Source organism: Falco biarmicus, chromosome 3, assembly GCF_023638135.1.
Source record: "Falco biarmicus isolate bFalBia1 chromosome 3, bFalBia1.pri, whole genome shotgun sequence".
NCBI classification, from domain to species: Eukaryota; Metazoa; Chordata; class Aves; order Falconiformes; family Falconidae; genus Falco; species Falco biarmicus.
The window spans coordinates 118201280-118439254 of NC_079290.1; the positions used below are offsets into that span (position 1 = coordinate 118201280).

The 237975-nt window shown below is 52.4% G+C and overlaps 12 protein-coding genes and 1 long non-coding RNA gene across 36 annotated transcripts; 10 read left to right on the forward strand and 3 right to left on the reverse strand.

The window, feature by feature from the left end:
- The first annotated feature begins 3164 nt into the window (after nucleotides 1-3164).
- AGO4 (argonaute RISC component 4) lies at nucleotides 3165-19185 on the forward strand. The gene is made up of 18 exons (XM_056331735.1): nucleotides 3165-3542; nucleotides 6487-6652; nucleotides 7365-7485; nucleotides 8541-8722; nucleotides 9121-9257; nucleotides 9345-9479; nucleotides 9656-9743; nucleotides 10160-10307; nucleotides 10388-10507; nucleotides 10731-10859; nucleotides 11022-11155; nucleotides 11944-12128; nucleotides 12432-12591; nucleotides 13154-13469; nucleotides 13716-13850; nucleotides 14649-14750; nucleotides 14975-15174; nucleotides 15283-19185. Exons 1-18 carry the CDS (start codon nucleotides 3524-3526, stop codon nucleotides 15389-15391), a joined length of 2586 nt encoding a protein of 861 aa, XP_056187710.1. The 5' UTR covers nucleotides 3165-3523; the 3' UTR covers nucleotides 15392-19185.
- Nucleotides 19186-20485: 1300 nt separating this feature from the next.
- On the forward strand, nucleotides 20486-47491 carry LOC130146364 (protein argonaute-1). Of its 2 annotated transcripts, XM_056332421.1 has the most exons (19): nucleotides 20486-20639; nucleotides 29535-29718; nucleotides 30478-30598; nucleotides 30733-30914; nucleotides 31233-31369; nucleotides 31503-31637; nucleotides 31933-32020; nucleotides 33840-33987; nucleotides 34325-34444; nucleotides 35293-35415; nucleotides 35893-36026; nucleotides 37326-37510; nucleotides 37677-37836; nucleotides 38116-38206; nucleotides 40377-40571; nucleotides 40688-40822; nucleotides 41716-41817; nucleotides 42638-42837; nucleotides 43257-47491. In XM_056332421.1, exons 1-19 carry the CDS (start codon nucleotides 20615-20617, stop codon nucleotides 43363-43365), a joined length of 2574 nt encoding a protein of 857 aa, XP_056188396.1. In that variant the 5' UTR covers nucleotides 20486-20614; the 3' UTR covers nucleotides 43366-47491. The 2 variants fall into 2 exon arrangements, with proteins under 2 accessions (XP_056188396.1, XP_056188397.1); XM_056332422.1 differs by lacking the exon at nucleotides 20486-20639 and having other exon boundaries at nucleotides 29560-29723.
- A 2858-nt stretch (nucleotides 47492-50349) lies between these two features.
- On the forward strand, nucleotides 50350-91450 carry AGO3 (argonaute RISC catalytic component 3). Of its 14 annotated transcripts, XM_056332428.1 has the most exons (22): nucleotides 50350-50627; nucleotides 59468-59639; nucleotides 64016-64136; nucleotides 64673-64881; nucleotides 66028-66164; nucleotides 68765-68899; nucleotides 71122-71209; nucleotides 71361-71508; nucleotides 71807-71926; nucleotides 73180-73302; nucleotides 73504-73637; nucleotides 74093-74277; nucleotides 74564-74723; nucleotides 75913-76003; nucleotides 76814-77008; nucleotides 77357-77491; nucleotides 78123-78224; nucleotides 79548-79747; nucleotides 80371-80539; nucleotides 82892-82958; nucleotides 85760-85862; nucleotides 88616-91450. In XM_056332428.1, exons 1-19 carry the CDS (start codon nucleotides 50609-50611, stop codon nucleotides 80477-80479), a joined length of 2583 nt encoding a protein of 860 aa, XP_056188403.1. In that variant the 5' UTR covers nucleotides 50350-50608; the 3' UTR covers nucleotides 80480-80539; nucleotides 82892-82958; nucleotides 85760-85862; nucleotides 88616-91450. The 14 variants fall into 14 exon arrangements, with proteins under 14 accessions (XP_056188403.1, XP_056188400.1, XP_056188408.1 ...); XM_056332425.1 differs by having other exon boundaries at nucleotides 80371-82958; XM_056332433.1 differs by having other exon boundaries at nucleotides 80371-82958; nucleotides 90915-91450.
- Nucleotides 91451-93566: 2116 nt separating this feature from the next.
- On the forward strand, nucleotides 93567-99965 carry TEKT2 (tektin 2). Its single transcript, XM_056332440.1, has 9 exons — nucleotides 93567-93722; nucleotides 94083-94208; nucleotides 94837-95042; nucleotides 95601-95744; nucleotides 96289-96403; nucleotides 96793-96900; nucleotides 97335-97478; nucleotides 98297-98376; nucleotides 98969-99965. Exons 1-9 carry the CDS (start codon nucleotides 93567-93569, stop codon nucleotides 99180-99182), a joined length of 1293 nt encoding a protein of 430 aa, XP_056188415.1. The 3' UTR covers nucleotides 99183-99965.
- Nucleotides 99966-100047: 82 nt separating this feature from the next.
- ADPRS (ADP-ribosylserine hydrolase) lies at nucleotides 100048-105612 on the forward strand. Its single transcript, XM_056332441.1, has 6 exons — nucleotides 100048-100300; nucleotides 101226-101322; nucleotides 102170-102377; nucleotides 102475-102659; nucleotides 102749-102849; nucleotides 103385-105612. The coding sequence occupies exons 1-6, from the start codon at nucleotides 100072-100074 to the stop codon at nucleotides 103675-103677; spliced, it is 1113 nt and encodes a 370-aa protein (XP_056188416.1). The 5' UTR covers nucleotides 100048-100071; the 3' UTR covers nucleotides 103678-105612.
- Nucleotides 105613-107769: 2157 nt separating this feature from the next.
- Nucleotides 107770-109329, forward strand: LOC130146369 (uncharacterized). Its single transcript, XR_008820877.1, has 3 exons — nucleotides 107770-108020; nucleotides 108291-108383; nucleotides 109220-109329. It is a non-coding gene; the product is annotated as an uncharacterized LOC130146369 (long non-coding RNA).
- Nucleotides 109330-109778: 449 nt separating this feature from the next.
- Nucleotides 109779-141157, reverse strand: COL8A2 (collagen type VIII alpha 2 chain). The gene is made up of 3 exons (XM_056332438.1): nucleotides 140980-141157; nucleotides 117296-117478; nucleotides 109779-111806 (listed from the first exon to the last, which is right to left on the reverse strand). The coding sequence occupies exons 2-3, from the start codon at nucleotides 117459-117461 to the stop codon at nucleotides 109885-109887; spliced, it is 2088 nt and encodes a 695-aa protein (XP_056188413.1). The 5' UTR covers nucleotides 117462-117478; nucleotides 140980-141157; the 3' UTR covers nucleotides 109779-109884.
- Nucleotides 141158-158478: 17321 nt separating this feature from the next.
- On the reverse strand, nucleotides 158479-164849 carry TRAPPC3 (trafficking protein particle complex subunit 3). 2 transcript variants are annotated; one of them, XM_056332649.1, is made up of 6 exons: nucleotides 164705-164809; nucleotides 162890-162937; nucleotides 161690-161787; nucleotides 161353-161452; nucleotides 160907-161089; nucleotides 158479-160219 (listed from the first exon to the last, which is right to left on the reverse strand). In XM_056332649.1, exons 1-6 carry the CDS (start codon nucleotides 164744-164746, stop codon nucleotides 160100-160102), a joined length of 591 nt encoding a protein of 196 aa, XP_056188624.1. In that variant the 5' UTR covers nucleotides 164747-164809; the 3' UTR covers nucleotides 158479-160099. The 2 variants fall into 2 exon arrangements, with proteins under 2 accessions (XP_056188624.1, XP_056188625.1); XM_056332650.1 differs by lacking the exon at nucleotides 162890-162937 and having other exon boundaries at nucleotides 164705-164849.
- Nucleotides 164850-167118: 2269 nt separating this feature from the next.
- LOC130146857 (uncharacterized) lies at nucleotides 167119-171583 on the forward strand. Its single transcript, XM_056333393.1, is given in 19 exon segments — nucleotides 167119-167723; nucleotides 167842-168002; nucleotides 168103-168262; nucleotides 168376-168546; nucleotides 168620-168711; nucleotides 168803-168960; nucleotides 169035-169138; nucleotides 169233-169457; nucleotides 169613-169698; nucleotides 169866-170002; nucleotides 170178-170267; nucleotides 170472-170509; nucleotides 170511-170681; nucleotides 170800-171006; nucleotides 171109-171132; nucleotides 171134-171187; nucleotides 171189-171309; nucleotides 171312-171367; nucleotides 171369-171583. Coding segments are annotated over 19 exon segments (2307 nt in total). The 5' UTR covers nucleotides 167119-167501; the 3' UTR covers nucleotides 171399-171583.
- A 10151-nt stretch (nucleotides 171584-181734) lies between these two features.
- MAP7D1 (MAP7 domain containing 1) lies at nucleotides 181735-190715 on the forward strand. The gene is given in 19 exon segments (XM_056333082.1): nucleotides 181735-181777; nucleotides 181779-181940; nucleotides 181942-182401; nucleotides 182545-182613; nucleotides 183310-183473; nucleotides 183783-183897; nucleotides 185581-185691; nucleotides 187192-187314; nucleotides 187458-187600; nucleotides 187722-187855; nucleotides 187950-188209; nucleotides 188285-188459; nucleotides 188525-188684; nucleotides 188970-189074; nucleotides 189203-189256; nucleotides 189369-189426; nucleotides 189558-189675; nucleotides 189750-189952; nucleotides 190042-190715. Coding segments are annotated over 19 exon segments (2658 nt in total). The 5' UTR covers nucleotides 181735-181744; the 3' UTR covers nucleotides 190053-190715.
- Nucleotides 190716-191399: 684 nt separating this feature from the next.
- On the forward strand, nucleotides 191400-226743 carry THRAP3 (thyroid hormone receptor associated protein 3). 9 transcript variants are annotated; one of them, XM_056330660.1, is made up of 15 exons: nucleotides 191400-191510; nucleotides 196482-196547; nucleotides 203208-203293; nucleotides 205968-206103; nucleotides 210330-210434; nucleotides 211000-211161; nucleotides 214814-215719; nucleotides 217169-217909; nucleotides 218839-219011; nucleotides 219464-219575; nucleotides 219793-219877; nucleotides 222274-222458; nucleotides 223057-223249; nucleotides 223904-224053; nucleotides 225187-226743. In XM_056330660.1, exons 6-15 carry the CDS (start codon nucleotides 211025-211027, stop codon nucleotides 225406-225408), a joined length of 2904 nt encoding a protein of 967 aa, XP_056186635.1. In that variant the 5' UTR covers nucleotides 191400-191510; nucleotides 196482-196547; nucleotides 203208-203293; nucleotides 205968-206103; nucleotides 210330-210434; nucleotides 211000-211024; the 3' UTR covers nucleotides 225409-226743. The 9 variants fall into 9 exon arrangements, with proteins under 9 accessions (XP_056186635.1, XP_056186638.1, XP_056186634.1 ...); XM_056330663.1 differs by having other exon boundaries at nucleotides 206003-206103; XM_056330659.1 differs by lacking the exon at nucleotides 210330-210434.
- A 1823-nt stretch (nucleotides 226744-228566) lies between these two features.
- On the forward strand, nucleotides 228567-233203 carry SH3D21 (SH3 domain containing 21). The gene is made up of 12 exons (XM_056333266.1): nucleotides 228567-228639; nucleotides 229478-229553; nucleotides 229658-229712; nucleotides 229843-229943; nucleotides 230013-230102; nucleotides 230300-230414; nucleotides 231709-231786; nucleotides 231961-232072; nucleotides 232229-232290; nucleotides 232376-232697; nucleotides 232805-232868; nucleotides 232944-233203. Exons 2-12 carry the CDS (start codon nucleotides 229521-229523, stop codon nucleotides 232980-232982), a joined length of 1071 nt encoding a protein of 356 aa, XP_056189241.1. The 5' UTR covers nucleotides 228567-228639; nucleotides 229478-229520; the 3' UTR covers nucleotides 232983-233203.
- Nucleotides 233204-234363: 1160 nt separating this feature from the next.
- Nucleotides 234364-237534, reverse strand: EVA1B (eva-1 homolog B). The gene is made up of 3 exons (XM_056333267.1): nucleotides 237409-237534; nucleotides 235299-235414; nucleotides 234364-235211 (listed from the first exon to the last, which is right to left on the reverse strand). Exons 2-3 carry the CDS (start codon nucleotides 235363-235365, stop codon nucleotides 234802-234804), a joined length of 477 nt encoding a protein of 158 aa, XP_056189242.1. The 5' UTR covers nucleotides 235366-235414; nucleotides 237409-237534; the 3' UTR covers nucleotides 234364-234801.
- Nucleotides 237535-237975: the final 441 nt, after the last annotated feature.

Sequence of the window (237975 nt, forward strand, 5' to 3'; positions counted from 1 at the left end):
GGGGTGGCCTGGCGCCCTAGGCCTGGGCCCGGGGGGTGTAAGCAGGCGTGCACAGCCCTCCCGGTGCGGCTCTGGGGGGTCTGCGGGCCCCTCGTAGCTCGGGCTGGGCCACAGCTACGGGGGTAGCCTGGTGTGAGCCAGCAGTGGGTGCTGGTTTAGGTGTGGAGGTCACAGACCTGCTCCTGGGCATCTTGCAGGCAAAAGCCTTCCCCTAGCCATCGGGAGCGTGAGTACAGGAGAGTGAGTAGAGATGCATCTCACACCTCGACTCATTTCTCTAAGTAGGTCTGCTCCATACAGAGTGCTGTGGCCACGTAACACCACCAAGCCTGCAGTATGCAGGGCCCCAGTGCTGCCAAGGGGGAACAGATGGCAGGTCAGACCTCAACCCGGATGCTCAAGAAGCTTCTCCAGAACCATAAAAAGTCACAGGAAACCACAGAACTCTTTGGGTTAAGTGGCTGTGGGGTGTGTCACCTCTTCATTCACTCCCCAGAACTTGGAACTTCCAGGGGTGTTTGCGACCCACTGGCAGCTTGAGGGAAAGCAGTGAGCTGGGGTGAGCATTGGGGACCTTGGTCTGAACTAGTTACGGATGTTTGGCACTTTTTCATTGTTATGTTTGCTTTGTAGAACTTGAACTGCTACAGTAATGCTATTTCTTCCAAGTCAAACAGCAGTAATTTGCTGTTACTGAAGGCAAGCCCAGGAAAAAAAAAAAAAAAGCAACATATTCTGGAGTGTTTGGTACCAGTCACGGTTCTGTGGGGGATGAGGAGCAGATGGACTAACCTACTACAATAGTTCCCATATAGCCAACAAGTCTGGAGTGGAGGAAGTGAGAAAAGCAAATGGCAGTGAAATCCACTGCAAGCATCACAATACAATTCTGGTTTCCTGTAGCTGCTACAGGAGCTATAGTAATCTAATAATTACTATTTAGTAATGAGGGGGGCAGATTTTGGCTCCATAAAACCACTATTAGGCCATATAATTAGGATACTGTCTCTAACCTACCAAACGGAGTCAGAGAAAAGAAGAGAAAAAGCAATCCTCGACCTTAGTAACAAACAAATGACATTACCTGCTTTTAAAAAAGGTGCTCGCTTTTGTGAACAAATAAAACCGTAGAGTTTTTAGACTGTTGTGCAAATGTAAACAAGACATTCAGCTAATATTTAAGGCCATCTGTCCTTTTCCTGCAGACCACTGTTCTTTGCTGAAGAAGCAGTAACCGTGCAGACCTTTGCTTCCTGATGCTGTTCTCTCACTGGTAACCGACAGTATAAAAAACGTGGTGTCATTACACTAGAAATTCCTGGAATTTGGTGGTCTTTCTAGGTAGTCTGTCAGTAAAAAAAACCAAACCAAAAACCCCAAACAAACCTAGCAGTTTATTATCTATAACTATAATCTAATTGCTGTGTTAGGAATAGTTCTGAGAGTCAGCTGGCAAGAAAAAGGTGGCAAAACAATTAGCTACCTGCCATATTAGGGTATTTCTGACTCGAAGTTGTGTTACTCATACCTAGCATGCAAAGGCATATGCCTCATGGAATAGGTGACTCTTAGTATAAATTGCAATTAAGGAGATTCTAAACTAAATCAAAACTTATTTTTAGCACTGGATAAAGTACTATATTAAAACATTCATTCTTTTTAAAGCTAGTTTATGAATCCATTTTTCACTCAATACCATACTCCTACAACTTCTAGCAGGTGAGAAGTTTAGAAGTAAGCCTTCAGAACTGAGCCCGTCATAAGCAAATTAGGTCTTACCACTGGGAAACACATAGCTGTCCTCAATATAAGGGTGGGTTTACACACAGAAATAAGGTTCTGACCGCTTTGGCAGTCAGGATGCCTCAATGTGTATGTAATATTTATCAAGCTAATTGCTGACTTTTTCGAATTTATAATGCATGAAGTATAGGCCTGAGTTGGCATACTCAGCATCTTAGAGGACCAAGCCTTTGTATCGCAGGTTTCTTGAGGCTGAGATTGCATCTGTGGTTTTTTTAAAGTACTGTCTGTGTAGCCCTACATATATGAGTTTTTATACCTAGATATGCTGAATAATTGCATGGAAATGTGGCCAGACGTCATGGGATTTTGTTACCAGTCTTGTAAAACCGGTGTTTCCCTCTAAGTAGTCATCCACCACTGTCAGGCAATTATATGAGAATCTCGGATTTCATTTCATTTTAAAATAGGGTTTTGATGCTTCGACTTGGAAAATATCAACCCTGCAGGTTGAAAAAGGCAAATAAAATGGACTCGGCATTTATTATTCATAAAATGTTTTGACTTCTGACCTTCTTGTGAGTCAGCTGAGAATTGTTGGCTAAACAGAACCTGCGGGCTGCGTGAGGGAGCAGGTCGCTAAGATGGCGTAAGCCACTTAAAACAGCAAAAAATCAGTGACCCCCTTATTTAAGGGCACTTTTTCATTTTTTAAAAAGTCAACACTTTAGGCCAAGTTGTTGCCCGTGAGCCCAGCCCCTTGCCAGTGCTGGCTGACCCTGGGGCTCCTCTCTGACGAGGGGCGAGGGGTGGCCCAGGAGCCAAACACCCAACCGGTGGGTGCCAACCGGGGTCCTGCCACCGGGGCCTCGCAGGCAGCTCCCGGGTGACCTCCCCGGTGGCTACCAGCTGCTGGGCGGCCATCGGTCACCAGCCCCCTGGGCCCCACCTTGTGCCTGAGGGGCCTGGTGGCTCCCCTGACTCCTACAAACCCAGGTTTTTCAGGCGGTTTAAATCGTTGTTTGCGTTGCGCGGCTGCCGCGGGGAGCTACCGAGAGGGTAGTTCATGGCGGCGGGGGCGCGCTGCCGCTGTCGGGGGCCGGTGGGAGCGGAGCAGGCCGGGCCCGGGCTGGGGAGCACCCGCGGGGCCGCTGTCACGGAGCGTGCCCGGGTGCTCGGGACATTAGCAATTACCGGGCGGCCCCTCCGGCGGGTCCCCTCAGGCGCGGGGCGGGGCCGGGCGCGGGAAGTCGCCGCCGTCACCGTCACCTGTTGCCGCCGCGGGGCCGCGCCGGCGTCGAAAGGGTGCGGGCGGCGTGCGCGCCCCCGCCGGCCAGGGGGCGGCGCGCGTGCGCGAGCCGGCGGCGCCGGGCAGCGTGGAGGGGCCGCAGCCTCTTCCTTCCTCCTCCTCTTCCTCCTCCTCGCCCGGGCGGCGGGGGGCGCGCGCAGGGGGAGGCGGCGCGTGCTGGCGGCGGCGGGGGCGCGCGCGGGCTCGGGCTCGGCGGCGGCGGCGGCGGCGGCGGCGGCGCAGCGGGGGGATTGTTTGCGCCGCCGCTCGGGGAAGCGGAGCGCGGGGGCCGCTCCCCGCCGCGCCCCGCCGCCCTCCTCCCCGCGCCCCGCCGCCGCCGCCCCCGTTCCCCCGCCGGGCCCCCACCCCGGAGCCAATATTCCCGAGATCAAGCGCTACGCGGCGGCGGCGGCGGGGCCGGCGGCGGGGCCCGGGGCGGTCGTCGGGGCCGGCGGGGACCGCAGCGAGGCCGCCGCCGCCGCCGCCGCCGCCATGGAGGCGCTGGGACCCGGTGAGAGGCGCGGAGGGGGCGGTGCGGGGGCCCGGCCGCGGCCTGGCGGGTGGTGGGCAGCGCCGGCCCTGTCAGGCGGCGGGGCCGTGCCGGCGCGGGGGGAGGAGGCCGCGGGCCCGGCCGGCGGCGGGGGCTGCCCCCGCCATCCTCGGGCGTTCGCGGCCGGCGGCCGGCAGTCGCCGCGGCCTGTGGCGGGCCGGGCCCGGCGCCGCGCTGACCCCACCGCAGGCCGCTGGCGGGCGGCACGGCGGGCGCTGCCCTGCCCGCAGGAGCTGTCGCGGGTCGCGCAACTTTCCGAGGGGGTTTGCGTGTGCCCGGGCTGCCGCCGCCGGTGGGAGCTCCCGCGGGGGGGCTACCGGGTGACACCCCCCCGAGCCGGCGGCGCTCAGGGGGCTCTGGGGGTCCGCAGCCACGTGCTCCCTGCCCCTCAGCCCTGTCAGCTCTGCCGTCCTAAGTTTTATTTTAGATGTTGAGCCATTGTTTTGCCTGATACCTTCTTGAAAATAGGGTGGTTTTTTTATTTTTTTTAAACAAACTTTTTTCTCTTTATCGGTGGTATTCTGCACGTAGCAGTTTCCTACTTGTGTCCGTGATTATCTGTCAAGTGGCTGCAAGAGGTGTCTCTTGACCTAAACGGTCTGCGCATCTTATCCATCAAGTTCCCATTCGAACTACTGGTATAATTAAAATAGCGTTAATTTTGGCATGATAGGAAAATGTGCATGGACAGAGAGGTGCGATTCCAGAAGAATCCAGATTTTAAGGCAGTGGAGGGCTGAACTGGAAAGTCTGATGCATGTATGTATGATGTAGCGTGGTGTCCCCACGACTTACAGCTGTGGAGGCAGATCCTCTTTTAGTGTTGTAGAACTGCTGCCTGCCTGAAGCAGCTTGGTGGAGGCTGCTCAGTACGTAATCGACACTGAAGAAACTAGAAGACCTAATAGCATATATAACCCTAGTCAGGCTGGTCAGGCAAAAATCATGGTAAAATAAGCATGACTGGCAGCCTGGCTTCAAATGGGAAAACAGTTTTTAACTTATTCTCTGGAATCCTTTGAGAAATAACTTTAGAAAGGAAAAGGTGTGTGCTTTATCTCCTTTGATCAAAATTGACTGAGGTCAGCATTGCCGTGCCTGTTTACAGAACTTGTCGATACCAAGGGAGGAAAATGGGTAAATATAGTTGTCATTTAATCTCTTGCAGGAGGTCACTGCCTGCACTTACTTCAGACTAATTAGCATGGGATTAATGGATCATCTCTCTAGTATCCAAATAAGCACAGCAAACTTTGATTGCCCTTGATGATTCACACTTGTCAAGACAGCTGTAGTTTTTTTAAAGTACTAACTGTACCTCGCAGCCGGTTTAACTACTGTGTTGTGGGTTCCTCCTGGACAGATCGCAGTTAGTCAGGCCAGCGATGTGCTGTGTGGGACGTCGGTGGCCCCAGCAGCCACCCTGCTACTGCAGCATTGGGGAGCTGACGTATCAAGTGGGCTGCAGCTGCTTACGTGCTCTAAGTATTACTTCTGCTTAAAAATATTCTAGGGTTAGATCAGTAATTTAACTGGTAGTGCACTAGCCATTGGATAGCTTACGAGCCCAGTGTAGAAGGCGCCTTGGATTTGGTCCTGGGTTTAGTTTATGTTTGTGTTAAAGTTTGTTGCTTCACCCTGAAGTGCACCCAAATATGAGTTTCATCCTCCCACAGCTTATCTGCCCCTCTTAGATCCTGGTGTAAACTGTGAGCCTTTGACTTAAGTAGATACTGTCAGGTTGACACACTCTTGCAGTACTAAATTTGCTCAAAGTTTTATGATCAGTTTATTACTGCGTTCTTGTAATACTTCTCCCCCCCCACCCCCACCCCACCCCCACCCCCGCAGCAGAGGGAACAAACTTGGATCATACCAAGCACTGGTAGATATAGACAAAACCATGAAAATATCCCAATTCAATTTGCTTTATGTGCAGTGTCAACTGAGGCTGTGATAGATTTAATAAAAAGAAAAGGTTGTTTAATCTGGTTAACATGGTATCGCAGATCTTAACACTTTGAGGAAGTTAAGACTTAACTAGTGACTAGCTTGCATGTGAGTACTTTTTCAAGCCTTTCATAATTTCCTCTTGGAACTGTTCCTGAAGCTCTTACTTTTGTCCAAATAAATTACCTTCTCCAGATCTGTTAGGAGTCTAGACCTGTCTTTATGCTTTCTCCCTCACTCTTCTTTTAGGAGAAAGCCTAAACCTTTCCTCACTCCTTACTTCGTGTTTTAAATTGGATGAAATTGCTCTAGGGGAGAGGAATTTTGCTATTAACAAAAGTGATATGTTCATGATGTAAAGGAAATGACGAAACCGTTTTAGCTTAGATCCAGTATAGAAATATGTTTTTAATTTAGTTGAGAATAAAAATATCTCTTACCCATTTCCAGATAATACAATTGTCAGATAAATATTGGGGGTGTATGTCCTAAGTATGCCAAGAGCGACAATCCTTAACATCCGAACTTTAAGCCTGTAGTGAAAATAATGAAAAAAGGTGGCTTGTGTGGCTATTGGCTAGTTTAGAAGTGGTGGTAGGAATATATTTATCTTTACATTACATAAAAATACATAATATGTAAATGGTTGTATTCCATCTCAGGATTCTGTGAAGTTCATAACCACAGTCATGAATAAATGTAACAAAAATTTTACGAATTAATTATGGCACTAGCCTATAGGTGCTTTAGGGAGCGCGCTTTTTTTTTTTTTTTTTTACCTGGAAGTTCCAAACAGCTGGAAGGCTGAGCCACTTGGAACACCTCCACTTGCGACCTCAGAAAGCTACTTAAGATTTCTTTCTACCCTGTCAGAAAGTCAGTTAAAGTACACCTGAAAGGATACTGCACTGAGTGATCAATTACTTTTCAATCCATATTTACTTGATTTCCCTAGGGCCCCCAGCAAGCCTTTTCCAGCCACCTCGTCGCCCAGGCCTGGGAACTGTTGGGAAACCCATCCGCCTCCTAGCCAATCATTTCCAGGTTCAGATCCCCAAGATTGACGTTTATCACTATGATGTAGATATCAAACCAGAAAAACGCCCCCGAAGAGTGAACAGGTATGAGTTGCTTAATAAAGAAAATGAAAAAGTGTATATGCTTCAATTTAAGGACGCTGTACATCCTATAAATTCTTCAGCTGCTCAAGGCCAGTTTATGTTTGTACTGTGGTTAGCAGTTGCTTTTCAGTGAACTAGAATACAGTATTCTCCCTATTTTTATTAAGATGTTTTGCAATTGGCCTGTTATCTGGAAAGCTCTAGGAAATGTATGAAGGGTTGAACTACAGCTGTTTTAATTTTACAGTCTACAAGTGAATGTCCCTGATAATTGTTCCACAGTCTGTTATACAAACGTGTGTTGGCAGCTGAGGGGAGGGAATTTGACTTGCAGATCGATGCCAACGTTTTAGGGTTCACAGGTGGGTGCTTTGTCAGTAGAATCAATCCACAGAGCACCCCCCTCACCTCAAGGCAGAGGTTTGTATTGACTCCTGTGTTTGAACAGCTCTTCAAATTCCACTGCCTGTTCTGGCCGTATCTCTGCTGACAGTACATATACTTGCCTTGTGTATAGACACCTGTATGGTGAAACTTGGGTGCCTTCATCTGGAGGTGACTCTTACAACTCCTGGTATTGACTTGTGCATGCTGCAGTGCATTGTTTCCATACCTTCCTCATTTAAGAAAATGTGAAAAAGGAATTAGAAACTGTTTAAGACCATTGCTGGATTTTCTGTTCTTCAACCTAACTCGATAAATCCCTCTGTAGGGAGGTGGTGGATACTATGGTGAGACACTTCAAGATGCAGATATTTGGGGATCGGCAGCCTGGATACGATGGGAAACGGAACATGTATACTGCACACCCATTACCTATTGGCCGGGATAGAGTAAGTGTTACTGTAAGCAGTTTAAAGTTTCGGTGGGAAAACTGTTGCAGTGTCATTTGGAAAGTGTTCTTTTATTGACATAAGTGCAAAATGCTGTCACACATGTTAGTACAGTCTTAGAAATGACAGGCAGTGCCAGTCAGGGATCTCTAGGGACTTACGGTGTTTTACTGAAGTTTGTTGTCTTCAGGTTTCTAGTTCCCAGCTCTTTAGTTGGAGAATTTGTCAGTGATAGTGTGAATAAATGTGTTGTGTTCTTTTGTCTGCAAGCAGGTATTTTTTTTCTTTTTTCCACCCAGATAGAAACTTCCCTTTTCTCTGTTCTAACCCTTGTTCTGTTGCTAAATGATAAAGTAGTTGTAGATGACAAATAACACTGGTTTGGTTTGGCTGCACTGTTGAGATACATCCTCCTGTTCTGTAACAACTACTAGATCAGCTGCTGGCCCTTCACGTCCTGGGCCGTGCTCACCAGCACCCTGGCTCTAACAGTTTGCCATCTATAGTAACCAGTCCTGATGCACAACTTAACTCCCATCTACTCTTCTCCCCACAGATCTGGTTATTGCTGGTACAGTGCCATGAGGAGTACGTAGAATGAGTTGACATTTACCCTTTGGGCTGAGGGTGTGCGAGAATAATCTCAAGCGCTGTGCTAGAACTCTTGACATCTGTGTTTCCCAATGAGTTCTTTTTGACCAAAAGTTTTTCTTGCCTTCCCATTTGGTTAGCAAGACATCTTGCTATTAATTGTCTGGCTTAAAAAAAAAAAAAAAGGTGACTCACAGTTTTCCAGAGCTTTGATATCACCATAGGAATTACTGCTTCAGATTTACATTTAGAGATACCTCAGTGCAGTTTCTCAGATGAATAAATTACAAGCTTTCAAAATCCTAAGGAAACCAATTCTAATATTTAAAGAGAACTGCACAAACTAATGGTCAAAAATATAGTTTCAAAGGATACCTAGGAGAAAAACATAACATTGGTTAGTGTTGCGATAGTCTGCAGTCCGTAACAAAAGCTTGTGCTTAATTCTGTTCTGACTGTGTCAGGTGGATATGGAGGTGACGCTTCCAGGAGAGGGGAAGGACCAGACTTTTAAAGTATCCATTCAGTGGGTATCAGTCGTCAGCCTTCAGTTGCTGCTGGAAGCTCTGGCAGGGCACTTGAATGAAGTTCCTGAAGATTCTGTACAGGCACTCGATGTAATTACACGGCACCTTCCTTCCATGAGGTGGGTGCTTTGGTGCCTTCGTGACTGGCTTTGTCTTGTATCTGTCTTAATGTTTGTATTAGTTATTACTTGCTGCTATTCTACTGCTATTACACTTCGCTAATGTAGAAGGGGTGAGGGATGCAGTTGTGTAATTCAACGCCCGCCTTACGAATTTGCACTAGAATAAGGAAATCTGATCCGAACTGAGGACTTGTATGTGCCGGTCATGTTTCTAATGGGAATTTGCTGTAGCCTTTCCAACTGCGCTGTCGGTGAAGGCTTTGTATGCTTGCCATAAGGGAGCTCTAACTGTTCTAACGTGCTGTAGAAATGTGTTTTAAACACCGTAGCCGTGAATGTAAAAAGGCGTATTGGAAAGGAATGATTGAAGTATTAATTTTCTTATTTTTTTTCAGGTACACTCCTGTGGGTCGCTCCTTTTTCTCCCCGCCTGAAGGTTATTACCACCCCCTGGGAGGCGGCAGGGAGGTCTGGTTTGGATTCCACCAGTCTGTCAGGCCTGCCATGTGGAACATGATGCTCAACATCGATGGTATGTAGGAAATTGTGTCTTGCTAATGTAATAGAGTTCGTTCTGCTTCTAAATTGAACGTCCTCTTTTCTTTTTTTTTTATCTTAGTGTCAGCAACTGCTTTCTATCGTGCCCAGCCTATCATTGAGTTCATGTGTGAGGTCTTGGACATTCAGAACATCAATGAACAAACCAAGCCTCTGACGGACTCCCAGCGTGTCAAGTTTACCAAAGAAATCAGAGGTAAAGGCTGGCACTGAAGCTGCTGCAACAGAATACTGGAAACGTGCTCGTATTACGTTGTAATGAAAATTTGCAAGGCACTCAGGAAGCTGGCCTATTCCTTTTTGCCTTCATCTTTCCCAAAGGCGACTCCTGTGCCTGAATTTATTTAGATGACTTTTGTGTTGGGTTTTCAGGTCTAAAAGTAGAGGTTACCCATTGTGGTCAGATGAAGAGAAAATACCGGGTCTGCAACGTTACTCGGCGACCAGCCAGTCATCAGACGTATGTATACAAGCATTTTCAGACAGTTTAAAAAATCTTGAACCTATTAGGTGTACTAATAGGTATATTGTTTATGCAAGAACAGTTGATTCTGGCAGTGAAGCTTTACAGGAATGTCTGCTCTTAGTGGAGTAGAGGGATAGTGTGGGTTTAGACCACTGCTTTATTTCCTTTAACACAGGAAAGCTGAAGCTGTATCCTGGCTTTTAAATATAGTTACGAAAGGCTGTAATTTTTAAAATAGCTGTGAAAAATTCAGTATATAGTCTATAAAATCCTTTTCATAAAGGAGAGATCCAGTAGCTAAGGAAAATAAATGTTTCCAGCATTTCTAGTCTGCAATAGATTTTCCATGCAATTTTTTCCTTTTAATAAAAACAATCTTAAAGTCTAACCAGAACAAATGTCCTTTATAGGTTTCCTCTGCAGCTGGAAAATGGGCAAGCTATGGAGTGTACAGTAGCTCAGTATTTTAAGCAGAAGTACAGTCTGCAGTTAAAATATCCTCACCTTCCCTGTCTCCAAGTGGGACAGGAACAGAAACACACATACTTACCGCTTGAGGTAAGAATCTAACTTTGCCTTGCATTGCGGTATATCCTCTGTTAGGCGGTATTACACCATCTCTCACTGTTCCCATGTAGGTGTGTAACATAGTGGCAGGCCAGAGATGTATAAAGAAGCTAACGGACAATCAGACGTCGACTATGATAAAAGCAACTGCAAGATCTGCACCGGACCGACAGGAAGAAATCAGCAGACTAGTAAGTGTTTTGTCCAGCTAAACAACTTTTGTCACTTCTTGCTGTTCTTCCAGAAGCGCTGTAGTGCACGTAATGATAAACAGAATGACCAAGAACCGCAGAAGTTAAAAAACTGGACTTCTTTAAGACCAATCCTTTTAAATAGAAAGCCTGTTCATGGCAAAGAGGGCGGAGCCACCTGAAGCATTAGGTGTAGTTACATAAATACTTTTCTTGTCACCAGGTGAAAAGTAACAGTATGGTTGGTGGACCTGATCCATACCTGAAGGAGTTTGGTATTGTTGTCCATAATGAAATGACAGAGTTGACAGGCCGAGTTCTGCCAGCACCAATGCTGCAGTATGGAGGCAGGGTGAGTTTTCCATGCCTTGTAAAATACCTTGTCCTGAGGTTATTTAAATTCATTAAGTGTTTTGTATATCTTCTCCTGAGGTGTCCTTTGTATGAGCGTTGTTCGACTATATTCAAAACAAAGCAGCATTTTATTTTTAGTTTGCCTTTGGTTTTTACCTAGAACAAGACTGTGGCCACACCAAACCAAGGTGTGTGGGACATGAGAGGGAAACAGTTCTATGCTGGCATTGAGATTAAAGTTTGGGCTGTGGCCTGTTTTGCTCCTCAAAAACAATGCAGGGAAGACTTACTAAAGTAAGTATTTTCTTCTTTATTCAGAATACCTCTTTCAAGGTTTATTTTCCTCATATTTCTGAAAGGTGATATGCAGTATGAGTTGCTTTTCATGCATCTAATAGTAAAAAGAGGAAACGACTTCTGCGGTGTCTTAAATATTTACAGCTTGGGAGGAGACTACAACAGAGTTCATAAACTAATTGGCCAGCTAGGAAAAGCATTAATTCCCTTACAGCTGAGGCTGTGTTTCCTGCTCTGGAGGCTGCATTCCACTTGTGTTCTGTTGTTTTTACAAATAACTGATGATGGGTCTTTCATTCTAAAACCTGAACTAATTTTTTCTTAACTTTCACTGCCTCCCAGGCAACATACGCCATGTTTCTTCCCTTGTCCTTCAAATTACGCTACAGAATCCTAAAGATACAGGTTGGGTGAACTACTCAAATGTTTGGCAAGAGTCATGGTTGCAGTAATGCTCAGAGAAGTTTGGTGAATGAGTGAAAAATCTACCGGAGCATCAATATTAATTTGAGAATCTGCCTCAGAATGTTCTACTCAGATGTGTGTTTGTTTCTGCAAGACTTCTAAAATTACAGAAACAGAGGCTTATGAAACTTCCTCTGACAGAATTAGAGTTGTATTAGTGAGTTCCTTATAGTGATAGACTTGCTAAAAAATAATTACTTTAGCGTTAGATTGGAAGTGCTGTGAAATAGCTGGAATAGCTTAGATCTTATTGATAAAATGAATGGTGAAGTGAAACACAGTGAAAATCCAGGACAAATCAGTTTGTATTTCATCTACAGGAGTTTTACTGACCAGCTGCGCAAGATCTCCAAGGACGCAGGGATGCCGATCCAAGGCCAACCCTGCTTCTGCAAATACGCCCAGGGTGCAGACAGTGTGGAGCCCATGTTTAAACACTTAAAACTGACTTACGTTGGTCTGCAGCTGATCGTGGTGATTCTGCCTGGAAAGACGCCTGTGTACGGTATGGAGAAGAGGCTGTAAAGTGTTAATTAGTTGTACAGCAAGTGGGGGCATCATATTATGTGCTTCAGCAGTAGGAAGGAGGCAGAGCAGGCTATACGTTCTGTTTAAAAGCGGGTTTTGGTGATGGTTTGTCAGGCCTGATTGGAGTACTTCTGTATTACCAAAGAGCGAACTGAACCTTTGTCAGTGAACTTCTAAGGATCTGAATTACAGTAATGTTGGGGGGAGGGGGGAGAAAGCAGATGGAACTACTTACTGACTGTTCAGGTATTGGAACCACTAACTTCTTCTTCTGTCACAGCTGAAGTAAAGCGGGTTGGTGACACTCTTCTAGGAATGGCCACTCAGTGTGTTCAGGTAAAGAATGTGGTAAAAACCTCACCACAAACGCTGTCCAACCTGTGTCTGAAGATAAATGCAAAGCTTGGAGGAATCAACAATGTACTTGTACCTCATCAAAGGTGAGATGAAAGCTCTCCTTGTAGTCTGGATTGTCAAGCAAAACAGCCTTGTTTTGTTTGCTAAAATGATACCTTTCAAAATACTACGTGCTTTAGAAATGCCCACAGTCTGAGGTGAACAGAAGGAGGCTCCTGCATTCAGAGTCTGCCTAGGATCATCTCTAGTGTTAGAGCCATCCAGCAGTGTGTGTGGAAACAAGCTCTCAAAGGCTTTTTTTTCCCATGTCTCTTTTTCCTGCCTTTGTGTTCATTTAGTCTTAACCTTTTCCTCTTGCTACCTCCTTAAGCATACTGTATTTCCTTCCAAATTGAAAGAAAAGGAGTGAGGAGGAGTGACTTAGGATAAATGCTTGTGACTTTGCCTTTGGTCCTTTTCATTTTCTGTTCCCTCTGGACTGTGAGAGGCAGATAACTTTATCCTTAAAGATTCTGACAAGGTCTTGGTTCTGTTGAATGGTTTGGATATACCTTAGCTGTAATTATTTTTTCTCTTGCTCACCCCCCTCCTTTGTATTATTATTGTTGTTATTTATTATTTAATAAACCTCAATTTATTATACAGACCATCGGTGTTCCAGCAGCCAGTGATCTTTTTGGGAGCAGATGTCACTCACCCTCCTGCTGGAGATGGAAAGAAGCCTTCCATCGCTGCTGTGGTAGGCAGCATGGATGGCCATCCTAGCCGTTACTGTGCCACGGTGCGCGTGCAGACCTCGCGCCAGGAGACCTCCCAGGAGCTGCTGTACAGTCAGGAGGTGATACAGGACCTGACTAATATGGTGCGAGAACTATTGATCCAGTTTTACAAATCCACTCGTTTCAAGCCCACAAGGATCATTTACTACAGAGGGGGAGTATCAGAAGGACAGATGAAGCAGGTATTGTCTAATGACATGTTGTTGCTTATAAAAAGGGTTTGGCCCTTGAAAATACATATATGTATACTTGGACTGCATTTGTCAAGGGGATAATTAACGGTTTCATTGAGTTTTCTTGAGCAGGCACAGTGTATGGTTATCATGTCTATCATGTTCCTTACAAAGTGGCATTTGTAAAGCATAGAAATGAAAATAATATTTTATCTATTCAATTCAGCACCTGATAGTTCAATCTTCTACTTCTAGGTAGCTTGGCCAGAACTGATAGCAATCCGGAAGGCCTGTATTAGTTTGGAAGAAGATTATAGACCTGGAATAACCTACATTGTTGTGCAGAAAAGGCATCACACCAGGCTATTCTGTGCTGACAAAACTGAAAGGGCAAGTAATGTTGACTACATAAGAAGGAGGTGATGGCAACAGGAAAGTAAGACTGTTTGGTTAAGTGGGGTGGTATCCATCTTGCCCACTAAAATTGAATTTATCTGTAGAAGCAGTAGCAGTTCTGTGCAGTAACATGCTTTCTCTACCAAAATAACCAGTTCCTCCCCCTTTTTTGTAATTGCTCTAGATCAAGCGGTCAAATGGAACAGCTTGTTCCCAGCCCGTTTTGGAGTAGGCGTACTCTATATCCTTGTATTTGTGTACTTGGAGCAGTAGCCTGGGTTTTTATAGTCTGGGATTCCTGACTATAAACTGAACTGGTTGTTCAGTTTGTTGCCTGTTCTGTCCCCAGATGCATCTGTAAGATTTGCCTACGGCACAAATCCACAAGTCAACTAAGGAACCTTCTTTAGGAAAGTTCTTGATCTCAGGTTTGCTTAAAAAATACAGATCTCTCTGGTGGGAGTGCGAACAAGGGTATGACATAAATTTATTTCGGAAAACCTGCATTTTCAGATGCTGAATTACTTGTGTAGGCTTTATCCCACTCTGCAATTTTAATGGTACTGGCAAGTATTTTATTTTTCTCTGATGACACACCGGTTGGATGTGGTGAAGTTTCTAAAAATGAACTCACAGAGAACATTTTCATTCCTCCTATGTAAATGACCTTAATATTTTTCCACCTTTTTGAGCAGGAAGTTCTCAAACAGCTTTAAGTAGAGCCTGCCTTAGGAGGCATTTTTGGGTCACTTCCAAAAAGACCATAGGCTAATAATAAACTTTCCTCAATAGGTGGGTAAGAGCGGCAACGTACCAGCAGGCACTACTGTGGACAGCACGATCACGCATCCTTCTGAATTTGACTTTTACCTCTGTAGCCATGCAGGAATTCAGGTAATGTTTCAACTCTGCTGCGCTCAGGCCATAGGACTAAATCCTTACACTTGTCCCGATGAGTAGTGTTGCTTCTGTTTATAGCTTGGCAGACTTGACAGTCACATCAGTTCAGTGCCCGTTTGGCACTTGCTCCTCAGCGCACTGGTAGAAGGTACAGCCTTCGGGTACCGCCTCTGGTTTTGGTGGTGCTCTCCAACCGACTGTTCGTCTGTTCTCTGCAGGGAACCAGCCGGCCCTCCCATTACCAGGTCTTGTGGGACGACAACTGTTTTACCGCAGACGAACTACAGCTGTTGACATATCAGCTGTGTCACACGTATGTCCGGTGTACGCGATCAGTCTCTATTCCAGCTCCCGCGTACTATGCCAGGCTGGTAGCGTTTAGGGCGAGATACCATCTTGTGGACAAGGATCATGACAGGTAAGGAACTGTGTGCCTCGTCGTCTTGGTAGCCAGCTCCCGGGCCCGAGTTATGTACGCCTTGCCCCAACTGTTCATGGTTCTCTGTATGTGTCTGCGTTTTTACAGTGCTGAAGGCAGCCATGTGTCAGGACAGAGCAATGGCCGTGATCCTCAGGCTCTGGCAAAGGCAGTGCAGATCCACCACGATACTCAGCATACGATGTATTTTGCTTGAGAGCATCTGGGAAGATGAGGCAAAACCAACAACCCATGCAGTCCTGAAATGTTTTGAATGCCTACTGCTATAGCTAGGGCCCAGCTGATTTCAGGCTGCCCACTACCAGCAGCTCTGAACAGTCGCACTGAATCTGTACTTCACAGCAATGTCTGATGCACCAACACAATTGAGCCATTTGTTTCATTGTTTTATGTAATAGAAATTCATAGACTGTCTTTTCTGATGCATTGGACTGAATTTTTACCTCAAAGCGCAAAAGGCCGATCATCCTGAAATTTTTAAAGGACTTGGCACGAAAGGTTTCTATTGAATATTTTGCTAGCTATCATTTTTAAGTTATCTTCCCATCCCATTAGCTTATCATGACGACTTGATTCCCTGTCTTCATGCACTGCTTAGTGAGTACGCGTATTATGGCAAAATGTTTTACTCCGGTTAAATGTAATCGTTCTATTGTGTGGGGCCATAGATTTTTTAATGGAGATTTTAGACTTCACTACTGTAAATGCCTTTTAACAAACATAACTTTCACAGGTATTGCAGTTTTTTGTCAGTTTTACTAACTATCTTTTTAATCTCTGCAGACTTCGGCTGCAAAGCAATTGCACTATACTGCGAGTTCAAATAGGTGGTTCTTGTTCTGTGAATGTGTAATATAACCAGATAGTGATGCCTGTCAGTAGATTTTAATTATAATGGTTACAAATAATACTGCCATGGTATCGTAACAAGTACTGAACCATCATTTCCCCCTCTAAAAATTATAAAAACAAAACAAAAAAAATTAGCTTTTAGGTATTTTGCAAACTTTTACAAAAGTGCCCACTTTATGCTGCTGTGTGGTTTGATAAATCTAAGTGATTTTAAAACTTTTTTCTCATAGAGGGTTTAACTTTGGCAATAAATATTTGTTTTTTAAGCCCCCCCTAACAGTGTAATTTTCTAGCTGAGGATTGTGCATGAGTTTAACCGACATTCTCGTGTCGTTTTCTGAACACACAATTTGGCAGTTTCTGAAACTAATTAGAAAAGACGCACTTCCATGCTTTTTTTAAGAATTATTTTTAACTGTTTTATATTCACTGTTGGTGTCCTGTCTACATTTTTTATAAGCTTGGAAACTGGGTGTTACATGTAGGAAAGGCTTGCCAATCTGTACAGTCTAAATGTATTGTGTGACAGGCAACCTAAGGACTTGTACCAGCATTTTAAACTTTTTTTTTTTTTCCTCCCCCCCGGGAATCTAGGTTGCACACACAACTGCATTCAACAGCATGTTTAACAAATCTAAGTCTCATATACTGATTCTGTCCCAGCCTAGAAATTAGGGGTTTTTAATCTGCTTGGCTTTTTTCAGTGTAATAAAGAACAGGGGCTTGGTTTCAATGAATAGTCTTGGAATCTGTAGTACATTAAGACTAGATTCCTCTTAGTGTTAACTTGAGTTAGCACAGATTAAAAGCTTATTCCTAAACTGAGGAGAGCCAACACCACTACTTTGATAACAGAAGTTTGAGAAGTCCAACGATTGCACTGTGGTCTCTGATACTCGTGTGGGGTTTGCTGCTAAGTTGTCTGCTGTTCCAAAGCTTAGGAACCAGCCCCCTCAAAATTTCAGCAATATGAAATGCTGTTTCCTTCGGTCTTTAAGCTTGTAAATAAATGGAAGTTTACATTTCTAAATGCTGGGGTTTTTTTCAGTTGTACCAGAGTACACTGAACTCAGTCTTCAAACAGTTTTATAATATTCTTTCAAGTAGTACGTCTCATTAAATTAAGTTTAAATTTTTTTCATTTTTGTTGAAAATGGGACTGAAGTGAACTCTGCTCCTGGCACGTACCGTGGACAGGTTTAGATTGAGGGAAAAAAAAGATTCTTTTTAGTTGTTTTTTTTTATTTTATTTTTTTTTAAAGAATACCTCACTTGTGTAATAAAATCAGGACATGTGGGTGGGAGACTGACCGCTGCTTCAGCTAGATGGCTGCTTTTCTCAGTACTCGTTCAGGGAGAATACAAAAAAACCCTTTTTAGAATGAACTCTGACTGACCCAACACACATGGAGAACTTCGGCACCTTGAAAAGAAACTGAGCACCCTTTTTAGGTTTATAGGATCAAAGATCGCTATTTTGAGTTTGTGCACTAGGCAAGAATGTGACTGGTTTAATCAAGGGTGCATAAGAAATATTTAATTTTATCACCAGTTGGTTGTCCAGTGCCAAGCACTCCTAGTTCAGATTGAGTGAAGTGAGAGCCTCTCCTTTGTTTGCCTGTGACTGGACTGAATATTTAACCTCAGACTAGGTGGATTGTTAGACCTCGGCTGGCCCTGGGACACAGGGTGAGGACGTGAACCCGATCTTGTGTTAAAACGCCGCTAAGGGCGCGGTGCTGTGGCTCTGGGAGAAGGGCGCTGAAGTTCAGGACTGTTGCGTGGTGGTAACAGTAAGATCAGAGTTTCGGCAGTGCTGTCCTACGTAGGTCTGAGTCCAAGTCTGGAGGTTGGGCTTGACGATCTGGATTAACCCCTTGGGCCTGACTGAATCGTTATGCATGTGTCAATCAATGGGAAGATGTGCATTCTGTAGATGTAGTTCTTCGGGTGTTTTGGTTTTGGTTTGGTTTTTTTGTTTGTTTTTTTCTTTTTTGTTGGTTTGTTTTTTTTTAAATAAATAAAGCCTGTTGGCCACTGTTTAGCTATGTGGTGTGAAAGATTTTAAATGTAGCAAAGTTTAAAGAGTTGGGGAAGGGGGTGGTTGACATTTTAAAAAATTTTTTTAAAAAAAAGGGGGGGGCAGAAATCCCATTTTCTAACCAGTTCTGCTTGCTTTGTGAACAGCTGAATTCTGAACAAGCTCTGGCAATCACTAGTTAGCCTGTCTCAAACATTTGAACAGCCTGGCTTATTTATTCTTGTTGTAAGTATCACGGTTTAGTGTAGTGCCTGTAGCTGCGTCCAAAGGGCGTAAGAGGCAGCGATGTACAGGCAAACGTGCTTCATGCAGTATGTCTCTCGTCCCGGACACACGCGTCAGAGTTGTTTAATCTCTATCAACAGCTTTGCTCTTCGGATGGGAAAGGGCACCTTTGTTCAGATCCAGCGTTCGACAAAACCTACCCCCCCACCCCCCCCCAAACTACCTTTGTGGATGTGCTGTAGGATTTTTTCTTGCTCAATAGCAAGGGAGTAACTCTGCTTTCATTTTAGGAAGGCAGGGTTTGGAGGGCATTGTATCAATACTGTTTCAACTACAAGGTTTTTTCCTTGTGCACTGGAGGAAAGATCTTGTAATATCACTTACAGATTTTCTTATACCTTGCTATTGACATTTTCATATTTCTATGTCTAGAGGCTGAAACTTTAATGTAAAATGTTTGCATTTGTTCATTTTGACTTATGATGTAATTTTTGTTTCTATATTGTTAGACTTGTAATGTTAAAAATTGTATTTTATTAAATTTGGACTGGATGTATGTCTATAGCAATACGAGGTACTCTTTCTAAACTGTTATGGATGGGTTAGCAGCCCCATGTTGCGGTAAGATGCTGGTCGTGTACAACTTGCAATGTATTCTTTTCTTTTTTTTTTAGCCTGCAGGGATATTTTGTGTTCATGTGTCCAAAAATAATAATAATAATAAAAAAATGGCATTCTTGTGCCAAATGTTCTGTTTTTCCTTGTTGATGTCTAATAAATGCAATGTACAGAGTGAGCAACCGATACTGTTGCCTGTAAACAAATGTCTTAAATTATTTAACTTTTAATTAAAACTTGTACACAATGTGTAACCTGTGGAACTCATTGCCACAACCTATTTATTTCTGATGTGTGAGGATTTAGAAAGGGATAGAAATATGCATGGATAACATCTCTAGCGTTCCTGAGAGGAGGGCTTAAATTACCTGTTTTCGGAGGCTGTGCTAACTGCAGGGGGAGATGTTCATAACGGGCGTATTTTTTTAATGTTCTCAGAAATTATATAGCGATGTCTAGAGAAAACAAGATGTTCACAGACTCTGTATCTGCCTGGAGAAGTGATTCTATATTAGAGAGCCCCAAATTAATAAATGAAAGAGCTGTTTGCTTATTCATCTTCTCTATTTCAGGTGAGGGTTTGTTGTGTCCTCAGACAACCGTACTCCACTAAAAATACCAGGGTAAGGACAGAAAAAGGCTGAAACATGACAGCTATAAATGAACTTGGGACACATGATTGCTTAAAATAACCTGCCTTTTCAGCAAACCCCCTGCTTCCAGGTTTTAATTTTTTTTTTGCAGCGGAGATCCTGTGGGTTTGGGAACGGAGACACTGGCGCCTCAGGTGAGCCCAAGCAGCTTAAAGGTGGACAATGGCTTTATCCTCGAGTCTTCTGAAAGTGGTGTAAATGTGGTTGGAGGGCCGTGGCTGTCACGGGTGCCCTGTGCACAGCCCCGGGCCCAGGCCGGTGCCTGCCCCTGACGTGGGTGCGGGATGGGTCCGGTTCCCACCGGTTTGTGCTGCTGCCTCATGCGCTGCTGCCCGGGGCACGGACCTGAGGGGACATGGCCGGCCCGAGGGGATGGCCCAGGCCTTTGGCCTTTTTATGAGCACTGTCAGGCCCCAGCGTGGCTTTTTGTTCATGTTTTTGCTGTGGGCCCTCGCCTGGGAGGGAAGGACTTCACAAAATGAGCTGAAAAGCCAGGGTTTCTGCCCAGTTTCGCCGGGTGCAGGTGGCGCGGCCCACAGCGCCTCAGGAGCCGCACAGAAGCTGCCCCCGCCCGCCCATCGCTGCCCCCCCGGCCTGGCAGCGGGAAGGACTCGAAAACAGGTGAAAACACCCCAAAACGGCCTCTGTGGCGGTGGAGTGCGGGGCAGGCCCGAGCGCGGGCAGCGGGCGCCGCGCCGCTCCCGACCCCCGGCCCCACCCGGTGGCGCCCCCCTCGCGCCGGTGCCCGGCTGCCGGTGCCCTGTTCCCGCTGCCCGCCGGTGCCCTCCAGGTGCGGCCCCGGCGCGGCCGCGCCGCCTCGCACGGGCCCAAGATGGCGGCGGGGCCGTCGGGCGCCGCCTTTGTTGGGCGCGGGGCCGGGCGGCGGCGGCGGCGCGTGCGCGCTGGGGCGCGGGCAGAGGCGGCTGCGGCGGGCGGCGGTGCAGCACCGGCCCCCGCCCCGCCCGGCCCCGGCCCCGGCCCCGGCCCCTGCGCGCGGCCCCCGGCTCGGAGCGGCGCCCGCGTGGATGGGATGGAAGCGGGACCCTCGGGAGCAGGTAGCGGCGGCGGGGGAGGGGCCGGGGCGCTGCGCACCGGGGGGGTGAGGAGCGTGTAACGGCGGAGCGTGCAGCGGAGGGTGAGGAGTGTGCAGCGGGAGGGGGGTGTGTGCGGGTGTGTGTGTGCAACGGGGGGGGGGTCTGCGCTGAGGGGAGTTGCAGTGCCGGGGGGCTGCACAATGCGGGCCGGGGGAGCTGTAACGTGGGGGTGCGGGGGGCAGCGGCGGGATGCGTGGCGGGGGCTGCGGCGGGGGGAGCCCCGCTGCGGGGTGAGGGGGGCGCGGGGGGGGACACGCCTGTGCAATGGGGCGCTGCGGGGAGCGCTGCTGCGGGGGCCTGGGGGCGCGGGGGGGCTGCAGGGCCGCCCCTGTCTGCCTGGCTTGTGCCCCAGCGGGCCTGGGGGCCAGCAGCCGAGCGAGGGCAGGGAGCAGGAGAGGGGGCGATGGTGGGGGGGGACACAGCACCCGTGGGAGTGGGGTACGGGGCTGGGGGCAGGGGGTGCCCCCGGAGCGGTGCTGAGCCCTGCGCAAGGGGCCTGCTTCACACGGAGCAGCAGCTGCAGCAGCTCCCCGTACGTCCCCCCCAGCTCCCCATCCGTCCCCCCAGCTCTCTGCCCCCCCCCCCCATGTCCCCATCCGTTTCCCCACAGGTCCCTGATCCCCCTCAGCTCCCTGTCAGTCCCCCCACATCCCCCCCAGGTCCCGGATCCCCCCAGCGCCCTGTCCCCTCCATGTCCCCATCCACCCCGCGCAGGGCCCTGTCCCCCGGTGTGGTGTTTCGGGGTGCGGGCTGGGAGCTGGCACAGAGCCGGTGATGCTGTGCGCCGTGACAGCACGAAGCGGCTCTTCTCCCTGCGCCGGGGCATGCGCGGAGCCGGGGCAGCGCACAGCCGGCTGCCGGCGAGGGGCCGCGGGGGCTGAGCCCCAGGGTCACCCCGTGCCCCCCCAGCCCTGCCTTCGCACCCCTGGCTGCAGGCAGAAGCAGCTGACGGAGCTTTCGGTCCGGGCCCCTTGGTGTCAGGCAGCTCTGCGGGGGTTTGGAGAGCCCTTCCCCAAAACTGGCCCGGCTGTCGCGTCGGCAGCCGCTCGCTGCCATGCCCGGCGTGAGCATCGTTAACCTGTGCTGCTCTAAGCCGCAGAAGGATTTTGGTGCCTAAAATAAGGCAGGAGGAGGGCAGGGGGTGGTGGGGACTGGGAACTGCTGCCTTTCTACGGCTCTCAGGCTGGCAAGTTTGCTGCCCACCATAATGTAGCAGCGTGGTGAGATTTTAACGTGGAGCTGGTGCGTGTTTACAATCAAACTTTGGTCCTTTCTTACAGTATTTAATTTTAAGTGTGGCATGGAGATCTCTTGATGTCTGTGTTACCTTCTGGCTGCTGGCGTTTTGTGTTTGGGGCTGATTTATTGGCCTCTGGAAGCCGTGATTTGGCGCAGCTTGGGCTTTGCCGGCGCCTCGGGGCGATAGCAGTGCTGCCGCCTTGGGCGATGCAGATAATGCTGCCGGCGCTCCTACACCCTGCTGCCACCAGTCGTACCTGATTCTGTTCAGGTGCTTTATAAAACGATCTCTTGGATGGGATGGGGCCACGCTTAGGTGTGCTGGGTTTGCGTTTCGGTCCCACTGATGGCACAGGGGTCCCTGGGGGGGGGCGGGGGGGGCTGTACTTTTGGGAGTTTCCCCTTTCCTCCTCAAATCTGGCTGGGGGATGTATGCTCCCACCCGCGTCACCCTGCGTGCAGGGGAGATGTTTACCCTGTGTCGCAGAAACCGCTGCGGATTCTGCCCTGCCTTGGCACCGCTTTGCCTGCTGACGGTCCCCAGGTATAGGGCTGAGCCTCACATATGAGCCTTGACAGTGCCAGGCTGCGACCCGTTGGGGTAATAAAGCAGAAACTTCATGTGTACCTGGAAGTGCACAACATGAAGGTGCCTGGAAAGGCAGTGGGAGAACCTGGGACATCCTCTGACCTGCAGGCACTGCTTGGGGAGGCATGCCTGTGCAGTGGGTTTAAAAATTAAACTCGGTTTCCCCCCAACTTTTAGTTTTCTTTATCCCTCGCAAACTTCCTAAACGTTGTTGACCTTAACCGTTGTCTTCCTGTGCTAAACCCTGCAAAAACCCCAAAGCTGTTCCATCTGTTGGATCTCTTTATCTTCAGGAAACATGAAATTGCATGTGCCTGTTTCTGGGACAGGATTATACCAAGAAACAAAGCCGGGAGAAGCACCTTGCCTGGAGACACGGCATGTATGATTTATCTCTAAACGCTTTCTGCAGCCTCTCTCTAAACCCTGAGAAGAACAAAACAGAGACAAGTTATTAAGATGGCAGACATTAAAAGGAAGCCAAATCAGGCAGAAAAGCGCTGCTCTTTGGGCAGGGTGATGTGTGGCAGAGCTGTGCGTGGGTTTTAATCTCCTCACTCGGAGCCCCTGGCTGGCAGCTCTACGGGGCTGACTGTGGTGAAACGGGGCTGACTGTGGTGGGACATGGAGAGGAGCCGGTGTCGCCTTTGTACTGTGCCCTCAGGCACTGGGGGCTGCCTTTGTCTGTGGCTCCCAGTTCTGTGCATCCCTGGCTGCTGCTTGGACAGTCTGCGGGAACAGTGTGAGACCCTGTGGGGCTGGCAGGAGCGGGAGCAGCCTTTACCCAGTCCAGGCACCGCTTGCGGGGACCCCAGGCTTGTGATGTGGTGTCACACGGAGTCTGGATGAGCCACCTGGTGCGTTTGGCAAAGTGGTGGCACTCATAATGCCGGGTGCTTCTCACTGAAAAGGGGGATGTGGAACCACTGGGCAGCTGGGGCCAGCTCAGCAAGAGCCTTGCAGGTTGCCTCATGCCACCTCTGTGCCACTGGCATTGCCGTGCTGCTCTCCCTGGAGCCAAAGCAGCTGGTTGGCGACTCCTGTGAGTGGGTGTGGTGGAGGCGGCGATGCTCTTGCTGCTGTTTGTTCTGCTCTGTCGCATCATCTGCAGGTTCACCTCTGGCCCAACGCGGACAGTGGGACTGTGTGTGCTGGGGTGTGGGGGCGCTGGCCTCGGTGGCAGCAGGGCAAATTTTTACCTTGACACAGAGTTCACTGCCCATGATTTCCAGGCGGAAAGCTGAGGTTTGACATGGCACAACGATGCCCTTTGTAGCGCTTGGCACTCGGTCTCAAGGATACAAAGAACTGAACTGCTTTCAGAAGTAAATACCGTAGTAAACCAGATTAGAGCCTGTTTTGGCTCATTTCTTGGATGCAGCCGCCACAGCATGGGGCAGGAGCAGGGCTGGGGCAGCTCAGACATTCCCTCAGAAGACGGGCTCTGGTGCACAGGACGGGCTTAGTGCTGCGTATCGATGGCTGCGGCTGGAGCCCTCTGCCCCCTGTGGGCACGATACACTTAAACTCGGTTTAGTGTTGAACCAAAAAGCGCCTGCAGCTGCGTGAACCTGGTTGTGCTCATGGCAGCTTGGGAAGGAGCAGGCGGCGGGGGGGGATGTCTGGGCTGGCAGAAACGAGATGGTGCTTTTTGAAGTCTGGGCTCTGTGGGACGGTGTCGGTCGCTGCTCAGAGCTGGCGGTTTTGAAGATGTTGAGCCTGGAGACTGGTCGCCCTGCCAGCAGTTGCCTTTCCTGCTGGTGCTGCTGCTTCCTTTGCCTGCTGACGAGGGGTTTTCACTTCCCTGGGGGTTTCTGGGTCCCAGGTGGATCAGGATGGACCATGCCGTGTGTCCAGCAGCATTTGGCATGCCACAGCCCCGCTTGCTCCTCTCCGATTGCCGGCTGTGTTTTGGCGGGGCTGGGTGTGCGGGGAGGGGGCCATCGCAGACCCGCCGCCGCCGCAATAAAACTCCCTTTTGTCTCGGCCTGGTTCCCGCGGCCCCTCGGCTGAATGTGGCGCTGGAGAGGATTTAAATGACATGGTAATTTCATGCCGTCCCACCGGCGGCTTTGCTGGGACACAGGCAGCTGTTGGACAGTGGGTCGTGTTCCCCAGCTGTTACAATAAATAACAGAAACAAAGCGTATTCCAGTGCTTCTTACCCCAAACGGACTTCTCCCTTGGCAGCGCTGCCCTCGCTGACATCTCTGCCCACCGGTGCTCCGCGCGCACCTGGCGAAGGGATGGTGGTGATGGCAGCAATGCTCCCGCCACCAGCGCGTCCCCAGGGCACGGCTTTTGTGTGCGAAAGTCTGTGATTTCTCCCGGGCCGCTGAATTTATAATGGCAGGCGGATTTCATCCTGCTCACTGGCCGCATTGTGCTGCAGGAACAACACTCGCCCTCCAGCCCCCGGCCCGGGCGCCTGCATTTACATGACAAAGTGGGAGCTTGTGCAGCTTCGCCATGGAGAGTTGAGGTATGCAGAAGCCCCCCTGTCTCTGGGTGGTTTGGGTCGCTTTTTAACGAGGCTTCTTCTACCGAAGGGGAACTGGCACGTTTCGCCACTGGCCCCTTCTCTGCTGCTCCGAGCTGCAGCTGGGGGCTGCAGGCACCAGGTGCTGGCAGATACCACGTCGCACTGCCCGAGTTCCTTGGCACGGTGTCCTCCAAGCCAGGCAGAGGGTGGCTTTCGGCAAGATTTGCACCTAGGCAAACTGGGGGGGGAGACCGTGAGCGCCCTGGGGTAGGGTCATGGCATGGGAAGGGGTGAGCCCAGCCTGCATGTTCACCAAAGTGCTTCGGGGTCTCTCCCACCTGGGCCAAAGCAGCCAAGGCCAGGCAAGAGCCCGTTTCGCACGCCAGAGGTGCTGGATGCTGCAGCTTCCATCGGGCGCTGAGCATCACCCCTGGTCCCCCCTCCCTGCAATAGCTGTGTCTTGGGTAGGCACCACTGTGCCAGGCTGTGCACTTGCACTGGAAGATAATGGCTTTTTAAAAATCTTTGGATCTCGAGGTAGTTTAGAAAGGAAAAGTAATTATCACTCCTCACTTTGCTGGGCGAGCTCCGGGTGAGCAGCACGAGCTTGGGGCTGGGCTGCTGGGGTGGCTGCTCCGGCTCGTCGCATTCAAGGATGGTGTGTCTGCAGTCGCCAAAGTAAAACCCTCGGAGTCAGCCCAGGGCTGAACTTCCCCATGCTTGACGCTGGTCTTGTGTCCTGCTTGGTCTTTGCAGAGCATCTCCCTGCCATCACGGTGCTGCTCCCTCCAGCCAGGCTGCCCATTTATATTACCTTGCGTTTGCAATATCTCGTGGCTCACATGAAACTCCTGAGCCAACTTTAGTGTTGCTGGAGGCAGGCTCCTTCATCTGAGATTCATGATCCTAATTGCGAGGCTTTTTGTTCATAAAGTATCTGGTGATCCTCTGGTGAGAGGGTTTGTACAGCAAAGTGTTATTTTCGGGCTGGCCTGGCCAGTGCAGTTGCATGACGGCTGTGGGACTGTTCGGTCACTCCTCCTGCCAGCCCCAAACTGGCTTCAGCTCTTCTCTGGCACTGAGCGCTGCCGGGCGGCTGATGACCTGTGGCTGCTGCCCTGCATCCCTGGCATCCGTGGGGACACCATGGGCATGTGGAGATTCTGTCGCGCTCACTGCTGCCAGGATTGTCTCGGGGTTGAGAAGGTCCAGAAGAGGAGAAACTGCAGGTGCTGGCCTTGATGTGGTTGCAGGAAGGGCAGCGGGGAGCTGCTGTCCTCCGGCAGGTCTTGTGAGTGGGCTGCGCAGTTTCTTGCTCGAAAGGCAGAGCAGGGACCGGAGGCTCCAGCAGCGCTGGCAAATGCCTCTTTGATTGCGAACCATGATTTAAAAATGCATCAACTTGCAGCCAGGGAGCTGGCGATTGCCAAGATATGTTTGTCATGTGGAGACATGAATTACACCACGAGTAGCTCATCTGAAAATCAGTTTCTTAAAACAAGCTGCCCCTGGAGCACAACGCAGCCGTTTGTCACGGGGGTGCTCGCAGTCACCCTGTCCCAGAGCAGCTGTGAGTGCCTGCAGGGCTCCGAGCCCCGTGTTGGCCTCAGAGATCCCAGTCTTGCTCGTCAGACTGCTCTGAGTCCTATGCTGCCTTGTCCACAGAGGTGCTGGGGCTGGCTTAGCCCCAGGCTTGGGGCTCTCAGCAGGTTGTGGAGCTCCCGGGCTCCTGCCACAGGCCAGGAGCAAGAGCAGAGGTTGGCTTTGCAAAGTCAATGCTGCAGTTCAGCCCCTGGACACTCACAAGGGTCATTCCATCCCCCCGGTGTCCTGTGGCTAGGTGGCCGTCCATCGGCAGGAAAAGTGTTGCATTGATGGGGTGCAAAAGTAAAAAGCAAATCTGAAGCTTAGTTTGCTGCGCTTCTCTCTTTTTGCTTCTGATATTTTTAGCCTGGAATTGAAATTTAGATTTAAAAAGAAAGTAGATGGGAGCAAAGGGTGCTAAGAGCACCATGTGTTCAGGAGCCTAAATTGGAGCCGGGTCGCTGTCTGGGGGCTGACTTGGACAGTTGGCTACCCAGATGGAACGCTCTGAATATCCACATGCTGCGCTCCCTGCACCCGGCCCAGCTGGCCGAGATCTTGCGGGGTTTGAGAAACAAATAGGAGATACAAAACTGGGATAGGTGCCGGCAGGCAAAGTGGGAATGGGGCAGGAAAGGCAGATCTCACATCGGAGAGCAGCAAATATTTGCTGCAATATTTTAAGATAACTTTGTGTCCAAGGGTGCTGTCATTTTAGGAGCGCAGCTCAGTCCTGTGGCCCTGCGCTGGTTCCCAACCCTGCACCTCGGGAACTTCATTAGTAAGTCTGTATAATGGGCTTTGTGGAAAAACTCGTACTTCCCTCTTCACAGGTTTGGGGCCCATGCTGCTTGAAGTGGGGTTTGGAATTGGTTTTTTTCACTACCTCCCATAATTCATAGGAGGTTTCATCAAACTGTTTTTAATTTTCTCTGGGTTTTATCGGCAACTTCCCTGGAGTTAGCCTTCCTCTCCGACTTTTTTTTTTTTTTTTTGCTGAACAGCTGTTGAGAATTACATTGGGGAGGGGTAAAAGGTAAGTTCAAATACCGGGACTTGAGTTATCTTGTGACCTGGAGTTTAAAACACAATCATTAATAAACAGTATAAAACCAAAGCGAGCTGTTATCCTGCGAAATCTAGCAGTTAAATAATCGTGTAGTGCAGATGCAATAACGTGTTTCCTGTTTCTTGTGGCCTCCCTCCGGCAGTGAGTCAAAATTTGCTGCAGGATGGAGGGGAAAATGCACGTGTCTGCAGGTCCTTGCTGATGGAGTATCCAGGGAATTGCATCCCCATGGAGAGGGACAGACCCGCAGCTCTGTGCCGGTGGAGCCGGTGCTGCTCTCCCGTTGGAGGTGGCAGATGCTGTCACCACGCGAGCTGGCAGGGAGGCGGGTGGGGGGGGCCACTGCTGGCTCCTTGGCCCCTCGCTTCGCCTCTGGCAGAAGTCCCGGGTGTCTCGGTGGGGCCATATTTCTCTCCTCAGAGCAGACGTGGTCCCTCGCCTCCTCCCACCAGGCAGATCCTCCCCATTGTGCCGGCGCTGGCTTGTAAATCAGTGGGGCAGGGCTGGTCGGTGGGACAAAGGCTGCCTGTGCTTCTGGGGTGTCCTGGCTGAGCTCCCTCTGGCAGGACCCCCCAGCCCTGGCACAGGGGTGGAGGGTGCTTGCAAACCCCTTCCCTGCTAAAACCCACCCTGGGTGTTCCACAAACTAGAGAGTGACGTATTTGTAGGAAAAATACGTGGAGGCAAGGGTACTGTGTCCACCAGCCACAACCAACAGATGGAACTGGGTGAGACCGCCCTGTTCATGGCAGAGCCCCCTGGCAGCGTTGGATGGGTGCTTTCTTCTTCAGGGTTTGCAACAGCATCCAGTTTCTCCTCACACTGCGACCCAGCAGGTCCGGTGCTGCCTCCTGCTCGGCGCTGTCAGACCTGGGCTATTTTTGGAGCTGCCCTTACAACAAAGCGCTCTGCGCGCTGGAGCACAGCATGGGTCGGCTTTGATGTCGCCGTCACTGCCGTGCAGCAGGGCAGGCGATGCTTGGCCCTCTCTGTGCTTGCTGGTCGGCAAACACCATTCTGCAGGATGGGATGCTGGGGGTGCCCAGAGAGACACAGCCGGAGGGTTTTCTCCTGCAGGAGCTGGGGAAGGAATGGGCAATAAAAACACACCACAGCCCTGGGAGGGCTGGCCTTGGTCTTAAGTGTATCTTCACTAATTCAGTGTGCTGACGTCTCCCACACGCTGTAGGTGAAGGTTGCTGCTGCAGACCCGTGGCGAGCTCTTGGCACGGATACGGGGCTCTACTTGCTTTTTAAAACTAGGGCTGGAAAGTTTCTTGCCGCTGTTCTCGTTGTTTGCTTATTGCGACATTGCTTGTGTGAAACAGAACTTGAAGTGCAGCTTTGCGGCGGTGTAGCAGGCACTTTCAAAACGCTTTTAATGTGGACATGAGGTACAACCTGTCCTTTGGTGTCAGGAGAACTGAATGTAGCCTTCTGTCCCTGCATCTGGTCAGGGAATTGAGTTACGGATATTGTGTATGCCAGGACACAGGTGCGCCCATGGCTGGGATGGGTAGTGGGAGTCCCTTGTTCTCCCAGATCCGTACTGCTGCCACACATGGCTCGGGGTAAGTTCCTTTCCCTGAGGCAAAGCAGAGGTTTTTATCTGCTGGTGGATGGTTTGACATCTGCACAGCTGGTGGTGGCACAGCAGAGCAGAGGGCTTGGCACTGCCCTTTGACAGCATGGCTGGTGGCGGTGCTTGCCGGATGGTGGCCAGGGAAGCTGCTCTCAGCTGTGCTGGTCTGAATTCTGCCACCAACATCTACTGCCAGGAGCGTGAGTAGTGGGAGACCACCCAGTTTGGGATGCAGTGGTGGAGAGTGCTGCGTTGTCTGTCTGGGCGCAGGGTTTCTCCTGGCCCTCCTGACCCATTTTCTCTCCCCGCAGCTGCAGGCGCATACCTGCCACCCTTGCAGCAGGTATTTCAAGCGCCGCGTCGGCCCGGGATAGGAACCGTTGGGAAGCCCATCAAGCTCTTGGCCAACTACTTTGAAGTGGACATTCCCAAGATTGATGTGTATCATTATGAAGTGGATATCAAGCCTGACAAATGTCCACGCAGAGTCAACAGGTAAGGCAAGTATTAGAGGTTTTGGCACTCGTTCCCCGCTTCCAGTTTCCTTGTGGAGGCTCCCTAAGTGCCTGGCTCTGTCTTCACCAGTGGAAGCAATCAGGGTGACGCGGTGGCAGGGGTCACAGCCCTGTCCAGCGCCTGTGGGTGGCTGGAGCCCACAGCTTGTGCAGCAGTGCTGGTTCCTGGCCCTGACAGCCTTGGAGGTCCTGAACCTCAGCACAGTCCCCTGCTTCTTCAAAGCAGCTGTGCTATTTTGGCAGCAATCCTGTATTTAAAAATAGCAAGCCCAGACCTTGGGCCATGGCGTACTTTTCTTTTCTTTGTTTTTCTTTTTGATGTCCTGCTCACTGCCTGTCCCCTCCTGCCTTGGCAGCCTGGGTAGCTCTGCCATCTGAAGGTCGCCAAGCAGATGCTGCACATGCTTTTGGTGGCCGCAGGCAGTGGGTCGCTCCCTCTCACCCTCCCGGCACGCGCGGCGGGTTCGCAGCCAGCTCTGGCGGGTGTGCGTTCCTGCATGCCCTGTAAACACACTCTGCCAAAGCCGATGTGCCGAGCTGTGGGGCAAGGCATGTGGCCGCTTGTCTGGGGGCACTCCTGCCCGCGGAGCGCTCTGCTCTGCTCACTCAGAAGTGCCCCAGGTAGGGAGCCTGGGGACCGGGCAGGTCATAGGAGGTGTCAGGCTGTAAAGAAACTGGCAAAACGCACCTTACCCTTCTCTCCCCCTGCCTCCCTTTCTTGCCGCGCTCACCTGCATAGGGAAGTTGTGGAGTACATGGTGCAGCACTTCAAACCGCAGATCTTTGGCGAACGAAAGCCTGTCTATGATGGGAAGAAGAACATCTACACTGTCACGGCCTTACCCATCGGAAATGAGCGGGTAAGAGGGGGTGGCAAGCCCAGTGCAGGCAGCGTGACCTGCCTGCTGCCTGGGAAGGACCAGCTGAAAATTACCTCCTCCCCCTTGCGTCAGCAGGGATGCCATGATTGCTTCCCCTTCCCTTCTGCACCCAGGTTGACTTCGAGGTGACGATCCCAGGGGAAGGCAAGGACAGGATATTTAAGGTCTCCATCAAATGGATGGCCATTGTGAGCTGGCGCATGCTGCACGAGGCCTTGGTCAGCGGGCAGATCCCTGTTCCCCTGGAGTCTGTCCAGGCGCTGGATGTTGCCATGAGGCACCTGGCTTCCATGAGGTACCTGCACCGAGGGGTGGCCCGATGGGTGGGTGGCCCGATGGGTGGGTGGCAGGGGCTGTGCCATGAGCACGGAGTGTGCCAGGGAAGGAACCGGCTGCCCTTGGCAGGCTGATGTGACTGGGACTGGCCTTGGTGGTCTTCGGGAGGAGGCAGCCCCGCCTGCCATGCCGCTCAGTGCCATTGCTGTGGATGCAAAATAAATGGGGAGATGCAGTGGTGGGGGCAAGTGACGGCTCGGAGGGGCTGGGGGTGCTTCTCGGTCACTGCTGGTGGGGCTGGTGTGTGCTGTTTGACGTGGTTTGCCCTGGTTCGCAGGTACACTCCTGTGGGTCGCTCCTTCTTCTCCCCTCCTGAAGGCTACTACCACCCCCTGGGAGGCGGCAGGGAGGTCTGGTTTGGTTTCCACCAGTCTGTCAGGCCTGCCATGTGGAAGATGATGCTCAACATTGATGGTGATGTATTTTTCGTGCTGGGGAAGTGCACCAGTAGGGCTGGGTGCGTTTGGGGAGGCTGGATCCAGCTGGCTCTTGGCCAGGTCTGTCTGCTGGGAGAGAGCAGAGACACATTGTCATATCTGTCCCGCAGTGTCGGCTACTGCCTTCTACAAAGCCCAGCCTGTAATTGAGTTCATGTGCGAGGTGCTAGACATCCGGAACATCGACGAGCAGCCGAAGCCCCTGACAGACTCGCAGAGAGTGCGTTTCACCAAGGAGATCAAAGGTAGAGCTCCCGGCGAGTGCCGGGGACCCATCCCCAGCCGGGCACTGCCTCAGGCGCTGGCTGTGGCTTCTCTCCCACCCAGCCCCTGCAGCAAGGTGGGGGTACAGAGCTTGCACACTTAAAATGTCTCCTGGGGCAGCGTTGTCTCCTTCGTGCACTTCGCAAGGCATTACCTGCTCTGCAAACAGTTAATTACTTAAGGAAAGGTGTTGGTGGTGTCCTGGGGAAGTTTTGCAAAGGGGAATTGCTCCCACCTTTACCAGTGACTCTGCTGTGTCTCCCTGTCTTGCATCAGGTCTGAAAGTCGAGGTTACCCACTGCGGGCAGATGAAGAGGAAATACCGTGTGTGTAACGTTACCAGGCGGCCAGCCAGCCACCAGACGTAAGGCGGGTGGGAAGATGCCCTTGGAAAAATCTGAGCTGTTCTCCTTTTTAACAGCTGCTGGTGTCGTTAGGGAGAGCTGGGTGGGAAACTCCAGCCTGTGATGGCAAAAAGAGATGTGTTTGGGGCTCTGCAGTGGTTTTGGGCACAGCAGTTCACGCAGCTCTGTGCCTTGCATGAAGGCAGCTCTGTGCCATGCATGAAGGCAAGCGGGATGCAGGGGAGGGTGGGAGTGCAGGGGATGCTTTGTCTGGCAGGCGGTGCGCTGCAGCGGGCGGGAGCTAACATGCCAGGAATTGTCCTAGTTTTTACCTCTGAGCTTGGTTTTCTTCTTTCTTAAAATAGACACTGCCAAAGCAGAAGCTTTGTCAGGGGATAAAGCGATTCCCTGCCTTGAAATTATTCGCATGTGCCTGGGAGCAGGCTGGGCCTGGGCCCCTCTCTGTGTCGGGGTGCTGCCCTGCTCCCCACAGCCCCCCGCAGCCTGGGGGCTGCAGCACCAGGAAGGGGAAGGGGACAGCAGAGGTAGCCTCAGCACCAAGCTGTCAGATGCCACAGCCCATGGATGTTCCAGGGTTCATCAGTGGGGTTTGCTGTGGGAATTGCCCCCAAGGAGGCTTGGAAGCAAAACTTTGAGGCAGAGGGGGGAGAGCAAGCAAACCCCCCAGACCTCCCCATGTGTGTTGGGGCAGTGCTGGGGCAGGAGGGGCTGTGCTTGTATTCTCTGCTGGGTGCTCGCTGAGTGGAGCTGGAGGGGAGGCGGGGGGATGTTTTTCAGGCTGTTTGCCCCCCAAGTTTCTGCAAAGTTTCTAGAAATTTTGCTGACAGTTAAAAAAAAAAAAAGGAAAAGAAAAAAAAATGAACACAACAAGAAGTTTTGGCTCATGCTGTACAAACCCAAATGCTGGCAGAAAAGCTCTCCTTCCTGTTCTTGCCCGGTACCAAACCAGCAGTGCCTGCTCAGGCCGGTGTTGTCAGGCTTCAGAGCACGCACCGAAGTGGAGACACCTCCGTTGCCACAGCTGTTTCCTTGTTGTACAACCCCATCCCCGAGTGTATCTCTGTTTGTGTGCCTGTCACCTTGTGCACCCTGCTTCTCTGGTGCTCCAGCATCCTTGTATCCCAGTCCTGGGGCTTGGCAGGTGCAGGAGGAATGTGACGCCTCACCAGGGTGCTCAGGCTGGCTCTCCTGTCTAATTTTGGCTCCATAAAGAATATCAGGTCAATGCTTTGTTTTCATGGCGTTCTTTATGGTGCCAGAAACAGCTGGTGCTGGGTGAGGCTGGGTATCGTGCGCTCTGGCTGTGGATGGCGTGGCACCCCTGAGCCTCACCACCGGGAAGTTTGATTTTCTTTTCCCCCCTGTGGTTTTGAAGGGAGATAGACCCCTCCTGTCCCCCACGCCCGCTCTGCCTGTCCCAGAGCCACCACCCTGTACAAGGAGAGGCCACCTAACCTTTCCCTGGAGCTCAGCTCAGCTCCCAGGGAGGGCACCAAGCACAGAAGTCCTCCTGAGTAGCAGTGTGCTGTATTTATGTACCTGATGGTGGCATGCGTGGCATGTCCTGCAATAAACATTTGCCCTGATTAGCTGGATTAGCGAGGGAGAGCTTTATTTAGGGACCTCAGTCCCACGCTGGGGTCAGAGTATTCCTGAGTCGATTTCTGAAAATACCACTGTTGTGCTTTTATTTTCTTTTGTGGTAGCTGGGAGTGGGAGCCTGCCAGTTCCCTCTCTTCCCAGCCAGAGTAAGTAGTGCTTGAGGTCTGGAAGTGTCTGTTTTGAGTAGGTGCATCCTTCGTGTCCTGCCTCTGCCAGGTTTCCCCTGCAGCTGGAGAGTGGTCAGACAGTGGAATGCACAGTGGCTCAGTACTTTAAGCAGAAATACAACCTGCAGCTGAAATATCCTCACCTACCCTGTCTCCAGGTTGGCCAGGAGCAGAAGCACACGTACCTGCCCTTGGAGGTGAGTGTCGGCTCTGCACTGCTGGGCACTCCAGCTTTTGGGCACCTTGCAAAGCAAAGGCAAGTGGTCTTTGCTGGCAGATGCATCACAATATTCTGCAGCTAATGTGTCATGGGCACTAGTTGCCTCAATGTTGACCTGGCAAGGGCCGCTTCTAGTAAGTGAGGGAGGAGACCATGCTGTAAAAATGCCATTTTCCTCCAGCTGCAGGCTAGGCATCTCTCGTCTGGGGCTAGCTGCAGGGCTTGAGTGCCATGCCTGTGGGGCAGCTCAGCTGTGATTCCTCATGTCTCACCTCTCCCTGACTCTTGGCTGCTGTCTCTCCCCTCCTGTGCAGGTGTGTAACATTGTGGCAGGCCAGCGGTGCATCAAGAAGCTCACAGACAATCAAACGTCAACCATGATAAAAGCAACAGCCAGGTCTGCGCCAGACAGGCAGGAGGAAATTAGTCGCCTGGTATGTGGCACGAGTCCCTGGGAGGGGCAGTGTCGGGGCTGCGGCTCTGATGGTGGGTTATGGCAGTGTGTCTGTGATGAACCTTGCTGGGGTCCCACTCCTCAGCTGCTCTACACTGGAGAGCTGTGACCTCCAAAGATGCTGCTGAGGTTAACAGCTTGGTTTTATTCCCCGTCTTCTTACTGAGTCCCTGGTCAGAGTTGTCTGCATTTGTGTAACGGACATTTGCATAGAGCAGCCCAGCTCAAAGTGACTGAAAACTCGTGTGCAGCATCAGGTCCTCGTGCTGATGGAACCTGACCCAAAGGGAGCTGGAACTAAAAATAGGAAAACAAATTAGAGAATTGACTCCGGCTTTGGGTGTTCGTGAGGACTGTGTATCGTGGGGCTGTGGTGTAGGAACTCTGTCTACGGGTCAGCCTGGGGTGAGCCAGCGGAACAGCAAACCCAGCTCCACCAGTTGGCTGGGCAGGAGCTGGTTAATGGTGCTCTTGTTACCCAAATGGATGTCTCGGGGCTTTTGTAGCCAGGGACATCTGATATTCCTTCTGAGACTTGATAACAGTCTCCTGCCAGTCTGAACCTTCCTGTTGAAGGCTTAAATCTCAGGAGCAGGTGCTGCTTTCGGTTGATTTGGTCAGTGCGTTCAAAAATCAGGTCCCCCGTGGGTCACCTTGGAGGACAGGGTTCGGCCCTTTGTGTTAAACCACTTGCCCTTGCCTTATGGAGAGGACTGCAGCTCTGTAGAGGACAAGACTTCATGTGCCTGTGTTTCCTGGTCAGCTGAAGCTGTGTGAGATGCAACAGTTGGTCTCACTCCCTCCCATGGCCCTTCCTTCCTTCTGCAGATGAAAAATGCCAGCTACAACCTGGATCCATACATTCAGGAGTTTGGGATCAAGGTGAAAGATGACATGACGGAGGTGACGGGGAGGGTCCTGCCGGCACCTATCCTGCAGTACGGAGGCAGGGTAAGCAGGGCTGCACTGCCCGGGTGTGGAGCTACGTTGTGCAGAGAGATGCTTTCACACCCAAAAACACTGTTTCTGCACAGAACTTGTGCTGCCTTCATGTTTGTAGGTTAAAAGGTGGAAATTTTTCATCAGAGTGCCTTGGGTTTGGGTTTTTTGGTTTTTTTGGCAGTATAACTGTTCCAAAACTTGTAGCCAAGAGTCATTCAGTGACAAAAAAGTTTGCTGAAGGGGAGAGGGATGCTCAGGGTGAGGCAGCTCAGGTGAATTTTCCATCACTGTTGAGGAGCTGAGATTGCGAATTGTCCGTCGCTGAGTGCCGCAGCAGACCCTGGCAGTGCAGAGAGTTGGCTCTGGCGAGGCTGTGCAGCTTTGTGATGGGGGGCACAACCACAGCCGTGTGGGTGCTCCCCAGGGGCTGCCAGCGTGGGGCCGGGCAGGATGCGGCAGCGCTCTGACCGTCTGTTTGCCTTGCAGAACCGGGCCATTGCAACTCCCAACCAAGGCGTGTGGGACATGCGAGGGAAGCAGTTCTACAACGGCATTGAGATCAAAGTCTGGGCGATTGCTTGCTTTGCCCCGCAGAAGCAGTGTCGAGAGGAGGTGCTGAAGTAAGGAAGGGGGCAGCCCGCGCGAGTGGGGTGAGCCAGGGGAGCTGTGGCTCGTGGTGCGGCCACCCTGCTGCTCCCAGCCTGGGGCTGCATGTCTTTCATTGCTAACACTGGATCTGCACGCAGCTGAATTCCTCGTGGTACAAATTTGATCTGAGTTCAGACTGGGTGTTCAGTCTTGTTTCTGTTAGTTTACCCAGAATGCCTGACTGTTTATCCTGGCTGCAAACAGCCCCTGAGCCATCGCAAAGCCTGGCAGGTTGGAGTGAGCACATCAACACTCCAGCACATGTGAGCTGACAGTCAGACTCCCCTTCATCTGCTCTTTGCACCAGGTAGCTGCAGTATCACAGTCTGATACTCCAGCCCTAAAGCTATATTGAGCTCTTCGGAGCTGAATCTCCTCGGAGAGATGGGGTTGTGAGGGATATTTAATTAAAATTTTCCCCAATACTCTCCCTGAAATATGTAATTCATGTAGGAAGCAGCCTGACTCGCCACAGGTTTTTGTTACAGAGAAGTCTTAGGCTTTCTGAAAAGCTTTGGTAGCTTAGAGATTCTCTGCTTCAGTAGCAAAGTGACATAGAATGGGGACAGTTTTATTTGATTAAGGGAAATGGTCACCTTGGTTTTGGATTCTGCTGGGGACTTGGGTGTCTCGTGACTGAGAGTGGATGCATTTAGCCAAGTATTTTGTGTGCCTCTTCTGGGTGTTTGGCATGGTTAATGTTTGGGATGGTTTGGAGCAGCTCAGTGTCTCTACATCCACAGTAGCTGGGTGCAGGTGTGTGCAGAGTGACACTGCACTCCTGTGACCCCTTTGGGGCAGAGCTGGGAGCCCCTTGCTCCCTCTGGTTGTCACTGCGTCAAATTTATCCTTGGTAATCCAAAAATCCAGAGTGTGGCTGAGCACTTTGTCCGGTTTGGTAAGTGAAGGCTTACGTTAGCTTTGGAAATCACCTGGAAATCAACTGTCCCAGGCAGCTGGTCTGCTCCCTCCTTCTCCAGCTTTCTAATGGAGAACGGCTCACAGCTCCGTCACTTCAGGAAGAGTCAGTACTTGGGTAAGAGGGCGCAAATTGGGGACAGTTCAGCTCTAACACGTGTTGGCCTTGTGGTTCCTGTGCTGTGTGCTTGCTGGTTGCTGTAAAGCTGCAGGCATGGTGATGTGTTGTCCCCATCTCTGTCCTGTGGTGTAGCCCTCCAGCCGTGGGTCTTTTCTCGCTCGGTGGCCGGGGTGCGTGGCAGAGTTGCTGTGCAGAAGGGCTCAGGGCTCACTGCTGCTCCTCCCGGGCACAGGAACTTTACAGATCAGCTGCGCAAGATCTCCAAGGACGCGGGGATGCCGATCCAAGGCCAGCCCTGCTTCTGTAAATATGCCCAGGGTGCAGACAGTGTGGAGCCCATGTTTCGACACCTCAAGAACACCTATTCGGGGCTTCAGCTCATCATTGTCATCCTGCCAGGGAAAACACCGGTGTATGGTGCGTCTGGGGCAGGGGCAAGTGGGGAGAGGAGAAGGGCTTTGCTCTGGCTCAGCAGGGCTGGCTCTGCTCCTCTGTGGTGCTTTCTCTCCCTGTTCCCGAGGACGCTGCTGGAAGCAGCACGTTGCTGATTGTCTGTGTGTTCATCTGCTTCCTCTGCCCGCAGCTGAGGTGAAGCGTGTTGGGGACACCCTCCTGGGAATGGCCACGCAGTGCGTCCAGGTCAAGAACGTGGTGAAAACCTCCCCGCAGACCCTTTCCAACCTCTGCCTCAAGATCAACGTCAAGCTTGGCGGGATCAACAACATCCTTGTGCCTCACCAGCGGTTCGTACAGCCACTGCCTCTCACGTTTTTGGGGCCTGTTTCCCCGGTCCCTGGTGGTGCTGCCTGTTTAGCTTTACCTGGGGAAGAGGGGCCTTGCGTAGCTCGTAGAAATGGGGGGTTGCAGCCTGTCTGGCCTGATAATGAGCAGTTGATGAGCCCAGGCCAGAGACTGGAGGTTGAGACACGTTTTGTGTGATCTGCTCATCTCTGTTGGGCTGTGCATCACCCTTAGGTGGCCCCAAGATGCTGACTGCTGCTTTCTCTTTTCTTTCCCACCAGCTCTGCCGTCTTTCAGCAGCCGGTGATCTTCCTCGGGGCCGATGTCACTCACCCCCCGGCAGGCGATGGGAAGAAACCTTCCATAACAGCTGTAAGTTCCCTGTTCAGGGCCAGGCTTGGTGGCCAAGAGCCCTGTAGGAGCTGGAACAGGGCTCGTGTGTCCATAAAGGGCTTGTGTCACTACTGTCCCCACGGTGACACTTTTCAGGGTGGCCCCGTGCCCTGTTGGATATTTCGATGCCATTCTTGGGGAGGTGGCTCCCCAATTCCCTCCTGCTTCTCCGTAGAGGAGCTGCAGTTTTGGGGAGTCACTGGGAGAGCTGGTGGCTGCCAGCAGATGGGGCTCGTGATGTGCTGGGCCCCGTGAGCGCTGTCAGGGCATGTGGGGAGCTCCATGCGGCCACTGTGCTCCCTGGAGCCACCCCTGGGCATACCAGTCCTTCAGCACAGCCCTGGTTGGGGCCTTCCCCAGGCTAGAAAGCTGGGGTTTGGAGAAGGGGGGGAGCTGGGCTGACTGGGCTGCTTGTGAGCCTTTTGGGGAGGATTTGCCTTCACCTCAAGTGAATAATGAGCATCCATCAAGTGAAGTGCCTCTTGTGTGCCAGTGAGGCTGGGTGGCAGCTCGCGCCCTTCATCAGGCTGTAAGATGTTGTCCTGTGCTCGTTGCAGCAAAGGAGAGTGTCAGGTTCTCTTAGCGTCTGTTTTAATTAAGCACGTCAGCATTTTCCTATTAAGTTCTTCACTTTCCAGGACTCATAGCTCAGGTTTTCCTTGGCATGCAAATGCATCTTTGGAGGAGTGGTTTTTTTTCTTAATTAGAAGGGGTTGGGAAATGCTTTTGGCTGTTTGCTGTAGGTGTGGGTGGGACAGAACAGTCTGTTTCCTGGCGGCAGCACTTCCCCTCTGAAAACATCTCTGGTTTTTTTGTGCAGGACCACTGTGGGCGTTTTTTCTTAATTTTTCTGAAAGCTTTTTTGAAGCTGTGGCAGAGGAGGAGGGTAGATGGCCTTGATCTTGTCCTTGGTGTGTTGTTAATTAGACAATAGAAGGGGGCCCGTGAATGAAGCTAAAGGAAACATTTCTGTTGCACACATCAGCTCCGGTGATGCACCCCAGACCCTAGAGCTCCGTTTGCAAAACAAAAGTGAAACCGATGCTGAGGGCTGGGGCAGCAGGCTTGATGCTGCTGAGGATGTAGGGTCTGCGGTGCTTGCCCTCTGCTCGGGGGTATGTGGACAGCACAGCAAAGTCCTTGCTAGCCGTGGTGCAGCGAAGCAGCCAGGCATTTGTCTCGCAGCGTGGGCCAGCACCCACTTTGGCAGCTGTGACTCATGCCGTACCCCTAGCCCTGCGTCACGGCTGAGCCCAGCTGCCCTCGGCCTCCTTGCCCTGATGTCTTTGAGGTCTCCCCTCCAGAGTGCTCGGCTGTGATGAGAGCTCCCTGCTCGACGGCTGTCACACAGTGACTCGGCTTTGCCGGGTGCGCAGGAGGCGGCCACACTGGTGGCACAGACCGCAGCCATCTGGGGCAGCTCCACTGCCTGCGGCTGAGCGAGGGCAGGCGCAGGGACGTGATGCCGGCAGATGCTCTGTGTGAACTTTGACCTGGTTCAGTCACCTTTTGGGCAGAGGGTCTCTGGGCAGCCTGGGGCAGGCAGGGCAGTCGTGCCGCAGTCGGAGGGGTAAGGACTGGCTGATTGCAGGGCTCCCTGGGTGTTGGCTGTGATGTAGAGCGCAGTAGCAGCTGTTACAGCAGTGGCATTGCAACTGCAGGTGGGGTTTTGTACCCCGGGGGCTGTCATTGCCATGGCAAAACCAGCAGAGCAGGGTTTGGGGTCCCACAGTCCTTTGCGGAAGCCAAAAAACTCTCGTTGAGGGATGGAGGGAGAAGGACTTAGGCAAGTGGAAAGGGCAGCCCCGCTCTCTGCTTGCCCCTCTACTGTTGGGCAGGATGAGCAAAGCGGAGACAGAGGAGCCACCACAGCCCGCACAGCCACATCACTCAGTGTCTCACTGGGAATTCCCATAGATGCTGCAAAGGTCATGGCAGTGTGAAACCAGGGTGTGACCACAACCAGGGATGTCCCTTTTGGGCGCTAGTTGCCTGTATGGTATTTGCTGTCCCATCTGACCTGTGAGCTCAGGTGCTCTGTTCGCTGCCAGCTGTGGGTGTTGGAAGCAGGCAGAGGCCAGGAATGTCCCACATCCTCTCAGTCCTTCCTGTTGTAACACATGGGTCTGGCCTGGCTCTGTCGCTGCAGGTTGTGGGCAGCATGGATGCCCACCCCAGCCGGTACTGTGCCACGGTGCGCGTGCAGCGTCCTCGCCAGGAAATCATTGAGGACTTGTCCTACATGGTGAGGGAGCTCCTCATCCAGTTCTACAAATCCACCCGCTTCAAACCCACCAGGATCATCTTCTACCGCGACGGCGTTCCTGAGGGGCAGCTCCCGCAGGTGAGGACCCATCAGCCAGCGGAGCTGTGCTGGCTCCCATGGAGTTCCCTAAGGGTGCACGGGGGTGGCCAGAGTGCCAGTGTCCCCCCTCACGCTGTGTGCCCTTCTCTCTCCAGATCCTTCACTATGAGCTCCTAGCGATCCGAGATGCCTGCATCAAACTGGAAAAGGATTACCAGCCTGGCATCACCTACATTGTTGTCCAGAAAAGACATCACACCCGTCTCTTCTGTGCAGACAAGAATGAGAGGGTGAGCGCCGCGGGGTGCCAGGGCTGGAGGTGGCTGATTCATCCCTCGTCCTTAGGAAGAGCCAGCGCTGACTCTGCTGAGGGGAAAGCTCATCACTAGCAAGCAGAAGGCTCTTTCTTGAATGAAACGTGCTTCTTCGTTGACTCCCGCGTCCATGCAGATTAGGCTTCTAGAAACCCAGACAGCTGTTTGCTGTTATTTTGAGTTACCGGGTGCTGATGATCCTGGTGACTTTTGAAATAGCCTCTGTCAGCTTGAAAACATCTGTTGTTTTGGTGATAGCTGTAGCCGCTGACGTGACAGGATGAATAAGCCCTTGCTTGCTCACAGCTGTGTGCTGTGCAGTAACATTGATTGCTGTAGCTTTTCGTGGATTTGATCTAAATTCAGCGGTTAGATCTAGTCTAACTGGACTCTAGCTCTACCAGAGCATGAAGATTTAATCTTGGGAACTGAGGACAGTTTTTGGTCAGGGTGCAAAAGCCCCAGTCTGTCATGGCAGAGACTCTAGTTTACACTCTGCAGGGTTCACTGGAATTCTGCTCACTTAATCCTTATTTCTGCAGTAGGATGTGCCAGTGCCCAGCCCTTGCCCTGCCTGCTTTCCTCTTGGTGCTGTTTGCTCTATCTCCATGTCATGCCTGGTGTTGGTGCTTGCAGAAAATGCCAGTGAGCCTGTTGGGGCAAGGAGCAGAGCAGAATGAGCTGCTTCTGTTCCCCGCTAACGGGCACTCGGGGAGTGGCTTTGCATGTTGCTCTCAAACCGAGATGCTGAGATGGGCATCCTGCGCCGCGGCCCTGGTGCAGGGCCAGGTGTGTTACGGGCGGTGCTCTGGGCAGCTGGAACTAACCAAACTCTACAGTGCTTGGATCTCTTTTTCTATTCCCTGTAGATTGGGAAGAGCGGGAACATCCCAGCAGGAACAACAGTGGATACAAATATCACCCATCCCTTTGAGTTCGACTTCTACCTGTGCAGTCATGCAGGCATTCAGGTACCGTGCTGCAGAGCTGGCTGTTGTAATGCTGCTGGTTTTCTTTGGCTGTTGTTGCAGATTGTGCTCTTGTGCATCTGACCTGGCCCTGGCATAGCCCCCCTCCAGCACCGGAGACGTGGGCAGTTCGATCCAAGCTGCCGTTGCGGTGGTTTGGCAAGCAGGTGCCAGGACTGCACTGCTGCTGCATTATGTGGCACGTACTCGATTTCTCTGCTGGAGCCAAGGATCTCTCCTATGAGATTTTCCTCCTTCAGACTGGCCAATTCAGCAGCTTGTCAGCTGGTGTCTGAGTGGGCCGGGCTCGCTGGGGCGCCTGGTAGTCAGCAGAGACCTGTTGTCTGGCTGTGGGTGGGAGAGCTGGGGCCAGCCATCCCTGGAGCAGGCGGCTTGCTTTGCAGCTGCCTTTCTTCAGGCAGCCAGGATTAGTCAGAAACAGTACTGAAAAAATTGCACTCATGTAATCTACAGCTGCTTCCACAAGGGAGGCTTTTTGGCTTCCTCTCCCCCTGCGAGGACAGCAGGGAGCTGGCCCGGTTCGGTGGGGAGCCAGTGCGATACGTGATGCAGTGTTGGGAGCCGGGGTGGCAGCGCAGAAGCACCAGCAGCTCCTGGGCACAGGGCAGCAGCGTTAATGCTGGTTTGCACCTCGGTGCTAAGGGCTTTCCTGCCTTCCAGTGCCTGTGCACGTGTGGGGTTCTCAGATTAGGGAAGGATGGGCATCTCTCCTGCCCAGGCTGTCTTCTGGGTCGTTTTGATCAGGGCACAGGTGATGCAGATGCGAGGCACCACCTCTCACGCTGCCCCCTCTCCTTCCCAGGGTACGAGCCGGCCATCCCATTACTACGTGCTCTGGGATGACAACCGGTTCACCGCGGATGAGCTGCAGATCCTCACATACCAGCTGTGCCATACTTACGTGCGCTGCACCCGCTCGGTCTCCATCCCGGCCCCAGCGTACTATGCCCGACTGGTAGCATTCAGAGCGCGGTACCATCTTGTGGACAAGGAGCACGACAGGTGAGGGGGCTTTGCCCATGGCCCCAGGAGGGAAGACCCCAGGGATGGGCAGGAGCATGAGCACCCTGCCTTGATGTGTGAAAGTGCCCATGTCCCAGCAGTGCTTGGGGGGAGACAGGCACGTAGCCGCATCCTCTTAGGTCCCAGCCTAGGGAGAACTGCGGGTAAAGGAGGGTTACATCCCATCCTGAGCTTGTCCTGGGCCTGGAGGAGCACCCCGGGGGTGTCCGAGCGTAACCAGCCACTTCAAGGTGCTGGAATCTCTGCAGTGCCAGGCACGTGCAGCATCCCCGTATGCTGTGGTGAGATGCCTTCCTGTGCTGCCGGAGCTCGGTGGACTCTGATCTCCGAGGGGGTTTCTCAGTGTTCCTGTGGGGAGAAATACAAAATAATTATGCAGTGATTTCCTTGATTTTCAGCGGCGAGGGCAGCCATATATCTGGACAGAGCAACGGCAGAGACCCCCAGGCCTTGGCGAAGGCTGTGCAGGTTCATCAGGACACTTTACGTACCATGTACTTTGCTTGAAAGCCTAACTTTTGTTACCTCACTCAAGAAAGCTTTCAGATTTGTAGGAGCCATACAAAAAAGGAAGCATTGGGACACCTTGTTTTTTTTCCAATGAGAAATCACTGCAGGGCAGGCAGCGTCGATTCGAGGCAGGAGACCAGCACCACGGGACAGAAAGATCCAACACCTTTGTAGGATTGGAAGAGACTGATGATTATTTTTTTAATTTTTCTGGCTTTGCAAAATTTTGACCTGACCAAACACATGAAGGCATTCAAGGAAGGGATAAAACTCCCAGGAGGCGGAAGCAGGTTTTCATTTTAAGATGCAATACTATAGACTCCTGACTGTGAAATGGCCGATGTGGTCCTCCGTTGCCCACCAGGCGCTGGTAGGTATTTTTTGTGGGGGTTGGGGGGAGGGGATTTTTAGAGCCTTAAAACAGAAGACTAGATTTATAAAACTAATATTTTAGAGTATGAGATGCTTTAATGGGTTAAGGGGAAAAACAACTAGTTTATAGGAGAATTCTAACACTAACAGTTCCCCACCCCCGAATAATTCCCCCCATATAATGTAAGGCACCCTAGCACTTAGCTCAGAACTGAAAACTGTCTTCCTTGTGTTAAAAGCTAGTTAGCTGCTGCCATTTGAAGCAACAGTCACAGACTTTTCCATGGGTGAGTGCCTTACTATGATGCTGCAAAATTTCAATGTTTTTAATCTTGTAAGGAAAATAGTAATCTTGTCTTGATGGTGGTCCATATTTCCATCGGAAGGAGTTAATTTCTATGGTCCTCAGTTGCAGTTTTGTTAGATCATGACCTCATGGTGGTTAAACTCCATTGAAAGATGTGCACTTTCATATAGGACACGTTTAATGGCTGCTGACCCATTTTTGTTTCCAGTGTACTACTTGTTATTTAAAACTTTCTGACAAATGGGGGCATCTTCATCCCATGAGGACAGAAATCGCTATAGATTTCTTTCTTCTCTCCCCTTCCCCCCTCCTCGAATTTTTATGATGGACACCGGGATTTTTTTACTAAACATTATTTTTATATGATACTGAGTCTGTTGCCAAAATACACAAGTCATTAACATTCTCAGAGTTTACATCACCACACTTCCTGAGGCTGTGGGCTCACGCCAGAAATTTCTAACGTTTCCTGTCCGATGAGTGTTACCAATTGCAGTCCATGCAGCGCCGGGTGCTCCTCAGCACCCGTCTCCAATGTGCATTCGGCACATATCTGCCCGGGTCAGCTGCTTTCCGAAGTACCGTGTACCCCAACTCCAGCACCTCCAAACTGCCACCCTCTCTGCTGCTAGGTTTTGCTGCTCTTCGTGTCATGGTATCACTGATCTCATGCACAGGGTTTTTTTTATTCTGAAAGCACACCAGATTTGTTCCTTAGTCAGAATGATGAAATCCTTTTATTGTCATGGGGGAAACTCCTGCTGATTTGGGTTTGTAACGGGAAAAAAAGCCTTTTTCCCAACAGTAACGTAACGACTGCTTTCACACTCATTTTGTTGCACAGAATGACCGTCATGCACAGTGGGGCAGTAGTAGCAGCTCATTACCAGTATCATGTGGGCAGATTATCTGGGCTTTTTTTTTATATGAAAGTGTGCACCGCATTTCCTTCAAGAGAAAAAACGACGCGCACACTCCTACCAAGCTCTTAAAGGGAAGAGCTCTGTTATCATTTTACTGCCAAACGTGAACACATTTCCAAGGCAGATGCACCACAAGCACTGCCCCTTGTCAGTACGCGTGGATAGAAGCACACCTTTTTTGTTTTGTACTTTCTGATGTTTAAACTTGCCTTGCCTTCACGAAAACCACATCGGTCACGTTGGCCCATTGATCTGTCCTAACCCTGGGAATTCGCACTACCCGTTTTCTTTTTGGGCAATGTGTTTGTGAAAGATGAAGACATCAATATGCTATGCAAACTAAGCGCTGAGCCCACTGATGTCATGTTTTGTGAAGATCCTACATTTAGCACAGTCCTATTTTTCCTCAAGACTACAGTATTTGGTTCATATTCTCCTTTGCACCTTGTGTCAACCTCCACTGCTGTATATTTACAAGGTGACGGGGAGGAGACCAGGAACTATTCATGGTCAGTAGGGTAGTGAACTCTTAGGAAGGCTTTTAGAGCGTAGGGGATGCATCAACACTAAGTGTCAACATGAGAAGCCTACATTCCTATACACAAGTGCCTGCATAGTGACACAAATTCAGCACCTCTCCATCTCATCCTCAGAACTCTGGCTTGTGTTCATCGAAAGCAAAATGATCTCAGAGGGGCTGTACCCGCTCAACTTGTGTTAGAAAGCCCCTCGTTAGAAATAAAATTGGGGTTGAGGTCAAGGTTCTCTCTGCAAATCAGTTTGTTCACCAGCATTACAACAGAAAGCACCTGGCTGCTGTTCTGCAGCGAGGGGCAAAGGTATTTTAGTTTCTAGTTTTTAGTTTAGTGTTTTAGTTGGGTCTAGAATTCTGAAATGTCTTTTAGTAGCTATGGCATAGCACGTGCCATTTTTAACCATTTGAAAAGAGATAGTGTGGGCATTTACAGAAACAGCTTGTTGCTCTGTAACAGTTTTTTTTAACCTTGAGACTTGAAATGTAAAATGGACCTTTAAGATTTGCACTCATTTGTAAGGTGGCTGTTCATAGAAAACTATGAATGAAGACTTGCTGATGTAGCACCTACTTTTAACAGCAATTTTAACTACACAAAAGCTTCACAGCTTCTGAAACTCTCAGCTGTTGACTTGCAGATCATGTTCTGCCCTTATTTCACCCTCTGCGTTGGGTTTTCATGGTTTTGAATAAATGAAAAAGCCAAACTCAGTAGCTGCTGTGCCCTTTAAACCCTATTTCCATTTTGAAGAAATTTAGAAGGGGTTTGAGTTACCCGCATGTTTTGTATAACGGACTATGCACTGTACCTTCTACGCGGCTCCAGCATTCAGCGTTTCTACCCTTTTCTTGTCCAAGATGCAAACGAATAACTGCATGTTGAGGTGCTGTGCATTTTGCTACCCATAGCGGATAGGTGTTAACCCAGATACATATCAGGATTTGTAGTTAGCCACAAACCCCCACAGGGACATCCCAAATGGCTCCCAAGTCTCTGCCTTCTCCATGCGCACGTGTTCCTTCTGCAACTGGAAACATCACCAGGTGCATGCAGTTTTGTGGGAAGAGGAGTAACTTTTCATTTACCTGTCAGTTGTTGAATGCTGTTTGTTTCCCTTTTTCTCATATCTTGAACATAACGGGGGTGAGAGGGCAGAGCAGCCCTCTCCCCAGAGCTTCCAGGGGCGGCTGGGGTGTTCTGGTATTAGCAAGCGTACGTACGACCAGATGGCTTAGCGTCAAGAAGCCCAAGCGTTCAACGTTGCCTCGCGGAAGGTTTTCTTCTTGGAAAATTAGTGTGAAGTAAAAGAATGCGATTCTTTCAGGAAGGGAAGCCAGACAGCAGGACAGCAATAAACAAGTGAAATTCATATCTTGCCTGAGTGATTTGCACTTCAATAGTTGTGAAAAAAAATTTACAGGACTCCAGTGCTTTTGTGTTCAGTTTCTAGCCCCTTTCGTACCTCCTTTATACGAGCAAGTGTTGAACTGTACATAGGGTGTTTACAAGACGCTCTGTTTGGGTTGTTATTTTTCTTGTGGTTTTTTGGGGGTTTTTTTGCTTTAGCTTGAACTCTGTATGGTCCATTTGTTAAATAGACGTCAACAGTTGATGTACAGTACTTACTAAACAAGCAGCAGCACAAAACTTATTTTATTAAGAAAATATGGCTTATATTTTAAAGGTTGAATATCAATTTTTTTTTTGTATGCGTGGAATTAAGACTGGGAAAGAGTAACAAAATCCTTGGATTAGGCCAAAAGGAAATACTGTAAGATCATAACCACCTCTTTATTAAAGAAAACAGTATGATTAAAGAGCTACAGAACATTGTATTTATATTTGATTTGATTGCTTTTGTGGATTTTTTTTTTCTTTTTTGCCTTGGTCCTGACTTTTGCTTGCAACTTTGACTTTGCAGTCCCAAGTGTCTGTTACCCTGTAACTGTTGGCAGAAGACCTAAATAAAAGCAATGTGAATATGCTGGGGTGACACTCCTGAGTCAGATTGCGTGGGGAAGGTACATGCGCATTCCTGGCCCTTCACTTGAGAAAGGCTTGGGGACAAACAGTGAAATGCTGACTGTAGCTGAATTGCATCAGATAACTGTGGAGGATCCAAAACGCTTCACCTTCCAGATTTCAATTTGATGAGAGAAACACTTAAGTGAACAAATATGTGCTTAAAACTTCTTGGAATGTGGTAGCCAATTCCACTTTTTATTCAAATGCCATCCATCTGAGAACTGATTTAATTTGAGCTCCTTGAGTTACCAGATACCAGAAGCATAACATTAAAATACGCTGCTTCTCCAGCCACTTTGGGTGCTTTGGGGGATGTAAAAGGCTGTTGGCTCCAAGGTGCTTTAAGGACAGATTTCAGATTCCTTTTGGGTTGGGGTTAAACTTGATCCAACGGGTTTCTGTAATGCATCATGTTTAACGTTCCCCAGCTTTGGAATTGCTTGCATACGTCCTAGTCCTCTCCAGTGCCAACAGCTTATGGTCCTGTCTTAGGGTTGCCATCCTGTGGATTCTTTGGATCTGCTTGTGCTTTACCTTGCAAACGTGTGTTGACATACCTTTAAACGATGAATTATTTAGCAGTTGAGCTGCAACTGGGTTTTTGAATAATGCTAAGCAATTTTAAGGAAGTGCTTGCTAATGGCATGCACGTACTCGCTACCTAATTTACTTAAACTGTAGCATGCAGAATGTATTGTACTGAACTGAGCACCTGTATGGATTCAGCACACCTCCTCCTGCTGCTCTTAAGATTGTATCACCTTTCTTAAAAGGAGTCCTACTATATAACAGAAATCTTCTTTTAGAGTTTCAAGGGGGCTGTTTTTGTGAGAGGTATAAGAGAAAATTGTGCCTTGTGCAGCTGGGTCTGAACTCCTGGAAAACAAGTCGGACTCCTCGGTTTCAAATGTTAGATTGGCATTTGAGCCCTGGCCCTTGGTTCCCATTACAGTGGCCTAAGCTGCAGAACCAGAAGTGCTTGCATGCCTCTAAGGTATGTGCATTTTGCAGAGACATCTCCCTCCGCCATATCTGCTTGATCTATGGGATTGAATTTCCCCTTCCCTCTCAGGATTTCAGCTAAGGAAATACTCTAGTAGCTTTCTTTTCATTTGCATGGTTTTAAAATCATCCTTACTGCGTAGCTTACCTGTTAACTACATTTACACTTCTAAAGACTAATTTAGCTGGCACCCTCTTGGATGGTCATTTTAAATAATGATTCTGAAATTTGGATAAGGAATCTCAAAACACCTCTTCTGCTGGGCCAAAGTTTTGGTTCTTCCGTACCTCCCTGGCTGCTTATCTGGGGGAGTGCCCGTCTCACTACCAGGAAAGGAGACATCTTCATAAGGACTAGTAGGTTCAAACCTGCTTGGACAAGTCCCGGTGTATCTTTCTTACCAAAAAATGACCACCTGGGGAGCAGAGGAAACAGAGATAAGGGTGCCGCTGCCTGACCCACCACTGAGCCTGGTACCTCTGAATCGCTTCCCCACGTGCACACAATTGCTTTGCTTATTTCACCCTCTGCTTGTTTGGTGACAGTTTGTGTACCAAATCTGTAACAAAGGGGTACTAAATATTGTTCAGAACACTGCCAAAAACTGAGAAAAGGGCAGACATATGCTCTGAATTTATGCTGATGTAGTGAATCAGTGTTTATTCTTCTCATCAACCCTAGTTACTTAAGAGTCTCATAGCTTCTCTGCAAATTGGAAAAATAAACAGAAGCCTGATGTCAATCCATTGGTTGTTATGGGAATGTTGAAGGATAATGTGCATTTTCAGGTTTTTTTAGTCAGTTGAGTGCATGCTTGTCAGATGTCTTTACGTCTTAGTCCCCAAGAAGGCTGCTTTAAAGCCTTGTGGGAGGAAGGCTGCATAGTCACACGTGCACCCTCATTATCTGCAGCAGCGTTTAATGTTTCAGCCTTGCCTACAGTTGCCTGGCTTTGTGCTTCACCCTCCAAGCCCTCCCGTCAGCAGCTCTCTCCCCTGCGTTCTTGCAGTGCTGTTTCCCAGGATCCCCTCCAGGCACCTCAGCACTGCAGCCATACACCATACGTGCATTACCAGCTTTCTCAGTGCAGAGGAAAAAGCTGGCGTACCCAGTTGGCGCTCGTGGCAGCGTGTGCAGAACGTGTCAGTGCTATCAGCACTCCCGCCCAGTGTGCTGCTGCGTCCTGAGAACGGGAATGCTCGCAGGGTGCTATGTTCTTGTGTGTGACTAAGGCCGAGGCGTGGGTTTTCTTCTGGGAGATGTAGTGAGGATTAAATACTCGGCAACGTAAATCATTTGGAGCTGGGCTAGAAGTCCTGGAAGCTGTCGCACGCCACAACCACCGCGGTGTGTGTTCGGCAGGCTGGAAGGGAAAGAAAGAAGGCCGCGGTTACGCGAAAATCTGCCTCTCTGAGGCGATGGGGGAGGAACCCAGCCCCGGGCTCCCAGGTGTGGCTGCTGAGGCCCCCGCGGGGCCGGCCCGGCGTGCTGCTGCGGGGCTGGGGCACGGCCAGAGCCCGGCCTCCGCACACAGCTCCGCGGCACCGGCCGTGACCAAGGGGCTCGCCCCGCGCCTCAGCCCCGGCCCCGGCCCCGGGGTTGTCCCGGCCCTGAGGTGGCTCCAGCCGCTCCCGCCGCCTTTCCCGCCCGCGCTCCGTCGCCCAGCAACCCCGCACCCGCGGCTATTTCCGGCCCCGCCTCCTTCCCGCGCGTCCCCGGCGCCCGGAAGCACCGCCCCCGGAAAGGGCGCGCGGCCCGGCGTGCGGAGGCGGGACTTCCGGCGGTTTAGGGAAGGGGGGGGTGGCGCGCGCGCGCGCGCGGCGGGGCAGAGCGGCAGCGCGAGCCGGGGCTGCGGGCGGCCACGCAACTTCCGCCCGGGGGGCTCCGCTCGCCGCGCGCCGCCGCCGCCGCCTGAGGGGACGGGAGCTCCGGGCGGCCGAGGCGCCGCGCCGGGGCCTGCGGGGAGCGGGGCGGGCCGCCGCCCAGCCGCAGCCCAGGGGAGCCCCGAGCCGGCCACCGGGCCCGGCTCCGCGGCGGAGCCCGCAGCCCCCAGCGGCTGCGCCCAGCTCCATGAATGGAAATCGGCAGCGCAGGTGGGTGCGCGGCGGGGCGGGCTGGCGGGGCTCGGCCGCGGACCGGGCCGCAGGGGGGGGGGCGGGGGATACCGAGCCTGGGGGGTGAGGCGGCCGGCCCTGCCCCGCGCTGCCGCCCGCCGACGCCTGGCCGAGCGGGGGCTCCCCACCGCCCCGGGCCGTGCGCCGCAGGGCAGCGCCGGGCCGGGCTGCAGCCGTGGGGCCGCGGGGGGCGGCGGGCGGGGAGCTCAGCCCCGCCGGCGAGGGGGGAGCCGCGGGATCTCTTCTGTTAGCGCTTCTGTAAAGGGGGGGCGCCCAGCACCGCGTCCCGCTCTGCCGCCCGGTGCCCGACGTAGCTGAGGAGGAATTTTTTTGGTTGCATTTCATAACTGGTGTTTCCCCGGCAGCGGCTGCAGGCCGGCTTGCATAATGCTGTAGCGGCGGTGCTGCCTCCGAGGCACCGCCTGGCGAGCGTGCCTGCACCCACCGGGCTCCCTGCGGCACCTTCTGCCAGGCCAGCGCGGGGGGGTTCCCCTTTGTGCCGCTGGACGCTGGAATTTAAGGCTCATCCCCCCGCCTTGGGGAGTCCTGCGCCGCTACAGCCTCCCCCCGGAGCCTTACGGTTTTGCTTTCGGTCGTTTGATCCTTTTCTGTGCGAAGCACATGCTTAGTTGTGATGAGCTTTGTGTTTAAAATGTTGTTGGGGAGTTGGAGAAATAAGTTCAGCTTCAAGGCTCGTGGAGAAGTGGCAGGAGAGTTCAGATTTGGGCAGCGCTTCACCAGCAGTTCGTGATGGAGCTGGATGTCAAAGAGAACGTCAAAAGCCACTTGGATTTCCATTTCTGTTGTTTCCAGAGGTGCCACAGCTAGTGGAAATCTGAGTGGGAGGCTGAAGGGTCAATGCGAAACATGCATTTTCATCTCTTCATGCATAGATACCTTTGTAACTTCTGTGGAGATTCAAGAGAATGATGGATTCGGCTGGAAAAACTTGCCACCTAAGCTATTGTCCTTGCTTAATGAGGTGTGTGATGGAGTTGGAAGTCTTTTAGCGATCTGGTGGATTTCAGATGGTTGTAAACTGGATGTGTAAAATAAACTTCGCTTACAACCTGGTACAAGTCTAGTTGTCTTATGATAAAAAATAGATTTGCGAGAGTAGCCCGTAAGCCTTTTAGTTTTTCTTTGGTGCAAGTTTACCTGTTGTTAGGCTACAATATGTTAGATTTGAGCAGAGCGTGCTCTCAGACAGTGCTCCTGATGGGCTCAGCCCACTCAGCACCGTGTTCAGCGTGACGGATGTTTCTTTCTGTCTGCTGTGTATTGAGGATAGCATGAAGCGCGTTGTTAACATCCCGTGTTTCAGGGAACCTTCTGGCCATCAGACATCAGGATTGGTACAGGAGGACACAAACCATCCTCGACTGAGCAAAGAAGGGTTAAAGTTCTGTCATAAAAGGGAGAAGGACATCAAGGTGTGCTTCCTTTTGTGTGTGTGAGGGGAAAATATGGATGAGATAGACTAAGAGAGAGGGGGGAACAAAGATAGTTGTGAGTATAGCTGGAGTAAAGTATGGAAGCGCGTGCCAGCACATCTCAGTGAAGCAGTGCTGTAGGTATGTTCCTATTTGTGTGATAGGGTTAGCCTAGGGAATCTAGAAAGTATGCCTTTTCTAGCTCATCTAATTTGAACACAGTTTAAAGTAGGATGTAGTTTAAAGGACGTGAAGCTGGCTATTCAGTGTCCAGGCTATGGGGAAATGAAGTAAACTGAGGAATAGAAAGAAAATGCTCACTGTGTAAAGGTGAAGCAAAATAAAAGCAGCTCTTGGGAACAGATGGAATTCAGTGTCATGCATCATGCTTCCACCTGGAGAGTGGTAAGTAAACTTCCAAAAGGCAGGTGTATTAAACCAGTGCTACCATGGAACCAGGGATCCTCTGTGGTATGATTGAGTCAAATCAGAGTGCTATGTATGTCTTCATTTGCATTTCATAAATTGTTCCTTCAAAGTTCAAAGCTTTTTGTTTTTAAAAAAAGTGTGAAATTGTTGTGGGTTTTTTCGCTCTAGTATGGTATGTTTTTAATGAAGCACTATGGACATCTTTAATCTTCTCTTTGCTTTTCTACACAAACTTTGGGCAGTTTAAATGCTGAGAATTCACTTTTTTTCTTTCTGTGTTAAGAGAAGTAATTTGGGAGGACCATTAAAAGTTACAGTTTTGTGGGTGGGTAGAGGAGGGAAGAGGAATGAATCATAGGTGCCTTCAAAAGTTATTCTACTCCAGAGTGCGTGTGATGTGAGATACAATGGAAGTTTTTCTATGGAGTTGCAGTGGAAGCCGTTTGACTCATAATATGAGCTTTACAAATTGTTTCATCCTGGTAGCTTTACTTCCTTAGTGTCGGGATATTCCTTGAGCTAATTTCCTGTAGGAATTAAAAGAAGTGACAGGAATATACGGCTTATCTGCCTTTCGACACATCTGGTATGTGTTTAAACAATACTCTAATTGAACCACAGTTTCCTACTGTATCTAACTCCAGCCGACTGCTACAGGAAAGAGCTGAAGCCAGCCTGCAATTGATGTTTTGCAGTTTTACTGGATAATGTGAAAATTCAGCTGATGGTCCTGAGACTTGTGTTGAATTTAGAGCAAGAAGTAGCAGCAAGCAGGGTGACTTGCCAAGTAGTCAGAGATATCTTGATAACTGAAGGAATTTTTCTCTCTCATTAGGCTAGACTCTGTAACCAGACTGTCATGCAAAGCATTTACCTCTTAATTAAAGTTTATAGTTGGATACCAATCAGTTTTGTTCATGTTCTTCACAGTATTTAATTTCTTTGTGCTCTAATGCATTGTTCTCAAAACAGTGAGATCTGTTGTGAATTTATTGCTACTTTTTATTTTGCTTACATGCAAAACTTGTTAGGATGTAACGTAAATCTTAGTATTATGTTTAAAGTAACTGTTAAAATTGTATTTTATTCTGCAAGGAACTTTCTGGTCATGTGGTTCTAAATTCAGTAATATGACTGTGTGTCTCAGATCTTGGTGTTCTGCTCTTAGATGTTTTCCAGGCAGTAAATTGGAAAAAAGGGAGCTGCTTGTGTCTTGAATTTGAAACCTAAAGAGCAGGTAGATGGGCAGTGTGTTTCATGCTCCATTGCAGCAGTTCAAAGTTAGTGAGTATGGAGAAGGAATTAACCTAATTTTCAAAATAGTAAGTGTGAAAACAGGGTAATAAAGATGTGTGTTAAAAATCATGTACTTTCTTGGAAAGTGTTTTTTTTTAGTGTAAGTGCAAGTACATGCTGGTAAAGGTTTCTTTTGGTGGCAAAACATGGTATATCTACACACAGCACTAAGTCAGTTTACCTTCCTAATTTTGGTCTGTGGAAATACCTTCGAGGGAAATGTCTTGGTGCGTGGGGGCTGTCAAGTTCTCTTCTCCTGGAGTTGTTATAGGTGTTAACCTTACAACGTGCATATAAGCTGCTTTTTGGGGAGTGAAGTTCTTTATGATTAGATATTGGGTTTAATGGTTTAGAGGCATTTATTATCTTGTAAATGCTTCCAGAACACTTCACTGTCTTTTTTTGTAACTTTGTTAGGATAGAACAAGTTAGCGCACTAGTATTTACTTGCACAGTTGGCTATCGCTGAGTGTGGCATCAAAATGTTGGCTTTTGATGAGTTTTAACATGAGCTATTATCTGAAACCTTGGGGGGTGTGGGGGGGGGAAAGCCTAAATTGTGAGCAGGAATGTTAAGAAAACGTGGATTGCATTACTCATAAATAATGTAATGCCACCCAGCGAGGCTGCAGCTACAGAAATAAGACAATCCATGATTTCTAGCATAAGAGCAGAGCTCAGTTATTGGAACCAACATGTAATTATAATCTTCCCTATCTTTATTCTTTATATATGTAGAATTAACTTAATTTTTGATAGTGATAGGCTTTTCTTTGAGTTCCACAGGCTGGGCCTCTGAGTCCAGGCAGAGGCCAGGGGCCCTCTGAAAGGGAATCTTCCCCCCGTGGAAAGCACCATGGAGAGCTTTCTCCCAGGTGCAGACTCCAGCCTGAGGATAGGATCTGTTAGCCAAATCTGCCTTGTGTTACTGAGCCACGGTTTAAGTAATATTTTACCTGCTAAGTCCTCTATCATCTGTTTAAGGCTGTTCAGTCACCCATTTAATTAGAGATTTAGAACCATTTTATAAACAAAACTGTTAAGTAATCATCTGTGATTTTTTTTTTTGTTCTATAATGCTGAAGCAACAGTAGGAAAAAGGATATTTTTTTGCTGGAAGCATGGTACTATGTAAGGAAAGGATTGTGTAAGGAAATCTGTATTTTCAATTAGCATCTTGCTACAAATCAGTATTTTGCTTCATGCAGTAAAACACTTCTGCATGCCAAAAGCTTCAATGTTCTTTAAATGGTTTGCTGAAAGTATTTCAAGGTTTCTGTGCTTCTGCTCTTTCTGTTCAGGCATTATTCCGATTAGGGCTTCGTTTTGTTGCTAGGTAGATTCAAGCCTGTGTTTTGGATGCACGCCAGATGTGTTCTATACTGCTGGCTGTATTGCCATAGAAATTGCAGTCATTTTTTGTTGTGCTTAATCTTTATTATAACATCTATAATTCCATGGAAGAAAAGTTTCTGATTCAGAGCTCATTTAAACCATTAGAGGGACTAACATATTGGTTTGGAATATGATCTGACTGAAATGGGAATTTTCGAATTGTGGATCTGAATAGTGACAACTGCAAATCTTCACTGCTTTCAAGTTCTGTTGGAGTAAATGGTTCTGTTAGCAGAGGTGCCATGGAATCACACTTGAAATTAATTTCCTTGTCCACGTATTTTTAATGATACTCCAAACATTAGCTCTTTGAAAAAGCAGTATGGTTATGAGCTTTTTCTTCAGAGTGTATTTCATAAACAATACACTTACTCTATGTTAGCGATTTTTCAAAAACATTTTGAAATACTATTTTCTCCATTAAGCCCTCTAAAAGTGGCAGTTCTCTTTTCCATCTCTTTCTGGATTTTGTTGAGATACTAGAGTACATATGAACAAAGCTCTTCAAAATATCTTCCGTCTCATCAGCAATCTACATCATTATGGGACGGAGGTTATTGGGCACGTTACCCAGCACAGCGCGGTGGGCACAGGTCGCACAGTGATGTCCTGTATGTGCCCGTGGGAAACACCAGTGTAAATCCCCTGGGAAATGCAATGGGGATTCAAGATACTTCCTTCTAGACTGGTAGGGAGCCAGCCATGGTCTTTGTGTGCTGCTGTACAAAAATGTGGTAGATAGAACTTTCTGGGTGTAGTATTTGGCTGTTTTGCAGACAAGATTATAAGAGCTTTTGCTCCTACTTGTTTATTGAGCATTCACTCGTGAGAAAAACCTTCCAACGTTGCTGAAGGATGTTCATAAATGACTTCAGCAAATGCAATGAATGGTAATCTATAAATTGATACACCTTTGGGTCCTGAAGAGATTATTTTTTCCTACCTGGTGTTATTACTGATTTAAATACTTAATTAAATAGTTTCTCTGCTGGTTTTTCCTGTAGGTTTTCTGATGAGTACGTTGGAAGGTTCAAGTTATTTAGTGATGGATCTTGTATCTTCTTGAAATGTACTCTCATGCTGCATAAAAGCCGTCCAACAACCTGTCTGAAGTGCCAGGTTTAGTTCTGTTTGTGTATTCGTTGTTCTGTGCTGTGGACCAGATGCCTGTCAGCGCTGGAGACTTTCCTTAACTGGTTTTATGACTTGGGTACTCTTCTGGCATGCTAAACAGACTTGGTTTGTTGGGGGGTTTTTTCTTGGATTTTTAAGAACTTGCTAGGCATGTGTACATATCAGATGCTCTGATGGCAGAGTAATAATAAATTTTTAAAAACAAAAAAGTTTCTCCTTTAAAACTTGAGGGCAACTGTTCAGTGCAGAGCTGCTCTTCTGGGACACTGGGAGCTGGCACGTCCCCCCCTGCTGCGGTAACGCTTCGGCAAAGGTTTTGTTTGAAACTTTAACACTTTGGTTTTGCAATGGTTAAATAACACGGAGGAATCAGCCTGCCAACTATAGGCACTTTGTGCTGTTCAGAAGAATACTACTTTGAGTACTTTGGGTTTGTGTGTTTATTTCCATTAGCTTGACACAGGACTTAGGCATGAGGTTGAGTGAGTCACTGATATGATACGGGAGCAGTAGCTGTCCTCAGAGAGCGTCGCTTGTTATTTATGTTTTATTGGGGTTTGAGTCACAGGTTTGAAGTCGGTGACACAGACTTTAACAACGTGCAATCTGGCTGTTTAGTGTATTTTGAAAGCAGGATACTCCGAGTGGGTGCTAGTGTATTTGGACGGTGGTAGCAGGATTGAGTTAGGACATACTCATGTTTTCAGGTTAACTTGTCCAAGAGAGCATGTGTATCGCACAAAATGGTAACAAAATCAGCTGCATTTTTAAAAATCGTTCCTGAATAGTGTGTAGACCTGCACTTCTCATTCATTTATTGGTTGCTTAATTCCCATTTGCCAAAATCTGTGTTCTAACTGCTGCCAGAGCAAGCTGTTCCCTGCGGAGCCGTGTGTGGTACGGCTGAACGAGTGAGGCTAAAGAAAGCCTTTGTCTTAACAACTGGTATTTTCTTGTTTTGTTCAGCACTTTTCCAAGGAGCAGAGGTTGGAGGCCTGCTTGCATACTTGGCTTTGAGCAGAGCATTTATTTTATGCCCCAGGATTTTGAAGCGCACCCTGCCTCGTATTAGTAACCGAACGTCATTTCTCAGTTTCAACTTTTTGCCCCTGTGCGGTTCATCTCTAGGATTCCGCTAATCTAAGCAAAGGGGTAAACAACAGGACAGCATTCCTGCAAAGAGGTTTATTTCTTCTCCAGCAGCTGATTGCTTAGTTAAAAAGTTCAACTTGGTGGAGTTTTCTAGAGGAGATGGAGGCAAAGGTTTCAGCCATGCCGTATGTCCCTGTTCATGGACTTCAACTTCTTCATGTAAGGTTCATGAAGGTTGGCTTCACACTGTTGCTTCTGTGCTGGCAGATTTTAGCAACCGTTTTCACATTTTACGTGATTTTTAACAATCGGGGTGGGGGGAGACAGGGCAGCCCAGACTATAGCAATCTTTTTAATGTTATCTTTATTTCAGCAGGGTTTTTTAGCATTTCCTACAGATATGAACTAAATACAAGCTATGGCATGTATGTCTTTGTAATATTAAAATAAGCTGTTGAGTCATTTGTGTCACTCAGATGTTTAGTAGTAATTTTTTGCATATGCTTATATTTGAAAATATATCTGGAGTAAATTGTAGAGTTGCTTTTACTTGTGTGACAGTATTAAAATGAAGAAAAAGTTGAAGAGAACAGATGCTTGGAACAAGTTTTGCATGAGCTGAGTCTGTGAGGGTGTTTTAAATGATGGTTCTTGGTTTATGTGTTTGTTTCATGGCTCGAAGCCAAGCCCACTCAGAATTTTTTGGTAGGTTTCTGTGTAGAGCCAGACAAATGTTACAGTGAAACTTAGCTTTGATGTTCACCTGTTCTTACTTGGTACAGGGTTTCCTTCAAGGTAACGTGATTTTTTCCAGGAATGGTAGAGATTAATCAAAAGGCAAATAAGATGTTTTTACCAGCACTTGACATTTTAACTCTTCTATGAAAATGAGTGGGCTGGAATTGCTATCTGCGTCACTGAGTAGGAGTAGGGGGGGGGGAAACTTTTAACTTCATCAAATGCTCTGTAAATCATGACATTTGTACGATGAGTAATTTTTTAAAACTTGGTCTACAAAGCATTTTGGGTTTGTTTTTGTTTCTTGACGGGGAAGAGATGTTTTTTAGTGGAAATGCCAGTAGAAATTCTTGAAAGTGGACTGTGTTTACTACTGTGTTTGGTTTTGTAAGGCATGAATAACCCAGATCTTGAGCTGAGGATTCTCATCTAAGTGATGCAAAATAAATAGATAAGAAGTGAGAATGTAACGTAACGTATTTTACTAGATGGATAATAGCTGACTTTCAGAATACCCATCTCTTATTGTGGATTTTGATGGTTTCTTTGAGCAGCTATGCATATTCCTCTCTAATGTATAAGTAAATAAGAGTTTTACAATCTTGTGTCCTAAGTTGAGTTTTTCCTCTTCTGGCCACTTGGCTTTACCGGTGCGGTTACACAGGAGGTAGTAGTTTTACTCTTCATCCATTTTCAGCCAGCAAAATTCAAGAGTAATCTGTCTTCTAGTAATGGCAATGAAATTAAGAGTTTTTCGCAAACAACATGCATCAATCCAGAACTGCTTCGGTATTTTTGGTTTTGCAGCAACTTTGTTATTACTAGGGTGTTCAGAAAAGACTTGCGAAGCTTGTGCTTTAACAGCAGACAGACTTTGCATGATAGTGAATTCTTACAAGGAAGAGCACCCATGCCGATTGCAGAAGCTGAAACTCATGTGTAAGAGAACAGTTCAGATGTGGGTGGAGGCTCAAGGAGGGAAAATGGGCAAGTGTTAGTTTGGAATTTAACAGGTTAGCGCGCTGTTTGATGTGTGCTGTTCGGTACAGCTAGCTTACCCTTCCTCCAGTCTGCTGGCTCTGCTGCCTGCCTGCTCGTCCTCTAGTTGGTTCAGGGAATTGCCTGAGACTGAAAAAAAGGGGGTGCATTAGTAAGTCTCAATTGGAGGCAAGTACATGTACCTGCAAATGCAAGGAGCCTTATGTATTTTTAAACTGCTGAAACAGAAGCAAGTAGTGCCTTTGCAACACAGCTTGTCTGTTGTGCTTATCTTCTAATCTGTGACATTTTTTTCTTTCACAGGACCCGTCGGGGCACAGCCCCTACTCATGGTGCCCAGACGTCCTGGCTATGGCACCATGGGCAAACCCATTAAACTGCTGGCCAACTGCTTCCAAGTTGAAATCCCAAAGATTGATGTCTACCTCTATGAGGTGGATATCAAACCAGATAAGTGTCCTCGGAGGGTGAACAGGTAAGAAGGTGAAAGTTGTGTTGTAAATTACACTGATACTGAAATTTTAAGGAAGTGGGACCTACTGGAGTAAATCTAGTCTCTATGTATCTTAAAATCTGAGTTTTATGCTATGGAGACCTGTGTGCAAATTCTCACAAACATCTGAGAGATGGATGCAGAGCCTTTTCCAGGTTCTCTTCAGTTTGGTTGTGACCACATGCTGTGAAGTGGGGCAACCACTGGTGGTCACAGTAGTTTGTGAGCTGTTTGGCATCAACCCCCATTCTTCAGGGCAACATAAATATGGTATAGCTATAGGCAGTTACTGGTTTTGGTTGCGGTGTGGAATCATGTGAGGTAGCAGGAATCTGTTCCCATGGGTGTTCTTACCCCGAGTTGATATTGAGGTACATTTCAGCATTGATTAATCTGAAGGTTCCCCTGTTTAATTCACTGGGGTACTGTGGTCAGAAGCTACTGACTAAAAGCCATTGCTGTAGGTGTAGGAGGAGACAGCCTTCAGCTGGGAAGCTTCCATTAGGGGTAGTGGTATGAAAGCACTGCACACAAACTGTTTTCCCCCTTGGTAATAGGCATTTCATGCAATCAGCTTAGTATCTTTGAAATGGTTAGACTTCTCTTGAGCTCCACCTGTGTCCTTTCTCTATTGCTATATAGCACATTGTATCCCATCGTATTTTCATGTCTGCTATGTATTAGGGTCAGTTAAATCCCTTGCTAGACTACTTTTGCTAAATTTCTGGTTAAATGCAGGGAATATGTTCATGTTCTGTATCCCTGTTCATTTAGTGATCCAGCAAACGGTACATATTGAGAGCTGTCCTCTTCAGCCTTAACAGATTCCTAGTACAGCTTTTTAGATATGTATTTTGTCTGAAACCTCATACATTTTGGGAGCCAGAGGAGCCTCCAAAGAAAGAGCGGTTAACTGAAAATGTGATAGTAAAGCTGTAATTTTTGCTTTTTAAAGATTACAACATTTTGTATTTCCTGTATTTCTTCTCTGCGCTGAATAATTTTTTTGAGAGGAGTTACGTGTTAGTTTCTTGTGAAATTGTTTCATCAGTTAAAGTTCAGGGTAGCTGAAAAGCAATTATTTCCTCTTTCATCTGCAATTCTGTTTTTTTACATTTTAACAATAACATATTGCTAAGGCCTGATTCTGACTAGTGATTTTTTTCCCTCCCTGCTAGTTGCATACTGCTGTTACAAAGGCTTTATAAATACCTCTGTTAAGTATTAATTAAAAGGAAATTAATAAATTGCTAAAATTGGGATATAATAGTTCTGTGTGAATATTTAATATAATCTTACTGTTATGAAAGGTTAATTTACTACCATATTGTTAAACGAGGAATGCTTGTGAAGCTGTGCTCATAGGCACACAAGGAGAAATAAGCTGCTCTAAACTGACTTGGTTTGTATGTCTGATTCTTTTCTAGTGTGATCTTGTAATGAAGATAAATGTAATTTCACTTCAAATGTGTTGACTAAAACCACTCTTTTTTTTTGTTGTTGCTGTATGGCAATGCTTGGTTAAAATAGACTAAGGGAGACAAAGCTGTAAGAACTCTGGTTTGTCCAGCAGTGACAGTCTGTGATTCTGTGTTGTGAGTTGTTTCCACAACAGTGGGAGAAACTACAGATGTTTGGAAATCGTGCATTTGAAATAAGCTGTTTTAAAAATAGCAACTAAATTTTGGTTAAAATTTACAAGAAAAAAAAAATCCCTTTTGTGGTCCTGTTGGTAGGGTAATTTCCAGCTTCCTTTGAAAACCAAAATTGGTGTGTCTCACAGCTTGTTTTAGTTGGTTATGCTCTAGATAAATGCTGTATCTTTGCAGTTTTCAGTTCACGTGGAGAGAGGCAAAAACATTTGGTTTGAGTTTATAAAGTTACCTTTGTGTGACATGGTCAATATTTTTGTTTACCTAAGTAATGATTTCCTGAAGAGCATGTTTGCAGCTGATACAACTTTTCATACACTCTGCAGGTCTCATATTATCTAACTGTTGCTTTTGACTTTTGTTAGTTTGTGTGAGCGTTGATTGTTTCCCAGAAGTGCTTTTTATAGACTGGAGTTAATTTGAAGTGCTTTTGGAGGTTACTCATTCATAAATGTAGTTGTTGTAGTATAGGTGTAGTTCAGATGCATATGTAACTTCGTCCAGAAGCTCATCAGCTTTCTACTCTACCAGTAAAAACATTGTCTGGCTTTTCTTTATCGCGTTACCAACTGCTAGAAGCAGTTGTCTGGGTTTTGTCAAGGTAAACTGAGAAGACCAGTTGAATGCAGGCAGCAAACCTAAACAAGTTGCTTTAGTAGTCAAATATTTTCAAATGAAAGACCGAAGTTTGTATTGAAATTTGACAGCAAATTCGAAAAAATGTAAATTATGAATTCTAATATAAGCTGTAGTTTAAAAGCTGAGGGTAAGTCTAGCATGCTTACTGTTTTTTTCAAAGTAGGAAACTGAAATTGGTTATTTAAAATTACTAACTACCAACTTTCATGTGTGTAAAAATGTGGCAGATGTTAGTTAAAAACTGCAAGAGCTTGTATAAATGAGCCCCATTAAAAGAAAATGACCTAGTATCTGCTGACTAAATTACTTTAGATAGTGTGCTCTGGATTATGCAGAGAAGAATGGCTTTCATAAGTCTAAATCAAAATTAGTATACTGAAATACCTGCTTTGAAGAATTTCCCTTAGAAATACATTTTTTCCCTCTCGCATGCTCTAAGTTATTTCTAAGTTGCCAGTGGATTTACATAGACTCAGCTCTGCTGAAATAGTTTCTGACGAACATCCTGTCTGCATGCTTTTATTTGGAATAAATAGGGGGTTTAGTTCCTGAATAGTTGCTGCTTTTTTAAAATTCACCTGCACCTTTGTTAGCTGGAGGGAGGCTTTAAAACCTAGAGTGTCTTCTGTTTCCTTTTCACTTTCCTTTATCACGATGTCCTTTACCCGTGTTTCCGCTGTGTTGTGAACTGGAAAGCAGAAGGTAAATGGTGCTTTGCTTTGAAGCAGAGCTACAGCTGAGAGCTCTAGTGTGGGAGTTTGGCGTTACACAGCCTCTTGCTTTCTCCCTCTTGCTCCTACTCTTCATCACTAACTTTTATCCCTCTGCTTTTGTCACAGGTTATGTGACAAGAAGCTGGCACTTAGGAAACAGGTTTTGTGCGCTGATCCCTGTGCGTAGTGTTGTGAGGGAGCAGCGCATCAGTGCAGAATGGGGCAGTCAGATAAAGTAGACTTGTGCAGGAGCGCAGCTGAGTACTAAGTAGATATTTTGAAGTTGCTTGAGTATATTAGTGTGCTTTTAGCCAGTGAGAGAACTTGGATTCTGAGAGTTTAGTGACACAGAGAACTGTGAAATGGAGAATTTCTTTTCCCTTTCCCCTAGTCCCAGCTGAGAAGTGAAAGTACTGCTGCTAATTTTACTTGAAGAGGAAGACATTATTTATTGTCTTCCAGCAAAAATGGCTTTAGGTTAATATTGCCTGGTTAGAAAACAGTATACTAGTAAGCTTTTGCTTTGAGAGGATGCTAGCTTGCATATGCTTAAGAAGAGTGTTTTGTTCCTGTAGAATAAGGGAATTAATGATGTATCAAGTAAGGTACAGTTGTTGTGCCTCTGAAACACAAATAATCCCCAAAGAATTCAAATGTGAGGTATTGCAAAAGCTTCTTTGGATCTGATCTATCTACTACTTGTATCAAGAAGCCTTATTTATATAAGATGAAAATTTCATGGTGTTTTTTTAAAGTGTAATTTCAGCGCTAGTATGAGGTTACTATTTTCTTTATTGCCATCAAGTTATAACAAAGGAGAATGTGTGCAAATTTCATCAGGCTGTTGGGAAAAACCCAGATTATTAAGGACTTAGAGAAGACTTTTTTGTTAGGGTATATACTCTTCTATATACAGTGTAGGCAAAATTCAAAACTCTTGTTAATTGAAGAGCAGATGAACATTACTTGGTACTGGCATAGCTTTCAGTTGGGCATTTGTACTCATTTTTCATAATACTAGCTTGTGGGTGTCTTCCAAGGTAAGTGTGTACTTGTTTTCTATGGAAAAGGTTATCCAAAGGTCTTGGTCATCTCTAGGGCTTTCTGAAATCATTATAGTAACAATATTTTCCAGTATTCAAGCATTTGTGTTGGTAGTGATTTTATTCTTCAGTATTTATCTATTATTTTAGTTGAATTATGTGGAGCACCTTTTTGGAACATCACTTGGGTGTTCTATAGTTCAGTAATATGTTTGTTGAAACTATTTCAGCAAAACGCAGGGGGTGTGGGAGCCAGTTCCAGTCTGATACTTCTTTGAAAACATCTTCAATGTAAATATCAACTTTTCTAGGGAGGTGGTGGACTCAATGGTGCAGCATTTTAAAGTGACAATATTTGGGGACCGTAGACCGGTTTATGATGGGAAAAGAAGCCTCTATACAGCCAATCCGCTTCCTGTGGCCACTACTGGGGTAAGATAACTGGGAAAAAATAAAAAAATTATAGTTGCAATGGCTTCATAGGGAAGAAAAAGAAACAAGCCCTACTTCTGATACTACTGAGTTGAGAAAAAGTATCTTACAGCATCCATATTGAAGTAGGGTCCCTCCAATGTATTTTCACAAGTTCCAGTGTATGTAAATGTGCATGTAATAGTTGCATTTGGAACCTCCCCTAGAATTTGGTAGCCTGTTTCTACAGCAGAATCTATTAAATACTCAGTTCTACACACGGTAATACATCATCTTACAGTGAAGTACTATTAAAATATCAAACCAGAGTTTCTCTGGAATGAAGAGTTTTCTGGTTCAAGATGGCAAAAAGTTACGTGATCCTCTTCTGCTTGGTGAGGACCCAGTTCTCTTTATTTTGTGCATTTGATAATGTACTTTTAGCAAATGTGTTGTGAGGCTCTGGCCCAGTTATGGGAAGGAGTGGGAATTCAAGGCTACCAGACTTGAGATTAAACAGCTGCTGTTTTGTTTTTTTCTCTCCTTCCTCCACCCAGGTGGATTTGGATGTGACATTGCCGGGAGAAGGTGGAAAAGATCGTCCCTTCAAAGTGTCAATAAAGTTTGTTTCTCGGGTGAGCTGGCACTTGCTGCATGAAGTTTTGACGGGAAGAACCTTGCCTGAGCCGCTGGAACTAGACAAACCTATCAGCACTAACCCTGTTCACGCTGTCGATGTGGTGCTACGACACCTACCCTCCATGAAGTAGGTTCACTGTCTTCCTGCAGTCTGTCTTTACCTGAAGTATCCCCACTGGGAGACCTTCATCCCTGTTTCTTCACAGGTGAAAAGAAAAAAATGATCATTCCCCTTAGGCAGCACAGCTGGTTAGCTGAACTGGGGAGACTGAAGCTAATTACGTACAAGTGTGTATTTCTGTAGCCATTTAAACTTCAGAGCAGGTGATGGATTTCTTTGAAAAGACCAAGAAACAGCAGACATGTATAATAGGCCTTAATTGAAATATTGAGAGATTGTAGTATGCTGTAGCACTGCTTTCATGTTTTCGGCTCAAGTTGAGCCAAGTCTCATGCACTTGGCAGCAGTGACAGTCTAAAAGCACGGGCCTTTTTCACTCATTGATGGGTACTAGATAACTGTCCTAATAAAGTCTATTGTTTATCTCAGAACCCTGAAACAGAAGAAACCAAATTATTTTTTCTTTATTTGGTCAATGAAAGTTGCTTTTAAAGTTTGAGTGCTGGCTTTAGACAGCAGAATGGTTTTGCCCTACAGTTTTTCATTGGGTGTAATGGACTTAAAACCACAAGCTTTATTTTTTTTATGGAAGCCCGTGTTCCTCAGCTACCCTGGATCCTAAGGAAGCATGAAAGATGTTAACTACTGTACTAATGCCTGTCCATTACAAATGTGAGGAGGTGTGGATGTTCATGAGCAGTTGTTTTCTGCCTGAGAAATGTGAATTTCTCTAGTTCTTTGTTTCCACCATAGTTATTACTTCTCTCAGTGTACGTTGTGTTCAAACGTTCCCTAGGAAAACATGCAAAATGATATTTGAAGGTCAGTCCAGTATATACAATGCTGTTGTACCAAATCTGCTGTGATGGAGATTATACTTGCTTGATGTGGAAGATAAGAAAGGGTTCTTGATTTGTTGTAGAAACTGAAAGTGGTTGCTAAAATGTGAAATTTGTGTAAATGTTTTGTCTAAATTTGAAAACACTGCAATGGGGACAGAGGCATTCAGAGTGTACTGTTTAAACTTGGTTCTAGGCACAGATTCCAGGTGCACAACATTCCAAAAAATAATAACGCTCTGTTATTGTCTTTATTATAGAATTTTTTGTGTGGAAAGCAATAGCATAAATGTGTGGTCATCTTTTCCACTAGGTATACCCCTGTGGGCCGCTCCTTTTTCTCAGCTCCAGAAGGATATGATCACCCCTTGGGTGGGGGTAGGGAGGTCTGGTTTGGATTCCATCAGTCTGTTCGGCCTGCCATGTGGAAGATGATGCTCAATATCGATGGTAAGTTGGGATTCAGGGTTAACAATAAAGATGATACCAAACATTCCTCTAAGAATAAAAGTGACCTTGCCATTCGGTCATTTTGTTTGTTTGTGGTACCATGTTTCTGTGTGGTGATAACTTTTGGTGTCATCTGTGCAGAGGGATTTAGTAACCAGAAGCAGTCTTCTGCACTGATTTTATTATTTACAATATGAATTAAGAAGAGTCAAAGTAGCTTGAGGGTATTTTGCTGGCATTTATATCAGAATAAGACTACTTTCTTTTGGGTTTTTGTGTTTGTGTTAACTTTGTGTTGCATGCAAGGGGTTTTCAGCTGAAAAATACTTGCGTCTCATTTCTCAGTTTGAAGATTTAGTAGTTGTCTCTTGTAATATCCTTATGAAAAACAACATTAACTGTGAAGTCAACCTACTGCAAAAGTTGTGATGATAATAGGAGAGTGTGATTGTAATAACGAAGTGTATGTATGCATACATTGGCTTCCTGTTCAGCCAGTTCAGACCAGACCTATATGGCAAAGGCTACCTAGAAGTCCTAGGTTTTTCTGGATTTGTCGTCATGTCAGTGTTTGGGCAGAAATTTACCTGCCATATTGAAAAAAAAAATCCTATATAGGAAGGAAAAGCCTAGCATAGCTTGTTACATCCGTAGTGATAGAGGCAAATTGCTTAAGGTGTGTCTCCATGCAGCTGTCCACAGCGGATGTTATTCAGTACTTCCAAGAAAACTCTGTAAAAATATGTCACAAACACTTTTGTGAATAGGGCTAATTGAGATGGGCTTTCTTATGCAAAATCAGATCTGCTTTGTACCACTATTTATTAAGTCCCAGATGAATGCAACTGAGATCAGCTGGTGCATGTGTTGGACTCCCTGGTTCTATAAGCACTCTGTTTTAGTTGTTAAACCCCTATTGAAAAATTGTCAGTGTTTGAGATGCAGGTGCTGCCTGAAGTTTTCTCTTAGTTCACATTCTGTTCTCACTGTTTGAAATGCTTTATAAAGCCAAGGTGGTAAATAGTCTTGTCTTTTTTTGCACTAGGTTAAGCACTCTTAAGTGAGGTTGTGATTAGCATCTGTCTTGGAAATAATAAAATGTTGCAGATGATACTAAGCTTTCATGCTGAAAATTTGCAAGTCCATGTGTTCTTGTCTACCTAAATAGTGGATGACACTTATATGACTTGAGACGAGTTTGTTCTTGTAAAATTGCCTTTCAGACAGCAGTTATGGTGTAGCTGTTGTTTGAAAATGTAAATATCTTACCTGTCTGAGAGAGAACCAGTACTAGTATCTATATGCTAGGTGCTGAGATAATACTCTTGTGCTACCTGAACTGTAGTTAATTTACATCAGTTTATGACGTACTGCACCATTGCTTTCTATGAAACAAGTTTTTCTAATCGGCATTAGAAAGCGTGCTAGTAACTCTGGCAGTAGAAATTTTTCAGTCCTTCCTGTGAATGTGAATCTTACTTTGTAAGCTGTGGTTTATGGAGCAATCGCTTTGTCATGGTTTGAGGCTGTGAAGATTATGTTCCAATCCTATTGCTTGATTTTTTGGTTAGTTGTTGAACTTGTACCACGTTCTCTGCAAAAATCTGTGGTTTTCTGTCGCTTGTGTTGCTGTGGGGGATGAACTGCATGCTGCCAGTCACTGGGGGTGTCAGCTATTTGTGTTCATTCAGTAATCGACATCCGGAGGTGTTGGCCGGACTGCGTCATATGAAGTTGGCAGCTTGCTGAAGTGACACATGTCTGAAGAATGTTTCGTTGTATTAGCACAGAGATATGGTGGTTTTGGTACACAAGATCTGGAAAACTAATAAAATGCTCATCAATTATTACTTTTCTATTGCCATTTAAAGTTTTAAATGTATGGAGTAGTTTGCTTGTGTCTGAGCTATATCTACGGCACTTCACCTTTGTTACTAAAAGATATTGTTTCGGTTGCAACTTCATCAAGCAGATTGTTTATGGTCATCCTTCTGTGGAGTGAGCCAACTGTCCTGGTTAATAAGAGTATATTGTCACTTAATGTAATTGTGTCATTAGTATGCTGGGAGGGTACGAGATTTTGGTAGATCAAGGGTTGTACTTGCCACTACACCAACAGAATTTGCGTAGAGTCAAAATAGCGCTCATGTTTCTACCAAATATTATTTCAGTAATTGAGCAGATCACATGACTGATAAAACCATATTGCATATTGAATAATCCTAGGTTTTCATGTTAAAACGTCTTCAGTAGAGATTGATTAATACTGTCTCTGTAGCTCCATACAGAGTCTAAAGGATGTCTCCCTGGAACGTTACAGCTCTCTAGAAATAAACATTATCTGGGGAAACCCCCTTTCAAAACACCGAAATGCAAAGTAGTTGCAGGGTGACTGTGCTGAGGGCTGATGTGTCACTGGGCCCTACGCTGGCTTTTGTATACTTAGTTATTGCAAGGCTTGCTAATCTATTTTTTTAAAAAGTGTGCTGCACAGTATTTGCTTGAGGGTTACATGGAATTTTAAAATACATTCATTTATATACTGCTCCACAACATTTTTTACTTGGGTTTTTTTACACTTAATGTTTTGCTCTTTTTAGTTTCTGCCACTGCCTTCTACAAAGCACAACCTGTAATTCAGTTTATGTGTGAAGTTCTTGACATTCATAATATTGATGAACAACCAAGACCTCTGACTGATTCTCATCGGGTAAAATTCACCAAAGAGATAAAGGGTGAGTAGAAATGTATCTGTTCTGTCCCAGGTAACGCAACCAAGCTAATTCTAAGGGACTGGTTTTTAACTGGAGTCCTCCTGGTTAGCATGCATCAGCAGGGCCCTGGAATTGCCAAGAGAATTTCAGTATGCCCTATTTGTAGTTCTAGTCCTGAATGAAACAATGCAGCTCTACAGAAATGAAAGATAAAAAATGAAGTGTGTTCCCAGTGGCTTAAAGAGGGAAAGAGAAAGTATGTTGTTTATGGCCTGGACAGAGGTAAGATGCCTTGCTGGATGACTAACCTTTTGTAAGCAAGGGTCACTGAGGCCATCGTGGTGTCATGCTGTAGGTCTCCCGCTGTTTTAACACTGAGGCAAAGTGAAAATTGATTTCAAAGCTAACATCATTGATTCTTTGAAAGTATGCTGTTGCAGTGACTTGTAATAACTGAGTGCCTTATGGAAAAACAAATACCACTTGCTAACTTGCAGCTGAAGGCCAAATTCCATTCCAAAGGAATTGCATAAGCTGCTGGTTTGAGTAGTTTCACTCCATATATGCTACATTGCTTGTGTTTTCCCATATTCTTTCTTTCCAGTCTTAATTTGCAGAGAGAGAAGCCTTGAAAGAGCTCAGCTTTGCTCTTAAATGCTTGCATTAATTGATGCAAGATTAGACTTTCTTGAAATACAGGATAGCAAAAATAAATTTGAACTGTAGTCGTGGACAGATGTGTTCATAGAATAGTCATTAGGGGAAAAAAGCTTAAAGGAGTTATTTTGTAGTAGTCCTAACATGCCGCCTTTTCACATCTACCTATCAGTCTTCATTCTGGAAGACAGGTAACTGGAGAGTGGAAAGCTGTCTCTGCTTGATCTTGGATGCCTCAGACACTTTGTTACCATAGTCAGAAGATACCGAAAGGTTACCTTGGCTGTCGGTATTTGGGTTTACTACTGTAGTACCTGCGAACTCCAGCCAAGATATGATCACGTATAGTGAAACAAACCCTGCACTGAAGAATTGGCAGTCTGTGAGCAGCTCTGTGGGAGGGTAGTGCCTTCTGTAGTGTCGTTGCAGATTAATGACAAAGCGGTGAATGGGTTCCAGATATTTCTGTATTCACAACCCTTTTCTGCCTGGCCACAGTGATTCATAGTTATTTCTTTGTGTTTTCTCTTAATGGTCTATCGGGGCACTGGTAGTTTATTTTTTGATTATACCATCCTCTAAGTAATACTGATGTTAAGGTTGCAATTAGTGTTGTTGGGAATCAATGAAGTACAGTTGACACTTCTTTGGGATGTCTGTCCCTAGTAAACTAAAGACAGTATCTGCTGTCTGGTGCTTAGGGACCTGATCGGGTGTGGGGGATTCAGTCTGTGGTCCACCATCCACAGGATTCAACAGGACAAGTCATCCAACTCCTTTCTCAAAAGCCTTTGCTAGTAGGCTGTGGGTTGAATCTTTTTGGGTACCAAGGCTCTGTTTTCGACTGCCTTCTCTTCTGTGGGGCTGGGGAAAGACAGAACAGCATGTCGATGCTACGCAGCACTTGTGTGATAAGCTCAGTACTTCCAGCAGATGTTGAGTTTGCTCTGTACATACAGTACCGCCAGTGCCTGCGCAGTTAAGAGCCACTGAAAGCCTCTTGAAGCTCCCATTGTTGCTATCGTTGTTGTGGATAGAGAGTCAGGTCTGGTGAGCCTCTGGTGTACAGGCTGGGTGCTTTTAGACAAGATCTTCAGCTGCTCAAAATCTAATGTTAAACTGGGTCAGGGAAATTAAAATTACAGGCTGAATGCGGGCACAAAGCTGGGGGTGGGAAATGAACAATGAGGTAGAGATCTGGGTTTACCTTTTTAATTATATTGGAACTGCTGGTTTTCAGAGGTATACAGCATTGAGAATGAGAAAAAAAGAATATGGTGAAAACAGCCATCTGTGTCTGAGGTTAGTCACGTGCCTGTTAAATGAAACTGCTACAAGAAATTAAGATCACATTGAACATTAAATATTACACATTATGGTTTGGTCTTGAGGGTAATAACCTGATTAGTCAGAAATCAAGTTATAATGAAAGAAAATCTTCAGAGAATAATTTCTTACGTGGTGCTGTTTGACACTGACGATCAAAGCTGTTGGATTCGAACATGTTCTGTTATAGGAAACCTTGTGTCTCCTGTGCAGATCTTTGTGTAGTTATGACATTGTGGGGTTTTGGTACTTTTATGCAGGTCTAAAGGTAGAAGTCACTCACTGTGGAACGATGAGAAGGAAATACCGTGTTTGTAATGTAACAAGAAGACCTGCAAGTCATCAAACGTAAGATGCTTTTTGTCAGAGCATAAACTGTGTGATAACTTAACGCTGAATGTGTAACAGGACCTAATATTTTATTAATTGGGGGGGGGGGGGTGTTGATAGTTGTCAATGAAGATTTCTGTACATATTAATAAAATGTATGTCTTTTCAGCTTTCCTTTGCAGTTAGAAAATGGCCAGACTGTGGAGAGAACAGTAGCACAGTATTTCAGAGAGAAATACAACCTCCAGCTGAAATACCCTCATCTTCCTTGCCTACAAGTGGGACAAGAACAGAAACACACCTACCTGCCTTTAGAAGTAAGGAACTTAATCTGATAAATCAGCTCGCTATCGGTAGGCTGTATCATTTTGCAAAAGGTTATGCAGTGGACTTTGCAGTACAGCCACGTTTACATATTTACATGTTCATTCTCCTTTTATCTCATTAAAGGCTATCTAGTGCTTTAAAGTTTAGAGCTCTGAGAAAGAATATCTGGTTACTTAAACACACCGGGGGTGTTTTTTATAGTGATAGCGTAGTATTGTGTGTGCACGGTATGTTGGGATGTTTCTAATTACTCCTATGGTGTATTGACGCTTCTGATTTTCCTTTAAGGTATGTAATATTGTAGCTGGCCAGCGGTGTATCAAGAAGCTAACGGACAATCAGACATCAACTATGATAAAGGCCACAGCGAGATCTGCTCCAGATAGGCAGGAGGAAATAAGCAGATTGGTTAGTTCTTTAATTTCACTTTGGTGTGATACTGCTCACTAAATAACACTGGACTAGATTACATTAACACACAAACTTTTTGTGACCAATCTAATCTTTTAATTCTTTCTTTCTAGCCCTTTAACTTGATAGATTTTAATTCAAAAAAATACTTTTTTTTAACAGTATTTATTTAAAATAACTTGCAACAATAGCGTGAGTCCAGCAGTATGGGCTTTTGTGTGTTACAATCTTTACAATTAATTCCAAGCAGGTATCAGAACTACTCTGGACTAATAGTTCACTGTTTTACTGTAGTGGACCCTCAGGGTTTTAAAAAAAAAAATTTGAGAAATGGAGTTGGATTTTAATACCCAAACTCATGAAAGTAAGATTTTGTTCTAGGTACTTTTCTGATTCCTATTGATGTTTGAAAGCCATACTTCTTTTTTATTGTTGTTATTATTATAGGACATATTTGTAGTGGTACTGAATACTTTGAAAATCATGAGCTAGACTGAAGACTTGGGTCTTGAAAATTTCCCATTGTTTTTTGTTAATAGTTTGAAGATGGTAGCGTTGCTATTTTCAGTGCCTGTTAAAATGAAGTAGAAACTGGAGCAACTTGCATCGAGAATCATACAAGGAATCTATAACAGGGTAGAAGAAGGAGTCTAGGTGCCCTGAACCTCCGTCTTCTACTTGAGATGTTTTGACTGCTTGCTTTAGTACACACAAAATATTTTCGTCTGATAATTCCAGTATCTTCTTGGCACTGAATCCAGACACTCTAAACATCAGTGTTTTTTTTCTGACTTGAAGTATTTTTAGTTGAATACTCTTACACAGATAACTCTTATTGAAACAGTCTGGGTTTTGAGCCGACAAGTTAGCCAAAATTTTGTGATTAAAATAAGGCTGTTCTGGAAAATCCAGAAGACATGAATGTGCAGTAATAAAATGAACTAATTTGTTTAATCTTGGGTTTGCTTGTCTCTGAAGGACAATACTCACAGGATAGATCAAAAAGCAAATGTTATTGAATGAGCATACTACAAATAAGCACTTGAGTAAGGGAACAAAAAATATCTAACATATCATGTGGTATTAATTGTTTTCACTGGGGATAGGTTGATAGTGTTGAGCAGTTAAATCTGAACTTTTTTCAATGACAAGGGGAATTGTAGAACACTTCTGCAACATTCCTGTTAGTCTTCTGTTATATGAATTATAACAAAATACTTCTGTAACATGGAAAAAACCTATTCTTCTAGGTGAGAAGTGCAAATTATGATGCAGATCCATTTGTTCAAGAGTTCCAGTTCAAAGTCCGGGATGAGATGGCCCATGTGACGGGGCGTGTGCTTCCAGCTCCCATGTTGCAGTATGGAGGACGGGTCAGGTTTTTGCATTGTCTTTTGTTTCTGTTTTGAAGAGTGATTTTCCATGCACATTGACTATTTTAGTCAGTTCAGTTGCATTGTGCAATGCAGGGATCATGGAGTTTGAATGGTAAATTTCTTTTTGTTATCTTGAAACTGAAAATAGCATAGACTTTTTTTCAATCACTTGAACATCTGTTGCTTTTGTTTCTGCAGAATCGAACAGTGGCAACCCCAAGCCATGGAGTATGGGACATGCGAGGGAAGCAGTTTCACACTGGTGTTGAGATCAAAATGTGGGCTATAGCTTGCTTTGCAACACAGAGACAATGCAGAGAAGAAATATTGAAGTAAGGCATGTTGTGGTTCAGGCTTCAGACTGTTCTCTTAATGAAGCCATCTTAGTGAAAACATGAAAGTAGGGCTTCTAAATGAGTGTGTTACCTGGTTTTAATCATCTTAAGATGTTAGGGAGAGAATCCAAGCTGGTTTGCTTCCTTGCTGGAAGCTACAGTCAAGACACTGTGTCTGGGTACACTGGGTTTTGATCCTGTGACATTGCTGCTTTGTGAATAGTTCCTTCTAGCATCTTGAATGAACTACTAAAGGTGTCTAAATGTGAGATTTTTTCCCCCTGCTTGTTCTGTCATGTTCCAAAGCTGTACAGCCTCCGTATAATGAACATTTTTAAAGTGCTGCTTTGAAAAGCTGTTTGGAATAGTTTGAGTAACACAGTTCTTCTATTCTGTTTTGGTGGTTGTGTGCTGTTGCTGCTGTGAAAATTCAAAAAACTTCTCATCTTTAGGGGTTTTACAGACCAGCTGCGCAAGATCTCCAAGGACGCGGGGATGCCGATCCAAGGCCAGCCCTGCTTCTGTAAATACGCCCAGGGTGCAGACAGTGTGGAGCCCATGTTTCGACACCTCAAGAACACCTATTCGGGGCTTCAGCTCATCATTGTCATCCTGCCAGGGAAAACACCGGTGTATGGTAAGGGAATACCTCTGTCTTTACCCATGTGGTCAAGTATCGTTCTGAGAAATTTGCCACCCAACATATGTTACAAAATTCTTTAGGCCTATCCTTTAGGCATTAGAAACGAATGTTTTGTGTCTGAAGCTAAAATGAATTGTAAGTAGGGCTGAGCATGGAGATAATTTGGAAGTTATTTTGCAGGGTATGTACATACTTAGATTATCGTGACTTAAGCTAAGATCAAAATACAGCAAAATAATTTCAAATGGATTGAAGTTGTATCCTAATATTTGCTTCTTAGCGGAGGTGAAGCGTGTGGGAGATACGCTGTTGGGAATGGCCACACAGTGCGTTCAAGTCAAGAATGTCATTAAAACATCTCCGCAGACCCTATCAAATCTGTGCCTGAAGATTAATGTTAAACTAGGAGGAATCAACAACATCCTTGTACCTCATCAACGGTAAGATGCTTTGTGGAGACTGATTTGGGTTTTAACAGATGCGGTTACATTTCCTACTTAGCATCCAAAATTTAAACGTGGCAAATTTTTAATTTGAAATATTCTTCTGGTAATAGTACATGATATTTGAGGTAGAATTAAATTTCTTCTAGCATGGACTCAGAGTGATTGTTGGCTTATGAGTCTTAAGCCAAGATTCTTTTCAAATGTTTGTTCAGTATTAAACATTTGAAGAGAAACTGCAGATCTAGAGGTGTTGAAATATGAATGTAATCAGCAGTTTTTGCAGGTTTAAGAGCATACAACACATCACAGAATGTAACTGTTGGGCATACCAATGTGCTGTTGTGAATAAGTGTAAAAGAATACTAGAGGCATCTTCTCTTGCTATAACAGGCTGAGTAATTCAGCTCATGCTTGTTCCTTGCGTGACTCTTCTCTGTGTTCTTATTTGAATGTGTGCTCCAACTGCTTTGGTGCCTTCAGTGGGAAGGTTTGAGAAGTCCAGCCCACGTGTGCTCCCTTCTTTCTGACATGGGTCATTGTAGAGAAGCACAAGTCTTTTGGTCCTGAAGACTAGAAATTAGCATTGACTCTGACCTTTACTAAAGTGTATCTATTTTTGAGTGGAAATATGTATAATGCAAGGTAGAAGCCAGAAAAACTTTTGGAGTATAAGTCTTAAGAATTCTTTCCTGAGAGCTTGGAACCAAAGTTTAAATGCGAAACAGTACTGTGTGGAAGAACATTTTCAAGGCATTGGGTGACCATCCTGCTGCTTAAATTGTGTAAGCCAGAATGTGTGCGCTGCTGCACCCAGTCATTTGTTGCATGGCTGATGCAGTACCAAAGTCATGCTTAGCTGACCTCTGAGCGTTAGTGTAATCATCCTGTAGAATGATGGTTTCCGTAAGAAGTTGTCTGTACCATTCAGGTGTAGCTCTGTGGCTTTTCTCCACTAGAATCACACCACAGTTAAATGGCAGTGTATTTTGGAACGACTGCTGGGGTGGTTTCAAAATTCACATCTTGTGCACAAAGATTTCATTGTTTAGGCTTGGCTGAGTACCTGATAAGAAGGCATCTCTGTGCAGCTTAGCTGAAATTGAAACAAAACCTCATATTGAGCGATAACCTTGCGCCAACTGTTCATCTACAAGTGTGACTTAGCACTTTTTTCTTTTTGAAGACCTTCTGTGTTCCAGCAGCCAGTGATCTTTTTGGGAGCTGATGTCACTCACCCTCCTGCTGGAGATGGAAAGAAGCCTTCCATCGCTGCTGTAAGTTTTATGAAATTAGGATTGTTTTTTTATCTTTGGTAAACGTTAGAATAATAATGCAACTCATGGACTATGTCTGTGTCAAATATGTTTCAGGGCTTGTCCCAGTTCTTTGTACACATGTCCGGTATTATTAATGATATATTTAAAAGAACTGATCTAATCTGAAGTAGCAGGCAGTGGGTTTTTCTTAGCTTCTGAATGTTTAAATCAAAGTAAAATGGCAGTCCTGGTAAATAACATTTCTGAAAAAAAAAATTGTAAAGGAAATAACGCAGCTTTGTTGAGTTAGTTAATAACATATTTGTATTTTTAAAGGCCTGGTTTGGCAGGAGTGTTTTTGATACTACTTGCCTCTTGTGTTGGTACAGTCTGGGAGATCAAGGTTGGATGCTTGATCAATCCCTTCCTATGTTGTCCCCTTAGTATTTTACTTAGCATTGATTGTAGTTACAGAAACTGTCCTTGTTTAAAGTAACTATATGCAAACTGAAGTGAAAGTGAGAAAGCTTCAAAGAAAAGTCTGTGTCTGGACTATAAGAATATGCATTAGCGTGCTGTCAACAGAGGGGAAGACTCCAATTCTGCAGATGCATTTCGGCGTGCTTGGAGGGCAAGTTCTGTACCCTTTTCAAAAGGTGTTAAACCTGTACCTACTAGAAGTTCCAGTTAAAAATGTTACTGTGATTGTTGGTTTAACATAAGCATCTTTTATTTGAAAATGGCTCCTCTTGCCTTTTTTGCTATTTTAATTTTTTTTTTATTATTATTTGTTCTTGAAGCCTTTACTCATGTACTCTTCCGCTGAAGGTTGTAGGTAGTATGGATGCTCATCCAAGCCGATACTGTGCCACAGTGAGAGTTCAGCGACCCCGGCAGGAGATCATCCAAGATCTAGCCTCCATGGTGAGAGAACTTCTCATCCAGTTCTACAAGTCAACACGGTTCAAGCCCACACGTATCATCTTCTACAGGGACGGGGTCTCTGAAGGACAGTTTCGACAGGTTGGTTCACATGTGGGTTTTTTGAAGGACTGTGTAATTCCAGTTCTCATATGGGAGTAGCTGTACTGTTGGAGTTGCTTACATTTTACACCAAGATGCCACAAAATCATTGAGACATAAGGACAGAATTTCTTAAGCATGTTGGTTGGGTAAGAAAAGCTGTAACTTGTTTCCTGTCTGGGAAGGACAAGTCTTAGAATTGGGAAATAATATCTTTCTAAGTACTTCCGAAGACGACTAGTTGTGTAGCAAAGTTGCACTTGATTTTAACTACAAACCATTTATTATGTGTCATGTGTAGGATACAGTGGAAGGAAAACCTAAACTATTCTGTTCTTGTGCTTGTAGGTTTTGTATTATGAACTGCTAGCTATTAGAGAAGCCTGCATCAGTTTGGAGAAGGATTACCAGCCTGGAATAACCTATATTGTGGTGCAGAAGCGACATCATACACGTTTGTTCTGTGCTGACAGAACAGAAAGGGTAATTGTTGCCCTCTCTCATGGAAGCCTTGTGTGAAAAGCTTGATGTCAAGCACTTGCGCTCCTGGAGAAAGTACTAGCATGGGCTTCTCTGTCATTAAGGGAAGATGTTGAATTGATAAGCGCAAAATGTGGCCCCAAATTGGAAATCATTGACCTTAAGTATGTTTAGAAACAAAAATGGTCCCCATCAGGCTTTGTCCTGTTGCACATTGGTTCTAGTCTTTGTCAGTGAACTATAGCAAATATCCATGTAACTAACTAGGACCAAGTCTACAACAGTTGTAATGGAAGAAAACACAAAATTATGGAAGCTTTAACTTGTCTTTTCTGAGTCGATCCAAACTCAAGCTGAAAATTCTAAATACCAATGTATGTGCAGCTCTTCTGTCTTTCTGAGATTCAAAGTTCTTACAAGTGCTGTAGGTGCGCTGTGCCGTGTTGAGATGGTAGAGGGATACAGTATCCTTGTCAAAGATCCTAGGCTGCTGTATTGACACATTCCAAGCAGGACTGAAGCAGTTCATTCGGTGAAACCTTGCATGTGTTGAATTAGAATCTTGTATTTTTAATTACAGTTGAAATGTATAGACAGTTGTTAGCTGCACTTCTTAACAAAACCTTTTTTCTAGGTTGGACGAAGTGGCAATATTCCAGCTGGAACAACTGTAGATACAGACATTACACACCCATATGAGTTTGATTTTTACCTCTGTAGCCATGCTGGAATACAGGTACGATTTCTTTTTTGTAGGCAAGTGTGAATTTAGAGCACGGTTTTTCTCTCTGTTTTGTAACACTTGTGTTCCAATTACTTTATATGGAAATGTCATTTTGTCTGAGATCCCATGTTATTGTGGGACCAATAGTATTTTTGCTTAAGAGGTGGTCTCTGCTACATCTTTAAACTTGCATTGGTGGTAAGTGATGCTTTTTAAAGTTTATTGTAGAGGTCACTTTATTTTGTGCCTTTGTTATTTCTGAAGGTAAAACTTGCTACTTCTCTGATTTATAGCCACAATGAAACTTGCATTGAATCAAATCTTCAAATGTAAACAGTTTATAAGACTGAAGGCAATGTTTGATTTTATTTATTTTTTTTTTTTGACTGTATGCAAACTAGTAAGTTACAGGCTGTGGAAATTAAATCCAACAAGGTGGTGGTATTGCCAACAATACAGTGGAGAGTCAACTTAATGACAAAAATTGTATCAGAATGTTTAAAAAATGGAGGGAAATGAACTCTTTACATTTTTATCATTTGAGTCTGACCATATTGTCACATGTTAGAGATTTAAGTGTGGAAAAGTAATTTTGAACTCCTGAATAAAAAACACTGCGATGATTCAAAACTGGAAAAGAAAACATGCCCACCCAACCTAAACAAAATGTTATGACTGGTTTCCAGTTCTCTTAAGAGTTCCCAAGAACCATACTCAGTGGTCAGTACTTGTTCATGATCTGTAAAGGAAGCGTTAAAGTACTGGTGGTGAAAGTGTGTGTCTGGGGGGAATCTTGACATGAGTGACATGTAAAAATCTGATTCAGCATAATGCCAAAGAGCAGTGCAACCATTGAACCTGTAGGAAAGATGACATTGTGTGGGAGTAAGGAAGCTCTATAGGTAACCTCCGAAATACTGGAACTGTTTCTGGTGTTTGTACTTCAAGTTAGGGTGCCGAGGAATGCGAAAGAGTTAAAAGCAGCAGTTATTTCTCTGAGAAATGCTTCTCAGTGAGAAACAGTTTTAATTGAAGGTAGTTAAGAGGTAATATAATCATGGTTTAGTCATGTTGAGAGCAGATTTTGATTGTTGAGGGTTATCTAGAAGGCATGTGGGTTTTTTTCCAAGCAGGAATAATTAAAGTAACATAATCATGTAAATTTTAGTAGTCTTATTCATCTCTAAAAACACTTGGGGCTGACATAAGACTGAATTTTCTTTGGCTGCTGTTATGTAGGTGTTCAGACTAGATAGTCTGACCCTTTCTGAACTGAAAAATCTGACTTGATTGTGGAAAAGCCAGATAAGTGAATTGATGTTCCCTTCTTCTTAGGGTACCAGCCGTCCCTCACACTATCATGTTTTGTGGGATGATAACTGTTTTACTGCAGATGAACTTCAGCTGCTGACTTACCAGCTCTGCCACACATATGTGCGCTGTACACGATCAGTTTCTATACCTGCACCAGCGTATTATGCTCACCTGGTAGCATTCAGAGCACGATACCATCTTGTGGACAAAGAACATGACAGGTAAATGAAAATTTGTGCTTAAATTTCTGTCCCCATTGGTCTTTGCTCCATTGGCAGGCATAAAGCCATCTGACTATAGATAATTACTGCTCGTTTTGCAGTTGATTTTTGCTAACTCTGGGACTAGTCTCAAGAGAATCATTCCTGACAGCTGCTGCTCAGTTTCAGACAAGAGTGAGTTGGTGGATTCTGCTGAGTAACACTCAAATTAAAAGAATTAGGTTTAATAATAAAGTATTCTGTTATAAATTTGACGTGGTCTGAGGGAATTGAGCCACACTTTTACTTTCTTGCTTTAGAATTAGTCATGAATGAAGCAAATGTTAAGTGCCTTCTGCTTACCTACCTCTGTTTTGTATGTCAGAAGTATTTCATAACCTTCAGGCCATCAGTATATTTGTAACAGGCTTATTTTTAGATGAACAAACTAAGCAAAGGTAAAGGGATTTGTCAAAAGCCTTGAGGTTGCTGGGTGAATAGACAAGTAGATTTTTCTCAGTATCCAGTTCTATTACTATTGCCCTGTTGCTTTCCTAAACATTGAAGAGATGTGAAGGTGGCTTTTGTGATCCCAATTAATATGATTTAAAGCCCTGCTTGTCTTTTTCTCATTTTTCTTGCAGTGCTGAAGGAAGCCATGTTTCAGGACAAAGCAATGGGAGAGATCCACAGGCCCTCGCGAAGGCTGTACAGATTCACCAAGACACCTTACGCACGATGTACTTCGCTTAAGTCAATAAAATGGGAGCATACTCACTGAAAGGAAGAACTGAAAAATAAGCCACATACAATGTATGTTTCCAGTGGGGTTGGTTTATGGGGTGTGCCTCCGATCATGCTGAAGTTGACGCTGTGCAGGGGCGAGAGGCTAACCCTTAAATTGACACAAGGAAGATTGTTTACTTCATCGAGGAACACAGCACTATTATGCAATATGAAACCAGCCAACTGCTTTTTCGGCGCGGTCTCCTGTAGGAAGCACCGCCATCATTATTATTTTTTTTTTTATTATTTCTCGTAGTTTAACCCTCTTATGCCTTTACCTCAAGTTGCTCGGCAGCACAACTATCTTTGCAAAAAAAAAAAATTAATAATAAAAAAAATCAATGGTGTAATTAAAAAAAATAGCAAACCACCTTTATACAAACAATCACAATGATTGTTTGGGGGAGGGAAGTGTGCAAAAAAAAAAAAAGTAATTGTTTTACCCCAGTGCGTTGAGGAATCTTTCTCAGTATTGCCATCAAGCATTCGAATGTGAACATATCCAAGTACATTTGAATGTATAGCACTAGCTAGAAAAAATTGAGGGGGGGGGGGGGGGGGGGGAGATGTTTTGCACACTAATCCAATAATTTGAACATAATTTAGCCAACTGCTGCCTTTGTGTCTTTCTTCAAAGCTTTGGAGTTCTCTGCTCCAATAGTTCCCTTTTAAAAAGCAAACAAAGAAGCTAGTGGTATTATGTGCAGGCAGTAGTGATCCAAACTCTTTCTTGCTCCCTGGTGAATTTACTAAAGCTGCTGTTTTACCTAGTCCAAAAGTTTCAATTATTTTCTATCTGGCAAGACAAATATGTTGAAGCTTCATATGAGATCAGATGTCCCAAGTTTTATGGGATTACATACAGTAAACACCAGAACTGAAACTTTAGAGCTAAGGTCTTTTTGGGAAAAAAGAAAAATGCTAGTTTACTTGCTGCCTCTCACACCTTAATGTGATTTCATATGTATGTGTTTTTGAAGTTTAGCTTCCTTTTTTTTCTTTTATATTTATTAGAGTAATAATAATGCTTTAATTTAATTATTACAGAACATATGGTCAACATCAACTTTTATTTTTTAGAAATGTAACCATGTTTATTTTTAAAAAAACTGACAACTTGTTTTGCTATCTTTTAGTGCAATAAGCGTTCTAAAGGAAAACTGTGTCCATTGAGCTGTATTAAAGCAGTGTTTGTACCACTAACTGTGGAAGAATGGACACCTCCATGATTTTAAAAGGACAAAGTAAAAGCCTTAATTTTGAAAGGAAAGTTTTATAGTCAGAAGGAATCTTGAATTTTCCTTTTTTAAATCAAAAAATAGCAAAAATGCTTCTAGAATTCTGCAAGCTTTACTTGTCACTGCAGTGTTTTGATTTAACAAAGGAATTGGCCATATTTTTGGCTTTGAAATGTGGAGGATATTTGAATTAAATGGAAAGAGTTTTTTATTAAGATCTAAGTTTTTACATGCTTAGTTAAATCTATTTGACATCAGTAAAGTGTCTGGAATTAATAAAAGTTTTTAGGCTTTTTTCCTCTTTGATAATGACTTTCCTTTTAAAATTAAGTTATTGGTAACTTCATTTCACTCTGCAAATAAAGAGGGCTGGGATAGTTCTAACATGTTAAATCACTGAAATGTGAAAACAAATCAATGGGACTCTTTCATTCCACTTTAAAGGTAAAACAATATTTAAGATGTCAGAGACGAGCATTTATTCAACGAGAGGACTGAGGAGTTTTGCACTTTGTAAACTCGTGAATTGCATTTTTGACTGTTTTTATTTGCACTGGTTCATAGTATATATACTGCAGATCGTTTGTATGGGCATTGCTGTTATCCCAGCCCTTCTGAACTCCACCTGCTCTCCACATGAAAACCAGTGGGTCGGTATAAGTAGCTTATCTCCTGTCATTCTCATGAAATCCGCTGTTTGCCAATATACTGTATTTTGAGCCTAAAATCTGAGCCCGTATTGCTTCAACAGGCATGAATCTCCCCCATTTTTTCTGCCAGAAAACAAAGTACTGTATTTTGTGCATTTGTACATTGTATTGAAATGTTTGTAGTGCTGTTCGCAACACTGTCTCCAAGAGCTTTACTAAACAGTGTATATACATATTTTATCTCCCAACGTCAAGGAAGATAATTTAAAAAGACTAACTTTGCAAAGTTAACATTGCACTGGAAATAGTCGTGACAGTGGGCAGTTGGCTGGTGGCTTTGGGGGTCCTCAGAGAGGAGGTTTGGGGGGTGACCAAGGGGGACTCGGCAGAGTCTTGGGGGTCCTGGGAGCCGTGTGCCTTCGTCAGCTGCACCCGCGGACCCAGGGCGGCCCAGCCACGCTCTTTGACTTCTTAATGCACTTACCTTTCAGCGCCTTCAGATAAACCTGCTGCAGGGAGGTCGGTGTAACGAAATAATTTGAGCACGATGGTCTCGGAGTAAGTCTCTCAAATGTTTTTCTTAGTCGGTGACATGACGATTTTCTCCTAGAAGCGCTCTAGCTAGTAGTTCTGTTTATAAAAGGTTGAGGTTAGGCTTTTTACAGAAGAGTGTTTTAAAAGAGAGATTTTTTTTGTTGTTGTTAAGAAAACTATTTTACAAAGACTTCTTGGGGATTTATGGCGTTTAGATGAAAATTCCTTTTTAAAAAGTCTTTTAACACTCCTTTCAAAGACACTGTATGCTTCTCGTCCTGCCCACGCTCAGTGACTGATTTGAGAAGCTTTTTTGCTCACTCCTTTCACCGAAACATAAATTAAAGAAACTTCATTGGGAAAATGACTTCGATTACTTGTCAAGCTAGCATTTTACCTGGTTTTCATGTGAAGAGTATTTGGAAGTTTTAATCTCTATTCTTGGTTTTGCAAATATCTACGTAAAGTGCCGATACTTATTTGTATTACGATATCAAGTTACTGACGTTGTGAGGGCCACACATTTATGATGCTGTAGCTGCTATATTTATTTAAATGGAGATGGACAATTACTGCACTAAGGAATGAGGAGATAAGCAAGGAATCAAGGTTAGTTAGGTATCTTGGTTTTTTTTTTTTTAAAAAAGAGAATTAATGGTGTGAAATATCAAGTGTAACAAAGGGTGCTGTCATTTTAACTGAGATTAAATAGCCAGATGTTCTTCCTTTGTTTAAGAACATATATATTTTGATGTTTGCAGTTTGGGGGTGGGGGGTCGGGATAAATGGTACCTCATCTGTGGTGGCAGTTTCCAGTATATTTTCAGAGTATATGGATTTCTTTTATTTTTGTACCTGCTCTCCTTTAAAAAAAAAAAAAAAATAATCTCAAATTTTATGTGCTGTTTGGGGAAATCTTGAGTGGCGTACCAGATCCCCCTCTCTTGCTGGGAGCTGTCTGTGTATAGTCCAAAGAGGAATGTGGGCAAAGGCTGATAGTTCTACTTACTTCGCAGGCAGACTGGCCTTGTTTTTATGCCTATCGAGAAAAAAACGGTTCCTGTCTCCTAAGACACTGTACCAGTTGACTGCACCGAGACCTCACTTGTTAAGTACAAGTGCCACTAATTGCTTCTGTGATGGGAGCACGCACAAGGGCCCCAGCGCCGGGCTGGGGCAGGAGCAGCCGTAGGGCATCGGCCACACCAGCCTGCGGCCGCGGTGCTGGTACCTTGCTGAGAGCGGGAGCCACGGCCGGTGGCAACGCTTCTCCTAACCTGGCAGAAAGCCTTGCCAAAACCTGCCATCTGGCGACTAGTAGATCTGGATTTGGGGAGAAGTAGAGTGTTTTATAGTTTGAGACGTTAAAACTTGCAACATCTGCTAACGGAATGACTTAACTTCACTGTAAGTAGGTTGGTTTCTTTTTCCTTTGTAGGGCACTTCAGCTGTGGCCATTTTACTCAGGATCGCTGTATTACTGTTCAATGTGTAATCTGGTTAAACGCATCCAAGAGTTATTTTTCTAGGGTTCATTCTGGCATCCTTTTGGAAGTTTGGCCACAAAAATGGTTTTCGGGAGTAAAATGGGTTTCTGGAAGTTGTCAGTCAAGTTATTTCAAGATGCTATTGGTCCTAAGCTATTTCCACTTCTTCATCTGTGAATTTTTGTCCTATAAAATGCTCACACATAAGATACCAGACAGTCATCTTCATACAAATTCCAGATAAGAATACTGGTTTTCTACTAGTCTTGAAGTCTACTCTGGTGAAATTCCAAGCTCAGCCTACACTTAAAGCTTGAGGCCTTTTTTTTTTTGTTGTTATTGTTGTTTATACTTTCTTCATATCTTGTCCTCTTTTGATATTTTCCCCATTTTGTGAACTGAGGGTTTAGAACCTTACTCAAAGCACTTTTTTAACCAAGGAATCAAAAGCTCAGATTATGTATGTTGAAACTATAAATTCCGTTTTCAGAGATCGTTGTTTCTAAATGGCCATCTTCGTCTCCGGTGACGCCAAGCAGATACTCTTTCCCTTTCAGTGCTGTGGAGTTTTGTGGCTGCTACTGGCAGGTTGATTGGATCTAATGAAGAAAAATCCATAGGGATATCAAAAGGAAGGATTCTTTTCTTTTTTACCCAAAGATGGTACTTTAGATTGATACTAGGTGTTAGGATATCATTTTTGTTTGGGCACATGTTTAAATAAAACTTCATGTAGCCAATTCACTTACCATTGGTGTTTTTTTGGTTTTTTTTTGTAAACCTGAATAGAGTGGTTAGAGCTTGAGCTAATTGATGCTTTCCGCTAGTAGAAGATTTTGTACTTTCAGTAGTGGAGGTATGAACAAGATGGGTACAGGATCCTATGTTTTACCTCCCTAGCAGAGTCTCAAGAATCCTGATCTCTGTGACACTAAAACAAAACCAAATTGTTGTCCCTGAGTAGGCGAAGGTGCATATGGAGGGGAAGGAATCATAAGGGAGAGGCCTGCGAGGGAAAATACTGAAGCATCAGTTTTACAGAAATAAGGGTGTTGATGGAGACTCCATCCACTTTCCATCCCGCGTGCCCTGGCCTTTTCAGATCTTGTCAGAGGTACCCCCTCACCTGACACGGGTAGTTACACTAGGGTCCTTTTGAAACAAAGCAGTTCCGCTGTTTAAAGTTTGGAGTGATTTTTATTTTTTTTTAAGCAAGACAGTCCTCAGAAAGTGCCTTTTTAGAAGATGGTGCTGTAGATTTTTATTTTCCAGTTGTACGTGGCTGAAAATTTAAGATAAATTATTGAAAAATGCCAAGTGTTTGATGGTATCTTTCAGGTACTTTCAAGCATCAGCTTCTCTGAGTCAGGACCAAGAATAACCAGGAAGGTGTTTTCATTGGGAGGGAGAGGCATTGAGGAGCGATCACCAAATTCAGCTGGTAGGCTAGAATCGGTTTTGATTTAGTCAATGCAATTTACCTCTTCACATTGAGGGGGGTGTTGGGGGGTGGGTATAGGAGGAGCAACAGCATGGGACTCGGGGGGGATATGGTTAGTGCCGAAAGGGAATCCGTAGCTCCTGAAGGATGTTGTCTCTTAGATGTAGCAAGCTCCCAAAGGTGAAGTAGACAAACCGAAAGCTGTCTGAAGACTTAGGAGATGGTTAGTCCTGCTGTGAGCAGACCTCATGTGGCTTGTGTTGTTTGAAGGAGCGATGTGCGTGTATCGACGGGACTTCTGATTCCTAGCTCTAGGAGTTTTGGTACTCTGAGTGGGAGCGGCTTGGTGGGGTGGGTGATGCTGCCCTACTCGGGGGGGGGGGGTGGGGGGGTGGGGGTGGAAGAGGGTGTGGGTCCATAGTGAGTTTGGTGAGCATTCCTCCCGTCAGGAAAAGCTGTAGACTAGACTATTAAAACACTGCACCTCAGTAACCTTGTAATGCTGCATAAAGTAATAATAATAGCAAAGTTCTGCTTTGATTACACTGTAATGTGCTTGCACATGCCTGCAAAAAATACACACTTTTCATTTTTGTAATGGTCTTAATAGCAGTTATCAGACTTTTCTTTTATGATGAACCTTGTCCTTTATTGTGGTGTTTCTGTATATTTATTGGTAATCTGTGTGCAGCTCATAGGTCTGTGTGTGGTCTGTATGTTGCTTTTAACACTTCTTTTTAGGTGGGAGAAGTTTCTGAATGATTTGTTTCTCTTCTCCAAAGTCAGCTTAACCAGTCGTGTTTGAGAGGAGACTGAATAAAACAGCTTGATAGACAAGACTACTTTTAATTGGTACCTTGTTTCTTTAAAACTAACATGATTTTGTGTTCATTTTATTACTGTTCATACAGTATTGGGCATTTAAGATGTAGAATAACTCGATGTCAGGACATTTTTGAATGTCAGGACATTTTTGAATATCAGGAGCTTAAGCGCAAAACTCCCACTTCAATTGCGAGTGGTATCTTTGCAGGAATATGTTCATGTCTGGACTTTTTCTAGGAGTAAAGCAGAGCTTTTTGACTTTTTGATTTGATTAATTTGGACGTGATCAGAATATTTAGGGTACACAGTCCCAGAGCGGGGCAGTGACCCTCTTTGGAGTTGCCCACACCTCTTTGTTGAAAGGGACGCTGTCAGATTAACGCGCAATAGAGCACTCCTGCTTACGCTACCCACAGACTCTGAATCAAGTATCTTTTTGCTGTGTAGATTTCTTCTGATTCCAGTTAGAGAAAGGAACTGGTGTTTCTTGTAGTCTGTTACCGACTTTGTCTTATTACAGTGCCCAATGCCACTTTGTTGGTATTTAAGCTTGCAATGATGTTAACTTATTTTATATTCCCGGTTTCTTAATGTTACTAGGCTAGGATTTAGAAAGCATTTTTTCACTCTAAATTCTGAGCCAAAACTGTGGCTTTCTCTCCCTTTTAGTAGTAGGCATTTTCATCTTAGACTAAAAAGGGCCAAAAATCTTGCGCCATCAGCTTGTTTGCAGCAATACTCTCCATCTCTTCCCTTGCCTGTCAACTGGTTTATTTTCTGTCTACATTTAGTTAATACTGAAGCTGTTGAGATTTAGAAGGAATTTGCTGTCTCTTCTTTTTGTCAGAAAAAATGAAATGGAGTTGCATCTGATGGTGCTGGTTTCTGCTGGGCACAGATTTCTTTCTAGAAGTCTTGCCTTGGTGATGATCAACTATAGCACACATGGGTTTAGTTGCAGTAGAGATGTTCTGTATGTTTCTGTTGCTTTCATTGGAGGGTGCATGATCTTTTAAAGTATCCAGTTCAAATACACAAGCTAATAAACCACTGAAAACGTAGACGCTATTAAAATACTTTAAAAAAAATTTAAAAAAACCACAAAACAAAAAACCAAACAAAAAAAAAAAACCAAACAAAGAAACCAACAAACCAAACCAAAAAAACCCCAACCCAACAGTCTAGTGCACATGGATAGTTTTAATTCATCCTTCTTCCTGGCAAAGTTTGAGACTGAGGGTTTGCTGTAATTGATGCTACTCATAGTGAGCCGTGCTGGGATTAATCCTAAAACTGAACTGACCTGGCTATATGTTTTATGAAGAGGAGAAGTGATAGTGGTGACTGTGCTATTAAACCAATAGTAGAAAGCTCTAGAAAATGCAAGGAGGAAACTTGTCCTTATAATGAAAAAGCTGAGTATACTGAAAAAAATCTCAAGCTGCTAGAGAAACCTGTATGTTTGCATCCACAGTTGACCCAAAAAGGCCCCACATGACTACTTCAAAAACTACTACATGAGGGGAAAAGCATTTTCCTGTATTTTAAGAGTGCCTGTTCACCTCCTAAAAGGACCGTGCTGAGAAGCAGGTGGCAGTGCCTGTAACAGCTGTATAGTTAAACCAAACTGTGTGTTTTGTATCTAAACCTTGAAGCTACCTTACTTGGTTTGAAATAGATACAAGTTCCAGTAGATCGGTGCTATTTGAAACAACGGAGCCAAGGGGTTTTGTGAGCAATATCTGACCCCTCCGTAAAACGTAGATGCTCTGGTAGATGTCTGGTTGCAATTTTCACGCGGTTCGCACTGAAGTGTGCCTGGCTACCAAGGAAAACAGCAGCAGGCAGTTGTAGAGTTAATTTTGCTGTAGCACTACAGTTGCTCTGCTCTTCCTCAGCTCTTACCTACCTCCCTGTTTCCTCCACAGGATCGCTCACCCTCCGCTGCCTATATAGAATTAGCAATGTTGAGGACGCTGTAGCTGTGTGGAAGGTGAATCAGCTTTGGACGCGAAGGGCAGTGGTAGTGTGATGGTGGTGAAAGCAACTGCCTGTAGAAATAAAGGACTGGGTAGGAGTTGGGTGGATGGCAGGTAAGCTGTGGTCAGCTTGAGCCCTTCAGGGAAGCTGATGGGAATGTCAAACATTAGCTTAGGTGTCTTGAACTGTTTGTGTTGGACTTGAACTCATTGAGAGCAAGCATGTGCCTTTTTCTGATCAAGAACAGAGCTGGAAAAACTTGTGTTTGCATTGGTAGTATGGATAGTATTTTTCTTGACCTGCTTTAAAGCTTGAAGTCCTTGGTCAGACTGGAGTTGGTTTTGTGTTGAACTACTTTAAAGTGAGCCCTGAATTACTTGTGAATGGGAACTACCCAGAGAGGAGAAGCTTTTAAAATAAGTCGTTTCTGGAGAGTGATGTCATCAAATAAACATACTTCCTGGTAGACTTGCAATTTTTTAAATAAGATTTAACCTTGATATGTTTCTCTGTGTAAGGAGAATCATTAATTCTGCCCTTATTTGGATGTTGCCTGTCCAGTGATGTCTTCACTGTGCTCCTGCAGGTTTCCATACATTCCATTGCTTCTTCCCCCTACCCCGTTTGGTGGCTCTAAGGACACGAGGAAAGTTGTCCAGGAGCAGTGCAGAGGTCTGATTAGGTAGGAATGTGGAGGTGGGGATTAAACATCACAGGATTCTTCAAGAACCAGTTTGCCAGCAGCTGAGGGTCGTGATGTCTGCCAACAAAATCGTATGGTCTCTTGGGTTTGGAGAGTTAGCCAAGTGTGGTACAAGGGGAGAGAAGATCCCCCATCCTCTGATATCGAGATACTAGTAGAGGGAAGGCTGTTGTAGACTGTGTGCTGCACAAAAGTTAGGCACCTGTGTCCTTAGATGCTAGTTTGTACTTAAAGCTGCTAAAAAAGTGGATTTTCAGTCTGAAACGGAAGAGCTTCTTCAAATAAATTATATTTGATGCAGTTTTGAGATATTGATGAGCTATCCAGCCAGGAACTGTGGTATCAACGCTGGCTCTGAAATGGGTGCCCTCTCTGACCTTGGGTAAACGATTCTGCCTCATTTTTCACCCTGTCTAGAAAATGTTTATGATGATTCACATCGCCTTACAAGAGCTGGCTGTTAGGTGTTCTGAGGATGAACCACATTGTGGAAGTGCTAACTTCTTGATACAGACCTCTGTGCACCTTCTTGCAAATTTTCATCTTTGATTGACAGTTCTGTTTGGAGTCAGTCTCTGACGTGAGCCCGTGCTCTTTACTTGCATCTCATCGCAGCTCTGCCTGAGGAAGGCTGTTGGGATTGATCCCATGTTGTTTACCTGTTGCTTTCTTTTAAGATAATCCATTTGTTGCAAAACAGACTGTCAGAGGGCGAGTTCATTTAAATGGAAGTTGTTTGGGTTTTTTTTATTGCTGAGAATGATATGTCTTTCAAACACATTTGGCAGTTGGAAACTTAATACTTACTGTAATACTATCTAGCAACACAGAAAAATATGACTGTATGTTGAGTTTAGGGCTGCACTAGCCTATAAATCACAAGTCCACAACCATTTAAGTACAGGTGTGCAAAACTTAGCTGTTAAAATACTTACTAATAAACTTTCATTATGCTTACACTTGCAAATCTCTTAAATATATTCAAAACCAGTTTCTTTGATAGAAAATCCATGCCTTGCCAGTTAGTGTTCACTCAGGCATAATAGCAAAGTAATACCTACTGGAGCAATGCTAGATTTAAAGAATCTCTTGGAAGTTTTTGAACCTGATGGTGTGCCAGCAAAGTGGAAACTTGACTAGGGCTCTTTCAGTGGTTCGGGAAATTGAATGCCAAAAAACCTCGGTGAGAGGAAGACTGCTGGAAATGACGTTTGTCTTCTGATTTCTGGCAACTTTGCAGTGAAGAATGGCTTCTTTTGGGTACTTGGGTTTTGTACATCGCTTTCCTCCAGTGGCTATAGTTTTTAGTTTTCTTTGGACTTGATTTCTGTTTTTCAGCAAGATGTTCTCATTTCTGCATCTTCAGTGTTGAATCTAGCCTTGAGACAGCTTAGCCTTGTTTTCCTGTAGAAAAACCTGCTTCTAGAAAGTTGCATTTTGTGTCTGTTTTTGCAGGCAGTTTTGAAAAGCTAGCCTCAGCACAGCAATAGAGTTGGCAGAACAAGGTTTTGGTCTGAAATACTGATTTATTTTTTTTTTTACAGGCTTGTTGCCCAGCCCCTACTGCCACCACCAGCAACACTGGTGTACAGATCCTGCGTTTCGCAGGTTGGGTGACACACTTTGGGCTCACAGGGTACAGATCCTCCTGTCTGTTATATTCTTGTTTCTTCCCTTGGTGTAAGCAGTTAAGCTTCCCCAGGTAGCCAGTTGGTGGATGAATAGTGTTGTTGCTTGTGGTGGGGAAAAACTAGGCTGTTTACGTGGCCTTGGAGGTGTCTGATCATAAATAAGACCATTGTTTATCAGCAGGTATTACTTTAAAGCTTTTATGGTAATTGGTAGCATTTGGTTATGAGCCAATATGGGTATTAAAGTATCTTCAGGAGAAGGTGGCTCAGGTGGCATGGTGTGTGCCATAAACCTTGCTAGTGATCAAGCTGTATTTGTTTAAGAGACTGCTGGAAGCAATGTCGTGCATATAAATTTTGCATATTTAATACCATATGTTTAAAATTGATACAATAAAATATTGTGCTGTTTCAGGATTCCTTTTCAGAATAAAATTCTACTAAACCAGTCCAGTGGATTGAGATTCCCTTCAATGTGTATGTCTTGCTCTTTCTCAGACGCTGGTAACTGCTCCCCTCTTGTTTCGGTGTTACCGTTCCCACTGCGAAGGTAACTGGGGGGGAGGGTGGTGTGTGTGTGGTTAAAGCAAAAGGGATTTGTAGAGCTGTGACTTGAGACATTGCACAAATAGATTGTAGACGGATGGCAAATGAACTGGTAAAAAGCCTTTATTTTTACTTAACCATCTTGACCATGTGTGCCTATTTGTATTGCGGATGTGGGCTGCAACCATGCGGGGTGGGAGGGAAACCATGTGTCGGTGTGTTTTGAGATGTACTTGCTAAGCAGAAGCGGTGTCCTCTGCCCCTTTTTCCCCTTTCCAGAAAAAAAATTGTTCTTGCCAAAATTTTCTACCTGTTGCAAGAGTTGCTTTCTTTCCAGCACAGTAAAATGTCAACTTCTCACTGTTCATTCCCTCTCGTAGGCATCTGTAACCTCTGTACGATGTATAGTACACACAGCAGTCACCAGATCTCTGCTGGCTTTAGATACCATCAAGTTGGGTGTATTGTAAACGAACCATATTCATTTGAAAAAATAAATCTTTTTTTTTTGAAATGCATACGTGATACTTTATTTTTTTTTATAGATATACGTCTGTGTATACACTTGCATCATCTTAATTTAGTCCCAAAGCCTTGCGGGCAGGAGTGGATGGAGATGGAGGTGCTGATCTGGCGGCGTCTGGAGGAGAGGCCACACTTTTGCTATTTATTATTATTTTTAAGGACTTGGTGCTCACGGGGGTTTGAACCCTCCTGGCCTGTGGGAGCGTGGGTCTTGGCGGGTGCCGGTGCAGCGCTGCACGGGCTGACTCCCTGCCAGCTTGTGGGTGGCCTTCTCAGTTTGTTTTTTTTTTAATAATTAATAATAGTAACTGGTTTTGTTCGCGGTGTGCCGGCGGCTGTAACGGCGACGGCCGGGCCGGGCCAGGGGAGGCCGCAGCCGCCATCGCTGCCTAGCAACGGGCCGCGTGCCGCGCAACGCCCCGCGGCGCCACCGGCCCTGAGGCGGTGAGGGGGGCCGGGACCGGGGCCGGCCCCGAGGCGCGGCGAGGGGGGCCGGGACCGGGCCGGCCCCGAGGCGCGGTGAGGGGGACCGGGAACCGGGGCCGGGGCCGGCCCCGAGGCGCGGTGAGGGGGACCGGGACCGGGCCGGCCCCGAGGCGCGGTGAGGGGAGGGAGCTGGGAGCAGGGTTGGCCCCGAGGGAGCAGCAGGGCCCCGGCACAAAGGAGCTGAGGCATGCTGCTCAGGGCTGCCTGTGCCCAGCCAGGGTGAGGGCCCCTTCCCTGGACCCCCCTTCTCCCTGCGTGTTGGGCCCCTGTGCCCTGCGGCCCTTTGTGCCTTCTGTCTGGCTCTGCAGCCCCAAGTCCTGCCTGCAGCGCTTCCTTTAGGTGTGCCCTGGCTTCTCTTCCCCCTTGGGCTTCAGTACAGATGGCTGTGCTCGAGGAGGAGGACTGGGAGACAGGCATGGGGTATACTGGAGCCAGGGAGTTTGTCTGCCCCAGAACTCCACCTGCCTGTGGGTGTTTGGGGACCTGCAGTCTCCTCAGGAGCTGCTCTGATCCTGTTGAGTCATCTCTGCAATTCCTGCCAGTTCTGCAGGGATGTGCTGGGTAGCAAGGAAGATGGCTGCAAACTGTACTGGTCCTGCAAAGCCTTCAAGTCCCCTGGGACTGCAACCCTGGGCTGAGCTTACACAGCTGTAACAAAAGCAGAATCAGTAACGTGATCAGCCGTTTTGTCTAAGTTCAATAAATACTATGTGGGAGATGGTGCTGTGAGCAGCTCCTTGTCTCTCTGCAAATAGCATTGTTCTCCAGCTAGAGACAGGTGGACAGGGCTTTCCTCCTGGCCTGGGGGCAGAGGGTGGCTCTGATCACCTGCTCATGTGCTTCCCCTGTTGTGCGGACATGTCTGCATTAGGCGAGATGCCAGGTTACAGCTTGCTGCTGCTTTTCTCTTGAAGAGCTTTCCGGTTTGTGGATGCATCTGCATTTTTGGTCTATTTCTATGAATAAACACAAAAATCTTCTGTTCCCTTTTAGTCACCTGTTAGCAAAATGGCCACGCTGAGTGTAAAGCCAGGACAGCGGTTCACTTTGCTAGACTGGCACACCAACTCCCATCTCATCTCAGCTGATGCTGAACGCCAGCGTTCTGCTTCCCACCAAGTCCGGCAGGAAGCCCGAGCTCTCCGCAATGAAATCAACAACCAGGTGGGTCTTCTGTGGTGGGTTGGCTGCTCCCAGGTTTGTATGGGAGAGTGCCTAGACTTCGGTGTATGGATGAGGGAATAGGAGAAGGCTTTACCCCTACAGAACCTGCTAAATATGTAAATTTACCTCTTGTAAACCCATGAGCAATGATGCATGGGTACTGTCGTGAAATCCCTGGGCGTGATTCTCACACCCGTTGCAACTTGTGGTGTTTTCTGTGCTCTCCGTTGGTATAGATGACCATTAGACCAAATGGCAGTCCTGTGAGGGGTCAGTCAGTCCTGAAAATGGTGAAGAGCTTCAGCAAGATTCACAATGGCAATTTAAAAAAGAGTAATGGTGTTTTTCCTCTAATTCCAGGCTAAATGGGATGAGCATGACAACCAAACCCGCCTGGCTGAACGTATCAGCAGCGTGAACAGATGGAAAGAGACCCTGGACAAAAGCCTTGCAGATATAGATGCAGAAATCGATGCCTTAGCCAAAGTACGTTGGGAGGACAGATGGCTGGAAATCAACTTACACTCTCAACATAGGATGTTAAATAATTGAGGCTTGTCTTCTGCAATGGGCAAGCCCATATGGAATTCAAGGGGGGCTTATCACAGATATACTGAGATCTGTACCTGATGAAATGACTTCCTGGAAAACAAACCACTGTGTTCTTCGCTAAGCCAAGCCATTTTATGGAGCTCTGCATTGCATGCTTATGTTTGGGTTTTAGGATGTTTTTTGTTGTTTCGGGGTGTGTGTGTGTTTTCTTGAAGCTCTGAAGGATAATGAGAAATATGTGAACACCATAATCCAAAACGGTTTGATTTTAAATAGAGAATAGCAGTGGGATCTCTGATTCTTTTAGTTCTAGATGCAAAGGCTGCTGCTCCTGGAGTCACTAGGCCCCAGCAAGGTGCGATTCCCAATGCAAATAGCAGATGTAGGGGACTAATGTGTTTAGCTCTCATAATTTTCATTCCAAACTTGCTAAAAGGTTTCAGAACTGCAAAGACAGCCACTGCGAAGCCCTCCTAATGAGGGTGTCGGTAGTTTCCCCTTCCTTTCTTCCTCTCATCCCTGAAAGAGACTCCCCACACACCCAGCTGGCTGCTTCTTCCAGGTGAAGGAAGCAGCAGAACGTGCCCTCCAGGCAAAGAACTTGCCTTTGGATGTTTCCATTGAGTGCCTGACACTCCGTGAGAGCCGTCGTGCCATCGATGTGGTGAGGGACCCTGTGGAGGAGGAGCTGCAAAAGGAGGTGAAGGTGATAGACAAAGCCAAGAGAGAACTGCAGCAGAGAGTGAATGAAGCCTTCCAACAGCTCTGGTGAGGCAAATGACAAAGCTGTTGACTGGCCTCTGCCCTCCTTGCTTGGCCCCAGCAGTTTAATGTGCCTCTGATGCCACATTGAGATGGGCAAGGAGGCCGGGAACCAGTGACCCACTCAGAGGAGCCTTTGCTGATTATTGCCAAGGTCTGTGGGGTCTGGGGGTTTGTAGGGGAGAGCATGTCAAGGGAGACTTCATAAGCATCCTCGGAAAATTTTGGCCCAGATAGGTATCTTGTGCCACACGCCTTGGTTCATGAATCGGTGACCTGGAGGTGTTAAAGCTTCTGGGCCCTCATCTTTTGTGGGTCACTACCCTGCTGCGGGAGGGTGGGCGGCTCAGTTCACCAGTGCGATGCCAGAGCAGAGCACAGGGGAGCCAGGCAGGCAGTAAAGCAGGCATGCTTCTTTATGACGTTGGGCCTGGCTCACTGGGAGTGCAGGACCTCATAACTCATTTTGAAAAGGTGACTGATGTGGTGTTGAAAGCTTTGGAAATTGTGAGCTGCCTGTCTCCTCTGCGTCCTTGCTGCTGACTCCAACCCTGCTTTCTGCAGCCTCTTACAGGAAGCTCGCCAGCAGCTGAGTTCTGACCACCGGCGCAAGATGGAAGCACTGGAAATAGATCGCATGTGCTTATCGCTTAGTGTAAACTCCCCCAACATCTCCTTCAAGGTCAACCCAACACGGGTCCCGGATGGGTAAGGAAAGAGCCTGCCTTTATGTGGCCAAATCCGTGCTGGTGCTTGTAAGAGCCCTGGGATGCTTTTTTCCTTCCATGCTGTATGGGTGCAGCTTTGGAGAGAGCTCAGAACAGGAGCTGGCTTCTGGGATTTGTTGTGGCTCTTTGAATTATGAAGCCACAGACTTTTGGCAGTTATCTAAATTATCACCACAAAAATAGAGAAGCTAACTGCCCTGCCTCCCCTGTGCTTGGCTGTAGGTGACACTCAGTAAGTAGTGTGGTATCGGCCTTTGGCACAGCTTACGGGAGAGTTGCTGCGCATTTTCACATGCTTGGCATTTCATAGCACGGTTTGGATGTGTCCCCAGCTTGAGCAGATGTGGGCTCGGTGCAGGAGCCACGGGGTAGCAATCTCCAGCTGGTGCAGCAAGATCAGACAGGGTGTGACCTCCTGAATTGTTTTGTACTGCACAAAGCCTTCTTGGCCTGCAGCAGGTGGTTCCTTTTGAACTGCCTTGCAAACACTCAACTTATTTTCATAACTGCTGATTTGTTCATAGATCAACTGCACTTGATGAGTGGGAACAGAATAGCCGATGCAACAAGGAGCGTGCTGAGGCAGAAATGAAAGCCTCAACTGAGCTCCGGGAAGCCACAGTGCTTGCCATTGCGCAGGTAAAGGAGTCCCTTGGCTGTGAATCGCTGGCACAGAAATTCTGGATCCAGTGTGGGAGAATGGGCTGGCATGTGGTGTGTGCAGGGGAAGGGAGCCTTTGGAAAGACAGCATTGGCCCACGGGCCGCTCTGAGAGCAGCTGCCCTCCTGGTTTAAAAGAGGAGCCTGATCGTGCTGCAAGAGTCTGCAGCCATCTCGGCAACCAGGAAGACACATAACTGGCTACCGTTCCCTGCCTTTTGGCTACAGGGGGCTGCGTGACCTGCACACGCGTGGCAGCTGCCAGAACCCGGCTGGTTTTGTTCATAGGCTTGTCCCAACCTCAGAGGCAGCAGCTGGGAGGGAGATACCTTCTAGATGTATGTGACTGGAGCCTGTTCTCTGTTCAGACAAACAACGAGCTGGAGGCTCAGCGTGTAGCTACGGAGTTTGCCTTGCGCAAGAGGATTAGAGACCTGGAAAGCGCCTGTGATGAACTGAAATGGCAGGAGCAGAATGTAATGTTGCTTCTTTGGTTATTGATCACAACCTTGGGTGGGAATTGAATCCAAAAGGCTGTTTGCTGTCTGGAAAGCTACTTGGCCTGAGCCTGGTTTCCACATGAGAGCTGTGAAGCGGCACACGTATGATCCCTGCAACATCCTACCTCCTTCTGCTATCACAGTTGCTGCTCTGGCATTTCTCAGCAGCAGGACCAGGTTTTGGCCTTTTTATTTCAGCCCTGGTCTCAACCGCTGTGGCCATAAAACACCAGCAGCACCATACCTGATCTGTGTGAAAAGCTGTGAGCAAAGGGGTTCAGTACTCGGAAGCCCACCAGCCCTTGTTTAAAATCCTTTCCCAGCACACTAAAACCCCAAGATGCATGGGGGGGGCTGTTTTCCAGTCTGTATCCCTGGATGTTCCTTGTAATACGTGTCTTTATCCTTAGACCTTGGAGGAAATTGCTGAGATGGAGGAGGACATCCGACATTTGGAGGAAGATCTTCGGAGGAAAATGCAAGATCTGAAAGTGGCACACACCCGCCTGGAGACCCGCACGTGTCGGCCCACTATGGAGCTCTGTTGGGATCAGGTACCCACCCCGCCTGGCACGCTTCCTGCTGGGAGGAACTGGGGAGAATTGACCAGTGGGTCTGAAAAACGTGGATCATTTTGGAGAAAACTACAGAGGGGCTGAGCAATGGATCCTACAGTCACCTAGCGAAGCAAGGAATTACTGTTGTAGCTGGGCTAGAAAGGTGCCCTGGTTTTGGCTGGGATAGAGTTAATTTTCTTCTCAGTAGCTGGTACAGTGCTGTGTGTTGGACTTAGTATGAAAATAATGTTGATAATACACTGATGTTTTAGTTGTTGCTAAGTCGTGCTTACTCTAAATCAAGGAGTTTTCAGTTCTCTGTGCTCTGCCAGCGAGCAGGTGCACAAGAAGCCAGGAGGGAGCCGAGCCAGAACAGCTGACCCAAATAGCCAAGGGGATATTCCATACCATAGAGCATCACACCCAGTATAGGAACTGGGTGAGGGGGTGTTGGCGGGGGGCTGCTGGTGGCTGTGTGGGAACTGGCTGGGCATCGGTTAGCAAGGGGTGACCAATTGTGCTCAAACATCGCTTGAATTTTTCCCTTGGGTTTTATTCCTCTCGCTTTGTTACAATTGTTGTTTTTAATAGTTGAAATAAAATATAATAATTTGTTCTTATCTCAACCCATGAGTTTTACCTGTTTTCCAGTTCTCCTCCCCATCCTGCTGGGGCCAGGGGGGGAGTGAGCAAGCAGCTGCGTGGGACTTAGTTGCCAGCTGGGCTTAAACCACGACAAAGGGGACCTGTGGTGTTTGTGCACCGCCACTTCAGCCCTGTTAACTGCTGTCGCCTTCTCCCTCCCCACCTCGCAGGCACAGAACGGGCTGACGGCCGCAGTCCACCAGCTGGAGGGAACGATCCGTGCGCTCAGGCAGAAGCTAGCAGAGGCATGGTAAGTCTCCTGTGTTCTGAGGCAGAGCAGCAGCCCCACGTTGCCCGTGTGAGGGACGTGGCGGTGTGCAGTCCTGGAGCTGGCACACTTCCAGAAGCTGCGTTTTGGAGTTCGAGTCTGTTCAGATCAGGAGTGGAAACAAGTCTCTGGGCTTGGTGGGCAGCTGGACCAGGCAGTGGGGTCCAGCGAGGCACGAGAGGGCTGTGTGGTGGGAGGGCGAATGGGGTTCCCACAGTCCCTGCTTGATTCAGACTTCAGCTGGGCACAGAGAGTTTTGAAAAAGGGGGGGTGGGGAAAGGGGTGAAAAGTAAAGGAAGAAATAAAGTGCTGCTCTGGGCTGGTGTGGGCGCACATCCCGAGGCACACATCTCTGTGCTGCACTCCAGGAGCAGCGTGCGGGCTCGCTATTCACAGACCCAAAGAATGCTGCTGCTGGGCACCAAGAAACACCTGATGCATTCGTTCTTTGTACAAAGGCAAATGCTGCACAGATATTTCTGCTGCCAGAAAGTGGGAAGTTGGGGGTTTCCTGTCCAACTTGGAAGTGAATGCCGTGTTGAACCCAACTCCTCTCGCTTCTGCTTGTTCCCAGGGATGCCTTGGACGCTCTTTACAGACAACTTCACCGCATTCAGACAGATAGCGGCTACAAAGCCAGTTCCCTGGTGCTGGACAACAAGTGCATGGACAGCCGGAGAAAGCTCGTGGTCCCTGCTGAGAAATTAGTGCCAGAGGTCAACACATTTAACCGGACTGCAAACCACGCGCTCTCCCCGCTGAACACCGGGCAGCTGGACTTGGCTTAGCGCGCCGGGGAGTGTTGTGCAACCAGCCAGGCTGAAGAGAAAGCTACCAGTGACTCAGATCTGTAGCAAGGAAAGCGGACATCTGTGTCCTGTTAGGCTAATGTAATTCTCCTCCCTCCTCCTCCTTTGTTATGTAACTGTCTGTCCCCTCGTATGATGTTTATAGCCTCTTTGCACTCCACAGAGCGTTATAAACAATAAAGAGTCTGTCCCCAAGAGCAGTTGTCATCTGACAACGTTGGAAGTGTTTTCCTGGTGATTGAAGCCATCTGGGTTCTTTTAGCGTTTTTTAAGTCTTTTTAAAGCGTGAGGCAGCGCTCTGAAAAGGGACTGTGTAACGGTGGCAGCGGGCCAGGTCTGCTCGGTGAGGGTACCGACTCCGATCCCCTCGCCTTAACGATTCCGGTTTGGCTTGGGATTTCCCCTGGCCTGCTAGCCCTGCGGAGCTAACGCCGCTACAAAAGCAAGGGCTGGAGTCCGTTCTCTGGCTCTTGGAGCCCTGGATTTATTCAAATCGAATTGCAGTGCTTGCATTCTGCCGGTTTTATTGTTTCTATTCCAGGCACGCTCCCAACGCCCTGCGCGCTCTTCCCGGGGAAGATTGTGGCCGTGCCAACCTGCCCTGTGCCGCCAGGACCTGCTCTTCATCCCTCAGGTGGGAGGTGATGCTCAGTAAATGCGCGCGGTGTAAAGCAGCCTGGATGTGCCTCTAGGCTCTCGGATTAAATTTCGATAATGAGGAATGTTAATTGGGAAATAAGGCGGCTGGCTCCTAATTGCATCTCCCGGGCAGCCGCCGCCGCTCTCCTCCGGGCCGCCAGGGGGCGCTGGCCGCGGCCAGCGCCCCCTGGCGGCCCGGAGGAGAGCGGCGGCGGCTGCCCGGGAGAAGATGGCGGCGGTGGCGGGTTCGGGCTCAGGCCCGGGGCGGCCGGTGGCGCGGCCTCGGCCAGGACCCTCCCGGTTCCGCGGTTGTTTAGCCGGGGCGTTGTTGGGTGACTGCCTAGGCGCCGTCTTCGAAGGTAGAAGCGTCGTGAAGCTGCCCGACCTCCTCCGCTTCCTCCGAGGCCTGGAACCGGCGCCCGGGCCGCCCGAGGAACCGGCCGGCAGCGCCCGCAGAGGTGGGCGGGAAACCCCAGGAGCGGGACGGCGGGGGTCGGGCCTCCCGGAGCACATCCCCCTTCCCCGTACCCACCGCCCCGGGCCCGGCTCCCAGCACCCCACAGATTAGAGCCCAGCACCCCCCTGACCCCCCCAGGATCAGGCTTTGCGCTGCTGCCCCTTACCTCAGCGCAGGGCACCCCCCTGGGACACCCCTAGCAGCCCCCAGCCCTGCTCTGAGCCCCCCACCCGGGTGAGGGTGACCTTGCTGAAGCGGTGTCCAGCTTCTGGCTCCCCCAGGGCCGTTCCTGGGGTGCTGTGCCCGTGGCTGCTGTGGAGGGACCTGTGGTTTGCTGTGCTCAGCCTGTGCCGCTCATGCTGGAGCGAAGCCAGGGTGTTGCAGTGCAGGGGTGTCGGCACGGAGCGGCTGTACCAAAAGATAAGGAATAGAGGAAGAGAAGCCCAAGAATGATTATTTAACTCTTAGCAATTGATGATGGATTCGCTTTGGGGTTCCAAGCTGTGCAGCAAGCCCTGTAAACCCTTCCAGCAGAACCCTAAAGGCACACGATTCACTTGCAGTCTTGTCCAGAAACATGACTGTGCTTTCTCTTCTCTGCTCCTCAGCGTATGCTGTAAACTCCTTGAGAAAGAGATTTGTCTTGCTTGTCTGTATGTGCCTCTGGTTATCAAACGCTTTCGCTTGGCTCTTCTTAATCTTGAAATGCATTCTGCCTCATGCGTGCTGTGGATGCATCTCTCTTGCTCAATGTCTTACTCTGATGACTGTGGCTAGTGACAAGTGCTGGGGAACTTCGTTCATGTTTGAACTCCAGCTATACAGATAATTAGGCCTTGGAGAGCAGGGAAGTGCTGACGGTGGAGAAGGACAGGAGGGGAGTTTGTTCATGAATGGTCACATTATGTTTTGACTTTCTGTTTTAGAAACACTTTCGTACACAGATGACACAGCCATGAGCAGGTCAGTGGTGCAGTCCCTGCTAGCCAAGCAAGAGTTTGATGAAGTTGATATGGCAAAGAGGTAAGGACAGCAGCCAGCTTCAGAGGCCAGAGTGTTGACCTTTACTAGTGAAAGCAAAACTTCCTTAAGATTAAGCAATCACTGTGATTTTCAGTGAAAAGGGGACAGGGGCAAGGGAAAATCGTTGTTAATTTGTGGAGGCAAAAAATTAGAAAAGTGAGGGTCAATCCTGTAATTTATTGTGTGTTTTGCACTGTTCTGGAACATGTAGCAGTGCTAGTTTTAGCGTGAGTTCAGAGTTTGCTTAGAAATGAAGCAGGATGGGACATGCTGTATCACAGCCATGTAGGTATATTCACCTCTGTGGAAGAGGGTGCTTAGAAATTTTGGAAGCGTTTCCTTTCATGTTTATTTGTTGCTATTTATGTTTGTACTTCTCTTAATTTAGTTAGTGAATGTTAGTGAAGTCAGCTTCAGTTTGTTTATGATCCGTTTCCCTTTTGAATCCACAGCCCTGGTAGCATTTGGTTCCACTTAAGGGAGGACATTTATTTGTTTATAAAACTCTTCCATTGAACTCGAACAAAAGACTTTCCTTGTGGTTATGACCCACGGAAATGTTTCCAGTTTGCTTCTATTTCAAGGCAAAGTTGAGAGGGAAACAAGTGGGTTGTGAAAGGTGATGTTTATACACCCTTTCCTCCTTTTGCACCAATTTTTGGGACTCAGAATTTTTTCCCTGCAGAACTGAATCACTTGAACCCTGACTGTCACTGAATTACCTGTGTGTTATTAATTCATTTTATCAAGTGGCTTTATACAACCTTTTTACAAACTTGAGTAACAGACCAAATATCCCCTCTATTTTTTCTCACCTGTGTAACTGCTGCTCTCTTGTCCGTGCCAGGTTTGCTGAGGAGTACAAGAAGGAACCCAACAGGGGCTATGGGATGGCTGTTGTCAATGTCTTCAAGAAGCTCCTGAGCCCCAAGTGCAATGATGTGTTTGAACCAGCAAGAACCCAGTTTAACGGGAAAGGCTCCTATGGCAATGGCGGTGCCATGAGGGTGGCAGGCATCTCGCTCGTGTATTCTGATGTCCAGGATGTTAAGAAGGTACCGTTCTTGGCTCCTCTGGGGAGTCCCTGCTGTCAGGCCAGTCTCACTGTGATCTCTCAGGTAGGTTTGCTAATGGTGTGTTTTTCATTCGCAGTTTGCGAAGCTGAGTGCTGAGTTAACCCATTCCAACTCCCTGGGCTACAACGGGGCCATCCTGCAGGCCCTGGCCGTGCATCTCGCCCTGCAGGGAGAGCTCAGCAAGGAGACCTTCCTGGAGCAGCTCATTAGCCACATGGAAGATGTAGAGGCAGATGATAAGTCTCTTACTGACGCTCGAGCGTAAGTAGCCATGAGGAGCGCTACCTGCCTTGTACAGTTTGGTCTGGCTCTTCGCATTCTCTTTCCTTCATTGTGCTTTTTGTTTCCAGGCTGGGATTTGAGGATTTACCGTTTTCAAGGCGTCTAAAGAAAATAAAGGAATTTTTGGAGCTCAGCAGTGTTCCTAAAGCAGATGTATTGTTTGAATTAGGTAGGTACCTTTCTTAGTACAAGTATTAGGAAAGAGCTGGACACGGGACTAGCTCAGCAAGTCTGGTTGATGTGTCCTCCTTCAGGCTGCCACTTTGGCTTCTGCTGTCTGTCAGGCACAGAATGTGCTGGAAAGGCTGCCTGTGCTCACCAGTCAGCAGTTCTCTGAGTCTTGACTCAGTTACGCCCTCTCTGTATTGGTGGGGAAAAAAATGTCTTGCTAAGAAAAACTTACCATGCATATTCTGAGATCTCTTAATGGCTCTCAGATCTTCATGTTGGATGGGAATGGGTAGATGTGTGTTGCCAGACTGTACTGGTGTAGCTGGGAGTTGGTCTCTATGATGTGAGTAGTGCTGGGGGAACTGTGGGGAGACTTCTGAGATGCAAACCTTTGCACCTTGTCATGCTAAAATCAGCAATACCGGTATTGAGAGTATCTGGCAATAGGAAGTTGCAGTTAGAAGGGAGAAGGTACATCTGCAGGAAGGAAGACGCAGGTGTTCTGCACTGAAGGTGATTGGTTTCGTTAACAGGCAATGGCATTGCTGCTTTGCGGTCTGTCCCTACTGCAATTTACTCTTTCTTGCGCTGTATGGAAGCCGACCCAGACATTCCTGATCACTACAGCAACCTGCAGAGAACCATCATCTACTGTATCTCTCTGGGTGGAGACACAGATACCATTGCTACCATGGCAGGAGCCATTGCAGGGGCTTATTATGGGGAGGAACAGATTCCCGCAAGCTGGGAGCAGAGCTGTGAAGCTTTTCAAGAGACACAGAAGCTGGCAAATAGCTTGTATGAACTCTACTGCCAGCGGCTCTGAGCTCCAAGGGGAGTGTCTTTTCTGAAGGCGAAGCAGGTGGACACCTCTGCTTTTCTGGTCAGAAATCTGGTGGTGGATCCGCGCCACTGCAGACACCGGTGAGCCTCCGCCTGGGTAGGACGCCTGCTGCTGTGAGTTGAGAGCTGGAAGTACAAGCTGGTTTGGAAGAGAGGGGACATACCCTTCAGTTACGGTTCACCTGGGAAGTGGCTGCATGTGGCACCTTGGACAGTGGGTGCATCTCCTCTGAAGTGTACAGGAGCATCTAGTTTTCCATAAGATTTCTGCTTTTTGCTTTGTCTGCCATTACGCCATTCTGTCATTACAGTTACTAGGTGGGTGTGTGAATCCACTGACTTTCTCGCTGTTGTCCTCTACTACTGTGTGCTGCAACCTTTGTTTCGGTTGTTAGTGCCTGTCCCGCAGTGGCTTTGTTAGGCTGCACACCCCTCGTAAACACCAGTTCACACTCGGCTGACCAGCTAAGGGTTGTAAATGGGCATCATCAGAGAGGCACATCCCTGGAGAGCCTGCAGGATGTCCAGCATGGTGGCATGGGTCACCACCTGCGCGGTGGAGTGTGGAGGGTGCACCTCCCATCGGGGTTTGCTTCCTTACAGGCAGAACGGGAGGTGCCAGAGACGGGAGAAGGGGTTTCTTTGCATTGCTAGTAACTGCATTTTTGTTCAGCTTTTTTGCAATTGTGAGAAATACCTGTGGTCACGCAGACAGAATTCCGGTTGGCTCACTGTAACTGCTGGAAGAAGGTGTGACTGCTGCTCCTTTGGTGTGCCTTGCTCTGCCATCCACCTGGCACCGTCCTGATCTATTGCATCTTGTGTTCTCTTACACAGCTGGCTTTCACGCTGCTGCCACTACTCTAAGCTATTCCTTTGTTCCTGGTCTGTGCATCCTGCGTTTTTAATGCTGCCCTATGTATGCCCAGAGCGCTGAGCGAGACTGGTGTTTAAATCTGGGTGGACATAGCTGTGAAACCAAGGATTGAATTCCTGATTCTGCTGCAGTCAGTGACAAAAATGACTCCACCAGGAAGTAGGAGTTACTTCTCACAGTTTTAAAACTCTGTACTTGGTAAGAATCATCAGAAAATAAAGGGATAGGTAGGTTAATTGGGGGAGAATTTATCGAACTTTAAAAGAATTTGTGCATTTGAAGCTGGTACTTGTGGCCAAGGACATTCTAGCAAAGCTGTGTTGTTCCAGAGTTTCACATCTAAAACCTTTGCCCAGTGGAGCTGGTGAAAAAAAGCATGTAACAGCTTGGGTATGGCATGCCTAAAAAGGATTGGAAGCTTGAAATAATTGAAACAAAAAGAAAAAGGCAAGCAGTCATCATATGGAAACGCTTATAAATTTGAATGTGACAATGTAATTCTCTATTATTTCTCCAGTATTTCTTGTGACACTGGGAAGTGACTGTTCTGCTGAAGTGGAGCTCACTCCCGTTTGGTATCAGCACATGGTTGTTGTGTGTGTCAGGCTGCGTGCACGTGTGGAAAATCTGGCTGCCATAGGTCCTTCCAGTTTTCCTGTAGTCTACTTCCTTCGAGTGCCGGTCTTCTGTGTGATGTTTTAATGGGTTTTCCTTGTATAAATGAATTCTTGTCCTGAGAACATGAGGAATTTTGGTCTATTGTGTATTTATGTCTTGTGCTGCCGATTTGAGATGTAAAGTGTCAGGTTTTTCACATCATTCTGCCAGAGGTGTGAACATATTCATGGAACTATTTAAAAGAAGATATTTTTTCTTTCAAAGCATCTTTATAATTTTAAATCTTTGAAACTTGTGAAGAGCAGAAGAGCTCCCGTTTGAAAAATACAGCTCATTTTAGGCCAGAATTTAAATGTGTACTAAAACATTTAGCTCTGACTTCCGTGGAAAGAAATAAAATGACTTGGTTATCTTTGTTAATTAGCTACTGCTCCTGTGTTTTCATTCAAGCCATGAAGTTGTGCTTCCATACTCAATGACAAAGGGAGCTGTACGAAAACCTCTGGGCTATTTCTCCCCACCCCAATGCTTCACGTCTAAGACTCAACCTGAAACTACTTTGTTACGGCTTCTTAAAATCATTCTGTAGGAAGCAGAACAAAAGTAGTTTGGTGCTGGTTGGAGACATCTTGCATGTGGCCGAGGCTCCTGCTTCATTTGGGGTGAGTTTTAGTACTGGACATCTGCTGTAAAAACTACTTTCAGGTGGCTGCTCTTGCCCATGAGCCGTAAGGGGAGCTGAGTTCGTAACCCCCCGGGAGTGAGCGAGTGTGAACAGCAGGGCGAGTGGGAAGCGTCGACACTGTGCGTCGCAGGGAGGTTTGCTGGAGAGGCCCTTTTCCTCTGCAGGCTGTGTCCGCCGCAAGGAGCGGCGCATGCAGGGCGTTCAGCTGCTGGAATCCGACGTGTGATGATCACGCAGAGACCAGGGAGCGTGCTGGGTGCCCCCACAACTCACAGCAGGAGGACTGCTTGTTCTTCATGGTCAGCTTTTGAAGCAATTTGTGCACGTGGCAGTCGGGCTTCTCTGGACGTATTTCACCTGTAACAAGTAATGTCTCCTCTTCCAGGTAAGATATCAGGCGTGAAAACGTATGTTCTTCTCTTTATTCTTTGTACTTTTAGCTTTGGAAAGCGATTTGCTTACAAGTCATTCATCATTTCTTCTGCGTGTTACTGCATTGACTACTTTTGCTGCCCGGGATGTGGAGGTTGGCTGTAGACAAGGTTGTGTAGATAGCAAAAATCCTAAAACAGTGTCATGGAAAAACCAGAAGGGAAAGGGAATCCCCAACACTTTGACTGAACTTCCTCAAATTAATAATTGCCAGTCTGGAAGGGTCTGGATTTCATCCCTTTTTCAGAATGGACTTCTGGAGACGGGAATCTTTTCCTTAATCACAACAAACATGCAGTGCCTTCTTACACATAAAAATATTAATTGGGAAACAAATCTGCTGGGAACAAGTCAGCTGGATTTGGGAAGGAAATGCAGTGCAAGAGGTCTGTATGACTGGTCTCACCAGCAAGGCTGGGCAAGCCCGTTAATAACAGGACAAAGGCACAGCTGAGCCCACCTTTTATACAATAAGTTTTATTGATGTTTTGTCAATACAATCAAGTACTGTAGTTTTAGTTCTGAAGAGAAGGCCAGTTTCTGATCACAAAAAGAGTGCATTTTAAACCAACTTTTACTATGACAGACAGTGCATGTAATAAGTATTTACAAAACTAAAAACTTCTATATACTAGGTTAGAAATGAAGATACTAGAGGCAAATTTAAAAAAAATAGTAAGAATTTGTATATAAAAATGCACATTGTAATGCAGTTTTCATAATTAAAAATAGACATACTTCATCCAACCCAACCTTTTTTACTATTGTGATTGAAACCAAAATCCCATGCGCTCACACACACGACAGAAAATAATCCTTTCTGCTGGCGAATATCACGTACTCAGTACTCCAGAAAAAAAATTCTTCCTGACAGTGTCCAGTTTAGTGAACAGCCTCCCTCATCCTGTGCATCGTTTTTCTAGCCTAGCTCTATGTGCGTGTAATATCTTTGCCTTTCAATTACTGTGTAAATGTAACAGGTTATATAGCTGCGGAAGGTTGATTATGGTTTATGCTCTGCACATGAAGGGAAAGTGAGATTGCGAAACAGTATCTACAGCACTGAACGAGTTAACGTCTCGGTGTGGTTATAGTGAGTATTTTTGTCATTGCTTTTTGCCAGCTAGAACAAGAAGTTTTGAGTAAAACAAAACAGAACAAAAAAAAAAAAAAAAAAAGATGGAATGTAGGTTAGAACACAGTATAAATAAGTTGCTTTGCTGAGTAACAGGAGGGAGCTTCCACCCCAGCGCGTGGCTGGGGAACGAGAAGCTCCTGGCCCTGCTGCAGGTAGTGTGCACGCCCGCGCGGTGGGAGCCAGACCCCGCTGCTGGCACCAGCTCGAGTTCCTTGCTGTTCTCCACAGGAAAGACGCTTCAATAAAGGAGACGCAGGCCCTATCCTAGCACCCTCCCCTCCCAAGCCTGGGCTTGAAGAAAACATCTGAGCTTCCACTTTTAATTTTAGGGACTTTTTTCGTATGGCTCCTATTCCTGTTGGGAAGTAACCTGTTACGATCAAAACCCAGGTGGTCCTGACACCTCCCTGCCTTTAGGAGTTACAAACGTCCAGTGGGATCAGACGCTGGGGCAGCCTTTCAGCTTGAGAAGGTTTAATCTTTCTATGAAACTTGCAGCTTTCTGGGGAGAAAATCCCGGGGAGGGGGACATGCCAGGCCCAGCAGGGCAGCAGCTGAAGCGCTGGTCTTTCAACTGTAAGTTTCCTTTTTGTGTATCTTAATTTCAGGGATAGGTGTGTTTTTAAAAGGAAGCCCTGGATGGCAAGAGGCAGAAACACAGGACAGACTTAAGGAGAAAAACAAACAGAGAAAAAGAAAAGTTGTTTTAAGTATCTTGTACAGTCCGTCTGGAGAACAATCCCAAGTCCCATTCTTGCTACATTTCTTTGGCCATTGAACAGGCTTTAGGAAAATTCAAGGGTAATCGTTGCTCAGCTGGTGACCAAATTGTTGCTGCTTTCTCAGGGATGTGCCTTTGCAGAGGGACACGCAGTGTAACGCATGCGGATTAACTTCAGCAGCGTGCTACTTGCCTGGGATGAGGAGAATCGTTTTACTGTAAGTGCAAGTGACAATGACTATTCTACCATGAGAAAATCTGCAAAGCAACAGGGTTCAGTTGCTCCCTTTACCAAAGGACAGAGCAGCCAAGTGGTCAGTATCCGTGCATCCCTTTCCCAGAACCTTGTAGCTCATATTCAGGTTGGTAACATTTCAAGCATTAGTGAGACAAAGTGGTAACAACAGACAAACATGATTGGTTGGCTTTTTTTTTTTTTTAACTTAAGTCACAGATCGGCACCTGGAATGATGCACTGTTACAGGTACATATTGCACTAGACTTGTAAATTAACATTGTTAAGTAGATAATAGCACCGTTGTAAAATGACTGAATGGAATGTTAGAACAAACACTATTTTTTCTTAATTAAAAGATCCCCAGAGAAAGGGGGGATACCAATGCAAAAGTTTACACATCCCGAAATAGTGAGACAGTAAAAGCAAGTTGTCTATAAGTGGCACTTCGGAGAAAGCACCCCTAAACCTTCTGTCAAGCCAGGCTAGAAGCACCGTAAGCCAGGCTTGCAGTGCCATCCTTGGGTTGTCAACAAATAAGATGCTCACAAGGCCAAGCAAGTCTTTGGGCTGCAGGGAAATGGACAGGACAGAAGTAGCCCTTGGACTTGCTGGTAGCTGAATTCACTCAAGAGAGAGGATTGTTGTGCATCCCAGGGGTCCCAGCTTCCCGCAGCGGGTTTGGAACAGGTTGTCTGTCATCCTCCCAGATACTGATGGCTGGATGTTTTTATTCCTAAAGGTGCTGGGTGAGGGAGGGTTAAAAGTAATATTTACTTCTTGTAAGAAGGTGCTTATGCAAAGTGTTCCACTTTGTAGGATTGTAAATCCAACCATACTGAATCCAGAGTGAATCGGAGAGACTCTACCTCAAAGCACAGTCTGAAAAAGTAGGCATCCGTGAGACTGGAACTTGGGCATCTGATGGTTTGGGAAGGGAATTTCTCAATCCATCATGGATCTCTGCTGCTGTACAGGCTTGTGATAAGTGCCTGGGACCCCTGCGCTGGTTAGCAAATACACCATCCACTACAACAGCTGTATTTATTTAACTAGTACTCAAAACGGGAAACAAGGGCACTTGATTACAGACCAGAAGGGGTCTGGCCTTCCAGAGGGGACCCTCCCTGGATCACAGAGCGGTTTACTGCAGAGCCAGATCCTTGCCATCCCAAGTGCGTTCCTGTGTTTGATGTACAGTCAGTAGGGTAAAATTTATTCCAAATACGCTTTGCTGAGGAAGTCACTCCCCTCCCTCCCTTCTCCCTCCCCCAAAAAAGATTGATATGTGTCTCCTTTCCAATTACCCTCTTGACTCGTGGATCAAACAGCTTGAAGCAAGGTCCCACGACAACGGCTTGCGCGTTCTTCCCAGTGATTTTTCTTTTTTGTATTAATTTTAAAAAACTTTTTTATCAAAAAAAAAAAAAAAAAAAGACAGTTTATGGCTAAAGTGGGTGAAAAGGAAACATGCCCAGCAGCCGTTATGTGGGGCAAAGCAGGAACCCAGAGAAGGAGGAGTGGATGTATTCCGTGGAGTACAACCCGTTGGCCTGGTCCGAGGGCATTTGTACCCAGACTTGGTCATTCTCCTTGAGTTCAAGCACGGCACTGCCCGAGGCCTGGTCCAGGTAGCCCTTTTTGTACTCGTCGTAGGTGTAGGTGGCAGGCACGTTGTTCTTATAAAGCGCCACCCAAACGTTAGTCCCTTTGACGTGCACGTGGTAGGCAAAGTAGTAGATGCCGGATACGGGGCAGGTGAATATCCCGGTGACTGGGTTGTAGCCGTTGTGCCCATTATACAAAGTCCGGTCAAACTTGACCGGCATGCCCGAGGCTGGGAAGGGGGAGGTGAGGATGGCGGTGAAGGCTGGTGCGATCCGGGCAGAGAGCTCTCCTCGGCCGTACTGCGGCTTCCCTGCCTTGCCGTTCCCCAGCACGGCCCCTTCCACGCCTCCGTCCGGCAGGTGCAGCCCCGCGATGCCCGTCTCGTCGAACACCCCGGGCGCTCCCGGCGGACCGGGTGGCCCTGGCGGCCCTGGTGGCCCGTTCATCCCCGGCGTTCCTGGCATTCCTGGTGGGCCGATGGGTCCGGCCATGCCAGGCTCGCCAGCCTTCCCCTCACCAGGAACCCCTGGGAGCCCAGGCTCTCCTTTCAGCCCTGGTAACCCCTGAGGCCCCATGGGACCCGCGGGTCCTTGCAAGCCCGGGATGCCCGAGGGGCCCCTCAGCCCCGGCTGCCCTGGGATCCCACCGTCCCCTTTCGGCCCAGGCCCCCCCGTTAACCCCGGCACCCCTGGGAGGCCAATGAACCCTGGTTCTCCTTTGGGGCCTGTTGGGCCGGGGGGTCCCAGTGACCCAGGCAGGCCCCTTTCTCCCGGCACCCCCGGCTTCCCTGCGAAGCCATTGGGGCCCTGGTCGCCACGCATCCCTGGCATCCCGGGGGGGCCACTCGGCCCCACGTCCCCTTTGGAGCCAGGCAGCCCGTGCTTGCCCGGCAGGCCCATGGACCCCGGCGGGCCTGGCGGCCCGATGATGCCAGCAGGGCCCGGCTCGCCCGGCTCACCATCAATGCCAGGCTCCCCCTTGTCGCCGATGGCTCCCGGCACCCCCGGCTGCCCGCGGTCCCCTTTAAGGCCGGGCAAGCCCGGCTTCCCATAGCCCGTCGGGCCTGGCAGGCCAGGGAGGCCGCGGATCCCGGGCTCCCCTTTCGGTCCCATGGGGCCCTGTATCCCTGGCACCCCCGCAGCGCCTGGCACCCCGATCCCGTCGAGGCCGGGGGGCCCGCGGGGCCCCATGGGGCCAGGCTCCCCGTTGACACCAGGCCCACCCGGAGGGCCCATGTCACCCTTCTCCCCCGGTGCACCCGGCAGGCCATCGAGGCCGGGTTTTCCAACGCCGACAGGCCCTGGGGGCCCCGCGGGGCCGGGAGGGCCCCCGTTCCCTCGGGGCCCCGGTAACCCTGGCTTCCCCACGCCATTTTCACCCTTCATCCCTCGCTCCCCGCGGGGACCTGGCTCTCCCTTTGGGCCAGGCTCGCCACGAAAGCCGGGCAGGCCAGGGCCACCCTGTGGGCCCGGCTTCCCATTGACCGAGATGCCGGCTGGCCCCGGCAGCCCCGGGGGGCCAGGCAGTCCTCTCGGCCCTTGCTCTCCTCGCATGCCGGGCTCACCCTTGGCACCAGGCATCCCTTTCATACCCGCCTTGCCGGGGAGTCCTGGGATGCCGGGTTTCCCAATGCCAGAGAAGCCGGGGGGGCCAGCAGGCCCAGGCTGGCCGTGCATTCCTGGCTTCCCCGTGCCCGGCTTGCCCGGGTAGCCGGGGGGCCCTGGGGGTCCGCGTGGGCCAGGCTTCCCCGGTGGTCCTGGCTCCCCTTTGAGGTCCATCGGCAGTAGCGGCGGCATGTCTGTGGAGAGAGGAGACATGGAGCTTTAGTGGGGCCGGTGGACGGAGGAGCGTGCCTGGTGTGTGATGCCCTCAGGGTGTTAAATCCAGGGGCTTCGGCACTGCTGGGGTCTCTGCTTGCAGGAGCGCCCTTCTCTAGACATGGTTTGATTTAAACATGGCCACGGTGGCTTTCTGGGCCACCGCATCAGCAGGAGTGTCTTGAGGCAAGACCTTGGCCGGAATCCAGGGTACTAATCCAGGCCTTACTCCATCCATCCCTCCAGAGAGGGTGTCAACAAGACCAGCAATTGCCGTCGGCTCTGGCAGTGTTGCTTTGTGATGACCTGCTGTGAGGTTTTTTTAGGAGCTGGATTCAAACCTCCCACTGCCTCACTTCCCAGCGGCCTTGAAAGCACCGTGGGATTCAGTCGCTCCTGCCTGGGCTCAGCCGAGAGGATGGTGACGGAGCAAGCCAAGGCTGAGGATAATCCCTCCACCCCATCCTGCGAGTCCAGGGCCTCAGGAGACCTTTAATCCTTTTGGATTAAAAAGAAAACTCTTGGACATGTACTTGAGAGACTGAAGAGGTGATTCATGTATGGGTTAAGACATGCCCCCAGTGCTCACTGGCTCAGCTCCCGTGTCCAGCAAGGCAGAGAAAAAACTCAGCAAAAAGAAAAAAAGCGCTGAGGATGGAGGAAAAGCCAATAGCTGCAAGGGAAATGCAACCTCGGTTATGTCCAAATGAGTCAGCCCAGCTGGGAATAGGCCGTAACCACTTGACATTTAAAGAATTTATAGAGGTCTTTTGCAAACGGATATAAGAAAGAAACTAATGGGCTGAGAGACTACAAAGCCGAGGAGAGCCAGATTACATGCCCACCGCAGCTCAGTACTTAAAGCACAGGCGTAAGCATAAATAACTCCTTGAGGCCGGCCCAGGCAGGGTGTTGCTTCCCACGTGACACCGGGAACGGGCGAGAAAGAATAAATCTGACAAACTCTTTTTTGGGAAGCTTGAAATGAAGGAAACACTTGGCAGTCGCATGTACATGGGACTGTGATGAAAAATGCAAAAGGCAGAGCAAAGGGCCTTGACATCCCGGGCAATTTTTAACTAAATCTGCCTGAGGTAGATCCTTCCAATTGGGAACAGATCTGCACAGGCAAGTTCCCGGCATGGGAATGAGTCCCGTCTGGGATGGGGGCAGAACAGAGGGCTGCGTGCCCCAGCATGGCACTGAGGAGGAGGTGGGGGGTCCGACCCCGAGGTCTGCCAGAGTGGCCCCCAGCCGGGGCATTCAGCGAGCTGAGCCGGGCCTTGGGAGCACGGACACCCAGAGCACCAGGATCCGCCAACACGGAGATTTTCTCAGTCAACGGGAAAAGATTAGCGGAGATTTGAGACACGTGAAAAGAATAACTGTGGCGGCAGCAGGCACCGTTCCCGGTGCATCGGAGGTGGCTCTACCTTTCCTAAGCACAGCAATTAGCCCAGGCCATTTCCAAACCTGGTGCCTGCTTGTTTTTCTTTTGGTAATGGAAACATTTTCAGAGCTTATCTATATATCAAAGCCTGGCCCGCAGCCTAGGCTGTAATAGAGGTCACTTGGCTGTCTTGATTACGGAAATACTTGTCTGTCATGACACTGCCACTAGATTTCTGCAAATCTCCTGCTCCTCACCCCAGAAAACGGTGTGGGAAAGAAGACAAGGGAGATGTGAAGTGTTGCACTGAAGTGGATTTCTGGGGTTTGAATTCTGGAAAAAATTTTCTCCAGAAAATTATTTCAATGTGTTTTCTGTCATCCCGCCCCCCCTTTTTTTTTTTTTTCTTGCAATGGTTTGTAAAGAATTAGTTTTCTAGGTCATTTTGCATGGAATCAGAACAAGGATCTACAGCTGAGCCCAAGAAGGAAGGAAAAAGAAACACACTCTCACACAACGCAGTGAAGAGAAACGCCAGGCGAGAGCTGCCAACTTGCAGGCGGCCAAAAAAGCAGACGGGAAAACCAAACCGGGGACGTTAGCGGAGAGAAACTGGGACATGGCAGCCGCAGCGGTATCCAATTTCAAAAGCCCATGTCTTACCACAGACGCATGTCTCAGAGCTCTGCATTTCACAGCAGCAGCATGGGGTTATGTGTTCCCCTCGAAGCATGAACAAAAGCTGCCATGAATGCTAATGCAAAGAGCCAGCTGGGGCAGCGGGAAGGGGAAGGAGCAGGCACAGCCCCTGCGAGCTCCTGCTTGGGCACCACAGAGCTTTCCACCTCCCGAGGAGCATGGACGCGTCCAGACAGATCCTGCAGCCACTCCGGAGCTGCCTTCGTCCCGGTAAGAACCCCTGCACGCCTGGAGGAGGGACCTGGCAGCATGGACTGGCCAGCAAAGGAATAATGCAGCAGGATGGGAAGTGGTTCCCAGCCACGAGCAGTCAGCAGCGGGTCTGGCCAGCGCGGCCGGATGACACCGCAGGAAGGAGAGGTTGGCTGCTCCATGGCAGGGCCACGCCGAGCTCCTGGTTCCAGTGCTGCTGCCAAGCCCTGTCTCGTGAGAGTGAGTTTCACAGGCTCATAGGGACATTGCCTGGGACCAGTGTTCCTGCATCTGTCATCCCATCCCTCTGTTACTGCAGCTCTTGTTGCAGCGGGTGCCCTGAGCCGTGCGGGGAGGCTCAGCACAGCACAGCACCAAGCCCAGCCACAGCCCTGACAGGTGGAGCTGCCGTGCAAGGGGATGGCGGTGAGATGGGAGCAGACTGCAGAGAGGAGCATGGAAGTGGCAAGGTTTCCACGTCGGCAGGAGCTAAGGGAAAGGACCTCTTGGCCGCATGCATCAAGCAACAGCCCCACAGGGACTGCAGGATTGAGTCCCTTTAACAGCAGCGGGACCTGTGGGCCACTGGCTCTGGGGACACCGTGTAGCAGCAGCCCAGGCGCTGCCCAGCACCTGCCTGCTCCCACCTCCTGGGCAGCTCAGCCCTGAAGTCCTTGACTCTCCATGGAGCTTGCCATCGCCTGGGGAGGTGAAAAGTGCTCCTTTACCTTTGCAGCTGAGGCCACTGCCCCGAGGTGAACATTCTGTGCGGTGGCTAGAGGGGAATATTCTGCTTGCCTGGCGTAAGCCCCTGCCCCGGGCATCACCTGTGCTGTATCGCTGCCCCGAGGTGGGGTACCACTGCCTTGGCTCCCCACGTGCATGGGGAAATGCCGAGCTCCCTGAGCCCTGGCCAGCACCCAGCAGTGGGTTTACCTGTCTGCAAGCTGCACAGACACGGTTTTAACCAAGCCAGAATAAAACCCAACTGTGCAAATACCTGCTGAAATGCTTTTAGTGTTTTAGCATTTCGCAGCATCTCCTGCCCAGAGCTGCCTCCGTGCTCCTGGGGAGTCTATTTTTGGGTCAGAAAAGGTGTCTGGTACCCTGAGGAAACCAGCCCTGCCTCTCACTGGATGGCACCCGCAAGCCTGCATTGCCCCCCGGGTCTGGCCTGGGCCCCCAGGTGGGGGTCACAGCTCAGGGGGGCCCACAGAGCTCCCCATCGGCTTGGGGGTAACCTGCTGGGGCACGGCACGGCCCTGCGCCATCGCGGCGAGTCAGCTGAGCTCCCTGAGCAGGGCAGAAGGCCAGCAGGGATTTTCCTTGCCAAATGAGAGGTTAAGCAGAGATGGGAGCTCGGTGGGATCCAGGAGGCACCAGCTTCCCCAGCAGCCTCCGTGCAGCCCCCTTGCCTGCATCTCCCTGCCCGTTTTCTCTTTCCCAGGGGTTTTAGGAGAGTAATGTCCAGGGGACTCCCGTGCTCTGTCCTGCCTCATTGTCCCCTCTAACCCGTGCCTGGTGTCACCTGCCAAAGCTCGCACCCAAATCACACCTCGCAAGCAGCCCGGGGTGCTCACTCCTCTCTCCGCCACAGTTAGCAGGCAGCGCAAGCCGCTCCAGTGTATAGGAAGAAAAGGAAAAAAGAAGGAAAAGCAGCGGGGAGATATTTGAATCCAGTCCCACCAGCAGCTGAAACGTTCCTGCGCTACGCTAGAAGGTTTTGTCTCTGGCTGGGATTCAGGGAGCAGCTTTACAACAGCTGGGAAGGGGGCAGGGAGGTGAGGGGGCTCAGAGCATGCTTCAGCTCCAGGTTTTGCTGTGTGTTTTCTGACATATGTGCTGAGCTGAACTCCTGATAAGCCATTCAGCCCAGCAGTAAATCAGCCACCGGCAGCCAAGCCTTCTCCAGTTTCTCCTCGCAGAGCCAAGACTTCAGCTCCCCGGAGGGTCTGGGTCTGTGTGAACCCAAGGCAGGGGCTCTGGCAGCTCTTCCCAAGGGCCAAGCACTGACCTGGTGGGTGCGGGCACCGGAGCCCCAGCACTGCCCCATCCCGCCGGCTGGCCCCGGAGAGCGCGTGGGGAACTGCTGTGTTTGGCATGCAGGAAAAGGCTCGGACCTTCCCCTCCATCTCGTCTTGAGCCGAAGGTACCGTGCTGCTGCCCGGGGTGCAGCGGGGGTTGTGGGCACCTCGGGCAGGTGCTGGGGGCTCGCTGGGCAGAGGGATGCCCCGATGAGCCGAGACGTGCCAGAGAAACTCAATCCCACTCAACAGGTGTGGTGTTTGCAAAGACCCCAAGTTCCTGAGCAGTTCCCCAGGGGGTGTGCAATTAACACATGCTAATGACCCTCCTGCTGTGGGGCACAGTGGGCCCACCTGTGCCTTCTAACCTCTGGCACCCGTGGCCAGGGCTGGGTATAAAATGAGCCCTGGGCTGGCCCACGGGACTCCAGCGAGGGCAGGGGCTCCGGGCTGGAAGCGGCACGGGAGGCTCGGCTGCGCGGCACGGTGACCTCGGTGCCTCTGCCCCTCTCTGCTGGCACACGTGCCTCGGCGGGGAGCGATTTAACACGTGTGGAGTTCCTGGTCGCTGCTGTCTGAGGAGGAAATGTCTCTGCCCTGCTCTTCCCTCGCTAGGCTGGCTCTCGGCTCCGGCCCTGGCTCTCTTTTCTTTCCCAGCTGGTGCAAAACACAGCCAGGGAAAACGGAATAGGTGGAGGAGTGGAAAAAGCCTTGCTGGGATGGCTCATGTTTAACAGCAGTGAGAGGGAGAGATGGCGAGTGCCAGGACTCCCGTCCCTGAGCTGTGCCCCAAAGCTACCGGCAAGGACGCGGGACGGGGGCAGAAGCGTGTGGGTTCCCTCTGAGCGCCGGCTCCCGGATGGAGGGACCCCGGGGTGCTCACCCAGCCCAAGAGGCTCTGCTGAGCCTCTGTGCCCATCCTTGTCCTTCTGCACGGGGTTAAGGAGACCTGAATGGCCCCTCTGTGCTTGGCCAAAGATGCCTTGGACAGCAGCACCCTCAGCCATGCCATGCTGCTCCCCGGGGGCACCGGCCCCGGGGGTGAGGGGACGATGAGTGCCTGGTGGCTGCTGGATGCTACGGCCCCATCCTGCTGTGCCAGCAGGTGTCCCAGGCAGCTGTGGCCCCATGTCCTCCCCGCTGTCCCGCAGAGCGCATCCCTTACCCAGGTACTGCCCTTTGCCTTCACGGAAGGGGGGTCCCAGGGGTCCCTTCACCATGGGCTGCATGTACTTCACTTGGGCATAGCCCGCCACGCCGCCTCCCGCTGCCGAGCGAAGGCCGACCACCATCACCACGACCAGCAGCAGCGTCACAGCGTCCGACAGCATCCTGCTCCCCACTGCTCCTGCAGACAAAGCAACAGTGAGAGCGGGCACCTGCAAGCCCTGTTCGCACCCTCTGTCACACAAGGATCAGCTGGGAACCTGGGAAGGATCCTGGCAGGAGCAGGACTGCCTTGAAATTGCCTTTTTCTGAACCACACGTGCCCTGAACGCGTTACCCTTCCCAACATGTGCCGGCTGGGAGATGCACAATAAACACACAGTTTATGAGCAATAACTAACGACGAGCACCCAGCAGAGCCTTTCAGAGCCTGCCCCGGTACTTGTTTGCCTGGGGTTATTTCCATATCAGGCTTGTCTTACATCTTTTTAACGTATAGAAGAGGAGGGGAAAAAAAGGCAGGGTGAAACCCACAGCCCACGGAGCCCTGCATTGCTGTCACATCTCTCGAGCGAGCAGGGTCTCCTCTAACAAAAGCCACGTCTGCTCTGGCTGTGGCTCCCGTGGGCTGCCACTGCCTGTCCCGGGAGCAGCTGGGTGGGTGCCGCATCTCCCAAACGGGTGCTGCGTCTCCCAGTGGGTGCTGGACCAAACCCACAGTGTTGCAGCCTGAGACTCGCTGCATTTGTGGCTCAACTGCAGCACTTTGGGAGCTCGCTTGGAGGGTGAGGGTTAGAGCCCTCAACTGGGAAAGCCCAGGGGAGGGCTGCGGCACTTGGGAGCAGCAGCTTCTGCCTCAAGTGCCTGTTTATTTAAAATAAACATTCTCTATAAATACACCTTTCCTCTAGCAACTTTTTTCTCTGCCAGCTCCATGCGCGGAGCTGCAAACAGATTGATTTGCAAAGAACATTTATTTTCGCAAGCTTAAATAACACGTGATGCCAAAGAGCTTTGCTGGTTTTCCTCCTTCTTGCAATAATTGACCCGTGGTGGTTATTAATGAGAATTAAGCTCTCTGCCTCTCCTGCCGGGGAGCAGGGGCAGGGCTGCTATGCGTTGGGATTTGATTGGAATTTCCTGAATCACTTTTGCTGAAGCAGCATTGGGAAAAAAAAAAAAAAAAAAAAAAAAAAGCTGCAGCCTGGAGAAAAAAAACACACCCCCAAAACCCCCTAAATTAAAACAAAATTTAAGCAAAGGGTGGGGGGAGCCCTGGCGGGGGATTGTTCCTGATGCTACAAGTGCTTGGCCGGTCTCCAGTGATGAGGCAGCCTTGACCGCTGCTCTCCTGCCTGGTAAAAGCCCATGGAACTGGGTCCCTTGTGCTCCCTGCGCAGTGCCCAGGGCTGGAGGGGACAGGGACAGCTCTGCCACTGCTGGCACAGTGGAGCCCGGCCCCTGCGGGGATGCAGGTGGCCATGGCAGATGCTGGGAGAGGAGCTCTGCTCTGCCCATCCTGCCGGAGCCAGCGGGACTGGTGCTGTGCCATACCCACCGCAGCACCCGCGGGGTGGGGGTCACGGCCAGGCTCCAGCCCTGCTGTGGCTTGGGTGGGCACAGCCAGGGACACGCGTGACAGCCACCACCAGCCTCCTTGGCGGCACGGAGAGGGCCTTGCCGGCGTTATTGTTTTTCTGTCTTCGGGGTCGAGAAGAGGAACGCTTATTTTTATGAAGCATTATTTTACAAGGATTTGTTTAAGGGAAAAAGAATCCCATTTTAAGGGATTGCAGCTGTAAAAATACAGTTTCTGCTAAATAAAAGAGGAGAACAAACCCCTGAATCAGCTATTTATTTGTTTTCCTTACCTGGTATGACCCCTGTGCCTCCACCTCTAACACCCTCCCTTCCCTGCTCTCTCTTCTCCCACCTGGGCTTTATTCACCCCTGCTCCTCCCCTCCACGGGGGTCCTCCCAGGATGCTGAAATGAGCCCCCGCTAGGGAAGCAGCACCCTGGGGTGGCCCAGCCCCTCACTGCTGGGTGCCACGGCGCGCTCGCCGACGTCCCCCTGTCCTTCTGTGAGACCTCAGCCCTTGGAGAGACACAGGACTGGGGGAAACCGGAGCCGGGGGGAGGGGAAAGGGAGGACAAGGTGATCCAGCTGCTTTGGCTCCGACCGTGGGTTTGCAGCGCGCCAGACGCGAAACCAAGTCCCGCTGCTCCGCGCCGAGGTGGCCGTCTGCAACCCGGCGTCTCCAGACACGGGCTTAGCTCCTGCACGTTCTCCCTTGGTCCAGACGGATCATTCCACCTGCCCCCGCTCTCCCAAGGGGCTGTGGGAGCAATGGGGGGGGGGCCTGGCCTGACACCTCCAGGCACGTGTCTCTGTCCCTCAAGGAAAAGGGGTCTCTGGTGCGTTGCCATCCCCCACGGCAGTGCCCGGCACCGGGGCAGGAGGCCTCCCATTACCCGGGCTCTCCAGGCGGTGATTTAATAAGAATAAAATGGAAACATCTGGAGTCTCACATGATGGATAAAGTGTGCACGACGTGTCTGTGAAGAGGCTCTTTCATGCCTGAAATCTCCTGCGTTATGAAATGATAATTAATCACCACGAGCAGCCGTGCAACATTCTCGTCTCCCAGGGCAGGTTGCAAACGTCGGCTGGTTCATGGTGCAGATGGGGTCACTGTGCCCCTGATGGCTTCGCCCAGGTTTCGGTGCCACTCCAGTACAGCCAGCAGAAATCCCAGGAGGAGCCACTTTTTTCCCTCCTGGAGCAGGGGAGATGCTTTGGGGGCTCTGGAGCGCAGCCCCTCGCAGCCCCAGCGCTGCAGGACAGGGCTCACCATGCTCTGCTGCCGGGGCACCATGGCCAACCACGCTGCCACCCTTTGGAGACGGCACCAGCCCCCCTGGCACGGTCCAGTAGTTCAACCACAACTGCTCCTGGCGGAAAAGGCAAGCCCAGCAGGAGCAGCTAAGCCAGGAGAGTTCACGCAGGGGGAGCGCACCAGGGGTCCAGCAACGCGGTGCTGCTCCCCCAGGGATGCTGGAACAGGGATGGGGCTCGGCTGCTTGGCTCCAGGGGGAGTGGGGGCCCGACCCAGCTACAGCTGGTGCGGCGGCGCGGCACGGAGACCCCTGGCATGGCTTCAGAGCGCGCCGCCGCCGTGCTAACTGTGCAAGTGTCTGCTCCCCTGGCAGTCGGTGAGTAGACGTGTTAAAAACCCCTGGCACGCAATGAAAGCTCCAGGAAAAGGAAAAAAAAATCTCACACTTAAAGCATGAGAAAGGAGACAAGAAATGTCACCTTGTTCTCGCAGGAGCGCAGGGGCTCAGGCAGCTGGAGCTTGTGCCACCCCCAGCACTCCAGAAACACTCTGTGGCTTGTGCTACTCAGCCCGGCGCGCTCCCGGCACGCTGCCCCTGGCCCTTCCCAGTGGAAGGGGGCTGCTGCCGCCCCCCCGTCCCCCTCTCCCTGCAGCATCCATGTCAACGCTCCCAGACACCCACAGACCCAGGGGACTTTCCTGCGAGCAACACGGCCGCGCGCTTCCCCGTGCACACAACCAGGGGCTTGTTCGCTGCAGCTGATTTATGGCTCCTGTTATTTAAATATTAATTATGGGCCTGGCAGGCAGGCACCGCGCCTGCGCCCTTCAAGGCTAATTATTTTTTAAGTCAATATATGTGATCCACAGGGGATCTGCGATTGCAATTGAAGGTCAGTAAAATGGAGAACTTGTTTAAACCTGGCAGTAAAAGCATGATCTGCGCGGGGCACGGCGCGCCGCTCGCTGGCCCTGGCCCTGCATCAAACCCAGCGCCACGCCAGCCCCCATGGAGGGTTGCTGGGGCACAGGGATGAGCCAGGATGGGACCTTCGGTGCGTTTCAACCATGCGCCCAGGCTCACTGGTGTGGCCCTATCCCTGTCCTGATCCCCATGCCGAGCACGGGGGCATGGGTACCACTTCTGCAAATTGTGGCAGGAGCTCACCCCGGGCTGCTGGCGAGTGGTGGGGAGCACCTCACGCACTCCCCCGGCGCGGGTGGACACTGCAAAGAGAAAGCACCGAGAAAGCAGCCGGCGTGTGTGGGTGGGCTGGAGCAGCGCGGGTTTGGACGCCGCCATGTCCCATCGAGCCACTCCATCCTCCGGTCATTTACAATAAAAAATAAAGCAGGGAGGTTTTCCAAACCCAACACGGGGCTGGACTGACTCCAGCGGGAGGTGGATGATTTGGTTTGCACTACACATGCTTTAAAAATAATAATAAAATGAGTCAAAAACAAAAAGTGAGCTATTGAAACAGAGAGCGAGCACGTTGTTTCCGTAGGCCGGGCTGCGAAAGCCAAAGGCATCAGGCAGCAGCTCGGCAGAGCAGCGCCGGGGCGCGGGGAGAGGCTTGGCACAAGCTGGTCCTTAAATGCATGAACCTGATCTGATCCAAAAGCTGCTGTACGCGCCGCACAGACCCGGAGCCTCGCCCACCCGTCAGCCCAGGGAACAAGAAAACATTTTCCTTGACGCAAAAAACCCCCATCCACCCCACCCCATCTGCAGCAGCCTCCTGCCACCCCTGCAGCACCCGCGCCTGGCCCCGGCGCAGAGCAGGCTGGGCATGGCACAGAATAGCACGGCATGGCATGGCACGGCACAGCATCCCATGGCATGGCACAGCACAGCATGGCACAGCATGGCACGGCACGGCATGGCACAGCACCACACAGCATGGCATGGCACAGCATGGCATGGCACGGCACGGCACGGAACGGCACAGCACTGCCCTGCAGCACAGCCCCGTGGTGCCTCCAGCCCAGCTTGCAGTGGGTGGTGGCTGTGTCCATCCATACTGCTCTGGTCCAGGCAGGGGTTGCAGCCAAATTATCTCCGATGCGGGGGGGGGGGGGGGGGGGGCTCCGTGCTAATTAACTCCTGCGGCGTTTGCAACTACTGCGGAGGCGGTCAGGGCGGAGGGCTGAAGGAGAGGCCACGGGCTGAGCTGCTCTGGGTAGCCACCAGCCCGCTGGCATGTGTGAAACTCGGGGCACCCGTGGCCGTGCCAGGGCGCAGGAGAGGAGCTGGCCTTGGGGGGCTGCAGCGGGGGAGCTGCTGCGGCAGGAGGAACCCGGGGATGGGTGTAGGACACAAGGCAGACACACGCAACCTGGCTGGCAGGCAGCTGCTGGAAGAGCTCGCTGCAAAACCCAGCTGGGTGTTTCTCCCTGTCCTGACTCACCTCCTGACACGCCTGAGCCATCTGCCATATGCAGGATCTGCACCCTGCCCCACCGTGCTGGCCGGGCGATGCCCCGCGCTGCTGGCACTTGGGCCATAGCAGGGGCCTGTGTGGTGCACGCTGCCCACGCTGCACACTGCCCGTGGTGCACGGTACCTGTGGTGCACGCTGCCAGCAGTGCACGCTGCCTGGTGCACGCTGCCCACAGCGCACGCTGCCCAGCTGCCTGCGCTGCATGCTGACCAGTCCACGCTGCCCACGGAGCACGCTGCCCAGTGCACACTTCCCGGTGCACGCGGCCCACAGTGCACGCTGCCCACAGTGCACGCTGCCCGGTGCACACTGCCCGGTGCACGCTGCCCACAGTGCACGCTGCCCAGTGAACACTGCCCGGTGCACGCTGCCCCGTGCATGCTGCGCACAGTGAACGCTGCCGGGTGCATGCTGCCCATGGTGCACATTACCCGGAGCCAAGGAGCACGGGGTCCGGCGGTGGTGCTGACAACAGGGTCGGTGCTGCCACTTGATCCTGAAGCCGCTGGGTCAGGGATCAGCTAAGGCGGATTAATGACCCTCCACGTGTGTGTGCCGGGAGCACAGCAAGGCGTGAGCCTGCCGCAGGTCACAGCTCAGGGCTTAATCCCTCACCTCCAGCTGTCAAAACTCCTCCGCTGAGCGTGGGGGACCCGGCTGATCACTGCCGACGTGCCTGGCCACGGCTGGAGCCGAGAGTGCCCGTGGGGATGAAGCCATCCCTCGGGAATGGGGAATGGCGGGCACCATGGCATTTGGAGACCTAGACAGAGACCTCTGGGTCCGTGCTGGCTTGGACCCGGCTCTGGGTAGAAAATCCTGGCTCAAAGCCACAGAAATGCCGGGTTCTGCCTGGGGCATGAGGCTCGGCCCAGTTCACCGCATCCCTGGGGTGCCGTGGTCCCTTTGCCAAAATACAGCTGGGATATTCCCCCAGACACACATGGAGGCGAGTGAGACCCAAGGGACGTGTCCCCCCACTCGCCCCGGCCCTGACGGAGGGTTTCTGCACCACAAACTCCCCAGTGCTGTCCTCCCCCCCACCCCACCCCGCCAGCCCCAGCTCCACCGAAATACCAGACTGTGCACAGCATTAATAGCAGGGTTGCCTGCCAGGTGCATAGTTTGACCAGTCGGATCACACATGCCAAACCACAGGTATTTTATGAGACGTTTCCTGTTATGAAGACATTTTTGTGGGGATTCATTTTTTTCTTCCCTTCTTCTTCCCCTCTCCTCCTCTTCCCAGCGGGATGGTGGCCTGCCCAGGGGGCAGCAGTGATGCCATCCCTGATGGCCAAAAGACGAGCAGAGCAAGAGCCAAGTGCCGTAGCTGGGGCATGCAGCAAGGATGGTGGTGCCGGAGGGTCCCATCCCCTTTGCTGCCCCGGCTGCCGCTGGGCAGGGTCTGGAGCCCCTCTCCTGGGGGCTGCGCAGGGTCTGTGCAGGCCAGCAGTGGGGGCCATGCCGCACGGCGTCCCAATGGCTGCGTGAGCCCCGGCTCATGCCGGTACCTGAGCACAGCTTCTTGTGCCTGGATCCTGGTGCGGGATGTGGACCATCTGCACAGATGCCCCGGGGAGGGACACGGGCTGTGAGCCCCAGCGAGCTGCAGCAGCTTGGGGGCATCGCTCCGAGGGACGCACACCGGCACAGCCAGCCAAAGCCCCCCTGCTCCGGGGACACATCGCTCTGGTGGGAAGCAGTCGGTGTCTACCCCGGGTCTGTGGGTCAGACGCCACTTTGCCCTCACCGCTCCTGCGCACGGGTTCTCGTGTTTTCTAATGCAACGGGTATTTTGCAAAGAAATCTGCTAAGCCTGGAGGGACCCGCAGAGAGCGATTCCCATTGCAGGGAATTTGCAGGCAAGTGGCCATCAACCGCAGACATTTAAACTTCCAGCCTCGTGCTGGGGTCATTTGCTTTATTATAACGAGCTGCAGTCCGGCCCTAAGCCTTTTGGGGCAGGGGTGCTCGGAGTGGCCAGGGCAGCTTGCTCGGGGGGGGGCTGCTGCCCCCACCGTGGGCCAGGATGTGTGGGGCAGGGATGCCCCAGAGACCTCCCGTGTCCCCATCCACACAGTCCCTGCCGAGAGCTGGGGTGGTGCTGCCGGAGCCCACTGCGCCTGCATGAGCGTTGCGAGGGAGGCAGCTCCTGCGCCTCAGCGAATGCAGCAACGCTGCCGCTGCCCAGCCCCACAGCACCTGCGTGGGGGGATGCGGGCGATGGAGGAGCAGCGGGAGCCCGTAACAGCACCAGGGGAGCCGGTGCCGTGCGGAGCCGCTGGTGAGGGCAGGAGCCCTACGGTGCCTTCAGAGCTCACTTGGGAGGACCTTGCCCTAAGCTGGACATCTCTGCCTGGCTCTCCAAGGCCTCACCGCAAGCACAGCAGCATTTTCAGCCACTTCCTCAGCACCTAATGATCCATCGCTGGGATGAAATTTAGGGCAGGCGGTGAAGGTGACAAGAAATGCCCAAGCTGCTGAGAGCAAAGAGGAGAGGCCAGGTCTGAACGGACGTTCATTCCTCAGTGGATTAGGTTTTAAGCAGCGAGCAGCTGCTCTGCTCGACCGTGTCCAGGAGCTTCTCCTGCCCCAGACCCCATCGCCACCATCCCAGCCCCTCCGTTCATCAGCCCCGACACCCGGCTCTCCTCTTGCCACCTTCAAGGATCCCCATGGTGGCTCCAGTTGCAACAAGGACCCTCAACGGCGGCAGCTGCCCTCCCACAGGACAGACACGCTCCATCCATCGCGGCCTCGCACCACGCTGGAAACAGGCTCTGGAGCAGCGGGAGCACACAGGGACAGCAGCTCCCGAGCTGCTCTCAGCAGAACTGGTGCCACTGGTCGGCACCTCGCTCCCCGGCACAGCGTTACCACCATGGCGTCCCCCACGCTGGTGTTTTCCTGGGCTGAGCACCTCACCAGCACCGCCCTCCGCTGCTCTCCCAGCTGCCCAGACATGACGGCAAATTTGTGAGCTGCCAAGAGAACTTCTTCTGCGTGAAACACCAAGGAACATAACCCCAGCCTCTGCCCGCCGGCGAGCCCGGCTGCCCGCGATGGGAAGCTGCCTTGCAATGTTTATCCTAACAGTCATTTTATTTTAATGTCAGGGGTTGAAATCCTGTCTCTGGGTTTTGCTGAGGCCTTTGATCTCCGTTTCTTCTCCTCTTCCAGTTTTTTAGCAACACCCCCAGGTGAGCCTGCGTGCTCCTGGCTGATCCCGCGCTGCCTGCATCCCGCCTGGCTGGGCAGCCCCTGCTCCGGCCCTGCACGTCCTGCAAACCCCTCTGCTGTAACACGCCAGGGAAAACAGCTTCACCCCCAAAGCCGCATTTCCTTCGGTGTGAGCATTTAGGGGGTGACCCCAGAGCCTGGCTCTCAGCCCCCAACAGTGCAAGACCCCAGTGGGGGCACCCCCAGCTGCACCAGCCTCCCCCATCCACTGCAAATTCTCCTGGCATGACCATTCCTCGGCTGTCACCGCTCCCCGTCCCGGCGGGTTGGTCACAGCCCTTGGGACCACATTAGCCACGTGCCTCTGCCCAGTGGTGTTGGCTGCAGGTGATGGGGACCTGCCCCAGAGTGGTGCTGGGGGCCAGGCAGGTGCTGTGCTGCCAGTGGGGTCCGGGCACGGGGTCCCCCCACCGCCGTGTCACTGAGCCGGCCGCTGCACCGCTTCTGGGGTTAGCAGGGGGAAAATATTGTTTATGCTTCTCTAATATCTGCCTTCTGTTTTGCATTTGCCATTGCTTCAAAGATAGGGAGCCGCCTCTGCCAAGATTCCTGAGGAGATATCCTCAGCAATGCCGACCACGCTCCCCACCGCACTCAAAGAAAACAAATGTCAGGCCAAGGATTGATATGAAATAGTTTAAAAATGAGAAAAAGCTGCCTTAGAGCTAGGTTTACATTAAAATAAATTTCAGGAGCGGGAGCCTGGGCTGCGTCCCTCGCCGGCAGGCGGGCGGCAGGGGCGCGGGGGGATAGGGTTACCTGCCGGGGCTGTGCCGCAGCCCTGCCCGCACCACCGCTGCCCTCGCCTCGGTGGCACGTGGCACGTGGCCCAGCACCTGCCGCTCCCTGCCCGCGCCCTGGGGGCTGCCCGGGGTGAGAAGCTGCCCCCCAGGGACAGCGGGGCAGCAGGGGGTCCCAGGCCCCAGTTCTGCCCCCTGGCACCCCTCCGGGCAGCACTGGCACAGTGACCCTCCCTGCCCCATTTGCTCAGCAAACCCCCCCCGGGGTGGTCGCTCCCCTCCGAGCCACCCCCACCCCTGCCTGGGATGCACAGAGCATCCCGCCGGGGACCGGTACCTGCGGGGTGTTGGGTGGGCAGCGGCAGAGCCCAGCGAGCTGCGGGGCGGCAGGGAGGAGGAGTGGGGGCTGCACCCCTCCAGCTGCGGGGCCCCTCGCCGTGCCCGGGGGGGTGATTGACAAGCCCAGCCTTGGGTCGGGGCAGTCAGGGGGTTAAAGCACGTGGCTTTGCTGTGCTCACAATTAGCCCAGTGAAGAAAATGAATGGTGGCTTCTCTCTGGATGGTGGGGGCTCCTGGCAGGACCCTCGTCCCCCACTGCCCCACAGCCAGAACCCTCCCATCCTGCTGCCCTGAGCACCCCATCCTTGTCCCCACCCTTGTTCCCATCCCTGTTCCTGCCCTCACCCCCATTCCCTGCTGCCCCCGGGGCCGTGCACCGGAGCTTTTCTGGCACAGCAGCAGCACCAGAGCTGCTCACACATATTCACACCCCAGCGACGGGATGGAGCACACGCTTTTCAGGCAGCATTTTAGTTTATTTAATTTAATTTAATTTATGTGAGCTGATGCGAGATCCCAGCAAGCCTGAGGTGTTCACTGGAAACTCTGACAAGACGCTACCACAAACCACGCTCCCGCCGCCCGGCCGGCGCTGGCCCCGCTGCCGGCTTGGATTTCAGGTTTTCCTCCGCACGCTGTAATGCCCTGGATTTCAGGTTTTCCTCCGCACTCTGAACACCCATTCCAGTTTGACCAGCACCACGGTGGGTGCCCAGCGAGGCTGCGCTCCCAGGGCTCCGCAGCACTGCGGGGCTCCGTGCACTGATCCCACTGCGGGCAGCCCCCGCGCTGCTCCCCAGCACGTGCCTTTCCGTTGGGACGGACACGGGTTGTGTAAAACCAGGCTGATTTTTTCCCAGAATATTGTTTGGAAAAAATTTGTCTGACACTGTCACAAGATGTTTCAACATCACTGAATCAGCTGCTTTGATTTTTTCAATTTGTTTTGTTGGTTTTTTTTTTTTTAAGTTTCCACATTTCCTTTGTCTTGGAGCCGAAAGCCTCACAGGGAATTCCAGCAGCCCTGCTTTCCTGAGGATTACACCAAAACTCCCATTCCCCCAAACCCTGTGGCAAAGCGAGTCCCACGGGGCAGCTCTGCTCCCCTCCTCTCCCGGAGTTCCCGGGTCTTGCCCAGCTGGGTGCTGCATCCCAGGGGACACAGGAGCTGTTCACCATCCCCACGTGCACCATCTCGATTTGTCATAAACAAAGAGCTGTCAGCCTCAACTAACACAGTGTGCCGCTACCTGAAGCCACAATCTTATTGCCAGGCGCCTAATTTCCAGTGCAATTGAGTATCTCATTTAATTTGCATTAACAGGTTCCAGATCCCCCTCACCTGCACCTGGCTGGACCCCTGCGCCCAGAAACCAGGTTCATCTCCCACTGCTTCTGCTTCTCCTGACGCGGCACCATCCGGCACCACCGCCCTGCCCGAAGGCACACGGTGCCCTGCGGAGCAGCTGGACCCAGACCGCGCCAGGGCAGCCCAGAAGAAAATGGGATGGATTCCCTGTGCCCCAGACCATCCCAGGGGAAAACCAGCTTCTGGAGCCAGGTGGGTAGAGCAGCCGGGACAGCGCTGGGAGCGAGGTGGCTGGGAAAGGCATGGAGGAGCCAGTGACCTTCCCGGGCTGGGGAGCACCATGGCCAGCCCTGCCTCGCCACCGGGCACAGAGCATTTTGCCTTGGCATCGACCCTTGGCCGAGCAAAACTGGGGACCCAGAGTTCAAGCACCAGTGGAAATCAGTGCAAAATATACAGAATATTACCTTAGTGGAACAATTATTTCTCTTAAAGACACCAGCCCTCGGACAGGCAGGCAGCTGGCAGCGCTCAGGGCTGTCCCTGTGTCCCTGCAGTCTCCCAGGGACATGTTTTGCTGGAGGATGGGACGGAGCCTGACGTGGTGACGGTGCAGGACCATGCTCCATCCCAGGAACACCGGGGTGCAAAACTGGAGACCAACCCGGGGGGGCTGGGGAGGGCTGTGCTGTGGCCAGCTGAGCCGGGTGCTGAGCCGAGGCCAGGGGATGCACTTATTACAAAACCTTTTGTTTAGGCTTCAAGCTGGAAAAACACTCAGCTCCTCTTTTCCAGGCAGAGTTTTCCTCCGGGCTGTGTCATGTGGGAACCTCCCTCCATCCCTGCTCAGGACCCACTCCCCAAAGAGGGGCTCATCCTGCCCAAGACCATGCGGGCCAAAAGCTGCATGGCACTGAGGCCACTGAGGACTCCCCACTTCTACACAGGGGTACCCCCTTGTCTGGGCACAGGTGCTGCAAGGCTGCTGTGGCACTCAGGAGGGGACTGGCACCCGTTCCTGCACCCAAGGGACCCCAATGCTGATCTTCATTTTCCCCCCATGCTGAGGAGCAGACCTGATACGGGGCACAGACCCAGACCCCAGGCGCAGACCCAGACCCAGGGAGCAGACCCAGACCCCAGGTGCAGACCCAGACCCAGGGAGCAGACCCAGACCCGGGGCACAGACCCCGACCCCAGGCACAGACCCAGACTCGGGGAGCAGATCCAGACCCCAGGTGCAGATCCAGACCCAGGGCTGGCGCTGGCACGTTGCTGCCTTCTAGGAAATGGCAGGCGCGTAGCAGCCCCGGCTGAAGCGAGTGCTGGGCATCTGCTGCGGGCACTGCGCTGCCGTACTCGCCTGGAATTTATGAGCCTTCACATGTGGCAATGAAACATGGCGAAAAAATTAAATCGACCTATTCATCCCATTTTTCTAGGAGATAATTATTAAAAAAGATCATGAAACAAAACCAGAAAAGAAACGCAAGAAACCCTTCAGCCTTCAGCCTGGGAGCTATTGTGTGGGAACGGAGCGGAAAAAGGCTCTGCGGGCACCGGCCAGGCTGGGGTGGCACAGGGGGGGCAGCGGGCGATACCCCCCGATCCCTGCCCAGGGAGGGGTGACAGCCCCCCGCCAGGCTCACCGCAGGAGGGACAGCGTGTGCCCCAAAGCTCCCCAGCCTCACCGCTGCTATGGAAATAACAGGAATAAGCAGAGCCAGCCTGCAATGGCAGGGAAGTCCCGGAGAGACGGGGGGATCCAGAGGATCCCACCCCATCCCCAGCCGCCTGGCCAGGGCTCAGCCAGTCCCCGGCACGCCTACGGTGGCTGGGCTGCCAGGAGCCTTCCTGCACAAGCCCACGGACATTTTCCACCTCATTTACAGCAAGAGCATTAAAACGCTGTTTTCCGAAGGCACAGCACATTGAAATGCCAGGCCCTGGGTGGAATTTGGCGGGGGCCTGGTGGGAGGATGGCTCTGGCCACGGCTGGGTGCCGGGAACCCTGCTGTCTGCGCTGGCCCTTGGCACGCAGCTGCTGGCCCCCAAGGGAGGCACCGGGGTCTGTGAGGCCACCGCTGCCTCCGTCCCTCCCAGCACGCTGCAGGCAGCGCTGAGTGGAGGCGGCCGGCGCGAGGAGCCCTGGATGGGGTCCTGCCCCTGCGCTTGGCTCCCGGCACCGTCTCCTGCCCACTGCCGGGCTCCTTTTGTCGGGATGTTACAGCTGCCCCTTCCCACGGCCCCCACTGGGCTCTGCCAGGGTCAGACCATGGCCCTGGTGAGCCAGGCTTCCTCCGACGGCAAAAAGCAAATGCCACGCAAGGCCAACATCCCACAGCCTCTGCCCATCTCTGCCCGCAGCAGGCCAGCGCTGCAGCAAAAACACAGCGAAGCCGTAAGGCCAGAGCTCTCCTCCCAGCTCTCCTCTGTCAACCAGCGCTGGCCAAGGGGCCGCTTCACGGCACCCCCTCCGTGTGGTGCGCCACACACACCGTGCCCCAGGGATGCTCTGCTCCCCTTGCAAGAACGCAGCATCCTGAACCCAGCCTCTGCAGCAAACCCATCCCCAAGCATGGCTAGCACCTGCTGCCCACCCCTGGGGCATCCCTCCTCGCTGGGGGACAGCCAGCTCTGGGGGACACGTCCCACTGGAGGCTGGTGGGAGCTGGGACACATCCTGGCCAGCCGGGGCAGCCTGTCCCGGTGCTGCAGGAGTGGCTGTTGTGAGCCTGGCTGGGGAGGGAGATGGAGGGGCTGTGGCGTGAGGACAGCCAGGATGGGAGCTGGGGAGTGGGGGGAGCCCTGCTCCCACACCCAGCCCCGGGGCTGCCTCTGCCAACATCCCGGCCACGCGCGCCTTGGCGGGGCAGCAGGGCTATTTCAGGAGCTTTCAGCACCACCCAGAGAGGTGTCCGATGCCTTTATTTATAAACCCACTGGCTCCTGCCCAGCTCCAGCCGGCTTGCATGCAGGAAGAAGCCCAATGGAGCCAACACAAACAGAGCCAGCAGCATCCCCGCACGGCAGGAGGTAACGCCAAGCAGGCCAAGGATGCTCCGACTGCACCGCCCAGCCCTGGGCTGCCCGGCAGGATGGACATCCCTTGGCACTGCGGAGCCAGGGCCAGGCTTCCACAGCACAAGGCTGCCATGCCATCTGCCCGGACCCGCGGCAGCCTGGGCACGCGTGGGGGGCTGCCGGCGGGACCCTGTGTGCTGCCCCCAGCGCCAGGGCTGCCGCTCAGTGCCAGGGATGTGCGGCTGTGGCACAGAAGTGCCCATGTCCTGCTTGGGGTCTGCAGAGCCGCTGCGGGCACCTGCTGTTGCTGTGAGACCCTGATGCTGCGGCTGCCCCTCTGCTTCCCACCCTGCTCCCAACGCACTCACTGGGACGGTCGGCCCCGCTCATGGACAGTGTGCTCCCCAGGGGTGCTGCAGGGGAAAAACCTTAAATACCAGCTGGGGCTGGGGCCAGAGCCCTTGTGGCAAGGGCAGAGAGGGATGCAAACTCCCACAGCTCCTGCCGAGTGTGAGGGTCCAGCCCCATCCGAGGGGGCAAAAGGGCTGCCCCATGGATGGGCTCCAGCACTGGCTCTGGTTCCCAGCAGTGCGGCAACAATTGGGTTATTGTCAACATGCCGCCAGGGACATGAGTGTGCCGAAGAATTCAACAAACCCGGTACTTTCCGCTTGTCCCACTCAACTTCCCAGCCCAGGCTAATCCCGTAAGATGCTCCGTCAGCACAGCTGCGGCTCCACAGCCTGCAGGGAGGGACGGCAGCTCCCGGCCCCCCATCTCCCCCAGGCACTGTCTGCGGGCAAAGGTGCTGCTGTAACGCAGCCCCATCAGCTCCCATCGGGATCGAGGTGGGTGCAGACAAAGGCACCATGAGCGCCGGCTCCAGCCACCTCGGGAACTCAGCTAATGGGGTCCATTTGCTGGGTAGTTCTTGGAATAACAAATTGTATCATCCAAAAAAGCAAAACCACAAAAGGGGATCAGCTTGCAGCCTGGCTCACAAAAGCCCCTTGTCTGGAGGCCCCCCGCGCCCCCCAATCTCCCGGAGAAAACTCAATTTAACCAAAATAAACAGCGCGCCCAGCCCTGCGCTCTCACGCTCTCCCCAGCAAACCGCGGAGCGACGTGGCTCAACCCGATACCGCGGCTGGCAAACTCCATCGCCCGGCTCGCCGCACCCGGGGCATCCCACCGGCCTTGGCTGTTTGGCTGTGCCATGCCACACTGTGCCGGAACGCTGCTGACCTCTCGTTCTCAAGAGCTTCATCTAGCCAGTAAAAACCAGCAAAAACATACCGCTCAAAGCTGGCCGGTGCCCGGAGGGCTCTGCGCACAGTGCAGACCCCTTGCTGCAGCCCGGGGGGCTGCCGGCTCACCCTGCACTATTGCAAACCCCATCTCCTGTTCCCTCCAGGACAGCAGCGAGCACGAACGCAAAGGGCAGCCCCGGCTCCAGCGGGGCTTGCACGGGAGCGGGGAAGAGCGAGCCACGGACTTCCCTGCAAGCAGGATGAAAGATGAGGCTTGACACCTGCTAAACCTTCTAATCCTCCTCTCGTTCACCACTATCAGCTCTCCAGCAGGCTCAGAGCCCACCAGCCAGGTGGGAGGCTGGGATTTATAGCAAAGGAGCCTCTCTGGAAGCGCCGGTGAGCGCGGCAGGGAGCGATCCAGCCAGCAGCAGGGCCAGCCAGATGGACACATCGGCTGCCTCTGGGCTGTAACTCCCATGGGCATGTCCCACGCCTGCACTCGCAGCCGGACCCCCGCGGGGACCCCCGAGGTCGCCGGGGAAGCACACCCAAGGTTGCAAGTGCCCATCTGCACCCTGAGAGGGCACATTACATGAGACACCCACCTGGGTCCTGTCCTGGGAGGCTGCAGCAGGGGGAAATGGCTGAAGGGAGCAGTTATACCCCTCTCCAGTCAGGCTGCACTCCAGAATAATGGGATCTGGGGGCCTGTTCCTCCAGCTGGGACTGGACTGCAGGGAGCAAACCCCACCCCGTGCCAAGGGCCCGCCAGCAGCCCGCCGCGCAGGGGTCTTGCCGTGGGGCAGGTGCCCTCTGCCATGCCTCCAGCAGCCCCGCAATGAGATGGACAGAGGCTCGCTCCTCTCCCAGCCCCGGCCTTCACACCTTCACGTGCAGGGCAGGAGCCCCCATCCCGGAGCACCGCTCCAGCCCCCAGCACTGGTCAGGCACCCCCCAGCCCCAAAACTCACTTGAATTATTTGCACTCTGTCACCTGAGCAAGTCTGCTTGTGCTTCAGGCCAGGTTTCATCCCTGGACCAGCCGCCACCAGCCAGGGGACTCAAACAGACGATTTGGGATGCCCCATCCCGCCCGTGCAGGATGCCACGGCCCCGCGACATGCAGGCACTGGGCTGGGAAACGGCCACGCTGGCATCCGCCTGACCTCCCACATCCCCTGGGAGTGCAGGACCGGGGGGAGCTGCCGGAGCCCCCAGCGCCGCTGCCTCCAAGACAGTCACCCCGGCATCTCCCTGCTTCCCAGCTGGATGCCCAGGGTGAGCCGGACCACAGGCGACCCTGCCGTCACGGCTCATCTGCCGTGGGTAATTCGCTGCCTGCCCGGCAGCGCTCTCACTGCATTCCTGCTGTAAGTACCGTGGATTTGCTGTGCTTTATGAAAAACGAAAAGAATGTTTTAAATGAAATTAATTCTTACAAACCCAAGATTTCATAAAAGCGCTGCCTGGGCACGGTTTGGCACGGGTCTGCTCTTGTTCGCTCTATTGGCCTTGCCCTGGGGGGAGGAAAATATCGGTCTTGGTGTAAAATAATTACAAACTCATTGTATAGCTCTGCTTATAACTGCTCGGAAGGAGCTCTGGGGTCTCGTCCTAGCTCATAGTTTATGTTCAGCAATAACATCACACGTGGTCTTTAACAAACAGCTATGGGAGAACACGTAATGGAAAAAAGCATCAGTGGACGTGCCGAGCAGCATCAAACGCAGCCTGGCCGGAGGAGCGGTGCCGGACACCTGAGCATCTCACGCTGGGGCCGTGACACATGAGCTGGCACTTCCCAGCCAGCGTGGCGCGGCACGGTGCAGTGTTTGGCATGGACAAGGTCCACTTGCGGCATGGACTTTTCTGTGCTGGCGGTGGGAAGGAGCAAGAGGAGGTTCGGGAAGCGGGCACGGAGCCGCTGGTGCTCGGCGCAGCCCCACCAGCTTCCTCTGGAAGCAGACAGGGGAACTCATGCAACGCTGCCTGGCTCTCCCTTTCATCTTTACTTTAAAAAGCCACTAAATTAAAACCACAAAGCCACCCGAGCCCTGAAGCGACTCTGCTGTCCCGCTGGCCCCTGCGCCAGGGGATGCTCGGCGGGACACGGTGCTCGCTGCAGGCAGAGCAGCTCACAGCCACCCTGACCTCGTTCTTTACGTAACACAAAGCGCTATTTTCATCTGTTCAGGCACTGCCCAAGAGCTAGCAGCTGAGACTCCCCCAGCGGGACCCTCAGAGGTCCACGGGCAAACAGCAGACACCGGGCCCCCCGTGCCACCATGGCCAGGGGGATGCCCCAGCCCCAGCTGTGCCCAAGATGCCAGGCCGTGGCTGGTTTGGGGTCTGCTCTCCGTGCCTGCGCTGCTCACCCTGGGGGACTGTGGTCTCTGCCCACCCAGCTGCAGTGGGCAGGTATCAGCCTGACCTCTTCGGGGCCCAAAGCATCTGAAATTAAAGGCAAAGAAAAGACAAAAGTATCGCCGCTGTAATCCAAACCCAGGACCTCTGGGATCTGCCCGTGGGTTGTGAGTGCCAGACTGGCAATATCAGGAAATATGAAGAAATAGCAATAAAAGTAGGCTTGTTTCTCTCCGCTGGCTGGCTGGCTTACAGGACACTGGAGCAGCTGAGAAATACCTTTCTGCAGTCACTGACAATACATGTTTGAGGCTGAAAATATGCTTCTCTGGCAAAAGCCCACATATTTAACCCTGGTGGGCACCAGCAGCTCGCCCTGCGGGTCCGGGAGCAGGGCTCTGAGGGGAGCAGCGGGACCTGACAGCCTCGCTGGGCACGCAGGCGCGGTGGGGATGCTGCTCCCAGCTGCTGACACCGAGCTGCTAAACCGTGAGCAGGATGCGAGGGCGATAAGTGGCAAGTGTTGAAATTAAAGCTACACTGAAAGTAAAGGAACTGTTGCAGCTCCCCTCCGCGCCAAGCCTTCCGTCGCCTTATCGGTGCTTCCCTGAAAAAGATGGCTGTGTTGTCCTGACATTAAATATTCTCTTTGCAACGATCTAGATCTCCTCCATTTCACTGGCAGCACCGGAATGCTCCAGCCCTGATGCACACCCTGGATTCACACTCTCACCCCTCAGAGCCGAACCTGGAGCAAAGCCAAAATCTCCAAAGAAAAAATGCAGCCAGAGCTTCCAAGTTTCGTGGTAAAACCACATGATTTTGATGGGAAGCCATAAATCAGTCCCAGGCTCTCTCAGCCTCTGGTAACTTCTTAAAACAAACCTGGGCTGAATTTTAGGACTTGTAATGAAATCTGAAAGCAGGTGAATTGGCCGCAGGGTGTAAGCATCACTGCAAGCCTTGTGCACGGAGCGGACTCGGCTGCTCTGGACAGCCCCGATCCTTGGCTGAACAGGCTCAGCTTTCCCTTAAAAACAGGGCACATCCAAAGCAACTTTCGCCTTTTGCACGCGTCAGGTTTGCATCTCTGCCCTTGGAGCCCCGAGTGCTGCTCCATCCCTGCAGCAGCGCGGAGACCTGCCTGGCCCGGGGCGGGGGGGCATGGAGAGAGCCCCGACAGCGGGTGCAGGGAGGGTTACAGCCTGGCAATGCAACGGGCAGGACCCATCTGCCCTGCCCTGTCTGCAACTTGGGCACAGGGGACTGAGCAGGGAAAGGGGTAAATCCTCGTGTGGCTGCAGGGATGGCAGCTACACGAGGTGGTCTGGCCGCAGGGTCTTGGGTTTCGGTACAAAACAAAGAGAAGGCTCTTATTTGGTTAATGTGCCTCTGAAGAAAGGCTGTATCCTTGTTTGCTCCCACTGCTGCATTGTCAGTAGATAAAGACAGGGGATAGATCTCATCTGATACAGGCAATATCATCTCATCCATCTGGATGGGGCTCTTTACAAGACCCTCCTTTAGAATTTAGATCCCTGGGAACTTGGAAGGCAGCAGTGAAACAAAACCCTCTGCAAGAACAATAAAGAGGCTCTCGGCGACAGCCAGAGAGATCTGTGGGGCAGGCACAGGCAGCGCTGTGAGGTCCCAGCAGTCCAGCCTTGCTGGGCTGTTCAGGTTTGCAGAAGTTTCCTGATTTGGGGGAATTCCTGGGGCCGCATCCTGCCCGGTGAAGGTAGAGCTTGTGTTGGGAGCACTGCACTTCAATGTATGAAATAGGGACTTAGGGGTTTTGGTGCAAAATACTGAAGCTGGGAAAGCCCTCGCCACCGCCTCTCTGCATCCACAGCAGGTGGACATCAAGGTCATTGTCTCCTTCCCTGGCTGCTCCTTGCCAAGCCCTGTCCTGGACAGAGGCGCCTGGAAGAGCCTCTGAGGACAAACATCTCCAGATGGGCCAGCAGGACGGGCTTGGCCCCAGGGAAGGTCGTGGAGACGAGACCCGGCTGCTCTGCAGATTTTGGCTGCAGTTTCTGCCTGTGATCTGCCGCTTCGCTCCGTGAACTCGGCTGACACCGGGGCCAGGGGCCATTCTGCAGCTAACAGGCTGAGGCTACGGCAGAAACACTCACGTAGCCACCTGCGGCTATTTTTTCTCCCACCTCATTTTTGTTAGCCCCTATCTCCCACCTGCAGCACCCCAGCCAAGCTCAGGAGCTCTGCAGGGAGGCAGCAGCCAGCAGGAACCATGGGGTCCCTGGTGGGATGCTCCTGCGAGGACGCGGGGCTACGGGGCAGAAGGTGGCTCTGGTGAAGGGTCCGGCTCCTGCAGCTCCTTGGGAGCAGTGGAGTGATGCCCGTGGGTGAGCCAGGCTCTGCAGAGCAGAGAGGAGCATCCCGCTGGCCACGGCAGCCCCTGTGCCCCCCTGACCCCCACACAGATGCTTCCCCGGTGTGCTGCCAGCCAGCCTGGAGAGCCCTGCGCGTTCACAGCCCATGCCCAGGGTTCTGCAGCCAGAGCAGCCAGATATGTGACTCAGGGACGGCTCCGGTGACAAGGGGAAAAGAAAAAGCAGTTTATTATGTCTGTGCTGGTGTCCAAATCGCCATGCACAGGAAGCAACATGCAGCTGAGCCCTGACCAGGAGGGGAGAGCCCAGGAGAGCCAGCGGCGGCGTGGGGCATCGCTGCCAGCTTCACCCGCTCCCGTGGGATTGCTGCAGGACACAGCCCGGCCTCCAGCAGCACCCAGCCCCTCTCCCCACAACATCCAGCACAGGGAAGCCCCTGCGTGTGGAGGGAGTGGGCAGGAGTCCATGCGCCTCTCCACCTTTGTTAAGGCAGTTAACTAGCCTCTCTAATTAGCCAGTGACTGAGCGCATGGGAGAGCGGGGAGGCTCGGAACCCAGTGCGTGCCCAATGGAGCTGATGGGAAAGGGCTGAGAGGGAGAAACAGGGGGAAGACAAATGCAATTCGGTGTCTTTTTATCCCTCCGCCTCCCTATTAGCTTTTATTGTCACAGACATTTTCTTCAGCGCAGGGCAATGGAAACTCTGCTCCTTCCCATGCTGCAGACAAGCCGAAATAGGAGAGAATGACAGAGGGAGTGTGTGAGGACGGGAAGGGACTGGCCCCGCACGCCCTCGCCACCGGGGTTAATGCCTTTTGCAGGTGCCATTACCCAAATCCCCTCGATCCACCATTCCCCCCGCTCACGAGGAGCCCGGCTGCTGCACGGGTGTGGGGCCCAGGGCCCACGGAGGCGGTTTTGACACTCACATCACAGATCCCAAGAGCAGATCCCAAGAGCCTCCCTGCAGAACATTAAAACCAGGCGTTTTTATCTCAACCTTCACAGGGAAGGCTGCACCGCCCGCCAGCAGCCAAGCGCTCGGATGCACCACGCAGCGCCTGCATCCCGTGATGGATCAGCTCTGAAAACAACACCCTGCTAATCTTCCTCCCCAGCAGCCATAAAACTGTCTTCCCAGTTCCTTCGGAGAGGATTTACAGTGGCTCAAAGTACCCTGGAGTGGCTGGCGGAGGCGAGAGCCCCCACGAGTGCTGGCCCCACACCTGGGGCGCATCCTGGCAGCGGGGCAATGCCCCCGCACCTCTCGGCCCCCAACCACTCGCTTGCTTTCCCCGCTCAAAAATAACGCTCCCCAACGGGGACCTGGCCGCCCCCCCAGAGCAGGTCAGTGCCCCCAGGGCCATGCCTGACCCTGGAGCCTCCCACCACGGTCCCAGCCCAGCTGCCCCAGGGTAGCACCCCACAAAAGGACAGGAGGGGAAGGGGTTTCTTGACGCAAAAAGGGGTACAACAGTGGCGGAGCAGCCGCCTGAGTGGCACCCGCTCCCGCTGGGTGCCTGAAGCCTGCCTGCAGCTCCTGCAAGGCTGGAATGCTGGCACAGCCTGTGCCCTCGCTCGGCGGGCTCATGTACCCCATGACAGGGGGCAGATGGAGCAGGGCTCTGCCCCGAGCAGGATAGCCTGCCTGTAGCTTTGGTCACAGCCTTGGCGACCACCCCACACGTGGTGAAACGCAAGGGGCAGCATCCCACCCAGCCACAGCTCAGCGGGACGCGGCTGCTTTCCAGCCCTGGGAGCTTGCTGGGGACATGATCCACCAGGGTCCAAACCCCTGTGGGGCTGAGTGCTGGGGGCTGCCCCGCGATCCCTGGCCAGGGCCTGTGCCAGGCCCCCCGGGGGTGAGAGAGCACCGAGAAGGGCTTCCAGCCGGGGCAGTGGGAGCAAGAGGGCTGCCCCCGCGCTCCCCCCGCGCCGTATCCAAGTGGGAAACTGAAAACCCAACACAAGGAGAACTGTGCTGAGCCCCTGCCAAGAGCCACGGACAGAAATATCCTTGATTTCACCAAGGTGTGAATAACTTTTGACACTTCTAGGGCTTATTGCCTTAAAAAAATCCCCCAGCAGTCCCCATTCACACTCCGCAGGACTGTGTTTCATATGAATGGAATATATGAATCACTGTAAAGAATTTAAATGCTTCCCTGTACAAAGAAATGCTCCCTCCCCGCCTCTGCTGTTGCGGCTGGGCTCCGCACAGCCTAAAACAAAGGCATGGCAGGAGATGGGGGCAAACCCCATCAACGACGTGCTGCCTCGGCTGGGTGACTCAGTGGCCAAGGGCACACCGAGCTGCTCATTCGTGCCAGCACAGCTTGGGCAAGAGCTGGGCACCCTCCACCACCCACTTCACCCCATAACCACCTCCGCTGGCCACAGCACCCCTGTTTTCCCAAATCCCGAGGAGCTCCTGACAGCTCCCTGGTTCACTTCTCCATGTGCCTCTCACATCCAGGCTCAGCTCCCACCCCAAACCCCATTTTTCATCTTGGAAGAAGCAAACACAGAAAAAGCCTGGATTTCCATTCCTCTGCCCAAACACACCAGGGCAGCCCCCTGCCCCGTTGCCAGGGGGGATTGGGTCAGCTGGGCTGACGGGAACCAGGCAATTCCTGCAAGGATCTGCCCCAGTTTTTAGCAGTTTGGGGGTTTGCTGCTTCTTTTCCCCTTGGGCAACAGGGCGAGGAGGAAAAATGTAACTAGAAGTGCAGGGCAGCCCTGCTGGGCTGCCGGCTGTGATGCCTCCCTGGGCATCGCCGCCCCAGCTCCACCGGGGCTCCCGGCTCCCGGTCAGTGCCCGGTGCCTCAGGTGGCAGAGGCAGAATCCCCGAGCCAGGCCCGGCACAGCCCCGGGAGCCCCCAACTCCCACTGCCCACTGCCCCTGCCCAGGGGGGCTCCCCTCGCCAGCCTCACCACCAGCTCAGTGCCCTAAATTCGTAGGATCCGGCTCTGAAAGGAGCAGCTTTGTTTCCCAGTGTCCCTCGCAGACGGATCAAAACTGCATTTTTACAGAAGCAATAAAAATCCCAGGAATTCACCGGCCTTATGATTTATTAAACATGTTCCTTATAGCAAAGCTGCCCATAGATGAGAAAATATCTCCAGTAGGTTATTGCCTCGCCTGGGGCTACCGTACAGGGGAAATCGTTCCTGGCTGATTGGGGATGTGCGAAGCCAGGGAACCTGGTAGATCAGGAGCCAATTAACAGCAGCACTCTTAAAAAATCCCAAATAAAATAAGCACCTTGTACTTCCCAAGGTGTTTGTAGAAGGAGCCACTGTGACCTGCCCCGGTACCCGCTGGGTGCAGATGTTTGCAGATGCGGGAAGGGACCGCGTCCCGGCGGGGCAGCGGGATGTGCCAGCCACGGCCATCCCAAAGGTCACGGGCGCTTCCCCCAGACCACTTCTGTTCTCCCAAACATTTCCTAACAGCGGGAAGCACGGGCTGGACGGTAGGACACGGCTGGACACGGCAAAGCCTGGGGGGAGGGTTGGCTGGGAGAGGGACGCGATGGGGAAGGAGGGATGGCAGAAGGGAAAAGCGAGGAAGGGGAGCATGCAGGCTGGGACGAGGCGCTTGGAAGCGTCCTTGCGGTATTCCCCCCGCATGGGGAAAAGCAATTAGTCCCGGGGACTCGTGACCGAGAGATCCGAGAGTTCCCGCGGCCGAGCGGGGAGCCCAGGTGAGCACGGGGGTGCGGGGGGAGCCGGGGGAGAGCCGGAGCCGGAGCCGGAGCCGCAGCCTTACCTCGGCGGAGCGCGGCGCGGGCGGGCACGGGCTGGCGCCGGCGGCAGCGGCCGAGACGGGCCGGGCCGGGCCGGGCCGGGCCCCCCCGCGGGGGCGGAGCCGGCTCGGCGGGGCGGTGCGGGGCGGTGCGGAGCTCTGCGGGCCGGGCCGGTGCGGTGCGGAGCTCTGCGGGCCGGGGCGGGGCGGTGCGGAGCTCGGCGGGCCGGGCCGGTGCGGTGCGGAGCTCGGCGGGCCGGGGCGGAGCGGGGCTGCGCCGGGCGCCGCGGGGGGATGCGGCGCGGGGCTGGAGGTGCGGAGCGCAGCGCGGGGCCGGGCCGGGCTGGGCTGGCTGTTGCGATTCCTTCCTTTTCCCTCCTTTTTTTTTTTTTTGCCCCCCCTTTTTTCTCCCCCACCCCCGCCGGCGGTCCCAGCCCCGCAGCGCTTCCCCGCCGCTCCGTCGCAGGGGCAGGCTGCGCGCAAAATAACTGACTAAAAGCGCGGCCCCCCCGACCCGCCGGTGGGGTGGGGTCAGGGGGCCCTGGGCCCCCTCCCCACAGGGGCACGGCACACCCCAGCACCCACCTGCCCTCGGTGGGTACCCAGTGCCCTGGGGATGCTGATGACAGTAATCCCAGCCACGGTGGTGGGAAAAGAGCCCCGCTTGGCTTGCAAAGTGCCCAGAGCCGGGTGCTGCCAGCCTCCACCACTGCTCTGGCACCCGGCGGGTTGGGGTTCAACCCTCTTCCCCCTTCTCAGCCCAGGGCTGGAGCAGCTCGCTCCCACGCTCCCCCAAACCCACCGCCCGTTCCCATTGTGAGCATGGGGCCCCGGAGCTGCTCCTGCTTTGCTGTGGTGGGGAGACTTCATCACCTCCAAAATCCTGCTGCCCTGAGTGGAAAAGTAGGGAAGTGTGGTGCCAGTGCAGCCAGCCCCTGTGCCCCTTGGTTCGGCACAGCTGCAAATCCTGCAGCGGGACAGAGCTGCACCGATCCCGTGGGAGCGGGGTGCCTGCAGCCCCCCCATCCCGCCTTTCCCCACCACCATGTGCTGCCCGTGCCCGTGGCGAGGGGTCCTGGTGTCCCGCTGGCAGCCGCGTGCCAGGCACAGCCGGGACACCGCCAGCACTGCCCAAGATGCTGGGGTGCACGGGCCGGGGGGTGCAGGGCCCCGGGGTGCCCCAGGAGGCAGATTAGGGTTGCTCAGGCAACGAGCAAGGAGAAAGCCCGTCTGGATGGAGGCCGCTGGGGCGCACAAGGGTGTTTGTTTTCTGTATTAAGCGCCTGAGCAAGGGAGGGGGGGGGCGGGCATCAGACGGCTAATCCCCCCTCAATGCCTTCCCTCTGCGAGCGGCCGCCGTGGCGCTGGACCCTGCTCCCAGGAATGCTGATGTGCTCTGGCCCGTGTGGGTGGACAAGGCTGGGGTCCCCTCGAGAAGGCAGGGCAGGGCTGGGGTCCCCTCTGCACCCCGAGCAGGCTGGGCTGGGGTCCCCTCTGTGCCCCAAGCAGTCAGGCCTGGGGTCCGCTCTGTGCCCTGAGCAGGCAGGGCTGGGGCTGGGGTCCCCTCCGCGCCCCGAGCAGGCAGGGCCGGGGGTCCCCCGCAGCTGGGCCCTGCCGCCCGCCATGGTGAGCAGCTCAGAGCAGCCTCAAGGCTGCTCCTGGCCACAGCTGAGCCCGGCTGACCCATGCACCTCATCACCTGCTGCTCAGGGACCGCGGCCCCAGCAGGATGGCACGTGGCAGAAACTGCTCTGCTGCCACCTCAGCCCCACAGCTGCCATGCCCTGGCAGTGCCAGCTCTCCTGCCCTCGCCTTTGTCCCGCCAGTGCTGGAGCATGGAAGGGGCTCCACCGGCACGGCACGGCACAGCACGGCACGGCACGCTCCTGCAGAAACGGACCAGCCTTGTTTCAGCGGAGCTCTCAGTGGCAAAGCATTTCCTCCGCACGCAGACTCATCAGCCAGCACAGACATTCCTCTGTCCCACAGAGCGAACCATCGGCTGCAGCCTCGCTCCGCGCTGGCCTCTCCCGCCTGTCATCACCCCCACGCCGCTCGCTCCTCCGAGGCCCCCGCGCCTGCCTCTTCGCCAGGATGGAGCCTGGGCTGCGGCCGTGCCGCCCTGGCTGTGCCAGCGCAGCTGCCCGGCTGTGCCCGGCCACGCACCCGCTCCTTCCCTCTGCCCAGCTGTGCCGGAGCACCGGGAGTGCTCGCTTCGCGCTCAGCGGTGTCCCCATGGTGCCATGCCAAACCATGCACGTGGAGCACCAGGGACGAGCATGCCTGCGAGGGCACACGCGTCTGCAGCTGCTGCCCTGGCCACAGCTCGTCCCTGGGCACGGGTCACCCCGGCACAGGGCTCAGCCCAGGCACGGCAGCACGGGGCCGGGTGCTGGCTGTGCCGAGCTGCTGCTGAAGGCTCTCCTCCCAGCGGGAGAGGGAAGCCGGGCTTAGCACGGGATTTAGCAGCTCTGCTGCCTCTAACCTCTGGCAGCTCCACGCTCGCCTGCTGTGCCAGGGCTCCGTGGTGGCCCCGGCCTCCCAGGGGGGTGAGAGACGATGCCTTGAAAACCAGCATGGAGCTGGCCCTGCCAGTGGCCGTGAGCGAGCCCACGAGTGCACTGAGGCCGGTGTGCACGGGCACTGCTGCACCCAGGGGCTGCCCATGGGGTCCCATGTTCACTGTCCCCCCAAAGCCCTGTCCCAGCCATCCTGTTGCTCCACACAGGAGGAACGAAAAAGAGGGGAAGAAATAATTCAATCTAGGGCTGAAAAATGCCTTAACTTAATTTCAGTGGGTCACGGACATAATCAAATCAGCCCCGTGCATTGGAATATCGTTTCCATGTTTCCACAAGATGGATAATTGTGCTCTGAAAACCAGCCTTGGTGCTCAGCAGGAAAATTTGCCGTGGGGGTGGGAGGGGGCCAGGGGCTGGGCTGGCAGCCGGGGGCCTGCAACGCTTCTGCTGAGCAGAGCCCTGGCGTGCCAGTGGCTGCGCACTGCTGTGTCCCCATGGCAGGAGAGCCTGAGCCCTGCCGGCTGCGCGTGCTGGGTGTGCTGCCGTGCTGGCTCGGCTTGCTGGCACTGCTGCGCCAGGCTGCGCCGCGGGCAGGGCTGGGGGGCCAGGGTGCATCGCCTCGGCTTTGCAGGCAGTGGGTGACAAGCAGGTGAGAGGTGCCCCGAGCGGGAGGATGCTGGGCAGTGAGTAGCGGTGCCGATGCAGTGCAGGGTGAGTTGCAGCTCCGTGTGGAGCATGGTGCCAGATCCCAGCCTTCGGGAACATTCAGTGATGGATTAAATGCAATCTGACTACCACTGTGGGAGGTTGGAGAGAATTACTTCATACAAATGCACTTCGGAAAGTATTTAGAGTCAAATTTTCAAAAGCCCCTGAACGATTTAAGAGCCAAAATCCCATTTTCCAAAGTCACTTAAATGAGCAAGGAAAGATCAGTAAAGAAAACATGCTGGCCAGCCGGGGCCTGGGGTAGCGGCTGCGGCGGCCGTGGGCACAGCACCCCGGAGCGGCTCTGTCGGCACATCACGAGGTGCCGGTTCAAGCAGCAGCTGCGATCGGCCAATGCAGCCTTTGCACCGGGGGACACCAGGACGCGTTGGCCTCTGAACGCATCCCCTGCATTTCTGCCCCGGCGGTTCAGCCTGGGCTGGGGACGTGTCCTAGCGGGTTGGCTTGCAGGGAACAGTCCCACGGGGTGTGGGGACAGCACTTGGCTCTGCATCCACAGCAGCCGTGGGGACACCGTGGCCATCGCTGCCATCACCAGCTCCTAGCACGACCCTGCTGTGGCGGGAAGGGTCCTCGGCTGTAACGGGAGAAGGCAGGGCTGCAGCTGGGAACCGCATGGCTCCTTCCCTTACCCCACAACCGCTGCAGCCTCCTAAAAGCATCTCTAGTTCCCTGTTCAGCATCCTAATGAACCGCAAGGGCAGCTGGGACCCTCTGAGGCAGCAACCATGGAGACTTGACCCCCCCAAAGAGTAAATCCCAAAGCAATTAGCTTTGCAAGCTTCGGCCGGGCTGGTGGAGGTTCCACATTCCTCGGTGGCTATAAAGCTCTTTACTGGGATTGTTTTTCTGCGTAAGCCCTGCCCGGGGTACACATGGCCATGGCTCCAGCTCCCAGCGCCTTTGGTACATGTCATAAAAAAACCACTCTCAGCACGTTGACTTTGCTAGAGCTAAAAAGAAGTGGCTTTATACACTTCCCCGATAGAAAGCATAAAGGATCTGAGACAGAATTCTTGCTCCAGGATCCTTTACAATTCCTGGAGGACATTTTTGGAAAGGGAAGGGTTGTATTTACTTTGGCAGCTGACTCCGCTCCTATATACACATGCATGGAAAAACTGCACTCACCTAACATTTCCATGGCTCCCTTTTCTGCCGAGAGCCAGCCCAGGTGGGAGCTGGTGGCCTTGAGACCTCTGTTTGGAGATGGCACATCGAGCTGAAAGTTGCGGAGGAGCTGAAGGTTAAACCTGTCCCTATGGCAGCCCTGGAGGCTGCTGGCCCTTCCCAGGCAAATGCTTGCCCTGAGCCAGTGGGCAGAGGTAGCAGAGCCTGGAGTGGAGCTCAGGGGAAACGCTGCTGCAGTTTAGGGGGGCAGGAGGAGGAAGGGTAGGAAGAGGAAGGCTACTGGCCACTGTTAGTGAGTGGAAGCAGGAGCTGGAGCAAGAGTAGGAGCAAGAGATGTCTAGCCCTGTGCTGCCATGGGGCTGGCAGGGAGAGGAGGGACGTGGCCCCAGTGCTGGCAGCGAGGTGTGCCTGAGGGCTCGGCCGTACCCCGACCCATACAGGCAGCCGGCGCGGGGCAGTGCCTCCCTTGCCGAGGCGTTGGGATGGGAGCGAGGGGTGAAGTGACCCACGTCACCATTAAACACAGCAAATGCAAAACAGATGCCCAAACGCTGCCACGGGGTCTTGCTTGAAATAGCTCAGCGTGGGCCCAGGGATGCGGTGTTCACACAGACAGCGGCAGCATCTGCTGCACGGGCTGGACCCGGTGCTCTCGTCCCTTGCCCACTGTGATGGCAGCTGGTGGTGACAGGGAAACCCGCCTGTGGCCCCTGCAGCAGTGCTGGGGGAGCAAACCAGGGAGATTCCCGGTGAATGACCCCCTGGGCTGTTTTTCCTGAACACAATAATTCTCAGCTGCCTTCTGGGAGAGGCATCGCAGCACTGCACTCCTCGCCCGTGGCCGCAGTCCCCAGACAGCAACCGTGAGCTGCAGCGAGGACAGTCCTGCTGGTGGGTGCCCTGGCACATCAGGCTCCGTGTCCTTATCGGGGCAGGTGGGGAGGTGGCATAATGTGGCTCCCTGGGGAATGGCAGCGTTTGCAAGTGTGAAATCAGCTGGAAGATGTGCTCCTCTCCTGGCTTCCCCCAACCCAAACCAGCGCCCCGAGACAGCAGCTTGGCAAGAGTGCTGGAGGGCAGCCGTGGAACTCGCCATGGCTCAAGGCAATGGGGCTGGTAGGCACCGTTCCTGTGGTGCCTCGTGCCCCATGTGCCCCCCTGCCACGGTCCTCTCCAGGCACCTCTCCCTGCCCTGCGCCTCAGCCTTCCGGTGGCTGCTGTGATTAAGTCACTGACAGTGGGGCAGGAATAAATCCACTCATTGGCACGTTGTAAATTCATCACGTGCTGGGGGAGCGCATTCCAGCCCACCATAAACACCCCTGGCTATGAGCTAGTAAATCTGCCTCCTGAGCCAGCAGGTGAACAGTGCCTGGGTCCCAGGGGTTGCTCCATCCCGGGGCCAGAGTGACCCTGCAGCACCCAGCTGTCCCTGGAAGAGGGTGGCTCGGAGTGGAGCCATCAACAGCAAACGCCCGGCTGCCATCACCCTCCCAGTCTGGATCCCTCTTCCCCATGGCATTCCTGTACCAGTGAGCAGGCTGCGTGCTGCCATCTGCACGCTGCTCCCATGGTGCTGGGGGCCCATCCCATGGGGTGAGGACAGGGTCCTGCAGCCTGACTGGGAGTTGCCCCGGGGGTCCGCTGACCTGCCTGGAGCATGCAGCAGCGCAAGAGGTTTGCTGCTCCCAGTGCTCTGCTGTGCTGCTGAAACGTTTACGCAGTAAACTAGTTGTAAAAGAGAAAAAAAAATATATGTTTTACTATCCACCAAACAGCTGCTGCTTCATTTTATGGGGGTCATTCTCCGAGGAGGTCCGGCTGGTGGAGCAGAGACACAAAGCCCAGGTCCTGGTGGGCTCCAGGCTCCTGGCACCCCCTGGCTCCGCTCCCCCTGGTCCCCACCCACCCGCAGCACCAGGTTGGGCACTCGGGAACACGGCCTGGGGAAGTGCACTTGTCGCTTTATGATTTTTATCAGCCGCCTTATTGTTGGGGCTGTCAGCAGGTTGCCCTGGGGAGGTGGCGCGGGGGCTCTGCTCAATGGGCACCAGCACGACGCTGTGTCCTGTGGCACCCGGAGAGCCGGCTGTGAGGCCAGACAGTGCGTGAGCAGCTCCGGAAGGCAGGGCAGGGGAGCGGGGGCCCACGCTGGTTCCCATCGCATTCCCTGGGAGAGGAAGCTGGGGCACAGCACAGCCACCCTTTCCCAAAGGAAACAGAGTGCTCGGGATGTGGCATCACTGATGCCCAGAGCCACAGGGCAGGGCTGCAGGGTGCAGACGCCAGCCGGGTGTGCTGGGGCCAAGGCTGCCGCAGCCCCCAGCCCTGCACAGAGCCTGCCCCACACACCCCCACCAGAGGGTCACTGAGGGGCTGGGGGGGTCCCAGGCATCACCACGGGTTGGGGTCCCCATGGCAGGGTGAGCGTCAACAAGGACAGGCAACCGTGGGGACGTGTCAGCCCTTGCCCTCGTGCTCTCCTTCCTCCTCCATCACCAGTGCCCCCTTTGCCCATGCCAGTGGGAACCGTGTGCTCCACGTGGGCACCGCTCTGGTGTCCCAGGACCTCGGCTTGTGCCAGCGCTGGGGAGGGGGCGTGGGAGCCTGTGCCCCAGCACCGCACCGCGGCCAGCCCGAGCGCTCCCAGCAGCTCCAGCCCTCTATGAAATAATTTGTTATTTTAGTTGTAAAACAGTAAGTGGCCCCTTTCCAGGCGGCGCGAGGGAAAAGCCAAACGAGCCCCACTCCTGTTAATGACTGAACCATTCAGTCAGCGCGGGCAGGGACTGGCAGCGGAGCGGCAGACTGCCTCCCCCTTGTCCCCACCGCCACCCCAGCCATGGGGACCGAGCTAATGGCTAATTACTGGGGCTGCCACCTCTCTGAGCAGCTTTTGTGCAGGGTGAGCATGCCAGGGCCGTGAGGATGTGTGGAGGTCAGTGCCAGCATCTCCGGGTGCTGGGGCTGGCAGCTTTGGCGTGCCTGGCACCTTCGCCATGCCTGGTGTGCCGAGGAGTCCCATGTGGCTCAGCACACGCCAGCACGGCTGCTCCGGCTGCCCAGAGCATGTCTGGCTCTCCCAGCATGGGAGCAGCCAGACCCGCAGCTCAGCGCCATGGTGCTGCGGTGCCCCAGTCCCCCAGTGCTGGACTGGCTGCTGCTGGGAGATCAGACTGGGAATGTAACCCCAGGAGGTTTAAACCTTTCCATGCCCAGGAAGAACATCTCCCTCTCCTATGTCCAGTGCATGAAGACGGTGTCGGTGCGGGGCAGTGTGCCCGGTGACGGGGGACCAGGGCAGGGTGCAGGCAGGGCCAGCCCCAGCCAGGTGACAGGATGATCACAGCTGGGGCTGAGAGCCCCCCAGGTGAGGGCTGTCTGCACATGTCATATATAAGGGGCCAAAAGCCCAGCCCAGAGTTGGGTTTTGTTTGTTCTCTCTGGGTAAGGAGAGAAATGTAGTTGCTGCTGGGGGGGGGGGGGGGGGTAATCTCTTGGGGCTGCTGGGAGCTTCTTTGCTTCTTTCTGCGCAGGGTTTTCATGATGCTGCCTTCTAGCCCAGCTCAGTGCTGGTGGCCAGGGTGGGAGCAGCCCCCAGGCTTTACTGGGCAGGCAGGGCTGGGTGGCTACTGTGGCTGGCTCTGCCAGTGGCAAGGGTGCCAACCTGCTGGAAAACCATCAGGGGCCCATCTCCTTGCAGGGGTATGAGGCCACAACTTGTGCGTCAGCAGGAGCGGTCCTGTGGCTGCCTGCCCTGCTGCAGCCTTGGCTCTGTGTGCCTGGTGGCGTGTGGGGAGGTGGCCAGAGCGCAGCCTGCCAGCGCCGGGGTGGGGAGTGACGTGTGGGCTGGTAAGGCCCAGCTGCCTGGGGAGCAGCCCTGATGGAGCTGGGATGGGGGCTGTCCTGGGAGGCATTCAGGTGGAGACCACAGCTGGGTACCAGGCTGCTGACAAGGACTAACTGGGGTCCCAGGTGTGGGTGTTCAACTGGTTTGCCCACAGCACAGCGTGGGGCAGGAGCTGAGGACCCTCCCTTGCAGGGAGCTGTGCCCAAGGAGGGGTAAAGTCTAGTGCTGCCTGACCTCAGACGCCCCAGTTGTGGCCGTGTAGCACCTCCCACCCAGTTCACGCACATGGGTGACCTTCCCAGCGCCAGCCTGGCGTGGGGCAGCTCAGCAGCCAGCATAGCTCAACTTTTATCCCAGCCCAAAATCAACACGGAGACTTTGGGGCAGACACTTAGGGCCAGGTGGGGGAAATTGTGGGGTGAAGAGTCTCCTTCCTTGATCCGCTCTTAAAATAACAAAGCCGAGAGCCTGCCGGCTTGTTCGGGCATAGGCTGCCCCGAGCAGTGTGCCCGTGCCAGCTGGGGCTCGGCTACCTGCTCAGGATGTGCCTGGCTCAATTGATGTGAGTAGCTAATGACCTTCTGCTGTTATGGGTGCAATGTCCTTTGGAAACCAGCACCCTGACTTGTGTCCTTTCCTCTTCCCAGGGTGAATACAGGGATGTGGCAGCTGCAGCCCTCAGCCTTAGCGCTGGATGCACCCCATGGACACAGGCAAGTGCTGATGGTGGCTCCTGGGCATGTTCACCGTGACCTCCCTTTGCTGAGAGGGGCTGGGAGGGACTGGGGCAACTGGAAACTTTGGGCCAGGGTGAGTCAGACCCACGTGGGACACAGTGTGTGTGTGTGTGTGTGTGTGAACAAGTGGCTCGTGGGGCTGGGGCTGGGCACAGCCCGGGCAGGTTCCAGCTGTGCTGTGGGGCACCTGAAGACCTGGTGTCCAAACCTTGGCCCTCACCGGTGCAGAGGGAGGTGGCCTGTGGCCGGTAAATCAGCATCACTTCACCTCCATCGGGGATAACCTCCTCCCAGCCGGGCTGCGATGCGTTTCCCCCAGCTGAGCTTCAAAGGGGATGAGAAGCCCTGGGAGGGGAGGTGCGACTGGACAGAAGCAGGGGCATGCCTGGGAGCAGGCGTGGGTGTTGATTGCTTCTTGGCATCTTCCCTGGCCCCAGGGATGGGGAGACCTGGAATGCCCCCTCCTGTTGCTGCGAGCAGGAGCCCCAGGGGTGCGGAGGGTCTCAGCCAGCAGAAGCAGGGCTGGCTCCGTGTGCTGGGTACAGACAAAGGGCCCAACAGAGCATTTCCTCAGGGTTGCTCCCCCCGACCCTGTGGGGTCTTGCAACAGTGCCAGGGGAGCCCAGCCATCACTCCTGGAGTCTGGCAGTACCATGCCAAGCACTTCTGGGCTGTGCAGGCAACACCCCTCCCCGCTGTCAGGTTTTAGACTTGAGTCCTCAAAAATGCAAAAAATGCAATGGGAATCAAGGTTGGCCTGAAGATTTTTGATCTTTTAGCAATTGCTGCAGTATTGCTGTAAGTACATCCAGATGGCTGCAGACCACACAGAGGCAGCGCGCCCTGCTGCTGCCGGCATGGCCACCTTCGGGCCACCCCATCCCATGTCCCACCTTGCCTGAGATGCTGAAGGACCTTGGGGGCCTTTGGGGAATGCCAAGGGGATGTGGCAGGTAGAGCTGTGTGTCACTAGGGTTAACCCCAATGGGTGGCTGCAGGGTGACCGTGGTGGCCCTGAGGGATGCTGTGGCAGAGCCATCACCTTGCTTTGTACCGAGTGCAAGGATGTGACCTCCAGTAAAGCTTTGCTAAGCATAACAGGGAGCTGAGCATCATATAGCCAAAACCGTAGATCGGCTGCTGAGAAGTGATGCTAAACTGTCTTGGAAACCACTGGCTCCGTCCCCTCCACTCCCACCCAGCATGATCCTTGTCATGGCTGTGATGGGCTCCTCGGTATGGCAAGTTGCTGCCTGGCTCCATGAGCTAGTTTGCTGTTTATCTGGCCTGAGCATTGCTCTTGCTGAAACTTCAAATGGGAGGGAAAATTGTCGGTGTAATTTATTACCAGTTAGCTGCTGTGTCTGCAGAAAGCTGGGACAGGGCAGACCTGGGCTTGTTCTGGTGCTTTTACTGTGGCTCCGAGCTGAGGAGGGAGGGATGGACGGGGCGACGTCTGCCCCCAGCAGTGTGTGCCCAGGAGGCTGGCGGGTGGCCTGGCCTCAGGGTGCTTCCAAGGGATGCCCAGTCCCTGAACATGGCGCTTTGCTTCCCTCCCGGTGCAGCAGTTGGGTTTTGTGCATGTGTTCTGGCCCTACCACGGGCGCTGCTGCCCATCCTCCCTTCCCTGCTCCCCGAGAATGCAGGGGCAAGTGATGCTAAATTAGCTGGGAGGCTTGTTTTAACCTGCTGCTCTACGTGGTGCTCAGCACCATGGTGGGGTGGGGCTGGTGGGAGGGTGCAGGTGCCTGGATCTGGCCAGGGGTGCTGGAGCAGGCAGAAGGGCAAGGGCAGAGCTGGGGCCTGGGGTCCCTCCCACACGTGTGGGCACCTCCAGAGCACCTGGGTGCTGCCAGCTCCACTCCTGGTCTCATTCCTCGTAGGAGTGGGAACATGTTTACCCAAAGCTTGCTCCTCGGGGAACAAACCCACAGTGGCTTTTGTCAGAAAGCAAGAGCATTTCTCGGGAGATCAGAATTTCCTTCTCTGAAAGCCAATTCCCATTAAGGAAAAGCATGTTTTGAGCAAACGCTGATGCCCAGTTCTCTTCTCTGTGGTCTAATGTGCTGGTGGGGCAGGGTGGGTGCCTTGCCTGGCTCTGGTCCTCCACAGCAGCAGCCACGCCAATGGGGGTCCCTCAGTGCAGGGGGTGAGGGGCTGCCCCCACCCACCAGCCAGCATCACCCCAAAGCCAGCCTGGCTGCCAGCATCAGACTCATGTGGTACCTGGCCAGGATGCTCCCAGCGCCTGGCATGTTCCTCCTGCTCCTCTCCCATCACCCAGAGGAAGGTCCTGGTCCTGTCCCTGCTCACCTCTGGTCTCAACCAAGCACCCGTGGGCCAGTGGCCGTGCTCTCCCTCCCCTCTGCTGCCCACCAAACCGAGGAAGTTGCAACCGCAGAGCTCTTGAAAGCATTTTTTTGGTGGAGACCACCGGTACTGAGAGATTAAAATTGCTGTTGTTTCTTCCATTACTCAGCTTTCCTGAATTATGGGGTGTAATACTCAGGGAGTGGGAATAATTAGGGGAGAACAATGGCAGGCTTGAAGGCTTAAATACGCCTGTGTGGTACTCCCAGCCAGTCCAGCCTGCTGTCACATTTCTCTAGGCCTCCATTTTCCACAGCCTGTGCCAAACCCTTTCCACTACTGGTACCCGCTCCTCAGCTTCCTCATTCCTCGGGCTCCACTCCCTGGCCCGGCTGCCCTGGTTAACGCTCTGCTCCCCGGCTCCCGGCCAGCCAGCACCCACAGCAGGGCTCCCCGTGCCCACTCAGCTGGGATGCTGGAGCCTGGGGGATGCAGGAGGGCAGGGCGAGGGATTTGCTGGAGCCTCAGGGGATGCAGGAGCCCAGGGCAGCCCCATCACCTCTTTGCTCCCGGCTCACTTCTCTGCACCTGGCAAGTAGAGGTCCCACCAGGTTGTTCTGGTGCTCCGTGCTCAAGGAAGCCGCTGGGTTTCTCCCCTTTGTGGGGGCTGCCCCTCCGGCTCCTTGCTGGCATCTTGCTCAAGCGCCTTCCCAGCAATGGCTCGCTGCCGTGGGACCTGGGGGAGTAATAACGGCCCCGGCTGGGGAGCTTGGGCAAGAGGCCACGATGCCGACACTGGCCCCAGGGCAGGTGCTGGCTCCAGCCGGGGCATGTGGGGGGCTCCATGCCCGGCAGTGGGATGGGGCTGTGGAGCCGCAGCCTAGGGCAGGGTAGCCACAGCCAGCACAGGCCCCGTGCCTGGCAACTTCTCTCCAAGCTCTTGGATGTCACTGCTAGCACTAATTAAAATAATATCAATATTTTTTTGCTGGAAAAAGCTGTTGTTCTGGTGAGCACTTTCCTCAAGCGAGCTCTCAGTCTCGGCTGCCCGCGTGCGATGGGCACGGAGAAGCCAACGGGATCCCAGGGCTAAGATGAAAGTCTGGGGCTTTGCTTCGTTCAGGGAGTGGATTGGGTTTAAATTTTCAAATAATTTTGCTCCTTTCTCTGTTAACCACTGGAAGCCTTGCCTGCAGCCCATTCCCAGCCATCCAGGCATCTGGTTTGGTCCTGCTCCTGGTGGGATGGGATCAGGGACAGGCTGCCCTGGGGGGCTCCTGAGTGCCCCCCAGTTGGTACCATCTGTGCTGCTGCAGTACCGGTGGTGGCAGGGCTGGCACCAAGTGCTTTAAAAACAAACCCAGCAGGGCTGGGGACAGGTCACCCACAGGCAGCAGGACTCGAGGAGGGGCGATAAGCTGAGCATGTGCCTGTGTGATGCGCTGACCCGGCGCCAGCAGCTGAGCGGTCTTCAGCATCCCAAACCTTGCAAGGGGGAGATGGCACCCATGCGGGGCAGCACCCATCCCGGGGGGCTGGGGAGGCAGGAGGGAAGCAGGTCCCCAGGGCTGCCCCTCACAGCCCATCCCTAGGAGCAGCCCAGGCGATACCCCGAGGGCTGCACCGTGCCACTGCACATGCCCACCCCCAGCTGCTGCCCAGATGTGCAGGGCAAGGAGGTGGCTCCTGCAGCTGGCCGACACCCTGGCGAGGCTGGGGCTGGCTGGTCGCTGGATGAACAGACTCAAGACAAGCAGGAGAGGAGGAACCAGCAGCTGAGCCGCTCTCCCCAGGCAGTGCTGCAGGACGGGACGTTGCAGGTTTGAACGCTGCAGGAAAGACTTAATTTAGAAAGTAGCAGCTTTTGGGGGGCAGCTGAGCAGGGGCTGGGCTGCCTGGAGCTCCAGCATTGGGTCTGTAAGCCCAGGTCAGCCCAAGCGCAGTGGGGTGAGCTGGGTCCTGCCCCAGGACCACAGGCAGGTTAGGTGCCCTTCAAAAACCCGGTTTGCTGCAGCTCAGGGAAGCGCGGAGTGTTTCAGCAGCTCCCTCCCTTGGAAGCCACAATTAAAACTATTTTAAAAGAAAACAAACATTTCTCAGCAGAATGCCTGTCCGTTTCTGGCCTGCAGCTTGTCACAGGCCAAAGCTGCTCAACACCAGCAGCTTCCCGAGCCGCCTCCGGGCACATCCACCCGAGCCGGACTCTTGGAGTTCTGGCTGTGTTTGGTAATCGCCCCTTGGAAATTTTGCACCTTTTGTAGACAGAAAGGCCGGCGGGGTTCTGCCCTGCTCTCCCCAGTGCCTCCGTTTCTGGGATGGCAGCAAGCTTATGGCTCGGGCCATACCCCATCCCATGGGTGCTACTCCACCATTTTGGCTGGAGCCCGGCACCGTGTCCCCGTGCCACCGGACAGCTTCCGGAGGGGAACGGTGCTGCTGCTGGCAGGACAATAGCGGTTGTGGTTTTAATTATTGGGGTTTAGTTGTGTGGAGCGGAACGGGAAACTGAGAGCAGTGAAACCGCAGGGAGAAAGGCAGAAAGGATGGTCTTTGGCTGGCTGCCTGGTGGGAGGTGTGGTGGGGCAGCCAGACCATCCCGCGGCCGGCAGAGCATTGGTGTCCTCGCTGGGTCACGGCACCGGGAGCGGCGGTGCGGTTCAGCTGGTGTCAATCTGTTTCTGTCGCGCTGTTGCTCAGCACCGTCCCTTCCCATGGCAGCTTGGCACGAGCTGCTGCTGCCAAAACAGCCGCATGCGGAGACTCGGGTCGCACGGTGGCTCGGGCACATGGACCCGACCGGGTGCAGGGGGACACGGAGGCGAATCAGGATCCACACAGGGTCCCTACCCTGGATGCCCCTCGTCCCCGCATGTGCTGCCGGTGCCAGTCTGTGCCTGGGAGCAGGGATGTTTCTCACCACGGTTCCGTTCACCCAGCACTTTAACAGATGCCTTTGCTGCAGTGTTGACTTTCAAAGGGCTGGATCAGCTCCGCAGCCAGGCAGAGCGTGGGAGGAGGGTGCCTGTCCCGCTTAGGGAATGCAGAACAATAAAAAAGGAACAATGGAGCCTCTTTCCCTTCACCCAAAATACCAAACGCCACCAAAATGTGGCAGAGCTCCGAGCAGTGCTGCTGGGGCAGCTTTTGTGTCCTCTGGCCTGAGGAGGGGAACTCCAGATACGTCCTCCTCTTCCTCGGCCCTGGCGAGGGATGCTGCAGGAGGGTGTGTGCCAAGGAGCATCGCCAAAGTGCTGCCCTGCCCCAATGCTGCTGCCAGCGGGCATTCCCAGATTTGGAAACCATGTTTGGGCCAGGGCAGGGGGTTTTGCAGCCTGGCTGTGCCTTGGGGAAGGATTTTGCAAGTTGCCTGGGCTTCCCAGGTCAGCTGGATGAGCTTCACAGCCAGCCTGGGGGCCCGGGAGGGTTTATAAAAGCATCCGTGTACCCAGACTGTTATCAGGCAGAGAACACAATCATTTGGTACCGAATGGTGCCAAGCGCTGGGAGGTGCTTGGCCAGAGCTGGGAGCCCTGGGGCAGGGATGGATCCATGCCTGGCTGGACCTGACACCCCGAGCATCCTCTCACCTGGCCCCTGTGCTGCCAGCAGCCAACAGTTTTTTAACACACCACCGCAGCGGGTGCTTGGGGCTGCAGGGTTGGAGCACCCTGAGGGGCTGGGACTCAGCATCCCACATGTGTGGGGCTCAAGGGGGCCATTTGTTGAGCTGTGAGCAGATGGTACCAGCCCATCCCTGCCTGCACCTTGGCTGCTCGGGGCCACCAGCACCATGCCAGCCTTGTCGAGGAGCTGCCATCCCTGGTGCACAAGCCCTCATGGGTGAAACATCCTTCACACGGCCCCAGCGAGCGCCCGGCACCCTGGCCAAGCACATCTGGCTGAAAGCTGTGGGAGATGCCCTGGCAATGAGGACACCAGTCCGGAAACACTTCCCTCCCGGAGAGATTCCCCAGTCCCATCCAGGCTCCTCTCCTGGCACCATCCCTGCCCCTTCGGCAGGCGCCAGGCTGTGGGCCTGCAAATGGATGGTGCCCAGGGCTGTTGCCCACCCTGGTTTATGTGGCAGGAGCGGGGCTGGGAGCTCCCCTTCCCACCGGCGAGGGGTGAAGGGACTGCCTGGCTCCAGGCTGGCGTGAGGGTGAGATGAGGATGCTGTTAGTACGATGCGGTGTGGAGTGTGGCTGGGCTTGTCACCAGCTCCGCCACCCTGTACTGTGTGGTCAGAGCAGGGCAGCACCGAACAGCCTGCGCCGGCTGCCTGCAGCAAAGCAGGCAACAAATCCCAGGTGAGCTGGGGGGTGGCAGCCAGGTTGTCCCCACGCTGCAGGGGTGAACTGGTCTAAATCCTCGAGTTAGACCCTAGTAAGTCATGCACGGGACTTCAGCTCCCACCAGTGTGCACCATCGGGACACCAGCCAAACTCTTGCTTTGCCCGTGGATGGAAACTGTGCTGGAGGAGGGCAAGGGCTGGAAAAGCTCCTTCCACCCTTCCGTAGGCACTGTCACCACTAAAGCCCCTGCAAGTGGTGCTCTGGGAGCCTGGGATGTGGTGCTGGGACTGGGACCTGGGGGGCTGGGCGATGCAGAGCCCACCTGCTGCCACCACAGGGTGGCCGGTCAGGCTGGCCGGGTCCCCAGCATGGGCTGGCAGGGGCCGGGCACAGCGGGGGACTTGCCCTGTGCACCAGCCTCCTGCAGCATCACCCTCCAGCAGCTCTCCTGCCCTGTGTCCTGCACCCCCCCGCCTTGACTTGTTGCTATTGTCATCTCTAATATCACACAGAGATGGGAAAGGCTGAAAGTTGCCTCTTTTCCTGCCAGGTTAAATCGTTCACCAGGAATGTCTATTATTCCCACAAGTCAACTTTCCCCTTCGCGGTATGTGTCCAGGGGTCAGGCCTGGCACTACATGAAAGCGAAGGGTATTCAATAACCTAGAGCCGTGGAAAGGCTTTAGTCCAACTCCAACCATGTTCAGGCTTTTATTGATGCAGCATGCCTTTCCCCATTTGTTTCCTATAAACAGCACATGGTAATATTTAGTAGGTTTCAAACAGCGCTTTTTGCATATTCTCCCTTGTCTACAATGAGCTACTTGGTAGTAGACAGTTTTAATTTACTTAATGCAATTTTTGCTTTTTGTTCTTCCAGAGGGTCTGGGCTGGTTTTGACCCAGTCGCCCCAGCAAATTACTGCACAACTCTAATTCCCGGGGGGCTGGCAGTGGGAGCTGGGGACCCCCTCCCCGCAAGGGTAAGCGCGTTCTCTTGCTTGCTGAAGGAGTGAAAAGGACGCAGCGTGAGCTTGCTGTTGCAAAATAACCCCCTTTTAGCTGCGATGTCAGCAAGGACACGGGGCTTCCCTCCCACCAGAGCCTCCGGGACACTGTCCCGGGGGGCAGCCGCTGCCTCTGGAGCTGGGTGCGTGTCGGGGCTGTTTGGGGCCATCCTGGCTGGCCAGGCTTGGCTCCCGCTGCTGCCCAGGCAGGCGACACGTGATGTTCGCCAGCTCCAGCCAAAGAGAAAAAGCCACTTTACTGCAAAAGCTGCCACTTCCCCATCCCCGGGGCTGGCAGCAGCCAGGGCACAGCTCTGGGTGCTCACTGGCCGGCGCTGAGCAAGGCTGCAGGGTGCCCCCCCGGAGCAGGGGGTGCCTGCTGGCACGCTGCCGGGCAGCTCCCTCGCACCACAGGCTCCTGGGGAGCATTTGCACCATTTATACAAGCAAGGGAGCCATGAATTCCTGCTCCTGGAGAGCCAGCAGTTGCCACTCCTCGCCTGCACGCTACCAACGGCAGCCGTGGAGCAGCCCCCATGGGGAGGGGGCACGGATTCCTCCCAAGGTGATTTTTTTTGCCGCTATGAATGGCCACAGATAACATGTATCAGCTCCCTCCGCAGCGGTAGCAAGTCACTGCTAATGTACACGCACGGGGTATTCACGGAGCAGAAAAAAAGCCAGTCCTCAAACAAACATTGACTGTCTGGTTTCCCAGCGCTGCCCATCAGCCCCCGAATCCCACCCCCAGCCATGGTCCCTCCGTGTGCTGAATATTGGGCAGGTTTCCTTCTGGCGGCAGCTTTCACGTGCCAGCAGCCAGACATTCTTGGTGTGGTGCTGCCGTCACCCTGCCAGCCCCGGGCAGGGCGGTGAGCTCATGCCGCTCAGCCGCTGTGCCGCACCAGCACCCAGGTCACCAAAAAATAAAGCCAGAGCAAACAGTCGACACTGGGATTCTTTTAATGCAATTGCTTTTAAAATGCAGCCTGAAAATGACTTCAAATGGTTGACAATGAGAAACAACGGATCTTTCTGATCTCTGCCATGTGACCGTGCGGCACCTCTGCCTCCAAAACCCACTGGCCACTGCTGTTCCGTGATGTCATTCTCCAACTGCTTTGACAGCGACTCACTGCCACTTCACAGGACACACGTCACACGGGGCATCCAGTGCCTCCCACTAAAGTGGCTCATTTGGGCAAAAGAAGGGATGGCGTGACTCACCCAGCATCCAGATGACCCAACATTCATCTGGAGAACCTGAACGGCCGGCAGCACAAGCAGCAGTGTTCTCTTCCTCACCTTACACTCAGGCATAAACCTGCAAAGGTATTTGAGCCACCAGCTCCTGTGGAAGTGAGTAAGGGCTACCGACTTTAAGCTCCTAATTACCTCTGTGGATCTGTGCCTTCATGCTATGTAAAGTGGTTTGAGAACCGCATGTCTGCCTGCCTTTTCTGGCTGAATGGGATGGCAGAGGAAGTTGATTTTCCAATTATCTGGCTTTTTGAGATATAATGCTACTTTGTGTATTTATTTTACAGAGCCTGCCAATTCAAGGAACAGGGGAAATTCTGTTGTAGCCTAAACATCTGTGAGAATATACCCCAGCACCACCTCCACGCTGTGCAGTGTTTATACGCCGTAACAGGAGAACAGACTCGACTTGCTGAAGTGCGTTTAATCCCTCCCAGTCATCAGTCTGAGTTTTAGTTTTTGTTCTGTGGACCTGCCACGCGGCCCCTGCACTGTACACACTGTCAAACATCAATGGTACTTCAGGCACTCCTTCCTTTTCTCCATTTACCATGTCTACTGCTGCTCCATGGCAATTTAATGGCCCTCCCAAGAGGGGAGTCATGAAGCTGCTGCGGGGGAAGAGAAACTACAGAAGAGCCCAGGCCACAAGGACCTCGTGAATCTGCCAGTGCTGGGTGACGCCACCGCTCTCTGACAAGAGGAGCCTCCCCAACCTGGTGCCAGCACTCACATGGCTCTCCCAAATCACCTCCTTGTATCAAGCTTGCATTTTACTAGTAACTTCAGAATCAAACGCAGGAAGCCAGTGTGGTCTACAGAAATACTATGTGCTCATCTCTGAATTTTAAACACCTCTTTTTAAGGACAGCATTCAACAGTAAATGAGTGGACTCTCACAGCTTGGTCTTCAATTCTGGTAATAAAACATAGATTCGGGTTTGAACAGACTGGAGCTCTTCTAGGGTTTGAGCAGTAGTTCTCACACAACAAAACGTCACAATTAGAAACTGAGCATAGAAAGAGTCCCCAGGGGAATACGAAAAAGACGTCACCTTATGAAAAAGCTTCAGAATGAACCTGTGAAATAAACAGCAACCAGATAATCGTCTTCTACAGAAGATGAAGTAGCAGTAGAAGAATATAATAATATCTTAAACAGTCAGTGAGTCTGTCTGAATGTACAGGGGCACTAGATCCCTACAGATCTGTGATGAAAGCGCTATATCCCTACAGATCTGTGACGAAAGCTAATAGCCAAAACCAGCTGGTCCCCTCCAGTCCCAAAGGGAGACTGCTTTGCAATTCACTCTTCACCAGCTGGAAGATTGTCTTCAATCCGCCTGATGAACTTCATTCTTATTTCTGTGACGCTGTCACCCTTCAGTGTGTCCTGGACGAATTTTACATCTACGGCCATCTGAACCTAGGCGGTGGAAGAGGAAAAAGAGCTGTTATCTCCCTTACAGCAGCAGCTTCTCTAGGAACCGTCTGACCGTGAAGCACCAGCTTAAGGACTCTAAGGGCATGACATGCAATGCAGAGCTCTACGGAAGCACTCATTATTTTTCAAGATCACATCCTCCTTGTACACTGCAGCCTACACGGTGGACTGTGGGCACCTTACCTCAGCAAACATACCTCCTACAGCACAACTGGGACTCCCTGCAGAGATCAGAGCCTGATGAACCCCATCACTCAGGGCTACACGACCTGCTGCTCCATGTATGCTCCTCAAAAATTTCAGCTAAGCAAAATAATCAAGCCTCAATACAGACTCCTAAATTTGAGACATAGCTGTTTGCTTGTTCCAGCCAATTCCCAACTAGGGCTCAAAGCAGATACAAAGAGAGGATTTTGAAGCTTCATGAAAATTCAAGGAGATACTAGTGCCCACACTTGGGTCATAAGATGAAGGGGCTTGGGCAGCACCCCTGGGACTCACAGCTGCCATAGGCAATGGCAGCCGAGCGCTCCTGTAGCTCTGCTCTTCTCCCGGGAATGAATTTCAGATTCAAAGCAATCAAAGAAGTCATGAACACAGACTAAACATTAAAGTATCTGCTGATACCTCGGATATATCTCTCTCTCTAGAACAGAGATGTTGGCTCACCATTTCCAGAGCTCCTCGCAGCACTCCACACAACAAGTTGGAATAGATGAGAGATGAGTGGTTGTCGGGGAGCTCAACAAAGTCCACCAAGGGATTATTTTCCAAGATCAGGGAGAACTCGTCACCTCCAGGACTCCAGTTGGTGATGCTTGGAGTGATGCCCAGGTACATTTTAAATGCTATCTGTTATGTCAAAGAGATTGTGAACAAGAACGTATCCCATGAAGCAACAGCACAGCTCTGATCTTTGTAAAATTACTAAAGGGTTTTGAAAACACTCCTTTCTCCCAGTTCCCACCAGTCAGCAGTACCCAGGGATCTAATTCTCTCTTTTTCCTCCCCAAAATCTCAGCCAAACTCTCAAAACAGTCCTGCAAGCTGCAAATACTCTATCCTCATAGGCAAAACCATGACAAAACCTGACAAAGCTGTGCTTTCACAATTACCTTTGCAATAACATCCGCGGTTTCACGGAAATCATGGCATCTTCCGACATTGGACCGGGCCAGAAAGTCCTCTATTAGCCGAACACCTATGTTGTAACCCCTGTGAATAGACCAAATAGGAGCAGCTACAGAGTGGGAAGAGGATAGCTTTAGAAAGACAACCAACATTTATAAAAGGACCAGTGGAGGGAAAAAAAATATCTGAGAAATACCAGTAAAACAAAATACATAAAATATAAAATTCAGTCTGCCAGGCTTTTATTCACAAAGCAACACATAGAGGTGCCTCCTGTGAACCTGAACTCCTACAAGGCTCTGCTGCAGCAGATTCACTTACATTTTGTCAAGCTGCTTGTTGACATCCTCATCATTCTCATAGTCCTTGCACAGCTGGGTGACCAGTGCACCATACGTCAGTGTGAAGAGCTCCGAGTTCTAGACAGAGGCAAAAGGGATTTAAACACAAGTCAAAAAGAAAACTGACATAGCACTGCTGCATCTGTGTCCAGCGCTGCTTCCGTTGGCCCGGAGAGGGGGAAGAGAAACCTGCTGTCTCCAAAGAATTTGCTGCTTAATAAGGAGAGATCCCAGTTCATATTTTGGCAAGACAACTTCAGTCTCCTTGGAAAGAGAAATCCTCTTTGACTAAGAATGACTGAGCACTTTCTTTCTCTCCCTCTCTCCACACACACACAGAGCATTTCCCACTAAGGTGTCCTGAATCTGACCTGAAGAGGCAAGCCAGGAGGCTGATGACATTCTTAGTAAGTTTTGTCAGCTGCCACTTAGCATCCTTCTGCTTTAACAAGCACATCCCCGGATAACTGGAACGACACCTCCAGGTCATCTGATGTGCTACCAACCACCTCCTGAGTGGCTAAAAGCGCAGTTACCAGGGACCTTAATCTGTTTCAACCACTGACTTAGAGGTGAAAACTTATTTGTGTTTCATAAAGGCGCTGCAAACGGGCAACACTCATTAGGCTCCATTTCTGGTCCTTTCAACAGGACAAAAAGTGCTCACCCATTCACAGACTTATATTCTGCTACCAAGAAAAAACAAGATTCATCTGGTCCCTGGAAAGTTATCCAGGCACATAATTCGCTTCATACATTAAAATCAGTTCCTCAGACCCAGAGGAGGAACAGCGAGGACGACTTCAGGTCAGCTCAGCAGATCTGCGTTCCGCATATCCGCTTGCTGTGCCTGGTTAGGATCAAAGTTACGTGGGCTTTCTTCGCACAGTTGTGGGATTTGCAGGAAACGCCAAGGGAAGAGATCTCATCTCCCAGCCACCATCCTCAACCTGAAGCCACTATGGCAAAGCGCATTTTTTTGGCACCCATTAAGCCAGATCAGTGATTAACAAGGTCCTTAAAGGCTGCATAAGAAAAAGCTACAATAGGCTTTAGCTTTTCACAGAACCTGAAGGAAGTGTTTTCAGGAACAAATAAAGCATGATAATTAATTTCTGCTTTCAGTTTTAGCATTCAGAAACATTACAGTCTAATCTCAGATTAAAAGCCTATCACCTACCATGAGATGCATAGATGCAGAAGGTGAAATGAATGGCAAATACCAATACTACAGAATGAAAGCAGCAGGCAGGCAGAAAGGAAGGGAAAAGAGACAACATCAGAGTTAAGTGACAACACTGAACGCACTTCATTCTGAACAAGTTTACAGAAAGACAAACACAAGAAGGAATCGATCCAATATTCAACAAAGAGAAACTGGGTTGGTTAGAAGACACAGGGAATTCCACCTTGTCATTGTAATTCACAGGTAAACAGCAATTAGCTACCAAAAGGCTTTAAAGCACCTGAAAAGAACCAGTCAGGCTCCTTGGTACTTTTGCTTCATTTTCGATCTAAAGAACTGACACATTTTTTGGGTTTTTTACTTACAATTCTGCTTTCATCCTGGAAAGCTAAAGGTTGCACAAGTTCACATCACTCAAGAGTGAACAACAAGGCGGAAGTCTCCTTTAGCTCAACTGGCAGTCAGACACTTGGCAGAGAATTTAACAAACATGCAGAAAAGGTTATGCTATTTTTAAGGATTTCAGTCATTTTAGTAAAGACAGGGCTTGGCAGCTGGAGAGAGTAGGGGGTGAATGGATGGAGGGAATCCAGCTGTTACCAGTCCAAGATGCTGTCATTTACTGTGTAAAGCCATGAAGTCATCACCTACAGTTATCAGCCCCAAAGTGAGCAAATCCAGTGTTGGCCGTAGTCATTGCCTGCGACGCTGCTATTCAGGTAACTTTTAAACTGTTATAAAAAGGCAAACTTTCACATCTGTAAACAAACTCTTCATTTTTGGTCCATCTAATGGAATTAGAGTGCCCAAGACTTTTTCCATTATTATATTTTTTTGTATTGCAGACTAGCGTATAGTCTCAGCATTACAGAACCATTCTGCGGCTGCAAAAATCAGGCTCCTAATGACATAACATTAATTCCTTAAATAAAAAGCACTGTGTTTAAGGAGTTGAATCCCTAGAAAAGAATCCCTCGTGGTGCGGACAGGATGGGAGCAGAAAGGAGCAGGCAGCTGCCTGGCCTCCGCTGAGCCTGAACCAGCCTGTCAAGGTGGCCAAGGAGGGAAAAAAAACGTATTTTATTTTTTGTTACTTGCTTTCAAATACTGACATTGCACCAAAATGATTTCGTTTGGTCTGGTCTGACCCAGCATCAGACTTCAGCTCCGCAGCTTTGCTCTCCACCTCTCCCCTCTCAGCTCAGCTGGACTGGTGACACGGGAGTGATAGGAGAAAAGAGACGGAGAAAAGGCTGTGCGTTTCGCCTGTAGCATTTCCACAAGAAGTGTCCCGCTGCTGCCTGATCCCTGATCCCGACCCCCGGCAGCCCGGCCCCGCCGCACCGGGCACTCGGCGCCCTGCGGAGCGGGTGACGGGAGCTCCAGTTGGGCAGCGCTGCCGCTCCCGGACGCTTCGTGCCGAGCCCGCTCGGGGGCTGTGGCGGCTCCGAGCTCCCGCGGAGCGGCTGGCGCAGCACCTCCGCCCCGCTCGGCACCGCGGGCGGCCGCCTGGGGGCTGGGGTCGGGCGGGAGGGGGCAGCCGGTGCCGCCCCGCCGGTACGGCCCGGGGAGGGGCGGGTCCCGCCGAGCACACCCCGGCAGCCCGGGCGCGCAGCGCGGCCCAGCGGCGGGCGGGAGGGCTGGGCCCTGCCGCGGGCCTCCCCCTGACAGCCAGGCCGGCTCCCCGCCTCCTCCGGCACCCCCCGCCCCGGGCCCACACCCCGCCGCCAGGCCTATCCCCGCGGGCGGGCGGCGCAGGGGCCCACCGGGGCCCGCCCGGCCCCTCAGGCACCGCCTCCCCGCCGTTACCATTTTCTTGCTCTCGGTGCTGCGGCCGGCCTGGCGCGACATCCTGCCCGGCCCGCTGCGTCCCCGGCCCGGCCCGGCCTGGCCCGGCCGCCTCCCGTCCCGGCCCGCCCCGCGCCGTGTCGCGGGGCACGCCGGGACTCGCAGGCCCCGCCGCGCCCGCCCCCGCGAACTACGATCCCCAGAGTGCAACGCGGGCGAGCTACGCGCATGCGCCTGCCGTGGCGGCTGAGGCGGTGCGGCCTTCCTGTCATGTGACGGGGCGCCTACAAATCCCGGCGGGCCCTGCGAGGGGCGTGGGGTTTTGCCGCGCCGCTGGGGGGCGCCTGCGCCCGGGTTTGGGCCTTGTCCGGGCCGGGAGCCCTGCCTGGCCGGTAGCCCTGCCTGGCCGGTGAGAGCCAGGGGGGTGGTGTTGGCGGTGCTCCTGCATCCTGTGACCAGTCCCAAGTGAAGGCAATACAGCAGTCTGCCCTCCAGCTGGGCCCACCGGTGCCTGGTGGCTTCTGTTTAGGCCCCTGTAGCTCTGGTGAACGTTTTTACTGGAGGAATAACTCTTCACAGAACGGTGCATTGCCAGGGCAAGGGCCTGTCCATGGGAGTGGTTCCCTTCCCTGGCACGCCTGGGCCGGCAGGTCCTGCTTTTGCTTTGGTCCCACATTGCTCCTGGCCCTGCCCAGCTGCTGGCCCCAATGTCTTGGCAGAAGCTGGTTCCTGCGGCAAGGGCAGCCAGCATGCCCCAGGGTGGATGCAGAGAGCCCTGGGCCAGCATGGAGCCTCAGGCTGCAGCTCGGTGTGGGAGTGCTCAGCACAGGGCTTCCATGCCTAATGCGGCAAGAAATACACCCAGCTGTGCAGAAATGTGGCAGGGGACAGGGGTGTTGCAGAAATCTGCCTGGCTTGGGGCTCTGAGCAATTGCAGTAAATAGTTACGGGAACAGCTGAGTTCCCCTGAGCCTCCTTGGCCAATGCGGCTGCCCAAGCACTGGCCTCTGCTCCCAGACAGACACTGCCTGGTGGTTATTTGTTTATTTGGGTATGTGTCTATTCTAGCCACGTCCCTGAGCAAGTGCTGGTTGCTGACTCTTGCTCAAGGGTGGCTCCAGCTGGGGCAGTGCAATGGTGGCTGTGTGCTGGGTGGGAGGATGTCCTCTGGAAGTGGAGGAAGCTGGGTAGCAGGACCCCCCCACCCCCCGCCCCGGCTGCTTAGGAATCCAGCAGCTGGGTGATTGCTTGCTGTCAGCGCCAAGCAGCAGTGCTGGGAGCGTGGGGGCTGGCCGGGCTCTCACCAGCTGCGGCCAACCTGCTGGCATTGCCTTACATGGCTACGTCCCTGCAACAGCGCAGCCTGTACTCACTCGGCTGCTGGCGGGCTGCAAGCCCCTAGGCCTGATACCAGCTCCTGGCATGGTCAATCCAAGCTGGCGAACTGCCAGCGTCACCTCCATCCCTGGCAGGAGCAGGACACAGTGCCGGCAAGATAATGAGGTGGCCTGCAAGCACCAGCTCCCCTCCTGCTCCCAGTCCCATCCCAGCACTGGCGGGCAAATGGCCATCTCGATGCACATGTTGCCCCCTGTGCATCTCCCAGCCCGAGAGCTATGGCCAGGGGAGGGCAAAGGTGGGGACAGTGGAGACGCCACAGCACACAGGGCACAGCGCCACGTTTGCCACACTGGAGGTGGGTGTGAGCTCCCCGATCCCGGTGGCCACCAGGGTCATCCACGTGGAGGTGCAGGTCTCCGTTTGGGCTGCCTGGTGCCAAGCCCGTCCCTGGCTGTCACTGTGCCACTTGTCTCATGGGAGCGGCTGTGTGAGAAAGCCATGGAGCGCATGTTGTGGTGTGCCCAGGGGCTGCATGTGCTCCTTCGGGTCATGCCGTGCTGGCCTTTGCCGGCTGGGGAGTCACCCGGCCAGGCCTCAGGACACGTGCCAGGTCTGGTCCCAGCCTTGCCAGCATGCTCATGCCGCACCCACCACCCAGCCTCACATCGTGTCCCCGGGCTGCAAGCGTGGGACTTGGGCAGCACAGCCAGGAGGACCAGCAGCCTCGGCCGCCAGCACTGGGAGCGTGACCACGGCTTCCATGGCTGTCCCCGTGAGCTGGTGGCCACTGCAGGTACCGTGTCCCTGGCCACCAGGTGGGTCCCTGGCAGCGTCCCACTGTGCCAAGCTGGCCAGGCAGCAGGGAGCATGCATGGGACCCATGCTGGCGCCAGGCTCCGTGGCCGTTGTTAAAACACAAAACGAAGGCCTTCCTCTCGTCACCCCGGGCCCCAGCTCCAGGACAGGAGCAGTGACTGGGCCCCCTCTACGCCCCAGCCCCAAGCAGAGGCTTGAGCCCCGCCGCAGGCAGCCCCACTGCAGCAGGGGCCACCGCGGGAGCTGGTTTGGCGGCACCGGGCAGCTCTGCCGGTTCCCTCGCAGCTGTTCCCGTGCCCAGAGGTGTCGGGGCTGGTGGGAACCGCCACACCGCGACCGGCCGCCGCTGCGGAGCCAGGGCCCGGCCAGGACCCGCCGCCCCCGACGCAGACCCCGGCGCACGGCCCCCAGCGCCGGCTCTGGCTGCTCGTTCTCCCGGTGCCTCCCGGGGCAGGGGGAAGCGCGGCCCCGGCCCGCCCCGCCCCGCCGCGCCCATCGCCCGTGGCCTCGGAGTGCCGGGCCGCGCTCGCCGAGGGAAGCGGGGCCGTGCCGTGCCGTGCCGTGCAGCTCGGGGCCGTGCCGTGCCGTGCCGTGCTGCTCGGTCCCGAGCCGTGCCGTGCCCCGCCGTGCCGCGCGGTGCCGTGCTGTGCCGCGCCGTGCCATGCCGCGCCGACCCGCGCCCCCGGCCCGAGGAGCGGCCGCGCCGGGGCTCCGGGCCGCCGCCGTGCTGCTGTGCGCGGCGCTGAGCACCGGGCCGGGCCGGGCCGAGCCCTCCCCCTTCCCCTCCCCCACCCCGTTCCCCTTCCAGGACCCGGCGCTGCCCTGGCACCGACGCCTCGACGACCTGCTGGGCCGGCTGAGCCCCGCCGAGCTGGTGCTGCAGGTGAGAACAAGGCGGGGCCAGCCCCGGAACCCCCCCGGACACCCCCTGGGACACCCTCGGGATCCCCCCGGGACCTCCTGACACCCCCCCCCCCGTGCTCAGCACCGCCTGCCTGCAGGTGGCAAGGGGGGGTGCGATGGGGAATGGCCCCGCGCCCCCCATCCCACGGCTGGGCATCGCACCCTACAACTGGAACACGGAGTGTCTGCGGGGCGACGCCGAGGCACCCGGCTGGGCCACAGCTTTCCCCCAGGCGCTGGGGCTCGCCGCCGCCTTCAGGTACCAGCACCAGGGCACCCAGCAATCCAGCCGGGATGGGGCGCCCGGGGATGTGGGACATGACCCGCCACCCCCCAACACCCCCGTGCTCTCCCCACAGCCCTGAGCTCATCTACCGCGTGGCCAACGCCACTGCCACTGAGGTGAGAGCCAAGCACAATGTCTTTGCTGCCACTGGCCGCTACGGTGACCACACAGGGCTCAGCTGCTTCAGCCCCGTCCTGAACATCATGAGGCACCCGCTGTGGGGCAGGAACCAGGTGCCAGCACGGAGGGGTGACCCCAGGCTGGGATCAGGCCACACAGGATCGTGGCTGACCGGTCCGCGGGGTCGCTGCGGGTCCCAGCAGTGACCCACTTGTCCCTTGGCCAGGAGACCTACGGGGAGGACCCGTTCCTGAGCGGGGAGCTGGCCCGCAGCTTTGTGCAGGGGCTGCAGGGCCAGCACCCCCGCTACATCAAGGCCAGTGCCGGCTGCAAGCACTTCAGCGTGCACGGTGGCCCTGAGAACATCCCCGTCTCCAGGCTCAGCTTCGATGCCAAGGTGAGCGCAGCGGGGCCAGGGGCCAGCTGGCAGCCCCCCAGGCACTGACCCCTCTCTCCCATGGCGCTTGCAGGTGCTGGAGCAGGACTGGCGCACCACCTTCCTGCCCCAGTTCCAGGCGTGCGTGCGTGCTGGCTCCTACAGCTTCATGTGCAGCTACAACAGGTACCGAGCGCGGTGGGGGCTGCACGGCCTGGGCTGCCTGCAGGGTGGCCGGTGCCCAGCTGTCCAGGCTGCCCCATCCCCTCTCCGACAGGATCAATGGCATTCCCGCCTGCGCCAACAAGAAGCTGCTGACAGATATCCTACGTGGCGAGTGGGGGTTCGAGGGCTACGTGGTGAGCGACGAGGGGGCCCTGGAGCTCATCATGCTGGGGCACCACTACACGCGCACCTTCCTGGAGACGGCAGTCGGTGAGCTTGTGGGAGGGGTGTGGGGTCCCTGGGCATCACGCAGCCATGATGGGCCACTCTCACCGGTATGGCAGCCTCAATGAACGCCGGCTGCAACCTGGAGCTCTCTTACGGCATGAGGAACAACGTCTTCATGCACATCCCCCAGGCTCTGGCCATGGGCAACATCACGCTGCAGGTCAGCCGGAGTGAGCGGGGCTGGGGGCGTGGGCAGGGAGCCAGGGCTGCCCCTGCCAAGCACAGCCAAGGTTTCGGTACTGGGGTCTTTGCAGATGCTGCGTGACCGGGTCCGGCCCCTCTTCTACACACGTATGCGGCTGGGGGAGTTCGACCCCCCAGCCATGAACCCCTACAGCACCCTGGACCTGAGCGTTGTGCAGAGCCCTGAGCACCGCAACCTCTCGCTGGAAGCTGCCATCAAGAGCTTTGTGCTGCTGAAGAACGTGCGGGGGACGCTGCCCCTCCGGGCCCGGGATCTGCCCGGCAAGCGCCTCGCGGTGAGCACCGTGCACGGGGGTGAGCAGGGGGACATGGTGACCCAGAGGCTGCTGGCTCCGTACCCCGGGCACGCAGGTGTCCCCTCCTTTGGAGATGCACAGGCTGCGTGGCACAGGGCTGCCGGAGCCCACCCTCACCCCTCTGCCCTCTGCAGGTGGTGGGTCCCTTCGCCGACAACACCCGGGTGCTGTTCGGGGACTACGCACCGGTGCCGGAGCCACGGTACATCTACACTCCCCGGTGAGACAGCGCGGTGCCGCCGTACATCCCCGGTCCTGGGCACTGCCTGGGGCTGCTGCTGGAGCTGCTCAGCCCTTTGCTGGGGGCTGGGGCAAGGGGGGAATTCCCAAGGTGCCCCAACCCTGGGGCACAGCAGCCCCCCTGCCCTCTGCTCTTCCCTGGCGCAGGAGGGGGTTAGAGATGCTGCCGGCCAACGTCAGCTTTGCAGCGGGCTGCCGTGAGCCGCAGTGCCAGCAGTACTCGCAGGCAGAGGTGGTGGAGGTGGCAAGGGCAGCCGACATGGTGGTGGTCTGCTTGGGGACAGGTAAGTGGGAGCGAGGAGGGCGCTGGGTGGGCACCGCCTGGGGAAGAGGAGTGCCCCAGTGCTGGGGTGGCACTGGGAGAGGAACGGGTCCCCATCGGCCCCCAGGGTGGTTGGTGCCCCATCCACAGTGCCCCAGGCAGGGTCTTAGGGGCTGTCCCTTGGTGTCCCCATGCAGGGATAGATCTGGAGACAGAGGCAAAGGACCGGAGGGACCTGTCCCTGCCGGGCCACCAGCTGGAGCTGCTGCAGGACATCGTGCAGGCAGGTAGGGGCTCTGCAGGGCTTGGTTCCCACGGGGGCAGCATGCTGGTGCCTGGGGACTGACCTGGGGGTCAGGGCCAGCCCACGGGAGCTGGGGTACAGGGAGGGGTTGCACAACCCCCCCAGGGTGTTCCACATCCACAGGGCACCCCAGAGCCATCCAAGCGGCACCAACGCGGGGCTCTTGGTGACGGCTGTCTCGTTGCAGCTGCCGGGCGCCCTGTCATCCTGCTGCTGTTCAACGCGGGGGCCCCTGGACGTGAGCTGGGCGCAGGCGCACGAGGGCGTGGGGGCCATCCTGGCATGCTTCTTCCCCGCGCAGGCCACCGGCCTAGCCATTGCCAGGGTCCTGCTGGGTGAGGCAGGGGCCACCCCGGCCGGCAGGCTGCCGGCCACGTGGCCCGCAGGCATGCACCAGGTAAGGCAAGGGCAGGCAGCAGCACCCATAGCCCTGCCCTGCCTCCATGGCTGGGGGAGCCGTGGGATGCAGGGCTGATGCTTGGCTGTGCTGCCCAGCCCTGCCCTGCATCCCACAGGTGCCACCCATGGAGAACTACACCATGGAGGGGCGGACGTACCGGTACTACGGGCAGGAGGCCCCACTCTACCCCTTCGGGTACGGGCTGTCCTACACCACCTTCCGCTACCAGGACCTGGTGCTGAGTCCCCCAGTGCTGCCCATCTGTGCCAATCTCACTGTGTCTGTGGTGCTGGGGAATGTGGGGCAGCAGGATGGCGAGGAGGTGAGCGCAGCTGCTCCATGGGTATGGATGTGGCTGGGGTCCCCCCTGCCAGGGGTGCAGCCGGAGGGTCTCGTTGGCACTGACTCCTGTCCCTCCTGGCAGGTGGTGCAGCTGTACCTGCGGTGGGGAGCAGTCATCCGTGCCGGTGCCCCGCTGGCAGCTGGTGGCTTTCCGCCGTGTGGGCTGTGCTGGCTGGCCGGGAGACCAAGCTGTCCTTCCAAGTGGCGGCCGAGCAGCGTGCCGTCTGGGCACAGGACTGGCGCCTCGAGCCTGGCACCTTCACCCTCTTTGCTGGTGGGCAGCAGCGGGCCAGCAGACGCGGGTGCCTTCGGAGGTGCTGAGCGCACAGTTCACTGTCACCGGGCGCAGCCCGGCCCCTGCGCGGGTGCTAACGGTGGGGGGCAGTTGTGGAGCCATGGGGTGCTGGTGGAGGGAGGGGCACGTGGCCTCCCACGTGCCGTGGGGAGCACAGTTGTCTGCCTTGCAATAAAGTGCTGGGTGCTGCTTTGTGGTGGCTGCATGGGGCCCCCGTCCCATCACCCCAGGCACAGGGCTGGCTGCCTCCCCGCAGCAGGACGGCAGTGCCCTCGCCCTGCCTCGTACTTTCACCCTCCTTCCCGTTCCTGTCCCACCCCGGGGTGCTGCTGCAGCCCCACACCCTGCCCATGCCCCACGCCGGCCCCGAGAGGCAGCAACCACCTGGACCCTGGTGTGCCCCAGCGGTGCATGCCTGCGCCTCCCGCTCTTATTTATAGCTGCCAGGGCTGCTCCAGCGCATTCCCTGTGCTGGGCGGGCAGGGAACCGGCAGCGCTGCCTTCATCCCCAGCCTGGGGGGCTCAGTGGGCCAGGGGCTGGCCCCTCTCCTGCCCAGGCAGGATCTGTCCCCAGGAGGGTGGCAGCCGTGTGGCCAGCTGGCAGGGCCAGTGCGGCGAGGAACAGGCAGGATGCCGGCAGCGGTATGGGCAGAGATGCAGCCAAGCCCTGCGCTGGCCAGGGGGATGGATCCAGCCCTGCAGCAGCTTGGGTGCTGCGGGGCTGGGGTGGGACGGGGGGTCCAGCAGCAATGCTGGTGGGGAGCGCAGGTAGCCAGAGCCAGGCAGGAGCTCCTTGGGACAGCGTTGGAGCGCTGGGATCTCCTTCAGCCCTGTGGCTGGAGGCCAAGGTGGGGCCGTCCGGGAGCACATGGGGCTGCCCAGATCTGACATCATGACATCAGGACACTAATTACAGATGCGGCCTGGGGTAATTACAGAGCGGGTGAGAGCTGCAGCAGGGCAGGGCAGGGCAGGGCTCAGCCCATCACTGGCCCATTTGTCACCTGCACCCACAGGGGATTGTCCTGCAGCAGTGGGGCTTTGTGGCTGGCTGTGATGCTGGCCCCATGGCAAGATGCTCAGGGCCGGCAGCTGCCGCAGCACACTGCCAGCAACAAGCTGGTGCCCCACGCCCCCACTCTGGGGACAGACCCTCGCCCCTACGTTCCTGCTGGGTCACTGCCCCATGCCTAGTGGGGGTCAGCAGGAGTATTTTGAGGGCAGGTGTTCAGATCAGCACTTGTGGCCCCGAAACTGCCCTGTGCAGAGCAGCAGGGTGGGAGCAGCTTGGGGTGGGGACAATGTCCTGGGGCTGGAGGAGGGAGGTGTGGGGCAGAGGGGTGAGGAGCGGGTGGGATGGGTGTGTCCCGTGCGGTACTTTGCCCGGAGATGCTGGCACGGTTTGTTGCTGTCCTCATTCCTGTTTGCACCCAGTCTCCCGCAGCGTCAGCTCCCGCTGGCAGGGCAGTGGCCAAGCCGTGGCTGTAAATGCCCTTTGATTTTGGGGTGCTTGGCATCCCATCAGCTCCCCGCAGGCAGCGTCAGGGCAAAGTGCTGGGCACACTGTAGGTGCTAGAGGCATGGCCAGGCCCCAGCCCACCGGGTGCAGCCCCCTCCCCAGGCCGGTCCCAGGCTGCGTTGCACTCCACACCGAGGGGCTGAGGAGCACAGGGAGCTCTGGGGCATGCAGCTGCTGGGCGGCATGCTTGTCATGAGCTCATTGAATTTTCCATCTGCACAGGGAGGGCGGCTGTTCCCGGCACTGCGGGAACAGGGTGGCTGGACCCAGGAGCCCCGCTGCGGCGGAGCAATCGATTGATGCTCTGCTTGTTGTATAAGCCCATCGACCCAGGCTGGCATGGCAGCAAGGAGCCCTGTGCATCACTACCCGCACTGGGAGCACTGGCAGAGCACAGCTGCAGGCCCTGTACACCTGCAGTTGCCCCTTCCTCACTGTGCCCCTGCTCCAGGCTGGCCCCACGGTTGGAAGTACCATGGACATGCCTGGACCCGCTGCCAGGCTCTCCTGGAGCCCTGGGATGCTCATCTGCTCTGCACAATGGCCCTGTGAGGCAAAGGGGCTTTGGAAGCTGCCTGCCAGCACCCTCACAGCAGGTCACAGGGCAGCCCCGGCCCCACACTGCTGGGTCCCTCGAAATAAGGGGCTGTGGGGCTGCCATAGCCCCATGGGAGGCTTGGCCACGCCGGCTGTGAGTAGGGCTGTTCCCTTTCCTGGGGTGTCCCCTCTGTTTGTAGGTTCACTGGGACACACTCCTGTGCCACGTGTGCTCCTGTCCCCCGCCATACCCCAAGGGCCTCACAGCTCCCGGGGCTGTGGCTCGGCCACGCAGCATTCCCCGGCAGGGAGTCAGCCGGTTGTGGCTGCTGAGAGGTTTGGGGAAGCCTCTGCTCCGGCTGAGCCGGGCCAGCAGCCGGCGGGTGGCAGGGCTGGGGGCCACGGGGAGGTGATGGCTCAGCCACAGCTTGGAGCTCTGGGGCGTTTGGGCTGGTTTGGGGTGTATGGCCACCCCTGCAGCGCACTGAGTGGGGCCGCCCTGTCTGCTGAGGAGCCCTCCTGCCCGCTCCCTGTCCCCTGAGTCAGAGGAAAGAACTTCCGGAGGAGAGGGCTGGGATTTTGGGAAACCTGTTTGCCTGGTAGGTGAGGGAGGATGGGTGGCAGGGGATCTCCTGGCCCTGCGGTGACATCATCTTCCAAAGAGGCATCTCTGATGGGCGCTGCCTGCAGAAAAACGAATCTGTTCATCAACACATCCCTGTGAACCCAGAGATGGGTGCTTTGCTGGATGCCTGGACCAGGCCAGCTGTGCGGTGAATGGGGACGTGTCCCTGACTCCTGCTGTCCCTGCAAAGCCCTAAGCAGCATTTCTCCCCCCACCGCCTCAGTTGCCGCTGCTGCTGCCCACATGTCCCCTGCCCCTGGACGTGCTGCTGCAGCAGGCGGGCACCTGTGCCCGGGCTGCGTTTGCTGGGGATGCTGTGCAGGGCAGGGATGGGGGGCATGCTGCTGGCCCACCCCTGCTTCTTGCAAGGCCGAGAGGAGTGTCACCCGCGGGTGACTGAGCCGCGGCCTCCGCACCCGTCCGCAGTGCAGGGCAGGCCTCATTATCTGCCTGTTATCAAGGCAGGAGGGGCTGTGTGGGGGCGAAGCCCTCACCCCCAGGAGCAGGGGGGTGGCTGCTGGCAGTGACTAAGGCTCACGTGTGGCGGGTGGGTGGGTGGGTGGGGGAAGCAGCTTTGAGGGTTCATCAGCAGCCAAGGTGGGGCTCCAGGATGGAAGATCCATGTTTCTTTGGGGTGCCTGGAAATCGGGCAGCTGCTCCGAGCAGCGCTGGCGGCGGCACCGGGCACGGCGAGGGCAGGGCGGGCAGGGGGTGTCTGCTGCAGGGCCAGCGCTTCGCAGGTGACCAGAGCGTGGTGAAATGTGGGGAGTGGGAAGGGTGGGTGCAAGCCCCAAAACGTGGGAGAGCAGGGGCTGAAGCAACGCTGGGGGGTGCTGGGCGCTGCGGGGGGGGGGCAGGCCTGAGGCCGCGGGGAGGGGCGCGGGGGTCCCAGCCCCGGCGGCGGGAGGGCGGTCGAGCCCCCCCGGGGATGGGAGCCCCGGGGCCGGGCCAGGGGCAGGGGAGAAGCGAGTCGGGCCAGAGCAGCCCCCGCCCGCCCGCTGCCCCCAGCCCGCGGGGGCTGCGCGGCCGGGGCCGGGGCGGGGAGCGCCGTGCGTCCTCCCCCGCCGGGCCGGGGGGGAGCGGGGCGGCGCGGCGCGGCTCGGCACGGCTCGGCCAGCCCTCTGCGCCTCCCCGCCACGCCATGGAGAGGAGCCGCGCCGGGCGGGAGCCGCAGCCCCAGCCCCAGCCGGCCCAGGGTAAGGCTCGGCGGCGGGGACCGGCTCCGGTAGCGGCGGGCGCCCGGGGCCCCCTCCCGCACTGCGGGGGCCGCGCCGGGGACAGGGAGCGGGATGCGGCCGCGGGAGCCGGCGGGGGGGGTGCGGGGCTCGGCGCGGGGGTGCGGGTCCGGCCGGTGATGCTGCGGAGAGCGGGGCGCTGCGCCGGGCCCGGGGGCTGCGGCGGGGCCGCTCGGGCGGCAGAGCGGGGCGGGGGCCCGGGGAGGCTGCGGAGGAGCCGGGGCGGGTTGGGGGTGGGGGGGACCCGCGGCCGGAGCGTCTTCCCGGGAGGGACAAAGCCCGGGCACGGCCCCTCCATCTTGGGGTGGGACGGAGCGGCGCAGCCCCGGGCCCCGCCGCCGCCGGGGGTGCAGGGGGAGCTGCCCCGGGGGCGCCCTCCCGGGGGCGGCCCCGCCATGGCGGGGGGGGGGCCGGGGCGGCGGCCTCTGCCCTTGCCCGGGCTCTTCCCCTCCAGCCGGTGGGCGATGCCGGGCAGGGCCCCGCTGCCGCGCGCGCTCCCGGGGCTCGGTGGGGGGTGCCGGGCGGCCCTGCCGCGGGAGGGTCCGTGCCTTGGGAGCGCCGGGGTCACCGCCGCGGTCCGAGCGGAGGAGGCTGCCGGGGGGGCGCAGGCGCTGCCCCCCTGCGGGGAGCGGCAACGCGTCCCGGCCGGGCCCGGCCCCGGCGCTGCCCCGGGATGAACCGCTGTCTCCCGGCTCGGCCCGGCCCGGCCCGGCCAGGCGGGGCGGGGGCTGCGGCCCGGGGCCGGGGCTTGTTTGGGCTCCTTCCCGCGGGGCTCCGGCCCGGCGCTGCCCGGGCCCGCCCGCCCCGGGCGCGGGGCTGTGACTAAGCACGGTCTGTGCCGGAGCCGCTTCCCACCGATGGAGGAAGAGGAGCCGCGGCTCCCCTCCCCCCACCCCCGGCCCCGGTGCCCGCCGCCGCGCCGGAATTCCCCGCCCGGGCCGCGGCAGGCGGGGTGGGTGGGTGGGGGGGTGGGTGGATGGCTGCCGGCCCCCGGCCTTGCCACAATGCCCTTTACCGCCGGCTCTCCGACAAACCGGCGGCGGGTCCCCAGCGGCGCTGCCCGAACGGCTGCAGACATATTGTCTGTGTCCCGCTCAGCGCCCCCGCAGCCCGCCCGCCCGCCTCGGCCTTCCCCTTCCCTCCGCTTGGCTCCCTGGGCAGGGTGGCCAGCAGCCCCCAGCCTGTTGCCCCCCGGGTGGCTCGGTTCCCCCCTGCCCGGAGGTGCTGGCAGCTCCACCACCAGCGAGGATGGTGCTGGGGCAGCGTGTCCTGCTCCGAGTCCGTCCCTGATCCCTCTCATCTGGGTGACCCACGCGGCAGGGCGGCCCAGGCTGCTCCCTGTCTCACTACCCAGTGTGGGTCAGAGCCCCCTGGCCGCCCTGGTGTGCTGTGTCCTGGCCACCAGTGGGGATGCGATTTCACTCCAGGGATCAGGACCAGCTGGTGGTGTTGGGGGGGCCAGGGGAGGGGTCGCAGAGGGCACATGGGACAGGGTGTGGAGGCACCAGGTGGGATGCTGCCCCACGGGGGTGAGGACCAAGACAGGGAGCAGGCAGGGCTTGGTTCTTATCTGGGTTTTCCCTGGCTTCTCCGGCCCTTCTCCCTCCAGCACAGCGGAGAGGGAGGGTGCAGGGCGAGCTGGTTGCCAGCCAGCACCTGTGTTTGGGAGCAGGCGGCTCGGGAGTTCTCCCAGCGCGGGGACGCCAGCAGAGCCACTGCTGCGAAACTGTCAGAGCAACGTGATGCAACGTGCGGAGTGGTGATGTGACAGTCCCGTGGTGCCATGTCTAAAATAGTTAGCACAGCTTTTGCTTGTTGGAGGGCTCCGTGCAGGGACAGGCAGCAGCACAGGCAGCCTGCTGGGAGCAGAGCTGGATCCTGCACGGCCCCAGCCCTGGTAGGTGTCTACATCCACGTTGCGAGGCTCAGGACCTGTTTTTTGGAGGTGCTGAGCTCCTGGCTTCCAAGAGGCCGGATCCCAGTGAGCACAGAGCCCCATGTTGTGCCTTTGAGCCAGGTTCTGTTTTTCCCAGCGTGATGCTAGCAGACAGGTTTTTGGGAACATGGCTGGGCTGGCTGCCCTCGGTGCTGGCGGCTCCGCACGGGTCGCCCCAAGGACGTGGGCACCTCCTGTCGCCACTGCTGGCGCTGCCCAGATGGATGTCAGGCAGGTGCTGTCTGCCCCTGCCCTTGCTCTGTTTGGGGCTGTGCTGTCACTGCAGCCAAATGGAAAGTTTGCCGTGGGGGTGCCAGGGCGCAGCAGCAGATCAGGCTCTTTCCTTTGCATGTATTTTAAATGCTGGAAACCCCCCCGGCTCTGGCGCTGATCTGGCCACGAGATCCCATCTTCCAAGTTCCTCTTGTTGCTCTTTGGCTTGGCACGCCACTGCTGATTCGGTGCTTGCTGCAGGAGCTTGGTGGACTCTGCCACAGCCCAGAGGCTGGCACAGTGCCCCCATGGCTGCCCCCACATGCCCCCGTCCCAGAGCCATGGCAGGGCACAGACCCTGGGAAGGGAGGCTGGATCCTCCATGCTGGTGGGGCTGGGCAGCAGGTGCAGCCCCCTGCCAAACCAGCGCTGCCAGGAGCAGTGGCAAAGGCAGTGTGGCCCCAGCCAGGTGGGCAATGCCCTGCTGTGCCACTTACTCCTGCCTGGCACCCACCGTGGCCATCTGCTTGTGCCATCCTGGCTGCCCTGCTGCCTGTGCCCCTCCTGCCCGGCTCCTGCCTGGCCCTTGAGGCCTGTCCCCGAAGCGGGGCTGTGGGCAGCACGTGGAACACCGTGGGATGATGCCTGACCTGCCCCAGCGCTGCCGGCTGTGCTTTGCTGGCTCTGAGCCGGCAGGGAGAGGAGCCAGCCTCAAGCTACAGCACCCATACTGCCTGGGGCCAGGGTGTGGGCAGCAATGCCATGGGACCCCCACCACCGGGGACAGGGTGCCATTGCTGTTGGTGGCTGCCAGGGTGGCACTGGCCAGCCCCATGGTGCGGGGCTGCTGGCGCTTGCTCTGTGCATTGCCCACAGCTCCCTGTCCCTGCATGTGAGCTGGGGCCGAGGGTGTGCGTCAGCACTGCGCGCTCGGCTGGGACATGCCAGGGACATGCCAGGGACGTGCCGGGGACGCTTGCTCACTGTCCCTATCATCCAGGTGCCGGGGGTGTGGGGGGGAATTCCGGGGTCTGAGTGGGACAGGGCAGGGCTTGGCTCTGATGCATGTCTGAGATGTGGTGGGATCGGGGTCAGCGCTGGGGCTCCGAGCATCCCCTGGGCTTTGAGCACCCCTGTGCACCCCACAGCACTCTGGTGGCCTCAGGCAGCTGCTCTCCTTGCCCGACACGAGCACCTGCAGAGCAATCGCAGCCCCAGGGCCACAGCTGCCTCCCCGCTCAGCACCAAGACCTGCTGGCAATGAGGAGAGGCCCCGGGGGACTCATCCTTCCCTCCTCCTGCACGGCCGTGGGGCTGCCATCAAGGTCAGGGGAGGCAGCTGGAAAGCAGTGGCACCGGGAAGGGCCCGAGGGTGCGTGGGTGTCCCCACGGGCTGTGGGGAGCAGCCCTGCAGAGCCAGCGGTGGCTCTTGGCGCTGGGCTTTCCCTCGGGATCTTGTCCTTGGGCATCGCAGGGACTTGTACAGTGGCCAGGGTGGCCGGGGTCTGCCAGCTGGGTGCTGACACCAGCCTCTCTGGGTGGCTTTGCAGTGGTCACCAACGGGCCCCCGCTGCACCCGCCAGCCCTGCTCTGCTCCCCTCCCAGGGCAGGGGTGGGCCGTGCCGGATGCCCCTCGGCTGGGGCAGGCACAGCACGCGGAGCCGCGCATGGTGGGCTGTGGCCGTGCCACAGAGCGGGAACATGAGGATACGGCGGATGGGGGGAGCTGAGGTTAAAGCAGGCGGGTGCTCCCTGCTGCGTCCTGGTGGGAAGCACCCTGCGGGGATGCGGACGGACAGTTAACGAGGGCTGCTCGCCTTCCGACCGGAGCACCCTGCGGGGCCTCGATGTGCTCTCGCTTCACGGCACCAGGAAATTTGCCTCTGCCTGGCTGAGCATCCCAGGCCATGTGCGGGCCACGGAGCAGCACCACGCTGGGCAGTGCTGGGCTGTGGGTGCTTGGTGGCATGGGTGCTGGTGCCACATGGACCCATGGGAGGAGCTGGGCTGGGCTGGGCGATGCGGCATCCAGGAGCAGCACCTCGCCCCAGGGCCATGGCCCATGGCTGGGCGCATCACCGTCCTGGTGCTGGCAGCGGGGCCAGTGCCGTGCAGGCTTGATTGGGCTGGGGGCTGTGGGGGAGCCGTGCCTGCATGTCTGGGGGGCTGGGGAGCTAATCCCTGCGGAATGCCCCAGCCAGGGGAGAGGGGGACGCCCGCACTGCCTGGGCGCAGGCAGCGTTGGGTTTCAGGGCAGCTGCTGCGCTGGAGCAACGACAGGGACAGATGGCGGCAGGGCTGGCCCCAGCCGCGCATGGGGGTTTTGGCTGTGCCCGGCAGCCCTGCCCTGGCCATGGGTGCTGCTGTCCCTCTGGCTGGTGGGGCGGGATGGATCCTGCCCAGGGCTGCGCCTGCGGCTCGGTGCCCAGTGGCGCAGGGTGGCAGGAGGCACCTGCCATCCCCTGGCACTGCTCCCTGCGCATGGGGGGCTCCAGGAGGTATTTCCATCTGCTCGGAGGCATCAGCCTGGCTTTGAAACTTTCCCTTGGCTGGTGACCTCGTGGGTAGCGCCCGGCTGTGCCACCACAGTCCTCCTGGGGGTCACCTCTCCCAGCTGGGACACACGTGGTGCCACTGCGGGTATTGTCCTTAGAGCAGGTGCCTGTAGGTGCCGATCTGGGGCAGCCCTTGGGGGCACAGGGTGGGGGAGCCCCCAGCTGCAGCCCCGGCACCTTCCCAGCCATGCGTCAGCCTCACAGCCATCTTGCCAGGCGCAGCCATGGGAATGTGGGATGTGCAGGATCGGGGCCAGGGGATGGGCCAGCTTCCTGTGGCAGAAAATACCCGGAAGGCTGCCGGGGTCTGCGGGGGGGCCGGGGCTGGCTGTGTCCCCCGTGGAGCCTGGGGTGGGTGAATCCTGCTGGCGTGACCCCCAGCCTGGGTGGGGGGCTGCAGCAGGACCCCCAGCCTTTCCCTGGGCAGGCAGATGCTGCTATGGGTGCTGTGGGCCCATGGGACCTGGGGTGCCCCCGTGCCTGCAGCGCAGCGGGCGCTGGCGGTGCCTGCCCTGGCAGCCTGGGCCTGCCCCGGCTCGGCGGGCTCCAGCGTGGGATGGAGGAGCGGCGCCGGCCCATGTTTGCAGAGCCCACACTTTGCCCCTCGCCGAAGATTGTGGAGAGCTCTGCAAACACGGCCGAGCCTGGTGCATGACATCACCCCGTGGCGAGAGCTGCTTGCTGGGTCCTGTGGGTGCCGGTCACTGGTGTGTCCCCCACCCCAACCCGCCGGACCTGGGGCCGTGCACTGCAGCGGTGCCCGTGGGGCTGGAGCTGGGTGCCCACAGCCCCACCATGGATTGGGCATCATTCCCGGGCAGGAGTGACGGCACTGCCTGCTGTCGGGGGTCAGGATGGTGTGTTTGCAAAGGGCTGGTTAGTGGGAGCTGGGGGGGATCACTGCTGCTGGGCACCGCCGGCGATCCCAGCACATCCATTGTTGCAGAGGACATGCGCTGCGGCTTCGCAGGGTGGCTGGTGCCCTGTCCCCAGCGCTGGCGCATACGGTGGTGGGTGTCCCTTGGGGTCTGCTGGGGGCTGGCTGGGATGGGGAGGGGGTGCACAGGCACCGTGCCCCTGCTTGCCCCACGGCGGGACGGTGAGCAGCCGGCCCCACACGAGGAGGGGGTTGTTTGCTGGTGTTGCCGCAGCCTCGTGTGCATTCCTGGGCCATGAGTTCATGGCTGCATGCGCCGGCCGCGGCATGGCGCGCGCTGGGGGACATGGGCTGGGGCGGTGATGTCAGGGCCCGCGCCCATCCTGCCCCCGGCTGCGCCGCCAGCACCCGTGGAAGCGGCCCTGCATCCTCCGGGGAGAGCAGCGCGGAAGCTCGCAGGTCCCCGTCCCCACGTGGGGTCTCTGCCCCACGTCCCCCCCCACGGCAGGGCCAGGGTGGCAGCTGCCGGGGAAGAAGGGCGGCTTTGTGGCGGCGGTGCCTGGCAGAGCCCCGGCCGGTCCCTCTGTGCATTGTGCACCCAGCGCCTGGCACCTGCCATAGGGTGGCCTGGGTGCCCCCCAGGATGGGGGCAGCAGCAGGGCTTGGGCGAGGGTCCCACTGCCTTCCCCAGGGGGACCCCGCGGCCATCCCCAGGGCCTGTCCCTGGCCCCTGCAGCCAGGGACAGCCTTGCTCCCGAGGGCTGCGTCTGGGGGACAGGGCTGCACCCCCCGAGCACTGCGTTTGGGGGGGACAGGACTTCACCCCCTAAGTGCTGTGTTTGTGGGGGATGGGGCTGCCCCAGACTCCCCCAGTGAGTGACCGTCTGTTCTGTTCTGCCTGTCTTTCAGGGAAGCCACCGTCCCTGATGGGAGACAGCGTGCCCCCCCCGACCTCGCCACCCCCCCTCACCTGGGGATGCCCTGCAGGGAGAGCGCACCCCCCCGCAGTGTGATCGACCTGTCCCTCCAGACGTCATCCCCTCTAGACAGCCTGTCTCGCCCATCCCTCCAGCCGTCACCCCCTCCGAAAAGACCGTCTCGCCCGCCCCCGCAGCCGCCACCCCCCTCCAGGCAGCCCACCTGCCCCCCAGCTGCGATGCCCCCCTCCGAGAGCAGCACCCCACAGCCTGACCGACCCACCCCTCCAGCTGCGACACTGGCCGGACAGCCCGTCTCCCCCATCCCTGCGGCTGTGGCCCCCTCAGCAGAGAGCGTCCCCCCATGGCGTGACCGGTCACCCCCTGGGCCCCCCCAGCCCCCTGTGATGGAGCACCTCAAAGAAGAGGCATCGCCCCAGGCTGCCGGGCAGCTGGTCCCCGTCCACGCTGCTGCTGCCCCCTGCCCGGCAGAGACGCCGCCCTGCAGGAGTGACCCCCCGGCTGCTGGTGAAGGGGCACCCTCTGATGCCAAGAGACCCCCAGGCAGTACATCTGGGCCCTCAAAGGACGTACCCCCCCGGAGCGACCGGCCCCCACCAACTGCAGCCTTGCCAGCTCCTGCTGCCAGCCCCAGGCCCAAGCAAGGTGGGTGCCCGGGGGGGCCAGGGGTGCTCCGGTGATGCTGGCACGCTGCGGGTGCTGCTCGATGCCTCTGCCCAGCTGGTGCCAGCGCAGCACTGGGGCTGGGGGGGGCCAGGCGCTGCTCTGATGGTGTCTCCCCGCTGCAGATGCCCAGAAAGCCCAGGCAAGGCACAAGCAGGCGAAGGAGCGGCGTGAGGAGCGGGCCAAGTACCTGGGTACGGGGCTGGTGGAGTAGGGGGGGGCCATGGGGCCATGGAGCCCTCCGGCGCGCGCTGGGAGGGAAAGTGGTTGGTGGAGGGGGTGGGTGGGGAGGCAGGAGCTAAGGAGCTTTGCGGGGTCATGGGCAATCCCATTAGTTGCCATGAGCTGAGCCCGGGCAGGATCTGCTGTGCTGGTGGCTCTGCTCCCCCAGCACGCTGCTGTCTCTCCCAACACGCCAGCGCCCTTGCTGCAGCACCTCCCCGGCTGCTCCCCGCGGTCTGGGTGCCCCCCGGGTGCGTGGGTGCCCCCCGGTCTGTGCGGGTGCCACCAGCCCAGCGCCCAGCTCTCGGGGCTGCAGGCAGCAGCAGCAGCTGCAGGCAGCCCCGCAGCAGCTCGGGGCGGCGGGTGAGTGGAGCCCCTGTGCCGCGCATGGGGCCTCCTCGTCCCCGCGCTCTTTCCACCCTCATTCCCCCATTGTTCACCGGCGCGGCTCGGCGGGCTCCCGGCCTCCCTTTTGTCCTTGCCCAAACCCCTCCCTCGTCGGCCGGCTGCGATGCCGCCTGCCCCGCACACCCAGGGAGCCCAGCCGTGTGCCCTGGCCGGAGCCAGCCCTCAACCGTGCACCACCGCTATGGGCACGCATCCTGACCGTGGGGCTTGCCGGGGCTGTGCCTCGGCTGTGACGCCGCTGCTCTGGCTCCCTCCTGCAGCCGCCAAGCGGGTGCTGTGGCTGGAGAAGGAGGAGAAGGCCAGGCTGCTGCGGGAGAAGCAGCTGGAGGAGCGCCGCAAGCGCCTGGAGGAGCAGCGGCTGAAGGCAGAGAAACGCCGCGCTGTCCTGGAGGAGCGGCAGAGGCAGAAGCTGGAGAAGAACAAGGTGGGCATGGGGGATCATAGGTGCAGTGGGCAGGGGGCTGGGGCAACACACAGGGGACGTGCTTCCTGGGGAGACCTTGTGGGCTCCAGCAGCCCTTCGGGAGCTGCCCACTGTGCCCATCCTCATGGTGCAGAGCATCTGCGGTGCCTAGCTCCTTGGGCACACATGCCCTGGCCAGGGTGGGCATCTCTGCCCCATCTCCCTCCAAGCATCCCCATCACTGTGATAGCCTCCTGCCAGGAGGCTCTGCCTGGTCCTGGCCCCGTTCCCCCAGCTGCCAGCCTCACCTTGTCCCTCTCCCTTGGGTAGGAGCGCTACGAGGCGGCGATCCAGCGGTCGGCCAAGAAGACATGGGCAGAGATCCGGCAGCAGCGGTGGTCCTGGGCAGGGGCCCTGCACCACGGTTCCCCTGCGCACAAGGACGGTGAGTGCCAGGTTGGGCGAGGGTGCCCAGGACCCCGCGGCTCTGCCGGCGGCGGGGGCGGCTGGGCATGGCTCTGCAGTGCTCGGTGCAAGGAGAGTGAGACCCTACAAAGGCAGTTCAGCCCCACTGCTGCGGGTCATGCTGCTGTCACCCTGGGCTGTGCTGGGCTGTGCCAGGACCTTATGGGGCCCTTGGCTTGTCCTTGCTCTCGTGGGGCTGGGTGTAAGCTGGAGGCTGTGCGTCACGGTCACTGTTCTGTGCGGGGACGTGCTTGGGGACAGCTCTGGCTGCCTGTGGGGATGCCGTGGCCATGCTGCCCGGGTCTAAGGTGGCCGGGAGGAGTCAGGCATGGGTTGTGGAGCTGTGCAAGGCTGTTGCCATCTCTTGTTGGGGTCTGTGCTGTGGCATGTCTCCTTGTCCCCCAGCTGGGTGGAGGCAGCGCTCGGCCCCTCCAGCTTCGGCGTAGGGGTGACCATGGCTGTGCGTGTTCCTGGGTGCACGTGGCTGTGCTGTGTCATGCCATGTCCTTGCAGTGGCTGCTGGAGGCTCAGCTGTGCCCACTGCCCCACCGCTGGGGTGCTGAGCCCAGCTGGTCCCTCTCCTTGGGGACACCCTGTGGGGTTTGGTGCTGGGGTTGGGCTTGTAGAGGTCTCCCCTGTCCCCTGACCGCCGAGGGGACAGGGCTGCGCCAGTGGGCACTGGCAGTGCCTGGTGTGTCTGATGATGGGCTGATGACACAGAGGGCAGTGCTGTGCCCTGGGGTCTGTCTGCCCCACTTGTGCCATGGGGCAGCTGCGGCAGCCCCGGCTGTGCCTGGCCGGGCTGTGCGTACCGGTGTGGTGAGCCAGGTGGTGTGTGCCGGCGCCATGTGGCTGGCACCGTGTGTGTGCAGACGTCGTGTGCCCGGTGGTGCCTGGCTGGGCTGTGTGTGCAGGAGCCGTGTTCTGGTTACGCCTGCCTGGGCTGTGTGTCTGGGTGCCGTGCGTCCAGCTGTGGCTCGTGGCACGCTCCGGGACACTGCAGGACAGACCTGTCCATGGTGCAGCGCCTGGCAGGGTCTGGCATGGGGACACCTTCCCCTGCCACCTCCCGTGGGGACGTGCTACCAGAGCTGCCACCGGCGCTCTCACTCGCCAATCTCCTGGCTGCCAACTCCCCTGGCAGCAGGTCCCCCGGCTGTTTTCTCCAGAGGAACCTGGCCGGGACGGAGGGATCCCCGCACCCTGCGGGGGTGCTGCCAGCCACCGGCACCCTCCTGGCACTGCCGTGGTGACCCGGCACCGGTGTGAGCGTTTTCCCCTGTCTGTCTGGACCTGCTGCCCTCAGTCTGCTCCCCCAGGCTGTCTGCTCGCCCGGTGCTGCCATGGTCCCTGGCCACCCAGTCCCCAGTTCCCAGGACTGCTTCTGGGGAGACTGGCGTGGCGGGGCGTGGGAGCCACCCTGGCTCCCCAAGGATGAGATCGCTGCATGATCCCAGCATGACCCCCTGGGGCTCGGGCACCGTGCTGTGCCAGGTGCCAGTGCCGTGTTGTGGCCCTGGACACCAGAACTCCTGACCCCACTCTCTGTGCCGCGTCCTCCCGCTCCTGCCCCAGCACCCCGGCACAGCTGTGCATGCTGCATGTGGGGGGCCCGGCCCTGGCCCCAGGACCTTAATGCCCTTGTGTCTTTTCCCTTCTCCAGGTGCGAGCCGGTGCTCAGTGTCCGCTGTAAACCTCCCCAAACACGTCGACTCTATAATCAACAAGCGGCTCTCCAAATCCTCCGCCACCCTCTGGAACTCTCCCAGTAGAAGTAAGAGCCCTTTGTGTTTGCCCCAGCGCAGGGGGTGCAGCCTGGCTCCCACCCAGCGCTGGGGACCCCCGAGGCCAGGGTCCCCCATCCCCAGGCCCTGCCTTGCAGCACGGTGCCCGCGGAGAGAGGAGAAGCCGTTTGCTGTTTGCAGGAGGAGGCTGGAGCCGGGCATTGGCTACTTGAGGCTGTGTGCAGGCTGGGAGGAGGAGGAGGAGAAGCGGCTGGGTGGTGGCAGCCCTGTGGGGCGCCAAGATGGGGACAGGGAGCCCTGGCTCCCTACCCCGGGGCAGCTCAGGTGGGTGCAGATGCAGCCACAGAGTGGGGTTGCCAGCAGACCTCCTTGGGACTGGGCACCGTGCCGGTGCCTGCCACCGTGCCGCCTGTCCCCACAGGCACTGGGAGCTGGGTGCCATGGAGTGCCGTGGGTGCGATGCTGTGTCGGGTGTTGCGAGGTCGTCGTGGCCCTGGGCGAGCTGCCCAAGGCTGCCGGCTACGCCGGAGGGATGCGTCCAGCGTTGGGTCTGCTGTTGTGTTTCGGGGTTGCCTGGTGATGGGCGAGCGCCTTCCCGGCTGGGTATAAATAGCTGGAGCAGCTGACGCGGGTGGCTGCAGGCGGTGGTGACGCAGGCAGCTCTCGCTGGCCCCGTGCTGGGGGCTCAGCCCAGGGAGAGGCACCCAGGGGCTGTCGGCACTGCCTGGGTTGGAGCAGCATCTCCCTGGGCTGGTGCCAGACCCGGTGCCCTGTCCCCTGCACTGCACCTGTGACTCTGTTTTCTCCCCTCCTGGCAGCAGGTGCTGCTTCCAACCTGATGGGGGACCCCGGTGGAGAGGGGCCGAAGGGCCCTGTCTCTGTGGGTGCTTCCTGCATGTCTGTGGGGTGTCGGGTGCCAGCGCCATGCACAGTGGGGCAGCCAGTGGCAGCCCTGTGCCCAGCTGAGCTGACAGCGTGGCCGGGGGCCACCGTTCCTTGGGGGCCATGAGCCTGGCCTGGCTCCCATGGCAAGCTCAACGACTTTGGCACAGCTCCCTCGGGGGAGGGCACGCTGCAGTGTTGCTGCAGCAGCTGCCATGTGCTGGGGACTCGCTTCTGGCAGCACAGGGGCACAGGGAGGCTGCGCGCCAGTGCTGGGTGCAAGGAGAGGGCCAGAGAGGAAGGGGCTGCTCTCAGCAGGGTTGCACCCTGGCACTGTGGGTGCTGTCCACTGTGGATGCACGATGGCTGGGGTGGCTGCAGGGTATGGGGACACCGTCGTCATCGTGCCGCAGCACCGTCCCGCGGGCACCCTGCCCACCCATGCCTGCGCCCGCACAGCCCCTCATCCTGCTCAGCCAGCCATGCAGGGCAGTGGGACCCCCCTCCCCAGCACGGCCGAGCTTTGGGCATTCCCAGGGCTGCGCACGTGCCCCGGCCTTGCCGCAACCGCATGGCTGCTCCCTCCCGGTGGGTGGCTGTGGGGCTGGGGGCTTGGGGGTGCGCTAATGGCCCCTCTCCCTCCCCAGACCGGAGCTTGCAGTTGAGTCCGTGGGAGAGCAGCATTGTGGACCGCCTGATGACGCCCACCCTGTCCTTCCTCGCGCGCAGCCGGAGCGCCGTGACTCTGGCTGGGAACGGCAAGGAGCAGGGTGAGCACTCGGGGCAGGGGGACGGGGCCACACAGGTCCTGTCACAGGCAGGGGACTGGGATGAGGGAGCCTGGAGCCAGTGAAGAGCTGGTGCCGGTGCCGTGCTGGCTTTGTCCTGACAGTGTGGTTGCTCCCTCCACCAGTGCCTGTGTGCCCCCGCTCAGCCTCCGCCAGCCCCCTCAGCCCCTGCCACAACCACCGCCTGCAGCACCGCTGCTGGGAGAGGCGGAAGGGGACGGCTGGCAGCCCTGACGTGACGCCACACCGCAGGACCGAGTCCTCACCCGTGAGTGCCACCTCCTGCAGGCACCCCTTGGTGCCAGGGTGGCCGTGGGGCACAGTGTGGCTCCCGGCTGACCCGAGCACCTGGCACTGACGCTGTCTTTGTCTCTCCCTGGCCGGAGCAGAAGAAGAAGGAGAAGAAGGAGAAGGAGAGGGAGAATGCCAAGGAGCGCAGCGCCCTGTCTCGTGAGCGCAGCCTCAAGAAGCGGCAGTCGCTGCCAGCAGCACAGCCCCGGCTCCTGCCCACGGCAGACAGCAGGTAGGGACACGCCACCATGGAGGCTGCCTGGCCCCAGCCCCACCACCACGGGGGCTGCCCCAGCCCCACTAATGCCGCCTCTCTCCATTTGCAGCCCTGGCCCCAAGAACCGTCCCTCATCCCCTGCCACCCCCAAAGCCCGTCCGGCATCCCCCAGCCCAGCCCTCAGCTCTCCCCACAAGCCACCCTTGCCCCGCAGCGCCCACTCCTCTCCCAAGGTGCGGGCCAGGGCTCGGGAGGAGCGGCGGGAGCAGGAGGGCCAGGCAAAGGCACGCGAAAGGAAGGAGGAGGAGCGGGGCCCGGCTCCCCCAGCCCTCCCCGAGCCCCCCAAGGCGCCTGCAGAGCCAACAGCAGGTGGGTATGGGGTGCCTGGGGGATGGCGGGGCTGGGGGGACCAGGAGCAGCACTGACGCTACATGAACCATGCAGCCCCCCCGGCCCCTGCAACCCCCAGCCCTGTGCCAGCCACCCCTCCAGGCAGACCCCCAGCCGGCACCACAGACCGGGAGGAGGCTGCCCGGCTGCTGGCAGAGAAGCGGCGCCAGGCCCGCGAGCAGCGGGAGCGTGAGGAGCGGGAACGCCGGGAGCAGGAGGAGCAGGAGAGGTGGGTGCTGCCCCCCTGGCCCCCGGCCCCAGCCCCCCACCTTGCTGAGGGCCCCCTCCCCACAGGCGGCTGCAGGAGGAGCGGGCGCAGCAAGCAGCAGAGGAGCAGAGCCGCAGGGAGGCCCTGGCACGCCAGCGGGAGGAGGAACGGCGGCTGCAGGAGGAGCGTGAGGCCCAGGAGAGAGCACGGGCAGAGCGGGAGGAGACAGAGCGGCTGCAGAGACAGGTCTGGGGTGGCGGGGTGCGGGGGCAAGGGGTTGCAGGGCAGGCAGGGTGGAGGATGGATCCTCCCCAGGGTGGAGGGGGAAGGCAGGAACGCTGTCCTGTGCTTCCCACTCCAGCGGGATGTAGGTGCGAGGACCAGTCCTGCCCCTCGATGCCCAGGGTGGTGGGAGGAGATGTGGCGCAGGGCTGTGCTGAGCTGCCCGGGCAGCATGTCCCTACTGTCCCTGCTCTGTCCCATCCACCCCTGCCCTGTCTCACCCGTCCCTGCCACCCCACTGTGCTGCAGAGAGAAGAGGCTGAGGCAAGGGCGCGGGAAGAGGCTGAGCGGCAGCGCCTGGAGCGGGAGAAACACTTCCAGCGTGAAGAGCAGGAGCGGCTGGAGAGGAAGAAGGTGAGGGCTGCGGGCACCCCATGGTGCGTGGCACAGCAGGGGCTTCCCCTGTGAGGGGTCCTGCCCAGCACCCAGGGCAGGTCCTGTTGGCGAGGACTGTGCACGAGCCCCCTCTCTCTGCCCTGCAGCGCCTGGAGGAGATCATGAAGAGGACGCGCAAGTCGGACGTAGCAGATGCCAAGGTGGGTGCTTGTCCCCTGTCCTGAGGCTCCTGGGGACATGGGAGACTCCGCAGAGCCCTCCCGCCCATGCCTGGAGCTGCCACTGCCCCTCATGGCTCTCCTCTCCCTGCAGAAGAAAGAGGACAAGAAGGTGGTGAATGGGAAAGCAGCTGAGCAGGAGGACATCTCAGGTGCGTGGCCCCTTCCCATGGCCCGCTGCACCTTTGAGGTCCACGGAGCCACGACCGCGTCCTGCTCCCCCCACCCAGCCATGCTCTGGCCCAGGGCCATAGCTGAGCGGGGGCTCTGCCGATGTCCCCAGGCCACGAGAAGCATGCAGGGCCCGTGCCAAAGGAGGAAGAACTCCCTGAGACACAGACACTGAGCGTAGGGACCCTGGGGGGGCCAAAGGGCCTGGCAGGCGATGGGTTGCAGCCAAGGTGAGCATCGGCGCAGCTGGGGGGGGCCCAGGGGTGGCATGGCCCTGGCTGACCTCAGCCTTCCCATCCCGCAGCTCCCTGGCCAAGGAAGTGGCGACCCCGGCATCCTTGGTGAACGGTGTGCAGCCCAGCAAGCATGAGAACGGCTTCTCAGGCACAGAGGGGTCGCAGGAGCTGGTGCTCTCCCACCATGGCAGCAGCCCCAGCAGCATCATCCCCTTCGGTGACAAGGAGCCTTTCCTCAAGCAGGCTGTGGTCAAGCCCCCCCAAGTGACAGGTGAGAGATGGGAGCTGTGCAGGGAGGCCAGGAGCTGGGGCAGTGCTGTGGCCACCCTGGTCTCACCACTGCACCCTCCCTCTGCCCAGAGGTGCTGTGAGGGCCAGGCCCTGACAGATGTCCCCGCGGGGCCACCGCACATGTCCCAACTCCGGACACCTGCGCAGAACTGTAGCTGTTGTCAGAAGAAAAACCTCGCTGCTCCCCCCTGCCCGCCGTGCGTGCCCAGCCCTGCCACGGGGGGCCCGGGTGGCGTGGGACCCCGGTGAGGCAGCCGCCGGCCCCCTGCCTGTTGCAGGGATGCCTGGTTTCTCTCTTTGTTCTTGTTTTTATTTCGTTGATTGGTTTTTGTTTTTTTTTAAATATGCACCTTATCAGACTGACACCCCCACCCTAGCAGCCTGCCAGAGTCGCCCCAGACGTGTGGTGTAATAATGTAGTTATTTAACTTGCTGGGTACAATGTATGTGAATACTGTAAATAGAGCTCGGCCAGACGCTGGGGATGCTCGCCCGGCCTGACTGGCGTGGGGCAGGAGGGCTGGGGGCTGCCCAGGGCTCGCAGCCAGGAGGGCCGCAGCCTGGCCAGGGGGAGGCTGCTCCCCATCCCCACATCCCCGCACACACCTGCGTGTGCACTGGGTGCCCCTGTGCCGCCGGAGCACATGCCCGGGGCCTGGCTGGCGCCACGCTGCTCTCCGTGCCGTTGTGACAGTGTTACGCATCCGGACAACCTTTGCCAACAATAAAAATGGACAACTGCCCTCGCCTCGCCTCCTTGTGTCCCTGGGGGCAGGAACCCTGCTGTCTGTGGGCAGGTGGCTGTGCCACGGTGCGGGGCTGGGCTGGCAGCACTCCTGGTGCCCCGGCAGCAGCAGGGCAGGTTTACCCCACGTCAGGGCTTGCCCATCCCGCACTGGTTGTGCTGTCAGCTCCCTGCTCCCTCCCGGGGACGCAGCAGGGTGATCCTGGCTGCCTCCCCACACCTCGGCGGGCCGCTGCCCGAGAGCTGCACCCTCCCTGGCCCGGCCTCTGAGCCGGGGGCCAACCGCTCGGGGCCTTGCGGCTACTGCGGGCCGCGGCCTGCGCCGCCGCTCCCCGGCTGGGATGGGGCGGGAAGGGGCGGGCGGGCGCCCGCACGACCCCTCCAGCGACCAGCTGCTCTGCGTGGTCGCCCCCCTCCCGCGGCGGGGGAGGCACGCGTGAGCTCAGACGGGGCGGGAGAAGGCTCAGCCTACAGGCGACCGGCAGCCCGCAGCCCTGCCAGCGCTCGCCGCCATTTCCCTGCCACCACCCTGCCCCTCCCGCCGGAAGCCCCGCCCTCTCCGTGGCGCGAGGGGCGGGCAGGGGAGAGGGCAGAAGTGACGTAGCGCTCCGCGCAGAGTCCGCTGGGAGCTGTAGTCCGCCCGGCGCGGCCGGCCAATGAGCGCGGGTGGGGGCCGGACTGCGGCTCCCGGCAGCCCCCGCGGGCGGGGAGCGGGCGGGCGCGAAGCGGAAGTGCGTGAGGAGGAGGTGGAGGCGCCTGGCTGCTGAGGAGGCCGCGGGCGGAGAGGGGTTCGGTGAGTGCGGGTAGGCCCGGTGCGGTGGGGCTCGGCCCTGCTCTTCGTTACTGGCCGCTTCTCTTCCTCTTCCCTCCTCTTGACTCGCACCGAGGGTCCTCCGCGGCCGCGCCGCCCGCCCTGGCTGGGTTTTGTCCCCCTCCATCCTGGGCCTGTGCGGTGCCCCCCCCCGCCCCCCGGCGGCCGCCACGTGCTAGGCGCGGCCCCTCTGCCCCCCTGGGTGAGGCTGGAGCGCGGCGCTGCCGGGCCTCGAGTGGGGCCTCGTGGCTGGGCCGGGCCGGACCGTGCCAGGCCTCGCGTCGCCTCCTCGCGTCGTTGGGGCCAGCCCGGGCCTGTCCCCGGAGGCTGCCCTTGTCCCGCTCCGGCCCGGCCTGGCCCCGCGGAGGCATCCCCCGTTTCTCGGCCTAGCCTATTCCCGGAGATCCCCGTCCTTCGCCTGGGCCTCTGGGCCCCGTGCCCAGAGGTTCCGCCCCTATTCGGGCCCTTGGCCTGTCCGCGGAGGTTTCCTCCCTTTGCCAGGGTCACCGGCGGTGTCCGGGGTACCGCATGCCCGCTGTGGCTCGGGAGAGCCGCCTCTGTTCCGGGGGAGGCGGTGGGGGCGCTGGGCCCCCGGGGCTGGGGGGAGCGGCAGCTTGCAGAGGTAGCGACACGTCCCGGCCGCAGCCGTGACCCCGTGAGCTGGGGTTGAACCCCCGGTAACGTTTAGCTGTCACAGGGCTCACGCACCGGCGCTTAGCACGGTGTGCTTTGCCGTCCTTCGCTTTCCTTGCTCGCATCTTATTGTGTAAGAGTGAAGTTTAGTAGAGCCTCAAATGATGCGGTGGAATGGGCTTTGCAGTGGCACGGAGGCGCGTCCGAGCCCTGCATCTTAGTTTTCACCAGGCTGATAAGGGTTTGTTGTTCTGGAGACATTGTGTTTGAGGTTTCTATAAATATATTTCAAAGTCTCCACTCCACGAGGTAATTGTCACCGTAGTTTCCTCTTGATTGTCTTTCTGATTGTGTTTATGTGCCAGAAGGTGACACGGTAAGTTTGGAATAAGTACTGTGCGTAGAAGCCTTGGGAGGTGCAGGTTAACTTCTGTTTGCTCGTGTGTGTTGAGGACTCTATAGAGGTGGAGTGGGTGGTGGGTTGTGTGCAACAGCGTTTCCTGGGGGCTTGTCAGGTGGGGAACTCGTGTGGGTATGCTGTATAGGTGTGTCTATACAGTGATGCACTGATGCTGTGGCATAAGAACAAATTTGTTCATTGAAATAAACAATACATAAAAGTGCTTGGAAAACGTTATGGGCTGTCTTATAGCTGATAGGTGGAAGGAGAGGAGCCTTTATCTGCTGCTTCTGCAGCAGCATCAGCACAGAGCACGTGTGTAAGAGGCTGCAGGGTCACATCAGTAAATGGACAATTTCAGGATGCTCTTTCCAAGGAGCACAGACAATTAAATCATCCAGTTATTCTCTGCAAAGGACTCTTGCAGTATGGCTTCCCACTCATAGCAAAGGCAGGTAGTTACGTCAGTGTTTACAGTAAGACCAATGTGATGTTTTAGGTGTGTTTTTGATGTGCCTTTTGTGTGGACGCTGCCCTCAAGTGCTGTGGCTGAAGAGGATATCTGTTCTTTGGGTTTGTATTGCATAACCCGATTTCCATTAATTTCAAAATGTGTTTTGAAGTGTAGCCTCTCAGATTGCCTTTAAGGGAGCATATAGTGGAGGCAGAAAAAAGGAATATTTAGACATAAGAGTGCCTTCTCCTGGAGCGTGTAGTAGTTCTGTATACTTGTTCTGACACCTTGCAGATGTCCAGCACAGAGTAAGGAAATAGCTGACTTTGTGCAACTACCAATGCAGTTCATAATCTAACAGCAGGTAAGAGGATAAAATAAAGCAGTTATTGTAGAGAGCTATCTACAATGTATTTTTTTGTGACATAGGATCCTATGTAGAGTCTAGGGCCTTGTGATTACATCTGATTTTTCTCTGTATCCTGCTATATGTTTTTGTTTTGCATCCTCCCTACTGTGAAATACTTGTTCCTAGTTCAGCAGGAACAAGGAGGGACATGTAGAAGTCAATGTTAAGAGTTCTCTCTTAAGTCCTTAAGAAGCTGACATTGCTGGTTATAAATGTTGCTCCCAAGTCGGTACTCCAGCAGATAGGCCTTGGTGTCCTGAGATGTCTTCTCAAAATTAGTGTTGACTACATGTGAGACGGTGTGGTCTGCAAATTGTACGATCTCAGCACAGGGAGCCTGCAGAGTTCTGGAGTCTGAACAGTTGGCTGCAGCGTTGCACTGTTCCCCTTCAGGTGGGGCTCCTGCCGGTGGGAGGGAGGAAGGCGCAGGGGCAGCATGCTGTCATCGGCAAGGGTACAGAAGGCCTTGCTGCCTGCTGACTCAAATGCCCGCGTCTTTACATCCTTCTTTGTCCAGGGATCAAAAGGGGAAACCTTCTACCTGCCAGTTTACTGTAAAGGAACAACCTGCCCATGGTAAGGAGGCATCTGTAGCACAGTCCGTCTGGTATCTTTTTGAGGTGCCTTGCTAATTCCACATCTCTCTGTAAGCTCTGTATCTGAAAAGTATAGTTCTGTTCTTACTGCTTTAGTAGGTACTGTCTGGAAAGAGGTTTCCCTGTCTGCTGTGATTTCAGAGCTGCAGTGTGCCCCCGGCCTTAACTTACAGTTCTGTTTTCATGAAAGCAAAGTTCTATTATGTATATTGTAAATTAAATGAGTATTCTGTTATTAGAGTTATAATATAATTTAGCTGTCTGCTGGTTTCTCCACCTTTTTAAGCCAGGAATTTTTTAAAGAAAATGTTGTGTTAAGCCAGGCCTGGGTTCATAGCTGAAGCTTTTGAGATTGGCATGCTACAGAAAAGCTGGTGAACACCTTCTGACGTGGTTATTACTGTTAGAAAACAAAAACATTACATGTATAAAATAGGTGACAATCCATGCAAGTCAGCAGATGTAATAGGGTTTTTTTATTATTATTATTTGCTCCCACTTTCTCATAGTTTTTTTTATTATTATTTGCTCCCACTTTCTCTTCTGTAAGACAAATATTGCTTTGGGAGACCTAGGAAGTGCTGTGCACATCCTGAGGATGCTTTTCATTGTAAAACTGTTCCCTTTGTGGTTGTATCACTAGCTCCCTAAAAGGATAGTACAGTTTTGCCAGAATCTTGACTTTCTCTTTGCAAAATGACAGTTTGCCATGTCGGAACTTCTTAATTGTTTAAGCAGCTATATAGCCCACGAACTTTTTTCCATATGTGGAAAAGTTCACAATATACTGAGCTGTGTTTGGTGGCTGCATGTGCCAGTACAGTAACGTGGTTTTTGGGTCATATGGTTTCCTCTGAATTACGCTAGTACAGAGAGTTCCTCTGCGTGGCAGGATTTTTGCTATTTAGCCATATAGTTTAGGCCACAGGCATTGAAAGAGAGAGGAACGGTGGTGTTAATTGCAAAAGCTCTTCTGGATCCCTGGGGGAGCTTGTGTAAGGTAATCCTGCAAGGCTGTGTCAACAGCTAATGGTAGGAGATGGGGTTGTGCTGGTTTGCCTTGTTTGTCCTGTGCCTTGTATTTGTGCTTTGAGCTGACCCCTGTTCCTGTACTGGTAGGCTCTTCAGCAGATGCTTGCTGCTGGGCAAGCCTGGGAGCATGGCTTAAAACTGCTTTGTGGGTTTCTGTAATCGGTCCCAAGATGAGGAGAAGTTGTTAGATGTAGCACAAGAGCTCATCTTGTCTTCTCTGTTCATGCTGGAGTCATGCCAAAGTGGTGTCTGGGAACAAGTAGGTGCCATTTTGTTTCTGGGTGGCAGGCTGGGTTTGTAGGTCTGGAGTCTTTCTTACCATAAAGGAAAATATCCTTCCCCTCTTCACAGTAAAACAGAGGCTAAATGGTTGAGGTAGTCACTGCTATTAGGCTGGAGAAGAGTTTCTGCTTAATTTAGCGTTGTCATGTCAGAGCTATGAATAGTAAAATCATGGGATTACATTTCGTGCCAGCTGAGAATTGTGTTTGCACTGTTTCACTCCATGGTAACCCGGAAGCTGTCGTGTCCATTAAAAAAAATAATAAATTAATGGCACACAGAGATGACAGCCTCATTGCAGGAGCACTGGATCCTTGCAGGGGGTGGGGGTGTTGTTTCCTATCCCAGGCAGAGTTTTCTGTCAGCGTTCTTTTTTCCTGTCACATATGAAAATACTTTATATGTTTCTCCCCTGTTGCATGAGAAGGAGGCCTCTGCAAAGTCCGGCTTGTGGCTACTGCTCCTTTGAAACAAGAGCGAATGGACTGCTCATAGTTTCATCTCCAAATTTGTCATCTGGCCATTTTTAGCCTGTCATGATTTACGGTGTAAGGTAGCTGTACAAGACCCAAAAAAGACCCTGCTGTAACGTGAGGGGTGCTGCAGCTTGCACAGCTAGTCTGTGTATGTCCTTCCCACTGCTGCCTGCAGTTCACTTTTACCTTTGGTTGAGTGAAAGGAAGAAAGGAAAGCTTGGCAAGTAACCTCATAGGTGCCTCTGCTCTGAGAGCACAAAAGGTGATGGCTTGGAGGGTGTGGGGCATGATAAGCGGAAATTCTGTTCTCAAGGGAATTAGGCTCAGTATTAATGATGTTAACTTGTACCTTAACAGAGGGCTGTACACATGATACCTTGTGGGTATTGTGTACCTTATTATTTCAGGCCCTGTGTATCTGTGTAAATTATTACAGTTAATTGGTCCTGTAGGGCTGTGGATGCGATCGGTTTCTTGAGTTAAAGATCTGTGTATGCACTATCTGATTAGGTTAAGTAAATTTGTCAGCCTCTTTTTTTTTTTTTTTTTTTTAACTGGGAAATGGTGCTGGGATGAATGGCTAAAATCGGAATCCTTTCCTATGCTTGTAAAATGTGAGGATTTGCCAGTATCATGATTGGTTTAAATTTTGTTTTCCCTTTTTTACTTAGGTGAGACCTCAATCGCTTCTAACAAAACAGTATTCAGAAACATAATTGATGGGAGACTTATACAAGGTATGTAAATACAGCGCTGAAAACTGTTTGAATAACCTTATTCCATACGTACAAAATTTCTGTGGACAGGCATTTACTTACCTCTGTTCCATAACCTAGCAGAGTGTAGGGGTAGCCTGTTCCTGATGGCTTGTGCTTACAATAGCTCCATGTTCTTGTATATTTTTTAAAGAACCTTTAATGTTACACCAAGTCATGGAAATATTTTTCCTTGTTTTCCCCTGAGGTAACGAGATTCAGGTTAAAGGTAGAGATAAATTAGGTGCTGGCTTGAGAATAAATATGTGAATGGTTTGATTTTTGCAGATTACAAATTAAAGTTGCTGGTGCTTGTATTTTCATAGGTTAAGTGTGTGAAGAGAGTAAGCCTTTAGGACAGACTCAATTTTGGCTGTAACTATATTGTGTATTTCAGAAGATATTCCAAAGAGCCTCAGATTCAGTTGTTTTTTACATGACTTGCTATTTCTTTGGAAGCATAACTTTCACATTTTTATAAATGCATTGTGGTCACTAATGAAGGAAATGCTGGTGTGCAGAATCTGCTGGTTTCTAGACTGCAGTGACCTGAAAGGGTTGAAAACTTCACTGGAGGTCACAGTTTATTCTTCCATTGCAATGTGGGGAGTAGTACAATAACTTCAATTACGCACAAGTTTAAATTCTTTGGTTAACTGATTTTTGAATAGTTTTCTTACATAAATTGGATAATTTCTTGCTTCTCTTGGGGGTCCTGAAACTACAGGCACAAGGATCCAAGGGTTCACTTTCGAAAACTGCTCAAAATAGTAGGGTTGCACTGTGAGGAAGCCATTAGTTTTGAGAAATACCTGAAATTTCTGCATGTCTGTTCCCAGGCTGTATAAGTTTGGAAGCAAAAAGCTGATGAAATAGGTTTTCCTCTTTTTTTCTTCTATATTATGGATGGTTCTATTCTGTATTTAACAGAAGATCCAACTGCCTGACTTCTGTAACAAAAACATCCAGATTTCTAATCAGCTTTTTCTTGAATTTGTTTTCTTTGAGGGTCCCTGTTCACTAAACTGTCTGAATGACAAAATAAGACTTTTTCAGCTCAAAGATATATAGCATATTTTTTGTCAAGTAACTAGTGTCATAATTGAAGTCAGTTATTGGTGTTTATAGCTGGTCAAATTATTTTGAAAGAGACTGTTCAGCACTGCGATCTGTAGAATCAATTATTTTTAGAAGAACCTGTAAATAGTCTGCCAACCATTCTGTAGAACCTGCTTCTAATTATTTGAAACCAGGGCTGGAGCTCAATATTAAACTTATTTAGGGATTGGTTTAATTGTGTGAAAACACAAACACGCTTGAAAGAAAATCTTAGTTTTGAAAGCATATAGACTAGAGAGAAATTGGAACTGTTGTTGAGAAACTAGTGCTTCTCTTGCTATGACAGAATAATCTGAACTTTTTTTTCCCCTCAAACCGTGTTTGGCATGTAGTAAAATAGAACACAGTGTTTTGGTTTGGGTTTTTTCTTGTTTTTGTTTTTAGCAGTGCTATCCAGGAAAAAAATTTGTTGAGGAGGTTGGTAGGTGTAGTTGTAGGCTTTACTTTAACTTGTGTCATTAATCTCCTGAAAACATACACGGGATACTTGATCTAGAAAGAGGAATTGTTCTGCATTTTGTTACGCTAATGAAACTGGAACTGCGTGATTAGAAAGAGAATTTTAATTTGCAGGCCACCAGGCTGGCAGTGGGACCTATGCAGGTGGCTCTTTTTTCTTCCTCTTAAGTGCCCTGTTGACATCAAGAGCGTACTTAATTTTTGGTGCAAGACCAAACCTTAGCTTGAAAAGGAAGAATCAAGTAAAAGTGAGATTATTAGACTTTGATTTCTGAGCTAGCTAAGCCAGCGTCTGCTTTTTGTACTTTGTACATTACTGCTGGCACTTCCAGTGTGCTCAGACATGTGGATAGCTGCAACTTTTTTTCCACTTGATAGCAAAATCCTGTGCAGCTGCAGTAAAAAGCTTGCTGGGTGTGGTCGTTTGACCCTGGCTGAATGCCAGGTGGCCCACCAAAGCCACTGTTATCACTCCCCTCCTCAACCTGACAGGGGAGAGAAAACACAAAAGCCTTGTGGGTCGAGGTAAGGACAGGGAGGTCACTCAGCAGTTACCATCATGGGCAAAACAGACTTGACTGGGGGAAATGAATTTCGTTTATTACCATTAAAATCAGAAAAAAACCCCACCTTCCCTCCACACCTCCCTTCTTCCCAGGTTTAATTTAATTCCTGATTTCTCTACCTCCCCACAAGTGGCACAGGGGAATGGGGGTTATGGTCAGTTTATCACATATTGTTTCTGCCACTCCTTCCTCCTCATGCTCTTCCCCAGCTCCAGTGTGGGGTCCCTCCCATGGGAAACAGTCCTCCATGAACTTCTCCAACATGAGTCCTTCCCATGGGCTGCAGTTCTTCACACACTGCTCCAAGTGTGGGTCCTCCTTGGGGTCACAAGTCCTGCCGGCAAACCAGCTTCAGCACGGGCTTCCCACAGGGTCACAGCCTCCTTCAGGCATCCCCCTGCGCTGGCGTGGGGTGTTCCTTGGGCTGCAGGTGGGGATCTGTTCCACCATGAACCTCCACGGGCTTAGGGACACAGCATGTCACCATGGGCTGCTGGGGAATCTCTGCTCCAGTGCCTGGAGCACCTCCTGCCCTCCTTCTGCACTGACCTTGGTGTCTGCAGTGTTGTTGCTCTCTCTGTCTCGTTCCTCTCTTCTGCTGGCACAGATATTTTTTTTTTTTTCCCTTCTTAATACGCTATCACAAAGGTGCTGCCAGTGTTGCTGATGGGCTCAGCCTTGGCCAGTGGCTGGTCTGTCTTGGAGCTGGCTGGTATTGGCTCCATTGGGCATGGGGGAAGCTTCTGGCATCTTCTCACAGAAGCCACCCCTGTAGCCACCCCTGCTACCAAAATCTTGCCATGCAGCCCCACCACACTGGGAAACAGATTTTACGTAGCTGTCGTGCATAGCAAGGTTAATTTGCTGTGCTTCTGGACTGCTCTTTTAGAAGAGGAGCTTTAGTTCTTAGGTATATTGATGGTTGTCAGACTTAACTGATTTAGGAATGTTATTTTCATGTTTTAATCTAATGTAGGGATTCATGATTGTCCAACTGCTATTGTCATTATTTTGATTTGCTCTTTGATAGAACTGATAGGTCTGGGAGCCGCAAGGAAAGAGCAGGTATCGTGTGTCTTTGTGCTAATTGCGGTTGGGTTGAAGGGAGGTGGGTTCCAGGGCGTTCTCTGGCTGCCAGCGTGCTGCCATCCCTGCAGCAGTCTCAGCAAGTGCAAGGTGCTGCTTGGACTGCACGTCCTTCCAGGGAATTAATGCGCAGTATGAAAAATAGCTTTTTGGGGCACTTGCTGCAGAAAATAATAAAAAAAATGAATAGCTCTTCTATTTTTTGCCAGGTATATGTCTAGTAAACAAAGATTGCTCTGATTTGACACTGGTGTCGGGCTGCTTTTCCTAAGTATATTGAGCCCGAGTGCAAGAGAAAATACTGAGGACCATACTTATTATAATTTTATGTGTTTTTACATGAGTCCAGTAGTTCATGTTTGGCTTATTTAACCAACTTGTTCATATCAGTGTTACTCGATGTTCACCAAGTAATTTGGTGTTGGACATAGTGAAACTTATTCTGTAGGTAGATAGTTAAGTTAAAACAAGATTGTTCTGAAATTAATTTAAAAGATGCTGAAGGTTGTTAGTTACTGTTGCATTTTATTTGACACTTTTTATTTCCTGTAGTTTGTCATTGTATCTTCACTAATATTTGGCAGTTCTTAACAGTGCTATTACCCAAGTCTTGGGACATATCTGCAGGTGCCACTTACCTCCTCTGCTTCCCTGGGAGGCAGATGAATTAAAATGCACAGAAGTTGTGATTTTTACAGGGCTGTAAATTACAAGATCATGTATAGGACTGGATTTTTAATTGCTTGATCAGATTTTCTGCCTCTGCTAGGCCTGTTTATAACAGGTTATAAAGGTTAAGTTTATAAATAGCTAATTTCTTATTTTCAGCGCTTTCGAAAAGAACACAGTGCTGACACTTCTGTCAGCGCTTTCCAGTATCTTTGATATCTCCGTAGCATATGAATTGGGATTTAGGGTCAGTCAGCAACAAATAATTTTTATCTTCTGGGGTTTTAAGTTGTAAAGAAGCAGTTTGTTGGCTAGGACAAAGGTTGCCACAGTTTAAATTGATGTAAGCCTTTCAGGTATCTTATCCAGATGTTAAAAAGCTTGTTGTGTGGAAAATGAAACTGTTTTTCTACTATGTAGTTCTGTGACTTTCTTTTTAAAAATGTGTTTTTGTAGTGATTGCTGTTGCTTTATTATACAGAGTACACTGTAAGACATTTTGTAGTTCTGGTGTTTTTTTTTTTTGTAGAATTAACTAATCTTGTTTGGGTTTTGGAGCTCAGGATTATAAATTATAGAGCTGGCTGAAGGAGAATTTTTTTTTTTTGTTCCCTGATAATGAAGGCTGTTGTGAGCAAATAGCAGTTCAGCTGTTTCTCCCAAACTGAATGTTTGTGCTAGCAAACACTAAATGAATGACAAGATGCTCAGGCAGAAATGTTTTCTCTAATGAGGTGCTATCTTGTTTGCTCTGGATCTTGCAGCAAAATAAGCTGGCCAGAAAGGAACAAGTAAATTTTTGTTTTCCTATGGCAGTTTATATAGTGTTTTCTACAAATGCTTTTACAAAATATGTAATATTTGCAAGTTAATGTTTTGTAAACGCTGTGTAATAAAATGAAACTAATGAGTTTTACAGCCCTGTGCACACTTGTAAGGTATGTACATAAACAATTTCACTTGTTTCCAAATGTTCTTAGTGTTTATGCTCAGTCTATTATAGACAGATATGAAGACAAAGAAACTGTTTCTTTTGGTAGGGACATACCTGCTGTGTTTTTCTCTCTAAGCTCGTGAATTGTGGTGCTATGTGCAGGGTACAGCAATCCTTGATGACATGCTTGAGATGGAGTGATACCAGCTTAACATTTTGTCAGGTGGCTTTTCTGTACAGGGCCGTGGTGGTTCTGTTCTGCTTTAACATCTGTGAAAGGTCTGAAATAATGAGTACTGCTTGAAAGACTTCAGAAAAAAAAGAGTGGAAGATGGAAAGAGACAGTCATAAAGTAATACAGGCCAGTTGGAAATAGGAGAAAAATTCCTGGAAAAAGGCATTGTGAAAACTAGAAATGTTCTTCGTTTGACCCATGTCTTGGCATATAGAAATGTTCTTTACAGTGTTCTGGAATAAGAAACTCCTGGACTATGATTTCTGCTTCAGCAGAGAGCGTTGAGCACGTTTCCTACTTTCCTTTCCATATCTGGAAGAAAGGTTAGCTGTTACTGCTTGTTGTGTGTTGTCTTGGTTCATTTTTTTTGTAGTAGTGCTCTAAATATGAGAACAGTATCCTACAAATGAGAATTCAGCCAACTTTTGATCTGGATGACACCTGTGTGCAGCAGATTGTATCAAAATTTTGTGGTAATGTTGGGGGCATAGGTAAAAACCAAAACAAACCCCATTATCACAAAACAAGAAAAAAAATGGTTATGGCAATATTTTTTTTCTGGTAGCCACTCTGAAAGGTGGAATGTCAAAGGTCTTTGTAAGGTAAAAGTCAAGATTTCACTCTTTCATGGATGTTTAGATGGATACGTGACAATAGTAAAAATAAAAAAAGAAGTCTGTGGTGTGGTGTTCTTAATTGTCTTTGTTTTCAAACATTGGTAAGCATGATTTAGAAAACAGTAAACCTTGCAATATCACCTTCCCTCTTGGGTGAGAATAGGACTTAATCGCTGTTTCAGAGAAAGTATAATCTTCGAGTAGCCTTGAAACCTTTTTTCAGTGAGTTAAACAGAAGAAATTAATAGCTTTAAACAAGTTTATTTTATGGTTGAACAGAAAGTAAATTACATTCTTGCTGTTAGATCAGAGATTTAATAACATGGAGTAATTTATGAGGTTATGTTTACTGTTGTTTTCTTTTTTAAAACTTATACCCCTCTAACAGTGCATGGAAGGATACTGAAATGTAATTGTAGACCTGTCAAAACAGCTCACAGTGGACTGGTGGCACCCTTTGAAGACGGCGATATGCTGATGGATGAATTTGTCAGGAAAACAATTGTTTCTCTTGGCTTGTGGATTCTCTTTAACAATATGGGAAAATCCTTAGTCCCGAATCCAGTAAGACCGTACAAATGAGCTGAGAGAACTTACTTCAGTACGGCTGTACAGATGTAATGACAGCAATTAGTATGTATATAACAGGAGATGGGATGGGAGGCATGGGAGGTGGAAGAAGAAAGGAAGGAATAAGCAGACTTAAAATTCTGAAAGCTTGAAAAAACGCTTTAAAAACTATGTTCTTCATAAAAGTACATGAAAGTATTCATGGTGAAGTGGGCAAAGAACTTTTGCAATGTATGTGCTCTGTTGAAATACTTAAGATACAAAGAACAGTGTGGGTACGGCACTGGATGATAGCTTAAGGAAGCTAGGCTTCTGTTGGTCGTTGTTGGCAGTAAGTACAGCAATGTACATACAAAGATGCTTCAATGCATATTCTTCTCATTTCAGGTTTGCCTCCTGATTTCCTAATTGACAAAGCTGCGACGGTGAAACCTGACTGTTGAAGGGTGCAAGGTGTGAACCTGCTCAAGCAGGTAGGCATACAATAGAAAACACCTTCAAAAGTGGTAAAACTGCCTGTTGTGGGGTTTGGAATATGCCTTCTAGCCTGGGCATACCAAAGTTAGGCTGTATCGGTTGAATTCTTTCTTCATTGTTAATACTGCTGTGCATAAGGGACTGTACAGGCTTTGAAGAAACAACTCAGCCTTATGTCTTGGAATGTTTTGGCTTGTCTTTCCAAATAGCTGGTAAATATAAGGGTAAAATAGAATAATTTTGTGAAATCTTGGATGTTCTGGAAGTAGTACCTACATTTTTAATGCTATGTTGAGTGACTTTTGGATTTACACCCTGGTAACTTTTGAGAGAAAATGACTCCTTCCTCCTATATACCTTAATTGGCCGGGTTATTAAATGTTATACTGATCTAAAGTGTTAAACCCCCTTATTCTGTCCGTGTTGTCCCCCATTCCCCCCTCCCCCCAAACATTTGTTCTTTTGCTGTGATTTTTGCTGCTGTGTTGCAGCAATTTGAGTTAGTAGCCATAAAAGTTCTCGTTAACTCTTCTGAATAATTTAGTTTTGAAGCTGTGGTAGCTTGTGGAAGTGTACAGTGGTAAGAGACTCTTGACAGTGACTTATTTTTTTCACTGCTGTGGAGCGGAGTTGAACTGTTATTTTGAGTTCTGTCAGGAGACCTAAAACAGGTAAAACATTAACTTTCCTGCCACTGTTTCATGACAAAAGTTTGTCTTCTGAGCAAAGTCCGTTTGGTGGCATAATAGGAGCATTTGCTCTTCCATCGTTGTCACCTCTTTGAGTAGTCTGATGGATTGCTCTGAGGATTTAGGAATGGAGAAGGCAAACTTTCCTTCTGGAAATAGCCTGCAAATTTTAGGAAAAATTTTAGGAATTCAGCAAATTTGAGAGTGAGAGGCTTCCAGGCTGTACTTCTCCATCTCAACCTCCCCCTTATTTGTCAGTAGGGCTCGTATGAATGGGGTCACGTAATTGGTCTGGATTAAAAATATTCTTGTAAAACAGAACATTTGTAACCTCTGTCATGGCATGGATTAAGTTTAGAGTGTAGATTAATAATTCATTGTATTGGCAGAATGGGAGCTTTCTACATGGGCCTTGTTGCTAAGGCAGTAATTAGTCAAACTGCACATCAACAGAAATACTCTGAGACATCTATGTTAATTTTTGTTTTAGTTCTTTAAGAAGTAGAGGTGGATCTCTGAAGAAAACTGTCCACAAAGGTTACTGTTAAACACTGAAGAGGGTTGACTCACTTTTGTCTTTGCTTGGTAGATGACTTGAGTTGCCTACAATTTGCAATATGGGTTCTATTTGGATAAGGTGCTTAGAAACCAGGCTTTTATCGCTTTTCCTTTGTAGATGTTAAAGATTCACAACATTTTTATAGAAGACAAAAGTCTTGTAGTTCTTGACCAGAATTCATTCCCTACTGCATTTTTGTAAGAGTCTTCCCTTTCTGAATGGCACCATTTGTGGTGTGGCAAAAAAAAAAAAAATTAAAGCAGCTCAAGAACTGCCAGAATGAAGAAGCTTGTATAAATATTACTAAAACTACATGCAGAACTGATCAGCTTGTGTTGCTCACTTTCCTTCACAAGAAACAGGTTTAAGAGTTCCAGGTGTATGCCTTTGGGGTCAGGGTGGGAAATCCTTGATGCCAAGAAAGGGATGTAAGTAATGTGGCAATGTTCTCCTGTGAATTAAATTCACTTAAGTTACTAATTGCTGTCAAAGACTCTTGCAGCTCAAGTAAACACTCTGACTTTCCATAAATTATGGAAGTAGGATTCAAAACAGTTTAGCCCCAGTAAGAGATGGTGTTTGCCAGTTTGAGTCTTACTGTTCAATGAAGCTTTGGCTGTACTTGTTTTCAGACAAGGCTGAACTTTACACCTTTGTGTTAGTCATACAGCATGTGGGAAGCTGCAGATTTTCATGATTTCTGCAGAAATGTCCACATTTCTTACAATAAGAATCTAAAAAATAATAAAAATAATGCTGAATAATTTGCACTGGTGATGTACTTTCAGCCAACTAAACAGCTAGCGGTTAGATTGACTATTTTCTTTGCTGACCAATTTCAGTGATGTCAGATCTGTCTTGCAGTAAATGTAATTAATTTTATATCTGTGTGATATGAGTAAATTTAGCAAACTAATTTGGAATACACATTGTTTCTTCAGACTTGGTGTGTGTTGAATTATGAGGTATGTTACACAGTGTAGTTTTATAGCAGATAAACAAGCTGTCAAATGTCTGTTTTCCAGTAGGGTAATATCTTACCAGAACTTTTAAACTCTGCACACTCGGGATCAGTGCTGGTATTTTTGGATGCAGGACTACGCTACTCGGGAAGAAGCTAGCTGTCCAGCAAGCTTATAACTGGGTCTTCACAAAAGACAAACCAAAGAACAATTTTGAAAATTCCTGGCTGAGTTTCCAGGAGCACATACCTTCCAGATGTGTGCAGTCACGCTTGTGTCTGCTGGGAGATGAGACCTGATGAGGCAGCAGGAGTCAACTGTGCCCCTTTCAAGGTAGAAGTGGAGCTGGTGTCATGGGAAGGCAGTTCTGTAGCTGTAACCAGGAAGGGAATGTGACGTCTGGCAGAGCAGATTGCTAATGACAAGTCTCCATAGCATTGTGTAAATGCTTCTACTGCAGGGCCCACTCAGGACCAGACACGTTTTACCTTCCAGTGTTTCAAAAAGCAGCATCCCCCTGTGAGCTCTGAGGCTGTATGCCTGTGCACGCTTTGGGGCCACAGCATCCTGTGCAGTGGAAAAATCTGAGTGGTAAGGTAAGTGAGCAGCCACCACTGCTTTCACAGTTGGCCTTTGCTTCATTTACAGGCATCTCTTTCTTTAAAATCAGAGTAATGCTTAGGATGTTTTGTAAGAAAAGATTCTTTCAGAGCAGATCTTTTTTCGCTTACCAGCTGAACATGTTTTATCTGACTCAGCCTTTAATTCTTAGAACAACTAAATGCATATCACAGTAAGTTAGCAACTGCAGTGTTGACACAGGGGAGCCAAAAAGACTCCAATATTTAGTTTGTTTAACCTTTTGAGTGCTGATAGAGCAGAGCAACTCAGTTTCTATTCTAGTAGGCATTACCTCACTTGTTAGGAATGAATCAACTTTAAAAATATTGACAAAGATTAAAAAAACCGCCTAAGACAAGACCTTTTGGCACACATCGCACATACCAAACTAATGTTTGGCTAGTAAGTGCTGTGGATCAAAGTAAAATACAAAGTCTCTTAAACAACTCGAAGCAAGTGATACCTTTAAAATCTATTTTGGGGGCCCTCTTGGGACTTACTGGGAGTTACTGCCACTTTTACTGTACTTGGTCAGTTGGCTCTAACCACATGCTTTTTCTTGGAAAATTATTTATTTCAGAAGAGACACAGCAGAAGAGCTGTGGTGAAAGCTGTTTTAATTGTATTAAGTCTATTAAAATATTTCAAGCAGTACAGAGTTCAGTGTAACTAAAAGTAACTAACAGATGATAATATGTTGAAATGTAGTTCTTGAACTACAGGGTTGTCGTTTAGTTAGAGAGCTATTCTGAAATTACACAGTTTATGGGATATATTTGTAATCTTCTTACAGAATGTAGGGTTTTTTTCTGGTTTTATCATGTCAGAGCCCCGCAGGATTCAGCTAGGAGCAGTGCTCTGATTCAGAGAGGCAATTTAGATAATCTTCCTCTATCTTCTAGTAGTTTCTATTACTATTTGTTTCTTCTGCTTCTCTTTCATGTTTTGATTTACTGTGTTAAACCTTTGATTTTGTCCAGCAGACTAGGAAATGTTGCTGTTTCAACAGATGTACTTAGTAAATTAGAAGGAGATGCTTACAAATGGTCTTTTCACACGTTCTTTCCCTGAAAAATAACCAAATAACCATGCATAAGAATGAACTTTGCTTCTTCAGTGGTAGTGCTTTTTGATATTCATCCCTGGTGTGATTTGTTTTTTTTCCTAACAGAACAGGAAACATTCAATCGTGTCCTATCCCTGTGTCGTCCCATCCCCCGCACCCCCCCTTGCGTACTTTCTAGTGTGGAATATATTAAAATACTTCAGTTGAATTGATATAGCATCTTTAGTATAACGAAAGGGAACATGTAACGTGATTTTTAAAATAAAGGCCAACTTCCCATTTCTGGAAAGTACCAGCTCTCATGATGAGGAGCAGCCCACTTTCCCAGCAGCTGCTCCTCTGACGGGCGTTCTGCTCTTCCTGAAAGTGCCCTGGCAGTAGTTGGAGTATTCGGTAACTATATATGTAATTTGGCTTTGGAGTGAAGTGAGGACATTTCAAGTCAGTCCACTGGAATTTGCTTAAAATGGATTAAGCAGCAGAAGTACTTGATCATTTGCATTCATATACCTAAATGTGTCTATTTTTCATCAGTAGTTGAAAAAAAGGATAAAGTTGTACTAATATAGTTCCTTTTTTCTTCCTGGCTCTTACTTGTGCAGAAAAGTTTGTTGATAACTTTTATGCAATATTCAGTTAATGCAAATTTTGTCTTTACAATCCTTCTCCTAATTCCCAGAACAATCATAGGTTTTTTCCTCTTCTATAATGTGGGTGATGAATATTGCAGAGTGTTTGTTGTCAAAATGCCTCTTTGTTCATTTCATGATTTGAGATGCTTTTTAGCCATTGAAATAAATAATTAACTTGCAGGATGTCATCTCTGGACCATCACAACAGTTATTAATGCTTAGTTTTCTCGGGGGCTCTGTGATCTCATGTACTTGCACAATGTTTATTTTATTCTCTCCTAGGGTATCAGAGGCCAAGGACTTGTGGTCGCTTGAAATAGAGTGGATTGTTAAGGGGTCTGTCTCAAAGGCACTGGCAGTTGTGGACTGCTGTATATGATAAAAACATTGATTAGATTTTTACTATATGATCCTTTATAACTCATGTATTTTGAGCTTCCTTAAGTAACATGAGAGAGGATATTTGATGATTTAAAGCTGAAGTGCTGATTGCATATTAGAAATAGACACTAATAAAAATCCGGCTCTTAGTTAAAACATGTTTGTGTTTATCCAGTAATAAGTTTTTATTAACAGCATTGCAGTTGAAGTGTCTGCTTGATTGGAAGCACCTAAACTTCTGCTTCTGGATTTATTACACTGCACAGACCTTAGACATATCCTGGAAATGCAAAGACAAATTTTAAATCTTTATAGGCATGCCACCTCTACCTGGAGCTGGGATAACTTAGTGGTGGATGATTTTGGAACAGGTTTTGGGAAATACAAGTTGAGGCAAAATAGCAATAATTCATATTCTGGGAAGTCTTAGTGACCTGCCAATGATGATTTTGAAAGGACAAGGATAGCTCAGCAATCCTAAATAAAAGGATAGAAGAGTATAAAAGCAAGTTGCCTTTTCAGTGCACTAATTAAGGTCAGATTTCCTTGCAGTATCATGGTGGCATTCATTTTGTGAATGTGGGTGTTGCAACCTAAAGCTTTGAATGAGAGTGAGTTCTGTTTTCCTGACTTGGAGTGCAGATGGACAGATCTGCAGAGAAATCAATCAAATGTGATCAAATATACATGCAAATCTGTCCCAACTCCAAAACAAGCTCGTTTGCTAACATGGGGGATATTTCCTGACAAAAAATACATTCAGTTGTAATCTGGAAACTGTGTGTCTGTACTTTTCTGTGCTCATAGTATCATTTTTCATGCATTCTCTATAAAATTCCAAAACATCAGTAACACTGTGTACAGATCCACTTTGAGTGGTAATTCAGTAAAGTAAGAAACTTTTCCATAACCATAATTTTGTTGTTGAACATGCACAGGTAAAAGCAGTACTGTAAATCTACTGGTAGGCTGATTTTTTCCTTTTTTTTTTCTTTTCCCCTCTGCCCAAATTACTTATAGCTATGCAATATTTTACTGACTTTGAGAGGAAGAAAATGTAATTTTTTTGTAGAAATTCTTAAGGAATTCTGTTAAATGCTAACTAAATTTCTTCTGATATTGTGAATGAAACTTACGTATTGTTTAAAGGGTACAGATTTTCTTCTCAGCTTCATTAGCTACTTCTGGAATTGCAGAGTTCAAATCTAGATACCAACCGCTCATGTGGAATACTCAACAATCTTAACACTTAATTCAGACTAGCACTTAGTCCCTTTCCCAGCCCACTATGGAAACCTCCAGTTTCTAGGAATGAAAATAGAAAGGCGATTGAGAACTTGATCTGCTGAGCGAAGGAGTGGAGTTCCCTTCTTCCTCGCCAAGTCAGGGGCTAAAGCATTTTCCATTTAAGCTGAAGAACTATACTGGAACCAACAGGGATTCAAAAGCTGGAGCATTTTTTGCAGCATGATTGAATTTGAAATTGTAAGGAATTTTGTTTATGGCTGGATACAGTGATTAAGTAGGTCAGCTATTACTACAGTTGAGAAGCACTGCGGTGGCTGGACAGAAAAGGCATCAGAGCTCTCCCAGCCTGTCTCTGGTATGCTGGGTTTGCTTCCACAGCCGTTTGTGGAAGGGAGGTCACAAAAGGAGGTTGTTGGTAGCATGAAGTGGAAGGTTTGTGAAGGTCCCTGTCAGAAGCCGCAAATCTGCATATTCGGTGTTTTGGCTCTTTGGACACTGACAGGAAAATTGACCAGCTGAAAGAAATCTAGTGTCTTGAATTTTATCAAAGTTTGTACCAACCATCAAATGTGAACAACATGACGCTTCCCACTCTTAATAGTCCTGAATATTTTTCTCGCCCTGGAAGTAAAGAGATAATGAAAACCCTCTAGAAAAATCCTGCTTATTGTTACAAGTTGATGTTTACAATAGAACAGATCAGGCAGGGTGTAACTGAAACAATTATGGGTTAAGTTGTATTCGCTGAAACATCTTTTAAGGGACTCTTTAACCTTTACCTGGATACATGCCTGAAAATAGCCGAGGTAATTCATAATTATAGCTATTTTGAGTCATTTAATGCTGCAGCATAATCTCTTCTGTCTCTGAATAGTTGGAAGGACGTCTGAATTATTTTGGCTGCAACAGAACTCCTCACTGGATGATACGCACTTGTAACTGATCGTAACAACTGCATAAACTGAAGCAGACAGGACAAGTATGTCCAGGATTTAACCTAAGTGTTCATAGTGAGGCAGATCTGTGCAAATAGTGTCATATTCATGCATCTTTTTGTTTGTGATTCCGTCTAAAGATTTAGAGAAGAGTTTAGGGGGGGTGGGCTTTTTGGTTTTTTGATGGTAAGCCCTTTTTATTTCTTCATTGTTGTTTAAACCAGCTGCAGCTGGCTGTATTGATAGTGATGTGACTGAAATGAAATGGTTTGTGTCTCTTTAAAGGTATTCTAGCAGCATGGCCTCTGCTCCTGAGGTTTGCATTAACTTGCGGCTTTCAGCTGTAGCATTTATACTTGTAATTACTCTGGGTTGAAAGCCTTTTATTCTTTTTGCAGATTTCCTCCTTCAACCAAAATAAACCTTCTATTCTCAGCCCAATACCATTCATCTGTTATTAGGCAGCCACTTCAAACATTCATATTTCCAGTCTTATCAAGCTTCATGTCACTCTGTAGTTTGTCAGGCTGCCAGATGTTGCCTGTTCTTTCAAATTTCCTGTGTTACTTTGGGTTTTTCCAAATACTTCTATTTCCCTGTTTCTTTCAGGTACAACTGACAGGTGCTTGCAAAGATGTCTAAAACTAATAAATCAAAATCTGGATCCCGTTCTTCCCGTTCGAGGTCCGGATCACGTTCACGCTCACGTTCCTTCTCCAAATCTCGCTCCCGTTCTCGTTCTGTCTCACGGTCAAGAAAACGCAGACTTAGGTAAGTGCCTGCAGCTCTGAAGCCAAAGGGTGTAACTGTGTTTTTCCTCTCTGTCCTGTTCAGATGGTTTGTCACTTAATTCTTTTCTAGGGAAAGACTTCGATTGTCAGATTCTAGGACAGATAGTGTCCTGCGTCTTAGGCTGTTTCCTGCCAGCCTGTACTGTTTTGAAGTGTTTTCAATGAGCTAAAATAATAAATCATGACGTGTTTATCAGCATTGTCAGGATACTTCTTTTGAGCCCTTAATCTGGTCTCTATAGCATGGTTTTGGTGAGCAGTAGTTTTACTTTTCTGTGCAGGTTTTTTCTCCCTAATATGAATGCTAACAGAGACTCTAATGTACAGTTAAATCAGTGGTTTTGTTACTGTAGCTCATATTGTCAGGAATCCAGTCCACAGTGAGTTGCTACAGCCTTTTCAGACTGGGCCCTTAGAGAAGACTTCTGTACTTGGTTTTTCCTCAAAGGTATTAATAGAAGCCTGTGTCAAAATGCATGAGTTTGGGTTATTTTCCCCCCCCCCATGTTCTTCTGCAGTTATTGATTGCTGCTGTGTGTAAGGGTTAGGCCTGTTGTGCTTTTCCTAATGCATCATTTCTGAGATCCAGTTTCCTATATTAAAAGTACTTATGATTAATGATGATGATTGAAATCACCAAAGCAGGACAAAGGGGAAAATACAGCTTTTTATCATGACCTGAGATTATTTTGAAATTTTGATTTTTATGAGACGTTTGCTTTATTGCTGGAAGTACGCAAGTTTAAGTGTGTGTTCCATAGAGTGGGGAAGGTCCATAGCAAAACATGTTCCTTTTTGTTAAACATCTTTGGCTTTTTTTAAGCTTTTAATGTAATCCCAGACTTGAGAGGCCTTTGCGGACGTTGCATGCTTTTCCACTCTTTCTAAAAATGAATTCAGACAAGTTTTAATGTCAGTTTAAGATACTGCTGTGAAAGGTAGGGGCAATTTTTGTTGTTTCCCTGCCCCTCCTTCAACATACAGGAGTTGTTTAACAGAAATGATTGTTCTGGATGGATAAATTGGATCAAGATAATTTCACTGCAGTTAATTTTGAGAAATCATTAATGTGCATAATAGTTATTCTTACCTCCCTGAATTGCTTCTGATCAGGCGAGTTACAGGCTTACATCTTCCCTGAATATCAGGATATCTGTTTTTTGCTTTTCTTTGGCTAAACATCTTTGTATCTGGCAAAGGCATTCCAGTTAGATTGGCTATAATGATGTTCAGCTGCTTTTTCACTAATCTTAAATTAATTATACATTCTGAAAATTATTAGACTGCAAGCATATGCAACTGTTAACAATTAGAGCCCCTGCATTTGAAAAAAAACCTCTTTAATAAATGTACAGTTCGAGAGAGAGGGACATGACAAAACTAAATTAGAGGCGGAGACTTTAGTCAAGCCCAGTTCTTTGCAGAAGGAAGCTGGAATGCTGCAAGATACATGGCCATTTGGGAATATCTGCCTAGCTATGAAGGAACTTTGACAGTTGAAAACAAAGGCACCCTGTGCAAACATGATTGTTTCCTCTGTGCTGCTGCTGAAGCTACTTGTGCTTTGTAAATAACTCCTCTTTTTTAAAAAAGAGTCAAAATGGAGGGGGGTAGTACAGGCAAGTCGTCTTGTATGGCGTTAGGATATTCTCTCAGGTACGTCTTGTGGTATCTTGGCATAAAAAGTCCATTATTTTGTACTTCAGCATACACCATAAATTGTTTCAGTCTTTGGTAGGTTTACTGTTTGTTCTAAGTTGTATTGCCATGTTGGAATCTGCCCAATATTTCTTGCTTGCTTTGTTTTTCATTTTTACCTGTTGTGAAGTGGTTGGTGCTTCAGAACTGGAGGAGCATGTATTAGCTGGCTAGCTACAGGGACTGGCAGAGCTGGGAGAATTACTGCTCTTGGTGTTTCTTTTGCATGATATTTACTGTATTTTTCTAAAAAGATCTCTTGTAAATAGTCTCTGCAACTGTTGGAGTGAAATCTTGCTGCTGCAAGCCTCTAAAATGATGGAACAGATTATGAAAGTGGCGTATAACAGGTCCCTTGCTGGTAATTGATCACAAACGCAGCAGTTGTCTGAAAATGGGAGTGTACGTGTTCTTAGTGATTTTGGGGCTCGTTATAATTGGTTCTTGCTGTTTGTGCTTTTCCTTGTTGTTTGAATCAAATGTCTCGGGGAGGTTGCTTAGGTTTTTTTGGTTGGTTGAAGTAAAGGATGAAGCGTACGTTTAAAATCATCGTTAAACTGTTGGCTAGCAATGACTGTAGTATGAATAAACCGTTTCCTGCTAAACTGTTAAGTATTTGATAGGTGGAAGGAATAAAAACAGAAGTGAAGTTTGTCTATGACTGCATGTATGTTAATCCTGTAGGAATTCTGAGGGCAGCATTGTATAGGGGGACTTGGGGCGCGAGCGGCGAGGGGGCAGCAGTGAGTTGTGTGTTACCAGTCTCTAAAAGTAGTCCATGTCTCTTGGACTATGGCCAATGATCGTTTTAGAGCCAGCTCTGTCTTAATGTAAGAAGGGACTGTGGTAGTTGTTTCGATGAATGTTATTTACTAGAATTCTGTTATCAAAACCTCTCTTTTTCTGTTTAAACTAACCAGTTTGGACGCTTGCTCTGTTTTACTAATGCAAATTTGCTAAAATCTCAGACTTCCTGCAGAAGTTTGTTTTTCCAACAGCTGTGAAATACTTAGTGTAAAGCTGGCTTTTAATCCTGAGCTACAGTGGGGCTTTTAAATAGTTACACAACTGCAGCTCCAAAAATTTAGTGGAAGAGGCTGTTGGAACAGTTAGCCCTTGATGTTTTACCACTTAAATCTGTATTCTTACAGGCTTTGTGATGGTCTGGGATTCAGTTCTGTTCTTTATGACCGCTGTTGCGTTGCGTGGCGTGGAGGCGAGCAGAGGGACTCAGAGCAGTGCCACCTTGTGTCATCAGGCTGCGGAGCCAGTGCAACCCCTCTGCTGTACAAATTGTTTGGAGCTCCAGCTTCTGAATTGTGGCAAGAGGGGCACCTTTTAAAACTTAGAACTATAGAGCAGTGTGCCATTTGCTCCAGTACTGCTTTTCTCATGTTGAGGTGTAGCAATTTATTTAACTTGCCTGGCAAAGAAGTGATGTTTCATCTTGGTTATCAGAATTTCAAAAGCGTGTGAGAACTTTGGGCACAAGAGGAAGATTTTTTGGATCTGTTCCAATCATGGTAGCAGAACAGGCATAAAGAAATACTTTTTTGTGGAGGAGATCTAAGATGACCTTGACTTTGAGCTGTAGAGAGCTGAAAGTTTGAGATGTCACTTTTTCTGAAGCTGGATAGCAGCCATGTTCATCCTAGAAAAATGAAGAGCCACGTGTACTTATCATGGTCTCTGCAGTGATCCTGAAGTCAAATATTTGTTTGGCAGTATCACAGACACAAGTTATTCTGACCGCAATTTATTGAGGGCAAAGTGTAATGCCTCAGTTTGATAAGGGCAAACCAAATAATTACTTTTAAAAGCTTAGAAATTAATTTCTCAAACACTGGGGGTTTTTATTTGAAGCCTTATAAAAAGTTGTGACAGAAAAAAAAGCTTTAAAATATTTGTGTAATCTTTTTTTTTTCTTTTATTAGTTCTAGGTCCCGTTCAAGATCATATTCTCCATCTCATAACAGAGAAAGGAACCATCCAAGAGTCTATCAGAACCGGGATTTCAGAGGTCATAATAGAGGATACAGGAGACCATATTATTTTCGTGGCCGTAATAGAGGGTTTTATCCGTGGGGCCAGTATAACCGAGGAGGATACGGCAATTACAGGTCAAACTGGCAAAATTATCGCCAGGCGTATAGCCCTCGTAGAGGGAGGTCACGTTCTCGTTCGCCCAAGAGAAGGTCTCCTTCACCAAGGTCTAGAAGTCATTCTAGAAATTCTGATAAGTCATCTTCTGATCGGTCAAGGAGGTCTTCCTCTTCCCGGTCTTCCTCAAATCATAGCCGAGTTGAGTCTTCCAAGCGTAAATCTGGAAAGGAGAAAAAGTCATCTTCCAAGGATGCCCGGGCATCTCAGGCTGCAGGAGATAACCAAGGTGATGAGTCTAAGGAGCAGCCATTTTCAGGAACAGTGGCTCAAGACGCCAAGGCATCTGAGGGTTCAAAACCGTGGCAAGATATGACCACCTATGGTGCAAGTTCAGCATCAAGAGCTTCTGTGTCCGAACTTAGCCCAAGGGAACGCAGTCCTGCATTAAAAAGCCCTCTCCAATCAGTTGTGGTGAGGCGTCGTTCTCCTCGGCCAAGTCCATTGCAGAAGTCAAGCCCGCCACTGTCCAACCCGTCACAGATGAGCTCCGCTTTACAAAGCGGTGGCACCTCCTTTCAGGCAGGCTCTCATCAGAGCCCGTTTGACCATGGCTCGTCAGGTTTGAGCCCAACAAGGAAGAGCCCTGTGTGCAAAAGTCCAACGCCAATCAGTTCCATTTACAGTACATCTCAGAAGGAGGAAAGCACAGCTCCTGGAGGAGGAGCCTTCTCAAAAAGGCAAGCGATGCGTTTCGGTGTGCTGTGGTATTTTTTGACGAGCCATTTTGCATGTGTAGGTGCTCTCTGAGCGCTGTGAGGGTCCTGGGTGTGTGTGCAGGCTCCAGCTGGAAGGAGGCCCTGGGGTGTGCAGGGTGCTATACGAGCAAGCTGCCAGCTCTTTGGGCCTGGCATTGTCTGAATGACACAAAAAAATACAGAATTAGCCCTGTGTTGTAGGAAGTTGGAGTTAGTTTGCTGACTTGGGTAGTTGTAAAGATGACATAGGTTCCCTGCAAAATATTCGTAGCTTATGAACACTTGAGGTGAAGATTTTCTAGCAGCCTGACAGTGCACACTGGAAGCTTGCATTTACTTTTCAGTTAAAAGACTTTTTTTTTTTTTAGTATTGCATTCTTGACTTGCATTAGGTACTATAAACTAGAAAACTTTAATGACATCTTATTGCACGTCCTGCTGCAAGCAGCCTAAGGCAGATGTAGTTGCAGTGCTTGTGCCTGTGGATGTGGTTAGTATGAGAAACTAAAGCACCGAGCTAATCACTAAAATTAAGACATCCTTCCATACAGAAGGCATCAACTTACCACGTTTCTGTTTGCTTGGTTAGTCCACTGCAGATTTGTGCCTCAAGGTGACACTTCATTTTAAAAGATACAGTGGCATTCACAAGTGCTTTTAAGTTTTTTCTTTATTATTTTAAAAATTATTTAGAACTGATTCTATATCAAGCATATCTGAAATTAAAGAGGGGGGCGGGAAAAAGCTCTAATGCTTGTTTGTGCTTTCCAAAGCACTGAACTGATGTCCTTGGGCTTTACTGTTGGTTTCCTTGAAGCTAGAGTTTTGCTTAATGAATGCTTTAAAACATAGTTCTGATGCTTTAAAGTAGCTAAATTGTTGTTCTTATTAAAAGTGTTTTGTCTTCTCCCAGCAGAATAAATATTTTCCTCTGTTAACCTTTTTGCTTTTATTTGTATTTACAGTCTATCATGAAATATTTAGCTTACCTATGAAACTTGCATCCAAAATTTGAAGTAGCTTTTGAGGCTTTTATTTCCAGTGTGTTGTTTAAAGCAGAACAGCCCAGTTTGAAAGTTTTGATGTGTTATTCTCCTGAACCAGGTTTGTAAGTAAATAAACCAGTTGGGTAAGATGTTACTATTTTCCTTAAAGTGAATCTGTGGGTAAGCTGTGTTTTATTTGTTCTTAAGCCTCATTTCATCAGTTCTGCATATCCATTTTCTTCTACATTTGCTGAATTTATTGAGAACTAGAAGTCTAAATCCAGGCTGAGTAATCTGCTTTACATGTTAACTGTTTGAGGGCCTAGAGACAGCTTTCTGTACATGCATAGCTTGGTGTTCTCTAAAATTTGACTGCTTTGAACTGAAGTATTAACCTCTTTGATTTTTAATAAGAGAACTACTGTAATGTCTGTTTTATGAACAGATATCTGGAAGAGCAGAAGACTGAGAATGGGAAAGACAAAGAACAGAAAGTAACAAATATTGAAAAAGAAAAAAATAAAGAAAAAGGGAATTTCTCTGAGTTGGGATCAACAGATGGAAAGGCAAAATCTGACTCCTATGCATCCAAAGCAGACTCTGAGAAGGGATACCGTGGCAGCCAGTCACCCAAGCGTTACAAGTTCCGGGATGAATTTGACAAGCTAAAGGTCCCAGAGTTCCACAAGGAAAGTCATTATGGCAAAGAGGAAACAGATGAGCAGGAAAAGAAAGACAAGGCAAAGGGCCGAAAAGATTCGGAATTTGACGATGAGCCCAAATTTATGTCTAAAGTCGTAGCAACTTCAAGTAAAAGTCAAGAAGAGGATAGGCCAGGAAAATGGGAAGGCGTGGTGTTCTTGCCACCTGGAAAAGAGAAGCAAAGGAAGCCTGATGAAATGGAGGAGGAAAGCTATTCTGAAAGATCTAAAAAAGAAGAGAGACCAGCATCCAAGAGAGCTGAACCAGGTCACAGGGGCTTTGTTCCTGAAAAGAATTTTAGAGTGACCACTTATAAATCAAGCCAGGAGAAAAGTTCATCCCCACCGCCAAGGAAGGCTTCCGAGGTGAAGGAGAAACCAGGCACCAAAGTAGAGGGGCTGACTCCTGGCAAATCCTCCTTTTCCATTACTCGTGAGGCCCAGGTCAATATTCGAATGGATTCCTTTGATGAAGATCTTGCACGGTAAGTATTTGCTATTTTTTGAGAAGTCTAAATAGTCATTTATTTTTTTCCCCCCATCTCAGAGATCCTCATGTGCTTGCCAAGTGTGCAGAAGGCTAAATAGTATTGCATCACAATTTGCATTTCTGTGAGATGGAGTTTAATTTTTTTTTCTGGCATTATAATACTTGTGTGACTCTCTTTTTTGGTGGTGTGAGGTTAGAGGAGTTACCAGTTTGCAGATGGTGGAATTGTAGCATGAAGATTAAACAACTTTTCCCGATGATTTCTTTGACTAGATGTAAGATTAGTTCAGAATGTAAATGCTTCTGCATCAGGTTCCACAGTACACCGGGCTCTGGCAAAAGTTTGGTACTCGGTGGCTCCTTGCTGCTGGAAGCTTAGTGGTGTGGTAAAGTTACAGTGCTGCTTAAAGGACATTTGATTCTCTGGAGTGTGTTTAACTACTCTTATTCTCAACATAGCATTACTGAAACTCTAGGAAGCTCTGAGAGCTGCTTCAGCATTGCTTCAAGAACTCTTAAGCCAGTGAAAAGTGATTCCAGAAAATACATTTGTACAGCGGTAGCCAGTAAGTGTTAATATGCACTGTGGGATGTTAGAGGTTAATCTAGAATTCAGGACCAGTAGCAGATCAAAGCCAGCTAGTGGTGTAAGGATAGGCTTGTTTCGCGGGATGTCAGGGCCTAATACCTGCACAGCCCTCCAAATATAGAATAGCAAGTGACCTGAATTATAACAGTAACCTAGATCAGTGTGTATTAGCGATGCTTAAATAAGTATCCTGCTCATGTTATTGAATGTTCTTAGGTGACTTCGTAATACTACGTAAAAAATGCAGTCAGCTTCCAACTTCTGAAACATGAATCATCTGTAACAGCTTCCCTTCACCCTGTTCTCCTATTTCATGTGGCCTGTTCTTTTTCTAGTCCAAGTGGCATATTGGCTCAGGAGCGCAAGCTGTGTCGTGATCTTGTCCACAGCAACAAAAAAGAGCAAGAATTTCGTTCGATTTTCCATCATATTCAGTCTGCTCAGTCTCAGCGGAGTCCTTCTGAACTGTTTGCTCAACATATAGTGACTATAGTCCACCACGTAAGAGGTAGGTCACAAGTCCATGTACCCTCAGATGAAGATTCACCCCTCTCTTGCCCAAATAAGTGGGTTTCATGCACTCTAGTTAATGCCCAAAGAGTTGTTTTTCAGCAGATGTGGCACGGATGAGAATAACAGCTTGATTATGAATCATCTTTGTTTACATAAATAACTCTTCTCCTGGAAAGGCAGAAGGGGCGTTCTTGTTCTCACCTGAGCACTATTTAGAGAGACTGTGACTTAGAATTTGTGTATTCTAGTGAATTTGTGACTCACATGAATAAACTGTTAATGTCAAGATTGAAATTGAAATTGTTCAGCAGCATTAGTTAGAGCTCATCACCAACATGCTGCATGTGTCCTGCATCTGGATTTGACCAAGCTGTAGTACTGACGCGCTTTGTCTTTTTACAAAAATGGTATTAATATTTTGGCATTGTTTACTCAAACCCCAAACAGAGCATCACTTTGGGTCTTCAGGAATGACACTGAATGAACGCTTTACCAAATATCTAAAGAAAGGAATGGAACAAGATGCAGCTAAAAACAAAAAGAGCCCTGAAATCCACAGGTTGGTGCCATCAGACACTGTCTTAACATTTCAGGGGTAGTTTCTTAAACTCTGAAATGATTCCAGGATAATTCAAGTAAGTAACTAGCTAAAGGAAAAATAGAGGGTGTTTTAAGTAAATTTGGAAATATTGGTCTGCTTCAAATGACATCTGATGTAAAAACTTCAGATTCTTCTTATGAGCAAGATCATAGGTGTGTGCTTTCTTTGCTTTTAGGAGGATAGATATATCTCCCAGTACTTTTAGAAAACATGGATTCTCTCAAGAGGAAACGAAAAGTTCCAGAGATCCTGGCTTCAAGGTGAACTGTTACTCTGATTAGTTTAATTCAACAAAATGAGTGCATTGGGCATGAACTTAACAGTGATGTTTTTGTTTAAATTACTCTCTACTTAAGTTTGTGTTTTTCTTTTAAGGATGGGCATAATTCTAAAAATGAACTACAAAGGGTTAATTTTTATTAAAAATGTATCAACAACCTTTGTGAAGTGGTTAGACTATGGTAAATGACCCCAAAGTCAATTGAGGTGAGCTTGAGAAAAAAGAGAGGATTTTTGGAACAAGTGCCCATGATGAGAGAAGAGACTTTTTGTGATATTTTTCTGCTTGTAAGTATTATTAAATCAATTGTATACATGCGATATTTCCAACCATGTTTTCAAAAAGACATGCATGTCAAAAAGAGGAAAGTAAAACTAAATACTTATCTAAACCAAATACACTATTAAGCAGATTATAGATTTTGTTCTAACAACTTACTGTACCATTTCTGTTGATTGCTGTTACTTTAACATTCAGCACTTGTTTTGGTAGATCCAGACCATTTGGAATTTAGTGTATTAGCTTTTCTGAGTAGATGAAAGTTAAGCCATTGCACTCACTGTAAACAATCATAAAAATGGCTTAACATAAAATGTTTGGGATTTTAACCTTTGTTTATTCACCTTCATACATATTTACGTTGAACGTTGAAGAGATTTTAAACAGTCCTGCTGAAACCTTACTTGTTTCATATTTGTTTTCGATTTTTTCCAAACACACTTGTGGCTTGACATGGACGATGGTGAGATGGATTTGATGGGCCTGAACTCTTGAGCATCAGCTTGGCAGAGTATATTATAAACGTGGTTTCCAAACAGCTCGCCAGCCTTCCGTGAAACAGACGTGCCCTCACAAACCCAAATAGGTGTTTGCTGTACCTCATAAGGGAGCTGCTGCTGATTTTGTCACTTATCTGTCATCCATCGTGTTGGGAGCAGTTTTATTCTCAGAGTAGAAATTAAAGCTCTTTGCCTGGGGAAAGTAGAAGAGCAAAATACCAAAACAAAACGCCTGCTCTTACTCCTGCGTTATTTGACATATTTATTTAAACAAAAAAGTATTTAGAAACTCATGTAAGTAAAAAATTTAATAGCTAGAGAATTACTAATCCTTTTGTATTTAATTCAAGACGATTAATTTGATGTATGTTGCATATCAAGTCATACAGTTCCCAAGATGAGTATTGTGTAAATAAAGTAGCAATTGCTGAGCACAGCCGTGGAGGCTGTATGTTATTGCTAGCAACTTCGCGCACAGGCTTCCCACAGACGTACTGCTACTCAGTTAAGTGTTTGTCACAACCACAGCCAGTCGATTTAGTGCTCCTGTACATGCAGTCAGCAAAATCTCATCCAGGTACCACTGGTCTTAAAGCATGCGCAGGTAACGCGACATCTCATTTTCCAAAGAAACTATCTTAAATCTGTTATTTAAGTAGTAATTTAAATAGAACTCAAAGCAAGCATTACCAGTGGGTTTTTTTAATTAGCAGTGTAAAAGAGTAATAATAAAAGCTAGTTGTTGAGTGGTTTTCATACAGCTGGTGGAGTGTCGCTTTGTGAAACACCAGGATCGGCATTAGCAGAGTTGCTAGGATTGTGTGGAAGAACGCATACTTCCATCTGTGGTGACTCCTTGGCATCTTTCACGTGGTGCCTTCCGGTCAAGGGGGAAGAAGTGCTATAAGTGACGTCTGCCGCAGAGTAAATCTTCGTGGCAGACGTATTAAAGGCTACGTATCAGTGGGACGTTGGCATTCCTCCAGGCACGCTTGGTTGCTGCATTTTAGTGGCCTCCACCTCTTACCGCTTTGATCAGTAATCACGATCTTGGGTATCTCCAAGCAGCAAGCAGCTTTTGCTTCTCCTCAAGTACTGCTTCCAGACCTGGTGATTAAAATTCCTTCCACTCTGCTAGATGATACCTGTCAGCAGGAACAGCGAGCATGCTGCTGTTCAGTAACAAACGTCCCACGGGCTGTTAGGAGTTTTTGACACGCTGTAGTTCTGATACATAATCAGTTGGATTGAATTTCCAAGTTGTTCTCATCTCTCACTGGCTGTGGTGTACAATAAGTGTCAGCTTCCATGTTTCTCCCTCCCCTATTACCAGGCTATTTATGCTAATGCTATTTAAAAGAGGAGGACAAAAAGTTAATAAGCGGTGATCTTAAAAAGCAGTAGGCAAATGGAATTCTGACAAATGACAACTTATTTTAATAGTGCGTTATTTTACATCTTAAACTGGATTATTAATTAGTATTCAGATAAACTCCTGTTGTCCAGAAGTCTGTGCAGTCAGTAGCAAAGTAATGGTGCTGAACTAGGGCGCTGTAAACCTTTGTGTTAAGCTCTCCCCTCTTCCCTGCATTTGTAGGCTGAAGGGAAATATAAGGACGACCCTGTTGACCTGCGCCTTGATATTGAACGCCGTAAAAAACATAAGGAAAGAGATCTTAAACGCGATAAATCCAGAGAATCGGTGGACTCGAGAGATTCAAGTCACTCAAGGGAAAGATCAACTGAGAAAACGGAGAAAAGTCACAAAGGCTCAAAGAAAAAGTATGTAGGAAACCTAATAGCCATTTCCTTCTACCTTTCATGTTTCTGCTGTTAAGGTTGGAGATGACATCGTGTACATACAGTTGTACACCTTTTGACATAACTGCTCCGGTGGCGTGAATTATTCCTCTACGTGTCTTCTTGATATCGTTATATCTGTCTGAAACGCTAAATAATTGTTAAAGGTAAATGAGAAGGCTCCATGTGTCAGAATGGGTGAGTCACTTTTCCTTCTTGTTCCTGTTGTGTTACAGAGAACAGCTGTGTTTAAATAACTTTGCTTTAGTGTTAATTTAATCCTTTTCTGTAAGCTTAATTTTCTGTTTGGCTAAAACTCTGTAGATGCATGCTTATCTCATAATAGATGGTGTAAACGCCTTAGAAAGAAGCAACAAGTTCTTTCTGGAGAAGGCTCGGGACCTGTGTTAGATCTGTGTCTTGGTCCTGAGCTCTCACTATGGCTTCTCCTTTTCATAGTAGGAAAAGGAGAGCATTGCACTCATTAGCAAGTGGTAGATGGTTCTGTAGCAAACAAGTCACAACTGAGTTATTAACCCTGTTAGTGTCCCCTCACCTCCATTTCCTATCACCGAAACAGGAAACACCGAAGGGTACGTGAGAGATCCAGATCCAGTTCATCGTCGTCGTGGTCTTCTCATTCAGTCAAAGCAGAGGAATATCCCGAGGAGACTGAGGAGAGGGAGGAGAGCACCACAGGCTTTGACAAGTCCCGACTTGGGACCAAAGAATTCCCTGGTCCAAATGAGAGAGGAAGAGCTAGAGGGACCTTTGTAAGTGTTCTCTACCCTCCTGCCCCAAGGATCAATTCCCAAAACGGTCAAAAAGTGGCTGTTGTGTATTGCTCTTTCACAGTTAAAGCATACCGTAAAGGAGAAACCCCAGAGTGTCTGGTTGTGGATGATGAGCCAGGATATGATCGCTCCGGGCCTGGAGCACAAACCAGGGTGCTGAGAATATAGTCTGGGCAGTTGAACTCAAGATATATGGAGCAGAATGAAGCCCGGGAGCTTTTGTGCATTAGTAATTGCTGAGCAAGCCCGATGTGCAGCATGACGTGCATCAGTCCGTTTGGGTTAGGCTACTGAAGTGACTCATCCAGTCATAACCACGCTGGTTGCAATTCTTACGCCTCAGTTACACAGATGTCTCGTGTGCATGTTGTATTGGTCAGAGTTTCTCTTGGGTGCTCTGGAAATGCCTCTACATGGCCTTAAACAGCTTCATAGAAACTGTGATGCGCTGTGTGATCGGATGAGCTAGAAAGCCCTAAAAAGTACTGACCTCTTATTTTAGTGATAGGTTAAAGGTGTCCTTGGATGGTTAGGGAAGTGATGTATCTCTTGATAGCCCTGGAAGCTGTCTGGGCGTGGGAGCGTACTGCCACTGCAACCATTTTACTTTTCTTCCATGCTTTGCCGTTGCAGCAGTTCAGAGCAAGAGGGAGAGGATGGGGCAGAGGCAACTTTTCAGGCAACAATAACAGCAACAGCGGTGGCAACAATGATTTCCAGAAGCGCAACAGAGATGAGGAGTGGGATCCAGAGTACACACCTAAGAGCAAGAAGTACTACTTGGTACGTGTCTTAAGTACCGAAACACATACGTACACTCCAGGTATATCTGGTCTTAAGTGCTTTAGAGGCGAAAGCACCAGCTGTCATTAAACTACCTAATCCACCAGGTTATGGCTTCATGTGACACTTCTTCACATGAAGCTTCTGGCTCGTGGCTGAAGTGAGCTTGTTTCTGCTCATTGTAGAGTGGTTTGCCATGAAATGAAATCCTAAAGGCCAGTTAAAGAGCGTGTGTTCCACAGTATCGTGGAAAATGCAGCTTAAATCTGTTAGTCCGTGTCGCAGATGGCCTACGTTTCTTGGTGGTCTTAGCCCCAGAAAGTGTCCAGCTTCCTGGATGCGTTACTGCTGTTCTTTTTTATTTCTGGTGATAGTGGTCTGCCATACTAACGGGCATTAATCTAGGAGAATCCTCTGTGACTGCTCTTTGAAAGAGGGCTAGTTTTAAACAGACACTAATTTTTTCTTCTTCCTGATTTGGGGGACTTAAGATCCCTAATCTCATTGAATAATGCAGTACTTCAGTCTTGCACCTCAAATAAGGAAGCCTTTATTTTATTTTATTTTTGCTGCATTTTTTTTATGTTATTGAAGGCAGAATTGTAATGTTTTGGGGTATCCAGTCTCTGTACTACACTTAACGTACAGAAATAGATCCATCTGGGCCCAGTGACACAGTCTGTGTCAGGCTCCTGAAAGCAGCGTGTGTTACTAAACTCCCCGAGTACACAGCAATAAGGACTGAAGCTGCTAAAGTGCTTGATTGGTGAGAAAATAAAGGGGAAACGTGTAGAATCTTTAAATCATGGAGTTGCTGAACCAGTAATGGTACTCCAGGCCTAGACACCTGTCCCCTGCCCACCCCGAATATTTTATAAAGCGCTTTGTGTCAGCAAGGACAGGTTGCCACGCACGAAGAGCCTGTGCAGCGACTGTGCATTCCTGCCTTCACCTGCTGCTTTTCTTCCCCAGAACAAGCCAGTGTTTCTCTTTAGATGGCAGTATTCACTGCGGCGTAAACGTGGCGGCCTGGTTCGTGCTGCTGGGTGCTGTATCACAAGCTAGTTTTCCTCCTCTTACACAGTGAGTAGTCATTCTGTTTCAACTCATGTCCTTGGCTTCCTCCTGTGCAGCATGATGACCGGGAGGGCGAAGGTGCGGACAAGTGGGTGAACAGAGGCCGTGGTCGGGGTGCTTTCCCCCGAGGAAGAGGTCGCTTCATGTTCCGAAAGTCAAGCACCAGCCCCAAGTGGGCTCATGACAAATTCAGCGGAGAAGAAGGAGAAATCGAAGATGATGAAAGCGGAACAGAAAACAGAGAGGAAAAGGACAACTTGCAGACGACAGCCGAGTAGCTGCGCTGTCTGCATGTTTCCAAGAGCCCTGGCAGGAGGGAAGGAGTTCAGCACCATGCTAGTGCTGGGGATTGTCAGGGTGATCCTGAAGCACTGAGCAGAGCCCTGGAGAGGAGCTCAGAAACAACCCCGACGTTAACCGCGATTCCAGAGTTCAGCCTCCCTAAGCGTGGACTAGAACTGATAAATCATTTCTGCTTGGATCCACTCACGGAGTATATCTTCCCAAAGACTTACCTTCTAGACTGAATAAGGTCAAGTACTGGGTGAGATCCTAGATTTTCTCTCGTCTGTGACCTTATTGAATGGTCGGTTGTTTTTTTGGGTAACAGGCTTTGAAGACAATGTGGATTTTGGTTTGTGCCCATCTTAACCCAGTAGTCTTGACATTTTTGTTTCTCTTTTATAATTTGAAATAGTAAAGGTCAGGATTAACTCGCCAGTTCAAATTTTTCTCCCCTATTGTGTATTCAATTTTTTAAATTCATACTCTACTTATTTTAGGCCTTTACGTATGTAGTAACATCAATTAAATGATAATTTTGGAAACTATTTTTGGTTCTTATAAATAAGAAAACAATGAAGCATGTGAATAAACATCTAAATGTTAACTTGTCGGGACCAAACTGCTATTTTTTTTTTAAAACTTTTTTTTTATGTAACAGTTGAGTTTAGGGCCTTTAAAAAATGATTGTTTTCCTTTTATGTTGAAAGTTAACAAAATTAGCATGGTTTTAAAAAAAAAAAAAAAAAAAAAAAAAAAGAATTACACCCTACTTCTCACCACTGTTTGTGTACACTGTTAGGCCTGGTGTGTGCTGGAGTCCCAAACTGCTTGTAGGCATTTTGTGTATCCTCTTTGCAGCTGGTTGTGAACTTGAGTGCTCTTTCCAAGGTAACATAGTTTTCTAAGAAACTTCAGAATTCTACTAGGTTAAAAATATAAAAGGAGATGAGAATTTTTCAATATTTTTTATTAATCTTTTTATAAAAAACAAAAGTCAAATCCCTCTGTGCTGGTTAAGGACGGCCGTTACAATATGTTTCTTTTTATCTTCTACTTAAAAGTATTCTGAAGAAGTTTGCAGATAGTTCTCTGGCTGAGTCAGTGAGCCTTCTCAGCAGGAGAGGCATGTCCACGCACCAACGCTGAGTGTGCACGTGCTGTAAAGACACCGCTCTCCCTCTCCTCTCCATCTCTGCCTTTCCTTCCCCAGGATTGCTGTGCTGTTTCCCCACACACACCAGCTAGAGTTTGGTTTGTTTTGACTTGAACAGTTCCTGTTTAGCAAAGCCCTGAAGTTTGTTTATGCAAATAAAATACAATAAAATAAATAGTAGGTGTAACTCTGCTTTGTTTTGTGTTCTGAGTCGGGGGCTCCTGTTGCCAGATGCCACCTGCCTTCTGATTTGGTGAGGCCAGAAGAACCAAACGCCGGTGGAGAAGCCCCGCTGTGGCAGGGTGGCTGGGAAGGGCAGCTGTAAACCACGGTGGTCCTGGAAGACCATGGCGGAGGTGAAAGGAAGCCCTGCGGAGCTGCCCCCACTGTTAAAAAGCAGCAGTTGCTAGCGGTTACTCCGGGCGCAGCGCACAAGAGGATCGCGTTTTCCACGAGAGGATCGCGTTTTCCACGGCGCTGCAGGTGGGGAACGGAACGCGGCACATGGAAGCGAGCAGAAACCCAGCCATCGCCGTGCACCAGCGATGCACTTCCCCCGGAGCTGTGCGGGGGCAGGCGCTGCAGGGCTGGCCTTGAGCTAACCGTGCTGCAGCTGCAGGAGCCGGGCAGCACCGCGCCCTTTGTTTTGCCTTTAGCCCGCTCTGCTCTCGAGTGCCACTAACCCAGTGCCACTAACCGCCTGGAGCGGGTTTGGAGCCGTTAACGCACCTTTTAGCCCCTTTGTGCTGGCAGTAATTGCGTGGGGGGCGACACAGCTGCCATCCGTGCTGCGAAGCTGCTCCTCGCCAAGGATCACGGCGGCGGCGGCCCGGTTCTATGCCAGCACTAAACCCCAGTGCTGGTCACTGCAGCTGAGCGAGCTGGCCCTGCCTTTGCTGCTGCCGGGCGGTAAATGCTTTCCCATTGCCGCTGCCTCAGAGGAGGAGCGCTCCTCGCCGCAGGGGTTGCCAGGCGTGCAGCCTTCGCGGCGCGGCGATGCGGGGTGGTGGCCCATCTGCCGCGTACGGACACTGTGTTCGGGGTTTCTTCTTTACAGGATGTTTTAACTGAAAGGTGCCGGAGCGGCGTTCCTGGCGGCTGTTGGTTAACGGTGTTGGCTAACAGCGGTTGAGACAGTAACGCGGGTTAACGGTTCACGTTTCCCTTCACACTTGAATTTGAGCCCTTGAGCCAACTTGAGACAAAGGGCGCCCAGTGTTCCCGGCTCCAGGTGCAGGGGAGAGCCCCCCCTCCAGCTCCACAGAGCCCCCCACCCCGAGTTCCACAGAGCCCCCGCCAGCAGCCGCCTCTGCCCGGTGCGGGTCCACGGGCCCCCTCCCTGCTCCGCGGTTCAGGGTCACCACATCAAACACGTTCGGTCTAAAGCCCATGTTGGTGCCGTTGGCCTGGCCTGGCCCTGCTGGGGACCCCTGGGGCTGGTCCCGCCCTCCTGGCTGCTGCGCTGTGCGGCTGCAGGAGCCCTGGGTGCTCGCGGTTTGTGGGTTTCGGCCCCTCTGCGGTTTAGGTTTCACTTCCCCCTCCACACCGAAGGTGACAGACGTGCAGCGAGGCCGGGGCGGCTTTGAGCTGCCACCCAGGGCCGGGTGGCTCTGCTGCCTTCGTGCTTGGCTCCCTGCCCTGGCTGCCCACGCCGCCTGCCCCTCTTGGCGGCCGCCTGCGCCTGTAGCTCAGGTAGGGACACACCGCGCAAGCTGTGCCGAGAGCTCGGCGCTGGGCATGGCCCTGCTGCACCGTGGGCTGCCTCTGGGTGCTGGGCAGGGGGGCCTGGGGCCGCTGCCGGCCTTGGGGGGGCTTGGCTGCCCTCTCCTCTCCCCTCGCCGTGCGGTGTGGCACCTCCCCGGTGGCTGAGCACGGTGGGGGTGGCTGCAGAGCCGTGAATCCCCCCGCGCTCTGCCCTGGCAGCTGGAGTTGGCCGCTTCGGCTGGATCCACTGCGTAACCGTGACGGCCCAAGCCATGCACCAGCGTTTCTGAGCTGCTGAGAGCACACGCGGCTGCCGAGAGTTGGGACGAATTCCCTCCGGCTCCCGTCAGCAGCACCCAGGGAAGCGGTGAGTCGCCTGCAGTGCCAGGGCGAGCGCTGGGAGGGTGTGAGCCAGCGTTTGGGCAGGAGAGGGGCCACGACGGCGTCTGTGCATCGGCTGGGGTCACCCTCGAGGGGACCAAGCCCACGCAGGGTGAGCGGTGCCCCTTTCTTCCCTGTGACGCTGCGGCTGGGGTCCCCGCAGGTGGCAGTGCCCGGTGGCAGCAGCCCCAGCAGCCTGGGCTGCCACATGTTACCGCTGCCGCCCTCGGCACAAGTGCCCACCTGGGTACTGGCTCTGCCAGGGCGCTTGTCCCACCGTGTCCAAGCCCACCCTGCTGTGATCCCAGACAGCCCAGCCCAGGCAATTCCTGCAGGGATTTGGTTGTGCCAAAGCCGGCTGGTGGCCTCTGGCACGGGTGGGGGTGCCGGAGGAGGAGGAGACCCCGCTGTGGCATTGCCCCGGCTCCTCATCCCTTCCTCTCCCCAGCCCTTTCCTTCCATGCTGTGGTTTCGTGATTTCCTCTGCTCTGGCCACCATGCAGCAGCCCCAGTCCCTGTCACCAAGCCACCCCACTGCTGTGGGGGGTCCCCAGGCCACCGCCTGCCCCAGGGGGTGCCAGGTCTGGGCGCAGGCACCGGGCAGCCTGTGGGGCAGCTGGCCTGGCCACGGTGGCACGGGGGTCCCCGCACTGCTCCTGCCACAAGCAGGGCCACTGTGTGTGTCCCCACGGTGAAGCTGCGGGGCAGTGATGCTGCAGTGGGGCTGGGCTGTGCCCCACAGCTCCCAGGGGGCACCCACAGCCGAGCCCCTGCCAGCCTGGGGGGCTCAGCCGCAGCAGGGACCCCTGTCCCCGCTCTCACAGGCACCTGCCCCGGCGGCGAGGCGGAGGCGCCGCGCTGAAGGAGATGCCCAAGCCCTTCCCAGTGCTGGAGGAGAAGGTGGGTGGGGGGCTCCGTGCCGGGCGGCCTGGGGGGGCACAGGGCTCTGCAAGCCGGCGGGTGCCGCCTGGGCTGGTCCCCACCCCAGCAGGTCTCTCCCGCAGGCAGAGCCGTGGCCGGCGGCACAGCACCCAGCACCCATCCTGCCGCCAGAGCTGGGTGAGTCACCTGTTCCCCACACCGTGGGCTGGAGCTGTGCCCGGGGGGGGGCTCCCCTGGACTGGGGGGTACTGGGGGCTCCTGGGAAGCAGCCAGACCTTGTGAGCCAGGTCCTGCCCTCCCTGCACAGCCCAGGAGCCGCAGCTCTGCCGGGCCCTGTTTAACTACGTGCCGGAACTGCCGGACGAGCTGCCGCTGCGGCGGGGAGATGTCATCCAGGTCCTCAGCAAGGTGAGGGGGCGCGGGGACAGAGGCCACCCCGAGGCTGCCCCCCGGTGCTGACGCCTGCCCTGCCTGCAGACAGGGGCCGAGGGCTGGTGGGACGGGCAGTGCCAGCACCGCAGAGGGCTCTTCCCCAGCAACTTCGTGGAACTGCTGCCGGTGCCCACAGTAAGTGGGGGCTGCGCCAGAGCCACCCTGCCCACGCTGCCCCGGGGCTCGTGTGGCCGGACCCTGCACCCCGGTGGGCTCCACAGGGCCGAGCTGCGGTGTCTGTGGGGCTGCGCCGTGCCAGCGGTCCCTACCTGCGGTCCCAGCGCTGGCCGCGCTCGGGTGCCCCATCCTCACCCAGCCCCGGTCTCCCACAGTTGAAGCTGGCGATGTCACCCCAGGACACGGAGTCCGGTGAGTCTGGCCACGATGGCCATCCAGTCCGGGGGGCTTCGGTGTCCCGCCAGGATGGCCAGGCAGCCCCACGGCCAGGTGTGAGGTGGGTTGGGGCAGCTGGGGGGCCGGCCATGCCGTGGGGCAGGAGGAGCCCTGTGGGGCACAGGGATGCAGCGTGGACCAGCACCTCGGTGCTCTCTGCTTTGACTTCCTTCCCAGCCCGGAGCCGATTTCCTCCGGCGTCACGTGCGCAGTGTGGGGCCGTGGCAGCCGGGGGAGCCTGGCACGGCACCGCACGGCACGGCCTGGTGGGCAGCCCCACGCCAGCAGGTAGGATGGAGTGGCCATGGCTGCAGGGGTCCCGTGCCCTGGGACCATCCCGGCGGCAGCCCCTGCATGGGGCCGTGCTGCTCCTGCGCTGCGCTGGTGCCCTGGGGGCTGGGGGAGCCGCCAAGGAGGGGCAGGGGCTGGTGGGGTGCTGGGCTGCTCTGGGCACCATCTACTCTGTGACACCGGGAATGATGGAGCACAGGGCAGCTCCCCGTGCCCTTGGGGCCAGGTGCCTTCATCCCCATCCTCATCCCCCCATCCCTCATGGCTGCAGCCATCTCTTCGAGTAGACGAAACCCGCAGGCACGTTTGATGTCTGTGAGGCCGCCATGGCAAGGGCCGTGCTGGTGGCAGCAGGGACGAGGCGGCATCAGGGCTGCCAGCTCGCCGGGGGGACAGGGTGGTGCATGGGCACATGCCTGTGGCCTGACGCCCTGTATCCCACGCTGCTGGGGGGCCCATCCTGGTGGGACCCCGGGGCTCGGTGGCAGAGGGATGCTGCTGCGCCATAGGCAGTGGCAGGACAGCATCCTGCCCGCGCCGCAGTGCTGGTGCTCCGGGGGAGGTTTGCAGCCACCTGCTTTGCCGCATGCAGAGGAAGCGCCGACCACAGCGGGGCCGGGTGCGGGGATGGGTGTGGGGATGGGTGCAGGGATGGGTGCAAGGCTGGCTGTGGGGCTGGCAAGAGGGGTGGCAGCCCCCAAACCAGCAGACAGGGCCCATGGCACATGGTGCTGGGGGCAGTGTGGCAGAGCTGCCATGGGGCTGGTTGGTCCTGCTGAGCATCACCGCTGGCCCTGGCAGGTGTGTGAGACGGTGCTGGCAGGAACCATGGGCCCAGGAGCGCTGTGGAACCCTGTGTCCCACCGGTCCTACCTATGGGCAGCTCCTCCCCAGCACCCCCAGTCCCTGGGGACCCCGGCAGGAGCAGGGTGCAGGGATGTGGGGAGTTAGGGATGGAGTGGGCCCTGGAGACGGTGTCCTGGTGGTGGTGGTGGGGCTGCCCCCCCCAGCCGAAGGGTCCCTGGGAGAGTGGCCATAGCGAGGGTCCTTCCCGCAGCGCCTGGCCAGCTCCTGTGCCCCCCAGCAGCCCGTAACCCAGCCAAGGAGGAGGCGGGCGAGGAGTGGGAGCAGCCAGGTGAGTCCTGGGCCTGGGGAAGAGGGAGGGACAGGGACGGGGGGCACCCGGGATGGGACCCCCATGCCTGGCGCAGGTCCCTGGTGCCACCGGGCCACAGCTGGGGCTCCCGGCAGAACGTGCTTCCTGGGTCCTGGGTGCCAGCCCCAGCCGGGTCCTGCCTCCCCTCCCCAGAGCTCCCAGCACCGGCGAGGATGGAGCCGGCCAAGCTGCCCCCCAGCAAGAGGATGGCTCCCGCCCCCCCTGTCCCTGCCAAGGCCAAGCTGGCCCCCGTGCTTGTGGGCAAGTAAGACGCACAGAGCTGTGCCGGGGCGTCAGGGGCCACCGCGATGCCCTCAGTGCCCATGTCCGTGCTTGGTGCCTGGAGCGGGGCTGGTGGCTGCCCCACCGGGGGGCTGAGCACGGTCCGGCTGTGCCGCTTCACCCCCTCTGCCGTCCCCAGGCCCAGCAGCCCCCAGCCCGGAGCCTCGGCTGATGCAGAGCGGGGTAGAGCCGGTGACCCAGGTAGGAGCTGGGTGCCAGCACCGGGTGCTGCTGCCATCGCCGCGGCCTGTGCCAGCGCCAGGTGCCAACGCTCTCTCTTTGGCAGATGCCGATGGCTTCAACGTGGTGCCGGTCACCACGGCCAAGCTGAGCCACCCCACCGCCACACGCCCCCGGGTACCCGGCCAGCGGCCACCCAGGCTCTCCCTGGGGAGCGGGGGGGGTCCCTGCGGGGGGGAGCAGCCCCGGGGGCCACCTCACGCCAGGCTCTGGGCCCCTCTCCCCACGGCGGGGCAGGTGCCCGGCCCACCATGGAGTGTGGAGGTGCCGGCGGCACCGTGGCCGGAGGAGAGGCTTGCCCTGGAGGACCTGAAGGCTGAAGTCCGCTCCCTGCACATCCTCGTGGACCTGATGCGAGTCCAGCACCTGTGAGTGGGGCTGGGGGTGTGGGGGTGGGTGCTGGTGGGGGTCCCCAGCAGCTCCTGGCTGCTCACTGTCGGGTCTGGCCCCGGCTGAGCCACCTCACGCGTTGCAGGCGGGACCTGGAGGACATGCGGCTGGAGATGTGCCAGGAGCGGGCCAAGCGCCAGGCGCTGCAGGTGAGTCCCTTGCTGGGGGGTGCCCCTGTGCCGGGGTCCCCAGAGCCCCCCCCGCCTCACAGCCTCTCCCCACAGGCAGAGATTGAGCGGGTGAGGAAGGTGCTGCCCTGCTAGCACGGCCGGGGGCTGCAGTGCCCACCCCCTGTGCTCCCGGGGACGCAGGGCACACGGGGGTACGTGGCGCTGCGGGCGCTGTGCCATGTGGCCCCCAGCCCCACTGCCCCCAGCCCCATTCTGCACTGATCAGGCACGAGAGCCCCCCTGCACCCAGACGCTGCTGTGCAACAGCCCCCAGGGGTACAGAGATGGTTTAAATAAACTGGTTTGGATACAGAGTGCTGCGGGGGTGCTGCAGAGGGCAGAGCCCTGGGGGTCTGCTGTGGGCTGCCACGGCCCTGGGGGTCCTGCCTGGGCGCAGGGGGTCCTACCATGGCACAGGGGTTCCTGCCTGAGCACAGGAGGTCCCACCACAGCACAGGGGGGTCTTACCATGGCACAGGGGGGTCCTGCCCTGGCACTGGGGGCCCATCATAGCACAGGAGGTCCCACCACGGCACAGGGGATCCTGCCCAGACACAGGGGGTCCTGCCCCGGTACAGGGGGTCCTGCCATGTCACAAGGGTTCCTGCCTGAGCACAGGAGGTCCCACCACGGCACAGGGGGTCTCATCATGGCACAGGGGGTCCTTGGCACAGGGTGTCTCACTATGGCACAGGTGTTCCTGCCTGAGCACAGGGGGTCCCACCATGGCATAAGGGGTTCTGCCTGGGCACCAGGGGTCCCACCATGGCACAGGGGGTCCTGCCTGGGTACACGGGGGCCCTACAAGGGCTGGCTCACCGCAGAGCGAAGGGCAGGAGCGGGCAGTGCCCGGCCCCCGGTGCTGGGTATGGATGTGCCAGCAGTCACAGGGGCTGCAGACTCTGGACAGCGCTGGGGGCTGAGTGCCGCCCCCCCCCTTATCCCGGGCTGGGATGCAGAGCGAGATCCCGCAGCAGGGCTGGGGCAGCACCTCCTCCTCATCCTCCAGCCCCCGCACCATTTCCCAGCCCCAGCACATCCTGGCCTCCAGCCACCGGCGTGGGGCTGGGAGAACATCTGGAAAACATCTGGATCCTGCTGGCGCTGGCGGCACGGAGGACTGGCCTGGGAAGGAGCTATTTTTATAAAGCTGCAGCGGAGGGGGCTGGAGAGGGGGTGGTGGGGCCCTGCACCCCGCGGGGCTGGGACGGTGCCGGGAGCTGGGCAGGATGCGGCCCAGCCCTGTGGGGAGCAGCCCGCATCCCTGGGGAGCACCGGCCGCCTCCAGAACCCAGTGGGAAGCATCCGCCCCGGCCCCCCGGGAGGGCGCTGGGTCACGGCCGGGCGGTGCCGGAAAGGCCATGGCTAATTTTAGTGGGATCATGGGGAGGGAACCGGCCTGGGGAGGCAGCCATGGCTGGAGCCCCCAGCACCGTGTGTGCTGTGCAGGGCCCGCAGCACGCTGGGCTCCAGGTAGGGTGTAACAGCACCATGTTTCTGGGGCAGGACCCCACAGCTTACACAGATGTACAGCCCGGCCACGACCCATGGGGATGGGCATCGCTCCGGTGCTGAGCCAGCGGGGCCAGCACCCGCAGCTGAGCCTGGCAAGGTCTGCCCTGTCCTTGTCCTCGTCCCTGCAGCGTCCCGGGGCTGCTGGGCTGGTGCCAACAATCGTACCAATGGCTCAAAGTGCATCGTGTCCCGCTGCGGCGGGGGCAAGTCTGGCCCTGGGGGTGCCCGTGACACCAGGGTCTGGGTGGCTCCTCCAGCCCAGGGGCAGTGTGCAGCCCCCTCCCCCCCGTCCTCCCTGTCTCCTGGCCCCAGAGCGGGTCCTAGGCAGCTCCCGGGGGCGGCACGGCGCTGGGGGGCAGCCAGGCACAGCGCTGGGGCAGCTGCCCCACGCTGGGGCTCAGTAATAGTGGACACGGCCCAGGGTGCCGGTGCCCAGGATGTCGGGCTGCCCGTTGCGCCAGATCTCGCGGATGATGCGCTCACGCTCCTCCAGCCGCTGCGCCCGCTCCAGCTCCTCCGCCGAGGCGAAGACATTGACGGCCAGCGCCCCGTCCCCGGGGCCGTGACTCTCCAACGGGATCTCGGTCACCGGCAGCAGTGACTCGGATGCCGCTCGGTCGACGGTGTCCTCCTCTTCCTCATCCTCATCCTCGTCATCATCCTCCTCGTCCTCGCTGAGGTCCCTTGGGCGCGGCGGGGGGCGCGGGTAGGGCTGGCAGGAGAGACGCAGCACCAGCAGGCACAGGGTCAGCACCAGCCCGAAGCAGACGCCCAGCACGAAGTAGAGCCCGAAGCTCTCGGGGTGGGCTGTGGGGAGAGCAGAGGGGGTGAGGGACAGGCCCGTGCCTGCCACGGGGCCCACGGTGGCCCTGGGGTCCCCGCCGCATCCCTCACCTCGGATGTGCGCGTATGCGGCCATGCTGTTGCTCAGCAGCTCCATGTCCCGCCTGCGGCTCTCCATCCCGTGCCCGCTGCGCTCAGTGTCTCCGGGGGTGGCACGTGCTCGGCATCTGCAGGGGACGGGGGCTGAGCAAGGCGCTACTGGGGGCTGGAGCCCCCCCGGTGTCCACTAGCCCTTTTGGGGCCACACCTGGTGGCCACCGTGGCCCAGAGGCTCCCCACCGAGCTCCGGCAGGGCTGGTGCTGGGGCTGCTGTGCCCAAGGCCGAGCCCTGCAGGTGCCCAGGCGGAGCCGCCGCGCTCCCACCGCCCCTCCGTCCTTCCTGTGGGACCGGGGCGGATGCGGCTCCTCCAGGACAACGCGGCGTCAAGCGCATCTGCGGCAGCGGGCCAGGCCCTCCATCCCCTGCCCCGGGCATGGGCTGTGGGGCTGAGCTCAGTGCCAGGGTCCCAGCACAGCTCTGCGAGGCTGCCCGTGCCCGTGCACACACACACACACACGTGTGCCCCCAGCAGCCCCTACACACACACAGACAGACAGACACACACAGACAGACAGACACATGCACACACACGTGCCCCCCAGCAGCCCCTCCGTGGCAGTGCCCCCCCCTCCCCGTGCTGCTCCCAGCCCAGCTCCAGCCTCGGCTGTCTGTGGCGCAGGGGCAAGGACCAGGCACGGTGCAAAGGCCGGGGGGGTGGGCAGCAGCAAACGCCGCCGAGCCGGGGTTGACCCTGCGCCCCCCCCCAGCTCCTGCCACAGCCTGGAGCAGGACCAAGGGGCACTGCTGGCCCCCCTGTGTGATGGAAAACCCTCTCGGCGGGGCTGGCCACGGCACAGCCAGACCCTGGGAGCTGGGGGGGGGGATGGGGGCGCCCTGGGCTGCCTCCTCCCTGACACCCTGTGGGGATGGGGGTACCTGGGCCCTACACTGGGGTGCAGGGGTGAGCACCCACCTCCCCCTACCCAAAGGCCCACCTGGCCCCCAGCAGCTGAGCACCCATCCCTGCAGCCCCTCGCTACCCTCATGATGCTGGTGTGGGGTAAGGTCCCCCTCGGCCGCGGGGTGCTGTGGCCCCCCAAGGTGTGGGGCTGGGCAAGCGGGCAGGGTGGGAGGCGACGCAGCACCTGGCCCTGGCAGGGGCCGAGCTCATTTCCCAGAAACAGCTCGGCGGAGGGAGGAATGAGGAAAGAAATGCAGAAAATGTGACACATCAGCAGAACCGTCCCCGGACAGTCCAGTGCTGCGGGGCCACTGCACGTCCCACTGCTGGGCAGCCCCTCGCAGCGGGACACCCCAAAACATCAAAACATGGCCAGCTGTGTCCCCAGGAGGGTCCTGCTGCCCCCCCCACGGGGCTGCCACACCGCCAGCCCCTGTCCCGGCGAGGGGGCCGGCTGGGAGCAGGACAGCCCCGCTGTGGGGCTGGAAGGGCAGAGCCCCACCATGGGGCTCCCGGGACCCCCAAGTCCTGCTGGTGGCAGAGCTGCTGGCGGGGGCACCGCAGGGCTGGCTCCAGGGCCACGGGGGTGCTCAGCACCCGCAGCTGGGCGCCCATGGCCACGGGCCATGGCAGGCTGGGGGTCCGTGGCTGCAGCTGGGTGTGAGGGAGCCCGGGGACAGGCGGGTGCTGAGTGCTGGGTGGAAAAGTGCTGAGCCCCCACCGGCAGAGCGGGAGCTGGGTCACGGCGGGCCAGGGCTGCGCTGCAGGAACAGCCCCGGAGCACTCAGCCCCGCGTCCCCAAGGGCCAAGCCCTGCGCCCCTGAGCCCTGCATCCCCGAATCCCGCGTCCCCAAGGACCAAGCTTTGTGCCCCCATGCCCCCAGCCCCACATCCTCAACCGCTGCATCCCTGAGCCCTGACTCTGCATCCCCAGGTCACTGCATCCCGAGCCCTGCGCCTTCCAGCCCCACGTCCCCACGTCCCGGTTCCCCGACACCATGCCCAAGCACCTCGAGCCAGGGCCGGGGCGCAGCCGCGATCCCACCGGGGCTGTCAGGGCTGAAGGGACGGGGGGTGCTGGGGTCCCTCGGGATGCCCCGTCCACCCCACGGTCCCCTGCATCCCCCAGCCCCACGCCGTGCCTGGGGGCCGGTACTCACCAGGATGCGGGGTGGGAAGGCAGGAGCCGCCGCACTTTGGCTGGAGGGAGGGAAGAGGGAAAGGTCTGTTCAGCATTAACGCTGCAGCAACAGGAAATAGTTCGGAGGCGGCTGGCGGTCAGCGCTCCCCGCCGGAGCCAATGGCAGCCCCGGCCCGACGCCCAGCGGGGCGCGAGGCCGCGGTTCCCCCGGGACCCCCGGCTCAGGCCCTGCTGCGGAGCCGCCCCGGAGCCGGGAGCTCGGGCTGTGGGCAGCCCCCAGCCCCATCCTGCCCGTGCCGGCGCCCACCCGGCAGGGCCAGGCCTGGGGCTGGCAGTGTGGGACCCCAGCCCGGCGCGGGGGGCTCGCAGGGCGGTGCGGGCGCTGCGGTGGGCTGCAGCCCCGCACGTGGCACCACAGCGCCGCAGCGCCGGGTGCGTGGGGGCTCCTGGGGCAGCCCCGGGGAGCTGTGGGGACGGGCAGCACCCTGGCCCTGTCGCCGCTTGGCCACGGCACGTACCGCTCGGAAGCAGCAGAGGCGCGGGGCAGAGCCGAGGGCACGGGCAGGGGGCTCTACCCCACCCACAT

What these genes read in the sequence shown, in the direction of transcription:
- AGO4 (XM_056331735.1), top strand. An exon ending in CGGCACCTTCCTTCCATGAG is followed by an intron (nt 8,723 to 9,120) that starts GTGGGTGCTTTG and finishes ATTTTTTTTCAG; the next exon opens with GTACACTCCTGTGGGTCGCT. An exon ending in CGACCAGCCAGTCATCAGAC is followed by an intron (nt 9,744 to 10,159) that starts GTATGTATACAA and finishes TGTCCTTTATAG; the next exon opens with GTTTCCTCTGCAGCTGGAAA.
- LOC130146364 (XM_056332421.1), top strand. Translation starts at nt 20,615, where the DNA reads ATGGAAGCGGGACCCTCGGGAGCAG. An exon ending in TGTCCACGCAGAGTCAACAG is followed by an intron (nt 29,719 to 30,477) that starts GTAAGGCAAGTA and finishes TCACCTGCATAG; the next exon opens with GGAAGTTGTGGAGTACATGG. An exon ending in CGGCCAGCCAGCCACCAGAC is followed by an intron (nt 32,021 to 33,839) that starts GTAAGGCGGGTG and finishes TGCCTCTGCCAG; the next exon opens with GTTTCCCCTGCAGCTGGAGA.
- AGO3 (XM_056332423.1), top strand. An exon ending in AGACCTGCAAGTCATCAAAC is followed by an intron (nt 71,210 to 71,360) that starts GTAAGATGCTTT and finishes ATGTCTTTTCAG; the next exon opens with CTTTCCTTTGCAGTTAGAAA. An exon ending in GTGCTGACAGAACAGAAAGG is followed by an intron (nt 77,492 to 78,122) that starts GTAATTGTTGCC and finishes CCTTTTTTCTAG; the next exon opens with GTTGGACGAAGTGGCAATAT.
- TEKT2 (XM_056332440.1), top strand. Translation starts at nt 93,567, where the DNA reads ATGGCCACGCTGAGTGTAAAGCCAGGACAGCGGTTCACTTTGCTAGAC. An exon ending in CAGTGCTTGCCATTGCGCAG is followed by an intron (nt 96,404 to 96,792) that starts GTAAAGGAGTCC and finishes TTCTCTGTTCAG; the next exon opens with ACAAACAACGAGCTGGAGGC. An exon ending in TGGAGCTCTGTTGGGATCAG is followed by an intron (nt 97,479 to 98,296) that starts GTACCCACCCCG and finishes CCCACCTCGCAG; the next exon opens with GCACAGAACGGGCTGACGGC.
- ADPRS (XM_056332441.1), top strand. Translation starts at nt 100,072, where the DNA reads ATGGCGGCGGTGGCGGGTTCGGGCTCAGGCCCGGGGCGGCCGGTGGCG. An exon ending in ATGTCCAGGATGTTAAGAAG is followed by an intron (nt 102,378 to 102,474) that starts GTACCGTTCTTG and finishes TTTCATTCGCAG; the next exon opens with TTTGCGAAGCTGAGTGCTGA. An exon ending in TCTCTTACTGACGCTCGAGC is followed by an intron (nt 102,660 to 102,748) that starts GTAAGTAGCCAT and finishes TTTTGTTTCCAG; the next exon opens with GCTGGGATTTGAGGATTTAC.
- COL8A2 (XM_056332438.1), bottom strand. Translation starts at nt 117,461, where the DNA reads ATGCTGTCGGACGCTGTGACGCTGCTGCTGGTCGTGGTGATGGTGGTC. An exon ending in AGGCAAAGGGCAGTACCTGG is followed by an intron (nt 111,807 to 117,295) that starts GTAAGGGATGCG and finishes CTCTCTCCACAG; the next exon opens with ACATGCCGCCGCTACTGCCG.
- TRAPPC3 (XM_056332649.1), bottom strand. Translation starts at nt 164,746, where the DNA reads ATGTCGCGCCAGGCCGGCCGCAGCACCGAGAGCAAGAAAATG. An exon ending in CTGCATCTATGCATCTCATG is followed by an intron (nt 161,788 to 162,889) that starts GTAGGTGATAGG and finishes GCCTCTGTCTAG; the next exon opens with AACTCGGAGCTCTTCACACT. An exon ending in TGCGAGGAGCTCTGGAAATG is followed by an intron (nt 160,220 to 160,906) that starts GTGAGCCAACAT and finishes TCCACCGCCTAG; the next exon opens with GTTCAGATGGCCGTAGATGT.
- THRAP3 (XM_056330660.1), top strand. Translation starts at nt 211,025, where the DNA reads ATGTCTAAAACTAATAAATCAAAATCTGGATCCCGTTCTTCCCGTTCG. An exon ending in TATAGTCCACCACGTAAGAG is followed by an intron (nt 219,012 to 219,463) that starts GTAGGTCACAAG and finishes AACCCCAAACAG; the next exon opens with AGCATCACTTTGGGTCTTCA. An exon ending in AAGAGCCCTGAAATCCACAG is followed by an intron (nt 219,576 to 219,792) that starts GTTGGTGCCATC and finishes CTTTGCTTTTAG; the next exon opens with GAGGATAGATATATCTCCCA.
- SH3D21 (XM_056333266.1), top strand. Translation starts at nt 229,521, where the DNA reads ATGCCCAAGCCCTTCCCAGTGCTGGAGGAGAAG. An exon ending in AACTGCTGCCGGTGCCCACA is followed by an intron (nt 230,103 to 230,299) that starts GTAAGTGGGGGC and finishes GGTCTCCCACAG; the next exon opens with TTGAAGCTGGCGATGTCACC. An exon ending in CCAAGCGCCAGGCGCTGCAG is followed by an intron (nt 232,869 to 232,943) that starts GTGAGTCCCTTG and finishes CTCTCCCCACAG; the next exon opens with GCAGAGATTGAGCGGGTGAG.
- EVA1B (XM_056333267.1), bottom strand. Translation starts at nt 235,365, where the DNA reads ATGGAGAGCCGCAGGCGGGACATGGAGCTGCTGAGCAACAGCATGGCC. An exon ending in CGCATACGCGCACATCCGAG is followed by an intron (nt 235,212 to 235,298) that starts GTGAGGGATGCG and finishes CTCTCCCCACAG; the next exon opens with CCCACCCCGAGAGCTTCGGG.